This window comes from Antechinus flavipes, chromosome 4 (assembly GCF_016432865.1).
Source record: "Antechinus flavipes isolate AdamAnt ecotype Samford, QLD, Australia chromosome 4, AdamAnt_v2, whole genome shotgun sequence".
In the NCBI taxonomy this organism is placed as follows: domain Eukaryota; kingdom Metazoa; phylum Chordata; class Mammalia; order Dasyuromorphia; family Dasyuridae; genus Antechinus; species Antechinus flavipes.
The window spans coordinates 11,518,007-11,758,740 of record NC_067401.1 but is presented as its reverse complement, the minus strand read 5'-3'; the positions used below and the strand labels follow the sequence as shown (position 1 = coordinate 11,758,740).

Below are 240,734 nucleotides of genomic sequence, written 5' to 3'. Positions count from 1 at the left end.
CCCTCTCCCTCTCCATCTCACAGAACTCTGCCCTCTTCATTCATTCTCTCTGTAAGCCCTCCACCACCATTCCAAGGGAAAATTCACCTCGCCAGTTAGGGCCCAAAGCCTGGCAAGGCTTGAAATTGGCTTCCTCCCTTTCCTGATTACAGAGGGGGGGCTCACCCAGTCTGCTTTGATCCCCACAACAGCCTTGGATGAGTGGAAAACAGCAGGCTAGGACTAGAGAGAGGCTGTTTCCCTTTGAAACCATCCTAATAAGGCGTTCCCTGTTCCCTCAGGGATGCAGCAGCCCAGGCCGCCCGCTGCTGGGCCCAGGGCTCTGGGGGCCTGCCGTTTCTAGTCTGGAAGCGGGTCATGGGAAAGAGGGATCCTGCAGACGGCCTGCCCTTGTGGGTCAGGGCCGGAGCCTGGCGGCTGAGGGACTCTGTCCTGGTGGGGACCCAGCGCCTGCCCCCGGTTCTTACCAGCTGAGCAAACCTGGGCAAGTCACGGACCTCTCTGAGCCTCGGTTTGTCCCAGAGGGACCACAGGGCCAAAGCACCTACCTCACAGGATTGTTGTGAGGCTTAAGGGACATAGAAAAATAGCAGCTTTTCTGCAGATGTGAAAGGGCCCCATAAGGGCAGCCATTATTCCTCTGGACAGCTGAGGCTCCTCCTTTCCAGCCGGCCTGGGGGACTCTGGGACCGCTGGCCACACACCTGCCTCCCTCACAACTCTCTCTAGTCCCACCTGGGCTACTCTGGTCTCTGGGGTGACCCCCCCAACTCTGAGTAATCTCGGTAGAGGTGATGGCCCCACCCCCATCCCAGTAATGGGTGTGGGAATAGTGGGGGCTCCAGGCCCACGTCCGCCTAAGTGGGAAGACCCCCTCGGAGATCGGCTCCCTAGCTAGTGCCTCCTATCCAGGGCCCAAAGGCCACCTCTTCCCCACCGGGAGCCAGGCCTTCAGCTACCAAGGCGGACTCCCACTGGCTTAGAAGGGACACCCTTCCCTCCCCCCCACCACACACTCACCCACGAGGCCGGTTCTGGGGCACTTGCGGACTCGAGCTCAGTCCCCTCTCCTCCACTGGAGCATTTGAGACTCCCCCAGACCCTGCTTTTAAACACCTACTGCCAGAGAACCGCCACCTTTTTGACCACGTGGGCTGGTTTGGGTTTTTGTACTTTTTTTGGTCCCAATGGGAGCGCCCACAGTCTCATGCCGCCTCGGAGCCCAGTCTTTGCGGACCGAGGTTCCCTGAGCTTCCCTGATCCTTTTCCAGCCGCCAGGCGTCATTGGTCAGGGATCCATTTCTCTTTGTACAAAATCAGAGAACAAGCCTGGGATCCCGGCTGTCAGACCCAACTGGGCCCGACCACCCTAAATCTACTTTCTAAATAAGCACAATGACAGAGATCATCTCCCCGGCCCAAACACCGCGGTGAGACTTCCCCCCAGCCTCGCGGCCGTGGGCGAAAGGGGGCTCGGGTCCCAGAACGCCTCCGTGTGCATACGGTAGGGCCCAGCTCCAAGCCCTTTCTGCTCTCTGACCTCTGTATTCTTACCACTGTAGCGCGGATTTGTGTAGACCTATTATCGGCACTTTAGAAAACGTTTAGATTGTAGGACCCGACCACACTCCAGGACCTAGAACCCCCTGGGGAGACCGGAGAGCTCACGGGTGGGCGGCAGGATTTCTGTCCGGGGGGAGGCTGCGGCAGGAGGTTCCTGGGCTCCCGCAGAGACTTGTGGGCTTTCCCAGCGCTGGCTCGAAAGCCCGCGGATGCGAAGCGATACACGCGAGTTTTATCTTTTTACGTCATCTTAGCTTGTTTCTCAAGTTCGGCTTTTGTAAGAGAACCACCACGAGAAGCGCGTCACCGCGGCTTTCCCGTAATTACTTCTTGGAGTCAGCGAACACGTCACGATTCACCAAGAATCTGTGCCCAGCGCTGTGGGAGGCCGGGGACACAAACAGACGGAATGGTCTGGCCCTCAAGGAACTTACACCTGATGGGGAGGAGGGGAGGAGGAGCCAGCACGGCTGGAGAAATACAAAACAATTAAAGTAAATGCAAAGAAATTTCAGGGGGTGGGGAATGGGAAGAAGTGGGGGGAAGGCTGCTCCGGACATTGATTAAGCTCCTACTGTATGTAGAGCAGGCGCTGGGTATGTAAGAGGGAAGCATCAGCAGGCTGCTTTCAAGGGGAGGGCAATGGGCGGCACCCCGGGGACAGGACTGTGGTGCAAGAGGGAAGCGGAGTCGGGGGTTCCCAGGAACGGGGTGCCCGCCTCTTCCACTCCCCTAACCCCAAAGATCATTTTGGTTTAAAGAGGATGTTGAGATGGTTCTGGGAGGCCGAGAGCCACGTCCGAGACACTGCCATGGAACAGACCAACCGAACTCGAGGCCGGAGTCGGGTTTGGGGCCAAGAAGGCCTGGGCGATTTCTGCCCCGGGAAAGACTGGCTGGGGAAGTCACGGAGCTTCAGGAAACTAAGCGAGCGACTAGAAGAGGCACGAAGGGGTCCCTCGTTTGGGGGCTTCCCGGGCCCATGAAATTGAGGAAAAGAACAATGTCATGGAGAGATCCAAGCAAAGCACTTTGAGAAACTTGAGGGGGGAGTTTTTTATTGGGGAGGAGGGAGAGGGAGGCTTCCCAGAGGGGACAAGACGGAGCTGGACCTCGAGAGAAGAAGTGGGTGGGATGCGGGGGGCCAGGTCTTCAATAGAGACGGTGAAAAAACCTAAAACCTCCCCATTTCTTCATATGTACACATGTATTACTAATATGTGCACAGTTAGTACTTTTGTAGAACAATAAATAATAATAACGATGCTTTGAAACCACAGCTGGTATTTTTGTTGTTGAGATGAGTCTGCTAGAACCTAGAACCATTGGTTCAAGCTCGACAGAGACAGCCGGACCCCTCCCCCGCCCCAATGAGGCACAGGCGCTAAGGCGCCCTTTCGGTCCAGATAAATTTAGGGCCATTACCACCTCCTCTCCCTCCGCTCTTCACTTCTCAGGCTATTTGAAACATCAGAAACCTGGCATCTGACTGCTGCCAAAAAAAACCCCAAACAACTTTATGGTAATTAATTCTCCCTTAGTGTAGGAAGGATGGAACCAAATAATTTTAACAGTTGTCAAAATACCCAGGGTCTGTGCTACTAAGCAAGACAAAAAACCCAGCCTGGATGTGTTTCCAAATCCAATCATTTCTGAGTGAAATACAATTCCAGGCTAAGCGCCTCCCCACATGTTGCTCTCCCCTTCTCACCGGGCCCATCTCCTTCGATTCTTAAATGCTCCCTTTACTTCACATCAACAGGAGTCAGGAAAAGAAAGAACTTTTTCAACTAGTTAACAATGTCCTCAAAAAGGTGTGAACCAGCGAGGTGACAGAGACAGAGACACAGAGAAAGAGAGAGAGAGACAGAGAGAGAGAGAGACAAAGAGAGGGAGGGAGGGAGAGAGAGAGAAAGAGAGAGGGAGGGAGAGAGGGACAGCTCTGTTTTAGGTTCTACAAGATGGCTACACCCATTTTCTTCAAGGATTGGGGGGATGGGGTGGGATGGGGGGAGTGTTGGATAGAAAAGCCGAACAGTTTTTAAAAATTGTAGATAAGAAGCCCTTGGGTCTCCTCCTCCCATTACTTTATTGGAAGTATTATGAATTCCCAGATATTGAAATAACCCATGTGTGAAGAGCAATGCTGTTTTGTTTTGTTTTGTTTTTAGAATACTTATTATTTGGGGACTCATCCAAACCATTTCCCCCATTAGTTCAGATAAGCAAATGGGAGGGGCTAGAGAGGAGGTCTGGACTTCCTTCTTCCGTGGACCTGGGAGCCTGGAGCACTGCCTGCTCACCGTGGATGGGATGGGATGAAGGGCAGGGCAGCCAGGAGACCTAGTGTGACCCGGCTTCCTGATCCTCACTGTGTCTGTATCCACTTTTCTAGCTGTTTCTCTCCCTGTAATGGCCACTTCCTGTGGCCATTTCCTAACAGTCTGAGTCAGAAGCAGTGTTGATCGTCCACTTCTGCATTTTACTAAAATGATATTTGGTTTTCCTACACCAAGCTCAACTGTGTCTGTATTTTACTTTAGAAAAAAGTAATTGCCTTGTAAAAAAAAACCTTTTTTCCCCTTCTTTTTCTGAGGGGGGTGGGTAGTGTAGAAGACAAGGGCCACTGCTGTCTGTGTGTTTAAAGTCAAAGTCAAAGGATGGTAGGAATCCAGGATTTAGGGCTGGAAGGAACCTAGAGGTCATTTGGTACCACCCCTTCGCTTTACAGATGAGGAAACTGAGGCTCAGAGAAGCTCCCCTGCCTCCAAATTCAGCATTCTTCACCCTGTACCAGGAGACCACTTCTTACCTGTATGACGTCAGTCATCTCCTCTGTAGAATGAGGAGGTTGAGCTAGATGACCTTGAAATTTGAAGGCAGTCTTCAAAATGGAAAAAAGAGTGAAAGGTTTGGTCCCACAGGGCAGATTTCCTGCCGATGAGGGTTGAAAATTCAGGAAATGTAGACGGTTTAATCCAAAAGGGTCATTTAATTCCAAGGATATTCATTAGGCTCAATCTAAAATGTCGGCGGGATGCTCAAAGACAGCTTTGCACGGGGTTGATGGACCCCTTTGGTGGGGGGAGAGAAACTGTTTACAATCTAATCTCGAGCATTTATTAAGCGCCTATCATTTAGCAGGCACTGTGCTGGGGGATACAATGAGGAAAGGAAAAACATTTTAAATTTAAAGAATTTATAATTTACTCGGGAGAATCGACATAGAATCGGGTAAGTAGCCTAGGCTACCCCAGAGACTGGGTTGGACCCGAGCCTGATCTTCGGAGCCTGGTCCCATGCAGATCAGTTCCACTCTTTGGCTCGATGCCCCTTCGCTGGAGCGTCGCGCCCCAGGGAGAGATAGCAGAATCGAGCTTAGTTACAGCTTGGGTCTAGGTTTCCCCCAAACAGCAATAATAAGGGCCCCAACTTCATGCAAACATTCAATATATAATATGATTATTGGGAATGGGACAGGCTTTCTGTCATTGTCAAAGAAAATGCACACGAGGCAAAGGATTCTCAGGAGCCCATAAATGGAACATTCAAACGGCCCATTAGACCCCCGAGGGAAGGAAAGCGCACTTTGGAGGAAATTGAACAAACACTCCTCCTCACATGGTCCTAACTCGCTGATGGATTTCATTTTTCACCTGCCTGGAAATCCCTTATTAGCAATCCTTTCCTTCTTTCAGGAGCTCACAGTTAATAAAATTTTCCTTTGGGGGGTGGGAGACTGAACACTAGAGCCAGGATTGAATCGGGATGGATATTGCCTTTGGTTAATCCCTTGGTGGGGAGGGATCCCATGGGACCACATCAAAGTGGGCGCTGATCAGGACCTCTCCCTTCTCTAGCTGGATTCCCAGATTTTGCTGCTTGGGAGATGAAAAATCCCCTTTCTCTGTACAGGAAGAACAATGTCCTTCAACTCTCAGGTCACAGGCAAAATTGGGAATATCAATCCCACGTTGTTCTTCGTTTTTGAAGAGGACCTCGACATCAGGGAGGTGAGGCTATGACATGAGGGGAATAGAATTTGAGCGAGGAAGGGCCCTGCAAGGTCACCAGCCTCACTTTCTCCTCTGGAGCCATCTGGGACCAGTGACGAGATATTGATTAGGATGACTGGAGATGGCCCTGAATGCAGGGAATGACCTTGGTCTTTTTGGCCAAAGTCTTTTCTAGGTCTCAGTTTGACAGAAGCAACAGCTCATTCAGCGATCAAGGCTAGGTAAAAAAGAAATGAGGCAGAGAATGACCTTTTTTTTTTTTAACCTAGTCTAAAGTAAAAACAAAAAAGGAATTGAAGACCCAGCAACTGATCCATTTATCTTTCCTCCCTCCCTCCCTCTCTTCCTTCCCTCCCTCCCTCCCTCCCTTCCCTCTTTCCCTTCCTTCCTTCCCTTCCTCCCTTCCCTCCCTTCCCTCCCTCTCTTCCCTCCCTCCCTTCTCTCCCTCCCTTCCTCCCTTCCTTCTTTCCCTCTCTCCCTTCTTCCTTCCCTCTCTCCCTTCCCTCACTCCCTTCCCTCCCTCCCTTCCTCCCTCCCTTCCTCCCTCCCTTCCCTCCCTCCCTTCCCTCCCTTCCCTCCCTCTCTCCCTCCCTTCCTTCCTCTCTCCCTCCCTTCCTCCCTTCCTTCTTTCCCTCTCTCCCTCTCTCCCTTCCCTCACTCCCTTCCCTCCCTCCCTTCCCTCCCTCCCTTCCTCCCTCCCTTCCTCCCTCCCTTCCCTCCCTCCCTTCCCTCCCTTCCCTCCCTCTCTTCCCTACCTCCCTTCTCTCCCTCCCTTCCTCCCTTCCTTCTTTCCCTCTCTCCCTTTCTTCCTTCCCTCTCTCCCTTCCCTCACTCCCTTCCCTCCCTTCCTCCCTCCCTTCCCTCCCTCCTTCCCTTCACTCCCTTCCTCCCTCCCTTCCCTCCCTTCCTCCCTCCCTCCCTTCCTTCCCTCCCTCCCTTCTTTCCTTCCCTCCTTCCTTCCCTTCCTTCTTTCCTCCATCCCTCCTTCCTTCCTAGTTGTCCAGAGTGGAGCCTAGGAAGTCAGGGCTTCCAGCAGGCAGAGGTGAAGAGGGTGCACAATGTGAATGCAGAAGATAATTTCTCTAATTTCTTTCTGCTGTCTACTTCCAATGATTCAGTTGCTGGCAGTTTTCTCTCTTGCCTTTGATATTTGACGGTGAATATTTTCTGTCATTCTAGAGCAGAATTTCTTAAACTTTTCCCACTTATGATCCCTTTTCTCCCGAGAAATTTTCCATATTGCTCCAGCCATATCAAATGCGCAAATCAAGGATTTACTATAATAAAGAGTAATTTTGGGATCCACCTTTGGTTTGGAGACGCCCCACGTGGGATCCCGAACCACAGTTTAAGAAGCCCGGGTCTAGAAGGAGGCTCCTAGTGGATTTCCTCAGTGCCCTGCCCATGGCTCTGTTCCATTAAACGTTTTTTTATCAGTGGCTTGGACAGAAGCTTCCACGGCACGCTCAGCAGATCCCCAGATGGCGGAGGGAGAGGCGCGGAGAGGGATGCAGGAGAGCCCAGGCTCAGAAAAGCGCTTGGTGGGCCATAGGATGAGACCAGATCTATGAAGGGGACGTGGAGCCTCCCAGCTGAGCCGCTCAGTACCCCGGTGGTGACCAGGGAAGACCATCCCACGTCTTCCCTGGGAGAGCCACAGGGCTGGGGGGACCAGGACTAGTGCCGGGCCACGTTTCCTTTGGGAGAGCTCCCTATGCCCATGAAATTACCAGTCTGGTTAAGTAAACGAAAAGCCCAACGCGAGCTGAACCACCACCTGGGGCGCTCCAAGCCCTGGCATTTCCCCCGCCGCTCACTTGCAGCTTCTTTCTGTCCCCAGAACTGTCCCCATCCTGGTCACGCCTGCCAGCCTGGACTCCTGCTCCAGCTCTCTCCTCTGCTCTCATTCCCCACGTTACAGCAGCCGAGCCAGCCCTGCCGGTCTCTTTCTCATCCTCTGTCCTTCCCTTCCTTTATATCAAGTCAGACTAAATAAATAAAATAATAATAAAAAAAATAAAATCAGGTCGGCCTGTGCCTTCTGAGGAGCAGCAAAAGCTGCTCCCGCCTGCGTCTGCCCCTCCGCTGGGGCTCAGCTCTGCAGCAGCTCCTTCTCCCTTCCTGTGCGACTCCTAACTGGCCTTCCTGCCTCCAGGCTCCATTTTCCACACTGCTGCTTTGGTTAAATCCCTTCGGGTTTACTCCTGTCAGATTGATCCCCAGAACCTCTGGTGGCAACTCAGGGTAGTTGAACGAGACTCTGACACTCGAGGCTCTCAGCATCTACCTGGGTTCAGGTTTCACCTCTAAAACTCGCGACCTTTAATGATTCCGGGCGGTCAGCAGGCACTGGGGAATGGACTAGATGATTTCTGAGACAACTGGACAGCCTGAGTTCGAATCCTGCCTCAGACAGGTATCAGCTGTGTGAGCCTGGGCAAGTCACCTAACCTCTGCCTCAGTTTCCTTATCTGTAAAATGGAGATAATAATAGCACCAGTTATCTCCAAGGGGTATTGTGAGGGTCCAATGCGATGGCACATATCAAAAGCGCCCTGTGATTATTGTGATTATGATTCTAACGCCCCCCTCCTCCACCTCTTAGTCTGTGACCCAGCTTTCCAGTGCATCTCCTATTCCCTTTCCCACCCTGAACATTGCAGCCCCAGCCCCTCTTCCTATTTCTCCTGCCTAACGCCTGCTTTCTCTATATTTCTTTGCTTCTTATTTCCCTCGTCTAAGATCAGAAACTCCTCGAGGGCAGGGACTGTATTTTGCCTCTTTTTGGACCCCCAGCACTTAGCCCAGTTGCCTGGTAAACAGAAAGCAAAATAAATAAAATAAAATAAATTTATTTTAAAAATAAATGTTACTGAACTGAACTGGGTCACTGAGCCCTTCCTGATCCCCTGCCTTCCCTCCCCACAATCTCCAAGCCTGGAATCGATTTTCCTCAACTCCCCTGACTCCACTCTTTGAAGCCACTTCTTGCTTTGAACCCAACTCCAGTCTGGCCTCTTCCCAGAAGCCCTCCCTGCTTTCTCTCCAAAGCTGAAGGTGGTTCTTCAGATTTCTCCTAGCATGTTTCCTGATAGCTTCTCCATGACATTATTTTTAAAATTTTTATTATTATGTTCATTATTATAGCTTTTTATCGACAGAACATCTGCATGGGTGATTTTTCAGCATTGACCCTTGCAAAACCTTCTGTTCCAATTTTCCCCTCCTTCCTCCCCTCCCCCATGCCAGGCAGTCTCATACATGTGAAATATGTTAGAGTATATGTTAAATACAACATATGTACACATATTTATAGAGTTATCTTGCTGCACAAGAAAGATCGGATCTAGAAAGAAAAATACCTGGGAAGGATAACAAAAATGCAAACGACAGAGGGAGAATGCTGTGTTGTGGTCCCCGCTCGGTTCCCATAGTCCTCTCTGGGTGTAGCTGGCTCATTACTGAACCGTTGGAGCTGAATCATCTCACTGTGGAAGAGCCGGGACCCTCCGAACTGATCATCGCACAGTCTTGCTGTTGCCGTGCACTATGACCTCCTGGTTCTGCTCACTTCCCTCAGCCTCAGGTCCTGTCGGTCTCTCCGGGTCTCCCCGAAACCGTCCCTGGTATCATTTCCGCACTTCTCTGGCTGGGCAGAATCTGAGACCTCCCGGGCCCTCTAGCTCAGGAAGGAGCCCCCAGGACGCTGTCCCTGGCGGGAGTTGTTGCCCCTTTCTCCTCTCTGTGACCGGGAAGGTTTTCCTACTTTCCCGCCCCAGCGGTCCCTGCGCTCCCTTGCCCACGGCCTTTCTGCCATCGAGGAGCGGAAGCATTTTGAGCGGGAGGTCGGTCTGGCCGTGGTTCCCTCTCTGCCTGGGGTTTCAGATGGGCCCCACTTCTCCCTTTCCCTCAAAGGCTCTATTAAGGAGACAGCCACCCCGCAAATCTGGGAGGACAAGTGGTCTCTGTGTCTCCAGGGCCTTTCTGACAACGGACAATGGGGCGCTTAGCGGGCGGAACCTGTTGGATAAATGAAATCTGTTGGAGAAAACAAGAGCTCTTTGGTGGGGACTCGGAAGCTTCCGAGCTGAGCGCGAACACAGACACAAAATTCTGCAGTCTCTGGAAATGAACCCCACGCTATGGGAGGCCTGAACTTCCTGAAAGGACAGGACCCGAGTGCTCGAGGGCACCCGCCCCAATCAGGTGGGCTCCGGGCAGCCACCCCAGGGCAGCTGGAGAACCGGCCCGATGGGCTGAGCGACTGCCATTGACAACGCAGCAAAACCCCAAAACTCAGATAGAAACCCCGAAAGCCCAGCCTTGGGGCAATCTAACAGGAGGGAAATAGTCCCTGATTGTCCCAGAGGGCACTGTCACATGACAACACGACGTTGGTGATTGATGTTTACAACAAAGACCCTTAGTCCTCAAGAAGACACAAAATCACATCCTTTAAGAAAGCCAAAAAGTAGGAAGGTGGCCACTAAAATGGTTTCCTTTTTTTTCCAGAGGCAATTGGGGTTAAGTGACTTGCCTGGGGTCACAGAGCCAGGAAGTGTTAAGTGTCTGAGGTCAGATTTGAACTCGGGTCCTCCTGACTTTTGGGCTGGTGCTCTGTCCACTGCGCCCCCTGGCTGCCTCAATGGTTAATTTTTCTAAAGGCGATAAATTAGCTACTTAAAAATCCCAGTATCGGGCACGATTAAATGAATAAACCTGAGGACTACAGACACGGATCACAGAATTTGAGAGTCGGAGGGGACCTACACACGACACTGACAATGGCCGGCAGACCAATTTCTGCTCGAAGACCTCCAAGCAGGGCCAACCTTCCACCCGCTGACAGCTCCGCTCTGAGGCTGCTCTCACCGTCAGGAAATCTTTCTTTACATCAAACCCAAATTGGCTCCTTCACCATCAATTCTGTCAAAATACTTTGGAAGTAGCTCGTTTCTCAGCGCTAAAGCCCAGCAAGCAGACTGTGTCCTGAGCCAACGTCATAATCCTTTGGGCCCAGAATGACATCACCTTCTGGCAAAGGCTATTATTGCTTGGACCAGCACCAGGTGTTCATCGAAGGCTTTGGCTCCTCCCACGTCCCATGTTCATCATCCCTGTCCTCGAAGGCTTTGGCTCCTCCCACGTTCCATGTCACCATCCCTGTCATCGAAGGCTTTGGCTGCTCCCACGTCCCATGTTCACCATCCCTGGCCCTTGTACCACATTCCTGTTCTCATCACAGAACTCTGGCTCTGCGCCCCGCAGAGTAATCCTGCCCCTCAAGACTCGAGACAATGACTGTTCCCACAGGACCCTGTATTGTTCTAAGAAATGACAACCACTGGAACTGAACCAAGACCAGAGAGTGATTGTGCTGTGGGCCAATCCCTTCCATGTATATAAGCGATCCCAGCATCAGCAGCCTTAAACCCTCCTCCTTAAATGCGGGTGATCTGGGGGTGCCAATGTATCCCCAGCTTCCGCCTACACTTTCCTTACTCTGAAATGAACCTTCTATTTGTGTCCCGGCTCTCCTGGTCCCGGCCTGTTCTGGCTCTGGCCACTCACAGGTTAAAGGCCGGTTCCGGTCCGGTTGACAGTTCTGCCCTGTGAGGTCAGACAAAAGTAATCCCTCATCCACATGACTTCAGATCCTCAAAGACAGCTCTCACACCCCAGCTCCTCAACTCCCATCAGGCCCTTTTTTCCAGGCTACAACCCCTCCCTCCCAGCTCCTTCTAAGAAGCCTCATGTGACATGGACTCAAGCCCCCTTATGCTGGCTACCTTCCTCTGGACCCTCTCCCTGCTGTCACCATCTATGTGTTGCCCAGAACTGAACCCCAGGCTCCAGAGGAGGTCTCATGGGGCAGAGTCTATTGGGCCAACTACCTCTCTGTGGCCGGAAGCCCCTCTTAACGCAGCCCAAGGCTTTTTGGGAGGCATTGAGCTGGTGGTCCATTAAGCCTCTCAGATCTTTTTCAGAGATTATTTCCAGTTACGTCTTCTCCACTCTGTCCTTGTGGACTTCTTGTCCCCAGTTTAAGAACTGACTTTTATCCTTATTGTTTCCACCTTGTTAGATTCGGTTTTCTAGTGTGCAGATGAAAAAACCAAAAAAAGTCACAGCCCTCAAAGAGCTTCAGTTTAATGATAATGCATATACATATAAGCAAGTACGAGTCATACGCAAAATCAATGCAGGAGCGGAGCTCTGACAGAAAGAAAGGATCCTAGCAGTGATGAGACGCCAGGCAGTGGAGACATCCTGGGCAAAGGCGTGGAGGTCGGAGATGGACTATCCTGTGCATGCAACAGCAGGCAGGTCAGTTTGGGTCAAAGGGAATCAAGGTTGAAGAATCCTGGGAAGAGACTGGAGGCAAATGGAGAAGAGCTCGGAATGTTCAAAGAAAGAGTTTTATTTTTTCTGGGGCAGACTGGGCAAAAGCGAACTGTGGGCACGATTCATTTCTTCTCATGAAAAGATACTCTTTGAGGATCTTCTGGTGACCTTGACAGATGCACAAAGGACACATGGGAATTTTCTTTTTTTCTTCCTCTTTTTCTTTACTTCCTTCCTTCCCTTCTTTCTTCCTTCCTTTCTCCCTCTCATTCTTTCTTTTTTCACACGGGGCTGATGGGAATTGTTTTGTTTGGTTCAGTATTCATTCATTCAGCGATTTTGGGTTCTTCCGTGTATATATTTCCCGGGGACAAAATGCTGGCTCCTTGAGTTCCAAAGTCGCTTCATCTCAGCTGCATAAGGTCCACACTTGACAATAATTGGTTCTTGATTGATCTGACTCGCGCTGTTCGTCCATTTCCCGACCTCGTGCCACTATTTGGAATTCTTGGAACACGTTCACCCTGGATCCCGATGTATCATCTGCTGTGACTGTTCCCACTGCGGGTGATCTGGGGGCACCAATGTATCCCCAGATATCTCCCCAAATATCTCCCTGCTGCTTCCCAGCAAGCTCAAATCCCCTTGCATTTGCAAAAGGCAAACTCGTTTTATATTAACCAAAGTAACACATAATTAGGGTGTTAAGAAAGGAGGATAATGAAGCTGGGAAGGTAGGTGGTACCCGCTGCCAAACAGAGGAAGTTCTATTTGATTCCAGGGTCAACGGGGAACTTTCGTTTGCTGAGCAGAGGGCTGATGGGATCGGGTCCCCAACCCCTCTTCATCCCAGTGCTTCCCTGGGCTAATTATTGCCTGAGTTTGCTTCATCTATATGTGTTTGTCCTTTCCTTCCTCAGGCTGCAAGCTCCTCGACAACGGGCACTGTTTTATCCCCAGTGCTTTGCACAGTGCCCTGCATACAGTAGGTGCTTAATAAATGTTTACTGATTGATGATCAGAGACTCCAAGGGATATAACCTCGGCTTGGTGGAAAATGTCATAGCTCCTTCCCAGAGTGACTGGCATAGAATTAAGTGGGGTTTAATCTCTACAACCTAATTAAAATAATTACAAGCAACCTTTGCAAACCAGCCTTAGGACAGATGTTCTTAACCTGGGATGTTGAGACTTCAGCTAAGGCAGATTTCAGGGGTCCATGAACTTGGAAGCCGCAACATTTGGACCGCTGAACTTCAGTACCTGGGCTGCCTCCGGAGTCCGATGAGGTTCATGTCATAAATTCACCGGGATTAAGGTGAGGAGGGCCCTCAGGCTGCTGCCCCGAGAGCCCGGGACACCAGTGCATTTAAGAGCCTTTCTTACAGCTCTGCCCCGAGGCCCCGAGATGTTAGGGACCTGCCCAGGTCGGGCTGAGCAAAGTCCCCCGTTGGTGTTTGAAAAGGGATGTCGCGTTGCAGCGGACGGAGCCCCAGCCCCGACGTCAGGACCCGAGTCCAGATCCGGCCTCAGACACTTAACGCGTCCCGGCTGTGACCCCGGGCAAGTCACCGAACCCCAACTGCCTCAGAAAGGAAAGAAAACGGGCGTCTCACAAGTGAAACGTGTTCAGGATGAACGCGTGTGACCTACGTCTGGTTGCGTGTCCTCGGGGGGAGGGGCAGGCGAGGGAGACAGACTATCTTTACATGGATTAGAAAATAGATCGCCATTAAAGGGGGAGACAGTGGCCTCTTAGTCTGGTGGAGGATCCCTGCCCTTCACAGGACGTGCTCCCGAACGGAGCCGTGTTCTCCTCATTCCAATCCCTTGTACACACGGCGATCCCGCTTACACCGCGGAGGGAGCTCAGCGAGGCGGCTCCGGGCCATACGGGCGCATGATCCGAGAACCCGAGAGTGAGTTGGGGGGGAGGGGGGAAGCCAGCCAGGAACAACCGCCTGCGAGATCCCCAAGGCGGCCACTTCTGGACACGGGGATCCACGTGGGATGGAGGGGAAGCCCGCTTTTCCAGAAAGGCCCAGAAGCTTCCAGGAGCCTTCCACTTGGGCTCAGTTGCATGCTGGGCCTGAGGATTTCGCGGAACAATGGCTCTATGTCCCTGAGCCTGGGGGAGGGGAGAGTGGGATGGGGATGGGGAAGCACCTTTGTTCTCAAAGGGAGGTGGATCCCGGGCCTGGACGGACAGATGGCGGGGATGGCGATGCCTCCCGCCACTGGGTAATTCCCCCGCAATCCCATGAGGCCCCTGGCATAGGTTTTCCTGGGGGACATCCTGCTTCCACAGGGAGAGTCTAAGCAAACCCCACAAGGTTGGGGCACACACGGTTTGCCCTGAGAGTCAGCAGGAAGGAGGGACTGTCGGTCAGAGTTTTCAGGACCCGCCCTGCAGCTGGGACCTCCTGGCGGGGCTTTGGGCCGCCTCCTCCCGGAGGCTTTTGGTATCCCGGTGTTGTGCCCGCACCGGTGCCCCCTGTGCCCTGCCCAGCCCCGCCCCCCTCGGCCTCGGGCTCCACAAGGCGGTGGGCTGGGCTCGGGACGGCAGCGGGCGAATCGCCAGGACCTGCGCGGGGCAGAAATGGCCGGACCTGGAGAGCCACAGGTTAACCTTGACCAGGCCGTTTCGTATTCCATACAAGGAGCTTCCGATTGTATCGCCGCGCGGTTGGCGCGTGTCCGGCCCCTCCGGGGTCCTGGGCGGAGCCGTGGGTCAGCGTGGCAGCGAGGGGGCCGGCGCTCCGAGCCCCATGTGGGTGTGGGTGTGAGGGCTTAGCTCTGACCCGACAAGGAGCAAAATGCACGAATCGCCCGAACTCGTCCCTTCCTAACCAGAGTTCACTAGTCCTGGCGGTGAGGGCGGCTCCGTCCCAGTTCGGAGGGAAAAAAGTGGGGCCGGGGAGAAAGACGGGGCTTCCTGGGGGCAGACACCCTCCGAGGAGGAGGATCGGGCTGGGGGTGGGAAAGCAGCGTCCCGGGGGGGCTGGGCTGGGCGGAGGAAGAGAAAGGGGCCCCTCCTTGGAGAGCACTGAGGGAGTCCTCATCTGGGACAAGGTCACCCAGACTCCGCTGTAGTCCCCGGTGCCGCACTGTCTGATGGTCAGGGGGCGGGCGGGGGAGCACCGCTGGGGCCGACTTTCGTCCCTCCCTTCGCAGCGTTAGGGCTCCGGGGGATGGGGCCGCCTCCGCGAGAGGTTCCCTCCCAGACGCCCATCTTCTTATTGGCCACCGGCCCCCTCCTATGACCCGCCCTTTTTGGGGATCCCCGCCCTGCCCCCCCTGCGCCACACTTCTTCCCATCCTCTACACCGAACACAGGACTATATTCTCACCTCTGTCCCAGGCGGGGGTGGGGGTGGGGAAGGGGCTACAATTAAAGGGAGAAGCTGGAGGCCCGGGGGCTCCCTGCCAGGCCCTAGGTCTCGTTGCAAGCTGGGGACCGCACGGGACCAGCCCCCTATCCCGCACTCTCCACTGGCCCCGGCCATGACCGGCTTACTCGGTGCTGCGGGGTCCGGGGATTGACAAGGGAGCCCCTGGGGGAGGCCCGCCACCCATGGGAGGGCAGGTGCCCCTCTCCCCCCCACCCCCTCCCGTCTGCCTGGCGGGGATCGGCGAGGGTTTCTCCTGCCCGAAGCGCTGAGTCCAGTCCCCCGCACACACGCACGCCGGGGCTGCCCGAGGGCAAGGACGTTTATTGGGCCGGGGCGGGGCCGTTGGAGGCCTCTGACCCTGGCAGGCTGGCCAGCTGCCCCCTCCGCACTGCCCTTTGCCCGGGAGATGGGCTGCTTGCTTCTCGCGGGGCAGTCCCTCCGGCGGGGGCCGCGATGCTCCGCCTTGGCCTGGGAGCAGGAAAGCACCGGGGCCTCCATGAAGAGGAGAAGGAGCTGAGGAGCCGGGCTCCTTGTGCGCATCCGGGGGGAGACGCAGGGGGGGGAGGGACCCTGTGGGGCGGGAGGAGGGAGGCGGCCCGAGGGCCTCGGGGTGTCCGGTGCCGCCAGAACCAGTGCCCTCAGTCCTCGCTCAGGGGGGGAGGGCTCAGGTGCAGCTGGAAGTTCTCGTTCTGGAAGATGCTGTTGAGGGCGGGGCTGCTCTTGGAGCCCCCCAGCAGCCGGCGACTCTCCCCGCTCTGGTTCTGGGACAGCTCGGTTAGGAGCGCCAGCTGGAAGACACAAAGGGGCGCATCAGAGGGGCACCCTCGAGGAGAGATTGGGGGCTGCCCGTCAGCCTCCCACAGGGTCACCGGGCCCCAAAACGGGGCCCTTAGCCCAGGGAACCCAACGTGGCTGAGCCCCCTCCCCATGTTGCTCTGCTTCACATGCAGGAGCAAACACAAAGTACCCAGGAGGTAACGGGGCAGGGGAGAAGGCGCTGGTGGTGGGGGGCACTAGGAGCAGGGGAGGCGGGAGATGAGGCCCCACTTAGGAGGATGGAGGAAGGCCAGTGGGGCCGGAGCTCAGAGTGGAGAACGGCCTATGATAAGCCCCCCAAAGCAGGCTCAGAGGGCTCCCCTCCCATTCAAGAGCCCCTTCTGAGGGGAGGAGCCCGGGGGAGACCTAGTGCCAGGTCTGGAACCTGACCTCAGCTCACTAGCTCTGTCACCCTGGGCACAACGCTCCAATCTCTGCCAAGAAAACCCCAAATGGGTCGTGAAGGGTCAGATGTGACTGAGGGGTGAGTAATTCCTCGTCTCATTGGCTGTGGGCTCCCTCCGCTGACCCCACCTCGGGCAGCCCCCGGCTCCCTCTGCTGCCGCTGGACATCGGTCACTTGGACCCTCTGAGCCTCAGGACTCCAAAGCTCCAGCAATCCCCAGGCAGGCTCCTCGATTCAAATTTTGTCCCTGCTGCTGGTCACCAGCTGCCCCGGCTGCTCGGGCCTGGCTCCCCGGCTGCTCGGGCCTGGCTCCCCGGCTGGCCCTTTAAGGGCCTCCCAGTTTCTGACACTTGCAAACAGACGGGTACTGGGGGGGCCCCTCATGGGGTAAGTGGCCAAAGGCTGCTGCCATCCTCTCATCGTCCTCTGGACTTCTCTGCTGGAACCAACGTCCTCCCCCCCTCCTCCCGAGTGCTCCTGCCCCTGAGCCTGGCCCCTGGGGGGCATCTCCAGCCCTGGGCTGAGCCTGCTGGACCAGCCTGCTCTTCATGTCACCATGGCCATGGGGGCAAATGCCCAGGATGGGGGCAGGGGGTGCAGCTGCTGGGGGCTGGCCTCTGGGAATGAGGTCACCAGCCTCGACTTCCTCCAGGATCAGCGGCTCTCAGACATTTCAAAGGGCAGAAAGGGCCCTCTGCGGGCACCCAGGCCCTCCAGTCCTCATGCTGCCCCCCGCAGGGACAGCTAAATCGGGGCCCTGGTGAGCCCTGCCGTTCTCGAGGAGCCTAGGGAGCCCCCTCCCACTTCCACCAATCAGAGAACTGGGAGGGACATTCTGCAAATGGGAGACCGAGCCCCAGAAGAAGCAGGCGACTTGTCTGAGGTCACACAGTAGTGAGTGGCAGGGGCAGAATTTGGGCCTAGGTCTGCTGATCCCGCCAGGAAAGCCTCTTGCCACCCCCTCAGACCAGGGCACCGAGGCCCGTGGAGAAGGGGTTTTCTTCGGGGCAGCGGAGCTGGATCAGAAGCCAGGGGCCATTTGTGGGCCTTCTCTAAGCTGGGGAGGAGGCCAGGGATGGAACGGAAGCTTCCCAAACAATAAATCAGGAGCCTGGAGATCAAAGATAAGCAGGAGAGCCGTGGGTACTTTACCCTGGAGGTTCCCCGGTAAAGGCGGCAGAGCTGGTCGAAAGCCTGGATCTGCTGGGGGTCCAGCCCCAGTTCTGACGGGGCCTGAGAAAGCAAAAGGACAGAGCGTTACTATCTGCCCCCCCTGAACCCCACCCCACGAGGGCTCCCTCCCTCCTAAGGGCTGGGCGAGGGTCTGAGCACAGGATGGCATGGGCCTGGGCATGGGCTGGCATGGGGCTGCTGTGGGCCCTGGGGGAGGCACAGGCCACACCCAGTGCGGCCGGGTCCCAGCCCTCTAAGCCCCCGTCTGCACACACACACACAGCTCAGAGACAAGCCTGGGCACCTGGAGGAACAAAGGCCTCTCACAATTGGGGAGCCCCACTGAGCAGAGCCACCGTCTGCCCCCCCAAACCCTCAAGCTTTCCTTTAGTGCCCCGGGGAGAGCCAGCGCTGGCTCCGCAGGGGGCCCTGCCCTCAGAGGGTTTATGTTCTGGGCCTGTCCCGGAGGCTGCTCCACACACAGGGCGGGGGGCGGGGGGGCCCAGAAGCCGCACCCCGGGCTGCCGTAGCCTGGTTAGAGGGTGGTCCGCACAAACAGAGCAGAAGCCATGGCAGCCACCACTCCCGAGCATTTGGGGGCTCCTGGGACATGACCCAGGGCCCATTTTACAGATGCAGAAGCTATGATTTCACCAGGGTCAGGTCAGCACCTTAAGGGCTGGGACTCAGGGACAAAAGCAACTGTCCCTGACCCGAGGGAACTTAACAGTCTACTCAGCCGAGTAAGTACATAAAGGGGTTCGTCCCCAGATTGCTCCTGGCCCCAAAGGAGAGGAGACCCTGAGGAGCTGACGCACCCGAGAACTCTTAACCACTGGACAGGGGGACAGCGTGAGGGGGGCCTACGATGGAGTTACCTTGCAACCCCCTCAGTCAGACCCGGGCCCTCCTTCCCAAGGCCCCAAACTTGATGGCTTCTGTCCTGTCTGGGGTCTCACTCCCCCCGGAACCACCAAGCTCCTCTGATGCAGCTCCTTCCCCTTGTAAGGGGGCTTCGGCTGGTGGGCTTAGGGAAGGGGCCTTTGGATACAGACATCCATCTGTGTCAGGATATTGCCGCCAGGGGCCGATACCGGGGGGATGGCCCTGGCGGCTTCCCAGACGAGGCCGGCGGCTGCCAGGGATGGATCCGGGGTGCGGGGGGAGGGGTGGGCCCTCCTGCAAGTCACTGGTGCACCCTACCCACATCTCCGGCTAGCCTCATTCAAGAGCAGCATGGGAAATGGGAGGTGGGAGAGGGGGGGCTTCAGATCTAGGTGACAGCAGGAGCAGCGGAGCCTAGAACACCTCAGGAGCAGCTGGTATTCAAAGTGACTGTGAACACTGAAGTCTGAATAGCAGCTGAGGAGAAGAAGGCCAGGAGCCCCCAGAAGACCCAAGTCAGCTTGGGGGGAGGGGAGGAAGCAGAAGGAGTGTGTTGAGAAGAGTCCCACTTATCCCAATTAAGCTACTGAAAAGTTACTTAGCTGGGAGCTTTTCGAGTTCCTAAAAACAAAGCAACATAATGGAGAGGGGTGAGCGTACGGAGCAACAGTCGCCTTTTCTATTGTTAGAAAGACACCCCCCAACAGACCGCCAGTGTGGACACCGAGGAGGCTGGCCAGGGGGAGGACAGGCCTTGGATCACTTCACCCCGCAGCTCCTCCTCAACAACTTGGTTCTTTCTATAAGAGATCCTGGCCCCCACATGGGGGACAATCGGCCTGAGTCAGTATCGGTGTGAATGAGCCATCTGGATTTTCTTTCCAGTGCCACGTCCATCCCGGTCCCCGTAGCAGGAGTAATAATCACCACCACCACAGCAATAGCAGGTAGGACATTAAAATTAAATAACAAACAAAAGAAACAAGTTCTCATCAGGCCAGAAACAGTTAACAAGTCATAGAATATGAACATAATGGGATTTTACGGTAAATACACTGAGACTTGCACGAGCTGATGCAGAATAAAATGCGTAAGAATCAGGAGGAGGACAACAGTAATGATGATGGAAGAGGAAACCACTCGGAAAGACCCCCGAGCTTCGGCCACGGCCTCGCCCAGCGCCCCGTTGGCAGGCCGATGATGAAACAAAGCCTCGAGGGTGACACGGAACGAGACACGGTTCTTGGCTGTGGCTGAAGGATGCCCGCTCTGCTATAATTGCTACAAGAGAGGGCCAGACTGGGGTGAGTTAGTAGGTAGTGACAGGTATGAAAAAAGGGACATGAATGAGACTGTTTTCCAAAAATGAACAAGAAAAAGGCACAGGAGTGATGTCATGTCAATGTGAAATTGTAGAAAATTCACTCTCTCTTCTCACACAATCTTCTTCCCTGTTCTTTGTATCCTAGAATGGATGTGGATGTGGGTTTCAATAATAACGATAATGACGAAGAAGCAGAAGATGGCCAAAGATCTAAAACTCTGGTCTAGAGTTTTTCCTGCTGGCCGGCCCTAGGCAATTCTGAGCTGCTCACTTAATTTTAGTGGTTCGGTTTTCCCATTTTTAGTACAGGAACACTACAGATCTCATCTTATTTTCAAGGATGCTGGAAGGAAAATGGATCTTGGAAATTAAAATTCTGATAAGGTATCACCGTAATTAAAAGTTAATCATGGATTACATTGCAGAATCAGGAGCAAATGAGGGCAATATCCTTGCACCCCGGCCACGGTGACTCAAGGGGACGTAGAGAGGGAAATCGGAGATTCCGTCCACGAATGCTGCCCGGAATAATTGATTTGCCAAATAAGAATCACGCACAGAAGGAAGCAGCATGATTTAAGCTAAATCTCCATTTGGCAAATCGATACATAGGAGATGTCTCTCCCGGTACTTTGAGATTATCCCAAACCCCAAGCCCGGGGTCGGATTAGAGGCAATTTCTCAACTGGAAGGGAAGGAAAAGACACCGGGTGAGCACTATCTGCTTCAGCAAATCTCTCTTCCTTTCTTCCCGTGTAATTAAGGCCGGTGATAGGAGTTTAAAATTAAACTGAAGCCGAGCATCCCAGGCAGAAGCGGTGACAGCCGGCCAATGACCTTGCCACACATGCATTAGAGCAAATCCGGTGGAAAATGAGGTCTTGATGATCTCCAAGGGCCGCAGGGAGAGGGGCTAAGAGCACATTTCAAAGCTCAGTGACTCCCGGATGTCGGGGAAGCGCAAGCTCTAATGACATCAGCCAGAAGAAAAAGAAAACAGGTTTTGTCCCGGATCTTGGGGCCCTTTTGGGCGGCACATTCAGCCCCAGAGCTGGCGGAAGGCAAGACGATCCTGGATGTGGATCTGGGGCCTTTTGTGCTGTCTAAGCAGGGGACAAAAGGCTGAGCTCTAATGGCCTATTTCCCTTTTGTGCATTCACTCACTAAGAGTGGCTCAAACCGGGGCAGGACACAGGGTTCAATGTCTTGAGCGAACAAGGAACCACAGGATACACCATCGGGCCGTCAGGGTGAGAATCGCCTCCTGTGGCCTTCAAGGTGCTGTCTCTTGTTAACCTGGACTGTCCCCTGCCTTCTAAGAAGATGAGCAGGTTTCACAGTGGCCTGACGGGGGCTCTGGGTTCCTAGGCTTCCTAGGAAGCCAGGGGGTCTTAGAGAGCCCCAACAACCAGCTCCTCACTGCAGACCAGGAAAGGAGGGGTTGGCCCATTTTTCAGCCCACAGGAAAGGGGCTCTTAATACTCCTGCTGGCTGACTCAACCCCATAAGCCAATTGCCCAAGGTTTCAAGGGGAAGAATAGTAAAGAGTGGGGATTTTAACTCCAGTCTTGATTCTCAGCCCTGGTTCCTTCCAGGGCACTCTGGGGCTCCGGGGGAGAGTCCTCGGGCCTTGGCCTGGTAGTTGCCCCAGGACCGGCCTGGCTAAGTCGGGGGACGAGGCCTCCGGCCACAGGATCGCTCAAAAACTGCACTAAGTTGTAGACTGAACCTCAGTGTAGGGAGCACGCACTCAGCTGAACGAAGCCTGGGTCTGTCCTGGACAAATATGCAAAAGGTCATTTGAAATGGGAGCAGAGCTAGCCTGTGGATTATGAGAAAACATCAGGCAGAAGTACCCAAGAGCTTTGGGCTCCTCCCTGGCCCTTGCAATAGGAGGGCCTAGTCTGGCAACAAAGCCTCGTATGCTGTGGGGAGGAAGGGAGGCTGGGAGTCAACTGGCTGTCCAGCCATGGTCTGAGGTCTCCCGGACCAAGAGAGCCCTGAAGGCTGTGCATATTCAAGGTCTGACCGAGGAAGAGCCATTCCACCCCAAGGCAGGGCCTCCTACTGATGCTCTCAGTTTGGTTCCTGACTCTGGCCTCTGGACCAAGTATGGCTTTACCAATTTTTTTTTTTTTTTAATGAATGGACTCGTATTAAAGATGCTTGACATAAAAAATGAGCCGAGATTGTGATGAGATGAGAATCAGGGTGGGGACGCAAGCCAGAAGGGACAGTGCTGTCGTGCTGACAAGTCTTTGAGACCGAATCTGATCGATCCATTCACAGTTAACCTATGAGACGATGTACTACGATAACCCTACGATTAGAAGTAAATCTCCAGGGGGCTTTTAGGGATCTCAGTGCGACAAAGAACTGGTGGGGGTGAAAAGGGCCCGGGTTCCCATCAGGACTCAACACCACGCAGGGAACCCTTCCTGTAGCAAATCTGGCAATGCAGTCGGTGGAATCCGGGGAGCCGGTAATCATTTATTAAGCTCCCACTATATACCAGGCACTGTGGTCACGGGAATATGAGATCCGACGTCACCAAGTCCCCGGCTGCAAGGACCTTACGGTAGGTCAGGGAAAGCCACGAGCAGAGGTCTGTGAACACCAAACACTTTCAAAGACGGTCCAGCGGAATCGTGGAAAGGGGGCTGCCTTCTCCCTCTCCCCCGTTCTCTTTTCCCTGCTCCCCGCACACTCGCATTATCTTTAGCTCTCACACGCCTGAGCTTCAGGGTCGGAAGCATCCAGCAGAGGAGGGCAGCGCAGAGTTATAACAATAATAAAAACTGGCATCTCCGGGGAACTTTAAGTTGGAGAAGCATTTTCCAGATGGCCTGCGACTTGACCATGACATTGAAGGGGAGGCTGGTGTTTCACCGACTCAGCGTTTCATGTGCTAGTTGCAAATAAAACCCTGCCTCCGAGATGCATTAAAATGGTCCCAGCAGCACCTCGGCTTAGCGGCCGAAGGCCCGAGTCAAGGACTGGGTCCCCGGACCAGGGGACGGGCGTTTTGGCTCAGACAACTTGCCGAGTCCGGCATACGAAAAGCTGATTTTTGTTGTGGTTAAAGATGGTTTTTTTAACTGAATAAGCAATTGCTGGATGCAGCCACATTTCAGATGGGGGCTGCTCGATGGCCAGACTCATTATGTCTTGTTCCCGAAGCCATCAGATTTGTAGCCTCTCGGCGCAGTCTGCCTCGTGGGCAGAGAAGCCTCCATTTCACAAACAGACAAGAAATAACTGGCGGCCGCGGCCTCCCTGCCCCCACCCCGAGCTGAAGGCATTCTGGTTAGTCAGCATCAGTTGGTGATACTGGGAACAGTACAGGAAATCATTAACAATAACAATAAAGGTTATTGCATCAGGCGGCCAGATGGAAACCAATCGGCCTGCCACCCCCACGTCCTCCCGGCACCTTCACGGACAACCCGAGTCCGACTCCGAAGGACGGTGAAGGGGCATGGGGGAGCGGGAAGGGATCAGGAGCTGCCAGGTGCAAGGCGCGCTCCTGACACCTCCCAGCCCTGGCAGAGCCCCAGGAGATGCTCTCGGATGAGCAGCTAGGGATGAGGTGCCCATCTGCATTACAGGAAGGAGGCGTTTCTGAGCCAGGAGTCCCGCAGGCAGAGACATCCCGGGTCTGTCCAAGAAGCCCCGAGCAGACGGGGAGGGGTGGGGAGGGAGATTTCACGGAGGCCGAGCCCCAGCAACAGAGGCCGTGGGGTCTCTGTCTTGTTGCTCGCTAAGTGTTCGCCTCAGTGAGACAAATGCAAAGCTGGAAAGCATCCACTTGGTAGGTGTGATTACAGCTCGCCACTCTCTGATTATCCAACTGTTGTCTACTTAGGAAGAAAATGTCAAACAATTATTCTGATGGATGCGGCTTCCACGGAGCAATTATGACAAAAAGCCCTGCAGAGGTTCTGGGTCCGTAATGGCTTTTCTGTCAGAGGCGCAGTCGGCGAGATGCACCTGATAATGGCAGGGGCCCAGGAGGAATGGCCCAGTGGGCTGCAAGTCCTGGTGCCCCGAGCCACGGGAAACTGGCCCCCACCCGCTCAGTCAGAAAGGAGCCCTACGTGCAAAGCCTTTTGAGCTTCAATTTTCCAGAGAGGATGAGGGAGGAGCGCTGTGACATCCTGCAAACTGAGGGAGCCGAGACGCTCACCTGGATTACTGCACATTATAACAGCCAAGCCCAGCTGGCCGTCTGGTGTGCTCCGGGAGGAACGGCCCAGTCACTCGGAGGACTTTGCTAGAGATCTGTGCTCTTCTCTTCATCCAAGCACCTAACAAGAATCAGATCCGGGGGGACCACGGCAGTCAGCTGGGCAGTTCTGGTGAGGGGCATCCCACTGGAGACAGGCCCTTCCCTCTGGTGCCTTTCCTGTCTTTGTTTACATTTGGCTAACATCCCCTCATCGCTGTTGCTTCTACCTTTGGGCCTTTGGGCCAGACAGGACTGGGAGTTTTGGGAGGACTGGAGAGCTCTTCAGCCTGCTGCTGCTGAGTCTTCTCTAGGCCAAAATAGTTCCTTGGGGATCAACGATGCAGGCTCCAACCTGCCCCTGATGGCTGCAAATGATTGTGCTCTGAGGGCAGATGCTCCTCCCTCCTGGGCCTCAGTTTACTCATCTGTAAAATGAGGGGGTTGGACTCCATGACCTCTGAAGTCCCTTCTAGCTCTTGATCTGAATTTGGAATAGTTCTAGTCACTGGTTGGGGAAACAGAAGTATGGAGGTACCCAGGAGGAGCTTGATAATTGCTTGCTGAATGAGCAAGCAGAAGAAGCCGCTTTGTTTGGCTTCCCTAGGGGCAGGTGAGAAACCAGGCATTCTGAATGACAGGTCAGCATCTTCTCCGGCCGCTCTGAAGGACCAGCGAGCCCGGCTGATGCTGGAGTCCCCCTCTGGCACGTGCTGTGCTTTCAGGAATAAATATCGAGGCTCAGCAATTTGAGACATGATCGGGCCTGAAGGAAGTCGTGACAGAAAAGCCTCAATATTGGGATCTGGAAGAAGGGATCGGAGAAGACCACTATACAGGCGGCCTCCTGGGCTCCTGCAAGGCTCACCTGGCCCTATCCATGTGAGCAGCTAGGATAGCCCTTGGGCGGATATGGTGGCCCCGGGCAGATAATTCAGCCTCTGGAGAGCTGGGATGGGCCCTGGGCAGGTAAAAAGGCCTCTAGGCAGATTTGACGGCCTCTGGGTAGCCGGGATGGTCCCTGGGCAGATATCACAGTCTCTGGGCAACCAGGACAGCCCCTGGGTAGCTGAAATGGCCCCTAAGCACTTCTGAAGTCCATGTTCAGACAGCCCAATGCAGGGAGGAGGGGATACTGAGTGCCTTACTGCAGGATAATGGGCTGTTGGCGGCTCTCTCCATCCCCACTCTGTCTGCCGGCTAAGAGCTCCATCAGCAAGAGCCCTGCTGGGAGGAGGGGGGGGGAGCCCCAATGTAACCTGATCACAGAGGTTGGTATGGTTTGTTCCAGAGCAGAGCACATGACTGCATTTGGAGGTTTTCTCCCCAAGGTCAGACGGTGACAGTGATGCATGAGGAGGGTCTCAGGGTGGTCCGAAGGCTTCTGGGAGAATAGATCTGCACCCAAACAAAAGCCCGGGAGAAAATAAATACATGTGACCTCACTCTTCTGTGAAAGTCACAATTCCAATCAATCTAGTCTGAGCAGGCTTTTCTCTAAGTGGGAGAAAATAGCCCCTTTCCACCCTCCACCTCCGCTAGTCTCTTCAACTCCCAACAGTAAAATTTGCCGGGTACCTTTTCAGCATCAAATACATCAAGCCAAGAGAAAAGAATACAATTACAGATGAAAAGAACTGTTATCACCATTAAGGAAAAAGACGAGACTCCTCACAGTTGACCTTTTCCCATTTGCTCTTGCAATTCAGAGAATCACCTCCCACCAGGGGCCCGGCTAAGCAAGTTTCTGATGAGTCCAGCGCCCATCGTGGAAGGTTCATCACGTGCCGAGGGTGGAGATGACCAGGCTGACAGCGCCATCTTGAATTCGGGATGGATCGCAACCTCAAGCCACAGCCAATGCGCCCAGCCAATAAAGCAGCCACTGGTTATGCTCCTCCCCAACAGCCTTTGTGTTCCCAAATTTTTCTCCCTCTCTCCTTTACTTCCCCCCCCTCCCCAAGACACCAAGTAATCTGATATAAGTTAAATGCATACAATTCTTTTAAACAAAACAAACAAAAAAATGAAAGTACTCTGCTTTGAACTATATTCAATCTCCATAATCTCTCTCTGGATGTGGATGGCACTTTTCAGCCACAAATCTATTGGAATTGCTTTGAATCACCTCATTGTTGAAAAGAGCCAAGTCCACCATGGTTGACCATCACATAATCTTGCTGTTATTGTGTACAATGTTCTCCTGGTTCTGTTCACTTCACTCAAGATCATATAGGTTTCCAGGCTTTTCTGAAATCAGCCTGCTCATTATTTCTTGAATCTTTAATATTTGTTTGGTTGTTTTTTGCTGAGGCAATTGGGGTTAAATGACTTGCCCAGGGTCACACAGTTAGGAAATGTTAAGTGTCTAAGGCCAGATTTGAACTCAGGTCCTCCTGACTTCAGGGTTGGTGCTCTATCCATTGTACCATTTAGCTGCCCCTGCATGCTACATTCTCAAAAAATAATGCCCAATTCTGTCCTTCACAGCCGGGAAATGAAACCTGCTCACATCCCTTCCATTCCTCTTTTTGAGGCTGTTGCTCCAACAGGAGCAGTAGCAACCACACCTGGGCCTGACCTGCTGAGAGCTAGATCAATCATGCCTGTGACGAAGTAGGATTCACAGCAGGCCTTCTATTCTTATCTACTCTTTGGTCCTTGGGAGACATCTGAATAGTCTTTGGACAGAACATCCTAAGAAAGAGAGAAAAGTCCTAGAACAGACATTGTATCACCCATATAGAATGGCTCTTTTCTTTTTTGGGTAAGGGGGGGGGAGAAAAAGGGGGCCTCAAGGATAATCTCTGATGTTTGCCATTAGAATTTGCTTCTGTGCAATCTTAAAGCAGGAGGAGGCCTCCCCGTTGCCCCAAGCGGCTGTGGGTGGAAGAGAAATCTGGCACCGAGCCACTGCTTGCAACCCCAATACAGGAAAGCCCTCAGACCAGGAAGGGAAAAGGCCTAGTCCAAAGCACCCTGGCCTTTTTGTCTCCCTTGACTTTTGTCCAACCGGGGAGTGGCTACTCTCGGGTCTGGTTAGCTGACATCGCCAGCACTTCTTACTGTTGTTATGGAAACATAAGTGCTGCAAGGCCTTTTCCTTTCTTTTAAAACCCCCAACAAAAACAGCACCAGCGCCCACCCGTGATAGAACCGAAGCCCGCTAGAGTGTCCCTCACACTGGTCAAGCCCTCTCCCATCTCCGTGCCTTTGTCCTGGCATGCTGTGAATACACTCCTTCCTCACCTAAGAACTTTTCTCTTCCTTTAGAAGGCAATTAAATAAAGCTTTCCCCATATTCCCCAGTTCCTTCCTAAACCTTTCACTTTAATTCCTTGGATTTACTCTGTACAAACATGTTTAGAGAAACCTTTAGAGAAAGTAAGTTCCTTGAGAGCTGGAATATTCTCTCTCTCTCTCTCTCTCTCTCTCTCTCTCTCTCTCTCTCTCTCTCTCTCACCTAGAACAGGCACAGTAGATGGCACACAGTAGTGTTTAATAAATGCTTATTGACTGTCAGTTGTCTAAATTCTGATGTTGCTGCCGCAATCTCATCTCTACTCAGAACAATGAAATCAACTTTTCAAGTTCAAGACCCACTGGAGTAATTAAATAATATTTGAGAGATGAGGCAATGACAGCTACCGGGTTCAACTCCATCATTTAGAAAGGATTTCCCTTCTTAAAACAAGCAAAGTTCCTGTTGCCAGAGCTTACATCCCTTCCTGGAAGTAGGGCCAATCCTTTGGGAGAACACCCTCTCAGGCAGTAACCAGTGACTGCCGGCTTCTGTGCCAGCTCTAGGATAAAGAAGTGTCGGGGTAAGTTTGGCCATGCTAATGAAAAGGTGGAGTTCCCACTGGGCCCCTACCCTGAGTGTTCACATCTCTCTAAGCACCTAAGTCCCAGGGAATGATCTAAGAAGGATCTGAGAGAACCTCTTGTCTGCAGTAGTTCCTTAAGAAAGTGCTGAAGTCTGATTGGTTTATTGGAAGACTGAGGAAAAATCTCTTGACTGGAATCCATCTCTCTTGGGTTAATTGTCAAATGTCACCTCCTATCAATAGCAAACTTGTCTGGCAATGAGTAGGGAAGTGGGAATTGGATATTGTTTAGTCCCACTGATGGATTTTCAAAGAATAAGGATAATGGTGAACGTTCTGTGGAATGAAATCCTTTGCCACTTCTGAGGACAATTCAAGGACACGCTTGCAGACCTCTGAGATTAAGGGGGCAAGCCACACCGAGGAATAATCACCAGAGCAGCATCCCCAGAAAGTGGTCTTGCGTCTTCACCTGGGGTCCTCCTGACTCCAGGGCTCCATCCACCGCACTATCTAGCTGTCCTTAGAGACTCTGCCTTGGGATCCCTGGGATGACAAAGGCTGGCTTGGATTTTGATTGTGAATATAAAAATCACGAGTATGATGCTGCCTTTAAAGCCGAAGGACTTGTGTGTGAATCTTGCTTCTGTCACTTAGAATCTGTGGGAATGTTCAAGTCCATTTTCCTGTTTGGACCTCAGTTTCTTTATGTGGTTGGGTCTGGTTTTAAAGGGATGATTCTTAGTAGTGGGAAGAGAAGGGGTAGGTAATGAAGATTAAAATATAGGGGATCCTCTTGTGTTCTGTCAGCTTACACTAGCAGGGTCCACCAGGCTGGAAAAGCTCTGATGCCATCCCTGAATCCTCCCATGTGTGCTTTCCAAGGACCAGCCCCACTAAGTGCAGAGGCACTGCACTGGTACGATGGCCATTTGCGGAGGAATTCTTTGGCCACCCATGTAGCAAAGATTGATACAAGATAGTGCTATTCCACTACCAATACCATTGCTGTCATCATCTTATTATTATCTTCCTCCTCTTCCTCTTCTTTTTCTTTCTTTTCCTCCTCCTCCTCCTTTTAAAACTTCAATCTAAGTTTACTTAAGATTCCATGGATTTGACACAAGAAAATTTGATACAAATCAGTAAATAGAAATAGCCACAATAAACTGTTAGAAATATACATGTGACAGAAAAATAATTAAAAAAGATAACTTGCTGAGTGGACCAAAGGGGGGAAGTGAATACTCAGAATGATGGGCCTTTTTGATCATCTAGAAACATTAACTTAGCTGTTGGAACTCTCTATAGGAGATCCTTGTCCAATGACCAGGGAGGAAATGTTCCGTAGGAGGAGTGAGTCATCTTGATTGGGATGTTTCTGTTATATTAAACCCGAAAGCCAAAGGAAATTGCAGCTAAGTGGAAAGACGGCTCAGAGCGGACACCCCGAGAGGCAAACGGAGGATTGACGGAATTAGTTTTTAACCACGTATCCAAAGGCAACAAGAGGCATCATTTCCTGGAACTTGCTCATCTCCTTACTATTCTAGCATTTATGACAAATACTTTCAAAAAGCCCACCACGCAAATAACAGCCGCTTAGGCCCCAACATCCGCTGCAGTGGATGAAGAGGTAAATTCTATAAAGAAGCTGCTAAGAGCTTGCGGATTTAATTGAAAACATCACACTTGGTTAGTCGGTGACTTTAAGGCAAAAGGTAGAAAGAGGCAAAGTCAGGGGGGAAATGCTGGAAAATCTGATTGACAAGTAATTAATGAAAGAGGCCAAAGACAGCTGGCAGGGGGAAGGCTCCCTCCCATCTACACATCAAATAGTTTCTCCTACAGAAGAAAAAGAAAATGCTAGACATGGCGAGTGCCAGAAAAATCATAAAAAACTGACTTATTTAAACAGAAAGGAAAGGCCGGGCCTTTTCCATCTCTTCAGGTGGGTCTTTATCCATATTGTGCCCAGTCACTAGGAGGGTCTCCTAAGGCTCATTCCTGTGCCCTCTTCTCTTCCTCTGTATAACACACACACACACACACACACATACTTCTATACACAAATGTATATTCCCATATAAACATACACACATATATGGGGTGTAATATATGTTATATATTACACTATATTTCAGCATATTATGTTAGCATTACTGTTATTATCTATTACTCTCTCTATACCCCAGCCTCTTTCCAGTCTCACTTCCCCTTATATGATTGATTGCCAAGTCTTGCCATTTCTCCCTTCACAGCATTTCTTGGAGAGATCCCCTTATCTCCACTCATACAAGCACCACCTTAGCGTGAGCCCCGCTCGTGTCATGCGGTGACGCTGGCCTTCCGGATGTCACTTACTGCGGTGACAGCCCATCTCTTGGGTTGGCTTCCCTGGCTTCCTTTAAGCTGAAGATAAACCCCCCTCTTTCCTGGCAAAAGGAGGCCTTTCCAAGTCCCAGAGGTTTAGATACAAATGTGTGAAAACACACAGAGAAATAGGGAATTCTACGAGCAGGGGAGGGAACAGCCGCTTGGCGAGAGATAGAGGAGAGCAAAGCCGTCCGTTCTGAAGGCATTTAAGGATGACCCTGGAAGATGGACGACAAGCACGGGAAAGCTACACAAGTTCAGCTCTTCCCATAACCAAGGACTAACAACAAAATCCCAGCTGCAGTTCTGGAGAACGTGGGAGAAGCACTGAAGAAAACAAAGGTGGGAAAAGGAACTGAGCCAGTCATGTCTATGCTGAGTGACATGATTTTAAGGACAGAGGGATCAGTTCTTCAGGCCTGGGAAGAGCTTTGCTCATTATTTACAACCACGAAAGGGAGGACATTAACCACCACCAGTACATATGCTGTCTACTTTCCCATCCCCAGGATGTTCTTATGAGACTAATCTAAAAACCCTACTACGGCAGCTTCATCGAGGGAAGGAGAAGGGGGCAGAGAGGCTTATGAGAGGCTGCTCCCCATCCATCCTATCTGATTATTACGAAACTGAATGAATACATTAGGATGATGCTTTCACTACAAATGCACCCTGAAATCCTCCTCCAATTAGGGGTCTCCATCCAGAAACAAAACTACAAACAGTTTGTATAAGACACTGCTGAAGGCCCCAGCTCTGGAGCACTTTAGAGTCATTTTTGTGAGACCCCCAGTCACTCCAATGATTGGACTAGCCATACAAAAGGAGAAATAAAGTTCTACAGAAAGCATTCGCCACCCAAGACCCTCCCCTAAGGTATAGGCCCAATGTGGTAGTGAATGTGTTCTAAGACTGGGCCAAGTTAGCACAAGCTCTGCTGGGTCCTCTGAAGGGGGGAAGGCTTTGAGGAGAGATTGCGTGTCTGCTGACTAGGGACTCGACTAAAGGCTCAAGCTGGCTCCAGAGCCACGGAACCGGGGCCACGGGAAGGTCTAACGAACAGCTAAGAAGCCGTAGATGGACTGTGATCCGGATCCTTGCAGGGAGCATCCAAATGACCAAACCACAGATCCTTGAAATATCAAGAGAGAAAGCAAGTTGTCCAGAAGGAGGGAGGGATGCATCGAGGGGGTCAACAGGACCCAGGTGCTTGAGGTGCTTAATGAACTAAGAAGACCAGGCGGTGGGGAAGATCCCCGTGTGAAGATGGAGGGCTGGAGGAGCAGGGAACAGGCAGCTCGACGGTACTGGGCAAGCCAGGACCCACACGGACCCACACAGCTGCCATGGCTGCACGCGAGATCCGACACAGGTGAGGACAGAGGCTATCTCAGAACAGCTATGTGCACACACACACGTGGGAAGGAGCTGACGCCGCTTCCCACGGAGCAAAGCTGGCGCCCTGACTCGGGCGGTCAGTGCAACCCAAGGAAGGGCGAGGGAGCCCAGGAGTCCGAGAGGCGGCCATCCTTTGGCCTTGCCCTGGTGACTCCTTCCTCCCTCCTCTGCAGCCGGAGAGCCTGCCCTTGTGCCGGGAAGGCGAAGCTCTTAATGTCCTCCGGGCGGGAGGAAAGCGTGACTTCTTAGCTCGGCTCGGTCCCTCTGGCTGCACGGCCGGGACGTGGGCACAGAACCTCGGCCTTCACCTGGGTTCCAATCCCGCTTCTGACGGTGAGCGGCCGTGCGACCCCTGCAAGTTCCCGAGAGCCCTCTGAGCTTCCTCACTGTCAGGTGGGGCTGTGGATGACGGCTCTGTCACGGAGGGTTGTGGAGAAAAGCACTCTGGCCGCCTGGAAGCCGCGGCCATTACTATTAGTGATACGTTACTGTTATAATGACACCCTTCGCGCTTACATCAGTGCAGGAACAGTGAGGCTGAGAACTCCCATCTCCCCCCAGATCCTCCCTAGGAGTTATTTCTTTTAATTGGCACCCACTTGATTCCTCGGCTCCCACAGAAAGTGCTGTGAGGGTCTAATGGCCCTTGTCTCGTGTCCTTGGGCCCCCGGGTAACGTCCAGTCTCTGGGTCAAAGAGCAGCAATACGCTCGTCCTCTGATTGGTTGATGGTCAGCTCGGGAGACGGCAATGGGTCCGGGCTGACCCTTTCTGCGTGTACGCCGGCCGTTAGACAGGGCTGCCCGGCGTGGGAGGGCAGGGCTGTGTGGGGCAATGGTGATTTACCGGAAGCAACAATCGACCCAAAGCTGTCTCCGCCTCAGAACGTCCTTGTGATCTCCACGGAGCCAATATCAGTTTGAACACAGGCTGCTTCTCTCTGTCAACATGATTTAGTTTTGTTCTTTTATTTTTTCCTTTTGGAAAAATCTCAGTGGAGACAGTATCCAAGGCTGAGAAAAGGGACCACGTTTTTGGCACGGAGCCTTTGAAGGAGAAACCTGCTGCTAGCCAACAGAACGAGCACGTTGTTATTCCTGTTCTACAATTCTCTGTTAAACACGGATACGGGGTGAGATTGTAAAGGGGCCGAGGAGGGGCACCTGCAGTCCCCAAACACTCCAATTATCGGAGAAAGAACAAGGGAGAAAATGCACCGGGAGCCGCGGGTCCGTTTGCCAGCTGTTCGGCCGTGTCCTCGTGGGTGTGGAGAGACATACAATGTCAGATACGACACAGAATTTCAGATTTTGTAAATGGGCCTGCAGTGACACCACCTTAACCTGTACCACTGAGGCTGGTGGCACCCTTGAGTGTCTGCATGACCACCGAGCACAGCTGGAGATGAGATTTCCTGAGCACCTACTATATGCCCAGCATTGTTCTAGCCCTGGGGAGGAGAGGGAAGGAGAGGAGCACAGAGATATCTGAGGGGCACCCGAGCATCCGGCCAGCCTGAAAGAGGGGAGACGTGTGCCAGTGCGGCGGGCACAGGAGCAAAGCCGGGGAGTCAGGGGATGGAGGGACGGGTCCGCTTTGGCAGAACTTTGACTCTGGAGGCGGTGCTAGGTTAGGAGGTAAGTGTTCCCAGGCTGATCTGAAAGCACCACTAATCCCCTCCCCACAGGGGGCTGCCTCCGCTCTCCAACTGCATCCTCTCTTTTCTGAAACCTGCACCCCAAACTCCCAGGCCAGGAGCTGTTGTTCCTCGTTGCTGACGTTTATAAGGGGCACAAAATGTTTTCTCTACCCATCTCAGCTGGTTCTCAGCCTGGCGAGGTAGGAGCTATTTTTATGCCCAGTTTATAGATGAAGAAACTGAGTTGAGGGAGCTGTCACCTAGGGAGCAGGAACATGAAGTGGGCTTGCCCGGCGGGCATGGGAGGCTGTCCTCCAGCTCTGGGTTGGGTCCACCCGATGGGGTGAGTGGGCCTGGATGCTGTGCTGGAAGAGGAGACTGTAATTAGGCAGAAGGAGCAGACGAGCTGACGCGGGGAGCTCCAACACCGGGGGGGCGGCTGCCATGGTACCCCTGAACTCTCCTTCCTCTTAGCTCCATGGCTGGAAGAAGCCCTAGGACCACTCTTGTCACAGCCTTTCCATCAGCCAATTAATGAACATGAAGTGCCCGGGAGACGCCGGGCCCTGGGCTAAGTGCCGGGGTACAAACAAGAACAAGAGACAACCCCTGACCTCCAGTCACCAAAGGCAGGGCCTGGCCCAGGGGCGGGACGTACCAGCTGCCTACACCGAGCCGGGAGGCCCTGGGGGATCTCATGGCTCTGCCCGCCAGCCCCTGCTCAGAAGAGGGCACGAGGGGCAAGATGCCCGTCCCGGCTTTCTGCCAGCCTGCTCTCCCAATAATTCTTCCTAAACACGTTTATGTTTGGGGGTTTATCAAATGCTGGGTCACTGAGACCAGTGATTTCTCATTTTTCTTTGTCTGGTCTGTGCTACCGGTCGGCTTCTGTGTTTCCGAATCAGTGATTTTAACGACTGCTGATTTACAACGTGCTTTCTTTCCTACACCTTTCCCCCATTATTTCCCTCAGTCTTCTAGACCTTTTGTTCCTCTACATCTTCTAGCTAGGAGCTCATGTTCTCATGGGAAATGCCCTGCAATAAATGGGGATTGCCCCTGTCCCTGCCTCTGCCCCTGCCCCTGGCCCTTTCCCTGCTCCTGTACCTTGCTGGAGGAAGTCATACCACCCGGAGTCCCTACCAATGTCTGGTACCAGATTGTGAACGGGCCTCAGCCTCGTCAACTCTTTTGTCCTCCCCCGGGTACCTCTCTCAGACCTTTCTGCACCATCACTCCGAAGCTCTCCTCAGGCCTCCTACCCATGGGGAGAAAGCAGGCCGCCGGCCACGAGCTCCCTCTTCTCCCTCGTCCCCATCCTTTCCACCTCCACTTCATCTCTGAGAAGGGGCCCCGGGGGCTTCCGAGCTTTTGTCCTCCAAGAGAGCCGCTCACTCACCCCTTTCCTCCTCTCTCCTCAGCCTCTCCTTACTCATGGACTCTCCTTGCGGTCTCAGAAACACTGCCCAGCTCCCTCTGCCTGGGAAACACTCCCCCTCCACTGCCCTTGGTCCTGCTTTCCCTCGAGGCGCCGCTGCCGGAGCTTTCTTTTCTCACAGGTTTTCAAACTCAAAAGCGCTGAAATTCACTTCCTAATCCCCCCTTTATCCCCTCTTCAACATCCCAGTCATGGAATCCTTACTGACCTTCCCCTCATTCATTCTCTCTCTGCCTCTCCCTCTTTTTCTTATTCTCTTTCCTCCTCCCTCCCTCCTTCCCTCCCTCCCTGTCCTTCCCCCCCCTTCCCTCTCTCTCTCTCCTTCTCTTTCCTCCCCCCTTCATATCCCATCAGTTGCCGGATCTCACGGATCCTGCCTCTGCCCCCCATCTCACACCCACCCTTTCCTTCTGCTCCCAGGCCCCCTAGGCTAAGGCCGACCGGAATCACATCTCATCGGAGTGACTGCAAGGGCTTCCTAAGGCTCTGCTACCTTCTCCTTCCCTTCCCCGGCCATTCTGATTTCCCTTCTTCCCCCTTTCCAGTGCACATGGCCGGCCACTTGTGCCTGTCCCCGACCTCCCTTGGCCATAGTCACCCCGATCTCTCCCAGCTCCCCTGGGAGCCTGACCCGGTCGCTCCCAATGAGGAACTTTTCCTTAGGAACTGCTCTGATTCTACTTTTCTGCGCACATACTGTACCTCCCCCCTCCCCCCCCGCCCCCCGGGAATGTAAGCTCCCCGAGGACAGGCCCCAGACCCGGGCACGGCGCCTCCCAGGCAAACCAGCAGCAGGCATCTGTCATGGGGAAGCATGAAACTGGGGAGGAAATAGCACGGAAACCCAGAGGGCAGGTGGGAGCGGGTGGGAGAGGCCGGCCCTCTGGCAGCCCGGACCCAGCGTCCCGAAGCTGGCGGTCCCACAGGAAGCCCTAACACGGACACCAGGCCGGGGACAGAGGCAGCCCAGCCCAGAGGGTGAGGGGCAGCGACATGAGGTGCGGTCTGGGGGCCCCGTGGCACAGGGGAACCCCTGCAGACGTCTAGGCTGGGGAGGCAAGACCCACTCCGGGCCGTTTCTGTAAACGCTGCCACAGGGGCCTGGCAGGACACCCGGAGGAGGCCGTCGCCCCAACCACGCTCGGCCCTGGCTTCCGATGAGGGCAAAGGCGCCCGGGGAGCCTCGGCCTGCCGAGGGCTCGGGCGCTCGCCTGACACAAGATTTCCCGGGGAGCCGAGCCTGGGACCGGGGAGGATGCGGAGGGAGCCTACCTTCTTCGCAGCAGCGTCTCCTCGGGGCGACGGGCAGGAAGGAGACACTTTCACCTGTGAAAACCAAGGACATTTTCAGTTTGCTTCAGCTTTCTATGACTAAAACCCCAGGAATTTGGGGAGAACAGGAGTGACTGAGAGGGGACGGGCCTTCCCGGATCCTCCATGTGTTTTGGGGGGGCCTGCGGAGCTGGAGAGCCCAGAGACACCAGGGAAGGAGCGAACCCGGGAGCGTCGGACTCCAAAGGGTTTCAGGGGAGGAGCCGGGGGCTGAGCGGGCCTGGCCCACGAGGAAGACGTAATCTCCACGTGTGGGGGCTGCTTTTCCGATCAGCCCCTTTCCAGACAGACCCACTTTCCCAAGGCGAGGAGGGGGCTTCTCTCATAACTGAGACACAGAGTTCAGCATCCTCAGGGAGCAGGTCTGACAGGGCCCTGATGCCCGGGGCCCGTGGCTCCTGCCCCGTCCAGAGCGGGGGAGGCCCTTTCTTCACCTCTTCTCCCGGATCCTTCGCATAATCTGATCACAGACGGCCAGAGGGGCCCGGAAGGTGCTCACCAAGGTTTCAGAGAACATTGCACTAAAGGGAAAGTCCCGTCACAGAGGGAAAAACTGAGTTCTGCTGCTGCTCTCCTTCCATAGTATCTTCCTCAATCACCTCCTGATCAGCCTCTCTGATCTGCTTCCCCAGCTGTTGAATGGGTATTTCTACAAGAGATTCCCCTCCTTCTCCAAGCCCATACTCTACGATCTTCCATGACTCCCCATTGTCCAGTGGGGAGAGTGCTGCACAGGGTTTAAGTCCTGCTTCCGGTTCTTACTAGGTTTTTCAACCTTAGCTCCCTCATCTGTAAAATGGGCATAAGAGCTGTGTGAGGACCAAGGAAGGGACTCTATGAGTAGCTCTCAGTAAATCAAAGCTCTGTGCAACTGTCAGCTCTTGTGATCAACTCCAATAAACCCGAGCCTACTGGGTGCCAGTGGCCACATTTAGCCCTTCCTAAAAGTCCCTTTCAGACCCATTTCCCGACTCTCGGTTCCAGCACACGCTGCCCCCTGACACCTGGCCCAGCTCCTCCTGTCGCAGGCTCTGGTCAAGCTCTGCTTCCTGCAGGGCTGCTCTGGCCCCCTGGCTCTCAGACTACGGCCTAGATCTGCTTGCCTCTTTACAGCCTGCACCCTGCAGGACAATGGAAGCTCCTGGTCACGGAGACAGACTTAGTTCTCTCTTTGCGGCTCCAGGACCTGGGGAGGGGCAGGAGCCCAACAAATGTTTGCTGAAATCAGGATTAAAAATGACCCTGTCAGGATAGAGTGCTGGGCCCAGAGAAAAAACCAGAAATTTCACAGGGATAAATATAAACATCTGGCATTTAAATTAAAAAGATAAATCTCACAAATCCAGGATGGGAGAAGGGAAGGGAAAGGGTCTGGCAACAGTTGCAGTGACCAAGGTCTTTGTTTGCAGGAGGCCATTCTCTTCAGCTGCAGGCACAGCCAGGCCGGGCTCAGGCCCCAGGGGATCCAAGCTTGGGCCCGCTACCTCCCCTGCGGCTCTCCACGCTCCGAGGAGGATTAACCCCGGAGAATCCTGCTCTCCGACAGGAGACGGCCTGTCGCCCCCCACCCCGCCTCCCTGGGAGGGCGGCTGGGAGGGAGTTGGGACCTTGGCTGGCACGGAGGGCGCGCTTCCTGAGCCTGTGTCTCTCCCGTCCCCCTCTGGAAGCAGGAAGGCTACGTCATGTGGCCACGAAGCATTACCGGGAGAAGGCTGGTGTTTCAGGAAGGGTAAGGAAGGGCGGGCAGGGGGGTCCCTCTGCCATCCCCCAAAGGCGTCTGTTCTGTCTTATTCTGCCCAGGGGGGTGGGAGCCAGGGGGGCAGGGCTGGGGGCCCTTACATCGTGCTTCTTCATGTGTTTGGTGCAGACTCTTCCTGGGCCCAGTCCTTCCGTCAGATGCGCTTCTCGCAGGAAGCCCTCTCCCCCCGGACCTCCTTCCGGGACTCTTGACCACGCAGTGTCGGCCCCAGCTGAGGGGCTCATAGTAAATAAAACAGTTCTCTGCGTAACCGCGTCACCCAGGAACTCGCTTATGACTTATGACCTCAATAGTCATTCAAACCAATCCATTTCTACAAATGCTTAGTAAATGGGTACGACGCACCGGGCACCGGGGAGGGACGGGAAGACGAGGGGAGCGGCCGTGGACATAGAGGTCAAGGTGGGGCCTGTGAGCCGTCCACAGAAACGATGGGAGAGGGGGCTGGCGGGCGGGAGATTGGAAAGTCTCCCTTGCACCCAGGTCTTGTGTGGGGCCGGGTGGGGGCCACCCTGGGGGTGTTTAGGCTCCAGTGGGGTCTGCTGGGAAGGCAGGGCGTGGTTTTGTCTGGAAATGCTGAGTTTGCACAGAGAGGCAGATGGGAGCACTCCCTCACTCATCTCCAGGTCTTAAGGAAATGAGGCCCAAAGTTCCGCAGGCAGTCGGGCTGGGAATCCGGCAGTGACGCCAGCCCCCGGCCCCTGCCCTCGATCGTCCTCTGATAGGCTCTGCTTGGAAAGCTGCTCATTATTCACATCCAGCACATTTGGACTATTGAATTCTGGGGAATTTTAAGAATAAGGGTCATTATTTAGTTTTTAGAACGCCACCCAGGACCCACACCTCAAACTCCCACCTGCCCAGACTGTCCCTGAGGGCCAAGGGTCTCCAGGTGGCAGAGGGAGCTCCGTGTCTCTTGGCAGGTGCCCCCAAACTGACAGTCTCAAGATGGATGCGCGGCTGGACGACGGAGGTCCCAGGGAACCGTCCCAAGAGGCTGCGCCGGAGACTCGAGCAGGCCGGGGCCTCGGGCCTCCCCACAAGAACCCGATTTGCACTTGCTGGGATTCCGCCAGGAAACACCTCCAGATAATCACGGCGGCGAGAGCCGAGTGGGCAAATGTGCCAGGGACCGAGCTTTGCAAATCATCCCAATCCATCCTCACTAATGACCGTCCATCATTTCCGCTTTATCTTGCATAGAACTTGCTGCATATATTTGGCGCCTTGAGGGAGGGGGGCTTTTAGCGCACAGTGGGGCTTCCCACGGCCGGGGCCGCCTCCTCCTCTCGCCCCAGGTCCCTGAGCCGGGCCCTCTCTGCCGCAGCCTCCGCGGGTCTTGTGCCTGTGTCACGGCACGGGCTGCTTACTATGCCGGCCACGTGCCTCCCACAGCCCTTCGGCTGATATTCCACCGGAGTTCCTCAGAGACCAAGAGATTCTGTGACTCTTTGCCACACGAAAACCATCAAAAGAGCAGCGGAGTTAAGAAGAGGGGCCTTTGTTGCAGGAAGAAGCTTGGGGTCACTGAGACAAATTCTATCCACTGAGATCCATTTTCTTTCCCTCTTCCCTACTCAGCAAGGACTTAGAGGGACAAACTGCTCTGGGCGTGGCCACAGCCGGAAATCCTGTGTCCTTCTGGCCGGAGTCCATCCTTCTCTGGGCAGGAACTGGGGCTGAGGGTCATTCAAAGAGTCTCCGGCTGGAAGGGGCTTCCCGTCCCACCCCTGCCTTTTACAGCCAGAGAAAAGGAGGAGGCCCATGCAAGGCAGTGAGTGCCAGCAGGGGGATCCAAATCCAGAACCCTGCCAGGCCGCCGGCCTCATTCCCGCTCTGCCTTCCAGGTCTGGGCCCAGCTTGCCGTCCCCGCGCGGTCTGAGCCGAGAGGCCAGGAAGGGCTCCTGGAGCGCCGGGGGGAGGGCAGCGCCCGGCTCCACTCGGACTTCAAGGCGAGGCCGGCCCAGTTCCCGGCCATCTCACTGGGTCAAAGGCAAGTCTTTGTAAGGGAGCCTCGAGCCCGGAACTCACTAAAGAATGGCCCAAAGAAGCACCAGGCGCTTCCTGCGTACTCAGGCTGAAATGGATGGATGTCTCAGCCCCATTTCTGGGAGCGCAGGGCGCCGGGTGGGTTCTGTGGCTTCCTCTCCCAGGAGGACCAGAACCTGGGCTCAGCGGGGTGCGCTGCCTGGGCCTCCTCTCCATCCATCGCTACCAGGCGCCTCCAGGCAGGACAGAGGGCCCGAAAAGGCCCTTTCCCTTCTGCAGACAGAGCCGAGGGAAGGTGCTCTGTATTTCTGAAAATGAAATTTTACTAGTTCCAGCACCGAGATCTCGCTTCTCCCCATTTACTGTCCCGGCTGATGTATTTATAATGGGGAGTATCTATTATTAAAGCAGAAAGATCCCCCCAAACAGGCACCGCACCAGCCTCCCTACTTGGCTACATAAACAGAAGATAAAACCATAAATTAGCCAGAACAGGAAATAAAAAAAACAAACAAACGAGCGATGTACCACGGCTCGCTAACAGAAAATGATGACTGCTGAATATAAATAAAATATCACCTACTGAATAAATAATTACTTTGAGGAGCTAAATCGTTCCTAATGAATAAAATTTTCAAAATATATCCATGAAGAAAAATGGGGATTTTTTTCCAATGGAAAATCTTGGGTACAAATGGGAAAATCAAACCGGCCTTTGCTGTTGGGGGGGGGGGGATCCCTTCCCTTAGTTCTTCTCTTACACGCTCTCTCCCGGCGCCTCTGGGGGAGGGGGCTGCAGACTACGCTCTCGGGACTGATCGGAGCGGATCTGCCGGATGCTGAGAAGACGCGGTTGCTTAATGCCTGCACTTAACGCCAGCAGGGGCGTCCCGGGTCAGGTGGGCAGCCACCTCCTCAGCAAAGTCCAATGGTTTTGACCGAGATACTCGGCTCTCTCACTTTGCCAAATGCAGAGATGGGGGGGGGGGGCAATCAGTTTGCTTTATTCTCATGCAGAGAATGGATTTCTCCTTAAAGGGAGAGCCAACAAGGCCACGATTTGCTGCTGTTAGTAAGGGGAGGAAACTTGGCTGGGGGAGCAGGAGGATCACAGGAAACCCTGCATGTGACGGCTGCATAAAACGCCCTCCCAGCGTCCGTCCTCGCTATGACGATGAATTCGACGCACGTGACAAAGGCGGAATGCCCGCTTGGCGCTGGGCGCCAGTATCCTGGGTTCCGGTCCCAGCCCTGTCACTGCCAGCAGCGTGACCCCCCTCCTGGTCCCCAGCCCCGGGCAGTGGGAGGACCATCGATGGCCTGTGACCGGAAGACCGTTTGGCCGGGTCTGGGAGGAGCGCTGTGAGCACCAGCTGGTAAATGGAGCGGAAGGCCGCAGTGAGGGAGCCGGTGTGGCTGAGCGGGGCTGGGCCTGGGCCCCATCCCCGGGGGCAACCACCCTGCTCCTGCCGAGAGCAGTAGATGAAAGCAGAGGTGGGGGCCGAGGGAGGGGGCAGAGGGAAGGGCCCCACAGGCCTCAGGAGAAGGCAAGCTCCTGGCAGCTTCTGTCCCCTGGCTTCAGGCCTAGAGTTCGGGGTCCACAGGCCGCAGTGCTGCTGCAGGGGTCGGCCAGAGAAGCCCGTGGCCCAGGGCCTCAGGGGAAGCTGGGTGACCAGGCCAGGGTCAGTAGGAGGGAGGGCAAGGGAAAGAAGAAAGAGCAGGAGCTCAGGTCCAGGCCAGGGAGGACTTGTGTGTGCAAAGGCGGTGACCCCGGCCGTGATGACTGACCAGGGCGTGTCCTCCTGGGGGGTCGGCCACATCTGGCAGCTGAGGGTCCCCACGAGTCTTTGGGCCTCGGGTCCCATCCCCGGCCCAGGAAGCAGGTGGCCTCTGGCCTCTACGGCCCCCTCACGGTCCCCCATGGTGGGGGCTCTTACCTGGGCCTGGGCGAGCTGCCCCTTCTTCACTTCGGATGCCTTTTCGCTGAGCTTCCCTGCCTTGTTGCTTGAATTGCATCTGTAGCACGTCCAGCGGGCCTGGCTCCCCGTGCCCACGGCACACTCTTTGTTCAGCAGGCACAAGGAGTGGTAGAGGTGGCCGCAGCTGCAGGACGGAGGCACCGGTCGGCCACTTTGGACCCCGCCCCACAAAGCCCCCGACCTGACGTCCCCCCGCATCCCTCAGGGCCGGAGGCCGAGACAACGGGCCCTGAGCCGGGTCGAGGCAAACGCGGTCTCGGGGCAGGCCCTCGGCTCGGCCTCCCGGGGTCCAGGCCCGTTGGGGGGCCCGCGTGCCCCTGGGGGTGGGGTCTGCGGCCCACCAGCCCGGGGCGTACCTGAAGACGACGATGTCGTCGGCCACCTCCTGGCGCCGCCGGTACTGCTGCAGGCAGATGCAGCAGTAATCCTGCTTCGGGTTCAGCCCCCTGGTGACCGAGGCCCGCAGGTTACAGAGGGACCAGTGCAGGTCGTGGTTGAGGAGGCTGGTGGTGGTCTCCAGGAGAGTCTGGGAAGGACGAGAAAGAACGGCTCACCCAAGGGAGCAGACGAGGGGCCGGCCCCTTCCTCCCCACAAGCTGGGAAGAGGGCGAGTGCTGGGCCGGCGAGGGCCGGGCCCCAGGGGACGAGGAAGGAGACAGCGGGCATAACGACGACCACGGTCCGGAAGGCGGCCCGGCTCCGTCACTGTCCTAAGGGACTTTCAGAAGAAGGTGCCGTCGAGCACATCCCCTTCCTTGTTCTCAGGGGCCGACTGAGCCAGCCTCACCTGCCTCACCTGGACCTGGGCCAGGAAACACCTCACCTCACCCCCACAGGTACCCCTAGTGTCCCCATGGGTTCTTCATGTAGCTGCCTCTGCCCCCCCGCTTGTGTATCCTTTATACTAGTGGGTTAAGGACTGATGTTCCCCATAATGACCTGAGCCTTCCGTGGGGACATCATCGACAGGAAGATGAACCCCAGATGTGCTTTCTCCCTGTCAGTCTTGAGTCACCCACTGCCCGCAGGCCATAACAAGTCCTCAATATCACACATGAGAACATCATCTTTCCCCCAAACTGATTCCACTCCCAAACTCTCCCTTTTTGTTAGGGGTCCCCCATTCATCAGCACCCCAGCATGATCCTGGACCCCTCGCCCTCCTGCCTCTCGTATGGTGACCTGGACAAGTCACTCAAAGCTGTCTGCCTCAGTTTCCTCATTTGTAAAATGAGCTGAAGAAAGAAATGGTCAATACCACTCTAGCATCTTTGCCAAGAGAGCCACAAATGGGGTCCCAAGGAATCGGACCCACCTGAAATGACTGAACAAGAAATGGGGGAACTGAGGGACTAATTTTTTTGGGTGAAGGAGATACCACCTGGGGATTTCATGGTTCTGAGTTACTCACTCCACCAAGGTCTATTTGGCAGCTTGGGGCCTTAGAGAGCAGCCTCTGGGAAGCCTGGGGGCCTTGTCCTTTTTTAGGTCTTAGGTAAATGGGATATCTGAAGTGCCTGGGGCACTGCCACCATTGCCCACTAACATGTCCAGGGCACTGCCACCCTTGCCCACTAAAATGGCCAGGACACTGCCATCATCACTTACCAAAGTGCTTATGGCATCGCTACTGCCCACTAAAGTGCCCAAAGCACTGCCACCATTACCCACCAATATGTCCAGGGCATTGTCACCATTGCCCACTAACGTGCCCAGGACAGCATCACCTTTGCTCAGTAAAGTACCCAGGACACTGCCACTATTGCTCATTAAAATGGTCAAAGCACTGTCACTATTGCCTACTAAAGTGCCCAACTAAATGTTGGCCAAGAAAACTCCCTAAAGTACTGCCTCCGTTGCCTATTAACTTGTCCAGGACACTGCCACCATACCAACAAAAATGCCCAGGGCATTGCTACCATTGCCCACTAAATGCCCAGGGCAGCATCACTTCTGCTTACTAAAGGGCCCGGGGCACCGCCACCATTGCCCAGCAAACTCCCTAAGGCACTGGCTCTCATTGCCAGAGGGCATCAGCAAAGTCTCGGATCCAGTCACTAGAAACGGTTCTTTACTTCAGAGCAGACAGAGCTGCCCAGTCTGGGGCTTCCTGAGAAGCTGACCTAAGACCCGAGTGACCTTCCGGACAAAGCTTCCAGAGCGCCAGCTCGGTTTGTCTTTAATTTCTGAGGAGACATAATTCTGACTTCTTAAATGGAGAACATCTCTCTGTCGCTTTCACTAGAGATCTGAAACCACGGCTCAGCCGCCCATCCAGTCTGTCTGCCGTGCCGGGCACCGGGCTCACCACATAGGCTGGGAAGGGAGCACCACCCGGGCTGGGAAGGGAGCACCACCCGGGCTGGGAAGGGAGCACCACCCGGGCTGGGAAGGGAGCACCACAAGGGCTGGGAAGGGAGCACCAAATGGGCTGGGAAGGGAGCACCACAAGGGCTGGGAAGGGAGCACCACCCGGGCTGGGAAGGGAGCACCACCGGGCTGGGAAGGAGCACAACTTAGCAAGCTTTGCTTTTACTTTGGGGTCACTGGGCTAACCACTTAATACATGTAAACAATGTGAAAAAGCAGACCCCGGCAGATTAACGAGAATGACCTCCTCCCCCCCCCCCCTCCTTTTCATCCTACATGACAACCCCCCAGGGGCAGCTCTCCTTAAAACACCCAGGCAGCTGAGGTTGTTTCTAGCATGGGAGGGGCGCGGAAACTCAGAAATAGGGAACGTTACTTGTTCGTAGTTAAAGGTGTCCAGCATTCCCAGGATCAGTCCTTGGATCTCGCCAAGTTTTCCTCTTCCATAAACTGGATCCTGCAGAAAAAGTATCCAAAGAGGGAAGCAAAGTGAGTTTGCATATTCTCAAAAACTTTATGAAAAAGGCTCGTTTTGGGGACGTGGGAGGCCCAGCGGATACTGTCCTGAGTTCAAAGCCTCACAACTTGCTACCTGCTACCGTGTGACCCTGGCCAAGTCACTTAACACTGAATTCCTTGCAGAACAAACAAAAACCAAACCCAAAACATGTTACTTGGTAAGAAAGAAAGAACAAGATTCTGGGAATTCTTCTCTTGTCGGTCCATCCCTCCTCTCACCTTCTGCAGGTCACATGAGATTTTCCCCCTAGGGACAACCTTTCCAGTTGAAGCTATCTCGAGAGTTCCCGCTGCCTCCCCGCAGCCCAATGGGAGGCCTCCCTTGTAACAAACAGAACCAGTCAAATGGGCCGATCCTGTCTGAATACAAGCCTCCGCCTCTTCCTGGGGTCTCCGGCTCCTCGCCGAGGTGGGCGGCTTTCTCAAACTTCACTCACAGAGAAGGGCCAATAAAGACCCCCTTTCCTGGGGTGGGGGGGGCCCCTTGGGTGCAGGACCCTGCCTGGGACGCTCAGTTTTTTTGTTTTTAAGATGCTGGGTACTTTTGCTGAACTGTTTTTTCCTCCAACTTTTTGTTCATGGTTATAAGGGACGGTTCTCTGGGAAGGAGAGGGGGAGGAGACTGGGAAATGTGGGGACAGAAAAACAAAAGTTATCAGTGACTATTTATGGTTACTGCCCCCATCCTGCCGGGGGGACCTGCCATAGCCGGGAGGTGACCCAGTGCCGGGGGAGGGGAAGATCTGGGGCCTGTCCTGGCCAGCTGGTGCAGAAGGGAGAGCTGGGAAGCTCGCCCAAAAGAGAACGTGGCTGGGGGGGGAGAGGTCCCCCAGCTTCTCCAGGTCAAGTCTCGGTCCCTGCTCTGGAGAAGCCCCCTCCTTGGGGCCCGTGTGCCCCCTTAAGGCCTGTACAAAGAACTCTGGCCTTCTGGCAACGCCTCGGCCACAGGCCGGAATCTGGGAAACCCGGAGTCCTTGAGGCAGCGCGCACTTGGGGCCTGCAGAAAAGAGTGTCTCCAAGGCTAACTCTGGGACTCTGGGAGGTCGCTCTCTCTGTCAGGACTTTCCACTCCCGCATCCATAATTCAAAGGCAACATCAGGAAAAGCGCCTCCTGCTGGGACAGCGGATCAATTATGGATGGCTTCCAGTGCAGTGGACACCGAGTCTTGCCCTAAGACGGCCGAGGATCCCGAGGGTCCCCGGCGCACCAAAGGCCTGTGGAGAGGAGCTTGCCAAAGCCGGGCGGCGAGTCCGAAAACCTGAATTCAAATCCAGCCTCAGGCATGTTGTAGCTGGGTGACCCTGAGCAGGTCTCTACCAAGAGAGGCCCGCCCGGGTGACAGAGAGCCGGACGTGGCCATGAAGGACTGAAACCCACTTTTTCCATTCGATGATTCTACTTTTCAAGGTGCTGATTTCTTGGGTGGATTTTTTTTTCCCTTTGGCCAATTGTCTTTCTGGGGGATGGTTTTCTTCCTTCCTGTCCTTCCCTTTCCAAGCTGGGGCCTCCCTTTTGCATTTCTCTGGTTTCTTTCCCTTGGTTGCCCTTTAAGTCCTTCGTGAGTGCTCCTGAGGAGCCTCTTTGGGCTGGAGGCCCATTCATGCCCCCTGAGGTTTCCTGTGGCCGTTCTGTCCGTCCGCGTTGGCGTCTTGTCTCCCTGTCACCGTGTCAGTTTCTGATAGTTGAGGCTCTATTCTGATTCTTGCTCCTCTTCTTTCTTTCTTCTCCCCCTTCCCCCCATTTTGTGACTTTTAAGGTCTGGCTCTGTCCCTGGGGCACAGGGGGCTCTGTCCAAGCTTCTGGTGTTGGTGTCTGGCTCGCAGCGGGAGAGGGGAGCTCTCCCTGCTCTCTCCAAGCTGCTGAGCCAGGGCTGAGGGTCTCCCAGAACCAGGGCCGAGGGTCTCCCCTGGGCCGGGGCCGAGGGTCTCAGGGCTGAACTGCTGGTGAAGACCAGAACCAGGACAGTGACCTCCTGTGGCATCAGGACCCGCTGTCCCTCTGACGTCCTGCTGAGCCAGGCCCTCAGCCTGCCCCCATCTACCGTTGGGCACCACAGAACCCCAGGGAACATGCCGGTCTTTGTCCCGCTCTGGTCCCCTCGGAGGGTGGCTGGGCATCGCCTGGGGCCATCCTAAGTACCTCCCCCTGTCCCCCTCCCCAGCCTCTGCCTCCCTTCTCACCTCCAGGAGCCCCAGCCCGGCCTCTCCCTGACCCCGGAGGAAAGGTGCCTTCCCAAGTGCAGCCTCCTTCCCATCACATCTGCCTCCTAACGGCACAGATCTGCCAACGTGGGGACCCCCATGACTCTCTCACCCAACCCCCCCAACGTCAGGTCCCTGGACCCCCTGGGCGTGCATGTGGGCGTGGCCCTCCCGTGACCCTAACTCCTCCTTTCTGGGGTCCTTCTCGGGGGGCTTCTGGCCGGCCAGACTCTTCTTGTTTTCCCACTTTGCTGCTTCCTCCCAAGCAGAATCATCAGCTATTAGCGTGGTTTTGTGCTTATTTGTTTTAACAGATTTTTTTTAAGTGAAAGAGCGAGACCCTGCCCCTTAGTTAAGTCGTGCACAGTGGGATCAGGCCCAAGGCCGGAGGAAGGCCTTCACCCAGCCTGACGAGGACTGGGGGAGGACGCAAACCTCCGGTACTGGGGACCACGTCTGACCTGCCGGCCTGGGGATTCTGGGGGGCTTCCCCGGCGCTCACCTGCAGGATTCGCTGCAAGATGGACGGCAGAGCGATGAAGGCCGCCATGCTGTTCAGCACCTGCATGGTCAGAGACTTCAAGGCTGCAAGGAACAGAGAAGGGCCATCAGCATGGGGACCTGGCGGCTTCCCCACTAGCCGGACGCCGAGAGAGCGGCTCCTCTCTGGGGCCGGACACGGATGTAGCTCAGGGAGACACGACGCTGCCCAGCCGGGGGCACACGGGAGCAGACAACGGGACAATGGGGGAGTTGGGCCCAAACCACGGCGGGGGTCCCCACGCTTACGTTCTGCCAGGCGAGGGGGAGCGCAGGAGCTGGACAGCTTCTGAGGGGCCATCATCGCCTCCAAGAGGGGAAACCAGAGAGCCTGCAGGAGAACCCAAGCAGGGCAGTGAAGCCCCGTGCTGCTCAGCAGGAGGATCACGATCACCCCCAAAACCCCGAAGAGACATCCCAGGGTCACAGGGTCGTTTTCCTAACAAACCCAGCTAGCAACGCTCGGCCGTGTCATGGTTTATGTTATGTTATATATTATGTTATATTATATTATATTTTGTTTTGTATTATATCATATAGCATATAGATTCTAGATTGTTAAACGAGACATTAGAAAGCCACCATCTGATTGCTTCCCCTTTTGGGGTAAAATAACCTGAAAGCTGGCGGGATGAAACCCGAGGGACGTTTCTAAGGGTGAGAGTTCTTGCTTTCACACTCAGACCCCCACCCCCAGCCCCAGATGTGGTGGAACAAGGAGCCACAGACACCTCCTGGTGGGCTCTAGCGAGGCTGAAGCGGAAGCACCGAGGAGGGGATGCTCAGGGCAGGGCCGGCCAGCACAGAGGTGCTCTTGCTGACGACCTGGAATCCAGGGCAACCTCCCCTATTGTAGAAGGAGTCAGTGCCTCCAGCTTTGGGGGGCCTGGGCCAAGGCACGAGCTTTCAGTTCCTTTTTGATGGGGGTGGGGCCAGGCTCGGCCCCCGGGCTAGTCGGCAGCCAGAGTGGTTGGCAGGGGCCGGGAGTGGGGGGCCCCGCACCTAAGCCCCTGGCAGGGCTGCACCAAGCCCCAAGCACGCGGCCGCATGGGAAAGTGCCTCCTCGTCCCTGGGCAAGCTGCACTTCTGCCATGCCCACACAGGAGGCGCTTCTTTACCCCATTTCCTTCTGGGAAGCCCCGCCTGAGCCAAGGCTCCCACAAACCCTCGGGATGGCCTCACTGCCACCCCGGGCACCGATATCTCCAAGCCCTCCCTGGATGGGAAACCCAAACAGGCGGTCCAGGGCGAGGGGGTCTGCTTCCCTCGTCAGCAGGGAGGACAGCACGGGGCCGCGAAGGCTTCTGCGAGAACAAGGAGGCCGAGCACTCTGGGTAATAATGTCAGGCCTCCCTTCCTCCCGGGAGCACTCAACAGTGATTAAAATCCAATTTAATTAGACTCAGGTGGCCAGGAGGGCAATGGAAAAAGAATTAATTCCCCTTCCCAAACCTGGAAAGCCCGCGGCAGCGCTGGAGACGCGAGGCCTCCGCTCACCTCTCGCTGGGGCTGGTTCAGGCTCTGGGAATTCCTCTGGCAGAGGGCGATGGTCTCCACCAAGATCTCCTCCACGGCCTTAAGGGAGGGGCTCTCTCTCGAGTCTGGATTGGACAGAAAAGACGGGCATCTTACGGCAAGGTCGCCCTCCTGCCTCCCCCCACCGGAGGAAATGACACTGATGTCTATGAACTGGGACCCTCGGGCACAAGGTGGGTAAATGACGGGAAGGTCAGGGAATAATGAGAGAACAGAACCGACTTAACGACATTCCATGCAAAGGCTGCCCGCCATTTCGGAAGACTGCAGCTGGAGCCCGGGTTCTGGCTCAGAGGGAGCAGACCCTCATCTATCTGGGGACGGAGGTGGGGGGCGATCCACTGGGCAGAGGAACTCTCCCCTTGCTTCTGGACAAGCTTCTGGGGACCTTCTCTACCAGCAGGAGATACAGCTTCAAGGAACACAAGGAAAGGCGAATCTGCTGCTGGAGCCACCTGACGCCCGGTCCCAGAGGAGTCAACTGCACCTCCTGCCACAAACTCCCTGTGGGTCCTTGAGGAGGGGGCACTAGCTCCAGGCCCTGATCTAGCTAACAGAGCAGTCGCCTTGCACCATGGATACCCCTTAGAGATGCCTGTTCACACTCCACCGTGATAAACACAGGAACATGATAGTTATGGGGTAACTGCTCATCATGAACTTCTCAAACTACGTGGCTGGCGTCTCTCTCCAAACTGTCGGGGGGCGTCTGCGGAAAACGGCTCGTACACCGTTTTCTACCAATCGACCACGTCTGATTTTTTGTGGAGCTCGCGTTTAAACCCTGATTACTCTGAAAGCGATGCTCATAAATGCAACAGATGTGATCTCGTGGGTCAACCGGGGATACGGCCTGTTCCACAAGTATTTCCTGTGCTCCAGGAAACAAAATGGTTCCTGTCTTCAAGAAACTTATTATCTGCTATGTCAAAGATCAGAGAGGGATGAAAGGGTAATCAAGAAGGTATCCTGGGAGGAAATGGAAAGATGGACGGGTTAATGGGCTGAGGTAATCTAAGACCGAGGTGGCAATTATCGCATCAAAAATCACTGATCAAAAACTTACTTTCACTTTCCTTTGTAAACTGCTGGAGCTTGCTTTGTAGTCTCTAGGGGATAAAGAAAATAAGTCATACTTCTCGTCTCCCAAACGCTTTATTCCTTTTTTTAAAAAATTAAAAAAAAAATTAGTTTGACTTCAAAATTCTCCCTTCCCCATCCCCACCCCCACCCACGGAGAAGGCGAGCAATGTGAAACCCATTATGCATAGAAAGTCCTGAAAACCATTTCCACATTAGCCACGTTAGCAAAAAAAAAAAAGCAAGAAAAAGAAAGTTTGAAAAATGCTTTGATCTGCACTCGAGGCTCATCAGTTCTTTCTCTGGAAGTGAAGAGCATTTTTCATCATGAGTCCTTTAGAACTGTCTGGGATCTTTGTCTTGATCAGAGTAGCTAAGTCTTGCCCGCTTATTATTACAATATTGTGGTCACTGTACAAGATGCTCCTGGTTTTGCTCATTTGACTTTGCTTCAGATTATATAGGTCTTCCCATCATCCTCCTTGCAGAAAAGAAGGAGAGAATTTGGAACTCAAAGTTTAAAAAAAAATAATTAAAACAAAAGAAATAGTAACTTAACAAAATAAGGGGTTTAGAAGGCCCACTTAGTGAAAAAGGCCAGAGGAAGAGGCGGGAAGCAGAAGCGGGCGCTAAGAAGTTCCCGATAATAAGGGACGGTCGCCGCCCTTCCAGGGCGTAGCGCCAGGCTGGGGCAGAGCCCCTTCCAAGACCTGTCATGTCGGATGGCTGCTAATTCACATCAGCACAGAAAACACTGCCCAAAGGGGTCTAGAAAGCACGGCCACAGACCATACCAGGGACTTCGGGGGCCCAGAGACCTTTTATCATTGCTGACAAGAGAAGGCGAGGGCTTTGGGGAAGGGAAGAAGATGGGGTCCGAGGAAGAGGGGCTTCTGATAGAGCTGGGGTCCACAAGAAACAGCGAGTACCTCTGTGCTAGCAATCTGCCAATCTACAGTGAGGTATCCTAGACCTGAAGGGATGGTGCCCGTGACGGGCACGTGGCTCTGGAAGGGCATCTCTTCTCCAAAAGGAAGAGGCTGGGGGGGCACTGTGCCCCCTGGAGGGTGCTGGAGAAGCACAGGGGGGAGCGGTCACTGTACTGCGTGGCCTGGCCCAGACGGCCTGGCTAGAACAAAGAAGAGGCTGGGTTTGGGAAGCGGATCAGAAGCCTGGCACGGGTACGTGGCAGAGCGGTGATGAAGGAGACTCATTAGCCAGACATCTGCTGGAATTCTCTTTCAGCCAAAAGCGGATCAGCTCGCCTACTTCTGACTTGCCTTAATGATCTTTTCATCCTTCAAAACAGGGAAGCAGCAGAGAGGGGGATTTCCTCTTCTGGATCTGAATTTCCCGAGCGTCCCAGAGCTGGCTGCTAGGGCAGAAAGGATGGGGTGACCGTTCCGTCACGGCACTGATGGCAGAGAGCAAAGTATCCAGGACTTATCAGTGGGAGAGCGCTCTATGCGCAGGACACAGCCTGAATGTGGCTTACAAGATAAATGAGCTGTACTAAGGCTTGCCTGGAGCTCAGAATGCTAACTGATTGCCAAGGTCAATCAGTCAGAGGCAGGATTTGCACCCAGAACCTTCTGACTGCAGGCCCCCGTTATCCAACACTGCCTCTCTTTGTCCAGGAGGCACTTGGATTATGGGAGAGCAGATCTCAAAAGGTTCAAGGACATTTTAAACTAAAATTTTATGGGGTGAAGCAAGCCATGGAGAGAGGCAAATTCCTCAAGAACAGAATTCTGAAGGTACAAAGGGAAACCACCTGTGAGGAGCAGGAGGAGGAAAAGGACGTGTCCCAAGAGACTTAAGAAAAGGAAAAGCGTCAGCAAAATCTAGGCTGTGTCCTCAGCTGGCTGCCTCTGCTCCCCTCTTCTGTAGCTCTCGATAAGACCAGCGTGAGGTATGGCCCTTTAAAAAGGGCTAACGAGTTGTGGTACACGACTGCGATCTAACATTATCGTGCTATAAGAAATGAGGAACGGATACTTTCAAAAAAATCAGAAAAGACACGAAGTGATGCAAAGTGAAGTGAGCGGAACCAGGAGAACATCGTACACAGTACGATCCTGCAGGATGATCAGCTGTGAACGACTTAGTGATACAACGATCCAAGACAATCCCAAAAGATTTGCGGTGGAAAATGCCATCTACTCTGGAGACATCTCATGAACACCGGACAAGGCAATCCTATTTGCTGGTAGTTTGCAAACACACTCAGGGGTATCCTGGACTTGGTGCCTACGACTGACACACGGGGCTGGTTTTTTAACCTTTTTAAAAAGCAAACAAAAAGCGCATTTCACTGGGAGAAAAAAAAGGTTCCAGAAAGGAGAAGATGGCAGGACAGGGAGGAGGGAAAGTAGCAGATGATGAAGAGACGGCCAAACCGCTCAACTCTGAAGAATAACCTCTGCTCTGTGAAGGATACGGCAAACATGGCGGCCGGGTGTGACTCCTAGTCTAGGGAAGGGGACGACAGGGACATAAACTGCCCTGGAGGACACAGATGAGGCGGTCTGAACTACATTTCTTGTCCCGATATGGCCGGCTGGTGTCTGGGCTGGGCCCGTTGGTGACCTCTGAACCACCATGGAGAACTGGAGGTTTTACACCTCCCAGAGAATGTGGGCCATGAGCGCGTCGGCCCGGTCCTGGGCGAGCCCCTGGGGCATCTGTTAAGGGGATGGCCGGCGGACGTTTTGAAAAGGAAGCAGATTTCACAAAGCGCCAGCATGGCTGCTGGAAGACAGGTCGTGTCGGGTAAAGGAGGCTGCCGTTTTTGAAGATCATTTGCTTTTCCAACATGAGATGGGATTCTGAGCCCGGTAAACCAGAGGGAGGCTGTAGATAAGAGCTGACCTAAACTGCAGTTTGCAGAGTCTCTCACGCTGTTCTTGTGGAAAAGACGGGCAGATGTTGGCTTCCTGACGGTGCTGTGAAGTGAGTGCAGAGCTGGCAGACTGGCTGCACCCCAAGAGCAGCCATCAGTGGAAGAAGGTCCCCGCGGAGAACGCCAGGAGCCGAGCCTGTCTTTGCTTGTGACTTAGAGAAAGTCACGGAAGGCGTGCTAACCAAGTTTTCAGCACCGCAGCGGGGAGGGAGAGCTGCCGTGCTGGGGGACAAGGTCAGGATGCCAGAGGATCTTGATGGGCAAGACCTGGGGGAAATCTGATAATGGAATACTCCACAAAGCACTCCACTTGGGTTCAAAAATACACTGTAAGGAGCTCTAGAGGGCCTGGCTAGAGAGAAGTGCCCCCACCCCCAAATCTGGGGGCTTAGAGGAACAACAGGCACAAGATGTGGCTGATAAAAGTCAGAAAGATCGATGTGACCAAGACTTCTGGCTCGCAGGATCCACAAGGTGAAGGACAAGACATTTTCTTTGACCCCCGTGACCTTCCAAACCCCGGACACAGCTGAATCTGCTTTATTGCTCCTTCAGAATCCCTATTTTGGAGGGGCCACTCAGAGATTTTTCTGAATGTACATGAAGAGACAAGGGGGAAAGCCTAAGTCAAGTACAAGTGATGATGAAAAAACAGGCCTGAAACATCGGGAATGAAATCTCCCGACACGCTAAGCACAGGTGAATCATGGGTTTGTTTCTTTGGGAATACATCACAAAATGGGAGGGAACATCAGAGGGGAAGAGAACACAGGAGGGATCCTGATCATATTGGAGGCTCACAAGGAAAGGAAAACAACCCCTTTGGCTGCTCAGGAAGAAGAGAATCTCTGGGAGAATGAGAGCAAAGACAAAGGGAGAGAAGGAAGGTGGGAGCTCGTTTTCTTGGCTGGCACAAGGCAGGCAGCTGGCGAAGCTTGTGGATCGGTGGCTGTGACGAAGGCCTCCATCTCTGCATCCCCATCAGCCCTGGCGTTACATTCATGCTGCTCACTTAACGGTAAATTCCTTACATTTCCTTTTAATGTCCCAAGTGATCTGGCTCAGTACAGTTCTGAGGTTAAGGCACCTCCCCAATGACACGGAAGCAATTTTTCTTTGTCTCTCTCTGTCTCTGTGTCTCTCTCTGTCTCTGTTTCTCTCTCTGTGTGTGTTATTCTTGAGAAATAAAAGCGAGCCGTTTGGCTTCCTCAGGTGGACCTGCTGACTGCCCATTTATTCTCACGTATGGAGCCTCCAGCCATCATTGTGACCTTGGGCAAGTGCACGTGGCAGAAGAGTACGGACCTCCTGGATGTGCATCTGAATTGACGCCTTTGGGTCGCACTGTGAGCCATTTTGGCACCTGAGGTACGGCACGAAACAGTCTACAGGAAGATCCGGGGCACAGGATTCTTACTGTCGGCCTCCTCCTTGCCCAAGGACCAGCCTGGCAGCCACGGGGAGACGGGGTCACCGTCAGAACGGCCACTGGGTGACGCCGGTTTCAGGCGCGACCCCTACGAGGGACTGGAGGACGGCCAATCCCTGCTGCTGGAGGGGGGAGCCAAGCTGACGAGACCCCGGACCCCTGAAATCTCAGAAGTAAGGCTCTCTGCTTAGCCTGACAATGCCACGGCCGGAGGGGATCTTGGGATCCACCTCCTTCCAAATCCAAGCGGCCGCACCTTATCCCTGCTGAGATGACAGCCGATGCCAGCGGAAGACTGCCGGAGGCAGAGACTCTTTCACTCAGCTTGAGAAACTCATTTTAAAATATAATACGCTGCACTCTCTCTGGATGTCAGCTTACCTCAAGCATTATTAAGAAAGCACCATGAATGTCTCCTTTCTTCTCTAAGAGGTAGGCACATACTTCAAGAAGCTGGTACTTCTGGGTAATCTAAAAAGGGAAGATTCAAACTTCCTTAGTTTTGTTTTTAAGTCGAGGATGTCTTCTTAACACCAAAGGAAATGAAAGTTATTAGGCTGGAAAACGAGAGCTCGGCTCCGCCGGCAGCCCATTCCTACAGTCGGGGAATCTTTTTCTTGCCCTTGACTTAAAAGACCTACAGTGAGAAGTCTTCCCGGGCACCTCCCCGCGACCCCAGGAGAGGTTCCGGCTCTAGCTCAGGGACGAGGCCCCGCGTCCTGCTTTCGGCTCCGGACCAGGCCAGGTCTTAGCTCGCGGCCCATCGACCGTGCTGGCGCCTTACCTGGATGGTCTCTTCCAGCCGGTAGGACTCAAGGACTTGCAGAGTGTCAATCACTTGGTGAGGGTTATACTGACACAGCAGCTCGATGAACTGCTCCGTGATGCAAGGGGCTGCGTGCAGAGACTCTTGGTTCACAGAAACCCCTTCCCTGGAAAGAGAAGAGCCACAGGACCATTGCAGCGGGACGGCACGGACTGCGACGGGGGGATGGGCAAGAGCTGAAGGAACAACCCGAAGCCCAGCGCTCAGTGGGAAGGGGGACCCTGGATCGTGGAGAGCGGCCCAACGCCCTTCCCCGACTGCCCAAACCACGGCTGCCTCGGTTTGACCAGAGAGCAAGGTCATGTCTTTTAAACAGCACACTTTACCCTTTTCAAAGTGGTTTCTGCCCAACTATCCCAGAAGACAGATTTTTTAAAGTTCGAGGCCTGTGATTTAGGAGGGCAGGAGGACAGAGTCACAAAGACTCGAGTTCAAATTCATCCACAAACGCCTGCAAGCTGTGTGATCTTGAGCAAATCACTTGACCTTTGTCTCCCTCAGTTCCCTCATTTGTAAAAGTTGTACTAGTTGCCCCATCCCTCCCACAGGATGAGAGGATCAAAAGGGGTAAAAGTCCAAGTTCTATGTGAACTATGATTGCCATCAATAATGCGAATCAGGACAAGAAACACCTGATGTGAAGTGGAGGACTGGCACTCGCACACCCTGAGGAGGTGCCGGGGGGTGGGGTGGGGGGGCTGTGTGTGTGTGAGAGAGGATGTGTACAAGAATGTGAGTGTGTATCTGTGGGTGAGTGTGTCTATGAGCGTGCTGTCTGTGTTGGGAGTAAGTGTGTATGTGACTGATTATGAGTGTGGATATGTGTGCAAATGTGTGTGTGTGTGTGTGTGATCTGCCCCTCCTGTGCTCTGTGCCCCCCGACCCTGCCCTGGGCCCAGCAGAGGAAGGCCGCGGGGAACGGCCTGCGAGGGGGGACACACAGGGCCAGCGTGGAGGGGAGAGGAGGGCTCCCCTCGAGCACGGGGCCATAGAGCCCAGCTTTCTCTGCCTGAGGGTGAGCCGAGGAGAGGGGCCCTGGCCTGGTGCCGGTCCTGCCGTCCCCGGGGCCCCCGTCGATACCAAAGCAGTCCTGGAACATCTGACACGCAGGACGGTGCGGACACTGACGGACCTGGCTCTTGATCCCTTTCCAAATATTACTGACAAAGTAATAGGAGAACCGGAACGTGAAGACGCCTCCTCTGAGCCCTCGGATGGATTTCAATGCCTTCGCTCGTGGGGAGTCCGTCGGCCGACAACCTGAGACAAGCTCGTCCCAAGTATTTCAGCAAGTGAGCTGTGTCGTTGCTGGATGTCCACCTGGCCGCCCTCCCCGGTCGTGGGCACCAGCACACTAAGCCATGCTGGCTCCCCATCCCTATCACCCCGCCCCCGGTGGGCCATTTGTCCATTATTTTGTGGCCCCTAGTTCCGCTGGAGCGCAAAAACTGCCCCGTGCCTTCTTCCCTTCCAGTCTCAGCCAGCTCTGGGGTCCTGAGACAGCCACAGGCGAGAGAGACAAGCCCTGGGCCCGGTCAGCTTCCCTCCGGCCAACTGCCTCTGCTTCTGCCCCGTGCGCACAGTAGGGCCCTTCACAGCCGTGTCATCCGTCCCTCAGGGAATCTCCATGTGAATAAAGACCTCACTACACAGAGGAGGGGCTTCCTCCGCCATAACTCCGAGAATCATGGGCGAAGGTCCCGACGGCCAGAGCCGCTCTGAGACAACGGCGCCTGCCTGGGGTTTCCCTGAAAAAGGAGGCAGCTCTGGGCCGGTTCTGAAGGAAAGCGGCACAAGATCTCAGACCCCCACCTCGATCTGGGAGCATTTGCAGGATGAACAGTTGGTGTTGGACGAGAGGACTGAAACAAAACTGCTCATAGTCTGCTCCTCGCGGTTCTCAACGAGCCCGATCCATCCACTTCCCAGGTCACAGCTGTAGGGAGACAGGCCCAGAAAGGCCCAGTGTCCTGACGGGCGCAGCCAGGCTCCACCACTCAACCAACACTTGTCGCTTTTCCCACAGCCCCTCGCTCATGGGTCAAGTGTCTGAGGAGAGGCTCCCAGCTACTGGAACCTGGTTTCTGTGACTGGGCCCTTCTTGGCCGCCCTCCTTCCCTCTGCTGCCAGTCTCGGCTCAGGCCCCGAGATTCTGCCCTTGGGGCATCAGGGACGCCCCGACCCTTCTTTATGCTCGCCATTCAGAGCAAGAGCTCAGACACACGCTCCTGGCACAGAGGAAAAAACCAAACTGCCGCAGGCTCCACTAAGTCAGCGTTTCATGAAAACCATAAGCTGCTTTTCTAGTTTTTTACTTAAAATCATGTTAATGTTACCACAAGGCTTGTAATCTTGTTCTAATTAATAAAAAACAAAACCCAAGCTGGTCCTGGGTCCAATCCCTTAAAAATGGCCTGAAAAGATACTCCTCTTGCGAGTGGCAGAGAAGGGCCGACAAAAGCTGTATTAGATTGGATGACGGGTGACCGGGATCCCGGTCTCAGCCAAACTCCTTGTGAAGCCGTCTACACCAACTTTGCACCGGCTGGCTTCAGCCTCGGTGTTCCCTGACACTCCCTCTGTGTGACTCCCAAAGGGAGGCGCTGTCCTCGGACCCCGCACTGACCCCGTGCTCTCCCTGGGCATCAGGCTGCCCCCAGTCCCTCCGTCTCGCTTGCCGCTCCTGGGCTGCCCCCTGACTGCAGAGGGTCCTTGAGATTGTGTCCCAGGCCGCCTTCTCTTCTCCCTCTCTGGTTAGTGTCACCCTGACCTCACCCGGTCTCTGCTGACCAGCACCCCACATGCCCATAAAGAACCCCCCCCTTCCCCATTCTAATCTTCACTGGGTGGCCTGTGCCCCAGGGTGAGCTGCGTGGGGGCCAGCTGTGGCCCTCGCTGGGACCCTCCTCCTGTCTCTCCCAGGTCAGCACATGGGTGTTGTGGGATGTCTCCGACACGTCGCTGGCAAAGCCATTTTCCCATATGACCTGAGCTGACCCTCTCCTCCCTCGCCCCGTCCATCTACCCAACTTTTCTCATTACCAAGTCAGGTCAGTCGTGGCCAGCTCTGTGACCCTCTTTGGGGTCTTCTTGGCAAGGATATGGAGGGATTGGCCATTGCCTTCTGCAGCTTATTTACGGATGACTCACCCTGGATCATACAGCTTGCAAACAGGGTCCAAGGGCAAAGGGTCCTCTTGCTTCCGGGCCCGGTGCCCCAGGCACTGACACCGCCAGATGCCCATCAGCTCTGGGAGCGCCTTCTTGTCCTGAGGATGGTTCAGTCCATCACAAGCTTGCTCCAATTTGGCTTTTCAGCCCTAGCCCCCTGAGGTCCAGCCCGGTCCAGTCCAGCTCTTCGGTTCGTCCCGTACAACACGGTCTCTGTCAGGACGCTGGTCCAGCCATGTCAGACACCGGAGCCCGACTCCACATTCTCAGGATGCTCAGACCTCTCTCTGCCCGAGCTCCCCCAGATTTAGCTGCTCCTCGTTTGTTCTCAGTCCTCCTCAGCACACTTCCGTCCTCCTGGTCTGAACGCCGGCTCCGGGGCAGAGGGGCTCGGGCCCACGCTGGCTATTTATGGGCTGTGCTCTCCCAGGGGCTCCCTGCGGGCAGGGCCTCTTTCGTTTTCCCTGGTGTCTCCTGGGCCCGGGACACATGTGCCAAGTGCAGAATAATGACCCGTAGCGAGGAGCTGCCCTCTCTCAGCTCAGGCTGCAGCCCCTCCCCACATCACCAATGCATGTGTTTTACATTTCTCTCTCAATGTGTTCTATTTTTTCCAGCAGAATATTCCTTGTCCCTGAGGACATTTTTTGTTTTTGTCCGTTTTGTCTTTGCTCAAGGGCCTGGTACACAACAGGTGCCTAATAAATGCTCCTAGAACTGTGCTACTTTTGGATGTAGGCTGGTGCTGGAACAAAAAGCCAGAGCGGATGCTTCTGGACCCCTCCTCACTTTGCCGTGTGGCTATCGACCAGGATTTCTTTCTGTGGCCACAATCATCCTTTCCAAACTCCCACAAGGCACAGGGGCCCGAACACGCTCACTAACCTTCACCTGACTGTCAGGCTCCCACTGGGAAATCGGGAGCTAACAGGAGGCCTGCTCCCCGCCCCGTCTGCTCCAGGAGCCCGGGGAGCCTTTGCTTCTCTTGACTTAGTATAATTGACCACCTCAGCAAAGTGATTTATCCCCTGGTGCTCATGAAAAAGAAATTATCCGGCTCCAATTACTCCCACAGCAGAGGTGTGGACGGACTTCATAAGCGAAGAGCAACAAGAGCTAATGACATTAAGAATGGAAAGAACCATTTGTCTTTGTGACTGAGCTCAATCACCGCCCTCCAACCAGGGAATAAGGAAAACGCTGGGCAGGTCTCCAGGTGAGCTTCCGCCATGGATGCCCCGCTAGCGGAGGGCGGCGTTCCGCTGGGGAAGCTTGTCCCCGTGCGCACGCAGGCCTCCTGGAGCCCACCGGCGCAGCCATACGGGGAAGGACAAGCTCCCACTGTGCCCCCGGAGACCTCCTCTGCCAGTCCTGTCTGCTCAGCTTGAGAGGGACCATCACTGGACAACGAGATGGGCCCAGGACTGATGGGAGGACGAGACCGGCCAAGCCGGGCTCACCTTTGGAACAGCGATAACGTCCCAGGGACATCTGTGGCCCCAGATCACAGAACAGCAGGACTCGTGACGTACGGCTGCTGGGGACATGAAACGCGCAGAGAAGGTGCATTATATGGCCAACTAGTGACGGCTCCTCATCCTGTAATTCCCCCATTTTACAAATGAGGAAACTGAGGTCCAGAGTGGGGAAACAGCCCAGGTTTTAAGCAGCCAAGTCAGGATTTGGGCCCAGGTTCTAGAGCTAGCATACTTTCCCCTGTATCGGACAAGGCCGGAGAAAGGGGCAAACCAGCCACATGTCGGGAATGAGAGATAATGGACAGCTGGAGGGTTAGCTCAGAATGCAAAAATGAGCCCAAGAACGGGAAGGCCCCCAGCCCTTTGGGCAGCCCCTCCATGAAGAGTCGAAGGAAAACCGTACAGTCAGAGGAAGTAGTTGGATCTCCCCACGCCAATGAGACCCGGCTTCATTCATTCAACACTTTATACTGTAAGGCTGTACAAAATACCCATAATGCACCAGGCTAGTTTCAGGGATGGACAGATACTAACCACTGGGGCATGCTGCGGGAGGAGGGAGGGAGGGTTAGAGCAAAAGACCGGCCTGGAAGAAAGGCAGAGGTAGAGCCTTCAGGAAGGCCTGAAGGACGTAGGCAAAGGCATGAGGGTGGGACACAATGTCCTAGATGGGGAGTGCAGGGAGCAAGCTGGGACTTCCCAGATGCAGAAGGAGATGATGAATTTGTTAAACAGTATTTTAAAAATTATCATTCGGTGGGGGAGGAAAATCAGGGCACACGTAGTGAAGAAACTGAATTTTAAAAAGGTAACTCCAAAAGGTGTTTAACAGACTGTCTTTGTGACTTTCCGGGTATTGGGAAAAAAAACCACTGAAACTCACCAAACTACCCATTTTTTTGGGAAGACCTAAAATGATGTAAAAAAACATTAGAAAACCATTCATCAAAAGCCATCTGGGGCCCAAGTGTTATTCAGATAACCATCACTGGGCAGATTTAAATCCAGTGCCATGCAAGATGATACAGGATTGAAATCAAGCTTATCAAGGCCTGGTATGGCGGGGAACAAAAAAGAATACATGTAAGTAAAGGGTAAACAAATAAGAAAAAACTGGTTTCCTTGAAAGGATTGTGCTTCCATCTGGGGCTTCAACGTACACATTGTTAGACTGAACAAATGCAAATTTAGCTTCTAACCAGGAGATGCTTGTCTAAGACGCTGAAACAAACCTGGGGGGAAATGAAACCTGCCATCCTGACATTCAGAGGAAATGGGACAAGAGAGACCCGATTAATGGAAGAAGATCGTCTTTGGAGAAGCACTTTGGGAAGCTGGTGGAGGCGAACCAAAAGTGTTGCATCGTGGGATCTCGGGCTGTCTTTTGGGGCTCACGTAGGGACAGGCGAGGCTATCACAAAGGAGAGGGCTGAACTTAAGGCCTCTTGGAGAGGGCCGAGCACGGAAATCTGGCCAAGACCCTGACAAGGTTCTACAAAACCAAGTAATAATGACCTTTATGTTTAGCGAATTCAATGAAAAAGTGGCCACATGGGATGACGGAGAGGGGAGGAAAGTGCTGGGCACGGCAAACAGTAGGTGGTGGGAAAGGGTGGAATGAGTTTCAAGGTCACTCCAAAGAGGGAAGATGTTGAAAGAAAGGAAAGGATGAGGGCCCTGTTAATAATGACGATAGCTCTGCTTTCACGTGGCAAAGCCCTTTCTGTAGGCCGTGTGAGTGTGTAGGAGACCACGAGCCCCTCTGACCAGGCCTGTGGTAACGTGTGAAGCGCTGCAGAAGCCCTCAGGCCCTCCAGAGGCTGGTCACGAGCAAGAGAAGGGGGCGACGTTCCCGGGTTATTTCTACCTTCTGAATCCAATTCTCCCTATGCAACAAGAGAACTGTTCGGTTCTGCAAACATATATTGTATCTAGGATATACTGCAACATATCTAACATATAAAGGACTGCTTGCCATCTAGGGGAGGGGGTGGAGGGAGGGAGGGGGAAAAAATCGGAACAGAAATGAGTGCAAGGGATAATGTTGTAAAAAAAAAATTACCCTGGCATGGATTCTGTCAATATAAAGTAATTATTAAATAAAAATTAAAAAAAAAAAAAAAGAGAAGGGGGCGACGGATGGTGGAGCCCCGCCAGGAGCCGAAAGACCTTGAGGAAACCCTGAAGCCCCAAGGGAGAGGCTGTGTGGAAGAACTGGCAGAGAAGCCCTAGAAGGAGAAGGCCCAGAGGGGATGAGACCTGCAGAGAAAGGAATAGGGCACCTTGACGAGACGATGAGAAGAGTGGGTTTTGGGAGGTAGCTGATGTAAGGTTGAAAAGACAAGGGGGGAGGGCAGAGTCGGGCAGAGGAGCTGAGGGCCCGAGGCCATTTCAAGGAGGGAGCAGCTCCACAAAATGGGGTCTGATCAGTCAATGACCAAGAAGGCGACAGGCTGGTGTGAGGAGGACCTTACTTGTGGGCAGCACTTTCCCCCCAGCACTCTGGGAGCCGGGATCCCAGAAGGCAGAGCCAGAAGGAGCCTTGGGAAGCACCTGGTCCCCAGCATCTCACGGTTCCGTAGGCCCTCCCGTGTCCTTCACGGTGGCGATCCCCCTTGCCAACCCATTCCCACCAGCCACCAGAGCGATTTCCTTGGAGTAGGTCTGACTGTGCACTTGCAGCCTCCTGACCCCCACGACCCTCCTACTCCAAGGGGTCCCTCCTGACTCTCATCATCTCAAACTCTTCATTTCTATTCTTTGCAAAAAGTCTGTAACATATGTGATTTAGAGCACAGTACACAAAGGGAGCATACACGGGTTGGGGGCACACACTCAGAAATGTAGATGCCGTCCCCCAAAAAGGTCTGGCGGGGCCTGCCTCAGACTCCATTCCCACGGGAAGGCCTGAGAGGCAATCGGGGCAGACCGAGGGGCGGAGGCTGCTTTGATTCCTCCCCATCATCACAGTCCCAGGCCCCAGACAGCAAACACAAAAGTGAAGGACTCAGCCTTATCTACCCCCTCTCCTCCCCAGGCCCAGAGCTCTGGAATTAGCCATTGGCCCCGCGATTCCACAAGGCACAAAAGAGAATAAGCGTCCCAAGCGTCCCCAGCGTCCTGAGCTCCCCAGCTGGAAGAGAAGCCGGCTCAGTCGCAGATGGAGAGCAGGCTGTTTCCCAAACCGAGGCGGCCCATCTTGTAGTGCGCCTTCCCAATAAACCCTGGGAGCCCAAATGCGGACTCTGCAGGAGGCCAGCGTAGAATCAACCTCTGGAAACTCTATTTGCCTCCATCAAATCCCTCGTTCCTGACACCTCCCCGTTGTTCATCTGAACATAATGAAAAGGGCTTGGAAATGCAGCCCCCTCCCATCACCCCAAAGGCTAGAGCTCCAGTGGTGGTGGTGGGAGGAGACTGTGGCCGTCGGCCCTTCACTGGCCCAGCCCCCTGTCCCCGTCCTTCTGTACCCCAGAGCCACACAAAGGGAGCCGAGCAGGCCTCGGGGGCTGCTTCGGGGAGGAGCCATCCCAAGCCACAGAAGGCCGAGGATGCAAATCCTTTAGAATCTCTAATCAGGCAAGAAAGGTGCTCGGGAAGCTTCAGCCTCCCAGTCCTTCTGTGTGCATTTGTCCCCCTAGTCTCTGTAGGTCGATTAATTCTCCGGCTCAATTCTTTGCATTAAGCAGGATAATTGGGGTAACTTGGCTGTGGCCCCCAAGAGACCAGCGGGAGAATTCAATCAGAGCCTCAGAGTTGCTTCCTGATGTTCCTTAAGGAAACACTGAGAAAACAAAGCCGAAAGCCTGGCCCCCCAAAGTGGGTGGTGGCCACTGGGGCAAACCAGGAAAGCGCAAGGATTCTGCCACCCTGGATCTGCCCCCCCCCGGTACCCCCAGGCCGGCCCCAAGCCCAGAAAAGTTCTCAGCGGGTCTGTGGGCAGAAGGGGGTGAGAGGGGGAGCATCCTCAGTGGAAGGGCTGAGGAATGATCTGGATGGAGGTGAAGGGAAGTCTGGGGGCAGCTGGGCTCCTCCAGGCACAATTATCTGGGGACACAATCCGGAGGAGATCCATGAGGAAGGGGTCAAAAGGAGGCACGGGAGCCTGCCCACAAGTGCTGGCTACGCCAAGGCCCCCTGCCCAAGAGGAGGTGCAGGGGGTCCTCAGGAGGTGGGTTTCAGGGGAGCAGGGACCTGGCCAGGCCTAGGACCCAAGAACAAAGCCTGTCTTGCCTAAGTCACAGTTTAAATGGAAGTAACAGCAAAGCAAGGGCATCTCCGGAAGCTCCCATCTGATCCCTGCCTGCCTGTGACCTGATGGGAGATGGCTGGGAGGCGCTGATGGCCCCCTCCCCACAAAGGTCCCTGGGGACCTTCCCACTGGAAAGGTCACTTTCCAATTCAGGCGACTCCGCGCCAACTCTCAGATGGCCCCGAGGAGGGAGCTGGCGCTGCCCGGGAAGGATTCCATCCCTGCTCCTCTCTCCAGGACATTTACAAATGGGCTGGAGCAGGCGGTCAGAACCGGCTCTCAGAAACGCAGCCATTTGTGGGGGATCGAGATGAGCGAGCTCAGAGGGCCCAGGGGAGGCTGGGGACGCTTCAGACAGTGCTGGCCAGGACCCAACTGGACTTGAACCCTGCCTCCTACCAGTCCCCCCCGCCCCACAGTGCCCGGCCAGGGGCAGGGCCCCTCTCTGAGGTGAGGGCACTCTATGGCAGGCGGCCACCCTGCTGAATCAGGCCTTTGCAGGACACGGCTGCCAGGCTCCCCAGGGCAAAACGTGCCCAAAGGCCGAGATGGGGGAGATGGTCTGGCCCAGTCTGAGGGAACCCCCCCACTCACCTTGGGTCAAGGAGGCTCCTCAGAAACTGGAAGAGCAGAAACGGGTTCTGAGGGGGAAACAAACAAGGAGCATTAAAACCCAGTTAGCGGCCAGCGAAAGCTCCTAGAGGGCGCGCCCCGAGGCCGGCGCCCAGGCAGGCTTGTGAGGGTCCCCTGGGGCTCCGGCCAGCTCCTGGGCCCTGGCTCCCGAGCCCTCTGAGCAAGGTTGGAGAGAAGGTAGAAGGGGCCTCCCTGCCCTCCCTCCCCCAGGAGAATCTGGTGAAATCTTTTTACCCGCCAGGAGCATCCCCCCCTCTCTTCGGGCTGAGAGGCCCACGACTACCTCAAGGAGAGCTGTAGTCATTGGCCCTGAAAGCCGTACCAACGGCCCTGCCCACGGGACCAAAGCCCTGCCCACGGGGATCAAGCCCGCCAGTGGAGACCGATGGGTCGGATGGCCCTGCCCGCGGGGACCAACAAGACCTGCCCGTGGGGCCCAAGGCCCTGCCTGCGGGGACCAACAGCCCAGACAAGATGGCAACGCTCAGACTGACCGGAGCCCCCGCCCCCCACTCGCTCCTAGCGAGGCGCCTTTGTCCTCACCTGGAGTTTCTGGATGACCGCCTCAACCTGCCCAGAGAAATGGGTGGCCACCAGCTCGGCTGCTTTGCAGGGGTTCAGAGCCACGAGCTCCTGGACAGAGAGAAAATGCTCAATGTAATGTTTACATTTCCCGGCTGAAAACAATCTGTCACAATCTGTGATCTGACCGTTCTGTGAGCTGACGTCAGGGGACGGTCAGAGACCCCTCGGGCCAGAAATGGGCTCGGCCGGAGACATGGAAGAAAGCGGAGGTGCCGGGGTCTGGGGAGGGGCTCAAGCTTTGGCTCTGCTGAGAATACTCGGCCCCCGAGCAGAAATCCGGCCCAGCGTTGGGACATGGGAGCCTGAATGAGGGGGCCCAAGTCCTTCCCCTCTCTAGGGGGAGCCGCACAAAGCCCTGACTTGATCATCCGCGCGGCATCAAATGACATTAAGAAACTCCAAGGTGAAAAAAAGTGCAGATGGAGGAGAAAACAAAAGAGCCGGGGAGCAGAAATAAGCAGCCGCCCAAGAACAATTCCTGCTTCTCCAGCACCGGCTTTTTGCTGAGGAATCCGTTTTCTTGGTGATTAATTCATTTCGAGTCATTTTAGGCATAAAACAGAGGCCCCTCCTTCCCTCCAGGCTGCAGCCCCCTCCCGGCGGCCCGTGGGGCAGAGCGGGGCCTGCGGCTCACAGAGGGTGCCCCGGGAGACAGAGGGCGGGGGGGGGCACTCAAGGGGAAAAAGGGCACCGCTTTCCGGCCGCTGCACACAGCCTTTCTTGGGGGAGCAGCCCGGCCCGAGGCTGGGGGGGCTGATATCCGGAGTCTCTGTGCCCAGGCAGGCCCCTCTCTCGCCATCCCTGCCTGACCCCGAGCGGGGGACGCTGAGGAGCCTCTGGAAACGGCCTCGGGCGGCACGTGTCGAGCAGGGGCCAGAGCGGGCACCAACAGACCCCCCGCTGCTCCCCCTACAAACTGCCAGCGGCCATGTTCCGGGAACTTCTGGCTTCTCTGAGGGAGCTCATGGACCCAGCTCTCCCCCTCCCCCGGGGGCCCAGGCCGGGGCAGGGAATGCTGGGAAAGCCCGCCTTGGTGACTCCTCAGTAAGGTCAGAAAAACGGCCCAAAAACAAGGGCCACGGGGAGGAAGTGATTCGGCCCTTTGGGTGGGGGCAGGTGGGGGCGACTCCACCTCCATCAGAGGTGGTCCAGAGGCCCAAAGGGGGCTGGGAAAGAAGCCTGCGGGTGTCGGGGCAGCCCAGAGGGAGGCACAAACGAGAGCAACAACAAACGGACCGGTCGGGGGCCTTACCTCGATGTGCTGCATGGCCTTCTGCCACACGGCCTGCTTCTCCTCGGGGCTGTGCCCGGGAATGGACAGGATGTTGTGGACGTAGTTGAACACCTCTTCCTGAAAGGCAGGAGGGGCCGGGCTGAGGCTCTCAGCTCCCCAGGCCCAAAGGGGTTTCTGGAAGGGCAGCCCTGACCGCGACGTCCCCCACTGCTGGGCGCCCCCACTCCCCTTCTTTTCTGGATTATCTGGGTCCTGCTCCAGCCTCCTTCCTCATCCTTGCCCTCCCTCCAGGCCGCCCCCCCTGCTCTCCATATCAGGAACAGCCCCCTTGGTCAGGGCAGTCTCAGGCCCGGGGCCGGCCAGAGAGGCTTTCAGTACAAACAGGTAGGGGACCCTGGCCCAAAGCAGGGCGGGAGAGGTGGGACATGGGAAACATGTTTTGGGAGCAGTTCAAGGCCTCTGGGGGTCCTGCCTGAGGGAGAGGGTCCTGCTCTCCCGGGAGGAGAAAGCTCACCTCTCTCAGGGGGTCCCGGAGGTAGCAGTCAATGATCTTGTCGTACTGGTGCTCTCGTTCATACATAAACTCACAAATTTGGTAGCTGAGGACAAGAAAACAAGCACTTGGCTCGAGCCCCCTTGAGGGAGGCCCGGGGTGGGGGGAGCAGCCGGGCAGGGCTCATGACAAGCTCGGCTAAGGCATCCGGGTCCCTCAGGGATCCTGTTTTGGGAGGCAGGGGCGCCAGACAGAAATGGAGGCCGACGGCCTGCCCCTTGCTCTGCTTTGTTAGCAGCACGGTCCTGTGCGTGCAGGGCCAGCCTCGGAGACCCGGGGTGCTGACAAAATGGCCAACAGTGAGTTGAAGGGAGAAGGAGATGGAAGCCTGGGCAGAGCTCAAGTGGGTCCCCAAGATCACAAGTTATGGATGAGTTGCTCAGTTATTTCAGCAAAGGGAGTCTCCATACTGGGAGCTCCCAGGGTCGCTCCTGAGAGGGACCATGGAATTCATGGCAAAGGCCAAGAAAGGGCGGGGCGTCCTGCGAGCTGGAGGCTGAGTCCTGGGCTTGTGCAGAGGCGCCCGGGCCCTCGGCCCTCTGGCTATGGGGGAGGCCGGCAGCTTCCAGCTGCTCGGGCGTTCCTGCGCAAGGGCCTCCAGGCCCACGGGCGTTCTTTGGGCTGTCCTGCTCTTTAACCAGCACCTCTTCCAAGAATACAAGAGGATGCCTTCAGGCCAGGGAATGGGAGCCTAAGGCTGCCAGGGAAGGGGGTCTGTGGGGGCTAAGGCCACGGGGGCGTGACTCACAACTCGGCTCTCTCGGCCATCCGGATGAGCCGGCTCTCCTCAAACTGCACGATCCCTCCGGCCTGGAGCAACTCGAGGAGGACCTGGAGACATTGCAGAGGACAGTGAGCCGGCTGTCTTGCCTACCTGGGGGGGTGACCCCCAGAGCTGTCCAAGATTCTGGGCACCAGTTCCGGCCTCTGCCCCCTGAGACTCCTCTAGGTGCCGGGGCTCCCCCTCCTCCAGGCTCATGTCTCCACCCAGGGCTGCAGAGAGCTTGGCCCGGAGGCCCCCGCGTCCCCCAGCCTGTTAGCTGGCCCAGCGGGCCACACATCTCCAGCTATTCTGTTCACTTCCCCTGAATGAGACAAGCTGTACTGATGGTGCTCATGGGAGGAGCTCCCCACAGGCAACCACAGATCTGACCAGAAAGGCAAAGGAGGGAGCACGAGGGGAGGACGGGTCTGCCGGTCCAGAGGGGGGGAGGGGGAAGGGCTGGGAGCATCGGCCCACAGCCCGGGGAGGCAGACACGGAGCGAGGCTCTCACCTCTCACTGCTGGACTTCAGCTGGCTGGGCAGGTGCCGCAGCCGCCCCCTCCCCCATTTCCAAAAGGCCAGAGAGCGACCCCAGTCTCTTAAATTCCGGGCTGACCTGGGGTCCCACTGTGAGCCCCCGGGGCCCACCCCCCCTCTGAGCGCCCCCGCAAGGGTCAGGCTGTCTCGGTAACGCCACCTTCCCCCGACATCCGGGGGGGGAGGGGGGAGAAAGGTGGGGGGGGGGCCGGGCCTACCTGCTGCCTCTCCGAGTGTCGGGAGTCATCGTCGGGGCTGCAGAGGAACTCGAGCACCTGCCCAAAGGAGAGACCTTGGCTGCAGCGGCCGCGGCCCCTCCCCCTCCCGGGCTCCCAGACTCTCTCTAAATCCCGAGAGGGGCCGTCAGGCCGGAGCAGGCCGGATTTGTGCTGACAGCTTAATTTGTACCTGAGCCGTGTTTGGCCTGCAGTTTGGCAACATGCCGAGCGAGAGCTTTCTGCCTCGTCTGAACTAAAAGGAGCGAGGGCTTCGAGAGTGGAACTGGCAGGTGCCATGATTCCTTCCCCGCTGAGCCGCTGAGAAGCGTGCAAAGCGCCGGATCACGGCTTCCCCGGCCTGCTCGGGGCCCCCAGGACGCTGCCCAACTGCTCTCCTCTTCCCCCCTTTCTCCCCGAGGGAGACTGTGCTTACTGGGCCTTTTGGGGCTCCTGAGAAGCTCGGGCCGACACCACTGCATCATGGGACGGCAGCCGGGCAGAAAGGCTCCCGTTCCCAGAAGCCCCGTTTCCAATTCTGGGCCTGATCGATGGGGCCCAGGCTTGTTTGTCCCGCCCCACGGAGCAGTCCTGAAGGCCAAGGGCGGGGGGCGTGCCAGGGCCGGCCGCTCTCGCGGCAGACTCACGCACCTGGTCAAAAAGCGTCCTGTTCACGAAGAGCGTGTTGTCGGGCTTGGCGAGCTGTCGGGCGAGGAAGGTGAAGAGGCAGCCGACTTGGGAAGGAGTAAAATCGGAATTTTCCACCATGACCTGGGGAGGGAAAGGACCCCGGTGTGGCCGGCCCGACACAGTCCCCATCGCGGAGGGTCCGCGGCTGACCACGAGGAGCGGCCCGGGGGGCAGGGCTGCACCCGCCAAGTGCTTCAGTCCAGGATCCCGGGACCTGGAGAAGCCAGCCCGAGCAAGCGTGCGACAGGACAAGGACCCCAGGACGAGCAGCCCTGGCCCCCTGCTGTGTGCACTAACTGGCTGAGGCCCACACCGTGCTCTGCCTTTGCCACCTTCCCAGGCCGACTCCCCCACGGGTGGCAGCTACAATTGTCATGTGGGCGGGCCGCCATGTCTCATCCACTCAAAGCCCCCCCCTTTCCCACCGGTATCCTTGTCTCTCAGCAAGGGGCATCGAGGGGAGAGCCCCAACTTCGTCCCAACTCGGCTCCTGGCTGGGGTGTCTGATGGCTTCTTCCCTTATTAAGTGGCTGGTGACTCCCCGACGGAAGCTTGACACTGCTGGGCGTGGGGGAGAAGCCCTTGAGCATCTCTCCTGCCTTTCTAGCCCATTAAGGCAACTTAATGAAAAGCTCCCAGGATGCTTTGGTGCTGGGCCTGACCACGAACTAGCTACGTCCCTTTTGGCCCTCAGCCTCCAAACCTTGGCTTTCTCACCACGAGGTGCGGTCCCTGCCAGCCAGAGGGCCTGGGATCGCTGGGAAGGTTAATACTTTGGCTCCTGGGGTCCAAATGATGAGGGACAAGACTTGGGAGTCAGTCTGACTCTGCTGTTCCCTCCCCAGGTAACTGGGCCAGTCCCCGGACCTCTCTGGCACACAAAGGCCTCTGAGCTCCCTCCCAGCTCTATCCCAGGGACCCTAGGTTCCAGGCTCAGTTCTAGGCCTCTGGCCGAGTTCCAGAGTCTTCCTGGCATTTTCATCTGAACTCAAGGATCTTCCAGACACAGGAAAACTATTAACAACCGACATCTTGAAGAGACTCGAAGGTTCTCCCCTTTTTACTAAATTCCTTATTTTAAAAAGGTCCCTTTTCTTGAAGAAAATCACAACAATGAAATTTTATTGATTCTCATCTTGGTCATCTAAGGCAATAGGGGTTAAGTAGCTTGCTCAGGGTCATACAGACAGTAAGTGCCAAGTGCCTGAGGCTGGATTTGAACTCGGGTCCTCCTGACTCCAGAGCCGGTGCTCTAGCCACTGCGTCAGCTGACTGCCCCCGGTGCTCGTGGCCAAGGTTTATCCTGACCTCTCTGTTGTGCTCAGAGAAGATGATTCAGCCCCTTTTGGGACATCTAACCCAGAGCTGGGCTCAGCTCTTCCTAGAGTTTCTTGGTCTTACACGAAGCCCCGAGTCTGTGCAGCCGGGCCCTTCCCCGGGCCCTTTTCCTTATCGGTTCTGGGCAGATCGGGTGACATTTGTGGCCTTGGGCTCTGGACGCATTACAATCATCAGAAAACCGAGGACTGAGATGGAAAATGATGGCAATTATACAGCTAAGCCCGAGTCAGAGATACTCAGCTCACAGATCTGAGACAGCTGGAGTTTGAAACACCGTGATTAGCTGGAAAAAAGGTCAGCGTGAACGGCCAATCAGGGCGAACTCCTCGCCATGCTGGGAAGCCAGAGCCCCCGCTCAGTGGCGCTCCCATGATGGCGTGCCCCGGGGAGAACTACCGGCGGCGAGCCGGCCTGGGAGATGCTGCCGCTTTACTCCGGCGAGGAGCCCGGGACGGCGTCCCCAGATGGCCCTGACTGAGCCCCAGGCACCGGGGAGAGCTCAGAGGTCACTCCGGGCAGCAGAGCTCCCGGGCTACATTCAAAAACCAACAACCACCTTGCCCCTGAAGGTAAACTAAAAAAAAGAAAGAAGCAGCCCTCAACACCCCCAGAGCAGAGGCTTGCCAGGAGGCCCACCATGTACCATCTCATATACTCCACACAAGAGATTTCTGCCCAAAACAAGGGGCGAAGCTCTGACGCTCAAGTGCAAATCCACCGGCCACGTCTCTCTCGGGCCTTTCTCAGGCCGGCGTCTTCCAGGCCACCCCAACCTGTGCTCCCTCCGGCCGAGTTCTTCCTGCCTCCCAATGACCTTGTAGTTATTTCCGCATCCGTTCTTATGTATAAATGAATGGGAGGCAACCCTTTTCTGCACTGCCGGGGCCCAGCATAGGCCACACCACAGGAGCTTAATGATGCTTGTGGACCGACGACGTGGCTTTGGGAAATAGCACCAGGGTCACAGGGCCTGGATTCTAATCCGGCGCTGCCATTTCCTAGTATACGAATCTGGGTCTATTCTTTAATTCAAGACTGTTTTCTTCTCTGAAGAATGGGCGGATGATTCCTGGCTCAGCTACTCAATAACAGCTAACAACTAGAACAAAATGTTCTACCGATACGATCTCTTTTGATCTTCACAGCAACTTTGCGAAGTGAGTGCTGTTATAGTCCTCCTTTACAGAGGAGAAAACTGAGGCGGACAGAAATGAAGTAACCTGTCCAGGTCCCCTAGCTAGTGTGGCCAGATCTGAATCCCCGTGTACAAAACCACCTCCGGCTCTTCTGGATATGGAGGGAAGTTCACTCTAGCCAAGGGCTGCCGGCTCCTAGGGATTAACAAAGGCCTGGCCGGGACCCGGCAGATAAAGAAAGGAAATTGTCTGTGTGGTGACTAGAACAACAGCTCGGGTCTCAAAATAGCTTTTCCCCAAATCCAGCCAGATTTAGACGGAGATGATCAACTCCTTTCCTTCCTAATCAACTGTCACACGTCATCGCAGCCTTGGTTAACGGGAGGATGGTGTCACCCTTGACAACCACAAAGCGCCTGGATCGTCAGGGATAACGGAAGCGCCTCGTCGGCTTCCTCCGGAGCAAACCCGAGTGAGGGGACGACCGCCAGCTCCGACTTCCGACCCTCGCCCCGAGCATCGTCCGAAACACCCCAACCCTACTTGCCTTCAGCAAGATGTCCACGATCCGCTGCTGGTATTCCAGGGCCTGCTTGTCATTTTTAAAATCTTCAAAAGTCTACAAAGGAGAAAGAACGCTCTCCGTTACAAATCACTAATTACACATTTCCGAGGCAGTCCCACGTTATTCCCCGGAATAACTATAAATAAATGGCAAATAAGTTCACAGACAAGATAATTATCCCTATATGAGGCTTCTCTTTGTAAACAGGCTTAATGAGCATCCACTGATATGGTGGGGGGAAGTCTGGAGCATGTAATTTTGCATGAAATTCTGGGACTTTTCCTAGTAAATAAAGCTATAAAAAGAGAGTGGAGAAAAGTGTTAAACAGAAGGAAGCAGGAGTAAGAAAATGGTCCTCACAGGGATGGGAAAGCTGTGTCGACGGCGGTATCGCCATCCCCTCCCTCTTGAACTTTCAGTGTCCGCAGCCCTCTTTCAACATCGCTTCCGTCTATTCTGTGGGAGACACAGCGGAGAAAGCCCCGGACTTGGGAGGACCGGCCTCAGACGCTTCCAGGGCAAATCCACTTGTCTGCCTCAGTTTCCTCATCCGTCAAATGAGCCGGAGAAGGAAATGGCGAAGCGTTCCTGTGCCTCTGCCAAGAAAGCTCCAAATGGGGAATCGGAAAGTGGAACGTGACGGAGCAACAACATTCTCCCCATTATCTTGGATGGCCAATTCTTTGCATACCGTCTTCCCAATTAGAACGGGAACCCTTTGAGGGCAGAATCTGGCTTTTGTCTTTTTCTGGATCTTTAGATTTTAGCTCAGTGCCTGATATATAGCAAGCACTTAATGTTTAATAAATACACATGGTTTTTTCTTTTCTTTTCTTTTAAAGAACACGGCTAATGCAGAAATCTGTTTTGCATGATTTCATATATCTAATATATATGACATGAAATATCATGTACCGATGTGAAATCATATATTAAATAGATAGATTTTTCAATGAGAATTCAATTAAAAACACATCCCGGACCACCTTCCTCTCCCGCACCCCTCGGCCCACCTCAGAACGTCAGCGCCCTGAAGTGGGGACCTCTTTATCCTCAGAGTATTTCACAAAGTAGGGGATTGATAAAAGTTTGTGAAAATGAGCTGAATTAGAGGAGTACAATTTGGAAGGAAGGATCTGGGGAGGGAAGGGAGGGCCACACGCGCAGCCGGCATCCAGGAGCCCAAGCTAAGGATGATGACGGCCATTAAATATAGCACATTAATTGTCAGGGAGAATGCCTTCTGTGATTTCCATGACAACCAAGAAAAGGTGACATTGGAGATGTTCCCCAAAGTTGCCATGGTGAAACTGTCCAAGTTTTTAAAATCTTCTCTCTGTCGAGAACATGACTCCCTTCTCAACCCCTGCCAAATCCTTTATTCTTGTACAAGCCCCTCAAGAAGATTCCATGAGTGTTTAGACATCACCTGCACCTGGCTTGCAGTACTGATGGATGAGGAGGCAGGGGAGGGTCATCCAGGTGGGTGGGTGAAGAGGTGAGCCAGGTAGGTAGGTGTGGTGAAGAGGTGAGCCAGACAGGTGGGCGGGGTGAGGAGGTGAGCCAGGCAGATAATTGATGAGGAGGCGGGGTCATGCAGGTGGGCGGAGTGAGGAGGTGGACCATGCCAGGGGAGTTCTAGCAAGGCCCAGTCTACTTGGTCCAGGTCTCCCAAGCAGCAGTGGGGCTGTATCCACTGCCCAAGGGTCTCCCCAGTTAAACTCCTTGGTGGGAGTGAACGTAATCACCTGAGAAGGCAGACATGGCGCCTGAAGATGGCTAAGCTTTAGCTCTGAGATAAAGGACCTGTGCAGGTAAAAAGGCGGCTGAAGGCCTCGCTCTTGGCGAGAAATGGAATTACTCCAAAAGGCAGAAGGAGGACTGATGGAGGAAGCGGCCATCTAAGAGTGTTACCAAGGAGGATTTCCTGATTTATCAGGTCTCCAGAGGAGGAGAGAGTTGTTCCAGAAGCTGTCCCGCTTGGGAGCAGGGGGATGGACTGGATGGTGCTGCCATTCTTGCCCCTCCACAGGTGCAAACAGGCAGAGCCCTCCTAGCTGCCCATCTCCCTCCCCAAGGACAAGCCCCCCCAAGTCCTAACGGGATCCGTGGAGGAACGGGCTGCCCAGCACACGAAGGTGGCTTCCTCTGCCCATCCTTCCCATTGGCAGCGGGCATTCATGGCTTTGAAACGGCTCCTGAAAGCTGATTTCTATAAACATCATTAAGTGGTAATGTCTCACAGTGGGAATATTGTGGTACAAATAATGACATATTTTGGTGCTGGTGAACAACTGTCACCAAAATGACGGAGCATCATGAGAACATAATCTGCCGGCAACGTTTCCTCTAATTATAAAATGGTTTTCGCCAGAGGGAGGAACAGCTTGCGCTGGCGGCGAAGGCGTGAGCACGAGGGCAGGGCTCGGCCTGCGGGGGGTGCCCAGGTGGGCCGGGGCGCGCGGCCGTTCCCGAAGCTGCGAGAGGCTCCACAGGAGAGGGACGCCTCGAGTACAGTTCGCAGTGTGCTCTGTCTGCCCTTCGTTATTATAATAATTATCATTATTAATGATGGTGAGAAAATAATAACTGGCCTTGATATATGTTTAAAGTTTGCAAAGCGTCAGACCCATGTTACGTCATTTTATTCTCAGGATCATTCTGGGAGGGAGAGGATATGATTATTCCCATTTTACAGCTGAGGAAACTGAGGCTGACAGACATGAAGTGATTGAAGGGCTCAGGGTCACCAACTAGGAAGGGCGGGAGGCTGGAACTCGGGCCTTTGTGACTCTAGGCCTGATGGTCTCCCCTGAGGCCGCTGGCAGCCTCGGAACAAGCTCAGCTCCTTCTAGAGGCGCGCTCCCAGGCCTGAGTGCCCGTGATAGAGAGGGGCCAGGAAGAGGCTCCCAGAACCCCAGGATTCTCTCCTCTCCAGCAGAACTATGTGCTCCCAAAGAGGGATCCCCTCCATCAGCGAGACTGGGCCCCTGCACCCCTTGGGCACCTTTGTGGAGGGGCCTGCAGTGCACCTTCCTCCCCCGTCCTCAGGCTGCCCCCCAGGCTCTCTGTGCCTTCTCTGGGGAGAGTGCTATGGGCGGTGCAGACTGAGAGGGGGGTGCGGATGGGCAGGGGTGTGTCTCCCCTGCCCCTGGCACAGCTGGCTCAGCCTCTCTCCTCATGAAGCCCACGGCCTGGCTTCCGGCATCCTCCCCCTGGCAGCGCTGGGCCCAGCGGGGGCCGTGGCCTGGGCAGTCCCGGGCCGGCGGCTGTGGAGGCTGACCCGGCTGCGCTCCTGCCCGTAGGGGGCTCACGGCCCAGAGGGCGCCAGACACCCAATAGTAGCGAACGCCGACGCGGAGACTTGAGACAGGCAGAGGGTTTGCTTATAAGGCCTCGAGTTCAGATCCAGCCCCAGGCACTGGCCCCTCGTCTGCCTCAGTTCCCCAACCACAGCAGTCCCAGGGCCACTCACCAGGGCCAGGACGTTCAGGAACTCCCTGGTATCGAAGTGAAGCAGCGTGCAGATATAGGGGTAGATCTCCTCCTCCGACGAGGCCTCCGCAGAGTGCAGGCGGATCAGAAACTCAAAGACCTGCGGGCGGAGAGGGGGTGCCCATGACGTCCGGCAGCAGCCCCCCGGGCCCCATGACGGGCGCTGGCCACGGCCCCGAGGCTCCCGGATCTCCAGCCATCGCGGGGGGAGTGGCACCTACCTGGTTTTTAACCAAGGGCACCAGGTCTTCAGGGATGTCCCCCAGGGGATAAGCCCGGCCCGCCAAGCAGCAGCTGCAGAGGAAGACAAAGTCTGGGGGACCCCGCAGAGCCGCTGCCCCAGCCCAACCCTGGAGGCCGCTTCGGGCCTGGCCCGGGTCTGGCCTTCACTGCCACAGACCTCGGTCACCTCCAGGGCCTCTTTGGGCCGTTCTTGGACTGGGCCCCTTATCTCTTTCTGCTTTGGGAGGGGAAGAGAAGGGGGCTTGCCCTGAAATCTCATGGACACCAGGTGGCTCCTGGACCCAACAGGGCTGGTTCTGAGCTTGCCTGGGTGAGTCCGGCTCTGGGAGGGCTGGTCTTGCCAGGAAGGCAGGACCGTGACGTGGGTCCCGGCTTGCCGGGCGATGGGAGGCTCTCGGTGGCCCTGGCTGGGGAGCAAGCCCTTGGAAGGGCCGGCCACCAATCTTGCCCTACAAGGAGGGTGCTGGGGCTGGATGGCGGCTGGGGGGAGGGAGGGCAGCCGGGCTGGCTGAGAGCGCCTCTGGGGCGACCCCCGGCCTCCCTCGGAGATCCCCCATAAATCACATCCTAGAGATGCGTTCTGGCAGCGTCCTCCCCTTCTGGGAAGTCAGGGACCCCCTCCCTCACCTGATGTACACGAGAAGCTTGTTGCCCATGATGACCTGCTCATCTGCAACAGAAAGAAAACCCTGGGAGTGGCCGCCCCTCTGCCCAGCGGGCAGCCAGCCTGGGGCAGGGGAAGGGCCGGGCAGGGTGTCTGAGCCCCGGCTTACTGCTTGGCACTTCCTGGGCTGTCGGCCCCGATGGGGGCATCGAGGCCTTGGAGTGATGGTTTCTGGGAAAAGGACCCCTCCCCGGGTCTCTGCGTGTCAGTGGGGGGCCGGGTGACCACATGGGCCGTGGGGTGAATGGAGGCTCTTGGTGGGGACCGGCTGGGGACCGAGAGGGGCGAGTGGCCCTGACCCCTGATTTCCCCGCTCACGAGCTGGGGCAGTGGTAGCATTTCTGACTCAGCCTTCTTATGGGTGCCCCCCTAGCCCTCTATCTCCCAGGACATCCTGGTCCTTGGGGAGCCCCCGTTCCTATGGGTGCTGCCTATGGGCCAAAGGCACGTCCTCAAAAGCCGCCGCTGCTGCACCCCAGGCCCTCAGTAGGGCGCCCCCCAGGTCCCCTCCTCCTCCTCCTCCTTTTGGGGTTCTGGGAACCTCAGGGGGGTCAGCCTTCGGCCTCCCCGCGGGCTGCCCTTCTGCTCCAGGCGCAGGTAAGGAGGTTGCCCCCCAAGCCCGCACTGCTCGCTGCTCACCTGTCAGAGACTTCCCTGCGCTCAGAGGAGGAGCAATGACCTTGAAAAGCTTCTGCATTTAAAAGGAAGAGAAGAAGGGCCTCAGAAAGTGAGGGCAGACCCCGTCCCAGCAGCCAGGGCGACAGCCGGGCCTGCCCCGTGCCCCAGACCTGGCCCCCAGAGCCCTTCGGGGGCCTGACAAGGAAAGGCTAAGGGTGGGTTCCACCTCCCGTGAGAGGTAGGCCCGGGGCCGGGACATCAGGGTCAAGCCCAGGCTGCAGTGAGCCTCCGTGCGCCGTCCAGCAGGCGCCCATCGCCCTTCTACACCATGGAGAACACGCATGCGGGGTCACATGTGGGGTCATGTATGGAGTCAGGTATGTGGGGTCACGTATGTGGGGTCACATGTGGGGGTCACGTATGGGGGTCAGGTATGTGGGGTCACGTATGTGGGGGTCACACATGTGGGGACGACAGGAAAGGCCCTCTCCTCTGCAGCCGGGAGCGCCCCCACTCACCTCCATGGGGCTGATGAACTCGTTCATGCCGCTGTTGTAGACGTAGATCATGGCGTCGTAGAGACGATTCTCCCAGCACATGAGGACCACCTGGAGGAGGGGGAGGGGCTCTGAGAGGGCGCTGAAGGTGGCGCCGTCCCACAGGGGGCGCTCTGGAGGGGCAGCCCACGCCATTGGGGCACCCGCGCCAAGCGCAGGCGAGACAAGAAGGCAGGAAGGGCCCCCCCCCCAAGAGAGCCGCGCTGCACTGAGGGGGGGATGGAGGCCCGGGTGAAGGGGCTGGACGTCTGGCCCCCGCAGAGGGGCAGCCCCTGGAGCAGGCTGCGGCGCAGCAGGAAGATGGGGGGCTGAGGCTAGAGGAGGGGCTGGAGCCCAGACACAGCAGGGGCCGGGGTCTGGCCTAACACAGAGCTTTAAGGAGCTTGCCTCCTCATCTGCGTAGCTAGAGGCCACTGGGAGGCGCCACGGGGCACAAAGCTCGGCCTGGAGTCACAGAGACCCGAGTTCAACTCCAGTTCAGACCCTCTGTTTCCCCCTTCATAAAATGGGGATCATAACAGCAGCTCCCTCCCAGGAGGGCAGGCTGGCACGTCTCGCTCCCCAAATGTCCGCTACCATCAGCAGGTGACCATACGTGACAATGCTGGGAGGCCCGGGCCGGACCCTCAGACCCCGGGCCCCACAGCCCACTCCCTAACCAACCACATGTAGGGGCCTGTCACACAGTAGGGGTCTATCACCCAGTAGGGGCCTGTCACCCAGTAGGGGCCTGTCACACAATAGGGATTGTCACACAGTAGGGATTGTCACACAGTAGGGATTGTCACACAGCAGGGGCCTGTCACCCAGTAGGGGTCTATCACCCAGTAGGGGCCTGTCACCCAGTAGGGGCCTGTCACACAATAGGGATTGTCACACAGTAAGGATTGTCACCCAGTAGGAGCCTGTCACACAGTAGGGGCCTCTCACACATAGGGGCCTCTCACACATAGGGGCCTGTCACACAATAGGGAGCTGTCACCCAGTAGGGAGCTGTCACCCAGTAGGGGCCTGTCACCCAGTAGGGGTCTGTCACACAGTAGGGGCCTCTCACACATAGGGGCCTGTCACATAATAGGGAGCTGTCACCCAGTAGGGGCCTGTCACACAGTAGGGGTCTGTCACACAGTGGGGGCCTGTCACACAGTAGGGAGCTGTCACACAGTGGGGGCCTGTCACACAGTAGGGAGCCTCCCTTCCAGATAGCTGGACCGTGTCGATCGTCCCTCACCTGCTGGATGTCCAGGCTGGTGATGTCCATGTGCACGATCAGCGCCTCCACGTTCTCCATCAGCTTTTTATCTTGGAAGTGAATGAGCAGATCCTTCATCACCTGGGCGGTGATCCCCACCAGCTGGTCACTCAGAATGTACGGCTCCAGGCACTCCAGGAAGACACCTTTGGCCACCGAATTCTCACTGAACTTGTCGTACATTTGGCTAAACAGGAGATCCCTACAACGAAAGGGGAAACCCACCTGTGCTCAGCAGGGGTCACCGACAGTGGCTCCAGGTGTGTGATAAGCCCCGTACTCTCCGGGCCCGGCACCATCCTCGTCCCTCCCTCCAACGCCCTCCCTCCCCACACTGGCCCGGGGGAACCCTGAGCTTGCCCCTCTGTGCCCCAGCGGAGGGAGCCTGTGATTTCTGGGGGAGGGGCTTCTGGGTGATCACAGACCCTCTCTCTGCCAGGGTAGGCTGGGATCGGCTCATCAGGAGAACACCTGGGGAGCGGCAGGGGTCCCCCAGTCACAAAGGGTCTGCGACAGGCCTTGAGCCCAGTTTTCCTGACTCCAAGGCTGGCGCCCCTTCACCATCCAATGCTGTTCCTCTGAATATTCTGGATAACGACAAGGCCGCCGTCCCCAGGAGAAGAATCCACGCGCTCTTCCTAAGGTGCCCTGAGAGAACTTGGGAATCCCCTTCTCCTTCACTTCCCGCCAGCGGCGAGCTCTCCCGGCCGTTTAGTTTTAATCACAAGGTTCTCGGCCCATCGGCGGCGCTCGAGGGGGATGAGGGAAGGGGGTTCTGGGCTGCTTTGCTCTGGGGCTGGGAAGCCTGTGGTGACAACAATGAGCCGCGAAAGCTCATGATGCCCTTCGGCAGCGCACAAAGCCCCGCGGAGGGGGGAGAAGGGAGGCGAGAGAGACGGAAAACGGGCCGCGGGGCGGCCCAGAAAGCGAAACAAAGGCCCACGGTGGTGGGAAGAGAAAGAGAGTCCTGAAAGGACAAAGGGAAAAGGAGTCCAAGTCATTCCGAGGCCCCTTTTCCCATCATTCCGAGTGTGTTGGAAAACAGCAACAATTTAATGCTCGGGGGCTAACCCTTCCCCCTCCTCAGACCCTAATCTCCAAGCCTGGGCCACGGCCACTGGCCGAGAGGACTCTAGGGCAGCAGCAGACCCTCCTGCCCCCCGATGGGCGCCCCCACCAGCAGACCCCGGCCCAGTGGAGTGGCAGGGATTGCCTTCCAGGGGACCCTGCCCCCTCCTCCTCCTTAATCTCTGCTGGAGACACAAGCTCACACAAGCAGGGACTGAGAGGGAAATGGCCAAGTGGAGGCGACTTCCACACAAAGCCAGCTGGTCATTGTCCTGTCGGGGACTGAGCCTGGAGAAGCCGCCAAGGTCGGACAGGACACAGGGTCTCGGGGTCTGCACTCCGGAAAGGGGCTAAGGTACGAGGGGAGGGAACCGCCAGAGGCTAGAAGTGGGTCACGGAGGCAGCCCCGCGCCATGGCAGGCCCAGGAAGAGCCAGCACTTGAAGCCGACTTCAGAGAACGAGGAGGAAAAATCAAATCCACCCAGAGGGGCCGCCTCCAACCCAACGAACCGGCAAAGGTGGCAAAAGACAGAAGGGTCAGTGCCGAGAGATGGCCAGGGATGGGGCAGGGGGGTCCCTGGAGCTGCGAATCAGGAAGAAAAAGGTGGAATTACACAGATCAGGTCAATAAAGGGTCTAGAACCTCTGGCTCAGAGTCCATTTAGGGGCCGATGCCCCAAGGGACAAAATGGAGCAGCTTTGGGGGATGACAAAGGGTTAGAAACAGAGCAGGTGCCCAGTGATGGGAGAATGAGGCAACGATGGCAGCCACTGAGCCAGTAATCCATACGCCGAGAAGCCTGGAAAGATCTGAGTGGTCTGATGCGGAACGGAGCAAAGGAAAGAGAGTACACAGTGACCCCAACAACCTAAATCATTTAGAACGAGCCAGACCCCCAGAGCTGCTGAGAAGCCCCCTTCCCCCACTGCTGTACCCCGAGAGCTGCTGAGAAACTGTACCCCTAAAACTGCTGAAAAATGGGCCTCCTCTGTCACCCTCCTCCCCATCATCCTTGCCAGGAGCAGGCAGTGAACAAGAGCAGCACATTGTACACTGTTTCTTGTTTCAGAATATTGCTTGCTTCTTTTTTCACCTTTTCTTATTAAAAATATTCTTTGTTCTATCCCATAGAACCTATAGGATTATTTTATGGGAACGGGTGGAGGAGGGAGACGTAGGAGATATAAGTGACGTTAGACAAAAGATCCACGTAAAATTTCTTTTTAAAACAAGGGAGGATTCACTAGGCCCCGAAGGGCAGGGAGGGTGTTCCAGGCACCAGGAGCAGGGTGAGCAAAGGGGTTCAGAAGACAGGGCTGGGGGCCCCCACCACCACCAGGGGAGCTTGACCACGCTTCGAAGCCCAGGAGTGTGACCAGCCAGGGACGCCCGAGTGTCTGGGGATGGGTGTGACCCCTTTATCCCGAGAAGCCCTTCCGCTGCTCTCATCCTCTGGGGTTCTTGGCAAAGGTTCTGCAGCGGCGGGCCATTCCCTTCTCCAGCTCATTTGACAGGGGAGGAAACTGAGGCCATCAGTGCATGTGACTGGGCCAGGGTCACCCGCTAGGAAGCCCCTGAGGCCGGATTCCGGGCCTGGCGCTTCGTGGCTCCCCCGGCGCACTCTCAGGCCCCAGCAAACCCCTCGCCCTCCCATTCCTCACATCAGCTTCCACATCCAAGCGGATTTCACACAAGCCCTGATGACCGGAGAGCTCAGCCGAGGATGCAAAGGTAAATAATGGGGAAAAGGAAGCGATCATCAGCCTGGAGAATGAGGGCGACAGAGCCATCTCCCCTTCATTAAGAGGCCGACTCGGAGCCCCGCGCCCCCACCTCAGGGAGCAGGGAGGCCCCACGATGAGCCAAGAAGAGCAGCCCTGGGTGGGGGCCATGGTGGGGCCTGAGTCCGGATGCCTCTGGGCCAGACTCACAAATGTGAGGGGCCTCGGCAATGCTTCCCCCGGCTTGTAGCCTCCTGGGGGGCAGGGGCTGCTCTGACCAGCGCCGAGCTTCGGAAAACCCTGCAGAATGTGACGCTGGCTCAGGTGAGCGCCGGGGATGATCTTAGTGTAATTCTGTGGCCCTGAGCCCGGGCTCCTTATTTTAAAAAGGTAAATCATTAAAATCTCTGCAGAAAACCCCGAGGCATTTCCAGCTAACAACGTTCAGCCCCCAAGGCTCCTTAACAGAGAGATCTCTGCACTGTCTTAAAAAAGGAAGAAAAGACAGAGAAGGAAGGGAAGGAGGGAGGGAGGGAGAGGGAAGGAGAAAGCGAGGGAGGAAGGAGGAACGGAGAGGGAGAAGGAAGGAAGAGGGAGGTAGGAAATACACAAAGACAGAGAGAGATACAGACAGACACAGAGACAGAGAGAGAGACAATGAGAGACACAGACAGAGGCGAAAAGAGAACCAGACCGAACGGAATATTTGGGCCTGGGCCAAATCATGAAAATAAAGGCCACGTCTTTAAAACAAAATGTCTCATTACCCTGTCCCGGGGCTGGTTCAGGTAAAGAATTTAATTCAAAAGTTTCAACAGACGGGCATCTGGAAAGACTTGCTTTTTGTGTCCCCATGAAGACAAAGGCTTTCCTTGCCCACCAGGGGCTCCTGAGCGAAAGGCAGAGCAGGTATGTGCGCACACACACACACACTCTCACACACACGCACACACACACACACACACTCACACACACACACTCTCACACACACTCACACTCATGAGCCGCGGCTCCGACTCACCTGCGCTGCAGCCGAAGGCAGTAATCGACGACCACGGGCACCGTGTCCTGCGGAGGGACCAGAGAGAGCGCATTAGACGGCCCGGAGCTGCCAGACCGGGGAGTCCCAGGGAGCTGCCCCCAGCCCCAGGCCTCCAGCTGGTGGGTCTCCCCTTGCCAACGCCGCCCGAATGGGGGTGCCCTGCTGTGGATGCATTGTTGGGCACCCTGTGAGGAGGCCCCCACCCTCTGTTATGTTACAAAGGGATGCAGAAGGAGAGGGGTCATTCTGGGAATGCCGGGGAACCATCCAGCCCCACCTGGAGGCGCTGGAAGGCAGCCGGGCATGGGACCCTGGCCTGAGACTCAGTAAGGGCCCACACAGGCAAGCCAATTCCCTTTTCTGGAACTCAGTTTCCCCAACTGTCAAGTGAGGTGGCAGGATTCCCCGCCCACCAAGGGCCCTCCCAATGCCATGTCTAGGATTCCGTCCTGATGGCCACCGAGGGGGAGGAGAGAACCCGGGGAACGTCCTTTCACCGGGAGGTCAGAACAGAGGCCTCCGTGGTTACAGGGGCCAGGTAGGGCCTGCTGCGCCAAGTACAAGGAATGCCAGAAAAGGGGTGTGCAAGTGTGTACACCAGCATGTGTGTGTGTATGTGCCAGCGTGTGCATGCACATGTAGGGATAGTGCACACACACACAAAGCACCGCTGTGCATGTGTGTACAAGTGTATGCATATAGGGATGTTGTACACACACAGACTGCTGAGCTCCCCTGGCCGGGGGTCACTATGGCCGGCTCTTCTCAGGGTGAGGAGGGAATGCCTTGATTCTCTCTATGTGCTGGCAACGCTCCCAGGATCTTGAGGCTGATCTGCCCCGATCCCTGGCTCTTGATCTGCCCCGATCCCTGGCTCTTGATCTGCCCCAATCCCTTGTTCCAGATCTGCCCCGATCCCCTCTGTGGGTCACTTAGGAGGAGGGTGAATTAGCTGAGTCGGGGAGGCCCGGGACCATTCCAAGGCGCAGAGTTCTGGGGACTCGACCCCCAAGAGCAGCTCGACACAGGTGGGAGGTGACTGGGGCAAAGTGAGTGGCGGCTGCCTCTGAGAGAAGGGGAAGGATGCAGGAGATGCCCCGGAGGTACCGGCCACAGAGCCTGGTAGCAGATGGGGAGGGGCGAGGTGCCCAGGATGAGGAAGGCTCTGCATCCAAGGGCCGGACATGTGGCAGAGAGACTTCTACTGTGGAGGGAACCGAGGCACGAAGCTGTTCCGAGCGGGCAAGAGGCAGCCGTGGATGCTCCCTCCTAGAGATGGGGACGGGATCCAGGGGGAGGGCACAGGGAGAGCGGCTGGGGCCGGCGCTCCATCTGCACACGGACAGGGACGAGTCGGCCGGGCCCACGCTGACCTCAGGCCGCTGTCTCTCAACCACCGGCACACACTGCGACATTCGGAGCAACGCGCCGGGAGGGCAAAGAACTGGAAACGAATGGACGTCTGTCAACAGGGGGACAAACTGTGGCCCGTGAACACGATGGACCATTGGGCTGTAAGCGAGGCAGCAGGCGCTGGATGGGGCAGGGAAGATGGGCACCTGCGGTGCAGTGAAGTCCGCAGCCCCACAGGAAGGCCGGCCGCATGAGACGTCAAACCCCCCATCACAAAGACCCAAGGGATGGCTCGGAGGAGATGGGGGGACGCCCCCTCCCTGTACAGGGGAAGGGGCCACCGCTCTTAAGACACACTCCCATTGGAAACCTTTTCACTGGATCAATCACTTGTGCAAAAATCTGGGCTTTTTTTGTGTGTGTCTTTTAAAAAATACTATTTGTTCTATGGGACAGCTCGCTGAGGAGGAAGGAAAGATGGAAAGGCGATGAAGTCAGGACAGAAGACATCGTAAAAACTCTGAAAAGGCCTGGCGCGCCCCCTGTTGCTCCAAAGCTCTCACTTTCTCCCGAGATGCCGCGTCCCTCTGGGTCTGACTTGGCTCTGCCGGGGCTTCGGCCTCAGCTCCCCCGTCCGGCCCTAACCAGGACCCCCCGGGATCCCCATTCCTCACCCCAGCCCCTGCATCCTCATCCCTGCGGAGCTCTTGGGTCCCCCCAACAAAATCACCAAGTGTTCGAATAAAGGGAAGCCCAAGTGAGCTCCTGGGCCGGGGGCTGCGACTTCCTGTCTCTGCAGCCTCGGCACCGAAACACGCCTGGGTCAATAATGCTCGGCGAGTCTCCTCACGTGCTTCAAAAGCAAACTTCACATAATTAGAAACACGCTAAGCACCCGGGTGTAACTATGGAGACTTTGCTCGGTTACCTAGGGCTTGGAGGAAGAGAAACGGCTCCGAGAGAATCCGGGCTGTCCCGAGGCTTACACAGAAGGGAAGCTGGTCTCTGCTATCTGAGGGGAGCAGAAAGGCGAGCAGAGGGTGGGGGTCTCAGAGCCCAGAGCCCCCGGGCCGAGCCAGCGGGGCCGCCGAAGGGAGAAGCCGGGGTGGCAGGTCCGGCAGGAGGCGCTGGGCAGATGTAGGGACGGCCCAGGTTTCTGGAGGAGAGCCAGCATTATTCCTTTCACATTTATCCAGGGTGGACAAGGTGGGTGGAAGCTGCGGGTCAAACCTGCCTTCTGCCATTCCTCAGTCAGTGCCGGCACCTTCTGGAAAGCTTCGGGGGCCCAGAAACCACCTTTACCACATCCCAGGGAGAGCCCAGGAGAGTGGGAGGGAGGCAGGCCCCGCCCTCCTTCGGCACCCGCTGGCTCTCTGGATGGCACTCCGGACCCTCGTCCCTTTCTGGCGCCCGCCTGCCCAGCACACATGCCCTGCCGCCGGCACGGAGCCTTCGAAGAACATTTCTCCCAGGAAGGTGTTAAGTGGGAAGTAATTGTAAAGCGGCCCCCAGAGACCCCAGTATATTTTATATCCTTAATTTGTGACTGTTTCACCCACTGGCGCTGACAGGCTCTGGTTTCAGCAGCATTCTCAGCAGCTTGCCCGGTTTGCCCCCATGTGCCATCCTCTCCCCTTCCGCCTTGGGCCCCTCCGTGCTGCCCAAACACACGCCCACGTCTCCTTGGTGCTGCCCTCACTCCAGAGAACGACCAGCTTCTCTCCTCCCTTGGATTTCTTCACTGAGCCCCCAGAAAGGGGCACCTGCCCCCACGGCCTTCACTTCTGGACGCGGCGCTCGCCTCTCTGGGGCTCCCAACAACTGGCTAAACACCAGGCCCCAGAGCCTTCCCATGACCTGAGTGACCCGTTGAGTCTTTCTCATTTCCTCCTTTTTTCTTCCTCTTCCTCCTCCTCTTCTTCCTCCTCTCCTGCTCCTCCTCCTCCGTCTAGTCCCTAACCCTGCCCTGTGGCTTTGTCTCAGCCCTCTCTTCTCTGTATCTGGCGTCTGTTCCCTCCTCTCTGTCTTTGGGGATCCTTCTCTTCCTTCAAGCTCAGCGCCACCTTCTCCAGGAAGCCCACCCCCACCCCCTCAGCCTGGAGGCCGCAGCCTGAACCTGCCTTTGCTCTCTCACACCCTAGCCTGTTCCTCACAGAGCCCCCCATCCCCAAAGAACACGAGCTCCCCGGCAGCAGGGGCTGCCCCCCAGCAGGCAGGCCGCCCGCAGACCCCAGGAGCCTGGCACCCACTGTACATGTTTTTACAAAGTCTCTTCCTCCTACCATCTGCAAACACCCGACAATGCAGGAGAACGGTTCTAGAACAGAGCGAGCCGGGCTTAAAAGGAGAACACGGAGGGACCGGAAATCAAGGGGTTTCAGAAGGGAGCGGAAGCGCCCCGGGCCCTGAGAAGGAGCAAGGCTGCAGCCGGAGCAGCGGGAGCCCCCCGCCCCCCAGCTTCTTTTCTCCAGGTTTGAGGCTCAGCATCGTTTGTGACTGTGGCCCTGCCGAGAGCAGCCCCCACGACCCAGAGGAAGAAAAGGGTCATCATCCCAACAAGGGCCGACGCCGGGGCTGGTTAGAGATGGGGGGCTCAGTTCAGTCTCGGCGGGCTCCGACGCTTCCTGCCTCTCCCTCCATTCCCCAAGAACAGCCCCTGCCTCCCCCCTCCCTCGCCAGGGCTCCTAGAATGTCACCACCATCTCCGCCTCCCTTGAGATTCCGAGGGCCAGACGGGAGCTGGATGCGGCCGGCCGGGGCAGCTGGGGCCGGTGGTGAGCTTCCCGGCTCCCAGAGGGCCCTGCCCAGCTCCCAAGCTCTTTTAGGGCTCTCTGAGCAGCGACGGTCTCAGGCCGGACAAGGCCCCTGCGCCCCAGCAAAGGGCTTCTCAGTCTCTGCGTTCTGGGAAGGATTAGGAGAAGCCCCTCCCCCACCCCAGGCCTGCCATGCCAAGGCAGGGCCAGCGCAAGGCGAGGAGCGCCACCTGCAGGGCCAGCGTGGGAGAGCACACGGAGGAAGCCCCGAATCTGAGCCGCAAGCAGGGCCCCTCCTCGGCATCTCAGGCCCCGAGGCTCGCAGGGCTTCCCTCCCAGAAACACCCTGGCCACGTCCCAGCCACGTACAGGAAGGAAACAAGCATTTACTCAGCATCTATGGCAGGCTATTGCCTCGTTTTTGACAATGAGAGATGGGTGCTGTGATCATCCCCACTTTACAGATGAGGAAACTGAGGCACATGGAGAAGGAGGGGCGTGCCCAGGGTCTCCCAGCTGGGAAGTGTCTGAGGCAGGATCTGAATTCAGGGTGAGGAGGAGAGGAGCTCATAGGATTCCCCGAGGACCCCCAGGAGGAGGTAACCGACTTCTAGCAGACTCACGGCTGTTCTGTGGGAGCTTTTCCAGGGGAAAGCTGGGCCCTGGGTGTCCATTTGTGTGATTCCTCCCGACCCGTTTTCTGTGGTTTTCCCTGCCTGCCTTCACTCCTGGATTTTCTATCTGGTCCTAAGATTGGGGTCTCAAGGGAAACGCCCGCTGGAAGGGTCGCCCACAGTGGCAGCAGCCAGACATGACTGGCCCCGACAGGAGAGCCAGCAGCCTGGCGTCCCCTCCAGCCGGCCTGTACCTAACGGGGGCCACCAGGCCTCGGATGCTGGCCCCATTCCCTTCCTCCCCCAGACTGACGAGGGCTCACACAGCTGCAGGGAAGCGCAGCCTGGGATCCCGCTGCCCCCACCCTCCTCTCCTTGGGGAAACTGTCCGCGACTCGGGGTGAGGACCCGAGCCACGCGAGGTGCCCGGGGTCGGCAGCAACGGTGGCACGTGCCAGCTTCCGGGGGGTTAAGATCCTCCTGCCTCTAAACTGGGTTTTCCCCCACAAGTTCTTTATGAGCTCTCTAGAACATCAAGTACAATTCCCAGCATAGCTCTGCCTCCAGAGCCCACAGTGCTCCAGCCTCCTGGAAACCCCCGTTCTCTGCTCTTAGCAAAAAGGGAATCTTGGGAACTCGCTGCCCCCAGCGGCTGAACCGTGAGGCCCCGAGCTTCCCAGCCTGCCCCTCCCTGGCCGGACCTCCTGCCCCTCCTGCCTACAAAGCTTCCGAGGCCTCACCAACTCCTCCCTAAGCCAGCGTCAACAGCCCGGGATATTCTGCTAATATTTCAAAACAGGAGAATTTATATTTAAAAAAGATTTTGGAAGGTGAAAGAGCTGCCACCCAAATCATTCGTACTGAAAACCCGCTCCCCCCGTCCCTGGGCAGAGGCCCGACGGCAGGGAAAGCCGCTCCCGCCTACCTGAAAATGCTGCTCCATCACCTGGATCTTGCCCTGGTCCGGGCATTTTTTCAAAGCTCGGTCCGCACAGTGGAAGAGGATTTCAACCATCTGGAAGGAAACGCGAGTCACGTCAGACAGCCGGGAGGAGAATGAAACAGCCCCGACGGCCGGATCCTCTCCGTCATGTCATGTTATTATCTAACCCGTCATCGTGACCATCGGGGCCATCGGCTTTGGTCCCGTTCTCACCGTGGGCATCGTCGTCATTATTGTCGTTGTCGCTGACCTTTATCACCCCATCATCACCATTCTCACCATCGTCACCGTCACTGTTATGACCTTTATCGTCATTTTCACCCCCATCATCGTCACTGTCACTATTACTGTTATCACCTCATCCCCATCCTCACCATCACTGTCACTGTTATCGCCTTCATCACCCATCATCCTCATCCTCTCCACCATCAGGACCACAATCACTAGGAACATCACTGACAGAATTATTAGTAATCAGTGACTTGGGGAGCGTCAGCGTTCCCCTCTTCCATGATCCTCGGTTCCAGACCTGGGTCTCAGAGGCCGGGCTAGCCTCCCCTCCCCGCCCCCACCCAACTTTATGTGGAATCCTGCTCCAAGGAATCCCACTCCCCCAGCTTGGGCCCTGAATGCCCACCGCTGAGGGCGCCCTGGTTACGGGGATGTCTCTGCCCCTCTTTGGAGCAAGATGACTTCTCGTGGCCAAGTCCCCCTGCTGACCAGAACACTCCTCTTCCCCCTCGGCCCTGAGCTGCCGCCATGGTTGCCTCTGGCCTAAGAGTCAGGGCCCTGCATCTGAGGGCATCCGCTGGAGTGCCCAGCGCAGGAGGGTTTGGGTGCGGGGCTCCCCACCTTGTCCCGCTGGCACTGTGCCAGAGCACACGGCCCTGGCCCAAACCCTGTGGCAGATGCCTCCTATCTGTGTGACCCTGGGTATTGCATCCGATACTTACTGTCCCACCCCCATCTGTCTGAGGTCCCTCATGTTCTGAACCTAGCATCCTGGACTCCCCGCAAAACTATCCGCTCCAGACCAAGGGACAATTCTCTCTCTCTCTTTTTTTTTTTTCCTGAGGCAATTGGGGCTAAGGGACTTGTCCAGGGCTACACAGCCAGGAAGTGTTGAGTGTCTGAGGCCAGATTTGAACTCAGGTCCTCCTGATTCCAGGGCTGGTGCTCTGATCACTGCACCACCCAGCTGCCCCTTAATATCTCTCTATATTTTGACTCTTCTCTGTGACCTGGGCCCCTTCTCTGCCCTGTCTGCTAGGAGCCGTCTGCCCTCGCACCTTCACCACAGAGAGGGTGGGGGCGGAGGGGAGGGGTCTGTGGGGCCTTTGGCACTCGTTGGGGCTGGATTCATTGTTTCCTGCGTGACAGCAGCGTTCCTTGGGAGACCTCCTAGCTCTCCTTCGGGTCGGGGCCCTTCCACAACTCAAGGCTAGAGAGCGGCAGAGTAAGGGGAGAGCTTCTGGAAGACCCAGGGTTCCAGAGGCAGGGCTCCCCCCTGTCAGCCCCACAAAAGCCCCAATTTCCTGGGAGGAGGAGAAGCTTCCACCCACTCAAAGGCAGCTGCTGGTGGAAGAACATAGGAACTGGACCGTGAGGAGGATGAGGGGACTCAGCCGAAGCCCACCCTTCCCACCTCTAGTACCCCTGGGCACGGCCCCGAGAACTCACCCGGTCGGCAACGACGGCCTTCCGCTTGCTGGCGTCCCCGGACAAGCCTGTGGAGAAACAGAGCCCGGGTGGGTGTCGGGGGGCCGCGGCTCGGCGGGACAACCCAGCAGGGGCCTGCCGTACCCTTCCCTCTTGCTCATTAGATACAGGGCCCCCTCCCCGCACTTCCACCCGTGGTTCAGGGGCCTCCGAGCCGGCAGAGGGAGCACTCACCGACTACAGCCTTGGCCTTCCCTTCGTGGAAGGACCACGCGAGAGCCAGGGCCTCCGGCAGACACTCTTGTTTCAGGAGATGGTCCACTCTCTGCAACGGAAGAAGAGAAGCCGAGCTGGGCGCTGGGCCACGTGGGGTTTCCATGGCTTTGCCCCGCGTGGCCGTGGGCTGGTGCCGTGGGCACGGAGAGCTGCCTGCGCCCCTGGCCCGGGCCTCCCTCGGCCTCCATCCACCGGCCGGGCTCCGGCTCGCATTTCCGCACTCCTTTGGCCCGGTCTCTCTCAGAAAGCGCGGCTTCTTGTTATCCCAGGTGATTCCAATCACGGGTATTTTCTATTCTTAAGTAAATATTGTTTTAAAGAGCTCGCTCGCACAATGGCCACATAAACTTGGCCTGGACATGAAAAGAGAGAAAATTGGGACTCTCAGCAGCCGCCAACTAAGTTCTCTCTGGCCCGATGGTTTGACCCTAAGATTTCTAAGAGAGAGGATGATGTCACTCCTACTCTGAGTCTTCATCCCGCGTAACTCGAACTCACCTCTCTCCAGCTCCTCAATGTCATCACGTAAACAGACTGAAAACAAGAGAAAACCGGGACCGGGGTCAGGCTCCAGGAGGGAACTCCCCGAGGGCATGGTGGGCACCCACCCGCGGCCTTGGGGAGTCTTGCCGGCAGGCTCATCCCAGATTAAACCCGGCCAGGACGATGGCGGAAGTCCCACTGGTCAAGGGGCTCCAGACCACCCTGCAACACCGGGGGAGAATCCCACTGATATGGACGATCCCCCCAGGGATCCAGGAGAACACTGCAGGGGCCAGAGGGGTGGCCTGGAAGGTGACTGGGCTTGGGTCAGACCCCTCGGCCAAAAGATTCCCCACCATCTGTCCCCCACGATCCTCTCTGCAATCTCCTGGCCATCACCGCCCTTCCCCCAACCCCACCTCTCACACACACACTGACAGGGCTTACTTTTGTCCCCAAATAAAAGATCTGGCCGCCATAGCTGCTGATGGACTGGTAACAGGCTTTCTCTCCAACCAGAGCCTGGGAACAGAGACCAGAAGCGTTAGGAGACGCTGCCGTCCTGTTGCAAAGGACGCTGGGCACACAGATGTCTCACGGAGCCGCTCTGCTAGAAGGCCCAGACGCCTGTCAGGAGTGACCTCTCCGCCCCCGGTTCGTGTGCAGGGATCTTTTGGGTTATGGGGGGGCAGTTAATGCGGGAGAATCCTCCCACCTCAGAGAGGGGGAGACCCTAGCAAACATTCTGTCACCAAACTGGGAGCTTTTGCCTTAAAAACCACACAGACACAAAGCTTGTTGCTTACAGAAGCCACGAATAACTTCCACCCCCCCCCCCATCTGCCACACAGGAAGGAGCAGACAACGACCGGATCCCCAGAATCACCTGCCGGGGTGAGGGACCGCTCAGGCAGGGGAGAGCGCTCTCTAGGACCGGGCCGGGCTCTCCCTGCAGGCCCAGGGCCCTTCACATGCTCTTTTAGGAGGTTATGGGATGTGACCATGTTTTAAAAATGTTCCCGAATTTGGGGGCAGGGCCTAAAGGTCACAGAGCAGATGCCAATCAATATGCTGGTCACTATTAGCTTCCCAAACCAATTTGACAAAGCTTATTATGAGAAGCTGCCCCTGGCCCTGCCAGGCCCTAGGGGAAGCTCAGGAAATCCTGGAATCCCAGGCTGACTACACCGTGCCAGGAGGCCCCCCGGCAGGGCGTCCACGCCAAGTTTTCGGCCGCCCTTGGTGGGCCGGGCTGGCAGAAGTGCGGCCACAATGAGGGCACCGGGCCAGGGCCCCCCCGCTCCCCAGAAGGGAATCCATACCAGGGCCTGGCTGACGTTGCCGCCCGTGGCCAGGGACTTGAAGTGGCTGCTGTTGTAGACCAGCTGCACCTCGGAGATTTCCACCGTCTCCAGCTCCTCCTGCGTCAGCCGGTCAATCACATGCAGCTTCTCCACGCTGTCCAGGAGCACGATCGTCCGGGAATTGATCCACTGCAACCCAAGCACAGGCCCGAGAGGCCGTCAGCAGGGCGGCCCCTGCCACAAGGACCGCTCCCGGTCCGAGGCTTTTCCCTTGCGTTTGTGGAGGAGGGGAGAGAGCGGGGGCGAGGATGGGGCACAAGTCTGAGGCACCACGGGCAGCGGGGGAATAACGATGACCATTCGTGGTCCGGTCACTTCAGTTTGGGTCTGACGCTTCCTTGGGGTTTCTTGGCAGAGACATTTCTGAGCTTTTGCTCAGAACACGTATCTCTACCTGCCTCCGGGCAGGCCTGAGCTCCAGATCTCCATTAAGGAGAACGCCCGGTTCACACATCTCCTTTCTCCTGTGGCCGCCCCGTCTTGGGTGGACACCCCTTCTTGGAGCCTCGTCTCCCTCCCCCTCTGTCAGCTGGCTTTCCCCATTAGGCTACAAGCTCTCGGAAGGCAGGGACCATCCTCCTCTTTTCCTTTTTGTCTGTGCAGAGCCTGGCACACAGTGAGCACTTAATGCACAGCCCGGCTTGCCAGGGACACGGGAGGTTGGGGCTGACCCGGCATCCCTGGGCAAAGGCTCATGCAGCAGACTAGGCCCGTCCTTCCTTCTCCGTGCCCAGTACGTGGTCTGGCTGCCATGGCAGCCCTCAGGTCAAGCTCAGGAAAAGCCTGAGCAGGGGGAGAGGAAGGACCAGGACGGCCTCGCTGGGTTCTTCTTGCCTCCCATCTGCCTTTGCTCTCAGGACACAAAACTTAGTGGATCGGCCGGTAGCGGCTATGACCCTTGAGGAGAAGGCACCTCTGGGGACCCCAGGCCCGCTCTCATTGCTGCCTGTGACCTCGTCCCCGAATGCCCCCCGACCCCCTGCTCACGAGGACTCACGGTGAAGTTGATGAGGTCATAGTAGAGGTGCAGGTGCTTTTGCTTGGTGACGTGTATGGCGCCCGACTCATCCCGCTTCACCTGGGGGCAAAGAGAGCACAGACTCAGGGCAGGCCCGTTAACAGCCATAGTTACAGCTGGAACAAGGAGGTTACGGGAGGTCAGGTCCCCAAGCACCCCCAGGGCAGGGCGCTTCCCAGCCTGCCCCGAGGCTCCCCTGCTCTCTGCTAAGGAGGATGCTGCCGGGGGTCAGGACGGTGTGGGGGGTCGGGACGCTGCCGGGGCAGAAGCACCAGGAGCAGCCCAGTGGGATGAGGGAGACGGGGAGCACGGACACCAGCACAAAAAGGGGAATGAGTGCGAGAGTCCCGCAGTGCAGGAGGAGGGACCAGGAGGCCGCAGGCCGGGCTTTGTTTCCTGAAGAGGATGGTCCTCGGCTACAAGTTCAATGAAGAGAGCACAGACGAGGAGCGAGGGCCTTCTAGGCCCGGGAACAGAGAGGGCGTGCCCATCGTGGCAGAAACCGAGAAGGGACTGACCGAATAAAAACGAATCATCCCAGGCTCCGAGTCCAGATGGGAGGGACCTCGGAGCCTGTCTAACTGAGAGTTGAGGCCGTCAGGGCCTCCTTTGGGAACCCAGGTCCTCTCCCACTCAGGCTGGTCCTCTTCCCACCGGACCTACCACAGAGCCTTCTTCAAAACAGTAATAACCAAATAACCAAAAAGCTTCTCATGATCCTCACACTAGATTTATCTTGGGAATACAAGGCTGATCTAGCCTTAGAAAACCATGAATCTGATCGATCAGATTAAAAACAGCTAAAACGCTTTCAGAGGAATCTTCAGAAAAACCCTTTAAAACAAAATCCAGCGCTTGGTAGAAAATGCCCCCTCGAAAGCACAGAAATAAAAGGGCTCTTCCTTATTCTGATGAAACACCCAAGAGCCAGTGTTACTGATAACGGAAGAACACTGGAAGCTTCCCCAGGAACGACAGTAAGGGGAACGCGAGGAGCCACTATCCCCATTGGAGCTTGAAAAGCTCGAGAGATGTGAAGTCCGGGTTAGCACCTGGATGCCTTAGAATCAGCCAGTGTCAGGGTAAGCAAAAGTCCTGGGTCTTTAGGGGGGGAAGTGAAGGGAATGGACACAAGCTCTCCACGACCTCCCTTCTCCTCGTCTACCTCCAAAGTGACTCTGGCTTGTCTTCCTCCACCCCCTAGTCCCTCCCACAATTCTCTGTCTACACCAATTATTGAGCTTGCACAGAATGCTGATAGAGTTTTGTCCAATTAGTAGTTAGCCTTAAGTGCTCGCTTGTCTCCCTCAGAGTTTTCAGCCCTTTACAGAGAGAGAGGGAAAGATGGTGCATTAATTGATTCCGAGCTAACAGAACCGGGAATTGATTGAGTCATTCTGGACAACAATATGGCGTCCTGCAAGAAAAGTGAGTAAGTTGTTGGCATTCACAAATTAACGAGCGATTTTTAATAGAAATCATCCCGTGGCAGGTTCTCTCCAAGAGCCACAGATACAGAGACAAAACTAAGACAGCTCCTGTCCTCAGGGAGCTTTCATTCTAACGGGAGACAGTATGAACAAACATGCACATATATGTATGTGTGTGTGTGTCTGTATAAATATATGCACACATACATATGTATATACATACCTATACACATATGTACATACAATAACAACAACAAATACATAAAGTGAACAAACACAAGGTGTTTTTTGGGGAGTGAGAGGGCGGGGTCAGATGGGGGGAGGTGGAAGAATCAGAAAAGGAGTCACGCAGAAGGTGTTGCCGGGACAGTCTTGAAGGAAGCCAGGGACTCCCAAAGAAGGAGATGAGGAGTGAGTGAATTCCAGGCAGGGAGGACAGTCCCGGCAAAGACACAGGGACTGGACGTGTCTGCACTCGCCGACCCCAAAGCTGCCCCTGACACTGAGGCTATACCCGAAGGGATCAGCCAGAGAAGAGAGCGAAAAGGCCCAAAGCAGCATTATTTCTCCCAATGCACAGGGTCAAAGACAACCATGTGCCTGGTGAATAAGAACTGGCCGGATAAGTCATAGCATATGAGTCTGATGGGGTGTTATTGTGTCACAAGAAAAAAGAAGAAGAATTAAAGGAAACATGGGAAGATTCCTCTAAAGAGATACACGGTGAAGAAGACAATGGCAAAAGAACAGTACATACAACAAACAATGGTTAAGCAATTAAGCCCCGAGAAACAATAAAAGTCCGGTCAAGTCCCAGAGTCCCCCGGTCCTGTTAGCAAATGACAAAAGCTGGATTTCCCAAAGGTCTGTGCTTTCTGGGGGTGGGGTGGGAGGTGGGGGGAGAGGTGTCTGCTTGATTAAAATAAAACCTATCAATAGTGAACTTTAAAAAACCCAACCCGGCACTTTTTGCAACTGAGAGTGTCTTGGAGAGTGCGCCAGAATCGGCCTCCCCAGAGCCAAAGAGGAATCCTGCTTTGACTCAAAGTTACAAAATGGATGAAAGTTCTTCCCATTCCAATTTTCGCAGAAACGCTCGGCACCTGGGTCAGCCAAGCAGATGCTGCGGCCGGCCGGAGCCGTGGCTAAATCCCTCCTCACTCACCCACGGTCCAGATGAACTCAGTTTCACACCAGTTTTGTGCTAGGGCAACCTTCACTCCCCCTCACCCGCTCCCAGTGATCTCCCCTTGTGCTGCCCCCCCCCAATCCCCCCAACACTGGATCCACGGCCACTGGAGGGCAAGCTTGTTCCTTAAGCCCCACTTGCAAAGAGAAGGGTTTTTGGGCTCAAGGCCCCTAGAACAGGCAGCAGGGGCAGGCTGCCCTGGGTGCGCTGTCCGGCCTTGGCAGAGAGGGCGGACTGTCTCCCCCTGGGCCGGCCGCTCCGGCTCCCTGCCCGCTCCTCCTCCGTCTGGGAGGACATGTGGGTGCCACATGTGCACACACATGCACGGAGCAGAAATGTGCTTATATAAACACCTATGCATGCATATGTATACAAAGACATCTGTTCTTCACTAGACAAAGGGACAAAGGGCTGAGGAGACGCCATCTCACTCGTTGGCCGGGAGATGAAAGCGAGCTCGCCTCCCCCGCCACTCCAAGCTGCCAAGGCTCAGCTGCTGCGATGTCCGGCTGATCTCCGCCACGGGAAGGCCCCAGATGTGCCAGGCTCAGTGCTGGGCACCGGGACCCCAAAGCACTCGCCATGGTGGGCACTGCCTGACACCCGTGGGATAGGAAGTGAGCCATTAGGGACATGGTGGTTACTGCATTTGCATCTGTGTGCCCTGCGATCCCTGACTTCCTAAATGGAGAGGAGGGTCAGGGAGACCCCGGACTTCGTCGGCAGGGAGAACTGGGCGCGGAGGCTCCCTCTGCCTGCAGACACCTGCTCCGTCTAGGCGCTGAGGGGCCGAGCTCACACAGCCCAAGAGTGTCTGGGAGGGGCTTCAGGCTGGCTCCCTACCCACTGAGCCACCCTCTCCCTCTCCTCTATTAGAGCAAAGAGAGAAATTCATTCAAAGAACAAGAGAAAGCGGCACGGCTGGGACTACAACAATCCCAACCCGGTCCATGAAAACAAGCCCGAGAAGGCTCATGGGAGCTGGAAAGCAAGGAAGGACCCTAACTTGGGCGACTCCACACAGAGTTTAATGGCTGAAATGGCCACGATGCACACAGACGGCCAGCGCCCGACGGCATCCCACGCAGAGCTCCGGGAAAGCTGACAGCAACTCTGTCGGGTCTTCCAGAGAAGGAAGGGGGTGCTGCGAGCAGCCCTGCCCCTCCAAGTAGCAAGAGGCAGAAGGAAGGACAAAGTGAAAGCAAGTCTGGAGAGGCCCAACTGAGCCAAGCCCACCACGGGGGCGAGAATGAGAAGGACGCGGGCGAGAGGTGTGGAAGGGGGCACGGGTTCGCAAAGCGAGGCTACCTGGGGGCCATCTGGGCCCATCCCCCCATTTCCCCAAAAACAGGCACAACAGGGGAATGGCGAACGCCAGGGCAGCCGCACTATTTGGGCCGCCCCACGCCCCACGCAATGAGAAGCTACAGGAGCAGCTTGTTTGTGGATTCACAGCTGAAAAGCAGGCGAGCTGGAGGTAGACGTGGCAGTGACGGCCTCGCCAGGACCGCGGGCCCTCTCCCCGATCAGCTTACCAACAGGAAGTGAACGACGTCCCCTCGGCAAAAGGCCAGCGTGGGGTTCACATAGTTATTGGCAGCCACGAAGTGCCAGGCCAGCAGCGGGACGCTGGAAGGATCCATCTAAGTCAAAAGGAAACAAAAATGAGTCCTGTGGACAGAGAGAGGAGCCCAAGGCAGGGGTTGGCAGTGAGATCACCAGCAGCAGAAGGGAATGAACTGGGAAAGGGACCCTCTGAGTGAGGGCTGGAAGGGGCCCTCATGGGACAGGCTTCGAGAGGGGCAGGGCTCCCTGGGATCACAGGGCGGCCACATTGCTTGGGCCTAGTGAGGGCTACAGCTACCAAAGCCAAGCTAGGTGTTCGTCATGGCAGAGCCCGAGACGCAGGCACAGGAAAGGCTCCCTCCGTCACGTGCCAGAGCATCCCGGGGCTCGGGGGTCCGGGCTCTGGCCATGCTCGGGCCGGCCTTCAGAGGCCCCTGTGCTCATGGTCCGCAGCCTTCCAGCAGCCTCTGTATTCCCTCGCCCTCCCACCAGGAACAGGGTGCACTTACTCACCCGTCCATAAGGAAACGTCATCCACACTTTCAGAGATGGCTTCAGTCCAATGACCAATATCTTTGACAGAAAAGAAATAAAAGAAACCCATGATTTTTCCTGAGTTAAACTAATTATCTTCATTTCTAGCTCTGACTGCGCTTCCTCGTGTTCCTGAGACCTACTTTGGTTAGGGAGGCCATGGCCAGTAAGGAGAACTGGGTTATGGGGTGATCCTTCAGCTCGGCCTTGGAGTGCAGAGGCTCGATGCAGCAAACTTCCCCCTTGGACCCGCTGAACAGACACCGGGATTCACACGTCCTCACTCCCATCACTCGCCTGGAGAGCACGAAGGAAGAAGGAAGGAGGAGAACTTTAAAATGGACTGGGGTGCGCCTAGCTCTTTGAAATCACCTATTCCCCGCCTAGCACTGGGCCAGCTGCAACACACGATGCAAGACACAAGACACGGAAAGGCTGTGCTTGGCCCCAGGAGGCTGAGAGGCAGCCTGGGGGAACAGGCCCCAGACCAGCTAAGAACACCCGAGGGATGCCCGAGAAGTCTGTAGGAAGCGCCCACCCTGTTTCAAGCAAAGACAAAAAGGAGTTGTCCCCAACCCTGTCTGGAGGCGGAGCCTGAGTACGGGCTCCTGCCTGAGTGGGATCTCACTGGGCTCCTGCTGGGTTCCTGCCTGGGCAGGACCTCACGGGGCTCCCATCGCTGCCAGACTCTGCTCAGATTTGCGGCTGTTCCCCCGGGCAGACCAAAGCGAGCAGAATTTGTAGCCCTTGAAACGCTCGGGCTGTCAGGAGCGGCCCCCCGCCCTGCTGCCAGCCCAGCCCCTGCTCTCTCTGTAGATCCTTAACAGCCCCACCGAGGTGGGCAAGGGGCAAGAACAATGAGAAGGAGCAAGTGGAGCCTGCCTCAGGCTGAGCCTCCTCAAGCGAACACTGCCCATGGTCACCCCCAGGAACGAGAACACCTTGGGGAGCGCCTGTGCTCGTGTGGTCATGAGCTGGACACCCGTGTCCAGAGCCTGCCGCTCACGCCACCTGCCCTCCCTGAGGCTGTTTCCTTCTCTGTAAAATGGGACGTCAGCAGACTTGGGCCCAAACCAAGAGCTCTGAAAGCCCGAGCAACGGACAAGAAGCTCTCCTCGGGGGCTGCATCCGAGCCCCCCCTTCTCCGTGCCCGCTCACGGCGGAGTGCCGTGGCTCTCTCAGTGGCCCAGGGCACTGTGAGGAGCCTGTGAAACAGCTGAACTTTATCTTCCCCAAGTAAAGTCAGTCTTTGCAATTCAGACTCAGTGACAGAGAAGGATAAACTAAGTTGTTGCCGCTGTGGCGCCAGTGGGACCTGTGACAAGGCCGGAAGCACTGCCGCGCACCTCTGAGCTCCTCTGCCATTCTGGTAACGGGGCTAGGGGCAATCTGGAGTCTGGGCCCGGGTTTGAATCCCCCCATGGGCCGAGCACCTCTGCAGAGTCAGGCCCTGCCCTGTGCAACGGGGGCTGGACGGATGACCCTAACCACAATGACCAGAGCTCTGGGAAAGCTGGGCTGTGGGTGCAAGAACCAGCTTCCTTCCCCAGGGGGAAGGGGCGGGCTGGGAATCGCCCCGTCCTGGCTTTCTCACGTCTGGGTCTCACGCTGCCCTAGTCAGAGGGCCCAGGTCTGCACGTCCACACCGGCCGTGAAGGCCAGAATCGGCTGGGGGGGAGGCACTTCTCGCACCGAGAGGCCCCTGGCCTCCTTCCAGCCCGCGCCTTATCTCAGTTTCCTACAACGCGAAACCGCGGTTAATCCCCCTTTGTCTCGTCACGCAGTCTCGCTCTTACTTAAACGTCAGCTCAAACACAGAACCGCCGCTGTCATTGCAAATGGCCAGAGTTGGGTCATCTGTGAACTGAACAGAGAGGAGCGTTACTTCTCAATGGCATCATTCAGGGGGAGGAGGAGCCAGGAACCTCCCACTAAAGCACAGTATCAATCTGCGCTTTCCCCACGGCTCTCGGCCCGTCCCCGGCTCGGAAAGCTCCCCCACGGGCTGGAGAAGGGCCTGAGTCCTCTGGAGAATCTCATGCTGGAGAAAACCGTAAGCCTGACGCCTCCCAGAGTGTCTGGCAGGACCGGCTGGGGCAGGGAGCAAAGCACCAACCCGCCTCCATTTTATTTTGGAAAGCGTCCAGCTTCTCCTAAACATTATTCCTGAAATCTCATGGTGTCGAGCATGTGGGGATATCTACGGTTTGGTGAACCTTTCATCCAGAGTGAGACCACCTGAACAGGAATTCCCAGGATCCCCCAGGGTCACCTTGTCTACACGGGGCCTCTTACGTAAATGCTGCGGGGCTCTTGTGGAGCTCTTTCTAAAACACGCTTTACTTCCCAACCGTCCCTGCTCGGGGACCTTTCTACCTCCTCAGGCCACTGCCCAGATGGGCTTGGGGCCTTCTGCCCAACAGGGTCACGGGGTCACCAAAGTTCATGTCCTCACTTTCTCTTTTCGTCCTCAACCCCAGTGGAGAGACCTTGAGGGTCTTCCAACCCACCACATGGGGATCACCCTCCCCCACAAGGCCTTTCAGCCCTGCTTCAGACACACACAGGGAAAGGGCTCCCACCAGCACCTCCCGAGACTTCTGAAGGAGGGGCAGAGGGCCAGCCGTTTCCCTCAGCAGGTGTCAGGCCTCCCCCACTCTTCAGGGCTCTGTATGTGGCCTCTTCCTGCCCGTCCTGTCTCCTCTCATCTCCCCCAAGCTCTGGGCTTCCAGCCACGGTCAGCTGGCTTTTTGGGGAGCAGGGCTAACGGAGCGGGCCTCCTGGCCAGTCGTGACCCCGCAGACAGCCTCCGCTGAGGTCTTTGGGGAGGGGGATATGTGGCTGTTCACCGTCCCCATTCAAACTGCTGCCCCTGGACAGAGCACTCTAGCTCCTGCAAGGTTCCCACGGCTCCTCTTGGGCTTCCCTGCTGAGGCTGCCCCAGGAAGCCTGGCGGTGAGGGGTCCAGGACACAGAGAGCCGCCCTCTGAACTCCTGGTCGGCCGGGTCGGGGAGGGAGGGAGGGGGGCAGTGGCTCCCGAGGCAGCAACGCGAGACGTGAGGGTGACGTGAAAGGGGCGAGCGCGGCCCCGTTACCTTAATGTGCAGAATCGCTGTTCCTGGGGGGTGAGCATCTGTTATTGATCTCAAGAGCTTCCCGCTGGCCAAGTCCCACATGGTCATCTGTAAGGCAATTAACTGCTTTCAAAAACAAAGCTGCTTTTCATTTGGGTCTTGAATTACAGAGTGTTCTCTATAAATGAAACCATTTTTATTCTTGCATATTTCTATTTTTTCAATAAATCTTAGAATAAGAAAACAAATTATGATGTATTCCATATGGTTCCACAAAACAGGACACTTAGTGTCTCATCATGGAAAGATCCCGCAATTCGAGGCGAGGAAGATCTGGGTCCAAATCCTGGCTCAGACACGAGTCGTGACCACATCGGCAGTCTGCCTCACGGCGCCTCAGTTTACTCGACTGCCAAAATGAAGTTAGCAGTGACCGGCTTTAAATCTCAGCCTCACCCGGGCTCGAGGAGCAAAGTGCTTTGTAAACCTCGGTTCTCCCCTTTTTTTGGGGGGGGAGGGGCTTCACAGACCTCGCTGGCAGCAGGCCGGTGAAGCGATGGATCCCCACCCCCAACCCCTACTCAGAATCGTGTTTTTAAATGCATAAAAGAAAATCTAAAGGATTACAAGGAAAGTCACTTAGGTGGAAATGGGGTTATTAAAATGTTAAAAAAGAAAGAAAACAAGCTCAAGGGCCCCAGGTTAAGAACCCCTGGTCTCTCAGAGGAATAGGAGACACAACTTTACTTAATAAATAGTTTGTCAGAATGAAAATACTCTGTAGAGGCGGCCGGTGGCGCGGTGAATGCTGAGCCTGGAGTCAGGAAGATCTGAATTCAAATCTAGCTTCAGGTCCCAGGGAAGTCACTAACCCAATGTCTGCCTTATCTCTCCAGCTCCCAGGGGCCTCGGGTCCACCTCAAGTCTAGCTCCTTTGTTGGGCCATGGTCTGGGCCCACCACCATTGGAACCCCGGTCCTCCCGAGCTGCAGCCCCTCTGGTTGGCTGTGGACGGGGCCTCTTGGGGGCTCTCGGGGACGCCGTCCCAGAACTGCCCACCCGGCCCCCACGTCCCCGGGGGCTGCCGTGTCTTACCTGGCCTTTGGCAAAGCCGCAGAGAAGTCTGGAGCAGTCGTGGTTGATGCTGAGGGCAGAGATGGCCCCATACTGTCCCCCGACGCTGGTGCTGCCCAAGCAGAGGCGCAGGGCTTGATTCTGATCTGGGGCCACAAGAGAAGAGCACACTCTGGGTCTCGGAGGCGCGGGCCAGGACCGGGGAGGGAGAGTTTGGGGGGCGCCGGCAGCACCCCTGCCAGCCCGTCCCCTCCCACCTCCACAGCGGCGACGGCTTCTTGGGCCGGAATGGAGACAGGGCAAGACAGGCGGAGAGACACAGGGACAAGGCCCCGAGATCAGGCCAGAGAAGGCCGTGCTCTTGTTTCTGAATGTGGGGAGCTCCCTTCAACCCCGAGCCAGGGAAGCTCTCCTCAACCAAGCCTGTGAACCCGGTGGCGGCCATTGCTGACCGCACGCAGGGAGGCAGGAGGACCTCCAATCCGGCCGAGGCCCGTCCCAGCCGGGCTCCCGGGGCCCTCGTCTCGATCCCCAATCAGTCCCGACTCATTCGATCAAAACACCATCTTCTGCCGGGCACTTCACACGCCTCCTAACTTGGACTCGGCTAAGCCAGGTCACTCTCTGGTCATAAATGAAACCGAAGTCTACCTTCTATGGGCATTAATAGAGCTTGTTAAGCAAAAGAAGGCTGGAGCTCCCGACACCAGAGCAGCCGTGAGAAGCGCCCTGGAAACGCCAATAATTGCATTTCCCATATGTTTCTCTTTTGTATTTCACAATAAATGGAAAAACTGAGGCCTAAAGAGGTGCAGCAATTTGCCCATGGAAACCCAATAAAGGTCAAAGGCAAGGCTCAAACCCAGCTCTTCCAGATTTCAGCCCCGTCTATTGTTGTTATTACCAATAACAGTAACTAGCATTAATGCGGTGCTTTAAGTTGGTGATTACAACATTCCCTGGGTTTTGTTCACAATCACCCTGGGAAACAGGCGTCGGCCTGCCCATTTTACAGATGAGGAGGAAACGAGGAGACAGAGGGAAGGGGCTGGCTCACAGTCCCACAGCCGGTAAGGGCCGCAGGCTGCATTTGAACTCGGGTCCTCCTGACCCAGGCCCACTGCGTACACTGAGGACCAGCCTGTTCAGGAGCGATCCCACTGAATCGCAGAGCCCTGCCCATGGCACAAACCCTTGGGGGGACCTGGCTCCTGCGCCCCAAAGGCCTGAACTGCCGGCCTGCAAGTGCAGAGAGCCCCATCCTCTGCTTCCCTGGGCCTAATCCCGATGACTGCGGCTTTGACAAAGCGACACTCCTTGACGAGAGGAAGCACAGTCCTGAGTAACCGGATCTCTGAAGGATCGCCAGGATCTCCACAGAAGCCAGCCTGCGCCCACTTCCTGGCCCAGAGAGCCAACGCTGGGCGTCTGCCCGGCAGCTCCGGCCCCTTCTGCGCCACCTCCTCCTGCGCCTGCCGCCATCCCAAAGATGTCAGATTCCTTCCTTCTGTCGGGGGTCATTCTCCCCGAGCTCCTCCCTCCTCCCTTCCCGAAAAGAGCACGACTGCCCTTTTAACAAATGCCCAAGGCCATGGTGCTGCATCGGGCATGTGCCCTTCAGAATCCTCACAGCAGAGAACGATGCGCTCTCCAAAGAGCCAGAAGCCGCCCAGAACAGGTCTGGATCGTGCTCCTCCCGGAAGCTCCAGCCCACCCGGGGAATCACTCAAGTTGGGGCAAGTCTCCTTCCTGAGGAGGGACCGAGCTTTATGAAACGTCCACAAGTTATCAGGAGCCAAACCCATGAGCAAGACTGGGGATCAGGTGGAGCACAAGCACCTTGCAGTAACACCCTCCCCACATCTCCCTTTGGGGATCCTGATAGAAGTTCTCCCCCATTTCTGCTTCTGCCCCCCATTTTTCCTAGTTTCCTCCTAGGGCCAAGCAGAACAAAGCTGATCCCATCTACCCCCTATAACCCTTCGCTATCACGCAAAACTCTTCTTCCTCATTCCGGCCAAGTCTCCCCAGATCCATCCAGTGACTCCACTGACTCCAGCTTATTCAGGCCTTTCCTAAAATGCGGTGCCAGCCCGATACCCCATGGGAGCCTAGAGCACCCCCCTTCTACGGTTCCTGGATCCTCCTTGTGACAGCCTGAGAGCTTCCCATCCTCTTCCCAGAACCCCGCTGAGACGGGGGCGAAGGGAAAGCCCCGCCGTCCCCGAGCACTTCCCCTTTTCTCTCGTCCTTCATCTCAGCTGCCCGATGTTCACAGGGCTTGGCCCTAAACAGTGCCGTTCCTTCTGAAGAGACGGAGGACCACAATGGGCAGCGAGGGGGCACCGCAGGTGGCAGAGCATGGGCCCGACGGCCAATCCAGCCTCAGACACCTGCCGGGTGAACCTGGGCACGCCGCTCAACCCGTCTGCCTCAGTTTCCTCATCTATCAAAGGATAAAATAATGGCACCTACTCCCTAGGGCTGTTGGGAGGCTCAAAGGAGAGAAGAGTTAAGGGCCATGGAAATGCCGGCTGGTATTGTTACTCTATCAAAATACCGCTCTGCCCCTGGACTCTCCAGCCCCCTTACACTCTCCCTTTATTGCCCGAGGGGCCTTGCCATGCACCCTGGGGCAGCGCCCTCATGGCCTCCAGACTTTGTCAGCTTGACCTTCTTCTACAGGCCAGAATGGCCCTCAACGAGAGAGCTGTGGTCCTTCTCCGGCCTCCTCTGCTTTAGTCGCCCTCCACGAGAGAACCACGGTCCTTCCCCAGCCTCCTTTGCTTTAGTCGCTCTCCACGAGAGCCACCGGGCTCTTCTCCGGCCTCTCCGATTTCTGTGACAGCGCCTGGCACGTGGTAAGAATTTAACGCTGCTTTTTGGTGCTGGTTTACAGATGAGTGCGCAGCCTTGCTCTGACGGGGCTGGGCTCACTTCTGACCTTCCATTATTCATCCCCCCCTCCTCAAGATCTGATTTGTGGCCCAGTTTTTCAGAGGTCCCTTAGTTTGAGACATCGGGCTACAGGCCGCCATGCTAGCTCTGCCCGGCAGCAGGGCACTCTTGTGTCCCTCTAGCTTGGGCCACAGGGAGAAGAGCGCCATGGAAGGCACCGGACCCCAACTAAGGCTGGAGCCTCCCCCCCAGTCCGAGGTGAGTGAACATGGAGGGGTCACCCAGTGTTTGGAGCTGCTCGGTGCCAGAAACCCTTCCTTCCTTCCCCCGCTTAAAGCGCCAACGAGGAACGTCAGATTCGATCCTTAACGATCCTCCCTGATGCCTCACAACCTGGCAGACTTAGGATGCGCTAAGTGAGCACTGACTTTCAAAAGCACAAGAACCGCGATGGCTACAGGAGCTTTCTGAAATAAATGGGGCCAAGAATGATTCTAAGGCCTGCGATGCTGCCAAGGAAACTACAAGTCTTCCCTCTTTGTTACTGAGCTGATTCAGCCAAGGTCCTCTCTCCACGACCCCAGCTGAGGTCCAAAGTGCTAGAGCGACCGGCCATTTCCTTTTCCAGCTCACTTTACAGATGAGGAAACGGAGGCAAACGAGGCTAAGTGCCCTGCCCAGGGTCACACGGCTGGTAAGTGCCCGAGGCTGGATTTGCACTCATGGAAACGAGACTCCCGGCCTCCAGCCCAGCACTCTGGCTCCCACTAGCCGCCCTCCTCCCTCTTTACCTCCTCTGCAAATCCCACTTGCAGCCTTTTCTGCAATTTTTAAGCAGAGGGAGGCTGCCCATCGTGTGGCTCCCAGACCCCCAGGGCAAACTCCGGCAGATTTCACTACGACTTATCAGTGTTCGGACAATTCCACAAAGTGACGCTCCATGAGGGGTGAGAGGCAGGATGGAAAGAGACAAAGGTGGAGGGGAAGAGTCTGATTCGAAGGGAGTCTAAGGAGGGAAGGGGAGGGAACATGCAAGGAGTCCCGGGGGGAAGGGCAAGGAGGGGCCACCCCCATGCTAAGCTGGAGAGTCGAGGCCCACGGGGCTTCCCCACCGCCTTCCCCAGGCCCTGCGGTCCCCAGGAGCAAAGCCCTGAAGCTGGGATCCACGACGGGCACGGCCCACGGGCATGACCTCGGTCTGGGACTCTGGGTCAGCACCTCTCCCTCTCTGGGCCTCCGCAGACTGAGGGCTGGCCTGGCTGGACTCTGAAGGCCTCTTCCTACTCCAGATCCAAGGGGCACCTGGGCTGCTGCTGCTGCTATCAGTAAGCCCTGAGGGCAAGTCGTGGGGAGGCTCCCACTGTGTCTGCCGGCTGTGTCCAGGACATCCCCAGGGCGTCCCCACTGGGGCAGCAGGTTAAGAAGGACCCCAGCAGGCATCAGGGGTCCCAGGATAAGAAACGTATGCAACAGAAGCTCCACTGATCCCTGACTGGGAATCCTAAGCCAGAGGGAGCACCCAGTGTGGTCCTCCACTGAGGAGGAGCTAACATCCAAACACTGCCCCTGCCCCTTAGGCCCCCCAAGGCGGGCAAGTTGCAAGCAGGGGCTCCCTCCCCCAGTCTAATCCTCCCCACTGCCAGGGATCCTTCTTTTCCACCTCAGCACCACAAGAGGGAGCCTTCTCCCCTCCTCTGACAGGGGCTGGCAGGGACAGGCCGGCAGAAAGACCACTGGCAGTAGGGGCTGTGGCCAGCTAGCCATGGCGACACAGGCAAGGGAACTCTTCTCTGGGTCGGGGGGGGGGCTTCCTGTGCCTTCCTCCCGGAGTGGTTAGAAGGTGCAAATCTGCGAAAACACTGAAGAAAAGGCGGCATGATGGGCAGGGTGACATCATAATGCCCACGAGAGGCCTGGTCTCGGAGAGAGGAAGGCCTAGGGCCGGCTGTGTGACCCCGGGAAGGTCCCTCCCCCTGAGTATTCTCAGTCAGTGACGGCCAAGTCAAGCAGGCCCCTGTGAGCCTCTCCCAATGACCTTGTGCTTGGTGATTCACCTGGGGCCTTGGTCACTAAATCTCAGGCTGAGAGAACGGCAGCTGCGCTGCTCGAGGGCCTTCTCCCCCAGCAGGGACTCGGTCCCAGCGAAGTCACGCGCCTCGCCCCTGTCACCGAGACGCCAACAAGGATCAGCGAGAGGCTCAGTCCCAGGAGTAACTCAGATCCATCGCAACGAAATTCTAGGAAATCTCTCCCTACGGACGGACGGGTGTCCGTCTTTCTAGAGAGCTCCATGTACAGACGCACACACACGTGTATATATACTCTGACATCTTCCTTACGCGAACATTGCTCTTTTGCAATCCTGAGCATGCCCAGTTGGAAGCCAAGGGAGCCCCCCAGTAGTTTCCGGTAGGCCCGGAGAGCCAAAGGTCAATGTCAGGGGAGAAAATGCCCTTAGACAAGCTCAGGGGGACGGACGTGAGTCTCCTTGCTCCTGAGCCTTTTCTTTCCACCACTCCACATTCCCCGCATATGGAAGTTTCCAAAAACTTTCAAAGTCAGACACACCCCAGGACACAGGAACTGCCCATTTCTCAGACCGCTGGCGCCCACCTCTCCCTAGCTCACAAGCCAAGCACCCACATCCTTGCCTTGGCGCCCCTCTGAGGTGAGCCTCCCTCTGAAGCATGGGGGGAAGAGGAAGAGAGGCAGAAGTGGAAAGTGCCCGTGCCCCATTTCTCTGGCCAGGACAGCGCAAGCAGTCCGGGAGAGCCCAGGCTGACCGGAGGAGGAGGGCCCGGGAGCTTGAGAAACCACGCGCGACTTGACACCCAAGCAGACTGGCCCGCTCGCCGACGGCGCCCTTCGGGGGCCCCGCCATCGCCATCTGCCCTTCGCCAGCCCCGCCAACCCAGCAGCCTCGGCTCCGCCGCCAGGCCCCGTGCTGTGGGCCTCGGCTCCCTCGGAGCCCTCGGGCAGGCCAGAGAGAGAAAGCCATGCAGGCCACATGCACCACGCCCACTCACTGTACCTTTTCCTTTTTCGGTCCATGGGGAAAAGATGGAGAAAGAGAGAAAAGAAGAAGTCAATTTCAAAACCCATCACGCGGCTCGGTCTGCTTAACTAGGGGCCCACACCCAGGCCCCGGAGAGCTCCCGGCCGGGGAGGAAGGAGGGGGGCTGGCGGCCCCCCGCAGGTTCTGAGGCGTTTGCTTTAAGAAGTGCACTCCTGCTGGCATGGGAAGGGGCAGCATGTTCAGATGAGAAACACAGCAATGAATTATAAGCAAAGCTCAGGTGCCCAGGACACCGCCGGGAGGCCGGTGCTCACGGAAACCCCGGACGGGCCACACGGGCTGTCCACCCCGGCGTTCCAGAAAAGAAGCCGGTCTCTCCTCGTTCCGGCTGGCTGCTTCTCTGCTGTGCTCTTAGCGACAGAAAGTGCATCTTCTCTCGTTAAAATGATTACTGCGAAAGAAGTCGTCTGTATTTCGAAGAGAAGCTACATGACGCTCACCCAATTACAATTCAGCATTTGACGCTCCCTCCCATGACTATCCATGAGGAGGTTAAATGTAATCTCAGAAGAATTTCTTTGAGGGCCTTCAATTGGATTTTTAAATACATCTGACAAGAACTCGTTATCCTAACATTAGAATTTTACAGTAGTTGATGAGTTGGGTTTACTAAATTTCACTATTAAAAACTGTAGCCAGAATATATCAGCATGCTCTCCTAAAACATTCCAGCTGACACAGTCTGGAGGGCACAGAATGGAAGGAGAACGGCGTTAATACCATCCTCCTCTGGACTAGGGCATGCCGTGGGAAACCTTCCTGGCCCGAAAAGGAATCCAGCCGTGGGCCCAAGAACCTGAGGACGAACAGACAGACGGAGCGGGCTTGACTTCCTTCCCATCAAGCAAGAGATGTCACAAGAATAACATGTGGCTATGATGGGCCTGTGTCCGCTGCCACATGACCAAAGGCGGCAAAAAGAGCACAAAGCGGGCTACGGGGAATGGAGAACAGCCAAGATGGACAAAGATAAACTGCGTGTTAAGTGCGGTTTTCTGACAGATGGAAATGTAGCAAGATGGCGTGCAGCACAGTGGAAGGAGGGAAGTGCTGGGTTTGATTCATGGCTTCCTCGTGAGGTTGTGGGGGGGTGGGGCTCTCCTTCTGAGCCTCAGTTTCCTCCTCTGTAATACAGGGGCGATGATGCTGACGCTGCCCACTGGTGGCCTGGGTAAAAGCCCTCTGTCGGCAGGGACACCGTGCAGGAAGTGCCTCAGCATGCTTTAATTGTGTAAGACAGCTTTAACAAACCCTAGCTAACCTCCATTGGGAAGTCATGGACTCCCAGTGTAATGACTGACTGACTGACTGGTTATTTATTGAGAGTATTCCTGCATTACCTACAGGCCCTCTCGATGTTTCTGCTGCTAATCTCAGATCAGAACCAATTAATGACATCAGGAGGAGGGATGCTAGTAAATGGGAGCTAATAGAGTTATTCCCATTTTTTCTCCGTTCCTTCCCTTCGGGGCTTGTGTCGCTGCCTCTCGGAATTCTTTCCAGGCCTTTCTGCTTTCCACCCGCCATGCCTTCATTACAAAAAGAGCAAAGGCTGACATTCTACTTTATTAATGCAGACTCCCATGTCTTCTGTCTAAGAGGAGACTTCAAATCGCTTTTATGGGAGCATTTCTCGCAAAAGCAACGTGAAGGAGGGTCAGCTGGACACAGGCGGCCCCGAATTCTTAGGACAAAAAGGGGAAGGAGCAGCCTTCAAGGTTCTGGCGGAGGCTGACTCCGGAGGGTGGAGGGTCAGCAGAGCGGGGCTACAGTGACGTTTCACCATCCCCCTTAACTCTCGTCGGGCCCAGTGGGACGGTCCATTTCAGAGGGACTGGGTGAGGCTTAGAGAGCCCTGAGGAAGCACGACCTGCTGGTAGTGAGCCAATGCCCGCGACAGAACTGAAGGCCTTAAAGAGGAGGCCGGCAGGCAGCCCTCAGCCCTAAGAAGAATACAACGTTCTCCAGGGAGGGGCCATCACAAAAGACACAAAGAAAAAGCAGGAAGGGAGGGAGGGAGTCAGGGAGAAAGGTTTGGTAATAAGGCTGCTCGTGATCTAAGATGAGGTGGAGGAAAGGGGACCAACGGGGCGATCCTTGTCCACATTGTTCAAGGCAGCTCACACTGTCACAGTGGGGAGTTTGAGGAGGACTTTACATCCGTGACTTCAGTTTTTCCCATTTTAAAGATAAGGAAAACGAGGCTCTGAGAAGTTACGGGCCCGGCCCAGGTCACCAAGCTACCTGAATATTAGAGGCAGGATTTAAACTACCTCTCCCTCTGTGTACCGGGTCACCCCACTTCTAAGCTCTAAGCTTCCTTTCCACTTAATACTGTAGATAAGAGGATCTTTCAGTCCAGGCCCCTTATTTTCCATTCAGGGAAACTGAGGCCCAGAAAGATTAAATTGCTGCCCCCCATCACAGGCCCAAAGAGCAGAGTCAGGATCCACCCCCAAGTCCTCTGGCCCACACTGAAGAGAACCAGCGATTGAGAGCTGAGGAGACGGTGGGCAGTGGACATGAGGCTGGGTTGGTTTCGGCTCCACAAGGGGGACGCTCCTTGACCGGATTTCTAACTGCACTCCAGGACATCCCCCTCCCAGGTAGATGTCCCCTCCCCATTTCAAGGAAGCCCAAGGGTTAATGAGCTTACCGAAGATTAAGGCCAATCCATGAGAAGTCCCCACTGCGATCAGACTGGACACAGCCTGGGAACAAAAGGAAAGGGGAAATGGTCAGAGAGAAGGACCGCATTCTCCTGTCCATCTAAACCCTACCCCCACTGCTGATCACCCAGCCTAGTGAGGCACCAGAGAAGGCGAGCTGCCCCTCTCTGCCCAGCCACGCATGGCCCTGACTGGAGGGAGGTAATATAATGTTCGGGGAATTTTGCTGCCCAGTGGCTACCAAAACCACACACCGGGAGTCACGCCCAGGGCACGTGATTTTCCCGGAGGCGCCCCGACAGAGTCCCGGGTCAGGATCGGGCATCCTGTGGCCCCGTGAGAGCCAAGTAAACCCTCATCCAAGCAGAGAGAAGGAAACGTGACAAGCATCTCCCAGGACATTACTGGAGCCGCGGGATGCCAGGATCTCTCTCTGCCCAAGTGACTGACCGATAAATAAGTCACCCGGGCAAAGGGAAAGAGAGATGAAGCTGGAGACAAGGGCACACTCCCCCCAAACCTCCTGCTCCCTATCTAATAAGACCCTTCATTAATCTGGTGTGACCGAGGGACACCAGACACTCAACCCTCAGCTTTCCTTCTAGAGAAGGGCAGGAGAGTGGGACCAAGTCAGCAAATCATTAATCCCTCTTTCAAATAAAAACTGAGCTGTGACAAGTGATAAACCTACTGTGGAAAGCAGCCGGGGACACCTGTCTCGGAAATGCAGCCATCACAACCATTAACAATTAGAAAAACAAAGAACGATGATTAACTGGCTCTGATTAAGACAGAAGAAAGCATACACTTACTATTGCAGTAGGCAAGCCGGCATCAACTTTGTCCTAAATGGGGGTGAAAAAGACAGAAAACGTTACAGCTGTGCATCACCATATCCACCTAGAACAATATACTTAGTCATAGGATTCCCACGGAAACCAATCTCACTGAAATACAGTTATTAGGATTTTTTTTTAAATAAATGTTTTAAAGAGAAGATCTGATTCAGTTCTAATTGATCAAAGATGGACAGAAGCAGCTACACCCAGAGAAGGAACACTGGGAAATGAATGTGGACTACTTGCATTTTGTTTTTCTTCCCGGGTTATTTTTATCTTCTGAATCCAATTCTTTCTGTGCAACAAGAGAACTGTTTGATTCTGCACACATATGTTGTATCTAGGATATACTGTGACATATTTAACATGTATAAGACTGCCTGCCATCTAGGAGAGGAGGTGGAAGGAGGGAAGGGAAAAGTTGGAACAAAAGTGAGTGCAAGGGACAATGTTGTAAAAAAATTACCCAGGCATGGGTTCTGTCAATAAAAAGCTATAATTAAAAAAAAATAAAAAAAAATAAAATAAAATGTTTTTAAATAAAAAATAAAAAAAATTAAAAAGAAATTTTAAAAATGTTTTTTAAAAAGTTAAAAAAAATTTTTGATGGGGCAGCACCAGAAGGGTAGAAGATAGGCAGCAAAGAAGTTGTACTCTTCCAGTGTTCTTCCAAAGAACTTTAAGATAACTCTTTGAAAGGATTCCTGGAACAGAAGAGCCAATGAAAGGTCAGGGTCAGAGCTTTCCCCAAGATGACGTGGGAGCCCGGGGTCAGGGCTGGCCCAGAGCACAGCACACACAGGTACAGCACCAGTACCAGGCCTTGGGGGTGGCTGTGATGGCACAAGCATCTCCAGGAACTCTCAGCTCACAGATGGCAAGAGGGACAGACAAGTGGTCAGACAAGAGTCTAAAGGGGACCTTCTGCCGGCACTAGATTCGAGACCCTGCTGTACAGCCTATACCTAGTTGCAGGTCACAATTCCAAAAAGCACTAGCACTTGTGACCACAAAGGAGCAGGGACCTTGGTCTCATCTTCAAGGCAGAGAGGAGCACTACTGCTGAGGCTGTGGATGAGCAGAAGATCCAGACATAATTCCAGGCCCCAACTACTAGAATTTGCAAAGGAACAGGGGCCCTATCTGAGTAAAGATCAGAAAAGCAGTGACCACACCTTTCCCTGATTCATAATACTTTGAAAGCCCTTAAAACTCAGAGATCCCAGGCGTAGCTCTGAAAACAGCAGAATGAAAAATACTCATCCCACAATATCCAACAGCAGGTAAACAGGTACCAACTTTACAATAAAGTTAAAAATCAAGAAGCTGAAAAAAATGAATGAACAACAAGAAAAAGAAGAACCTGACCAGAAAAAGCTATTATAGTGACAGGGAAGATCTGGACAAATTAAGAAGTAAATATCAATGTCAAAATCTCCATAAACAAAACCTCGAAGAAAACTGAATTGGACACTAGCCCAACAAGAATTCCTAGAAGAGTTCAAAAACAATTTTAAAAATCAAAGAAATAGAATAAAAATTGGGGAAAGAAATGAGAGTGATGCAAGAAACTATGAAAACTCAACAAATTGGTTAAAAAAAACTGAAGAAAATAACACTTTAAAAAACCCAAATGGTTAAAGAGGTACAAAATTCACTGAAGAAAAGAACTCCTTAAAGAACAAAACTGATCAAATGGAAAGTTACAAAAGATCACTAAAGAAAATAATTCCTTATGGACAAACGGAAGCTAATAACTCCATCAGACATCAAGAAAAAACAAAATAACGACAAAAGAATTAAACAATAGGAGAAAACATGAATTATCTCATCAGAAAAACAATTTGGAAACAGAACCAGGAACACTGATACATGTTAATGGAGTTGTGAACTGATCCAACCATTCTGGAAAGCAAGATGGAAAAGGGCTATCAAACTGTGCAAACCCTTTGATCCAGCAATATTTGTCTCTAGTGGGCCTATATCCCAAAGAGATCACAAAAAAGGGGAAAGGGTCCACATGTGTAAAAATGTTTGTGGCAGGTCTCTTTGTAGTGGCAAAGAACTGGAAACTAAGTGGATGCCCATCAACTGGAGAATGGTTGAATAAGTGATAGTACATGAATGTTATGGGATATTATTCTTCTATAAGAAAAGATCAGCAAAATGATTTCAGAGAGGCCTGGAGAGACCTACATGAACTAATGCTAAGTGAAGTGAGTAGAACCAGGAGATCATTGTACAAGGCAACAACAAGATTTTGTGATCAGCTCTGATGGAGGTGGCTGATTTCAGCAATGAGGTGATTTAGGACAATTCCAAAAGACTTGGATGGAGAGAGCCATTTGCATTCAGTGAGAGGACTATGGGAATTGAATGTGGAGCACAACATAATATTTTCACCTTTTTTTTTTTTTTTAAATTGTTGTTTGCTTTTTTTCTTTCTCATTTTTTTCCCTTTTGACCTGATTTTTCTTGTGCAGCATGATAATTGTGGAAATATGTTTAGAAGAATTGCACATGTTTTAACATATATTGAATTACTTGCTATCTAGGGGAGGAGATTGAGAGAAAAAAAATTTTGGAACACAGGGTTTTGCAAGGGTGAATACTGACAACTATCTATGCATATATTATGAAAATAAAAAGCTAAAAGAAAACAGACCCAGGAGAGATAATTTAATAATTGCTAGACTACTTGAAAACCATGATAAAAAAAAGAAAAAAAGGTCTAGACATTATCTTTCAAGGCATTATCAAGGAAAACTACCCTAATATCCCAGAATTGGAAGAATCTACTGATTCCCTCCTAAAAAAAGATTCCAAAATGAAAACTTCCAAGAATATTATACCTAAATTCTAAAGATCCCGGGTCAAAGAGAAAATGTTGCAAGCAGGCAGAAAGAAGCAATTCAAAAATCATGGAGCCTAGTCAGGATCACATAAAATTTAACAGCTTCCACATCAAAGGAGAAGAAAATATGATATTCCAGAAGGCAAAGGAGCTAGCACTATAACCAAAAATAACTTACCCAGCAAAACTGAGTCTAATCCTTCATGGGGGGAGAAAAAGGATATTTAATGAAATAGAGATCTTTCAAGCATTCCTAACGAAAAGATGGGAGCTGAATAGAAAATCTGACATTCAAATATAAGACTCAAGAGAAACAGAAGACTCAAAAGATAAGCATGAAAGAGAAATCTTAAGGAACTTAATATGATCAAACATGATTATGATTTCTATTCTAATATGGGAAGATGATACCTATAACTCCTAAGAATCAGGAGATAGAGGGCACAGGTGTAAGTTGAGTGTGATAAGATGTTTTCAAAGAAAAAATTAAGGAGTAAGAAAGAGGGAAGCACTGGGAGAAGAGAGAGGAACAATAGCAAAAATTATTTCACATAAAACAGGTGCATAAGGAAGAAGGAAAAAATAGAAAGGGGTATGACAGGCAATGTTTGAACCTCACTCTCCTTGGAATTAGTTCAAAGAGGGAATAGCATATACATACTCAGTTGGGTATAGAAATCTATCTTATCCAATAAAGAAGTAACAGGGGATGGGGAAAAAGGAGGGGGAGAGGACTGGGCTGATAAAACAGGTAGATTAAGGGACGTAGTGGTCTGAAGCAAAACAGACTTCTGAGAAGGGACAGAAGAAAGAGGGGGATAAAAAGGAGAAAATAGTATGAAGGGAAAGAGTTATTTATCATAATTGTAATGCAAAAGGAATGAATTCACCCATAAAATGAAAGGAGATAGCAGAATGGATTAAAAACCAGAATCTAGCAATATGTTATTTATAAGAAACATACTTGAAACAGACAGACACACAGAGTCAACATAAGAGGCTGAAGCAGAATACATTTATGCATTAGTAGCAATAATGAGCTCAACAAAATAGAAGCAAAAACTGACTTCTTTAAAAGGTATAAATGCATGGAAACTACATTTCGCTAAAAGATACTGCAAACAGTGAAGTAATAGCTATGCTGATCATATATGCACCACATAGTATAGCATCTAGGTTCTTAAAGGAAAAGGTAAATGAATTACAAAATGAAATAAATAGTAAAACTTTATTAGTGGGAGAACTCAAATTTGCCCTTTCAGAACTAGATAAATCTAACTATAAAATAAACAAGAAAGAAGTGATTGAGATTAATAGACATTTAGAAAAGTTAAATATGATAGATGTCTAGAGAAAATTAAGTATGAATAGAAAGGAGTATACTTTTTTTTTCAACTGCACATGGCACCTTCACAAAAACCGAACATGTATTAGGACTTTAAAAACCTCACAATCAAATGCAGAAAAGCAGAAACATTAAATACGTCCTTTCTAGACCATAATGCAACAAAAATTATATTTAATAAAAGGCAGTGGAAGATTAAAAATCAATTGGAAACTAGATAATTTAATATATTTAATTTATTTTATATTTAATCCTTAAAATTAGTGGATTAGTGAATCAAAGAATCAATCATGAGAACAATACTTTCATTAAAGAGAATGACAACATACCAAAATTTATGAAATGCAAAACAAGCAATACTTAGGGTAAATTTGTATCCTTAAATGTTTATATCAATAAAAGAGAGAAAGAGATCAATGAATTGGGCATGCAACTCAAAAACAAAACAAAACAAAAAACCAGAACAATAAACTAAAAATCCCCAATCCAATCCAAATTGGAAATCTTAAAAAATCAAAGGAGAGAGTAATAAAATTCAAAATAAGAAAACCATTGAACTAATAGGAGCTAGTTTTATGAGAAAAAAAGCAGCAAAAGAGATTAAACCACTATAATATAAAAAAAGAAAGAAGAGAACCAAATCACCACTATCAAAAATGAAAAGAAAGAATTTATCATGAATGGAGATGAAATTAAAGCAATTATTACGAGCTATTTTGTCCAATTATAGGTCAACAAATCTGACGATCTAATGGAAATGGATGAATTATTGCAAAAATATAAATTACCCAGATTAAACAGAAGAGGAATCCAATACCTAAATAAATACTCTGTTTTAGAAAAAGAAACCAAACAAGTCTTCAATGAGCTCCCCAAGGAAAAATCCCCAGGGCCTGATGAATTCCCAAGTGAATTTTACCAAACATTTAAAGAATAATTAATCTCAATACTGTATAAACTATTTGAGAAAATAGGGGAAGAAGGAATCCTACCAAATTCTTCTCACAACATAGATATGGTACTAATATCTATGGCAGGAAGAGAAAAACAGAGAAAGAAAATTATAGACCAATTTCTCTAATGAACATAGAAATATATTCATTTTAGAATATATAGAAAATATAGATCAATTTCCCTAACAAATGTTGATATAAAAAATTTTAAATAAAATACAAGCAAGGAGATTATAGCAATACATCACAAAGATAATACACTATCCCTACCATTACAGGTGGGATTCATGACAGGAATGTAAGGCTAGGCTAATATTAGGAAAACTATAATTGACCATTTCAGTAACAAAAAAAAAAAAAAAAATTATATGATTGTATAAACAGATGCAGGAAAAAATCTTTGGACAAAATATAACACTCATTCCTATTAAAGACCTTAGAAAGTATTGGAATATTAAATGAAGCTTTCCTTAAAATAAGTACTATCTATCCAAAACCATCAACAAGCATTATCTTCCCAATAAGATCTGGAGCGAAGCAAGGATACCCACTATCAACACTATTATTCAATATTGCACTAGAAATGCATGCTGTATAAATAAGAGAGGAAAAGAAAAAAAGAAATCAAAGGAATTAGAATGTGCAACGAGGAACTAAAACTATCACTCTTTGTTGATGGTATTAGGGAATCCTACAGAATCAACACAAATACCAATTGAAATGCTTACGAAGTTCAGCAAAGTTGAAGAATATAAAACAATCCCACATAAATCAGCATTTCTACAGGAAAAGACAGGAAGTGAAATTTCATTTAAAATGATCGCAAAACAATATAAAATACATGGGAGTCTACCTGCCAAGAAAAACCCGAGGAACTATATGAACACAATTACAAGATACTTTTCACACAAATAAAATCAGATCTAAACAATTGTAAATATTCATTGCCTCTGGGTAAGCCAAGTCAATATAATAAAAATGACAATTCTACCTAAATTAATCTATTTATTAAGTGTTATAACAATCAGATTACTTTAAAAAAAATTTTGTTAGAGCTAGAAAAAAATACTCAACAGGGCAACTAGGTGGTGCCACCACACCAGCCCTGAAATCAAGAGGACCCGAGTTCAAATCCGACCTCAGACATTTTAACACTTTCTGGCTGTGTGATCCTGGGCAAGTCACTTAACCCCAATTGCCTCAGGGGAAAAACCCCAACAAAACAAAAAACCTGTGTTCTAAAAATAGTAACAAGATTCATCTGGAAGAATGTTAAGAATATCAAGGGAATCGATTTTTTAAAATGTGCTGGAAGATGGCTTAGCAGTAGCAGATCTCAAACTGCATTACAAAGCAGTACTCATCATAAAATTGATACTGGCCAAGAACTAGAGAAGTGGATCAGTGGAATAGATTAGCCACACATTACAATGTAATGGAACATAGCAATCTATGTTTGACAAACCCAAAGATTCAAGAATCGGGGATAAAAAATTACTATTTTACAAAAATTATTGGGAAAAATGGAAAACTGTTTAGTAGAAACTAGTTATAGACCAGTTATCTCTTACTTATACCAAGAAAATCGATACATAATTTAGACATGAAGATGCAATATAAGCAGGGGAGCACAGTATATTTTACCTGTCAGATTTATGGATAAGAGAATAATTTGTGACCAAACAAGATATAGAGAATATTACAGGATGGAAAATAAAATAAATTTGACTACAATAAATGAAGTTCTCGCACAAACAAAACCACTGCAGCTCAAATTAGGAGAAAAGCAGAAACCTGGGAAACATTTTACTTTGAATTTCTCTGATATAGGCCTCGTTTCTCAAATATATAGAAAAAGGAGTCAAATTTATAAAAATATGGATTACTCCCCAGTAGATAAATGGTGAAAACATATGAACAATTTTTAAAAGAAGAAATCAAAGCCATCTACAATCATATGAAAAAATACTCTAAATCACTACTGATTAGAGAAATGCAAAAAAGAACTTAGAGGTACCTTCACACACCTATCAGATTGGTCATTATGACAGAAAAGGAAAATGACAAATGTTGGAGGAGATGTGGAAAAATTAGGACACTAATGTACCACCAGTGGAATTGTAAACTGATCTAATCAATCTAAAAAGCAATTTGAAATCATGCCCAAAGGGCTATAAAACTGTGCATATCTTTTGATCCAGCAATAGCATTATTAGGTCTATATTCCAAAGAGATCAAAGAAAGAAGAAAAGGATTTATCTGTACAAAAACATCTGCAGCAGCTCTTTTAGTGGTGGCAAAGAATTGGAAATTGAGGGGATGCCCATCAATTGAGGCTGGACAAATTGTGATATATGATTGTGATGAAATAGTATTGTGCTGTAAGAAATAATGTGGGTGATGCTTTCAGAAAAATCTGGAAAGACTCATATGAACTGAAGCAAAATAAAGCGGACTGGAGCTAGGAGAACATTGTATACAGTAACAGGAATACTATATGATGATCAACTGTGAATGACTTAACTATTTCGATCAATACAAAAATCCAAGACAATGCAAAAGGACTTACGATGAAAAATGCCGTCTACTTCCAGAGAAAGAACGAATGGAGTCTGAGTATAGCTTGAAGTATAATTTTCTATTCTCTTTATTTTTCCTATTTTGGGGAAGAGGGGGCAACATGACTAATGCAGAAATAGGTTTTGCTTGGGAAAATGATATCACATTTCTTTCTTTTCTTGCCTTTTCAATGGGTGAGAGAAGGACAGGAAGAAGAGAGAACATTCAGAACTCAAAATAATTTTTAAGATGAAAGCTAAAAACAAATAAATAATATTTTTTAAAAAGACAGATAATCAGGCTTACAAACAGAGAGGAGACTCCAAGTAGCAAAATCTTCGTGAGGGTATTTATTTATTATCAAAGGACATGGACAGGAGTCACATGGGATTAGAAAGGTAGATGGGTGGTAAATGGCACATGAAAGAGATCACAGATTTTGCAATTGGTAAGTGAGCTCAAAGGCCACCTATTCCTACCCACACCTGAAAAAGAATCCTCCCTAAAACCTACTCAACAAGTTGTTATCCAGCTTTGGCTTGAAGATCTCCAAAGTGGAAATCCCTCCCCTTTTGAAGCTGAATGCTTAGCAAGTCTTTAAGTGATGTTGAAAACATCCTCTGCAGCTTCTGCCCAGTGGACCGGGTTCTGCTCTCTGAGGCCCAGTGGAACAAAGTGAATTAAAGGACCACTTCGGGCATGATGGTAGCAGGCATTTCTGTCAGTGCTCAGTGTCCACAAAGCACCTGCATCCACTCCCTCGTTTGCCTTCCAGAACCCCTGGGGAGGAGAGAGCTGTGGATATTGCCATCTCCGTTTTTCGGATGAGAAACTCAAGACTGGAAAAGTGAGTGATTCTCAGGTTCACAAAGCTGCTGTGGACAAGGAAGGCTCTGAATCGGAGCCTTCGACTCCCAGCCTCTCTTCATGAGCTGTGTCTGGCACTGAACCCGGGGCAGAGGCACCTAGTCCACTTGGCCAAGTCTAGTCCCTTTTTCAGGCCAATAAACACCTCAGGCTGACCTGGGAAGTGAAGAGTCAGAAACTCAGAAGGCTGCTGGGCTCGGGAGTTACGGGAGCCCAGAGAGGGAGGCTCTCCAACAACTACCGCTCTCGCTTTTGGATACCCTACTGAGTCTTTTAGGATCTCAGAAGACCATGTAAAACAAAAGGGTTTTCTAAACAAACATAATAAGAATTCACTTAAATCTACCCACCGAGTGCTGGATCAAACAAAAGCCACATTCCCCAGAAGAGCGAGGCTCTCTAGAACAAGGTGAGGTGCCAGCCAGGCCCATGTGGCCATGGCTGCCCTTCCAGGCTGGGTGCCTCGGGAAGCCCTGAGGACTGCGGAGTGCATGGACCCACACCAGGGTCCACCAAAGGAAAGGAAGACAGCATCCTGTGCATGGGCCGTGGCTCCTGGGGAAGGGATCGGACGAGGCCCAGGACTGCTTCTCCATCTGGATGAGAGGCCTGAGCTGCTCAAGCCTGGGCTAGAGGAGAAGGCACAAAAAGAGCAGAGAGCCGAGGCCTGGGGCCTGGCAGAGGAGCGTGCGTCCAACCCCCTCGAGAAACTTAAGGCCCTGACCCGGCTGCATTGCCTCTTCCGGGGATCCTGGCCAGACAGTTGCCCCCTCTGACAAGGCCCTCCAAGTGGCAGCCACTCAGCAGGGCTGCAGAAGGGCAAAGGGGCTGCTGACGTTCCTTTTTATTACAGGATTCTCCTTTACGTGTATCTTAGAAGATCCCGTCATTTCTGAATGTATCCCTTCTCTCTTCCCCCATCCAGGGAGTTGTTCTTTGAAAGAAGGGAAACCAAGCAGCCCACCCTACTAGGCTGCCATGACGGGCGCTGCTCCTGCAGCTCCAATTGTCAAAAATGGAAAGAAAAGAGTCCACAGACAACAGGCCCATGAGCTTGCGTCCAACACATCTTGGCAAAAGTCTAGAATGCGTGAGAAGGTATTTTTAGAATGTCTTACTGAGGATGGGTAAGGAAGATTTAGGGAGGGGGTGGGGAGCGATAGTCAGGCCACGTCAGATGGACCTCATGAACTTTCGTGGCAGGGCTACGACCTGTCAGGTCAGGAGCATCAGGCAGACTTTGCCTAGATTGTGGCAATGTACTGGGCAAAGCCCTTCGAGTTCTTCTCACAGGAAAGATGCAGAGGGGTGGAAGAGCAGGGATGCAGACTTGGGGGAGTGGTTGGATTCCAAGAGTTATGGCATCTTGGGTCTCCAGGGAAGGGCCTCAGGGATCCGTGCTTAGCCAAATGCTAGTAAGCAAATTCATGGATAAATGCATGGAGGGTACCCTCATCCAATACAGAAGACACAAAATGGGAGGGATGACTGATGCCCTGGATAAGAGTGTCAGGATCCAAGACAGATTCTGACGAGCTCGAACACTGGGCCAAAAAGATAAAACTAGAGATCAATGTAAGTCTTACACTTGGGTTCAAAAAATCAACTTCAGAAATACTAGATAGGAGAGGGATGGTCAAACAACTGCTTCCCTGATGTTCATGATCCCAAGCTTAATATAATTGCAGCCTAAAAAGCGGGCATAACCTTAGTTTCAATTGATAAATGACGGACAGAAGCAGCTACACCCAAAGAAAGAACACTGGGAAACGAATGTGAACTATCTGCATTTTTGTTTTTCTTCCCGGGTTATTTCTACCTTCTGAATCCAATTCTCCCTGTGTAACAAGAGAACTGTTCGGTTCTGCAAACATATATTGTATCTAGGATATGCTGCAACATATCTAACATATATAAAACTGCTTGCCATCTAGGGGAGAGGGTGGAGGGAGGGAGGGGAAAAATCGGAACAGAAACGAGTGCAAGGGATAATGTTGTAAAAAAATTACCCTGGCATGGATTCTGTCAATATAAAGTAATTATTAAATAAAATTTAAAAAAAAAAAAAAAAGCTGGCATAACCTTGGTCTGAAAAAGGTCTCATTTCCTTAAATAAGGTGACAGTTCTCCTGTATTCAATCTAGTCATACCACACCTGAAGTTCTGGGTTCAGTTTGGAGCACTATTAACTATTAAATTATGATTTAACTCAGAGTTTCTTAAACATTTTCCACTCGTGACCCCATTTACTCAAGAAATTTTTACAGATATGCAAATCAAACATTTACTGCTAAGTTATAATTTCACGAGCCCCACATTTAGTTACGAGATCCTATATGGGGCTGCAAACCACAGGTTAAGAAGCTGGGGTTTAGAAAACCCAATGATAAACCAGAGCGAGTCCGGAAGGTGGCAACCAGGAAGGTGAAGGACCTTCAGGTCATGACATAAGAGCACAAGCAGAAGAAAAAGCTCAAGGAAACTGAACAGGTGTGTGTAGGTGAAGAACTAACATTTGGAAGAATGGTTGAGTGCTTTTTGTTTAGCCCCAAAATGCAGATATAGGAGCAGTGGATGGAAGATTCAAAGACTGAGGGAAAATGAGTAACAATCAGAGCAATTAAAAGGGAAGTGGGTCATGGGGGAAGCAGGGAGGGCTGTTCCCCTTGGGAGAGGGGGTTTTCCATCAAAGAATGGCTGGCCACTTGTAAGAATTGCTTCGTGAGTGTGGATAAAAATAAATGTCCGGCCCACCTCCGAAATTCAGCAAATGGGTGCTAATGTCAGCAAATCAATCATTACAGAGGTTAAGAGACCAGAGATCCTGCTGGTAATTGAAGATTAAGAGGGCACAGGATCCCACCCCTGACCCACGGGAAGCAATTTCCATGTGAGCGGACCAGAGAAACTCTCCCATCGTCCTGGAAGAGCAAGAGGAGCAAACCTGCTGGAAGTGATTAGGACTTCACCCCTTCTGCCTGAGAAAAAAAGAAGCTTCATTAAAGCCACAGATTTATCTCATCATTATTCAAGGCCTGGATTTTCAGCCCATCTCAATTATTCAAAATATTTTTAAACTGAACAGGTGGGTCAAATGATTGCTCTGGTTTGTCTTAATTTAGGGAAGAATGGGTTTCATCACCTACATGAGGATTAGATTCAGAAAGCATCATGGAAACGTAATCCCCCAACAGGTGGTTCCCATTCTAGCAAAGCGGAATAAGTCGCTATCTGGAGGCAGAGAGTGGCAACTTCCCAAGTTCCCTCCAACATTTGTCCACCTCTCTCTAAACTGGCTCCATTTGTCCACAAAATGGCTCAGCAGCGGCCCAGAGCATGCCAAGTGTCCAGGATGAGGGACAGTCCAGGTGTCACAGGTCATCGGGTACAAGGTGCTTCTCTGGTGCTTTTAGGCTCTCCTAATATCATTCCAGTTCTGTATCAATCTTGCATCATCTCCAAAAAGCAAAGCCCAGAAACAAAGTGCACAACAGCCACTAGACTGAAAAAAGGGCTCAAAATTCTGACTTAGCATCTCAAAAGTCTGCTGTGATTTAAAAAAAAAAGGAGAGAGAGAATGACTAGAAAGTTGGGAAACCTGGGAAAATCAAGGTAGATGGACCACAGCCCCCAAAGAACCTCAGAGGACAGACACTCCAATGTCTGCACTTTTCCAGATAAGAAAACTGAGTCTAAGTGCCTAGCTTGGGCTCTGAAAGAGGCTAAGACGCAAGGCTAAACTGGAACTCTGATCCTGCGGCCCCCGCTATCTCTACTGCGCCACGGTGCCAGGTCCCAGGCTTGGTAGTGTAAATGGCAACCAGAGCTTTAGGTCAAAGACTGATTCCAGTCATTTCAGCTGGGGCCCCATTCAGTCGGAAGATACTGGCCTGGGTGGCCATTTCCTTCTCCAGCTCAGTTTACAGATGAGGAAACGGAGGCAAAGTAAAGTGACTTGCCCAGGGGCACACAGCTAATACGTGTCTGAGGCTGGATTTGAACTCGGTTCCTCCTGACTCCAGGCCCGGTGAGTGCCCTGCTCCATGTAGCTACCCTAGGATAGAACATACTGAGCCTCTACTTTTCTGTCAGACCTTGACCTTCCAGATGGACACTTACGCGCCATTCAAGTTCTCTCCAGTCCACAAAGCTGAACTAACTTTCCCATGCCTACAGACCAAGCAAATGCCCGTCTCTTGGTAAGAAATGGCTTCCCTCACACGGACCCTCCTGGAGGAGCTGAACCAAGACATGAGGAAGGAGGTAGGAGCAGAGCGGGGTTCTCCGCCCTCACCGAGGCAAATTGAGAACCTAGGGAAGTGAGCGGGAGCCGGCTGGCGGCACAGGCACTATCCAAACTGAGAACTTCCTGGCTCGGAGGCCGGTTTTCTACCCGCCCCCCACCCCACTGGCAGCCGCTCTTACAGGAGGCGCACACAGAGGGCACTGGTTTAGCTCTGCCCACTTTCCCTTCAGGGCACTGGGTAGATGCTTTCCCCCCCATGACCACACAAAGTCACTCGAGGCTTTCCCCATGGGCCTGTGGCCAAAGACGGCTTTGGACCCTGGGCTGTGCCCCTTCTCGTGTTCCTGGGCAGCCTCTGCCCCAGCGCCAGGGGAGGGAGAACCCGCACTCACAGCTGCCGAGACGATCTGGGCAGAGATCCCCTTCAGAAGCGAATGCCGCATGACTGAGCCATGGAGAGAAAAAGAGTCAAGAAGCTTCTTCTTCCTAAAAAGAACAAAAAAAAGGAGACTAAAATCTGAAAGACTAGGCTTGGGGACTTTGTAATGAGCAAATGAAGACAATGAAACCAAAATAAAGCGGGAAATATGTTGCTTGCTCGTTCAATCCCAGAATCCTTAGGCCCATTAAGATGCTTGCCAGCCCACTTGTGCCCAGGGGAGAACAGGCAGCTCGATAAGGGGCTGGCATTCCTTGCTGGTGCCAGACAAGAGAAGGGCCTTGTCACCTCCTGGGATACCATTGCCGCTGGAATGCCAGCCCAGAAGTCTCCCTCTTCTTTTGAGCCCCCTGCTGCCCCACCCACTCCCAACATAACTGCTGGCTGCCCTCATCCTTCAGGTCGGCCAGGGGGCTGCCAGTGGTCAGCTTCTGGAAGGAGGGGGGGGGCGGGTTTCACCAAGCATGTGTCGGAGAATTATCTTCCCAGACTCGCTTTCCTAGCTGCCCCCTCCTTGCCTCTCTCCTCAGCCCTGAGAAAGGGCTGATGAAGCGAGGGGCATGTAGGGTATGGAGGCCCGGGCCCTGCCCCTCAGCAGCGCCACCTAAGAGCTGCAGAACTGTCATGGCCAAGACATTTAAAAAGTTACAGACGTACAGACATCTGCACCAACCTGGAGAATGCAGATGAATTCAATAAATTATGTGCATCAGGCTTTCTCCACTTCCCTATTCTTTTCATGTTCTTCCCAGGAATTTTGGAAGAAAAAAAACAGTCAAAATGAAGTTATTTAGGGTCAAAGGTCTTCTTTCCATCCCTTTAATCATCTTCGAGCTTCTCCTCTGAACCCTCTCTGAGGGAATACAGGAATGCTGGGGCTGGGGCTGGCTTTACGGCAGGAAGGAGGGAGTGGGGCAAACAAGGTCCAACTCCTCTTTCCTCTAACGGGGGTTGGGCTGGTCTCTCCTGAGAGGCCACCGATTCGGGCTTTCCCCGGGCTGCCTGAGGGGCTTCCTGCTGGGGGAAGGAGGGGACTCCATGGTAACTGCACTCACCCTGTGCCTCGTTCCTCAACCATCTCTAAGAGCTTTAAAGCCCAATTGGTCTATTACCTCCCATCGGGGCTGCCTTCGCTTCCGACGCGGAAACTAAGCCTGCAACTTGTCAGTGATACCGTATATAATTCTAAAATAAGCACATATTCCCAATCTGCCGGACGGCCGAGAGGCCTCCTCACCTCTTCAGATTGGTTCGATCACCGCTGTCGGAGCTCGCCACTGACGACGTGTCGTAGGAGTGCGTGTCAAAGGTGTCGATATTTAACAGCGTCGGATCCTCAAGAACGAAGGATTCGTCTTCATCATCGGTCTAAAAAGACAGGAAAGAACAGAGAGCCCCTCGGTCAGCGCTTGTGCCAATGATAAGAAAGGTCTTAATGAATGGGCAGAAACGCAGTCCCAGGAACATCCCAAAGAAAGTCCAGACTGCCATGGCAGGAGAGGTGCAGCATGGGATGGTGAATAATGGGCTACCCTGGGCCTGCACCGTGCCTCGGCAGTCCGGGACAATCCCCTTCCCCTTTCCGGTGCGTCAGGCGACTCTCCGAGGCTCTTACAGAGAAGCAGGCGATCTACACTGGCCAGAGAGGCTCTACACCGAGAGGTCCCTAGAGCACGTCTGGACCACAAAGTGTTTCCTTCAACCAGAAGCCTAGACTGACGCTGTCTGCCCTTTGGACTGAGCTCCTTCTGAGCAGAGCCTGACTGCTGCCTCTTTGTATCCTAAGCACTAGGCACAGGGGCTGGCACACAATAGGAGCTTAATAACTGCTCCTTGGCTAGCTGACTGCTTTCCTCTACATAGGATGGAAAATCAGTTGAGCAAGCAGAGCTATTTGGTATTTTATAATCAGCTTTGATTTCAAAACAAAGCTAAACAAAACAAAGATTCTCCATTAGTTCCTGACAGAGTTAACACCTGAAGGACCCGCACCAAGGTATCCTTCATTCTTGTCTCCTATCAGAGTGGGTGGCACATAGTAGGTGCCTTAAAAATGCTTGCTGACAAGACATATATAAGATAGGGTCAAGATGAATACATGATTTAAAGATACAGGATGACATCATAAGCAAGTAGATGTAAGAAAGTACCTGTTAGATTCACGGATAAGGAAAGAATTTACGGTCAAATATCAGATAGAGAGGATCACAGGAAGTAAAATGGACAGTTCTGGTTACATTAAATCAAAAAGGTTTTACACAAACAAAACCAAATCAGCCAAAATTAGAAGGAAAGAAACTCGGGGAAATGGATGCATGTGTGTTTTACTAAAAATAAAGGTGTTATTTCTAAAATATTTAGGAAACTGAGTCAAGTTTACAAAAAATATGATCCATTCCCCAGTAGATAAATGGTGAAAGGAAATGAAGAAGCAAGTTAGCAGCAGTAGAAGTCAAAACTATATACAATCATATGAAAATAAGCCATTATTGATTAGAAAAATGCAAATTAAAACACCAAGGTACTACTGCGTATCAAAAGTCTGTATGCCAAAGAGATCAAAGAAACGGGAAAAGGATCTATTTGTACCAAAAACATTTATAGCGGCTCTTTTTGTGATGGCCAAGAAGGGGAAAGCAAAGGGATGCCCATCAATTGGGGAATGGTTAAACAAGCCGCTTAATGGAATATTACTGTGCTGTAAGAAAGGACAAGCAGGATGATTTAGAAAAAACCTGGGAAAACTTACACGGATTCATACATAGTGAAGTGAACAGAACCAGGAGAATGTTGTCCACGGTATTCAGTGAAGAACTGGGAATGACTTGGCAATATAACGATCCAAGACACTGCCAAAAGATTCATGAAGTATATAGTGTTCAACTCCAGAGAAAGAGCTGATGTTGATTAAATGTGGATTGAAGCATACTATTTTTCACTTTCTTTTTGTCTTTTTTTTCTTTTATTTGAAGAGCGGGATATTTCGGGATCAGAGGAAGTGGGTCCAAATCCAGCTTTCGCCATTCCCCCGCTGGGCTGCAGCTATCACGCCCTGCCTATCTCCCTCTTCCTTTCCCCTCTTCTCCAGGCTCGGCATCCTCAGTTCCTTTCCCTTCTCCTTCGATGGCGATCTCCGGGTCCCTCGCCATGCCTGTGGCTCTCCTCTGAGCACTCTTTAATAGGTGGATATCTCTCTCAGAAAGTAGGACCCAAAGCTAATACTGACCAGGGTAGAATAAAAAGACTATGCCAGATCTCCTTGCTCTTACTGAGCAATCAGCTGGAATCTCCCCATCTTTTCCACTTTGCTGCTGGGTAGCCCATTTTTAGCCATCACAAAAAGAGCTATTTTTGGTACAAATAGGTCCTTTTCCCATTTCTTTGATCTCTTTGGCATACAGATTTATGATATTCCACCTGGAAATAGAGGCCTTTATGCTGATCCCCATTAACTTCTTTGTTTTGGCCCATCCATCCTTCCAGCCCGTTGTGACCTCTTCTGAATCCCATCATCCTGGTAAGTATTAGGATCCCTCCCGCCAGCTCGGGGATTTCAGATCCACAAATCCAAAAGCAAAACAACTCAGGCTTTATCAGAATCATTCATCGGAAACTCTGAAAAAGACAGGATGAGCCCCAGCCTTCAGCCCTTGATTAGAGAATCCCAGTCCTCCAGAGGGCACCGAGACCTCCCTGAAGCGCAGAGCTCTTAACACGCTCGATGTCACGGAGCCCCGGCAGTGGCATGAAGCCTCAGAAGCACGATGTCAATGCATAAAGCCAATTACAAAGGAAGTCAATGATCCTGAAATGCGATTGTCAAAGTAGTTTCAAAACTGAGTTCATGGACCACAAGTTTCTAGACACTCCAGTCCGTGCTCTCTGGATGCCCCTGTACTCAGGGAATAAATGGACCTCTTCTACCCCGGAGCCTGTACACTCACTGATCTGGACAGGGAAAGAGACGCAATCCCCGCAGCTTTCTGGGAGTGGTCGTAATAAGACAAATCATGGGATTTCTGTTATCGTTTTCTTTGGAAGGCTGTGAAAGCACTCGGGGGATCAAAGCATGAAACATCCCAGTGAAGTCATGGTAAAGCCCTGACCAAACCCCCCCCCCCCCATTCTAGGTTGAATGGCAGGAAGAAGGAAGCTTCATTACTCAGTGTCAGTGACAAGCACCCACCTCATTGAGAATGCTTTCGAGGGTGGGCGGGGTGTCCACCTGAGGAATATCAAACTCCTTGTCATCGATCTAGAAAACAAAAACAAGGGCTTGGTAACCACACGGTTCTTGGTGCCCACCAAGATCGTCATTAGGTGCTGGAACTAGCTGGGTGGGGCTGCCCTGATTAATTCCAGATAGAGCCTGAGCTGCCTCACGGCCCTTCTCTGGGCTAACCCGGGCACCGGCTCCAGGGCACGGCCGACGGCCTCCTCTGCCCTTCTGATCCCCGACTCTCAAGTTCTTCACCCTCCTTCCCACCTCCCCATGTCCCACAAAGGGAAATCTGGGCTCACAGTAATTACCACAATCCCAGAAGAGTCTGTCTGAGTCCTGGAAGGCCCAGGGAGCTCATCAGTAGAGGTCAGTCCCAGAATGGGAACACCTTCTCCACTTACAGACGGCAACTCAGTCTCAGAGAGCTTCCTGGGTCACTGAGGGGCAGGGACCTAGCCCAGTGTGCCACAGCCAGAATGGGTCTGAGGCAGGACTTGAACCCAGGTCTCTTTGGTTCTGAGAAGGGCCCCCCAATCACTACACTATGCTGCTTTTCCCATAAGGTGGGAGAGTGCCCCCTGCGGCTCTTCCCGGCTCTCTGGCTCACCAAAGCACTGGGATCACATTTTGCCGGAAAAGTCAGAGTCCAGTCATAGAAAAGTAACCGCTCGCTATCACAGGGAGCGCCAGGAGCGAGGTGTCCTGCACAGGGCCTCTTCCACTGCTCCCCAACGGCCCCAGCTCTTACCAGCTCATTTCTGAACTCCAGGTCCTTGTCCAGGTCTATGCAGGTGAGCCTGGGCAGGGAAGCCTCCAAGGCCTGGGCCAGGCCTTCCCCGAGGCCTCCGCGGGGCGAGGGGGCCGCCTCCTCACTCTCGGGATCGACTTCACTCGCCATCGTGGCTCCCACTCAGGGCATTCAGGCAGGGCCAGACGGGGCGGCTTTCTCTCTTCGGATCTTTTTACAGAGAAAGAAAAAAAGCCACATGAATTATATTCACGCAGCTTCTAGATGAACCCATTAGAACCACGTGGAGTCAGGGAGGCTCGGGTCCAAATCCCATCTCAGACCGATTCCCTGGGAAACCGCAGACAGATCGCTCACCCCCCCCCCCAGTCTGTTAATAGGAGAGCTTGCGAAGGGCCGAACCGGTCGCCCCCCAGGGGTCTTCAAGCTGTAATCCAGGGTTCGGGGACTTCAGTTACAAGCCCAAGTCAGACTGGGCGGCCTCAGAGGTCCCTGCCAGATCTAAAACTGGGATCCTGGGATCCTACTGATTCTCTATTGCTGGAACCTTCCCCAGTCACAGGTGAGAGACCTCCCAGACACCTCGACACCTTGTTCCTCTGGGTCGCACCCTCGGGGGCTGGGGTAGTCACTAACGACCCTCCAAGTTGGCACAGCCTCGCAAATGCCCCGCCCAGGCGCCAGCACTCCCCATCCCCTTGCCTCGCAACCACTCTCATGCTCGAGATCACAGAGGGGAAGGAAGGAGGGGTCAGGCCAGAAGCCCCCAGCAATGGCCCGACGGCCACCCCCCAGCTGCCAGATTCCCTTCTCCCCCTCGAAGGTCTCCAGACAGAGCTTTACTTAAATTACCGGAGGGAGAGGGTGCGGAAGCTAAGTTTCCAGAATACAAAGGTTTCTAGCCTGATCCTAAGATGGTGGTGACTGGGGTCGCGGGATCAGAGATTTAGAGGTGAGGACGTGAGGGGGAGCGCCATAGTCCGAATGTCCTCCCCCACAGATGAGGAGATTAAATCAGGAAGATGGGACCCGCCGACTGAAGACATTGGGGGGACCGGGGCTGTAGCTGTAAGGAGCCATTTGGGGCCTGGGGGACCTTGCACAGGAACCAGCCCACCCCCTCTGAGCATCTTTGCAAGGGGAGGCTGGCCCAGGTGGTTTTTAAAGCCCCTTCTGGTTCTATCTCTGTGACCTTCTGTCTGTAAATATTAGGGCGGGTTCAGAGATAATGTGTACAGACAGACAGACCCCCAGTCAGATTTATAGATGGCCTAGATTTGGAAGCCCCTCTGCCAGCATTCTGCCCCCAAGAACGCAGAAGCAGCGGAACCCCACAGGGCCAAGGGTGCCGTCTTCTTTGTTCCATGGGCCGCCGTGGCCTCGGCATTCATCCCCAGGGGCCGGGCTGCCGGCAATGAGCCTCTGGGTGCCCGACAGCCCGACAGCCGCTCCAACTGCTCCCAGAGCCTTTCCGACATGGAGAAACCTGCTCTACCTTATCTATCTGTATACAGAAAATAAAAACAAAAGACAAGCGGAAGAGAAAGAGAGAAAGAGGGGAAAAGACACTCAGAGCGAGAACTGGGCCTGCAGAGATGAGTCGCCTTGCTTAAGGCATCCTTCGGTGGGCTAAGGGCACAGCTAATTATAAATGATGTATCGTTCCAAATACTCTACATTATCGCTCACGCGGATACAACGCACGTATTTGTGCCCCCCACCCATCCACCCCTCCCCGTCTGGGTGGGGAGGGGAGGGTTCTATGGCTTTCTACCCCACAAGTTCTCCCACGGGGGACAGGGTTCTAGGACGGCCCCAACCACAGCCCAGGCTCGCGCTCCCAGGACCAGCCAGGCCGGCCACGTGGGGAGGAATTCTGCGGCCACGGCGGGTCCATGGAACACCGAAAACCACAAAGGGGGGGCCTTGGTCCTTTGTGGCCCCTGCTGCTTCTGCACCGTCGGAGGCAGGCAGCGGACACAGGGGCGCGAAGAACCCCCGGAGCTTCCAGGGCGCCTTAAATGTGGCCGTCGATACTGCACTCAAAGTGTCCCAAAAGTCTTGGTGCAGCTTTAAGCTCTGACCTCAGGAAACCTGCATATAAAACCTAGAGAACGTTCTAGTCACCAGAGGCTGGACGGGGTGGGGAACAGGGTGTGAGGGGGGGGGGTGAGTTTGGGGAGGGAGCGGGAGGTGCTTAGACAGCCTGGTCCATCCCATCAGCGGCCCTGGGCAAGGTCACAGGCTGGGACAAACAATCCCAGAGGCTGCCTCAGTCCCCTCCCAGTTCTCACATGTGACCAGAGGTTTCCCTGGGGGCAGCTGAGAGATTCCTCCCTCCCAAACCCGTCCCCAGAGGCGAGCCCACTCCCGCCAGGGAGCTTCTCCTCATACATTTTTAGACAGCTGAGTGGCCAACCTGCCCCAGGCGCAGCCACTTAAGGTCCCACCGCCCCCCAGGCTCTCAGGACCAGCCTCTGACAGAGCCCCCGGGCCGGCCTCCTCCCTCCTCTGGAGGCTCCCGAACCAGCCGCACTGTGACTTTTCACTGGGCCCTGCCACCAGCCTCACCTCCACCTCCCGAGGAGCCGCCGCACAGGAGAGAACTAAGATGGCGCCAAAGATGGGCCCCCCCTCGTCCTGGGCACAGACCCTCCGAACGGACTGTTGGCTCAGAGCCCCGTCAGACCTGACACTCCCGGAGGCCAGGGACTCTGTGGCCTCAGCGCTCCGCCCGGGGCCAGGCCCGCCCCCGGGAGTCCCCGGCCTGGCTGGGCTCTCCCAAGCACCAGCTTCCCGAGGCCGGAGCAGAGGCGAAGCCGGCCGGGCGCCCCGAGCTTTTTCAATCCACAAACGAGCAAGCACGAAGTGCCAATGGCCGGAGGCTTTGTGCCAGGCTGAGAGCTGGTGCGGGCACCGAGAACCTCGAGGCCAAGGGATTCCAGGGCCCGCGCGGAGGAGCTCTGCCTCTGGTCTCTGCTTCAGAGGCTCCGGACAGCGGCCCCTCCAGCCCAGGGCGTCCCAACGGCAGCTGGGGGGTGAGAGCAGAGGCCTCGGGAGCAGCACGAGGGCCGGGCCAGGCGCAAGGACCGGACCCTTCCGAGCGTCAGAAGGGATGAGACCCCCAGAAAACAGCACAGAGAGAGCGCAGGGTCGTGTCCGGGGAACAGGGTGGGCCGGGGGGAGGAGGAGCAGGCACGGAAACCCAGGCGAGGCAAAGAGGGAAAAGGGGGGACCGACAGCTCCAGTGGCCAGACGGAGACCAGGAGGCCCGCAGGAGGCCCTGGGAAGCCGAGGCCTTTCTGAGCTCTTAGCAGGCTTTAGCTTTGGGACGGGGCTAGGAAAGAAGTGGGGCAGAGAATGGCCGCGCCCCCAAACGCTCCACCGGGGGCCCCACTGTGAGCCAGTCAGGGCCCAGCCGACGACCAGCGGGCCACGCAGCCAGAGCCAGAGGGATGAGGTGACGACCGTCCTTAAGGAAGACTGTGATCCCCAAGGTGTCTGGGGGTGGCTTTGGGCAGGGGGTCTGCAGCCAGAAGCCCCGGGACGAAGGCTAAGAAGGAAACCAGAAGAGGGGGCTCTGCTCAGGGGAGGGGAGCCGGCAACCGCCAGGGCACAGGTCAGATCCGGGCTTTCTGTGTACGAGGCCAGAGCAAAGGTTGGTCAGATGGAAAGGGGGCAAACGGGGGGGAGAAAGGGGGAGGGGGAGGAAAGGCGGTATCTCTGGGGCACGGGGAGGGGCTGTGTATGAGACAGGAGCTCCAGGGACCAAGAAGCAGGGAAGGAAGGAGATCTGGGGCCTAGGGGACAACCAAGGTGGGGGAGCCACTGTGGGCAGTGGGGGAGGGAGGCCCCTACAGAGGACCCTGGCAGCTCCTCTCACTGCGGGGCCTGGCAGGGCAAGAAACTGGAGAGGCCAGTGTAGACATGCCCTGGGGACAAGAGGCCAGTGTAGACATGCCCTGGGGACAAGAGGCCAGTGTAGACAAGGACTGGTTCACTCCCGAAGGGAATGTAGCAGGTGCAGGGGAATGGCCTAAGAAAGGCCTAGGGGCCTGGTGCTCAGTGAGGACCCAGAACGGGAGGGGGGCGGTCAGCCCACCCCGCTGCAGACTTCAGGATCGCCGACACCCCCCATGGAGGCCCAGCCTCCCCCCATGGCTGGTGGGGATCCAGCAGAAGAGGGATGAGGCGTCTACACGAGGTCCAGCAGAAACTGTAGCCATGAGAAAGTGACTCAGCCCCTGGGAGAGGGGACGTGGGGGACCAGGAGGTGGGAGGAGGCAGGAAAGGGGGGGAGGCAGCGAGCAGGAGGAGCCCAGTCAGACTAGGAGGAGGCCAGAGGATTCTCAGGCCTTGAATGGGGGTAACGAGGCTTTATATTCAGCAGGTGCAGGGAAGGCCAAGGGAGCACTGCAGCAGAGGCCTGAAGGAAGGCACCCAGAGGCAAGCAGAGCTGGCCAAAGCCTCCTCCCAGCATCCCCTGGGGGTCAGGGGAAGCCCCTCTCCTCTTACCCCCCCCCCGGGTCTCCTCTGCTGGCGGAGCTCACATAGGAAGGGGCCCAGTCAAAGGCTTGGGAAGAAGGGCCCGGACCGAGAAGCACCTGCCGGGGGACAATGGGGCCGAGCCAAGGCTGGGGCGGGCGCTGCGGGGCTGGCACCGGGCCCCAGGCAGGCCAAGGGAACGGCCCGGCACAAGCAAGCGACACCGTCCCCGGCTCTGCTGCCTCGGCCGGGCCGGCCCCTGGGGCGCGGGTCCGTTCACTCCCACCGCTTTCCCCGCCGTCCCCGGGGCCCACCCAGGCCTCTCAGGGGCCGGCTCCACCCCGCGCCACCGCCCTGGCACCAGACTTAGCGCCGACACTGGAGGAGCTCGAGAGGCAGCGCCCCGGCCTCCCCGACGGCGGGCACAGGCTGGCCCTGCCATCCCCGGGCAAACAGCCGGGGACACACGATGCCCAACGCGCCCAGTCCCGGGTCCTGCCGGAGACACGTGGATGTCGGCCAAAGCCCCGCTGGCCTCCCCAGGCCTGTTTCTCCCTCAGTGCCGGCCCTCGCCTTTGCCCCCAGTGCCCCTCTTTCTGCCCTGAGAGCTCACCCTGGCACCCGACTCAGCAGCCTCAAATGGCGTAAAAAACTGCCGACACACTTACCCACACAGGGAGGCTCACTACCTGTCATCCTTTGCCTGTACAGGAGGCTCACTCCCTGTCATCCTTTGCCTGTACAGGAGGCTCACTACCTGTCATCCTTTGCCTGTACAGGAGGCTCACTACCTGTCATCCTTTACCTGTACAGGAGGCTCACTACCTGTCATCCTTTACCTGTACAGGAGGCTCACTACCTGTCATCCTTTGCCTGTACGGAGGCTCACTACCTGTCATCCTTTACCTGTACGGAGGCTCACTACCTGTCATCCTTTACCTGTACAGGAGGCTCACTACCTGTCATCCTTTGCCTGTACAGGAGGCTCACTACCTGTCATCCTTTACCTGTACAGGAGGCTCACTACCTGTCATCCTTTGCCTGTACAGGAGGCTCACTACCTGTCATCCTTTACCTGTACAGGAGGCTCACTACCTGTCATCCTTTGCCTGTACGGAGGCTCACTACCTGTCATCCTTTACCTGTACAGGAGGCTCACTATCTGTCATCCTTTACCTGTACAGGAGGCTCACTACCTGTCATCCTTTACCTGTACGGAGGCTCACTACCTGTCATCCTTTGCCTGTACGGAGGCTCACTACCTGTCATCCTTTACCTGTACGGAGGCTCACTACCTGTCATCCTTTACCTGTACAGGAGGCTCACTACCTGTCATCCTTTGCCTGTACAGGAGGCTCACTACCTGTCATCCTTTGCCTGTACAGGAGGCTCACTACCTGTCATCCTTTACCTGTACAGGAGGCTCACTCCCTGTCATCCTTTGCCTGTACGGAGGCTCACTACCTGTCATCCTTTACCTGTACGGAGGCTCACTACCTGTCATCCTTTACCTGTACAGGAGGCTCACTACCTGTCATCCTTTACCTGTACAGGAGGCTCACTACCTGTCATCCTTTGCCTGTACGGAGGCTCACTACCTGTCATCCTTTGCCTGTACGGAGGCTCACTACCTGTCATCCTTTACCTGTACGGAGGCTCACTCCCTGTCATCCTTTGCCTGTACAGGAGGCTCACTCCCTGTCATCCTTTACCTGTACAGGAGGCTCACTACCTGTCATCCTTTGCCTGTACGGAGGCTCACTACCTGTCATCCTTTGCCTGTACGGAGGCTCACTACCTGTCATCCTTTACCTGTACGGAGGCTCACTCCCTGTCATCCTTTGCCTGTACAGGAGGCTCACTACCTGTCATCCTTTACCTGTACGGAGGCTCACTACCTGTCATCCTTTGCCTGTACAGGAGGCTCACTACATCCTTTACCTGTACAGGAGGCTCACTACCTGTCATCCTTTGCCTGTACAGGAGGCTCACTACCTGTCATCCTTTGCCTGTACAGGAGGCTCACTACCTGTCATCCTTTGCCTGTACAGGAGGCTCACTCCCTGTCATCCTTTGCCTGTACAGGAGGCTCACTACCTACCTGTCAGCCCCACTGCTCCCCAGGAGGCTCACTCCCCCGGGCCGCCAGAATCTTCTCTAAGCCGCCCCCCCACTCTTCTCCCTGCTTGAGGGCGGCTCCCTCAGGCCCGCGGAGGGCCCGGCGCCCCTCTCTCCGCCCCCACAGCTCCCCACCCCCGAGGCCGGCCCTCAGACCTGTAGCCTCCGGGAGCTCCGCCCGGGGCCTTGTACGGAAGCCGGGAAGCTCCCGGCCGGCGGGGCCCCCTCCTCGCTCCCGACTCCGCCCGCCCCCCCGCCTCCACCGCGCTCCCCAAGTCCCCTGCACGCTCCCCCCCCCCTTTCTGGTCTCCCTCAGGACGCGTTACCTGAGCCCTCACCGGTCACCGGGCCAAGGAACCCCGCCCCCTCCGGAGCACGCATGCGCAGTGGCCGCCGAGAGGCTTCCGCTTTCTCTTCCGCCTCTTCTCCCGGCTCCTCCCCCAGCGAGTCCAACCACGCCCCCATTTAAAGGGACAGGCACCTTATTCCTTTTCATTAAGATCCCAGACGGTTTCCCAGAAGTCTTTCAGAGAGGGAAACAGTCTCAGGGAGCTGAGGTGACTTTAAACACAGTGGGAAATAAGAACTTAGGTGTACGCACTGACATGTTTATGCGCCTGTTATAAAACAAACAGCCGCTTACACACGTGGGCGAGCGGGTGCCTCGGTGTGGGCGCTGCGCGCGCACGAGCCCGTGGGAATCTGCGGACTTGCACCGTTTGCATTTTGAGGGGCTCGCGGCGTCCTCGGGGTCCGGAAGGGCCGGGCACGGCTCCCGCTGCGGACACGCGCCGCCCCCAGGTCCCCGCCCCGGCGCCCCCGGCCCTTTCAGCTCCTGCCAAGGCTGCGCATGGGACCTGACCCGATCTCACCGGCCCGAGGAGGAGGGGAGGGGTGAGACCCGGCCCCGGGACCCAGAATCCACCCTGTCCGCGAGGCAGACACTTTGCACAGCACTGACAAGGCACCCGCACCTCCTGAGTTCGGGCTGAGTCCCTGCTCGATCGCAGACTCCCCCGTCCCTGGAAGTGTCCGCGAGAGGCCGCAGCCTTTTCCTGAGGGGAACGGGAGCTGCCCCGGCCCTCACCTCCTCCAGCTGCCCCGGGCCCTCCCCTCCTCCTGCTGCCCTGGGCTCTCACATCTCTGGCTGCCCGGGGCCCTCACTCCTCCTGCTGCCCGGGGCCCTCACTCCTCCGGCTGCCCCGGCCCTCACATCTCTGGCTGACCCCGGCCCTCACCTCCTCCAGCTGCCCCGGCCCTCACCTCCTCCTGCTGCCCGGGGCCCTCACCTCCTCCTGCTGCCCGGGGCCCTCACCTCCTCCTGCTGCCCGGGGCCCTCACCTCCTCCTGCTGCCCGGGGCCCTCACCTCCTCCAGCTGCCCCGGCCCTCACCTCCTCCTGCTGCCCCGGCCCTCACCTCCTCCTGCTGCCCTGGGCTCTCACATCTCTGGCTGCCGGGGCCCTCACCTCCTCCGGCTGCCCTGGCCCTCACTCCTCCGGCTGCCCCGGCCCTCACCTCCTCCTGCTGCCCGGGGCCCTCACTCCTCCGGCTGCCCGGGGCCCTCACTCCTCCAGCTGCCCCGGGACTTCACCTCCTCCTGCTGCCCCGGCCCTCACCTCCTCCTGCTGCCCTGGGCTCTCACATCTCTGGCTGCCCGGGGCCCTCACTCCTCCGGCTCTGTGGGACGCCCCGGGGCCCCGTCCCAGCCAGCGCTGGCACAAACCAGCTTGTAGCTATTGCCTCACGAACTAACCTGGCGCCCCTTAAGAGTGTCCGATGGGCAAGGGGAGCGATGGCCTTTTCTTTTGCTTTTGCTGAGACGATGGGGTTTAAGTGACTTGCCCAGAGTCTCACAGCCAGTAAGTGTCTGAGGGTAGATTTGAACTCGGGGCCTCCTGACTCCGGGGCGGGCTCCATTTACTGCATCACGGAGCTGCCTCATGTAGAGAAACTACTAGAGAAACAGCTCTACGCCAGAGAAATGGCCCTCGGACCGGTCAGGGTGCCTTCCAGACCATCCCACATGGACCCTGCGCCCACAGAGGAAAGGCTCCGCAGCTGCGGGACTGGGCAGGCCAGCTGGGACCCCAGGATCCAAAGGCAAAGCTTTCCTTTTCTCCAGCCCCTGCCTGTCATAGATCCTCTACAGAACAGACTCAAACCCTAGATCCAGGGCCAGAAAGGGCCAGAAAGTCAGCCAGGCGGCCCACTCTGCAGAGAACGGCCACCGGCCAGGAGCGGGGAGCAGGGTCACAGAGCTCGCAAGCGGCCCAGCTGGGTTCTGTCTGGTGTCCCGCAGGCGACAACAGCTCCAGCCCTCCCTCCAGCACCACAGCGCCTCCCTGAGGGGACTTAAAGGGGAATGTCATTGTCCTGTTGAGTCTTGAAAAAGGCCGGTGGCAGACACTTCCCGGCTGTGTGACTCTGGGCAAGTCACTTACCCCCAATCACCTCAGCAAAAAAAAAAAAAAAAGATAGGCTGGTCAGCTTGACAGAACAGTCCATTGTTGGGACGCATTTGCACCGAGGCAGGCACAGGGGGGTATAAAGGTAATGCTGAAGCCGTCCTTGTCTTCAGGAGGAGACATATAAGTAGATCTAAAAATAACACCAACATCAATATAAGGAAGGGCAGAGTCTAGCTGGGGGAGCGGAGGCAGGGGCCTGGCGAACTCTCCCAACATCCCCTCCGAACCATTATAAATAAGGCCTCAAATTCTAGACCAGCAGAGCCAAGCAAAGGCCAGGAAGGACATTTTCTCGGCCTAACACAACTTGGGAGCCTGGAGGGAAGTTTGTGACGTCAGGGTGGTGCTGGTCCAAGGTGAGGCAGCAGGGGGGGGAGGAAGGGAGGGAGGAGGGCGGAGCACAGAAGCGACCCCTCCCAGTAACAGCAGCAGCTTTGACAGCTCCAAGCCCAGAGCCCTGTTTTCTATTTTTAAAAAAATGACGAGTTTTCTGAAAAAGGCTAGCGGGACCTATCTGAACTGGTCGGTACAATAAGGGTGGAGAGGTAAGGATGGCAGGAAGACTTAGTGAACTAATGTAAGTGCAGTGAGCAGAGCCGGGGAGACTTTGTAGCCAATAACAGCAGCATTGTAACAATGATCAGCTACGAAAGAGCTAGCGCTTCTGGGCAGCCGGGCGGTGCAGTGGATAGAGCAGCAGCCCTGAAGTCAGGAGGATCTGAGTTCAAATCTGGCACTTAACACTTCCTGGCTGTGTGACGCTGGGCAAGTCACTTAACCCCAATTTCCTCGGGGGGAACAAAAAAGATTTAGCTGCTCTGATCAAGACAATTTCCAAGGACTCACCATGAAAGATGCTGTCCACCTCCAGAGAGGATGGATCAAGTCTGAGAAACATACTTTTTAAACTTTATTTTTCTTGGTGTTTCTCGAGCGGATTTTCGTTAACAACATGACTAATTTGGGAATACGTTTTGCACGATTTCACACGGATGCTTGTCTTTCATCCTGGGACAGGACGGAGGGAGATTATTTGAAACTCAAAAATTTTTAAATAAATGTTTTAAAAATTATATATATTGGCGAATATTTAACAGAGTAAACAAGAAGTTTTTGAGCGGATCCGAGCATGATTGGGAAGGGAGAGTTGTTTGTATTTGGTCCTGGGATAATGGAACGGAGGGAGAGCTGTAGGCAACAGCGTGAGGGGCCCAGATCACCTGGAGGGAAATGATGCCGTGCATGACAGGGACTTCCTGTCCCTCTCTCAGGGGTCTGCTGGACCCGGACAGGAAACGAGAGAGAGGCCGGAGAGAGTCCCAGAGGAGCAAGGATCCCTGGAATAAATCTTAGAGGCCTCCTGACCCTGAGCCCAGTGGCTTCCCAGCCAGAGCCGAGGTGAAACCGGATATTTCCACCTCTCGAGGATGATGAACTGGGGAAGGGGGAGACGGTGACATGATGGAGGGAGGGGATGCTGGCAAAGAACAGCTCTCCTCTGGCGGCCGTCCCTTCGGCTAACACTCAGGAAACGTTCCTCTGGGAAGAGTAAATACCGTCGGCAGCCCGGCCGACAAAAGAAAACACGCTTAGAATGTCTTTACTGCATGAAATCGACAGGTCGTTAAAGCCAGGAGCGGGACTCCCCGAGGACCCCGTGCCCCCAGATAAAGGGGTCGGGGACGGCTGCCCTTCCCACCGCCTGCTGCCCAGCTGCCTGGGGAGCCTCGCTCCTGGCTTTTATGATCTGCCCATTTCGTGCAGTAAAGAAATACTCAATTAGAAAGCGAGCGTGTTTCCTTTCTGCTCTAACAGAAGGGGGCAGGAGACAAGAATCTTAATGGGGAATGTGTGAGAGGTCAGCACGGACCGAAGGTATCCATCCGGGGCTTTTCCTGGGGGAAATTCCAGGTGGGGGCAAAAGGAAGAACCCAAGAGGCGCCGACTTGACGACATGTAAGCAGTGCATCGTCCTTGGATATTTAAAAACCCCAGGCTGAGTCCCGGGAACCGGAGTTAAGGGGAAGGGGGAAAGTCTTTTCATTTATCAGGGTCATTAAGCATACACTGTGATTTCTATGAGCCAGTGGGGAAAAAAAATCAATGAAGGGCCTGGGGAAGAGATAATAAAAAAGATGCTTTTCTCCTCTCCACAGAAAGGTGGGAGACTACTGGGCAGAATGTTGTCTGCATTTCTAAATTCACTGTATTGGATATTTTCATTTACTTGTCACAGCTAGAGTTGATTAGGGAGAAGGGAGGAGCGTTGTATCATGCTCCCTCTCTCCACCCACCCCACCCCGCTCCCAGAAATGACTGTGAAATAGAGGCCAAAGACGGCTGTGTGGTCAAGGGCTGGAGCACGGGGCCTGGAGGCAGGAAGGCTCATCTCCAGCCTCAGACACTTCGTGCTGGGTGACCCTGGATATAACTCTGCTTGCCTATAAAATGAGCTGGAGAAGAAAATGGCAAACCCATCCCAGTGTCTTTGCCCCCAAATGGGGTCAGGAAGAGTTGAAATGACTAAATGACAAAACAATCATAAAAGCCAAAGGCATTTCATTAAATTAAAAATTAAATATTAAAAAAATAAATGGATTCTCTTGGTGGCTTCAAAATTTAATTCTTGTGAACTCCTCCTTCTGGGGGCTGATTTTTCTTTTATAATGTTAGGCCACAGGACGCTTCTCGCTCCTCCTAAGAATTTTCCCCAAATCTCGAGGCTAGTTCAACATGTGCCTCTATTCTCTCCTTTTTCCTCAAAGTAGCCACTTTTCTACTTCTGGGAAGAAGTGATGTGTAAATAACAAGCATTTAATTTTTGCTTATTGCATCGAATAGATTTTTTAAAATAAGTTTTTAAATTTTTTGTTTTTAAATCATAATCATTCTAGGAAATCCCTCCTCCTCCCACTGAGCCTTTCTCAAATTCATCCATTAAGAAAAAAAACCCTCTGTATTGGGATGAAAAATAAGCCAAAACACTTGATTCCGTGAATCTGATGGTATATACGACATTCTGCTCTAGTAGGTCCCCGCTTCTCTGTTAGAAGAGACCTTAGAGATCATCTACCTCAACTCCCTCTTATTACAAAGGAGGAAACTGAGGTCTAGAGAAGGGAAGTGACTTGGCCAAAATGATATCGATAATAAGTAGCAGGTCCCCTAACTTCAAAGTCGACGTTCTTTCCAATATTCTGTATCTTCTTTTTAAGACTTTCTAGTAACTTTTGTTTTTATGTCATTTTGTTGCCCAGTTTAGCGGGTTATAGTAAGGGGAGTCCCTCTCCTGCCGATATTCACCTAGATGTAAGCTGGAGAATAGAAGAAAGGATTCCTACATAAACACGAATTAAGATTCTGAAACAGGAAGAAGATTGGAGCATTGTGGTCCTTCCCCTTCTCTTCCCATAAAAAAGAGGGAGAAAATAGTTCAGCAAAACTAGCCAGTGTCTTATCTGAATCCATGAGAAGGAAGAGACACTCCACATCTGCTTAATGGACAATGTTACCCTACTCGCTTCCCTTTTAATCTATCCTCTTCTTAGCAGGAACTAGATAATGAAGTAGACAGAGCTCTCCCAAGTCCAAATCCCACCTCAGGTACTTAGCAGCTGGGTCACTCTGGGCAAATCATTTTACCTCTATTTACCCCAATTTCCTCATCTGTAAATGGGTACATTAGTAGCCCCTGACTCCCAGGGACGTCATGGAATATAATGAGAGAACATTTATAAAGCACTTTGCTAACACTATGGAGCTATGTAAATAGTAGCTATTGTTATCATTTTTTGTTATTGTTATTATTTTGAATATTGTAGACCCTTTTAGAATCAGTTGCTATGGAGTCAAGTTTCATTACTTGCTCCTTTCATAGAATTTGTCTCCTCCGTATTCCCGGCTTCCCTGCGTTTCATCCACTGCAGTTTTCATTCTCCATCTCTCCTCCCTTTCCTAGTCAAAATTCTAGAAAAAGTCCTCTCCCCGGGTGCCTCCACTTTCTAAGCCGTTAACTTGAAATCCTTTCAAACCTGGCTGCCGTCTCGACCATTTCTGAAGGTCTCCCGGGCCACCGAGCGTCTCTCTCCAAGATCCCCTGGGATCTCTTTCGGATTATTTATGATCTTTTCTTAGTCCCTATCCATCCTGACTTCCTGCAGCATCTGACATGGCTGCCCTACTGCTTTCCCCTCCCAGATTCTTTTCTCCTCATTTGTTGTTGTGCTGGAAGGAGCTCCTCCATCTACCTGCCTGGCGGCCACTTCTCAGTCTCCTTTACAAAATGATCATGGCTTTTCTGGCCCTGCGTGGGAGGCTATCCCAGGACTCTGGACTGATCCCTCTTCTCTTCTCTCTCCCGTGATCTCATCATCTCCATGGGCCCAAAGATCTCCTCACAGATGAATCCCAGATGTCCGTATCTAGCTCGTCTCCATCCAGAACTCCGGCGCTCGTCACCGATTGTTTAGTATATAGTTCTAACTGAACGTCCCATAGGCATCTCAAACTCATTATGCACAAAACAGATCTCGGTATGTTTCCCCATAATCTGTTCCCTCGAACAAGCTTCCTTATTTCTGTTAAGAAAAAAGTCGTCATCCTTGATTCTTCAAATGCAATTAGTTACCAAGTCCTGGGGAGTCTACCCCCATCATATCTGGGGCAATAATCTGAGCACTGGGACCGGAATCAGGAAAGTCTGAGTTCAAATCACTTATTATCTGTGGGACCCTGGGTAAGACATTTAACCTCTGTCTGTCTCAGCTTCCTCGTCTATAAAATAGAGGTAATAATAACACTTCCTAGGATTATCATGAGATCAAACAAGATGCTCAGCACAGTGCCTGGCACACAGTAGGAGCCATATAAGTGCTTAGTCCCTTCCTGGAATAGATCAGTATTTCCCAAGTTTGCATGTTCACCGGCTCCCCTTTATGCCAGGAATAGAATATCACACTCTCCTCCTTATCTACACCTCTTAGCTTCCTTCTAGGACCAGATAAAATCCCATCTTCTACAAGACTTTCCCAGAAAATTCATTGCCACGCCTTCCCTCCCATAGTTTACTATGTATAGAGTGATCTGTTTTTAATTATTTTTATTCATTTCAATAAACATTTCCCAATAATAATCATTTAAGCAATTGTTGAGCTTTCAATTCTTTCCCTCCTTCTGTCCCTTAACCCTTCCCTGTTAAGTAAGCTCTTTGATTTCCATTATAGGTTATAGCAAACGTATTTCCATATTGGCCGTGTTGCAAACAAAACAGAACGAAAACGAAAACGAAAACGAGAACGAAAACGAAAACGAAAACAAAAACGAAAACACACAAAAAATTAAAGAAGATAAAAAAACCCTGCATTAATCTTCACTAAGAGATTATCTGTTCTCTCTCTCTGGAGGGAGATGGCATTTTTCCTCATGAGTTCTGTGCAACTGTCTTGGATCATGGTCTCTTGCAGAGTAGCTAAAGCTACTTCCGCAGTTTCACTCTTTCCCAGTCGATGGATATACAATGTTGCTGTTACCGCAGGCACCGTCGTCTCCTGGTTCTGCTCACGTCACTTTGTATCTGTTCATATACGTCTTCCCAGATTTTTCTAAAAATCAAATTGCTCATTTCCTATAGCACAATAGTCCTCGTCGCAGCATATCCCACAGTGCCCCAGGGAATGCACAGGACTCCAGTTTCCAGTCTTCGCCACCGCCCAAAGAGCTGCTATAAGTGTCTTTGCACCCAGGGGTTCTTCTCTTGGAGCTCTTTGGGATGTTGTTGTCGCTCAGTTGTGTCGGTCATGCCCCCATTTAGGGTTTTCTCGGCAGAGAAACAGATTTCTTTTTCCGGCTCATTTTACAAACTGAGGCAGACAGAGCAAAGTGACTTGCCCAGGGTCACACAGCCAGTAAGCGGCTGAGACTGGATTTGAACTCAGGTCTCTGACTCCTCTGTGCCAATCTAGCGGCTCCTCAGCAGTGCGTTCATGTCCCAATTTTCCCACATCCCAGCCAGTTTTTTTCATAGAAAGGTTTGCGTATTGTCTTCCCCGTGAGGCTGCAAGATCCTTGAGGGAAATAGCTGTGCTTTGCCTCTCTTTGGGCAGTTTCTGCCTCATATTCACGCTTAATAAGGGATTGTTGGTTTAGTTTTGCAGCTTCAAATGGTAACAGAAAACAAATGTAAACTAGTTTATGAGTGGCCACTAGGTGGCGACAGAGAGACTGAGAATTACAGCTTACGTCCACCAGATGGCGCCGAAACCCAGTGGATAAAGCAGCCTTGGTCTTTGGATGGCTGGGCGGGTGGCGTCTTAAAGCCGGAGGGCTTCCCAGGCTAAGCCATGGAGGGTGAGCGGGATTTGGGAAGGCAGAGAACATTTTGTGCCCCCTCCTCAGAGATACTAAGGCAAACTAGCTTTTGCTAGATCAAATAATGACCCTGTGTTCAAACCCTACCTCAGACGTTAAATATTAGCGGTCCTCATTTTACTTCTTTAAACCTTGGTTTTCTTCTCTGTAAAATGGGCATAATAATATCCATAGTCCCTGACTCACAAGTGATATGTTTTCTCCTCTGTAAAATGGGCATAATAATACTAATAATCCCTGAGTCACAAGTCCTAGGTTTTCTCCTCTGTAAAATGGGCATAATAATACTCATAATCCCTGACTCACAAGTGATATGTTTTCTCCTCTGTAAAATGGGCATAATAATACTCATAGTCCCTGACTCACAAGTCCTAGGTTTTCTCCCCTGTAAAATGGGTATAATAATACTCATAATCCCTGAGTCACAAGTGCTAGGTTTTCTCCTCTGTAAAATAGGCAAAATACCTAGAGTCCCTGAGTCACAAGTGATATGTTTTCTCCTCTGTAAAATGGGCATAATAATACTCATAGTCCCTGAGTCACAAGTGATATGTTTTCTCCTCTGTAAAATAGGCAAAATACCTAGAGTCCCTGAGTTACAAGTGCTAGGTTTTCTCCTCTGTAAAATGGGCATAATAATACTCACAGTCCCTGAGTCACAAGTGATATGTTTTCTCCTCTGTAAAATGGGCATAATAATACTCATAGTCCCTGAGTCACAAGTGCTAGGTTTTCTCCTCTGTAAAATGGGCATAATAATACTCACAGTCCCTGAGTCACAAGTGCTAGGTTTTCTCCTCTGTAAAATGGGCATAATAATACTCACAGTCCCTGAGTCACAAGTGCTAGGTTTTCTCCTCTGTAAAATGGGCATAATAATACTCATAGTCCCTGAGTCACAAGTGCTAGGTTTTCTCCTCTGTAAAATGGGCATAATAATACTCATAGTCCCTGAGTCACAAGTGCTAGGTTTTCTCCTCTGTAAAATGGGCATAATAATACCCAGAGTCCCTGAGTCACAAGTGCTAGGTTTTCTCCTCTGTAAAATGGGCATAATAATACCCAGAGTCCCTGCCTCACAAGTAACACTCAAGCGAGATCATGCTTTTAATCATGCACACCTTGATGTCACGTCTTATTATTCTCTAAAACCAACACAAACAAACAGAACTCTATAGATTTTTAGAGCTGCTAAGGGCTCAGACGACAGTTCTTTTATTTATTAAAGCTTTTTATTTTCAAAACAGATGCACAAATAATTTTCCAACATGGACCCTTGCAAAACCTCCTGTTCCAACTTTTCCCCTCCTTCCCCCCCTCTTCCCCCCCCCCCCCCCCGATGGCAGGCAGTCCCATCCATGTTAAACATGCTCAAATATATGTACAACCGGCTCCAATGATAAAGAAGGAGACTGAATTACAGAGAAGAGAGAGGCCTGGATCAGAGCAGTAGTTTTTTTATACTATTCCTGTCTCATCTGCAAGTTCAGAGATTTTGATCTTCTTTCAAAGAGGAATCGAGGTCCAATGGACAGAGAGCTGTCCCGAAAGCCAGGAAACTGACTCGTAGTCGGCCCCGTCCTGACCACGTGACGATTCACCTCTCTGTTTCAGCCACCTGAGGTTGTAGGTTTCAGAGAAGGGGCTGACCTGTCTGAGTGGATGGCGTTTCCTCCTCTGGGAGTTCCCCATCTCCCAGCTCGGTCCAGGCCCCGTCCCCTTCCCTCCCCCCTTTCCGATGGACCGTCCCGTCTCCCTGGCCTAGGTGGAAAGCTGAGAGTTGGCGAAATATGACAGGCGAAGCCAAGGCCTCCACCCCCACGGCCAGAGAACGACTGAAGCTCCCGATCGGCTGAATGGAAAGTTACTAACACATACTGGCGTTCATTCATTCATTCAAAAACATTTACAGAAGAAGGCATTGTGCTCGGCAAGGCCGCCGGGGAGGGGCTCAGGGAGGAAACCCAGACAATAAGGCTCAGTCCCTTAAAAGGAGCACTGTCCAAGGCGGGAGAGAAGACACCGGCTTGGGATTCTTTGCACACAGGGAAGCAAGAGAGTATGGGAAAGGGCTGGGAGGAAGGAGCTCAGTTCTACACAGTCCAAGGGAGGGGACGGTCACTTCTCGCCGAGAAGGATCTGGTGGCCAGAGTGTGGACCCTCGAGTCAACAAGAGCTGGGTTCAAATGCCGCCTCAGACGTTGACTAGGATCTGGAAGGCGCCATTGAGGCAGAGTTTGGGTATCTGCCGGAGACCCATCTCTCCTGTCTGAAGATCACTCTCCGGTTTTCCTCCTCCCAGCAGTCTTTTCTTTCTGTAGGGGCAAGGGGAAGATCGAGGAAGATGTCCGTGGGGATGATGGGAGCGATGGTAACAGACAAGGGATTGATGGAACTCTCGCTCAGCTCTCATTTTTTTTCCGCTTTCTCTCCCACGGAGAATGAATGATCCTCAGCGGGTGGGTGTCAGAAGTGTAGACACTAAATCGGGGAGGACATGGCCATGAACTACCTCCCATTCTTGCAGCTGTAATCGCTCAACCATCATCCAGGAACTTTGAGAAATCATGGAGAATGGGAGAAGTTTCTCCAGACTGGAGATGGGGAAATGTGGTCCTGGGGTGCAAAAAGTAGGAGAGGATCAATCGACAAACTCTAGGCTACAAATTTAGATTTCTGGCTGAATTTTAAAACACTCATAAAATTGAAAGCGGGGGGGACTCAGAGATGGTTTATTTGAACCCCTTTGTTTCATTAAAATTTTTTTTTAAATTATAGTTTTTTATTTACAAGATATATGCAGGGCAATTTTTCAGCATTGACAATTGCAAAACCTTTTGTTCCAATTTTTCCCCTCGTTCTCTCCACCCCTTCCTCCAGATGGCCCATAGATCCTTTGTTTCATTGATAAGGAAACTGAGGCACAGAAAAGGGCTCCAAAACTATCCCGTTTCAGATCGGGAGATGAAAATAGGTCCTCTTGCTGTGATACATTATTAAAAGGCTGCTTTCCGAGGCCCTGGAAAGGGAAACGACCATCAGATCCTAGATTTCAAATTGAAAGGGACTTAAAAGATCCCATAGTAAAGCCTCATTTTGTAGACAAAGAAATTGGGTCCCAAAGATTTGAAATGACATGCCCAGGACCACGCAGCTATTAAGTATCTAAATGCAGAATTTGAACTCTGGACTTCCTGACTCTTAAGTGTAATGTACTTCCCTGTCACTATCAATCACTGTCCTAAGAGCCTACATGGCTTCAACAAGAATAGTTTGCCCAAGAAATTGGAAACTGAGTGGATGCTCATCAGTTGGAAAATGGCTGAATACATTACGGTACGTAAATATTATGGAATATTATTGTTCTGTAAGAAATAACCAGCGGGAGGATTTCAGAGAGGCCTGGGGAGACTGACAGGAACTGATGCTGAGGGAAGTGAGCGGAACCAAGAGAACATTGTACACGGCAACAACAAGATTATATAATGATCAATTCTGATGGACGTGGCTCTTTTCAACAGTGAGAGGATTCAGGCCAGTTCCAATGATCTTGTAAGGAGAGAGCCATTTGCACCCAGAGAGAGCATTGTGGGAACTGAGTGTGGATCACAATAGAGCATTTTCACTCTGTAGTTTGTTTTTCTCATTTTTTCCTTTTTGATCTGCTTTTTCTTGTGCACCATGATAATTGTGGAAATATATATAGAAGAAATGCACGTGTTTAACATATATTGGATTACTTGTCGTCTCGGGAAGGGGATGGAGAAAAAGAGAGGGAAAAAAATTTGGAGCACAAAGTTTTGCAAGGTGATTGTTGAAAATTAGCTATGCGTATGCTTTGAAAATAAACAGCTTTAATAATAATTAAAAAAAAGAATAGTTTGCTCTGGGCTGACCTCATTTATTTCTTTGATGGTTATTAGACCAGTGGGTCCGAGCAAGGCCACCCGCATAGTCTCCTGGATTTATCCAGGTCATGTGATCTTTGTGGACCAATTGGAGAACCACGGATGGATAACGGGAGAGTTGGGTGCAGTTGGAATTGCTTGAGTGGTTAGAATCAAAGATGAATCATTTCATGGACCTCTGTCTTTAGGGGATCTGTACTGACCCTATACTGACCCTATTCTGTTCAACGGTTTCATCAATGACTTGGAGGAAGACATCAATGGTTTGTCTGTCAAAGCTGAGAGGATCCAAAACGGGAAGGCGGGGCTACCCTATTGGGAGGCAGAACTGGAATCCCAAACTGTCTCCCCAGGCCAAAGTAATGGGCTTAGCTTCAATCAAATAAGCGGATCCTTTATAGGCTTACGTGTGACACGCTACACTCAGACTCCCCTAAATAACAATAAAAATATAGATGCAAACTCAGGAAAATTTGTCCCTTTTGAATTTCCCTGAGCCCGGGACTATCAAGTGAAGGATGAGGAAGAGAGAGATTGCTAAATAATTGTTCATGGATAGGAGAAGAAGAAAGAGAAGGAGAAGGAGAAGGAGGGAGAGGAAGAGAAGGAGAAAGAGGAGGAGGAGGAGGAGGAGGAGGAGGAGGAGAAAATCTTGTATCCCAATGAAAAAAAGCTATTATGAACAAGATAATAATAATAGTAACTGACATTTCTATAGCATGTTAAATTTTGTAATTTATTTTCCTTTTGTCCTTGTATCCCTAATACCTATGAACAGTGCTGAGCACATAATAGGTCTTGAATAAATATTGATTGATTAATTAATTTGCAAAGGGCTTAACATACATTTGTGCCATTTGATCCTCAAAAAGCCCTGTGAGATAAATACTATTTTCTTCATTATACAAATGAAGAAACTGAGGCTTTTACCAGGAAAGTGACCTGCTCAGGGTCAATAGACATATTTCTTGTGATTAATCAGCCTTTAAACTTAAATAAACATCTCTATTCATGGCAGCTCACTGATGCAGAGCCCACAGAAGCTTCGAACCCAATCTCCTTTATAAGCAGTAGCCAGTCTCTGGAGGGAAGAGAGCTACTAGAATCACCCTTCAAAGAGAGATGGAATTACCTCGAGGTCAATAGAGGTAAATATATCCCAAGGGCAAAGGATCCTCCTGGGACTTTGTCCCTTAAAGCCTAGAAGGGCAACTTTAGGAAAAAAGGATTGGGATTCCAACAACCTCTGCCTAGGCCGGGGCTCCTTTGTGACATGTTAGGGGGTCCTGGGATTCTAAAGCTGGACTTGGAAGGAATCTCCAAGGTCATCTTGTCCTTCTTTTTACAGGAGAGGAAACTGAGGCATAGAAAAGTTAAACTTGCCAAGGTGACATCACAACTACCTACTATGTGTCTGCTATGCTAAGAACGGGAGCTGAGAAGAAAGTGAAAGAACAGCCCTGTACTCAAAGAGCTCCCGGTCTCATGAGGGAGGTGACATGCAAACAACTGTACGAACCAGATATGGGAGAAGATAACTAGGAAGGGATCTTCCAGAGAAAGAGCTGAGATTAAGGACTGAGGAAAGCTTCTTGTGGAAGCTGCAACTAGAAGGAAGCCAGAGGCAGGAATGAGGTGGTGACAGAGGCTACTTTCGTGAATCTAGATCCTCTGACTCCCAAGCCAGTCCTTTGGCCACTATAATCATGTCGCTTATCCATCCATCCATCCATCCACCCATCTGTCCATCCGTCCATCCATCCATCTAACCATCCATCTATCTGTCTCTTTATATCTACCCATCATCTATCTACCTATCCATCTATACATCATCCATCCATCTATGTGTCTATCTAGCTATCTAGCTACCCATCTAGCCATCCATTCACTTACTTATCCATCTGTCCATCTTATTTCTCTATCCATCTAGCCATCTTCTTCTCTGTTTATCTTCTTATCTGTATCCATCTACTTATTTCTCCATCTTTTCATATATCCATCTACTTTTCCTTTTACTTACCCATCTGTCATCTATCTACCTACTTATCCATCCATCTCTCTATTTGTTTATCTATATCCATTTGTTTGCTAAAACAAGTCATATTGTTGTCTTTTGCTCTTATATTCCAATTATATCTGGAAGTGTGTCCCCCCCTTCCTCCTAATTGAGCTCTCCCTTATAACAGAGGAAAAGAGCTGAACAATAACTCCCGGGATAGTGGCCAATGCCCGGCACCACGTGTGACATTCTGCCCCAGGAGGGATGGATGTTTCCTTCTCTTGAACCATTCTTCGCTTTTTAATGACTTGGAGTTCAGCTGTTAGGGATCTATTCATTTACATTTCATAACATGTTTATCTTAATGTGAGACTTAAATGTCAGGATCCCATGAAATGAATGCATGATCTAATTTAGTTTAGGGCCTGGGGGAGGGGGGCGGAGAAGGAGGCACTTATTTAAGTCAGGTGTTCTCAAGATGATTAACTAAAAGGAGGGGCCTAGGTATAAACTACAGCTCAAGAGTCCTCTTGCCTGCTTATTAGGCTGGAAGATGTGAATAATTTATCACATTTTAAGCTGCATTAAGTACTGTTGAGGATTAATCTTCATTTAGTTGTAGACCAGATTAACTCCTACCTGTCTAGAAGCCACCATTTTCTGGGGAGAGCTTTAGAGAAAACTTTGTGTGGCCTCCACCCTCCACCCAACAGTCCCAGAAGCCCCCTTAGAAGGATGAATGGGTGCCAATGTTTCTTTTGTCCCTAGGCCCCCTTCCCCAGCTCTTGGGGATTCAAAGATGGGATTCATCTCACTGAGTAGGCCATCCATCCTAGTGTTGGTTCTCTAAGTCGAACCCAGGAAGCCGGCCAGTTAAGAAATCCTTCCCTCCTATCTACTAACCTAGGCACCTATTCTTACAGAAATGCAATGAGGAAGGAAGGAAGGAAGGAAGGAAGGAAGGAAGGAAGGAAGGAAGGAAGGAAGGAAGGAAGGAAGGAAGGAAGGAAGGAAGGAAGGAAGGAAGGAAGGAGGGAGGGAGGGAGGGAGGGAGGGAGGAAGGAAGGAGGGAGGGAGGGAGGGAGGGAGGGAGGGAGGGAAGGAAGGAGGGAGGGAGGAGGGAAAGAGAGAGAGAGAGAGAGAGAGAGAGAAAAGGAAAAAAAGAAAGAAGGAAGGAAGGAAGGAGGGAAGGAAGGAGGGAGGGAGGGAGGGAAGGAAGGAGGGAGAGAGAGAGAGAGAGAGAGAGAGAGAGAGAGAGAGAGAGAGAGAGAAAAGGAAAAAAAGAAAGAAGGAAGGAAGGAAGGAAGGCATGAAGGAAGGAAAGAAAGAAGGAAAAAAAGAAGGAAAGAAAGAAAGATTCTTCCTTTACCTTGGCCAGACCTGTTCAGTGGGGAAGGAAATCTTCCTTGGGAGGGAAGGATTGTTCTTCCTGGGGGGCTCACCATGACACTGCTGGTTGCGCTCCAGATTTCACTTTTGTGTGCCAGTGTTGCCAATGTTTATGTGCTCAGGTGAGGATTCCCAAGGGAAGGATCGCTTCAGTTCAACTGAAAATCCTCAACTCAATGGTGTCATAGTAAAGTGTGCTGGATGTGAAGCCAGAGGCCCGCTTCTGTCAATCTCTCTGGGCCTCAGTTTCCCCACCTGTAAAATGAGGGGATTGGATTAACTGGACTTTGATTCTATCCACTCTCTGGGCACTAACTTCCTCATTATAAGAGGAGAAGGCCCCTCGGACCTAGGGCCGATGCAGCCCAGTGCATCGGGCCCCCACTTGTGGCCTCTTAGGAACCTGGTTATTTGCTGTTGGGCTCCCACATTTATTATAGACAGACTTTTCTTCATCTTCACTTTCTTCCTCATCTCCTTCTTACCCTGACTTTGAGTCCTCCCCCATTGCCTTCTCCCAAAGGGGTCTCCTCTTGCCTCGAACTCCCAAGCAATGGAAGAAGAAGAGGGACCCTTGACTCTCCTCCTGTCTCTCCTTCCTGGGCCACCATCTTTCCACTTCTCTTCATGCAAAGACCGTCTGGACCTTTCCAGGTCTCTGCCATTTTCATCTTCCAGCCTGAGACCTGCCTCGGACTTCCAGGATGACATCAGCATCCGCTCACCTCTCCTCCCCACCCTGGTCCCCTGCCAATGTTCTCCAGGATTGATTCCAACAGCCAGAAAGGCTGGTGATTCATAGGACTCCTGACCCCGAAGTCCCCCTTGATCCTGGTCTTGTTAACGCCCTTTTCTTCATCACTGACTAACTAACTTCCTGGAAGGAGGGGGGATATGCTCCCTCACCTCCTCCCCCTCCTCAGCCGGTGTCACCTCAGAATGGAGTCCCAGAGGGGCTGTCCTGTGGCCCCTTGTGGGGGCGGACCGCTGGGTCGAGAAGAAACGGCTTCACTGGCTGAGCGTGAGTGGGCCCTTCCTCAGAGGGCTACCGGAACCTGGCCGTGGAGAAGGCGGGGGGTCAGGGGGCATCTCGCCTCAAGGCCCCTCTTGGCTAAGTGACTCTGAGCAGGCCATCCACCTCTCTCTGCCTCATCTGCAAAGCCAGGGCTCGGATTCAGGGACCCCTTCGGCCGCTCCCGCTCTAACTCTCCGACCTTCTGTCCTTGGAGGACCACCAGAGTGCGGCCGTCTGTCCGGCTCGCTGGCTATCTGTACTCATCAGTTTGTTTTCCTAGAGCCAAGACCGGGCTCTGGGGGCTGACACACACGTGCCCCCAGGTGTCTAGACCAGCGGACCCTGCTAGCCCCCACAGGCCCAATCCGGGGCCTTCCCTGCCAGCTTCCCTGAGCCTGGGTCTGACTCCTGGCCTTTCCTTTTCATGAGATAATGAGAGAGTCTAAGCTGGCAGGAACGTCAGAAGTCACCAAGGAGGCGTCCATTTTTCCTGAACGTTGAGGAAACTGAGGTCCAGGGTATCATGGGATGACGGATTGAGTGTTGGAAGTGACCACAGAGGAGGTCCGGGCCAAAGGCCTTGTTATATAGACGAGGAAACCAGAAGCCCAGCTCGGATTCCAGCTAACAGCACACTCCTAGGCGAGCCACTTCCCTCAGTTTCCCCACCTGTAGATAAGCTGCCAGCACTGCGTAAAAGTCTGAAAAGTCTGAACTGCCACAGTGGCCGCAGAGATCCCTACCCCTGCTCTCATCGCCTGCTGTTATCTTTAAGCATAAAACCGGCTGACGGAGTTTTGTGCTCCAGTGGCCAGAGAGCCGAGCAGAGGCCAGACCTGCCCCCAGCCCACTTGGGACCCCACTCAAAGGCTCTGGGCCGGCCCGCACCTCCCAGACCTTCAGACAGACTGGGAATGCAGGTGAGCAATGGTCTGAGCCCTCCCCAGGGGCATGAAATCCCAGCCTCTGCCCCCCTTCTCCCAGCTCCCCCAAGGCAGCTCAGGGTCTGGCTCACAGGAGAGGAAGGAACGGCCCACGGGGCCAATGATTGACCGGGCTCGGGGCATTCTCGGCAGCAACCAGCGGAGCTTGTAGTCGCTTCCTCAGGCGTGAAGGTGACCTGGCTCCCAAACCAAGCCGGCCAACACTTGCGCTCCCTGGGTCTCTTACCTGGCAGTCATTTCCTCGGGTCAGATGAGTTACTGACAGAAAATGCTCCGCAAACCATAAAGCCCCCCGTGGTTCCTGCATCATTGCCCGTTACTCCCCCCTTCTCCCCCTCCCACATTAGTGAGTCTTCCCTCATAACCAGGAGAACCAATATGGCGGCAGCTCAAGCCGCCTCCTCTTCTAGCTCACATGGGACAGGTTGTCTCCGCCATCTCCTACTTCTCCACCCAAAGTAGCGGCGGCTCCTGGGCTCCGGACAGGGGATCTCGCCTCACGCGTTACAGGATGCCCTGTCAATGTACGGCGACAGTGATCGTGGGTGAACTGCAGCTTCATTGTGGCCTTTAACTGACACTCATGTGGAACCTATAGAAGCATATTTGTGTGTGTGTGTGTATAGTACACACACACACACACACACACACACACACACACACCCTTGCTGGTTCTGCTTGTTTCTGCTTTGTTTGATACAGATCTTCCCATGGTTTTCTGAATTGCTCCCTTTTATGGCACAATTAATATCCCATGGCTTTCATTTATCCAAGTTTGCTCTTTTCAGTCACTCACTAATCAATGGGCACCCACTTTGTTTCTTTCTTTTCCCTCCCCTTCCTTTCCCTTCTTATCTCGTCACTTCCCTCCCCTTCCTTCCTCCCTCCCCTTCCTTCCTTCCTTCCTCCCTCCCCTTCCTTCCTTCCTCCCTTCTTTTCTCCCTCTCTCCTTTCTTCTCTCCTCTCTCCCTCTCTCCCTTCCTCTCTCCCTCTCTCCCTTCCTCTCTCCCTCCCTCCCCTTCCTTCCTTCTTTCCTTCCTTCCTCCCTCCCTTCTTCTCTCCCTCTCTCCTTTTCTCTCTCCCTCTCTCCTTTCTTCTCTCCCTCTCTCTTTTCCTTTCCTCCTTCCGTCTTTTTTTTGGGGGGGAAACCATAAGGAATATTAGAACGAGTATCTGGCTACAGAGAGGACCTTTGCTTCTGCCCCTGACCTCCTTGGGGCCTCTCTAGCCTGGGAAGTGATAAGCTAAGTCAGTGGAATACAAGATCCTCCAGCCTTCACCAAGCCGGAGAGGTTTTGAATGTGGTCCAAGCGCCATGTTTCTGTGTATCTGCCAGTCGAGGACCAGTCTTGTTAAATTCCAAGAGCTCACCAGATTGGGTGCAGCTGATGAGTTTTTTAATCACAACAACTCTTGCAGATTAACTACAACATTGTCTGGGGCAGGGAAGGGAACATTTTTTCTGCCAAGGGCCATTTGGATATTTATAACATCTTTCACATGGGGCATCCAGAATCACCAACGGAAAGAACTCGGGCGGCCGGAGGTTGTTGTCACCTGCAGCGGCCTCGGCGGGGCCGGGCCAAGTGGTTTTGTAGACCTTATACGGTCCTCGGGCTGGACGTCGCCACCCTGGTATGGGGCTGGCACCCGGGCTGGTGAAGGATTTACCCAGACTAAAATAATGATGAGGATGAGAAATCCTGGACCTACTGAATTGTATATGTCTTGTTGTTTAATACATAGATAGTTTCCACTGAGAATGTGTGTATTTGTGAGAAAGTGAGCTTAAAATGTGAGAGGGGACGTGCTCTTTGGTTACTTTTAGATCGAGGGTTTTTTATTAAATGTCTTTGCTTTGAAGGAAGTGTGTCTTTTGTGTGACTCGTAAAAAATAAAAACACTGGCGGGGGCTCCCAAGCTATGGCTTGGGGAGGATTCTGACTCCTACAGTGCTTTGGGGTAGCTAGCTAGGGGACCCAGAGAGAGAGCACTGCTGACTTGCTACCTCCCTGGAAGAGTCTTGCCTCTGAAAGGGAAATTACAGGATGTAAGCCATCATTTAGTCTTGAGAGTTGCTGTGAATGACTTCCCCCTGCTTCTGGCCGTGGCTGCCCTGTGAACTCTGTCCTCCCTGTTCTGTTTACTCGCCAGGGTCCTGCCTGGACCACACCCTGTGCCCCCCAGGACCCAGGGCTCTATTCCTCGGATTGCCCTTAATCGTTGGCACTGGCAGGTCCCCCGGCCCCATAATCCCCTGGAACAAAGCACAACTATACTTCCTCCTCGGCTTGTGGCTCAGAAAATGGCTAAGCCATCCGATGACCTAGGAGATAATTAAGCTGAATCCAGCGCCGGTTATGGGTTATGTGACCCCTGCTGCACAATGGAAATATCACTCGGGTCTGCCCAGCGTGGCCGTGCTCCAAGGAGACTCAGCGGAAGTGAATAAGGGTCTGCGGAAGGGAGGGGGCAGCTGGGAGGATCCCGAATCTAAAGTTGGAGGGGGCCCAACTGCTTCATTTTACAAATTAGGAAACTGAGGCTCAAGGTCCATTTACTTGGCTAGTGGCAAAAGGGAAATTCAGAGTCACGTCCTTTCACCATCTCTGAGACGTCGTTCAGGGCGATCAAGGGCAGCATCGTGGGTGACGCCTCTCTCCCATCCATGCGCCCAGGCCGGCCAGACCCACAACCCGCCATCCCGAGGAGGGCCAAGAGTCCACGGCCCAGGGGGTCTGACTGAAGGGGAAGGGGAGACGCGAGTGTGTGGCCCCAGAGGGGATAACTGGAAATAAGGGATGGGAGGAGCGCAGGGCCGCTTAGGTCTGCTGCTGGGAGCTTCCTGAACGGAACGGCCGCCTCCGGGGGCACGGGAGAAGGACAGTCCTCATGGATTTTGGATTTCAGCTCTCAGCCAGCCCAGCGGCTCTCAGCCTGTTTGTGGGTCCCGGACCTCGGGGAGAGCCGTGGACCACGTTTTTAAGAGCATAAAGTACACCGGTACAAAGGGAACTGGTTCTAGTGGAACAAAATCTTTCTGAATGACAAATTTCTGCATCTTAAGTTACGTAAGACACCTGAGAGAGCCAGACCTAACCTCTCACCTTCCACAGGAGGAAACTGAGGAAATTCAGGGGAGCTGATCCAGTAGCAGCAGTTCTAAGTGTTAGAGGCGAGATTTGCACTCACAGCTTCTGACTCCAGGGCTAAAACTTTCCCCTGGGCCTCCTTCTTTGAGCACTAGCAGGATGGCCACTGGTTGAGCAGGTGGTTGTTTGGGACTTTTTAAGGGGGAAGGGGAGGATTCTTGTTTTGTTGTTAAGCTTTGATGGGATGGCCCCGGGTCCCTCCTCCTCGGGGTTTGTGTGAACCCACAAACCACTGGGGGCCAGGGCTTCCACCCACCCAGAGGCTTCTGCCTTCAATAGCCTCAGTTCCTAGTAAGCAGCAGCCCCTGCAAACCCCATGACTTCCCCGTGGCTGTGGGAACAATCGGCGGGCACCCTTTGGTGGGGGCCCGGGGGCCTGTGTGGGAGGCATGGGAAGCGCTGAATGCCCGGTGGGGAGAAGCCCTCATTGGCCAGTTGGGTATAATCCCACCTATTGTGCAGGATTTGGGAAAAGTCCCCATGTCCTCCCAGCCCGGTGGGAATCAATGCCCGCGACTGACAGGGGCGCTTCCTCCCTTCCCCCTTCCCGGGCTTCCCTGCCAGGCCCAGAGCCAAAGTAGCTCTCCAGTGCCAAGAGCTGGGGGAGCTTGGGAGCAGAAGCTCCCAAGATTTAGAGCTGGAAGAGGCCTTAATGCACAAAGAGGCCTCATTGTCCACAGACCCGAGGCCTGAGACTTTTCCAGTCACACAGAGGCAGGACTGGAATCCAGCTCCCAAATCCAGCGCTGCTCTATCCCTGGGAGCTTCCTTCTTCTTGGGGGGAGGGGGAGTAAAGCCTAGGCCCCCTTCTCAAAATGATGTTTTTAAATGCAAAAAATAAGACATAGTATAGAAAAATGCACATGGCTAACCTATACGGGATTACGAGGGGAGGAGGGTGAGGGGAAGGGAGGGAGAAAGATCTGGAACAGGAGATTTTGCAAGGGTGGGTGCTGAAACCTATCTTTGCACGTATTTGGACAATAAAAAGCTAAAATTAATGGGGAAAAGAGAAAGAAATAGGACCCATTGGGAACCTCACCCCAAATAAATTCCTTTCCTTGGGTTAAAAAAAAAGAGGATTATAAAGAAAATGAATTACATCGAAATGCTCCCGTTAAAATAGATTTTTAAAATAAAATTCTAAAAAATAAAATTTTAAATAAATATATTTTTTTAATTTAAATTTAAATTAAAAATTTAAATATATTTTAAAATAAATATACCCTTGGAAACTGAGTTTCCTGCTTGGAATACCTTCTTCATAAGCTATTGGGAGACCGAAATAAGATCACGAAAGCGAGATGCTTGGCGATGTCCAAGTTCAACTTAAAGGTTAGTCATTATTATTGTTGTTGTTGTCTGTGTTTAGGCCAGAAGCTCTGGCTCTAACTTTTTTGTATTGTTTTTAACCTTGACTTTATTTTACTTGGAAAATTTTATTGAGGAATTAAGGTTTGTGGCTTGTTTGTTTGTTTGTATTTGGTACCTTTTGTTTTTATATAATCCTGACAGATTTATCTGCAGATCCCACCCCCCTCCTGACCTTCCCATTCTCTCCCTGCATGCCCCCTCCCCATATTCCCCAACCAGAAGTCCAGGACTCTTGGTCACAGAGAAGGCTGTTAGAATTAATTCTGCCGTGACTAGAGAGCCTTGAATGCCGGGCCCTTCCCACTGATGCACCGGTGGCTGGAGCCACAGACAGTCTTAAAGAGATCCGGGAGAAACGCACAGGGACTCCCCTCTGACCCACCATGAAGGCACCTGATTCGTGCCCCAGCCCAAGGTTTGTGAGCAGTGGGACCGCCCGCTGCGGCCCGGTCTCGGTGACGGCGTCCCTCCCCCTGACCCTTTCTGGCACTTGGATCAATCTGGGCCACCCTCGATGTGCCCTTTGCCTTCTTTGGGCCAGCATGCTGAGGCTCATGGGCCCCTTCTCAGAAGCGAGCTCTTAAATTCAGAAAATAAGATTATAAAGGACACCGATTATATTGAAATAGTGACAAAATGTAAAAAAATAAGTAAAAGTGATGAATCCCAGCTTAGTGTAGGTATGGGGACCAATAGGGAAAAAGAAGTGTATTTGTAGTGAGAGATTCTGGGTTCTAAAGTCAGTTCTGTTACTTATGACACAGACCAGGCAAACCCCCTCACCTCTGTGGGTCTCAGTTTCCTCATCTGTACAATGAGAGACGGGGGGGGGGGTCCCTCTAGCTGGACCACCCACTGGGCTAACAGAAGTGTGCAGAGATCCAAGAGGAATAAACCCTATGCCTGGAACTGGCATCAGGGGCTTCAGAAGGGGAGCGTGCGGCTTTCCCCTCCCTGGTCCTCAGCCCGGTAGAATTCCTCACTAGCCTGTGGCAAATTCTGAGACTTTCCAGTGGGTGCCAGAGGCAGACGGCTCATCAGATAACCTGGAAAACCCATTTACCTCATCTTAACGTCCTCAGAACCCCAGACCTGATTCATCATTCAGTTGTGTCTGTATGGTCTAACAGGGCTCTAGGGTCCCCCCCAGAGGGTAAGATAAGCAATTAACTCAATGCTTGGTATCTAGTAGGTGCTTAATAAATGCTTGTTAATTGGTTGACGGACATTGCTGAATCCAGTATTGCTGTAGGGGCTGCCTCTCATGGGTAGTATCTTCTTCCCATTATTCTCCTTTGAGGAGCCTGAATGCCCTCCCCCCAAAAAAAGATAATCTGAGAGAAAGAGCTACTTAGAAATAAAGTCACATTTCAAGTGGGAAAAGGAAGCAGTTTCAGTGCTTGAACCTGATTTTTTAAAAAGCTTTTTTATTTTCAAGACATATACAAGGATAATTTGACAACATTGCCCCTTGCCTAGCCTTGTGTTCCAAATTTCCCCTCCTTCCCCCCTACCCCCTCCCCTAGATGGCAAGCAATCCAATATATGTTAAATGTGTTAAAATATATGTTAAATACAATATTGTGAACATATTTATACAGTTCTCTTGCTGCACAATAAAAATCAGATCAAAAGGAAAGAAAATGAGAAAGAAAACAAATTGCAAATGAATAACAAAAAGAGTGAGAATGTTATGTTGTGATCCACACTCAGTTCCCACAATCCTCACTCTATCACAAGACCCATTGAAACCGGCCTGAATTGTTGAAGAGAACCATCTCTGTCAGAACTGGTCATCATATAATCTTGTTACTGTTTACAATGTTCTCTGGTCCTGCTCACTTCCCTCAGCATCGGTTCCTGTAAGTCTCTCCAGGCCTTTGTGAAATCATCCTGCTGGTCGTTTCTTACAGAACAATAATATTCCATTACATTCATAGACCAGAACTTGTTCAGCCGTTCCCCAGCTGACGGGCACCCCCTCAGTTTCCAGTTTCTTGTCCCTACAAAAAGCGCTGCCACAAACATTTTTGCACATGGGGTCCTTTCCTTCCTTTAAGATCCCTTTGGGATCTAGAACCTATGATTTTTCAAAGGCTCAGTTAAGGGCAGGTCACCTTGGAGTACTTACCTATTATTTTTATCCTAACTCACAGACTCATTCAGTCAACAAATATGTATTAAGTCCTTATTATGAGCCAGCCACTGTTCTAGGCCCTGGAGGGGGGGAAAACCCAAAATGAAATCATTCCTTCCCTCAGGAAACATTATTCTATTAAGCAGAAACATCTACACAGAGAAGTTAATCTGGAAAAAGATACCATGTAGATACAAAGTGATTTCTGGAGCCTGAAAAGATTTACATGAACTGATGCTGAGGGAAGCGAGCAGAACCAGGGAAACACTACACAGCAACAACAAGACTGTGTGTTGTTCGGCGGGGATGGACTTGGCTCTTCTCGCAATTTGGCGATCCAAGGCAATTCCAATAAACTGTGCATGGAAAACGCCATCCCCTCCAGGGAGAGAACCATGGGGACTGAATGCGGATCGTAGCAGAGTATTTTCACCTTTTTTCTTCTGTTTTTTTTTTTTTTTATGGTTTTTCCCTTTTGTTTTGATTTTTCTCTCCCAACATGAATCATATGGAAATATGGGAAAATGAATGTATATGTATAACCTAAAAAAATTGTGTGTGTGTGTGTGTGCGTGTGTGTGTGTGCGTGTGTGTGTGATAATTTTGAATAACAGGGCCCTGGGGACCAGGGAGACGATGCCACGGCTTGGTCAGAACCCTGGACAGATGTCCCAATAGGAAACCTGGGGTGTTCTGTCCCACTGTGCATTCAAGCCCAGTCATTGGCCCTCACACAAGTACCAAGTCAGCGCCTGAGAGAGGAAGGATAAAGGGTCCGTCTCACGTGGAGCCCTGTCACCCTGCTCACTCCTGGACATCCCCCGGGCTCCACTTCTGCCCCGGTGGCCTGGCTCATTCACATGATCCCTGAGACGTTAGCAAGCCCATGACCAGGACAGAAAGTCCTCACTTGTGGCCAGTCATGTACCGTGTGTGTGTGTGTGTGTGTGTGTCTGGGACAAGATTTGGAGGCGGGGAACCTTGGCTCAAAGCTGAGCCCCACCCTGCCTAGAAAGCTCGGGGGTGGGGGCGGAGAAGGCTGGTCTTGGAGAAAAGGAGGAACATGGCCCCAGGTGCTTCTCATGTGTCTGATTGGGGGCTCAGCCACTTAACCTCCATTTCCTCATCTGAAAAAGGGGATCATGATGGAACCCGTCACACAGTCGGGGGGAGCAAAACAAAACTGCTTTGACAACCCTGGAGAGCAACAATATAAATGCTAGCGGCCATTAGTAGTAATATTAGCTCTACCCATTGGGCTTCTACTCTCAACAACAACTCACATCTATATAGTCCTTTTCAGCTGGCCAAGCATTTACAAATATGACCTCATTTTATCCTCGCTACAAAATGGGAGGGAGGATCAAATTTGGCCCTGGCGGCCTTCCAGCTCAAGAACCACGACTCCCAGGCTGACCGGCCCCATACATAGGGTGTGGCCGGCAGGCCACTGGGGGCTTTCCTGGCTCCTTCCTGAAGGAGGAAGCTTTCCCTGACCCCTCTCGTTGCTAGGGCCCCTCCTCCGCTGGATCTTTTTACTTCTCTTGTATATAGCTTTTTTGTACACAATTGTTTATATGTTTTCCCTTTCAATTGGGAATTCTTTGACAGTAAGGTCTCTCTCTCTCTCTCTCTCTCTCTCTCTCTCTCTTCAATGCTTACTATAGTGCCTGGCACACAGTAGGTGCTTAATAAATGCTTATTGACTGACTGGCTCTTAGTTGGAGGTGACATCGGATATCATTCCATCCCAGAGACATGGACCCATTTCCCTGGGGTGACGGGAAGCACCTGATCAAGATGGCTGTCCCGGGCTCCTCCTCCGCCACGGCTGAGGCCGCAGAGAGGGATTTTCCACTTCCACCGTCTCCGGCGATCCCGGTTCATCCGACATGGGAGCCCCATTCCCCGCCCGCCAGGTGATGATTCACCTTTCCCTGGTGGATCACCCTGAGGATGTGGGACAGACTCAGCGTAGAACCTGAGCCGTGGAACAGCGTCTCTGGGCACTTCCCAACCTCCCCTCAAGGGGAATGACTGCTGGATGCTGCTGTCACCATCCCTGAGTCCATGCATCCGGCCGTTCCAGAGCAGACCCTTGGATGCTCTGGGTGGGGTCACGAGCTCCGGGGCAGACCCTTTTTCTGAAGACTGCCGTTAAATGCACAAAGTAACATAAAAGGGATGCCAAGGGAGCCAAAGTGTTGCACACGACATATTTTTGTGGTGGTTCAGTCGTTTAATTCACATCCAACTCCTGGTCATCCCATTTGGGGGTTTCTTGGCAAAGATGTTAGAGGGGTTCGCCGTCGCCTTCCCAGCTCACTTTACAGATGAGGAAACTGAGGCAAACATGGGTAAGTGGCCTGCGCAGGATCACACAGCCAGTAAGGGTCTGAGGCCGGATTTGAACTCAGACCCAGCACTCTATGCTCATTCTTACATACACAATGATCAAAATATTTCAAATCCCCGTTTGCCGGCCCCCAGGTAGGAAGGTTACCCCTGCCCAAACCTGCTTCCACAGGGAAGAAATAAGGTCGTTCGCACTGGCCAGTCCCCGTCCCGGGTCACTCTCCCGCCGGGAGCGTTCGGGGTGCAGGGGAGGCACCCCAGGGCTTTTGGAGGGACGGGTCAGGGCTCCCTCTGGCACGTTGGATTTTACAGGAAGGCGGATGCCGGGGAGTCCCTCCCCCCACCGCCTGCCAGTGGGAGCATGGAAGTTTCCAGCCTGGAATATTCCACATCTAGAGGATTCCAGAGCAGGGGTGTGTGGGGAGAGACCAGAATGGGGGTGTGTCTCTAGCTCCTGCTGAGGCTGCCCCGCCCCCACTGATTGCACATGAGAAACATCGAAATGAAATTTCTGTGGTATTTCAAAGTTTGTAAAATGGGGGCAAACAGGGGAGCCCCACTCACCCCCACCCGTCGAGCCCCACTCACCCCCACCCGTCGAACCCGCTCACTTCCAGAGCGCTGAAAAGCTTGGGACCCCGGGACAGCAAAGCCCGGAAGGTTGACGCCGTAATTCCGCCCTCTCCCTGAGGTGGCCCAGGGTCCGAGGGCTCCCGTGGGGCTCGTCCGCTTGTCCCAGTCCCCCATGGCTAGTCACGCCCAGAGCCAGACCTGCCACCCACGGCCTTGCGGGAACGTCCGGCCCCGGACCTTAGTTTCCCTCGTGGTATTATGGGTAAAGACTTGACTTTCCGCAGCCAATCAGTGGCCATGCAAGGGCCGGAGCAGACGGGCCAGACCCCTGAACGGTATCTCAGCTCCTGCCTAATTCGGCTACAATAATTAACAAGCATTGTTTAAGCACCGACTCCATATCAGTGTCACGTCCTAGTGAGTCAGTGCAGAAACATAGCCCAGAAAAGTCACTGCTGGTCAATCCGTAAGCATTGATTAAGCAACTACTACATGTTAGACACTGTCTAGAAAATGGAGATACGTAGATCAATAGCAACTAATAAACCAACCCATGTGCAAGCGTTTCTCCTAAGCTCTGCTATGGGCCAGGCACTGGGGAGCGAGGGACACACTGATAAACCCCTGCCCTCGGGTAACTGACATTCTATCCGGGGGCACCTCGTGTATACAGTAGGTGTCAAACTTGCTGGCCGTGGCCACGCCCCCGCACAAATCGAGAACTCCAGAACCAGATGGAGGCGTCACTGGGAAATAAACAATATAAAAACCCAAAGCAATCTAGGCAGCTGCTAAGATGGGCGGCGAGGTAGCTCAGTGAAGAGAGTCCCAAGTTCAAATCTGGCCTCAGGTTCTTGCTAGTTGTGTGATCCGGGAGCCATTTCCCTGCCATCTGCCTCAGTTTCCTTATCTGCAAAACGAGGTGGCCGAACCAGTCAGGTTTGTGACCCTTGCCCTCCATCATAAACTCTCAATAGATAAAAGGAAATGTTAGTCCTTTCTGCCCCAGGGGCGATCGGGCCGCTGCCCAGGGAGGCCCGTGGGAGACCCCCGGGCTGGAGAGCGGCTTTTCAACAGCCTTTTCCTACAAGTCGCAGAATCAAGCTCCGGGGTGGTCGGCGAGGCCGGCTGGGCAGGGAGTGAGCCTTAGACTGACCGTCTGGGCCTCCTCCAGTGATAAGGGGCCGCCAGCAGTGCTCTGATAAGGCCCCGTGAGGGAATACGACCCGCAGGTCCCAGAAGCTGCTCTCCACCCAGAGCCTGGAAAGAAAGCCCCACTCGGTGGGGAGGGAAGCTCGCTGGCCTCCTAATGGACCACTCCCCCGCCCCCTGCCTCGATTACTGCTAGTAAAAGTGCATGTGTGTGCAGGTGTGTATGTGTGTGTGCAGGTGTGTGCGTACATGTGTGTGCAGGTGTGTGGGCATGTGTGTGCAGGTGTGTGTGTGTATGCGTGCAGGTGTGTGTGTGTGTGCGTGTGCCCTGATGCTCCGATGGATGGGCCTGGACTGCCCAGTCACTTTGTCCATTAGGATTCTTTCCCTTGATCCCTCCCCGTCGTTCTCAGTCGCCCACGTGCAGCTGCCCCATCACCCTGGAGGACAAGTGGCTCCCAGTGGGAAGCAGACCTGCAGAAAGCTAAGAGCAGGAAGGAGATAACGGACTGTGGGCGGTGAGGAGGAGAAGGGCAAGAGGGGCTCTAGATGCTGGACAAATATGGTCTCTGCAAAATCCAAAAACGGGCGGGGGGTGGGATAAATCCAACCAGAACGGGGCTGAGACAACGGGGAGGAAATCATGGTGGCAAAGGCCATCTTAGCAGAAACGAGTTAATGGGGAATACAAAATGGTGGTGAGAAGTGCGCATTTCCAAGTTCAAGGCCTTGATGCTTAGAAATCCCCAAAGGGATGAAATCCAAAGTCTGACTGTGCTTCGGCAGGTAGGGAAGGAACTGGAGATGCTGATGATATCTGGCTTTTACATACGCTCTAGGATATCATCTCCTTTGCTCTTCACAAACACCCTTTGAGGTAAGTGCTCTTACAAACCCCATTTTATAGATAAGGAAACTGAGGCTGAGAGAGGCTAATGACTTGCCCAGAGTCACATGGCTTGTGGTGAATGATTCCAGATTTGAATGATTTCGTCCCGACTTCAGACCCAGGATTCTCGTCACATGGAGGCCAGAAGGAGCGATATAAGGGCTCTCAAGGTCTCTCTGAAGAGCTTTGCGATCGATTGAGTGCCCCGGAGACACGCTGCTCTATGAGCAAAGTAGAGTGGAAGAAGCTCAAAAGAAACGAGAGATTTGCACGTTTAGATGCACCCGCACTCCCCACGTTCTCACTATCCGGGCCTGAGCTCCCTGAGCTCTGATCGTAGCCGGGCCCCTCATGCTTTGGCTCTGACAGTGATGCCATTTTGGTCCCCTTCAAGAAAGACGGACAACAATTGATTACCCAAATCAGGACTTTTTATTATCGGGATATCGTCTGCGTCCCTTTCTTGGTCAGACTTGTGATGAGATCCAAAAGCTGTCGACAATCAGTGGCCGTAGGACCCTGACATCCCCCGGTTCTCGCCCCCGATTTCTTTTCCTGGGCTCTTTTAAGAGCTGCTTTTCCTGTCCCCCAAGTACGGGTGTTCCCCAAAGCTCAGTTCTCAACACTTGATATTCTCTCCCTTAGAGAGCCGATTCCCTCCCACGGTTTCTCATCCCCATGCAGAGACTCCCAGATCTCTATCTCAGTCCCAGCCACCCACGGCAGCAGTAGTCCCGAGTCTTCCAATGCTTCCTGGGGTTTAGACGTTCTGCCGTCGTTTCCACGTGTGCGAGGCCCGAGTCATCTTCTCTCACCGGCCCAGATGGTTTGGTTCAGGCCAGAGAGACCTTGGTTGAGGGGGCTCATGGCGGGGATTGTCAGTAACCCCCCCTCCAGACAACCTTCAATCTACTCTTTATTTTGGATGCCATTTTTGGAGTCACATCCAACTCCTTGTGGCCCCATTTGGGGTTTTCTTGGCAAAGACTCTGCAGCGATTTGCCTTTTCCTTCCCCAACACATCTGACAGATGAGGAAACTGAGGCAAACGGGGCAAAGTGATTTGTCCAGAGCCTCACAACTAGGAAGTATCCGAGGACGGATTTATTATTTTTTAAATAACTTTTTATTGACAGAGCCCATGCCAGGGTAATTTTTTACAGCATTATCCCTTGCATTCACTTCTGTTCCGATTTTTCCCCTCCCTCCCTCCACCCCCTCCCCCAGATGGCAAGCAGTCCTTTACATGTTGAATAGGTAACAGTATATCCTGGATACAATATATGTGTGCAGAACCAAACGATTTTCTTGTTGCACTGGGAGAATTGGATTCAGAAGGTAGAAATAATCTGGGAAGAAAAACAAAAATGCAAGCAGTTTATATTCATTTCCCAGTGTCTGAGGACGGATTTAAACCCAAGAAGAGAGTCTTCCTGACTCTGGGCTCAGCACTCTCTCCACTGAGCCACCCTTATCTTGGACATTCTAGTTTTATTTACATGTTGTTTCTCTCATTCGAATATAAGGGCAGGGACCCTTTTACCTGTTTCTAAGCCCCCCACAAAAGAGGGGCTTAATAAATGCTTGTTGGACCGGATAAGGGGGAGACTGGTCCAAGACGGGGACCACATTGGTCGTGAGCCAGGGTAGCATGGGAGCCCTTCACTGGACAGACCTACTTTTCCAAATCTCTGTATCTCATCAGCTTCCGGGAACTTCTTGGCCAGTCGGATCATCTCTCTCAGCCGCAGCCGGGCGTAACTAGCACGGGGCCGTCAGAGCTTTGCACCAGGCATCGGTCTCTAGGAGATGGGGATTCTTCTTTGGGACTCAGTTTCCTTATCTGTAAAAAGAAGTCTTTGAACTCCAGGCCTCTGAGGTCCCTCATGGCTCTAAATGGACAGTTGCCTTTGAACATTTTGGCTTCCCGGGTCCTCGTTCTCCTCGACTCTGATCTCTTTTGCCGTCCGGTCTCAAGCATTGGAGTAAAAGGCAGAACTTTGGGGCGTCTAAAGGGAATGAGACACTGAGGTTCTACGCAACCTGAATTCGCTTTTCTGGACAAACTGGGGTCCCCCAAACCCTCCTCCTGGCGCTCTGGGGCTGCTGTGTCATTAAACAGTCAAGCTCGGGCTCGGCCGTGAGCAGCTGCTGGTCCCAGAGGGGCCTCATAACCGCTTGTTGATTGCTTACGGGCCGTGTTAACTGATGGGGAAGAAACCATCAGCTGGATGTGAGTGTGTGTAGATGCATTATATATATATTTAACATAGACATACATAATGCAGGACACATAAATATACATGTCAAAGGACAGCGGTCTATTTTATATTTTCTCCTGTAGTTCCCAGAGCTTCGGGACCCTTCCCTTCCCCTCCCGCTCTCAGCGGAATCTGTCGGGGGTGGGGGGGGAAGTGGGGGTTGGATTTCCTAGTTAGGGCTCTGCTCAACTGGACCCCCCCAATCCTCCCCTTCCCCCTCCCCCCCCCCCCCCCCCCGCCGCTGGTCTGGCTTCATTAACCCTCTGAGAATTTCCAGGGCAGCAGACAGCCTCCCCCCCCCCTTCCTGACGTCCTCATTTCTGTCCATGATGGCCGCCCCCCCATCACCCAAGCTCAGAACATCAGGAGCATCTCTGTCTCCTCCCTCTCCCCTCCCCCACATCCAATTCTAGCTCATCAGTCACCAAGTCCTGCCAATTCTTTCAGACATCTCTCAAATTTCAACATCCCCTTGTACACCCCCCCCCGCCCCCAACACTTCACGCCTGGCTTATCGCGATCCCTCCCAGCATCTTCCCCATCTAATTAATCCTGCCTGATTAGTCTTCTGAAGGCAGAGCAGCAGCATCCCTTTGTACCCTCTCCCTCTGCTCCGCCAAGGGGGGAGAGGGGGAGGGAGCAGGGGAAAGAGTGAGGGGAGGGAGGAAGAGAGGGGGAGGGGGAAGAGAGAGAGAGAGACTGGCAGAGAGAGGAGAGAGGGAGGAGACAGAGAGAGAGAAAGAGAGACAGAGAAAGAGACAGAGAGAGAAAGAGAGACAGAGAGACAGACAGAGACAGAGAGAGACAGAGACAGAGAGAGAGACAGAGAGAGAGAGGGAGGGAGAGGGAGGAGGGGAGAGAAGGAAAGTACTGGAGTCAGGACTTGGGTTTCACTCCATTTTACAGATGAGGAAATTGAGGTCCCAGAAGAGAGGCAGCTTCCCTGAGACCATGCCCCAGCTAAGTTTTGCCCTCAGACTCTGCCCCGCGGCTCCTGGCATCTCCCTGCGCACTCTGAGCCAGAATCTGCCGGTGGAGGAAGTTGCCCACAGCAGCAGTTCGTGGCTCGCTTACATGTGAATCCACACACACGTATTACACGTATGTTCACACACATGTGCATTGCTCTCACACCACACTGGTGCCTGTTTACATGCATATAACCTGAGTCTCACGGCATCTCTGCACAAACTTTGGAGAAGCAGCCGGGACCATTGAGGGACAGACGGCTTGGATTCATTCAGGGAGACTCTGGGTCCTCTCAAAGACCTGAAACTGGCCAGCAGGGACAGCTGGTTTTGTGAGAGGGAGCTTCCACACCGGGAGGGCAGAACAACACTCAGCCGTCCCCTGTAATCGGGGCGGCCGGGCTCCTGCTGACGCCCGTCCCTCTTTCCAGGCCCCGACCCCTTTCATCCCCTCTCCCTCTTCACTTCACACTGCCCACTGACATTCCCCGGGCCTCAGCCACACTGGGGAGCTGTCATGTTCAAGCCATCTGCCCTCCATATTTGGCAGGCGGCTCTGGCAGGAATAGCTCGGAGTTCCTCCCGACAGCCTCTTCCCTCTCTTGCTTCTCCTGCCTCTGTGAGTCATCCTTCAGCACCTCGTCCCAGCCACCTCCTCTTTCTCCATCCCTCCTCCTTTCTTCCATTTTTCCCCTTCCTCTATCCTCCTTCTTCATTCCTCTAGCCAGCCTCCATCCTTCTCCTCCATCCACCTGTCCGTCCATCCATCCTCCTTAGCCTCCATCCCTCATCCTTCTCTATCTCCTCCATCCCTCCATTCATCTTCCATCCATTCATATATCCATTTATCATTCCTCCTCCTCCATCTCCTCCATCCCTGCATCTATCTCCTCCATCCCTCCTCCTTCATCCCTTCATCCTTTCTTTATCCTCCATCCCTCCTCCTTCATCCCTTCATCCTTTCTCTTTATCCTCATCCCTCCTCCATCCCTTCATCCTTTCTTTATCCTCCATCCCTCCTCCTTCCTTCTTTCCCTTTCTTCTCCCGCATGGCTTCATCCTCCACTCTTTGTACTTCTCCATTTTCTCTCTTCTGAAGAAACTACTTTTTTTCAGAGTCAGATGACCCCAAATGAGGAAAATCCCACAGCGCCTCAGTGCCTTGGTGCCCACACATTGGTCCCTGCCAAGGCAATGGACTCAGGGATGATCCTGGAGAAGAAGTTGGTACCCTGGGGTCCCAGCACGTCCACTGAGATGATTATGGGCCAGACATGGGGGGGGGGGTGGATCAAAGACAAACAGGAGCCTCCCTGCCCTCGGAGCCCGACCTTCAACCTTCCTCATCAGCAAAACTGGCTCCTGGACAAGGAGCTGGCCCCGTGGGGCAGGGACCGGAGGGACCGGAGAGGGCCGGGGGCAGCTCCCGGCTCCAGCTCCCGGTTCCAGCTCCAGACTGGGATATTCTGGCCATGCTAAGAACACTCTGGAGCAGGGGTCCTCAAACTTTTTAAATAGGGGCCAGTTCACTGTCCTTCAGATTGTTGGAGGCTGGACTATAGTAAAAACAAAAACTTTGTTCTGTGGGCCTTTAAATAAAGAAACTTGACAGCCCTGGGGGAGGGGGATAAACGTCCTCAGCTGCCGCATCTGGCCCGCGGGCCATAGTTTGAGGATCCCTGCTCTGGAGTCTAGTTCTGCTTATTACAAACCCACGGAATCATGGAATGAAGGTTGAAAAGAACATTGGAGACCTTGAAGTTTGACCCCCTCATCCTACAGGGTCAGGGAATCCGCAAGGGTCAGCAGCAGACTTTAAATCTAGGTCTTCCCAAGGCTAAGGCTTTTGTCCATCACACCGTGATGCTCCAAGGTCAATCGGGTTGTAAGGAGAAGAAGCAGAATTTGAACCCAGGCCCTCTGGTTCCCACCCTTGCTCTCTTAAGTCATTTAGGGGAATCCCAACTGACCCTTCTCTGGGCTCTCTTATCCTGATCTGCACCACGGGCATGAATGGATGCCCTTCCTGCAACCGGCTGCTCTCTCTGCCTGAGGCTCGAGTGCCAACATGAAGGCTGCCAGAGGCTTCCTTCCCCCGGCGACTGGCCGAGCCGGGATGTGTCCCCGGCCTTCTCCCTGGTCCTGCCAGAGCACGGAAGGGTCTCCGCTTCCTCGCTGCCTCCCCCTGCCCTCTGCCCCTAGCCTCCGGCAGGTGCTGCCGCTGCGGGTCCCACTGGCCCGGGCCCTCCGAGCGCCCCTCAGTGCCAGAGGCTGCAGGCCACAGGGCCGGGCCCATGCAGGGCGCAGTCACACCCACCCTCTGGGCACCGGCACCAGGGCCTGCCCGCTCTGCAGAGGACACTGCGCTCAGTCTCCAGGGCCCGGCCAGCCTCCCCAGCGCTTGGATGCAGCCCAGGCAGTGCCCACGTCAGCAGCTCCCCAGGATTATTAAACTTCAAGGAAGCAAATGTGAAGGCGGCTGGAAATCTTAATGAATCTCCCGCTCTGAAGGGAAGGATTAAAATCGAAGAGGCAAAAGGTGGAGGGCAGGGGAGGCAGGAAGGAGAAGGGGGGCGGGAATGAAAGTGGCCAAGTGTAATTCCAGATTGATTAGGGGGGAGGAAGAGGAGAGGAGAGAGAGGGAGAGAGAGAGAGAGAGAGAGAGAGAGAGAGAGAGAGAGAGAGAGAGAGAGAGAGAGAGAGACAGACAAAGGCAGTGAGGAGAGACAGTGAGGAGAGACAGAGAGAGAGAGACAGAGACAGTGAGGAGAGACAGAGAGACAGAGAGAGAGAGAGACAGTGAGGAGAGACAGAGAGAGAGAGAGACAGACAGTGAGAGACAGACAGTGAGGAGAGAGAGAGACAGAGAGAGAGAGAAGAGAAAGAGACAGAAAGGCAGATAGACACAGAGAGACACACACAGAGACAGAGATTGAAGAGAGACACAGACAGACATAGAGAGACACCCTGAGAGACAGAGGCAAAGAGACACAGACAGAGAATGAAGAGAGACACACAGAAAGACAGATACACACAGAGACAGAGAAACAGGGAGACAGTGAAGAGAGACAGAGACAAAGACAGACACAGAGAGACATACAGAGACAGAAACAGACAAAACACAGGGAGAAACAGACAGTCTTTTAGCAGAGAGGGAGGGAGAGAGAGATAGAAGGGAGGAAGAGGGAGAGGGGGAGAGAAGAAAAGAGGAGACCAGACTGGGGGAGAGTAAGGGTGAGGGAGCCAGAGGGGGCAGGGAGGGAGAGATGAGCATGAATACACAAGGGGGCAAAGAGAAAGAACTAGCTAATGAGGCATTGGACAGATTTAAATCCCGGGGAGGTTCTGGGCAGAGACGGACCCATCTGGAAACAGAGAAAAGGAAATGAGAGCGGACTCTGCCTCCTTGAAAGCTTCCCAGGGAACGGCTGCGGGCAGGGAGGGGAGAATGGACTCAGTCTTCCGAGGGGGATTAAAGGAATCCTGAGGGCTTTCTCGGGCGGCCTCAGCAAAGAAGGGAACTGGCGGCTGGGAGCGGAGCGGCCGCTTCGGAACTCGTTTCTTAAATCTACTTAAGGAGAAAATGCTGAGGTGGGGCGGGGGGGTGGCCATTGGTATGCTCCGGGTGTCCCAGAGTCCTTGAGAGCAGCTTCCACAGCGGCACAAACCGGGGCCGGGAGGGGCCGGGAAACGGGGAGGCAGAAGGGGCTGGGGGCTCATGAAGCCTCCCTGAAGCCGCCAGGCACCTGCCTAGGGCCGGCACCGGGCCCAGCTGGGCTGCATTTTCTCCTCGGGGAATGGGGACCCCCTTCTCAGAGAGACCCTCGGTCCCTCCAAATGGGCAGAGGCAAAAGCTGGGGAGGGAGCGCTGGCCAGGGCCTTAGTACCCCTCCCCCCCCTCCAGCCTCCCCCACGCCCTCCCCGTCCCTGTGGCCCCTCAGCTCCCCTCTGCCCTCGGAGATCCCGGCGCCCATTGTCACCTGGGAGGGAAACGACAAGCAGGGCGGGCCTCGGAGTCTGGCCCTCCTGGGCCCAAACAAGGTCAGAGAAGGGGGTACCTGGAGGAACACAGCCCCCCTCCCCCCACTTTATAGGGCCCCAGAGCCCCCAGGATGGGCTAAGATGCAGAGCCAGCCCTCTTCCTTCCAGACCTGGGGCTCAGGGCCCTGCAGGACCCTGGGGGGGTGGGAATCGGGCACTGGGGGAGACCCCAGGTCTGGGAGCCTCCCGCCCCGTGGGCTTCTCTGCCCGGGCAGCAGCTCCCGAACTGCACCTTGAGAAAACTTTGCTTCTCCCCAGAGACAGACACCCCCCCTCCCATCCCCCTCCCTCACCGCCCTCCTGCTGAAACTCAGGCTTGTGAGGACCCGAGGAGAAAACTGGCCCCCCAGAGGGCACAGCCCCTGGGGGAGGAGGAGACTGAAGCAGGAGATGCAGGAGGGACTGAAATGGGGAGAGGGTGGGGAGGGGAGGGAGAAAAGAGGAGAGGGGGAAGGACAGAGAGGTGGGGGCAGGGAGGGGAGACAGAGATGAGGGTATGGAGGGAGGACAGAGGTGGGGGCAAGGAACTGGTCCGGGGTGCTGGAGGCCGCACTGGGGGGCAGGAGCTGGGGGTTTCTGTGGCTATTTTGGATGAGTGTACCCCATTATTCTGTGAAGCCTTAACTGCTTCCCTCTGTCCACATGTGGCCTCCTGGAGGACAGGAACCATCTTGTGTCTCTCTTTGGGCCCCAGCACTTCCCAGTTTAATGTTTATGGGGGACACAAAGACCAGCCCCCGCCCCAAGGAGCTCCCGCACTATGGGAAGGAAATGGGCCGGGCCCGGGGCTTCCCTCACTCTAAATCCACTCCCCGCTCCTTCCATGACATTAAGTAACAATGATATTCAGGGGCGACTTTCAGAAGTCAGCTCCGCGAGGCTGGGGCTTGTGCTCAGCCAATGGTTGTTGAGCCAAATCCAGCCGAATCGTCCATGTTACCCCCTTCAGCCCTGTAAGGTGCTGTTATTCAGGTGCTCTTATTCCCATTTCACAGATGAGGAAGCAGAAGTAAAGGCCCTCAGCCGAGTTCCCACAGCCAGTAAGTGGCGGAGCCGGGATTCAGGCTCCTCACTGTTCTTCCTACAGTTCCTCACTGCTTGGGAATAAAAGGGCCGGAGGGATCCGTGACTGAGGGGGCCGGAGGGGAGCGGATGAGAGCATCGGGTCCCTGTGTCTCCAGACCTGCCCTCTCACCTCTTCTTGTTTCCGAGGGTCACTGTGACCAGAGACTCCTCACCGAGTGAGCGGGAGGGGCCTCCGGAGAGCGCCCAAGTCCAGGCCAGAGGCCTCATTGCCCTCATGGAACCTCCAGAGCCCAGACACATTCTCAGCCCATAATAAGGCCCTGGAGCAAGACTTGGGGGGCTCCCCCTGAGGGGCTGGTTCCCTCATGGGTGACTTTTGGGGGGCTTTCTGCGGGTCACTCGGCCCGACCCCGGCGGGAGCCCCCCATACTACGAGATGAACTCCTATTGGGGTCCCCGCGACTCCCCGGACTTTGGGGGGCCAGGGACCCCCCGGAACAGGCAGCGCCGCCCGCGGAGCCGGCCCCCCCCCGACAAGCAGCGTCCCCGGAGCGGTTCCAGCCGAATTGCAGCTTCCTCTTCCAACTTCCCAAGGTTCTTTGAAATTCCTCCCCTGTTCTCTCGGGCACCGGCGGCCTCCCGTCTGCCCCGGAGATTGACAGGCCGCTTAATGAGCATCCTCTCCCATCCTTCCCCGCCCCCACCCCATCATTCATGCGCTTAATGAAAATGCTAACCAGAGCCCTTTCCTGTGGAGCCGCCCCGGCCCAACGGGATCTTTACGACAGGCCTTGGGGGAGGGGCCTGCCCCGTCCCCCTTCGTCCCCCTCCCCCCCAGAAAGGCAGCCCCCTAACTAGAACCATGACTAGCGATCTGGCCCGGAGAAAGAACAGCCCTTCACGGACCCTCCGTGGCCTCGGGAGTGGGGGCTGCGTCCCGACTTCCCCTATAACTCACGCTGGCTAACTAGGTGCTAAGCTCCGAGTGCAGATCAAAGCAGGCCAGGTCCACTCGGGTTGTCGGTCTTTGTTTTTTATTTCCGAGTGTTTCTAGGTGATGAACACTAAATTCTGGCCTCCAGGCACAAAGCCCCGCCGCCTCTTCCTAGTTCCAGCTCCGCGCGAAGACTAGACCTGTCCCTGGGACTGGCCACAGAGCGGGAGACGCCGGAACTACAAGAACCCTTGTAAAAATGAGGAAACTGAGGCTGGGGGCTCGGAAGGGACGATCAGACCCCAGGGAGAATTCGGGGCCGTTCTAGTATCATTTTGTAGATGGGGTCACGGGGCTACTCCGAGGCGGAATTGGAAGCCCCTCCCTGCTGGGTCCAGACCCAGGACCGCACGGGACCCGCTGCCCGGCCCAGCTTTTGGCTAAAGGTCCAGGTGTAGCCACCAGGGGGCATTCGAGGCCTTTCCGGGCCGGGCTCGAGGCCGGAGTCATTGCCAAAGAGCGCTCCCTGGGCAGGATGGGGGTGGTAGCGGGGGCCTGGGAGACTGACAGCCCCTTTGGGATGAGGCCCAGGCCCAGCCTTGGATGGATCTTCCCTCTGCTTCCGGCCCGGGCTCGGCAAAGGCCAGACCCCTCCCCTCCCTCCCCTCCCCCCTTCCCAACCAGAGTCCTGGGATCCGACCGCCCCGTGGATGCTGGAGCTGTGGAACAAACTCCACCAGCGGGGGGTGGGGGGCTTATCCCGTCCAAGAGAGAGGCTGCAAGGGTGGGGGTCCAGACCCCCCCTTCTAAATCGCCTGTGGGGGTGGGAAGCGCAGCCTCAGTTTCCCCATGTGTGAAATGATGGCTCCAAGCGATGGCATTTGGGCCAGTTGCTGAGCTGTAGTATGCCTCAGTTTCCTCAACTGTCAACCAAAATCCTCGCCTCCTAAGGACCCTCGGAACTGGGATCGAGGACCAGAATAGCGGCCCCTCCCAGCCCTAACAGTCTCTGAATGGGCCCAGAGCAAGGGCTCTCCCAGCCTTTCCTGCCCCTGCTGGGACCAATCTCAGCCAGTCCCTCTCCCCGTCCTCTTCCGGACTCCAGCCCAGTGGTTCGGAACCTGCCACAGCAGTCCCGGCTGAGGAAGGAACTGTTAGCTGCCCCCATCCCCGACTCCGAGGCAAAATCCCGCAACCACTTTCTCACTTCCCAGCCCCTCGGTCTCCTCTCCCTCCCGGACCCCTGCCTGTTCTTCCAGGGAGGGAAGCCCAGACTCCTCCCCTGGAGCCTCCCCTTCGCTCCCCCCCCCACTTCCTCTCCCAACAGGTGCTCCCCATCCCAGCTCCTCTTTCATTCACCTTCCCATTAATTAGAATAGAAGCTCCTCGAGGGCAGGACAATCCTAGAGCTGAGCAGGAGACAGCCAACATCCCAGCATGCAGCGGGTCTTAGGGAGGGAAATGCCCTGTGCCCTTGAGCGTAATACACATGTATGCCATGTCCAGGAGTGATGGCCAATGATATTAAATAGAAATTGGACATATGATTTTACATTATTATTGTAAGTAATTTTACATAGACTCTGTAACACCCAGAAAATGTCCCACCGGCGCCTCAAACCCACCAGCTCCCACTGAAGCCGTGGATCCGCCTGGCTCCCTGCGGACTTCATCAATTTCCATCAACAGCGCCGTCCCAAAGTCTTCCCAGTCAGCCCCGCTGGAGTCCTCCCCGCCTCCTCCTCCTTAATTCGGCGGCTGCCGGCTCCCCGAGCCTCCTCCTCCCAGCGTAAGCCCCCTTTCCTTCCCCCCGCGCCCCCGATCACTTTCCCCCTTCGCAGAGTCCTCCCAAATGGCCTCCCCGCCTCCCTTCTGTGTCCCTTTCAGAGCCGGCCGCTGTCCGGCGGCCAAAGTCACCTCGCTGGTTCCCAGTCCCGCTTCCCACCGCCCAGGACCATTCAGCGGCTCCTCAGCGGTTCCTTCGGGCCCAGAGGCCCAGACGCACAGTCCCGGGCCTGGTGGTTCAGAACCTTCAGAGCCCGAGCCCTGCCCTCCTCTCCCGGCCTCCATCGCGCTCCGGGGAGCCCCAGGTTCTGTGGAGCAGAGATGGTTTTTACTGTATCTCGGCTGACGGAGAGACTGGAGCTCGGAAAGCTCAGCTGGACGTCCCAAGCCCCTGGCTTAGCCTTTGCTTCCTTAAATTGTCAAATAAGCATGATAACAGCCTCTGTCCCTCAGGCTCAAGGAGCTCTGGATTTTATAAAGACCGGGATTGGGAGGGGACCCCTGGGCAGATCAGAGAAGCTGGCAAATCTGGGAATTTAATCCTGCCTGGGTCCTGCCACTTCCTCCGAGCAGCCTCCCTAGATTGCTTCCCTCTCTTCCTCCCCTCCCCCTCCATAGGGTGCCTTACTGCACTGGGTAAAATGAGAGTTAATTTCACTCAAGGTTTTGTCAATGAAGCACTTTGCATAAAGGAAATGGGACGTTATTCTCATGATGTTTTGTGTAACGAGCATTATGGAGTTTGTGGACACCAGACTTTCTTTGGGGGCCACTGGGGAGAGACCGCTGTGGGGCTTAGTCTGGAAAGTTTGGTTGGAGGGAGGAGCGGATCCAAGAGCCCCGAAGGTCCCATGAGTCTCAGTGGGTTGGGGGATGAGCCCAAGGTCACGAGTCTAATAAGTGTCCCTTGTAGGATTTGAATCCAAGTCTTCATGACGATTTACCAAAAAAAAAAAAAAATTTATTAAGCACCTACTGTGTGCTAGACTGGCACTCTTTTCCAGGCTGTCTCATCTGCTGCAGTCCTACTAGGAGACTGTAAACTCCCGGAGGGCAGGGGTTTTTTTTTCTTTAGTTCAGTGCTTTGCACATTTAATATCAGGCTCTTAATCAGCAGCAGGAGCAGCAGAGTAGAGAAGAGATCACTGGATGGAGGCGGAAGGATCTGAGTTTTAATTCTGCCTCGGATGAGTCCTTTCTGTGTGATTCTAGGCAAAGCGCAGCACCTCTTTGGTGCTTTCCAGGGCCATGAGTCCCAGGGGCGTTTGGGGAGAGCGCCAAGCCTGGAGACAAGAAAAGCTGAGTTCCCATAGTCCCGTTCCCCAGCTGTGACTCTAGGCGAGTCACCTCACCCTGCTTGCCTCAGTTTCCCCATCTGTAAACAGACCGGAGAAGGCGATGGCCAGCCCGGCCAGCATCCTTGCTGAGGAGAGTCAGACCCGCTGAATGACAAGCCTTCTCTCTGAGCCAGTTTCTCCTCGGTACAGTGAGGGTGCCAGGCTTGATCTCTGTGGCTCCTTCCGGCTCCAGCCATAATCCTCTGACTCATATCTGAAAATCCCCGGGTGTCTAGAGGCCATTTTCTCCTTCCCTTCTCCCTGGGGCAGACAGCAAGCAGGGAGAGAATCCCTCTGGCTCCCAGGCCCGGCCGACGCTGAAATGGCAGCGAGAGCTGTTTCTTTAGAATCCACCCCCTTGAAATAAACCCAGACTCAAACACAACAGGAACACACAAATGTGTTATTAGTGGAACCCAGATGGAAGGCGGGAGGCCCGGCAGGTGGTCCCCACAGAGGGCCCTTGTCTCGGCGACTGCGTCCCTCAGCTCGAGCCTACCGCCCCCGGGCCATTGGGACCCCGCTGCTCCCCCCCCCCGCCGGCCACCTTCAGGGGCACCATACGCACCCCCTCTGATCCCCCCGGCTGGGGGACACCGTAGGGACCCTTCCCTGGGTGCACAGGCCCCCTCCCCGCCATCTGCAACAGGCGGTGGGGCTTCTACTGGCATGGAGAGGAAGAGAACTGAGCCCCTGGGCCTGTGCCCCCCAGCCCAGCCCACTCGCCAGTACAACTGAGTGACCCAAATCCTCCCGGGAATTCCTGCTGCCTACTGCTTCTCATTAAAGACCTTTACCTCCTTCTCTATTAACAGATGCAAATCCGGGGCCTACGTGGGCCACAGGGACAAATGCTCATTCTTGGGAGGCCGCTCCGGTCCCCGCACATCTGGAGCGACCGCGGGGGGCTCTGGGAGCCATCGGCCACCTGGGGAGGGGCCGGAGACCGGCTGCCGAAGGAGACCGGCAAGGACCCTCCGAAGGACCTGGGGGGTTGAGCCAGGCCAGAGAAGCGGGCTGGGGAGGGCTGCATTAGCTGTCTGCCCTATCTGAAGGGCACAGAAAAGAGGGATTAGACTGATTCTTCATGGTCTGGGAAGGCAGGCCCGGGAGAAGTGGTTGGAAAGTACAAAGAAGCCAGTTTAGGCTTGAGGATAGCTTTGGAGTTAAAGCGGTGCTGAGAGGCTATTATTTCTTCATTTTACAGAGGAGGAAACTGAGGCCCTGAAAGATCCCCTCCCTTGAGCAGCAACAGAAGCAGGCTTTGAACTCATAGCCTTTGACCTCCAGCAAAAACTTCTTTTCACATTTCTTTACCCTGGGAGCAAAGGAGCACGAGCAGCCTTGGAAAGTCAGGAGTGAGTCTTCACAAGACCTTCCAGGACTCAGTGTGGTAAAGAGGGTTCCCGTTTGGGAAACATAGGACCAAATGGCCCCCGAGACTGTTCCTTCTGAGATTCTGGATGACTGAGACTTCACATCCTTAACATGTGGCTAAAGTATCTCTGTAAATGGCAAAAGCAGGATCTGCCAAGGAAACCCCCCACGGACTCCCGGAGAGGCAGACGGGACCACACGCTCAACAGCAACAAAGCAGCTCTAGCGTGGGATGGAGAAAACCCAACATTTCCCCGATGAGCTCAAGAAGACAAAGGTCACGAATATTGGGGCTTCTGGGAGCTGGTCTAAGGTCGGAAAAGCAGCTAGATGGCACGGCGGGCAGGAAGACCTGAGTGCAAATCCTGCCCTAGGTACCTATATGACCTTGGGCAGCTAGGGAATGCCATAGCGCACAGAATCCTGGGCTTGGAGTCATTAAGATTCACCTCCCTGAGTTCAAATCCAGCCTTAGACACTTCCTAGCTGTGTGATGCTATTTGCCTCAGTTTCCTCATCTGTAAAATGAGCTGGAGAAGAAAATGGTGAACCACTCCAGGGGCTTCTCTCTGCCAACCTAAATAGGGTCATTGGACGGAACTTTGGGCAAGTCACTTAATCCTGTTTCCTCAACTGTAAAATATAACAACCGAGACTCAAATGAGATATTTATAAAGTGCTTAGCACAGAGCCCGACACACAGTAGGGACTTTATAAATATTTATTCTCTTCTCTGGCCAGTATCGAATTCAATCGAGACTCACCATGTGTGAACCACCATGAGAAGGAATGAGAAGATGAAATAGTCCCCGAGGTCAGTCAGAACCTCTTTTACCATGGATGGAGGCTCACACGCATACAAATGAATATTGGGGATCTCCAGAGGAAGCTCAGAACAGTGACAGCAAAGCTGTAGGGCCTCCATGTGAAGAAGAAACAGCACCAGAAGCCAGAAAGGAGCAGTCCCGATCCCAATGCCGAGCCGAGTCAGCATCATGCAAGACCTGACAACGTCCAATGGAAATGACAAGAGATCTTGTGATCCGATATTCCAAAAGACAAAAGGGACAAGTTTAGAAGCAAAAATAACTTCCCTCGGAAAGCTGATTACAGTCCTGGGGAGAAGGGGGGGGAGTGTCTTTCATGGAATAAAGGCCTTTCAAGCCTGAAAAGATCAAAGCTGATTAGAAATTATGAAATAGAAACACGTGTCAAGATCAACCTACAAAGGTAAATTTATTTGAGTAACTGTAAATAGGTTTATGATGATATCGTGTTAATATTCTAACGAGAGAGGAGAGACAAATAACTTTTTAGAACCGTAGTAATGCCTTTCAAGGATGTTGAGGGAATAAATAAGAAAAATAGAGCTGGGGGAGATTCTGAGGGGTTTAAGAGGGGGAAGAGAAGAGAGGGGAAAAGGAATACATCCGTAGAGCAAGGAAGAAAAAGGGGGTAGAACTTGCTTTTTCTCCTGATTGGAGCATGTGAGAAAAAATTATGAAAATTTGGAGGAAAAAGCAGGGGAGGAATAGACATCAGAGGAACCTCTTTTATCTGAGAGGAACAAAAAGAAGATTGAACACATGCAGTCACCATGTGCCCCCATACAGAGTTTTATGTAGAAATCTATTTAAAAAACAAACAAGGAAAGAAACAGGGATTGAAAGGGAGGGGCTCAGAGGGAGGATAATATCAGGTCACAAGCAAAACAAACTTCTGATCCCCAAAAGAAGATTAAAAAGAGGGGAAAAAAAGCTGAATTTAAAGGGCAAGGAGGTGTTTTGGATCGCCTTTTAGACGGCTGGGGAATGGCTGAACAAATGGTGGTCTATTAGTATTCTGTAAGAAATGATGATGAAAGAGATGGTTCCACAGAACTCTGGGTAATAGGAACAAACACAACAGTTCATACCAGGTCAATGTCATCGTCCAGACAAACGACTCCAGTAGAACCAAGAACTCTGATTCCATGACCAGTCGTGTTTCCAGAGGAGTTGGGTCGGGGCGAGTTACCTGCCTCCTGACAGATCGAATGAACACGAGGGGTGGAGACCCCTTTTGGGGCGTGGCCACAAAGAGGTTTCCTTTTGCTGAATTAATTAATGCTTATTTCTTAAGAGGATCCCCTCCCCATCCATCTTTGGACTTTTAGTTTGGGAGCTTGACGCAAGAAGTGGGATTAGTAACAATGATGACAGAAAAATAAGAGGGGCATCAAAACATGTCTGAAAGGTGCAGAAAAGAACAATAAGATGTTCAAAAGGAAGCAGAGGCGATAGGATAGTTCCAAAAGTAAATGTCGACTGTATTGTGTGCTTTTTTGTTAATTTTTTGTTATTTTATTTTTTAAAAACAGTTTTTAACGTTTATTTTTACAAGATTTTTATTTCCATTTTTTCTCTCCCTCCCTCTCTCCCCACCTTCCTCCCCAAGATGACCAACAATTTGATATGACTTCTAAGTGTACAATCATATCAACCTAAGTTGTGAAATCAGAATCAGGACAACAGGGAAAGAGAGAGAAGTGCAGAGCGTCTGCTTCAATCTGCATTAGGCTCTGTGGTGCTTTCTCTGGATGTGGACGGCATTTTCTAACGTGAGCCTTTTGGAATTGTCTCGGATCATTTCATTACCGAGAAAAGCAAAGTCTATCAAAATTGATCATCGCGCCACGTTTCTGTTATTGTGTGCAATGTTCTGCTTCTGCACTGTGGTCTTCTTTTTAAAAGTGGTATGAAATGGAGATTCACGGCTCAATAGAAAATCCTACTTTTGTGTTCTGTGATGTCAACAGCGAAGAAGCACTTATTAAGCGCCTACTGTGTGCCAGGCACTGGGGTTACAAAAATGGCACAAGTAGTCTCTGCCCTCAAAGAGTTTCCAGTCTAATTAGGGGAGAAAAGGTGCAAACATTTTAAAACATTAATAGGGTAAATGGGAGGTGAGCTTAGAGGGAAGATATCAGCAGTGGGGGAGGCTGGGAAGGCGCCCTTACCTTAAATTTCCATCTTGAAGGAAGACAAATAAGTGAGGAGGAAGAGCATTTTGGGCAAAGGCTATGGACAGGCTGTGCAAAGGGGAAGGGAGGGTTGTGTGTGAGATAATAGCAAGAGGGCATCGAGGAAGAGGAGGAAGAGGAAGAAGAGGAGGAGGAGGAAGAGAAGGAAGAAGAAGAGGAGGAAGAGGAGGGGGGAAGAAGAATAGAAGGAGGAGGTGGGGGAAGAAGAAAAGGAGGAGGAGGGGAGGAAAGAAAAGGAGGAGGAGGAGGAAGAGGAATAAGAAGAGGAGGAGGAGGAAGAGAAACCACTTCTTGAGCCCCTCTTTCATCCCACCTTGAGCTTTGTCCCTCCACGGGGGAGATGCAGGATGGAGACCCTGAAGAGAGGGGTCCCTTCCTGAGTCCAGGGGGCATCTTGGCTGACAGCCAGTGAAGACAAACAGGCATTCTTTTCCGGCTTTAGCCAGTGATCAACAGAGGGGGTAGCGGGGTCTCCTCAGGGACCCTGGAACATGAGACTCACTTCATCTGTACTGTCAAGCAGAGCAAAAGCCTCCAGGAATCTCCCAGCAGGAGGAAGGTGGAGGGAGCTCTGGGGACGATGAAAAGGCCTCCCCCCCATTTCTATTTCCAGTTGGCTGTGCTTAAGCCTTCCCTTTTGACAGGTCTCAGAATCCATCAGGTCTGGGGGTCCCTGAGCAGTTGCCACATCCCAGTTCTACTTCCCCAGACGTCAGGGTCCAGTGGTTAGCGCCGGGTGACAGGGTGTCAGCTGCCGCGGACAGGAGAGGGGAAGGGAGCTTGTGGGCAGGGTCCCCGGGCGAGGGCCAGCTGTAAGGGCCCTCATCCCGCCTACTCCACAAGAGGAGAACTGGGCCTTTGTGAGCTCTCCTCCGGCTGACACAAAGGGGGCCTGTCTGGAGAGCTGTCTCGTTGCAGGATACGGAGGGGAGGGGGGAAGGATGCACACTGGGATTCTCTCTCACCATTTGTGGGCTCTCGGCCCTCGGGGGGACAGAGAGTCTTAGGATCCCGAGGGACCTTCGTGGCCACCGAATTCAACCAAAGCACAAAAGGGATCCCCAGAAGGGGGCCCCCAGAAAGGGAAACCCCCAACCGAGGACTCGGCACCCTGACCGCTCTGCCGAGTGATGTGGAGGAAGGCACGCCCTCTCTGAGCCTGAGATCTAGAGGTCTGGGAGGGACCTCGGAGCTCACGTCGCCCCAGCCCCTGACTGTGGCTGAGGAAGCCCCTACTCCCGCCCTCACTCACAGTCTGATTGCTTCAGAGGCCACTCTGAGCCCTGCTGTTCTCGGGCCTGAGCTTGGCCGGCCATCCGTATCCCATGCTAGCAGCTGGCCCTGAACCGGGCTGAAAAAGCAGATCTTGCCCCTGTCCCGGGTGTGCCCTGGGACCCGTAGGTGCGTCCGGCGCAGCCTGAGGGCCCCTTCTCAGAGCTTTGGTTATAAATGCAGGCAAAGAAGTGCATCGTGGGAAAGGGACCAATTCTGGTACAACAGCTATAAATGTCATGTTTTTAAAAAGCTGTCAAGTTCACGGTCCCCAAAGTCTGCTCCTGAGCCCGTCCAACAATCCCATGAGGTAGATGTCGCAGGAGGAGAGAGGGGACACGCGGGATGAGTGGTTTCCCAACACTGAGGGACACGGGGGCAGGCGGGGGGCACAGGGACATTGGGAGCCACCCGCCAAGGCCCCAAGAAAGTCACTTGAACGGAGGGAGGGTCCCTAATATTGTCAATAACCTCAGGCCTCCGGATCAAGTGACCTCTCAGCATTCTCATAAACTAAGGGCCCGGCCTCTTCCCCAGGTGTCCCCTTGGACTCAAGGGCCCAGAGCTGCCCTCCCTGAGTCACTGACTCCTAGGCTTAGAACTAGGGACATCATTGACTCCAACCCCCTCTTTTTTACAGGGAAGGAAACTGAGGCTACCAGAATCTGTGACCCGATCAGACTGCTCTGGGGCTGCCGTCCCCTACGGGATTCAGATAAGTCTGTTTCCCTCCTGGAACTCTGACCCCTCACCCATCTCCTTTGCCCTTTGGGGCATATAAAGCACAGAACCGTCTCTCTTGGCCCATCAGCCTGACACGCTCTTCCAGGAGAAGAAATGGGCTCCCGCTGAAGGATGAGCAGAATCCAGACCTGGAGGCCAGAAGAGCAGGGTTGTCCAGAATGGGCAGAAGCATGGAAAGCACCGTCCTGGGGCCGTCAGTTCCCAGGAGCAAGGCAGGATGGGGGTGGCGGGGAGCAGATAGTGGCAGGGGGGAAGTCACCCGCTTCAGAGCTTTATCCGGGACCACTGGACGTTGCCTTCGCCATTTCCTGAGAGACGTCGTGTTCGGCAGAAAGGTGGGCTCCCTCTGGCCACGTGCAAGCCTCCTTTATCCTTCCTGCGTCCAGACCATTTCTACCGGGGAGTTCCCATTGGTCGTTCGTGGCTCCAGCTGAGCCGACGTGGATCCTGGCGCTTCTGAGCCCCCGAGCTCCTCTGCTGCCCCGCTGGCTGAACCTCAGCCCACTGAGAGGTTCTAAAAGGATCCCCAGACAAGAGCCCTCGGCCCCGCTCTGAAGACCAGACTGGACGTGTCGTCCCTTGGGGAAAGAACGACTGCATTCGTCCCTAACTGCCCCCTGGATCATTTCTGAACATTTCCTGCGTTCAGCCCAGTAGCTACATTAGAAGCATAAGCAGAAGTCTGGCCGGCAAATGTTTAACCACCAGATCTGTGGAAGGGAGAAAGGTAGACACGCAAAGTTTGAAAGTTTAATCTGCGCTATTAACATCTTCTCAACATTTTCTTAAGTTCAGACAATCAACTAAACAAGAGATTAAGTCAGTTTGTAGTCTCTGCTGATTTCTGAACCGTCATACCCTGAAAATTTAACAAGTGGCTCTGGGCAGTCAATAAGGCCCAAGCCACGGGCTCTGTCCTTAAGAAATCTGCAAGCCCGTTGGGAAATGCGCAGCAGGAGGGACCGTGTCCCCCGGGAGTCAGGAAGACCTCAGCACGGTCTTGCCTAAGCTCCTTCCTCCCCGGCTATTTAATCGATTGGTCACTTGTGGCGGCCACACTCTGCAGGCCAGGCCGTTAGCACTCAGAGGTCTTGTGGGTGAGCTGGGGGTGGGGACACGCCTCGGGTCACTGACGTGCTAAGACCCCAGGACTTCCTGTGACTTCCATTCTACCGAGAAACACGCTGCCGCCCGGGAGAGGCAGAACGGCCAACGGAAACCGCGTCAGACTGGGGTCAGACAAATCTGGGCCTGGCACTTACCAGCTTTGGGCAAGGCCCTAGAAGTCCGGCCCCCTTATTTTAAAGGGGAACCGAGGTCCAGAAAGGTTGGCTAACCTGCCCACAGGTAGTAAAAGATAGAAGCAAGACTCACACTGAGACTCCCTGTCCCTTGCTCCATGCTGCAGGCCTCGGTTTCCCCTTTTGTAAAAGGAGGGTGAGTGCCTGTGAGCCGGGCAGGGGTGAAAGGGATTAAGTTAAACCAGGACAGGAGTCGGGCCCCTGTGATGGGGCTGAGGCGAGAGCGCACCCGGGTACGGGCCACGCCTCAGAGGGGCCGAGATCGCCCCTGGAGCCACGGGTGACTTAGTGCAAACAGCGGAGGGGAGACGTGACTCGTTCTTTGCTTGCCGCTTCCCGGGCCGCTCCATCACCAGGGTGACCGCAGGCACTTTTGTGTATTTTCCCCTCTCAGTCCGCGATATCAGCTCCACGTTGGCAAGCGGCTTCCTCTTGGGCGGGAGGTGATCGGTGAAGGGGATGTTGACATTGAATAGAAATCCCATCTGTAACCTGGCTCAGGTGGGGAGTGGGGAGGTCATGTGCTGGGGTGTGGCCACGGACATTATGGAGCTCCGGGCTCGGGATGTTGGGGGGGAGGGGAGCCCCCCAAAGAAGGGCGGGTATAGGAAGAACTGGTAGGATCGGGGAATCCCCGACTCTGCTACCTGGAAGGAACCTCAAAGGCTTCCTAGCCCAGGCCAGCCCAGGGCCGGAATCCCTTCTCTGTGACCTTTCTCAGGAACCAAATGGTCTCAAAGATCAGTTTCAGCTTTAAACGGAGGTTCCTCTCTCAGCCTCGGTTTCCTTATTTGTAAAACAGGGATGGAGGGGGAGTGCTCAATGCCTTCCAGGTCTACACTAGTGTTTTATGATGTCTTCTCCGACACCCCCCTAACAGGAACCCCATTTGCCACCCACCTGACAAGGAAGCGTCCCCCTCCTTCGTGAAGACCTTCGGTGTGAGGGAGCCCGCCATCTTCTGAGGTGGCCCATTGCATTGTGGGAAAATTCTGATTTCAAACCGAGGTACCCTTTCTATGACTTCCGCCCATCCTTTTCTATTACTTTTGTCCTCTGGGGGCCGGGCAGAACAACTCCATTCCATGCTCCACGGGGAGCCCCTTCAGATTCTCACAGCTGCCCTGAATGTTCTCTCCTCAGAGCCCAGCATCCCCACTGCCTTTGACTGATGCTCAGGGGTCACAGGACATCAATCATAATCCTCGTTTCTATAACACATCAGGTACTTTCTGCCCAGGAACCCTTTGAGATAGGTTTGGATGAAAAAGAGCTGGGGGTTTTAGTGGACCGTAAACTAAAGAGGAGCCAGCTGACCAAATGCCAATCCTCAAAGCTAAGGAGACCTCAGCCACTTCAGGCCACATCAGAGATCGTGCAGCGTACCGTGGCCCCCCATCCTCTGCCCTGGCCGGGCAACATCGGAAGAGCTGGGCAGCTGATTTGATTTTATTTATTCAGGGCAGCCAATTTTAGAAGGACATGGATAACCAGGAAAGTCCAGAGGAGCATGACAAGGATGTCGAGAGAACCGGAGACCAGGCAACCTTAGGAGTGTCTGAAAGAACTGAAAGAAAGGAAGGAAGGAAGGGAAGAAGGAAGGAAGCAGCCTTATGTGGACTTTTCAGCAGAAGAGAAAGCACGGGAGAGACTTCATGGTTCAGTGAAATTCCCGACGCTCTGGATTTGAATCTGGGCCCTGCCACTTACTAGTTAGGTGACCTTGGGTCTGAGTCTCTGCTTCCTTACTTATAAAATATAGAGTTTTGAAAATTCTCCCATCTCTAGATCTATAACACAAGTCCTCTTGGGCCTCAGTTTCCCTCTCTGTAAAATACGAAGATGGAACTCGAACTTTAAAGCCTCTTCTGGCTCAGAGTCTATAATCCCAATCACTTCTCCCTTCTGGATCCCAGTTTCCCCCACTATAAAATGAGGGGATTGAAAGCAGGTGACTTCTCAGGATTTTTCCAGTTCTGATTCAATAAGAATCTTCTTACATCCCCATCTTTTCAAAATCACACTGGAGAAAACCAGAGGTTTATGGCAGCTGTCTGCACCACCTGGAGCCCCGAGCTAGCTCTCATCCTGGCCCATTCTGGAGGAGGAAGCACTGGACAGCTGCTGGAGAGTCTCAGCCTCACGCCACTCCCCCCAGTCCCCCAAGCCCCAGGCTTCCAGGACAAACAAGCCTGCTGTCAGCTTGCCTTCTCACAGCTGGAAGGGTCAGATCATCAACCCGGCATCAAGCAAAGTAAACAGACCTTGTCCTGCCCAGGGCCCAGATACCCTTTGGGGGAGGGAAGGGCTCTGGAAGTGTCTTAAGATTTTCCAGTTGTTTATTTTTCGAGGTTTTATGATATTGTCCATGCAGGCAGCAGAATCCTTACTCCTGTTAGCAATTAAAGAGGTTTTCTAATTTAGGAGAGAATGTGACTTTAAAAAAAAAAACCCAACCTAGAAATAGAATAAAAAAAAAAAAACAGGAAAAAAAGTACATATAGAGAACCTAAACTCTGGGTCCCTGAGTTGAAAATCAATCAAGCAAGCATTTTAAATTATCCACTCTGTCCCCAGTGATGTGCTGTGTGCTGGAATAAGTATCCCTCTCCCCAAGGGGCCTACAAATCTAACAGCTAGAGAGGGAACTAGATTAGGTATTGGATACACGATCAATAATAATAACAAACATTTATTAGGCGCCTTCTGTGGGCCAGGTATCGGGCTAGATTGTGGGAACAGAAAGTCGAAAGCAAAACCTATTCCTGCCTTCTCGGAAGGTTTTACAGTGTAGCCAGAGAAGACAAAGAAAGAAAGAAATCAGATATTAAGGGACCAGTGCACTCACGCACCAGTGCATAGTAAGTGCTATTATTGAATAATAGTAATTATTTAGAAATCAAAGCGAAGGTGTTTACTATGTGTCCGTCTCTGGGAATACAAAGAAACAAATACAAAGGGAAAGTTAGTCCCTGTACTCGGAGCGCAGCTCCCATTCTAGCATCCGAAACAATACCGGTACTTAGGAGTAGATACAATATAGAGACAAAATAACGTCCCGATTGTCAGGCTGGACCTCCACTAGAATGTGAGAGTTGAGACACAAAAGCATTTTGGATTGAGTTCAGCTGTGGCCAATTCCAGAGATCATAGAATAAACCCCCGAGTCCCCTCATAACTTCTTGGATTTGTAATAATCCTCTCCCTCCAGCCTCCAAGTCATTCTCTCCCCCATCTTAAATACCCTTGAAAGCAGAAGTTCTTAAGCTTTTCATGTTAGAGACCCTCTGGGCGGTCTGGGGAAGCTGCTGAGCCCCTTCTTAGGGTAAGGTTTGTAAATGAACGAGGGAACATGCCTAGGGTTACAAAAGGAACCGGTTATGTTGGAATAGAGCTATCAAAATATATTTAAAAATAACTAAGTTCCTGGACCCCAGCTTAAGAGCCCCTGCCTTAAAGGTTCAGGAGGCAGCTGGGGGGGCTGATCTCTCAGCTGGAGGAAGGCTGGCGTGAGCAGAGAAGCACTTTCGGAAGGTGAGTGTGGCAAGGGCGTGGAGCCCAAATCACAAAAAGAATTTGACACACTAGATCCAGAGACCTATGACTAACTTTCTGTGTTTTGGGCTTCTCGACACCAAAACAAGGAAGTGAAAGATCTATTTTTTTTTTTAAATCTATGGAAATGCTAAGGAGTTACAGACTCACAGGATCCCAGAAAAGGAAGGGTTCTTCAGGATAATCTAGCCAAACCCTTCCTGAATGAGATTCCCCTCGTACCCTAGCAGGTGTCATCCATTTCCTATTTCAAAGACCTACAGTAAGGGAGACTCCATGACCTCCCAGGACATCCCATTCCCTAATCGACAGCTCTAATATTTGGGAAGTGTTTCCTGATGCCCAATCTGAATGGCTCTGGTATAACTTCTTTCCATTGCTTCTGAACACTCCACTCAGCCCAAGTTGATCGGTTGGTTGGTTTTTGGCCACTGGGTCACGTACTACATGGCATATTACCTTCAGCTTTCGTCTCCTTTATTAGGAATTCTAAGTCTAAATCACTTTTCTGGACCTTAGTTTTCTCTCCAGTCAAATGAAGACTAGACTGGATGATTTCTAGACCTGTGGGGAAAGCCTCACCTTCACTCCAAACTCAGTGGAATCACTGAGCTTTACAAAAGCGACTTCCCACGGAAGTTCCCATCATTCTCACTCCAACAACCCAATTTTTCCTTGTTGGCAAAGAACGAGCTCCAAAATAGAACCTCCCCTCATTGGTTCTTCCACCTTTTGAAGGGTGAAATTGATATAAAAATAGCAAAAGAATCCTTAACTGCCTCACTTTGGATTAAGAGAAAGCACCAAGAAATATTTGAATAATAATTGTACCATAATTGGAGGCCCCCATCACTCCTGTGAGCTAAATGTGTTCATCAATTTCCCAAGCTCCTCATCTATTCACTCCTTTGCCCAGGGGTGTCTCATAGTGCACTCTGATGATAACATTGCTTCTGTTTTGACCTCCATTAATTTTTACCCAACTATCCTCTATCAGACCTTCCTCCTCTGGCTCATTTTGATGGGATTTTAACTAAATGGGTGGTTGGATGTTATGAAGACACAAAGACATTTTTACAAATACGGGATGGAAATGAATTAAAACGATAATCTCAGTAAAGAAAATAATCCCTGAGATGAATCTCTGTTTCTGATTTTAGAAAGAAATATATTGGTAGGACAGGAGGGATTCTATTGCTTATTACCTTATATGATGTCTGACGAGTCACATCCACTCTTTGGGCTCCAGACTCCTCGTCTATAAAAGGAGGGGCTTTACTTATCTATTCATTTTAACTATAACAATTGATAGCAATGAATAGGAAAAGGAAAGGTCCTCTAGATCAGAAGGATATTTGAAGGACTGTGAACAAAGAGATCTTACACAAATGATGGCCATAAGGAATTCTAAGTCTAAATCACTTTTCTGGACCTTAGTTTTCTCTCCAGGCAAATGAAGACTAGACTGGATGATTTCTAGACCTGTGGGGAAAACCTCACCTTCACTCCAAACTCAGTGGAATCACCGATCTTTACAAAAGCGACTTCCCACCGAAGTTCCCATCATTCTCACTCCAACAACCCAATTTTCAGCCCATTTCTCAAATACCATTTCATCTTGAAGCCAAGAATTCTACACTATTTTAGCCAAAAATGGCTACTGCTTTCTCTCTCCTGAAAGCTTATAGACACTTGGCAATCCTAAGCTCAGTTTCCTCCTTTGTAAAAAGAGGAGGTTGGAGTAAATGATTTCTAAAATCTCTTTCAACTCCTACAATTTATGCGTCTATAAACAAACTATACATACCATATGTTTCAGCCAAGTTTTGGTCTCAAAATTATTTATCGCTACAAACCGTTGCCAAAAAGCCTGAAAATTTATGAAGAATTCGGAGAAAAAATTCACAAAGTCTTTGTCATATATTATCACCTGGCTGCTTCTCATCTTCCCGGGAGGAGGAATTAGGAGTCGATACTTCTTCCAGAGGAGTGATGCAAGAGGGGAGTGGCCACCGGAGAAGTTATGAAGCAAGTCAGTCCAATGACTCGGAGGTGACTTGGGCTGAAGTTGTCAGTATCTCTCCAAAGTGAGTCAGTGGGTTTGCATGTTACAGAGAGATCCAAAAGGGAAAGTGAGAGATGGCAAGCTCAGGAGGGCTTCTTACTAATAATGTGGGTCCCAATAAGGGTGGAGAGAGGTAAATAGTGGCGGCTTATGAATAAGCAAAAACACACGGCCGAGAGTCTGAAATCGCTTTTAATAGAACTGATTCATCCCAGTCCACCCCAGCGCAATGCCACCTGATTCAACTGATTTAGTAAACACCTATGTATCAACATTGATCGAGGTATTAGGAAAATAAAAATAAAACGAAAAATGATCCCATTCCTCAAGAAGCTCACGTTCTATTGGATTCTCAAGAGAGTCTTGGGAATCCTGAGTTTTTCTGGAACAGATAGAATTTTATCTGGGGCTTGGAGGAAGCCAGGAACACCTGAAGGTACAGATTAAAAAGGAAGGGATCCAGCCAGGGGGCAAATGCAGAGCCATGAGGCCATGGATCTTGTTCAGGGACCAGCAAGTAGGCCATTGTCACTGCGTTGGTGAGGAGTAAGGTCAAAGAAGACTGGAAAAGGGATGGGAGAAGGTGGTTGTGGAGGACTTTGAATGTCAAATAGGATGGTATATTTGTTCCTGGAGGTGAGAGGGAGTCACTGGAGTGTCAGATGTTCAAGAACTGCTGTGAATCAGCCACACAGATAGAATTCATTTATTCATTCAATAAACATTTTCTATGGTCTAGCACTGAGCTGTGTTGTGAAAGCTAGGAGACAAAGACTACATCTATCCATCTGGCGATCATGATGAGTGTGCAAAATGCCTACTATGTGCTAGACGATTGTACTAGGCAGAGGGGATAAACATACTAACGTAAAACCATCCCTGCCTCCTTTCAGTCTACTGGGAATAGACAATATGGTCTTTTTGGTTTTTAACATTTCTTGTTCTTTTTCCCCCCCAGTCGCACGTAAACAAGTTGGGTTTTGTTGGTCACGTATGACTCTTTGTGACCCAATTTGGAGTCAAGATTTGTACAAAATAAATACAAAATTGTCTTGGGCAAATGGACTCAGTTTCCTTATTCTTAAAATAAGGAGATTGGACCCTATGGTCTCTGATATCTCTTCCAGTTCCAAAGCTAGGCTCCCATGGTCTGGATTTAGTCACAGTGGAATAGAAATAAATTAATTCCTTCAGTCATCATTTATTGGACACCAAGTGCATGAAAGAGTTGTGTTATACACTACAGATAGGATAAAAATGAATTAAATACGGATCCTGGCGTTCAGAGTCTATCAGGAGAAGTAAGAAAGGCAGCGATTGATCCCGTAGACCCACCGAGGACAATAGGCGCACGTAATTAATGTTCATTCATCTGAAAAACACTTAATAAGCCCCTACTGAATGAAATGAGCTGGGGCTACCAAAAGCCAGAAGAAACTAATCCATGCCTTCATGGAATTATCTTTCTGTGGGGAGATACAGCATGGAAATAAAGAGAGACCTCATTTTGAAGGGACGCCACACAGATAAGGGAGGGAGAATTAGACAACAGAAAGAACCCTGGCTTCGGAATCAGAGGAGGTGGTTCAAATCCTGACGTTCCCTGTGTGCCGGTGAGGAAGTCGCCTAACTTACCTGAACCTCAGTTTCCTCATCTGTAAGGTGAAAGTGGACATGGATTCAAATTCTACCTCTGATATTTGTTACCTGTATGATCTTGAGCAGATCACATAAACTCCGTGGGCCTCAGGTGCCCTATCTGTAAAATAATCAAGTGGGGGAGAGTGAGTAGCTAGTCTCTGAGGTCCTTTTAGCGCTATGATTCCAAGTTCATGGTGAGTGATTGGAAGAAGGAAGGACCACCAACAGCTGAAAGGATCAAGAGAGGCTTCTCCAGGGAGGTGATATCTGAACTCAGTGTCGAAGGACCTCTGGGAGTTACAGGTGAGGAGAGAGCGTGCTTCAGGTGTGTGGTATAGCCTGTTCAAATGCCCAGAGGTGGGAGATGGAGTGTCAAAATTGAGAATTATATCATCCCCCAGTTTGGCAGGGTCACTGTGTGTGAAGGAGAGTAAAATAAAATCAGTTTAGAAAGGTAGACTGAGGAAAGCTGAAGAATGGACTTTTTGTTCTGTACATAATAGGGAGCTACAAAAGACTTTGGACCAGAGGAGTGACCGTCAAGATTATTTTGGCAACCATATAGAGCTTGGATGGGGGAGAAAGAAGACTGCCTTAGGTGATGGACTAGGAAGCTGTGGAAGAGGGGAGCCCTTCGGGACTCCCAGAATCCCAGAATGTCAGCGTGGGCTGTTAGTGGCCATCTTGTCGATACTGAAAAGAAGGGAAATGACCCCAGGTGGAGAATGTGGGGGAGGGTCGGGGGTGGGCAGCTGAGTTGAGACCTGCAGAAATGGCTGGATTTCCCCTTCCTGACTTTAAATCTGGGGTCCCGTCCACCCCTTCACACCCCAAGGAGTTCTGGGGAACGAAAGAGGAAACGTATTCTACGAAAATCCGCCTGACTCATTGCCTGGGAGCTTTTGTAGGGAAACTCTCCAAGTCTCTGTTTCTCTGTCAGCAAACTGGGAGAAACACAGGGCTCCCCACCTTCCCTCCGAGGCCTCTGGTCACCATGAATAAAGCACTGTAAGCAAAATGGGACGGCAGCAGAAAGGAGGTGGAGGCGAGAGTCTGGGTTAACCGGTGACTGGCTATGAGATCTTAGCCAAGTCACTGACCCTCCTAGGAGAGAAACCTTTCTCTCCTCCCCTGAGGAGCTGTCCCATTGAGAAGCTCTTTGATTCAGAAGGTGCCCTGAGCCTTTTGGGAGAGGGCAGCCTTGTCAGGATGATAAATCGTTATTTCCTCATTGTCGTGAGAAGCAAGGGGGCCCTAATGGACCGAGCGCTGGGCTAGGAGTCCAAAAGACCTGAATTCGAATTCAGCCTCTCGCACTTCTTAGCTGTGTGCTATGAGGAAAACGGCTTAATTTCTCTGAGGAGCAAACAGCTCCAAAGGACCTCCCTAGCCAGAAGCATCGAAGACGGAGAGAGGGGCCGAGTCCCCAAACTGGAGTAAAGCCGATGGAAAGGGACCCCTTGCTCTCTCCTTTTCGAGTTTCTGGAGCTCACCGGCCCCTGCTAAGCTATCCACGGTTCTGGCTGGAGTAGAGGCCTGGAGTCAGGAAGCCCCAAAGTTCAAATGTGGGTTCAGACACTTACTAGCTGTGTGACCTGGAACACGTTTCTTAACCTTGTTTGCCTCAGTTTCCTCATCTGAAAAATGGAGATAATAATAGGCTCCAGGGTCGTTGTGAGGATCAAATGACATCATAATTGTAAGGAGTTTAGCACAGTACCATGTATATACCCAACAGTACAATATTAGGGGGGATATAAATGTTATCTGTTATTATCACCCAGCAAGCCTTTCTACCTGGTGCCAGGCTCTGGGCTAAGCACTAGGAGACAGAGAAAAAGCAAAAGTTCTCAAGGAATCTCTGCTCTCTAACAACGCACTCTGATCAATGGCTGTGCTTGGTTGTCACCCCAGCCCCAGATCTCAGTTTCCTTTTCCGTCTCACCCAGAGGATGCTCTAAGGGCCCTGGTTGCCATCCCGGACTGGGAGGATTTCCCCGTGCTGAAAACTGTCCGAGCTCCTTCTTGTCTCCTCACTGCTAGGTAGGCCCTAAGATACGATGGATCCTGGATTTAGTCTTCCGGGACGTTGGAGGCCAGAGTCCAGCCCTCTCGTTTTATAGATGGGGAAACCGAGGATCAGATGGGTTAGTGACTTGCCTAGGGACCCACAGTAAATGTCAGAGGCAGCGTTGACCTGTCTTTCTCTAATACTGCTCTTTCTCCTGGTAATGCTTTTCTTTCAAGGGGCTCAAATCCTGCCTTTTGGCCTAGTTTTTCATGTTTTAGGCACGAGAGTTACCCCCAAAGTTTAAAGATTCCAAGCTGAAACAGCCTAACAGCCGAGTTGGGGACTGAAAATTAAGTCTACTGGCCAATTCAATTTGAGATGCATTTATTAGATTCCTACTGTATACTAGGCACTGAGAACACAAGGAAAATAATAACAGTGGCTGGCCTCTAGGAGTGAACGTTATTTGGGGTGGTGAGATATGTGTGGATAAACAAGAAATAGCTAGATAAACTCGTCCTGGTCCATACCTGGCTGCTGGCTGGACCAGGATGGCTCTGGAGGGGAAAGTGAGGCAGGTGAGCTTGCCCGGCCCTCCCTCCAATTCGATTCCCTTGTTTGTTGTGGTATCATCTCCCTGATCTCATGTCTCTTCAAGGAGGAAGGACAGACAACAGATAAATTAACATAAGGGGATTTGGGGTGAGGGGGACATGACAGCCCAACATCAGTTAACCGGTGGTCGGGGCGCTAAGAGCTGGGGCCGGAAGAGAGAAGTGAAAGAGTCGTGGAGGAGCTGGCATTCGCCCGGGGGAGGCAACAAGGGGTCCAAGGTCATACAGAACATAGACACAGGGTGATCTTGGCAGAGAAGTCACTGGCAACTGAGCGAACAGGAAAATTCTCCCATAGAAGGAAGCCAGGATGCCCAAGACAAGGAGGGTTCCAGGCCTATGGGAATGCCTGGACAAAGGCCCGGAGGTGAGAGGTGCAGGGGTGTGTGTGAGTGTGTGTGTATGTGTGTGTGTGTGTGTGGGTGGGTGTGTGGGTGTGGGTATGACAGTGTGTGTGTAAGTGAGTTTGTGTGAGTGTGTGTGTGTGTGTGTGTTTATGTGTGTGCTGGTGTGAGAGTGTGTGTGTGTGAGTGTGTGAAAATGTATGTATGTGTGTGTAAGAGTGTGTGAGTTTGTGTGAGTGTGTGTGTGTGTTTATGTGTGTGCTGGTGTGAGAGTGTGTGTGTGAGTGTGTGAAAATGTATGTATGTGTGTGTAAGAGTGTGTGTGAGTTTGTGAGAGTGTGTGTGTGTTTGTGTGTGTGCAGATTGAGAGAGTGTGTGTGTGAGTGTGTGAAAGTGTGTGTGAGTGTGAGAGAGAGAGTGTGTGTGTGTGTGTGTGTGTGTGTGTGTGTGTGTGTGTAACATGACTGCTCAGTGTTTGGAGAGGAAGAACGAAGGAGACTGGAGAGGAAGGCAGGGGCAGGTTTGCTCTGAGGGAGTAATAGGAAACCACGGAGTTTATTGAGTTAAGGGAGCGACATGTTAGCGCTGCACTTTGGGAAAATGAGTTTGTCAGAATAAATGCAAAGTGAATGCAAAGTTTGGGGAGGGGGCGACTCTGGGAGCTGGAAGGATGCTGGGAAATCAGGTCACTGGGGGTTCAGCTCCTCAGCAGAGCCAGATAATCAGCAGCTCGGCTAAGGTATCCAACAAACGGTAACCTGAACCTCCGGGAGAGACCGTCCGACTAACTCAGTTTCCCCTCTGGGTTCTTGGAGGTAATCTAGCACCAGCGCCAACTCTCAGGGGTCACTGCCAGCAAATGTCACCTTCTGTCTCCCCTTCCTGCTCTGTTTCCCTCCCTCCCTTCCTTCTTCCTTCTCCTCCCTCTTCCCTCCCAAGGAATGGGTGGGTCCTGGGCCACCTGCCAAGGGTTGGACTTCAGTGGGTGTGGCCACGGGAAAAAAAAAAAAAACGTTGAAGGACCTTTCCCCCTTGGCTCCAAGTCAATTAGTCAATCAACGAGCATTTATTGAGCATCCACTAGCCCCCTACTGGCTGCTGGGATACGAGGCAAACACAGCCCCTGCCTCATTGAGCTGGTGGTCTTGTGGAGGACTGGACAGCCACTTCCCCAGTATCATCTCATTTTATCCTCAAAACAACCTTGGGAGGGAGATGCTCTCGTCGTCCCCTCGTAAAGATGAACTAGAGAGAGGTGAAGGGGCTTGGCCAGGGTCACACGCCGAGCTGAGTGTCTGGGTCAGCCCAGTTTCCCCTGAGCTCTAACCACTGGGCTACCGAGCTGCCCCCAGTCCCTATCTCCACTGATAGAACGTGAGCTCTGAGAGGGCAGAGAACTCACTCTTTGCGTCCCCAGTTCTTGACATGAGCTTAACGAGAGCGTTGATTGGCTGAGCTCCCCAGTGGGGCCAGCCTCTGGTGGTCCAGACAGTGGCCAGAGGGGAGGACATGACCTTGCTTTCTGTCACTTCCCTACAATGAACTGCTTGGAGGCCTGAGTCTAAGTGATGTCGCTCAGTCAGGACACAGCAGTAGCCCCCCTCCCCCCATCACTCCTGGCCGGGAGCAGGGGCTCAGAGGAAATCTACCCGTCCAGTTACCTCTTCCCTTCAGAGGAGACAAAAGCAGGAGGGACCGAAGGGGGCTCACACAGTCCCTACCCCTTCGACTGCCTTACAATCAGAGGAGGGCTGCCGTTAGGGCTGGGCCACCGGGGCTCCGCCTCGGGATGCTGAAATGTAGAGGGTGCCAACAGCCTTCCTCCCAAACCTCCGGGGAGCTCTCTTCATCCAGTCGTGCTCAGGGGAGGACGGTCTCTTTCTTTCACCTTCCTCCACCCCTGCACCCCAGCCTTAGGTGCCCTGGCCCCCTTCACCCACCCCTTGGCACTGCCTTGCCTTGCGGTAGCAGGCAGACCTCACAGTATTCCAGGGCTTGGTTCCCTTGGAAGAAAACGGAGCCGGCCTCCCCTCTGCCCCTGCCCAGAAAGTGCCAGGGAAGGGCTCTGGAGACTCCCAGCTATTGACTCCATCTCCAAGTGCTCCCCCATTCCCAGCCCTCCTCCTCGTCTCAGCAGTCTCCATTTCCACCTAAGCCCTTGTCTGGCCTTCCGGGCCCTCCCAGTTAGTGCCCTGACCACCTCAACTCTTCTGCCTCCACTCTTCCCCTCTGTACATGCTGGCGTCCCCGGCCTCCAAGGCCTCCTCTCTGCCAAACTGTGCCCCTCCCTCCCACCAACATGGATTTAAAGCCAGGCCCCTCTGTGAAGCTTCCCCCCCTCAGCCACAAGGAGGGAGAACTGGGAAGGACTTCCACTTTTTTTTTTTTTTTACAGAGAAGGAAACTGAGACCCGAGCCACAATAGCAGGATTTGAATACAGACCCTCAGACCCCCAACCTCTGCTTTTCCTGCTTGGTCTCAGAGGCCAGAAACAGGGACAGTGGATAGAAGCTGCCGTATCGGCCGGATGTCAGGAAAACCCTCCCAGCATTGAGAGTTATGCTGCCCCAGTAGGTAGCGAGTCTCCCCTCACCCAGCAGTCTCCAAGTAAAGGCTGGATTTCCTCTGGGACCTCCACTTGTCATGTTTGTTCCTAGGATATGAAAAAAGTCCTCGTTTCGGTTGGAGGTGTCCTGGGACCCCCTAAGGCCACAGAGGAATAGGGAGTGTAGGGAATGTTTTACAATCAAGCACTAGGGTTCCCAATTTATTTCAGATATTTCTTGTGTGACTTTGAGCAAGTCACTGAACTGCCTCGTTGACTCACCTGTAAAATGGACTTGAAGACCTCAGAGATCTCTTTCAGTGTTGCATTTCTGATGCTCTGAGTCTAAGTCATCTCATTTCCCCAGACCTCAGTTTCCTCATCTGTAAAAAATGAGGAAGTGGGACTTGGTGGCCACGAAGGCCCCTTCCAGTTCTAAATCTATGACCTGGTAGCTTCCTCTTTTACCAAATTATTCTTGCGAAATAGGCGCTTATCTCCATAGCTTTTGAGCGGCAAAAAGCCTCCAAATGCTGTTAGTACCCTTTAAACTTTGGCGCCCAGGGCAAAGTCCAGGCTGGCCTATCCTAGTTACAGCCTCAACTAGAGGGGCCTCTTGTTCAGGAGGCGGCTGAATCAGTGGCCTCTGTCCTGATTGTGAGATTCTGGGAAGTGATGATTCAATGAGATTCCGTCAAGGATCTGGCTGAGATCTGGATGGCTTCATGAAAGAGCTCCTTCCCGCCTCAGAGCTTTCTTTCCCCCTGCCACGCCCCTCACCTCCCGTTTAATAAGACTCTTCCCCCCCACCCCCCAAGCCTTCCCTAGCTGTACTGAGAGCAGCATTCGAATGACTCCTCCCCCTCCTCCACCTTAGACAAAATTCTCCATGTCTGTAATTAGGTCACGCTCGAATTATGTTTCTCTGGTGTCTTCTTCATCTATATCTTTTGTCTTTCCTGTTAGATTGTAACTAGAACTGAAGGGGATTTCAGAGGCCGCAGAGACCAGTTCTTTCACGTTACAGAGGAGGAAACTGAGGCACTGAAAGATCTGCCCCGAGGTCGCACATAGAATAAGTGACAGGGCCAGCCACAAACTCCAGTTCAGCACTTTTTCTGTCCCCTGCAGACTTTCCTGCCCTCTTCATCCACCTCTCATCCCAATTAAATTCTCAACAATCAGCAACTGGCTCAACCTCACATGGCACCTCTTTCAGGAAGCCTTCCTGGATTTCAGCCAGTGGGAAGACTGTCCCTCATTCAGCAATTTTTGTACCTCTCGAGGGCCTTATCGTGGTCCATTTTGTCCTGTAATTATTTGTCCTCTTTCCCAGACCGGGAGTCTCACGAGGGCAGGTGCAGTGTTTCGGCCAGCCCCGAGCAAACTTGGGAAAGGGAAGTTAGTGATGGCGACTTTGCCCAGTCCAGGCAGCTTCGAACTGGGTTCTGTTATCCATGGTGGCGCCATAGGCCTCCAGGAGGGTTAAGGCCGAGCGACTTCGTTGCATTTGCTTCTTAATCGACAAAGTTCATTTTTCCCCCCTTTTACAAACATAAATTCTTGGTCAGAAACAAAAAGAGGGACTCAGAGGGAGAGAGACAGAGACAGAGACAGAAAGAGGAAGAGAGATATGAGGGAAGCAAAGACAGTGAGAGAGATACAAAGACAGAGATCTGGAAAGAGAGAGAGACAGAGAGAGAAAGAGAGAGACAGAGAGAGAGAGAGAGAGAGAGAGAGAGAGAGAGAGAGAGAGAGAGAGATGCAAGAAGCAAAGACAATGAGAGAGATACAAAGACAGAGAATTGGAAAGAGAGGGAGTTGGATTCTGAGGAAGCCTCGCTCAACTGCTCCTGAACTGCTCCAGAGCGTGGAAGAGAAGGGGCCAAAGAACATTTGCTTAATATCAACAATGACCATCCATCCCTCCTCTGGCCTTTGATGATGGGTTAGAGAGTTTTCCAATCTTGACCAATATGGAGAAATGGCAGCTACTTTACATGAAAGGCTGTTGGGAAGAAATTTCAAAATTTCTTTGAAGAAATAAAAAGTTAAAGTAGAAATTTTCTTTGAACTCTAAAGAGAGAGAGAGACAGACAGACAGACACAGACACAGACACAGACACAGACACAGACACAGACACAGACACAGAGTCAGTCAGAGACAAAGAAAGCCAGAGGAAAAAATCTGTTGTCAAAATTCAAGGAACACAAACTCACAATCAGTCCTATTTTTTCTAAAAAAATTTTTAAAAGAAATATTAAATCCAAATTCAAAAAAACAAGTGAGAGAAGCTAGAGACAGAGAGAGGGAGAGAAAGAGATAGAGAGAAAGAGAGAAACATAGTGACAAAAAAAGAGACAGAGAGATAAAGAGAGACAGACAGAGACCGAAACAGAGGGACATGGAAAAAGACAGTGGGAAAAAGACAGACAAAGATGGGGGAAGAGAGAGACAGAGAGACAAAAACAGAGAGAGAGAGACACACACACACACAAAGAGAAATAGGAGACAGAGAGAGAGAGAAAAAGAGAGCCAAAGAGAGACAGAGAGACAGAGATAGAGACAGAGACAGACAGTCAAGAGACAGAGATAGAGACAGAGAAAGAGATAGAGATAGAGACACACAGAGAGAGACAGAGACAAAGGCAGAGAGACAGACAGATGGAGACAGACAGAAAATGAAGGAGGCAGAGAGAGGGCCGGGGAGGGGGGAAGGGGGAAAGTCTTAACTCAACATTACTCAGATCTCTGCTCCTTCCTCTTTTTTCAAAGGCGGCCCCCTGAGAATTCAGCGCAATGAGAGAAACCCGGCCCGGATGGAATGTTTGTGTTAATGGAAGCCTGCAAGTTATTTAAATGTATGTTTAAATGTGTGTGTGCGCGTATGAGTGAGCGGCCCGAGATAACGCGGCCTTCAGGAAAGCCGTGGGGAATGGCCGGGAATCGGAGCCCTCTGTCCTCCCGTGGGCTCCGGCCCAGCATCCCTTCCCCACAACAAAGCGGGTTCTCGGGGCCTGTTGTCCATCTTCCGCTAGTCAGAGCTGGCGGTGGGCGGGGGGCGGGGGGAGCCCCTGCTCGCTGGCTAACGTGGCTTCCCAGGCGTGTGAAGGGGCGAGCCGCCAACCAAACGTTTTGTCGGGGGCACAGTGGCCCATCCGGTCACCTCCCACCTCCCTCACTGACCCACGACCCTAGTTACCCTGGTCTTCAGCCATGGGGGGCTGGGCTGCTCGATCCTAGAGGAGCGGAGCATCCCAGGGAGTCATTGTCACAGACCCTTGGGAGATTTCGACTCAAAGAGCTCCCCGTACTTTCCCTCCTCAGGATCCTCTAGGCTCGACTCTTAAATCATGAAACTTAAAAATTAAAAAAAAATATGTATTTTCCGCACTGATAGATAATCTTTCGTTTCCATATTACTGACATTTTCAAGGGTCGGCTTTGACATCCGGTCCTCCCTCACCTCTCCCTCAGAACAGCTTTCCTTCCTCTTCTTTTTCTTTCAGAAGGAAGGAATCAGCGTGAAGTGATTTGGTCTAAAGCTGGATTTGAACTCAAGTCCTTTATCTAGAGCATTGTCCCTTAGCCCCTGAAGTTCCCTTTCCAAAGATTTCCAATGTCTCCCTTATACTTTTCCCTTTTCCTCTTCTTCTGTCATTCTCCCTTCCCTTCCTCTTTAGACTCCATACTTGAACCCATCCCTCTCTGGGTCTTCAATGACCTTTGGGGATAATGTGTGAGTGTGTGTGTCTGAGTGTGTCAGTGTGAGTGTGTGTGTGAGTGTGTGTATGTGTGTAAATGTGAGTGTGTGTGTGCATGTGTGTGTGTGTGAGTGTATGTGTGTGTGCGTGTGCGTGTGTGTGTGTGTGTGTGTGTGTGTGTGTGTGTGTGCCCGCGTATATGTTGGCCCAAATTATTGCAATTTGTTCGAGGCAGAGGAAAACCTGATTCCTCCTGCTTGGTTCTGGCTTTTGTTTCCTTTACTGAGGAAGAAAGGATGTTTACCATTATTACCTCCTCCTCCGGGGCGAGGAAAGGGGGGACAAAGTGAGCTTGGGAAGTTTCCCGACTGACTGAGGGTACATATGGAATGATTCTCGGCCTTCCCCTCCTTCATCTGTTAAATGGGGTTCTTAGGTCCCTTCCAGCTCTGGGTCCGTGCTCAGATGACTTTATCATCGGAGAATGGAATAGAGAGCTCCAGCCAAGGATCCCAAACTGTCCGGGTTCTTCTGATCATGTCCCTCCGGGAAAGGGGTCCCGAGGACGGAGATGGGTTCAAGTCTAGCTTCAGACGTTCACCAGCTGCGTGAACCCGAGCAAGTCGTGTCATCCGGTTTCCGTTCATTTCCTCACGCGTCAAATAAAGTGGAGAAGGAAATGGCCGACCCCGCTAGCGTTTCTGCCAAGAAAATCCCCCACGGGGTCACGGAGAGTTGGACATGACTGAAAACGAGGGGAGTGGACGGGACGGTGGGGTTGGGACCAGTCAGAAATCAATCAGTCAATCAATAATCACCTACTAAGCGCATACTCTGTGCCAGGCACGGAGCCAGAAGGAGGGGGGACAGGAAGATGGAAATGAAAACTATCAGAGAAAATGATATGTGTACGTACGGCGAGTTCTGGCACGAAACCAGTACTTCGGAAAGGCAGATCTACTCATTTACCGATATCAAGAAACAAAGAAATAAAGTCAATCCGAAGGAACGGACTCCGAGGGATCTCGGGAGGGTCGGCGGGAAAACCCGGGGCTCGGCTCCTGCTCCCGGCTCCTTCCTGGGTCACTGGGAATCTGTCTCACCGTCACGTAACTTTCCAAAGCAAATCTGCTATTAGTGGTGACCTACGGGCTGCCCGGGTGAAGGGGATTCCTTTTTAAAAAACATTTATTTTATTAAAAAAAAAAAAAAACAGAATAATGGGGCAGCTAGATGGCACAGTGGCTAGAGCACCAGCCCTGAAGTCAGGAGGACTTGAGTTCTAATCTGACCCCAGACACTTACACGTCCTAACTGTGTGACCCTGGGCGGGTCACTTAACCCCAACTGCCTCAGCAAAACAAAAAACAAACAAAAAACACAGAATAAGAAAATAAAAGTAGAAAAGGAATACAAAGTAAAGCAACATGAAATCAAAGAGAACGTTGGTGTGGGCCTTAGAACATCAGGGAGGAGTCCAAATTTACAACAACAAATAGCAGTTCAAGAAAGCGTGTCTAGAGAGAGGAAATTATATTCACGAGTAGCCATCTTTTCTTACTTCCTTCTAAATGGTTCTTTTGTTGGCTGCTTGAAGGGAATTTTCACCCATAAAGTCCCAGATCTTTGATAAATTGGCATCGACACCCACACATATATGTGCACACACTGACACTGATATGTGTCATGAATAATACACGTGTGTACCGCACAGTACATATGTATATGCCTTGTGTGCCCTATATTGTATGTACTGTCTATGAACACACGCGTGTATGAATAATACACACATGTACCACACAGCACACATGCATACACCTTGTGTGCCCTATATGTACTGTCCATGTATACACATGTGCATGAATAATACACACATGTGCTCTGTATTGTATGTACTGTCCATGTACACACACGTGTATGAATAATACACACATGTACCACACAGTACACATGCATACACCTTGTGTGCCCTATATGTACTGTCCATGTATACACATGTGCATGAATAATACACACATGTACAGCATAGTACATATGTATGCACCTTGTGTGCTCTGTACTGTATGTACTGTCCATGTACACACACGTGCATGATTACACACGTGTACCACACAGTACATACGTATACACCTTGTGTTGCCCTATATTATATAGTGTATGTGTGCCCACACATATGTGCATGTATCTGTGTGCACGTGTGTGTCTTTGCACTGGCTTTGTCTGTCCTCCAGGACCCACTTCCGTGACGCAGAGGTACAAAATCTGGCCAAGAAGCGCAGAGGAAAGGCGTCGCCATATTGTACACGGAGGCACGCTAGCCATCGCAGAGGCAGAACTGGAGTTAAAGCAAGCCGAGATGCTGCCGCGGGCCCATTCGCGTATACCCCGTTCAGCCCCCGTAGTCGCCCACCTCTGTGAAGAGAAACGGGGGCAGGCCCCACGGCCGGTCCCCCGGGACGAGCCAGTGCCCGAGTCTCCGCCCCCTCGTGGGTCTGCTGGGGACAATCGCTCCCGCAGCGCCGACCTCGGAGGCTCCAATGAGATAATGTCTCTGAGGCGCTCTTTCAACGCCGCTGCTCTGATTGTTATTAGTAGCAGCTCCCCTGGTCTGCATCTCTAGCCAGGAATTCACAGCTTGGAGGATTTGCAGACACATCCCCCCCCTCCCCACCCCCCCACCCCCGTTCCCCAGATCCCGGCCTCCTCCTTCGGCTCTCCATCCTGAGCCAACTTTGATGCTTTTCATCAGCCATGGGGCTGTGAGGAGGGGATGGGGCACCCAGCTTCCTGACGGGCCCGGAAGATGGGTGCTCCCCTCCCCTCTATCCCCCCCAACTCCTTAGGAGTCAGAGGGAGAGGTCTCCCCCTGAGCCCAGCCTTTAATGCTTCCCCTGCTTTTGTCAATTCCTTCTCCCAGGGGCCCCTGCGGTGCGTCTGCCTTCTGCTCTGGAAGCGAGGCTCCCCAATGCTTGGCCAGTTTCACCTTTTCAGCATCTCCCACATCGTCCTTTTGCGTCCAATCAAGTTACTGTCCCCACTGGTTCACACCCCCCCCCAATCACCTGGACTCCCTTCCTTCAGCCTTTCCCTCTCCAGTCCATGCTCCAAAGCAATCTGACCAGGTCCCCTCCCCTCTCAAGAAACTGCAGTGGCTCCCCACGCCTTCGGGACCAAAGGCCAATTTCTTGGAGCGTGTCATTGGCCACAGGCGACTTTCCGGGCTTGTTATGAACACTTTCCTTCAGAATCCGGCCAAACTAAGGCTATTCCTTGTAGAGGACATTCGTCCCCCATCCCCACGCCTTTGCGCAGTCCCGGCTGCCCCCTCCCCCTGCTTCCTTCCCCCCCATTCCCGGATGCTCTCACCTTCATGTCTCCCTCAGAGATTTCCAGCGTCCTTTAAGCTCAGCTCCCACGGGCCTGTCTGGGTGTTCTGACCCTCAGAGCATCCTGCCCTCCTTCCCTCGCCTAAATGCTTTAGATTTATCACATGACCTGCTACTTTCCCTGAGAGGATGTAAGGGCAGGCACTGTTCAAGCCAGGGGCTCGCCTTGGGGAGAAATCCTAACTGCACCCTCCCATCCCCCCCAGTCCACTCCTATTCCCCCCCACACTCCTGACTCTCCTCTTTTTAGCCAGGAGGAATCACAGAATGAGCAGCAAAGTAGACCAGGAAGTCAGAGGAATACAGGGCTTTACTCATGGGGCACAACTGGGATATCACTGGTTTATGGGACTCCAAGTGAGGAGAATCCGTCCCCTGCTGCATCCTGTACCAGGCCTAGGGCTGGGAGAAAGCTCAGAGATCATCCAGCCCCACCTCTCTCTCTCTCTCTCTCTCTCTCTCTCTTCTCTCTCTCTCTCCTCTCTTTCTCTCTCTCCTCTCCTCTCCTCTCTCTCCTCTCCTCTCCTCTCCTCTCCTCTCCTCTCCTCTCCTCTCCTCTCCTCTCCTCTCCTCTCCTCTCCTCTCTCCTCTCCTCTCCTCTCCTCTCTCTCTCCTCTCCTCTCCTCTCCTCTCCTCTCTCCTCTCCTCTCCTCTCCTCTCCTCTCTCCTCTCCTCTCCTCTCCTTTCCTCTCCTCTCCTTTCCTTTCCTCTCCTCCCTCTCCCAGGGCTCTTCCTTTTCCTTTTAGACAATTGTCCAGAGCCCAGAGATTCAATGAATAAAGTTGAGGGGGGGGACTTAGACTCAGGTCTCAATGATTCAGAGCCTTTGGGTTCTCCCCTAGATTGTGCCGCCTCTCTGATCCTCCCTGGGAAGCCTCTGGGAAAAGAGTGGTCAGAACTCTGCCTTTGACTTGAACCCCCACTTCTGATACTCCTTCTGTGACCTTTTGGCGAAGCCCTTCCCTTCTTTATGCCTCAGTTTCCTCATTTGTACAAATGTGAGGGCTCGGATTTTTGAATGAGCTTTCAGGTCCCTTCCAGCTCTGATATTAGGAAGGTCCCCGGGGTCCCTGGATCGCCCCCTTGGATAACCACCCCCCCCCCCCCCCCCCCCCCACAGCTCTCTCACCAGCAGAAGCTCCCTCAGCTTCTCCCCCAAGCCTTCCCACGTGACAGCAGAGGAGCAGCGGCTCCGCCCCTTTGCCTCCATGCTTGACTTGAACGAGTCACACGGAGGCTGGAGGCGCCGGTCCTGTTTCTGCCAGACAAGAGGAGGCGAGTTCCAGGACGGATTCTCTGATATTGCTCTGGAAATTGATTACAGGGGGAGGGGTCCGACTGGCTTTGGTGGCAGAGGGGGGCACGTCTTCAGCCTTGGGGCTGGTGCTAGGGCAGAGGCCCAGCTGATAACAGGCAGAGGTCCTGATTCGTTGGTTCATTCATTCATTCATTCATTCATTCACAGTCATTTATTAACCACCTACTATTTATACACTCGGGGTCCCTTGGAAGCAGATTCTCCCTCTCAGCCAACTTTTAAAGGGAAAAAATAGCTCGTGGATTTGGGGAGTGGGAGGAGTGCTGGAGATGTGCTAAGTGCTTGGCTTGGGGTGGGGGGGAAGGAAGGGAACCAAGCTGTTCGTGCTGCTGCAGAAAGGGAAGACATCTCGGCTTCCCCCACAACCCCCCCCCTCCCGTCCTCTGATGGCTGGTGATCCCCCCCCAAACTGTCATCATTTCCAGCTCCTCTGTCAGTTTTCCCTCCTGATCCCCCCCCCCCCCAAGCCCTAGGCAGGCTGTTGTTAAATCTTCTCACTTCTTCCCCCATAGTCACTTGGAAACCTGCTCTTTTCTGGGCCTCCGCCCCTAGCGCCAGTACCTCCGTCCCCTCCCCTTGTTCCGGCCTAGCTTGGTGGGGGAGGCCCACAGAGACCCCCCTTCCAGAGGCTGGGGGAACTCCGGGCTCCCTCGTAGCCCCATGGGAAGGTGGGATTTATCAGAGTGCACATGGCGACCCCTCCACACCTCCTCACCCCGTGACAGGCTCCCACGCCTTTCCCCATAAATCCTCCAGAAGGGATCCCTCTCCACGTGCTGGAGGCCCCTCCGGGACCAGCCTCCCCGCTTCCATCTGGCCCGGATCCTTGGCCCTGCAGATAACAGAGGGGAATGGGAGGGGAGGGAGAGCGCCCCCACCTCCCCACCCCGCCCCCCCCAGATTCCAGCAGGGCAGAGGCACGGCTGGCTCTGGGCTTTCTCAACTCCCGGGCCGGCGGCTGGAGGCCAGAGCGAGACGAGCTGGGGCTGCTCCTTGAGAGGGGGCCGGGGCTCCTCGCTGATTTCCACGGGCCCGGCCATGTGCCAGCTCTCCCCGTACCTCAGCTCAGAGGGACGGAAACGCATCCCCTCTCGTGGCAGGGGGGGCCACGCTGCAGCGGGACCCCAACCCGGGTCACCTCCCCGGGGAGCCCAGCGGCCCCGCTCTGCAAACACAATGGTGACAACCAGGAGGATGGAGGTGACAATTACGGAGGAGGAGGAAGATGGTGATGATGAGGATGATGATGATGGCTGGCATTTATCTGGGCCAGCCCCGAGGAGAGAGCACTGAGTCTGGAGCCACAAGGACTCAGATTTGCAGGTTCAAATCTGGCCTCCAACACTTAGGGCCTTATTGGCCCATGGAGTCACAGCAGCCTATTGGCCTCAGTTTCCTCATCTGTAAAATGAGTTGGAGAAGGAAATGGCGAATCGCTCCAGTTTCTCTACCAAGAAAACCCCAAATGGGATCAGCAAGAGGCGGCTTGCCTTTAGCAGACATTTTAAATTACCGAGGGCTTTGCTCCTGTTATCTCACATAATCCGCACGTTATCCCCCAGTGATAAATGAGGAGACCACCGCTGAGAAGTGAAATGACTTACCTAAAGTCACATAGCTGGGCAACACCTGAGGTGCCATTCGAACTCAGGTCTTTGTCTCGAGTCCAGAGCTGCAGAATCAGAGGTGGCTGCTCCAAGGATAGCTTCATATCTCTACAATTCTTTTTCTGGCGGGGGCACTTGGGGTTAAGTGACTTGCCCAGGGTCACACAGCCAGTGTCTGAGGTGAGATTTGAACTCAGGTCCTCCCGATTTCAGGGCTGGTGCTCTATCTACTGCACCACCTAGCTGCCCATTCCCTACAAGTCTATAAGAAACATGGCCAATGGAAACGAGTAGGAGGCTTGTAAGAGACAAGGGCTCAGCCTCCTGGAAGCTGATCTCCTTCTGACTTTCGGCCTCTACTCTTGCTGCCCTCCCCCCCCCCAAAAAAAAAGCCCTGCCCTAAACTATTTTACAAGTCAGCCAGAGTGATTTGGTCCAGTGATGCTCATCCATTTATTCAATAAGCACTTATTAAGCACTTGGTGTATGCTAGGCCCTCATGAGCAGCACAGGTTACAGAGATAGATTTTCCAGGTGAAAAAGCTGAGTCCCAGAGACCCTGGTGATTGTTCCCAATAGATAGAGCCAGGGTTCGCCCCAAGGCCTGGGGGGGCCCTCCTCCAATTCTCCACTGCTCCGGACATTAAGGAACACGGTACCCCTTGTCTGCCTGTTAACAGGTGAGGCTTGCTGCCTTCGAGGCCCTGGGGATTCTGGGAGAGCATTGAGGAGGCCATGGCACAGGCCTCTGGGGGGGCAGCCTGCATCAAGGCACCAGAGCTAGGGAGCTTCATGCTAGGAGGGCCCTACCCATCCCGGCTGGAAGGCCCTGCCCATCAGCAGGAATTATGGGAAATCAGTCTGGAGAGATAGGAGGGGGCCAAATGGTACCAAGCTTCAAATGTCAAGCAGGTGAATTTGTTTGTGGTCCTCCGGGCGTTTGAGGCCTTTGAAGTGCCTGCAGCCGGGGACTGACACGGTCAGAGGGGGCCTCTGAAAGATTATTTTGACAGCTGTGAAGAGGGAGAGTGGAAAGGGGAGAGACCCGAGGCAGGCAGACCCATCACAAGGCTGGCGAGGTAGCCAGGTGGGAGGCAGGACCGTGGCAGCTCAGCCTGACCTTGACCTCCACGAGGTTACAAAGCCCCAAGGGGAACTGGATCCATGCATTCTGGCCTCTCTGTTGCTCTTCCTTCACAACATGCCATTTCCCATCTCCCAGTTTTTGCCCGGAATGTGTCCTCTGCCTGAAATGCTCTCGCTCCTCACCTGTACCTTATAGCCCCTAGGTTCCATGAAGCCTTTCCCAATCCCTTAGAGGTTGGCATCTTCTCTTCCCAACTCCCCTGTCTTTTTATCCATACTTAGAATCCATCTACTCAATCAAATGTATTTTTCTTTTCTGCTGAGGCAATTGGGGTTAAGTGACTTGCCCAAGGTCACACAGCCAAGAAGTATTAAATGTCTAAGCCACATTTGAACTCAGGTCCTCCTGACTTCAGGGCTGCCCCAAATGTATCTTCTTTGTAAAGGGATTGTTTCAGTGTTGGTCCCTGTATCTCCGGTGCATGTGCTTAGCCAGTGTTTATAGATTAACGAATGGGTTAATTTCCAAACATCTGGAATATAGATGGTCCGGTAGATAAAATTCTAGACCTAGCCTAAGGACGTGGGCTCAGATAATTTTCTAACCCTTGTGACTCTGGACACTTAGCATCCCTAGATTTTTTAACTAAGTCATCCCAAGGCGGCTTCCGATCCCCTCTCTTCTAGCTGTGTGGTCTCCGACAAGCCGCTTAATCTGAGCCTCAGTTTCCCCATCTGGAAAATGGGAACAACAAAGGGAGTACCGAGTAATACCCTATTTGGAGTCAAAGAAGTTGGGCTTGAATGTTGGCCGTGCTGTTGCTACCGCCTCCCCTCCGGCTTATTTTTCAGTTCTGTAAACTGAGAAGACTGAATCTTGAGTTCTCTTCCAGACCTGGAGACCTGAAGTCCCTCTTTCTTAGGCTTGTCATAGGGTGTCACGTGAGAAAATAGAAGGAAAAAGCTTTCCAACCTTATACGAATTCTGTTGTTATCCATCTCCCTTCCAGTGGGGGGAGGGCAGTTGTCGGTCCTGCTCACTAGTGCCTCCCCTCCCCCACGCCAATGTTACAGAGTATCAGTAAATATCCGCGTCAGTTACAGTGTAAGCTCCCTGATGTTACATAGTATCTAAATATCCACGTCGGTTACATTGTAAGCTCCGTAACATTACGTAGTATCTAAATATCCACCTCAGTTACAGTGTAAGCTCCCTGACGTTACATAGTATCGAAATATCCCGTCGGTTACAATGTAAGCGCCCTGAGGGCAGGCACCGGATGTCCCGACATCCTCCAGCCCTGGAAGAGGGTCTGGAATAATAGACTCCCGAGAAAGGTTGATGGATTGAATTTTTGTTACTCCTGCTTTCAGCCGCCAGTTAGTTCTTTGAGTTCTTCCCCCCGCCCCCCACCCCCGGTGCTCAGAGAACGCTCCGCAAAACACTGACCAGCCCAGCCCAACATCAAGGCGAGAACAAGCCCCGACTGGAAAGCGCCCGAGTGGATTTGCTTTGTTTGAAAATCCTACCCTTCAAGTTCAGCCTGGTGGTGTTTGCGCGTTACCGGGACCGAGCTGAACCTGCCACGGCAGATAAACGCTATTTGACGTTTGTTTGTTCTCGACCCCTCGCCAAAACCCTCAGACACAACACGGGGTTTTATTTTGAAAAGGGGACCCATAGCAAATCGCGTTCCTGCCAAACACGATTGTCTGAATCCTCCTTTGTTGGGAGAAATCCGTCCAGTTGGGCTCCTCTCTGCTGCCTTTCCCAGGGACTACGTCAGCAGAGGGGGAGCCGGCTGTGATGGGCACTGAGCTCCGTGGTTATCCGGGGGCCAAACCGGGGGCCAGTGGGGGGGGGGCAGCTGTCTCCCCTTGCTGCCTCTCACTTTGAAGTTTCTGGGTGAGATGAAAAGCCTGAGGGGAACTCGCTGGTCTTCCTCATTATCAGCACCGAATTGCTGCGCCGGGAGACTAAATAAGGGGTCATTGGAGTCATTCCCCTGCCTCTGGGCAGAACTAAATCGGGATTAGGACCGCAAATTAAAGACAGTCTAATTTTTAACACCCCCCCCAACATCTTCAAACAAAAGGACTTTTAGGCTCCCCCAGAGCCTGAAGTCCAGTCTTACAGAGGTGGGAGGAGCCCCCGCCAAGCTGGTGAACAAAGGCTGGACCCGAGATCTGGTGGCGGGAGAGCAAAGTGATTTTGGAGGGTGGGATGAGATGGCCAGAGGAATCGTGGGGAAACAAAGGTGCCTGAGCTTTGGTGCTTGGGAGAAAGAAGAAAAGGGAAAGGACCCGGTAGCCATCCAGTGCAATCCTCTCAGTTTCCAGATGGGGAAACTGAGGCAGAAGGAAGTTAAGTAATTTGACTCTAGTCACATAGGTTAGAAGCATCAAAAGGACTATTTGAACCGTGATCCCAGGCCTATTTCTACTGTACCCATAGGGGGATGGAAGTGACTTTGGGGAGGGGGGATTCCAAATGGAGATTTGGGAGCATCCGTGACTCTCCCACTTAGTGAGCAAGCCAAGGGAAATGCAGAGGGATTGGAGGTCATATTTTCTTTTAATAACAATGGCTTTTTCTTTTTTTAATATATGCAAAGATAGTTTTCAACGCCCTTGCGAAACCTTGCGTTCCAAACTCTCCTCCCTCCTTCGCTACCTCTCCCCTCCTCTTAGACAGCAAGTGATCCAGTATACGGTAAACATGTGCAATTCTTCTAAGCCTAGTTCCACATTTATCATGCTCGCAGAAGAAAAATCAGATCAAAAAGGGGGAAAATGAGAAAAACGAACAGCAAAAAAGGTGAAAATACTCTGTTGTGAGCCACATTCAGGCTCCGTAGTCCTCTCTCTGGATATGGAGAGCTCTCTCCATCACAAATCTATTGGAATTGCAAGGTCATATTTTAAAATATTTTTATTTTATTAACGACTTCCCAATTTAAAACTTTTGGATTCCAACTTATCTCCCTCCGAAAGGGACCCACGTCTGCAAGAATGTTTATGGCCCTTTTTGGAGTGGCGAGGACCTGGAAACTGAGCGGCCCACCGTCAGCTGAGTAAGTTGTGGGATATGAATATTATGGGATGTCATTGTTCTGCAAGAAACAATCAGCAGGGGGATTTCAGAGGGGCCTGGAGAGACTGACAGGAACCGATGCTGAGGGAAGTGAGCAGGACCAGCAGATCGTTGTACCCGGCAACAGCAAGATTATACAATGATCAATTCTGATGGACGTGGCTCTTCCACAATGAGATGAGTCAAACCAGTTCCAATTGTTCAATAAGGAAGAGGGCCATCCGCAGCCGGAGAGAGGACTATGGGAAACGAGTGTGGAACACAACACAGCATCCACTCTTTCTGTTGTTGTTTGCTTGCATTTTGTTCTTTCCCGGTTTTTTTTCCCTTCTTTATTTGATTTTTCTTGTGCAGCAAGATAACTGTATACAGATTTTGGATTTAACATGTATTTTAACATATTTAACATGTATGGGACTGCCTGCCATCTAGGGGAGGGGGTGGAAGAAGGAGAGGAAAAGTTGGAACAGAAAGTTTTGCAAGGATCAGTGTTGAAAAATTACCATGCAGATGTTTTGTAAATAAAAAGCTTTAATTAAAAAAAAAAATTATCTCCCTCCCTCCTGCCCTTCCCCCATCCATTGAAAAAGTATCAAGACCATATTTAAAAGAATTTTGTTAACATTATTTCCGTTTTTATGTTCCTCTCCATTTGCCCAGACTTTTGCTGGCTCCCTGGCCCGGAATACAACCCTCTATTTTAATAGATCTGCACTCAAGCGAGACATAGCAACACAATGGCTGCGTCAGGAAATGTCTGGCTCATTCTGCATCCGTGGTCCCCCACTCTCTTTCAGGAACCCGGACACATGTTTGACAGTCAGACCCCAACAAAGCCTGACATGGAAATGAGGCCTCCGGCTGGAAACAATCTGCCGAGGACCGAAGGAAGCGGATCCAGTGGGAAGTCAGAGAAGGGCAGCTCTCCACCCTCTCGGGCAGCTGGGCCCTGACAAGCTAAGGAAGGAAGGAAGGAAGGCTGCCCAAGAGAACAGGTGGAGATGGAACAAGAGAGAAGCAGAGCAGAGATCTAGGGGCTAGTGCCTACACACTCCAGTAGCACACACCCCAAAACACCTTCCCTCAGCTGGCATTGCTATAGAAAACCCCCAAAGGAAAGTCCTAGGCTATTATTATTATTATTATTCCCATTTCACAGATACATAATTGAAGGCTGCTAGAGGTTAAATAATTTATGCTGGGTCTCACAGTATCTGAATTCCGGGCTTAGCAGATTTCAATTTTTTTTTATTTTTTATTTCTTTTTTTTTTTTTTTAATTATAGCCTTTTATTTACAAGTTATATGCATGGGTGATTTTTCAGCATTGACAGTTGCCAAACCTTTTGTTCCAACTTTTCCCTTCCTTCCCCCCACCCCTTCCCCCTGATGGCAGGTCGACCAATACATGTTAAATATATTAAAGTATAAGTTAAATACAATATAAGTATACATGTCCATACAGTTATTTTGCTGCACAAAAAGAATCAGACTTTGAAATAGTGTACCATTAGCCTGTGAAGGAAATCTAAAATGCAGGCGGACAAAAATAGAGAGATTGGGAATTCTCTGTCGTGGTTCCTAGTCATCTCCCAGAGTTCTTTCCTTGGGTGTAGCTGGTTCAGTTCATTCCTGCTCTATTAGAGCTGATTTGGTTCATTTCATTGCTGAAGAGGGCCACGTCCATCAGAATTAATCTTCATATAGTATTGTTGTTGACGTATAGAAGGATCTCCTTGACCCTCTCACTTCCCTCAGCATCAGTTCATGTCGGTCTCTCCAGGCCTCTCTGAAATCCCCCTGCTGGTCATTTCTTATAGAATAATAATATTCCATAATATTGATAGACCACCATTTATTCAGCCATTCTCCAACAGACTCCAATATTTTGAATGGGATCACAGGTTTGGAGCTGAAGGGAACTCATTATATTACAAAGAAGAAATCGCGGTTCCACTGAACCACACTGCCTCTCCCCTCCTATGGCCATTTTGTGTCCCAAGTCTGGCTCTTGATTTTTTATGTACGTAAAAATGAGGGTGGAGGAGGGCAGCGGGGAGAGACCAGCCCATGTACCAACAGGTGCAGGCCCTGGTTACATAAACTAACCTCCCTGAACCACTGGCTGATAAGCCCCGGTGCCGCCCATAAGGCGGCACCTTCAGAAGTATTTAGAACAGAAAATTGGAACCCCAGGGCAGCAAGATGGCGGAAGGGACCTAACCAGGCCGCCCGTATCCTCCGTTGAAATCCTGCCTGTGATACTTGATAGCTGCCTGACCTTTCTTAAGCCTCAGGCTTCCCTCCTATAAAATGGGAACAATAATAGCACCTCCTCCACAGGTTTGTCATGAAGATGAAAAGACAAGATGCTTGTAAAGGGCTTTATGAACCTTGAAATGTCATACAGCTGTCAATCAGGGCCGGCCCCCTCAACTCTAGAGGAGAATATTGAGGGAACGGGATTTGCTCATACAGTTAACTAGCCCTTTTAGGGAGCTGAGTCCCTTTCAGGGCCCTGCCCCAACCTCATGGGAAGCTCCCTCTCTACTGGTAATGGGAAGTCCCACTGAGGAACTTGTCTTCCGTGTGCTCCCCCTCTGTATTTCAGATTTCCTGGTGTGTCCTGTAGCCCTTCATTTTGTCTGTAACCTATTCCCTTAAAGAAATCTACCTCTTGCAGAAAACAATAATAGTAATAATAATCAAACCATACAGAGGGCGCACTAGTCCTGAAGTCTGGAGAACCCGAGTTCAAATCTGACCTCAGACACTTAACATTTCCTGGCTGTGTGACCCTGGGCAAGTCACTTAACTCCAGTTGCCTCAGTGCAAATAAAATAAAAGCCCTACAGCTAGCTAGAGGACTCCCAGGCTAGGACTCTGTGAGTGAGCGACTCTCTGTGTGTCTCTGTTTCTCTCTGTGTGTCTCCTCTGTCTTTCTGTCTGTCTCTCTTCTTCCTCCTCCTCCTCCTCCTCTTCCTTCTTATTCTTTTTCCCTCTCTTAGTTATATCCTTATTATTCCTCCCCAGAGGCTGTTTAATCCAAATCTTTTTCTTAATCCAAAGGAATGACTATCTAATAAATGAGATCCCAGGCATTCAATCAGGCATGCATTTATTAAGTACCTACTGTGTGCTGTACTAGTCATTTGGGATTAAGGGGGATTCATGGTGAAGTGAAAAGAGCCCTGTTCCCAGAGTCAGAAAAGTCAATCTCCTCCCGGATGATTTATTGCCTTTGGGACCAATGACAAGTCAATTCATTCTCTGGGTCTCAGTTTCCTCGTCTGTAAAATGAGAGACGCTGGACTTGATGGATTCTGAAACACTTTCCGGCTCGGGAGCAGTCCCGGGAGCAGTCCTCCTACGTGCTTGAAACGGGAAAGTCGCAGCTCCCGCAGATCTGCCTGTCACTGAGTAGGAAGGGCAGCTTGGCGGGAGAAACTCCTTGCTTCTCCCCAGTGCCCTTCGAACTTCTGCCCTTATGAACAGCAGCTCCTGTCCTGACTCTAGATGCCGAGGGCCTTTGTCTTTCAGGTGAGCAAAGCCAACTGGGGATGGGCAGGATTAGGGGGTGGAGAGGGAGGAGTGGTGGGGAGATAAGCAACGGGAAGAGGGAAAGAACTGCTCATTCAAAGGAGGGTCTGGGGAATGGGCACATCCCAGAATGATGGAAACAGCTTCAGGGATGGACCTGGAGCGGGCACTCATAGCATCCCCGACTCAGAGCCCCATTGGACCTTAGTGTCCATTTTATTAATTTTTTTTAATAGAAAAAGGCTTTATTTTGCCCTACAGAAAATTGAGTCACAAAGAACCAACCCATGAACAGACATATAGAGTCCATTTTAGAGAGAAAGAAGTTGAGGTTGAAAAGGGCACCAAGCGGTGGGCAGGGCTTCCTGATTCCAAGGGCACCTGGGTTTCTGCTTCCCCATCCTCACCCATCTGGTGCTCCCACTGAGGAACAAGGGCCCAGGGGTTCCAGTTTCTCCTGCCCTCTTCCCATCCTGACATTTGGTGCGTCGTGATCTGACAAGCGCAGCCCCGGTTCGGAAGCGTGCTCCCGGTGCCCCGAGTTTCTTGAGCTCCCCGGGTGGAGCCAGGGAGCACCCGCACCCCGAGCGGGCGGATTCCGGCCCCTTCCCGAGTGCCTGGCAGGTGACCTCTCGGGCCAGCTCAGAATATTGTGAATAGCTCGCAAGTCCACACAGATACTCTCGTTTATCAGCAGGGAGGGGAGAGAGCATCCGAGATGGGGAGAGAGCATCCGAGATGGGAAAATGGATTCTCTTTGTTGCCGACTCCCAGCATCTTGGGCTGCCTTCGAATTAACGCCTTTCCTCCCAGATGGCGGCTGAGCCTCCGCCGAGTCCCTCTGCCCAGATCCTGAACGGGGCTGAAAAGGTTGGGGAAATCTCCCTTCTCCTTTAATTAAATGAGAGGCTGCGATATCTGTTTCAGCCTTTGAAAAGTGATATCCAGGGAAGGCCCCGGTCCCCGGGCAGAGAGGAGGGCCGGACAGAATCCATATTTTGGCTCGGTTTTCGTCCCCTGTGTAATTCAGTAAGGTGACTGGAGCTGATTGGAGAGGAATGGGCTGCACGGACGCCCTGGCAGCCTCGACCTGTGGCCCAGGGCTGCCGGGGTGAAGGGGAGAGGGCAGGAGATCTCAGATCTGCAGAGAAAGGGGGAGGTGGACTCCACAGGGCGGCTGGTCTGTCTGTGGCGGGATTATGAATGTGGGACTTCATGACCCCAAATTGAGCACTCTATTCTCTCTGCCACTCAAAGACCCGAATGGGGAAACTGAGGTGCAGGGAGACTAGCCCTGGTGCACCTGGGTCTCAGGCTCCAAATTCTGGAACCCTTTTATTTGACTGATGAGGACATTCTGGCCCAGGGGAGTTATATCACTTGCCCAAGGTTACACAGGTACTGAGCAGGATGGAGCTTTCTCAGTCTCTGAAAGAGACTTTATTAAGAAGGAACTCAAGGGCAGCTAGGTAGCAGAGTGGATAGAGCAGCAGCCCTGAAGTCAGAGGATCAAATCTGGCCTCAGACACTAAACACTTCCTGGCTGTGTGACCCTGGGCAAGTCACTTAACCCCAATTGCCTCAGCAAAAAAAAAAAAAAAAAAAAAAGACACTCTCCCATATTTAAAGTCCCCCAAGCAGACACCCTTCAGCAAATCTCAGGTGTATAAATCTGCCTGTCTCTGCTGCCCTCCACCCCCCACCCCCAGTTCTGGATGTCAGCCACTGACCCCCGCTCCAAGTCTGGCTGAGTATAGGAATTCTGGAAAGGCTCCCCAAAGCTCAGGGCTCCTGGAGCTCCTTCTGCCGCCATGCTCCCCAACACGTCCAAGCATCTCCCTCAGGGTATCTGGCTGGCTGCCTCCCTCTTTGCTGTATTTGGGGCTGAAGTTCGGATTCTGTTTTGATCGTGACCTTGCCTAGGTGACTTTGAACAAGTCATATGTCCGGAGTTCTCCAAGTCACCATCTCCAGAAGGACAAGGTCATATCGAATGTCCTCTGAGACTTCTGTCAGCCCCGTATTGTCATCGATAAAAGGAGGCAGTTTTTCAACACTGACCCTTGCAAACTTTGTGTTCCAACTTTTCCCCTCCTTCCCCCCACCCCTCCCCCAGATGGCAGGTGGTCCAATGTATGTTAAATATGTTAAATCCAATATAGGCACACATATTTATACAATTCTCTTGCTGCACAAGAAAAATCGGATCTAGAAGGAAAAAAAAACTGGGAAAGAAAACAAAGTGCAAGCGAACAACAACAAAGAGTGACAAAGCTATGTTGTGATCCCCACTCAGTTCCCACAGTCCTCTCTCTGGGGGCAGAAGACTCTCTTCAACACAAGACAATTGGAACTGGCCCGAATCATCTCATTGTTGAAGAGAAACGTCCATCAGAGTTGATCATTGTATAATCTTGTTGCCGTGTACAAGGATGTCCTGGTTCTGCTCCTTTCCCTCAGCACCGGTTCCTGTCAGTCTCTCCAGGCCTCTCTGAAATCCTCCTGCTGGTCGTTTCTTACAGAACAGTCATATTCCATAACATTCATGTACCACAATTTATTCAGCCATTCTCCAACTGATGGGCGTTCACTCAGTTTCCAGTTTCTGGCCACTACACAAAGGGCTGCCACAAAGATTCTTGCCCATGTGGGTCCCTTTCCCTGCTTTAAGCTCTCTTTGGGATCCAGGCCCAGTAGAGACACCGCTGGATGGAAGAGTACGCGCTGCTTGATAATTTTTTGAGCACATGAGCCTGAAAATATGAATGGATTGGAAATGATCCAGAGTGACCCGGAGGGAAGTGGGCTGGCTCTGAGGACGTAGCCCCCAGGTGACCTTGGGCAAATAAATCAGCCTCCCTGCCTCCTAGTTCATCAGGCTTGGCTAGATGTCCTCTGAGGTCACTTCCAGGTCGAGAGTCATGATCCTAGAGCTTCCCCCCATTTACATTTTCAGTTCAATTGAATTCAACAAACATTTATTAAATGCTTACTGCATGTCAGGCACTGTGCTAAGCCTTGAAGGTACAGTCATAGCTCTGGGTGTATCTTTTTAGACACTCCCTGTATACTTCTCCATTCACCTGTAGGGGGAGAGGTAAGACCAGCTGGCTGCAGTATCCACAGCTGACATAGTGAAAAAGAAAAAAAAAAAAAAAAAGGAAAGAAAGAAAAAAGAAAAAAAAAAAGGACTATTTCCAAATGGTATTCCTCCCCCCCCCCTTTTTTTTTCCATTTTCAAAACCCTGGCTATTTCCCTCTCAACCCCTTTGTGCTGCCTAGTAATTCAAGAGTGGTTAAACACACACACACACACACACACACACACACACACACATCTTGTCTCTTCTTGGAAAGATTGTCTACTGTCTACTTATTTTATTTTTCCAATTCAAAAAATGACTGATGCGTTTTCCTTCAGATCCAGCAAATAGAAGGGAGGGGAAGCCGAGCCAGAGGGAAAGGCCAGTGGTCATCTATCTCCTGAAGATTTATGGCCCTCCAAGCTGAGTCTGGAAAGCTGGACTGCTCTTTTCTAGCAAAGGTTTAGGTTTAGTTTCAGGGAAACATAGAGAGTCAGAGACACTGCCTTTAATTTGAGTCATTTGGGTGGGGCTGTTGTTTCTCTCTCTCTCTCTCTCTCTCTCTCTCTCTCTCTCTCTCTCTCTCTCTCTTAGAGTTATCTGCTCATTTCCTTCTCTTCAGCTCAACTGGATAATCAATGAGCAGGGAAAACAAGGCAGATGACAGGAGTGACAGCACCTTCGGGCACCCAGTGGACAAGAAAAAGCAAACCGGTCACTGTCTCCCAGGGCTTACCGAATCTCAGCCTTTGCCCTTCCTCCTCCTCTCGTTGGCTTTGGGGCTTTAATTTAGCATCCACTGATCACTAAGCCCACCAAGGAGAGGGTATCCACCACAGGAACCCCTAGAAGGCACTCCAACAACAATAAACCAGCCTTGCAAATTAGCACAGGCCCACAGGCCCTGTCCTAAATTCTCCGGGCAAGTGAGAAATTGATCAAGAATGGAAAACAAGTCCTTGTTCTATCATCTCCCATGCAAGGGCTTCTCCCCTTTTGCACCCTCCCTGCTCCCCAAAATGTCTAAGTGGTGGGTGTACTTGTGGATTTTGTACCGACTTGCCAATCTACCTTGTTTCCTCCCAGTAGATTGGAAACCCCTCCAAAAGACAGGCTGCCGGGCTGTTGTTTCCTGTCTCAGTGTTTGGCGAAGTCTCTGGGTACTTAAATGCTTTTCAATTGAGACTAGGTTTTCTCGAAGCTAACACAGAATATAAACAATGAAAATGCAGCCAGGCAACTGTTGAGACTTCCCTCAGCCATCTCCTCAGTTTATGTGATATAAAACACCATGTGTGACCTTAAGTAAAACAACAAACAAACCCAGCTGATTTAACTGGTTGTTTGATTGACAAGACCAAATGAACCGTCTGTTTTACCTTTTGGAGACGGCCTTTCCTCTCCAACCAACCTTTTGGGCGTTGTCCAATCCCATGATTTTATTCCAAAAGAGGTGGTGGGATATGCTGGGTTTGCAGATAGAAAGGGTTTGAATTCTACTTCTTAGGTTCACTAACTGGGACTATGAGCAAGTGACTGAAGTTCTCTGGGCCAGTGTCTTTTTCTGGAAAATGGGAAGAAGAGACTAGATGGTTTCCAAGACCTTTTCCAGTCCTACTCTAGGATCCATCCCTTCCCTGTTCCCATCTACTTCCCCCTCACCGCCAAAGGTCCTCCCTATCAGAACTTTAAAAATCAAAGTGAATTTCAACTCCCTTTGATTTCGCTTCCTTCATAGTAGCTCTCAAGCTTCTGGGAGACATCCTAGGATGTTGCAAAATAGGTGTGGGCCTCCGGCAGAGCCACAATCTCATTCTCATGGCCATCAGCCGTGGCCTCCCAGTGACCCAGGTAACTGTGGGAAGAGCGGGTGAACAGCCTGTGCTCCTGCTGGGTTTGCACAGGAGTATGCATCAGACCCCGGTGGGAGCCCCTGAAGACCTTGTCGGATGCCTTGAGGAAGCACAGGAGTAACACGGTCCTCGAAGTTCCCCTGCCCTGGAAGTGCACAAGCCCTGGCCAAGTCAGAAAGAATTAATAAAAAGTAAACTAGGGATGAACAAGTCCTCAGTCAATTTGAAAGGGGCCTAGGGGTATTGGGTGAGTTGATGAAAACAGATGAAAAAGGAAGTAACTTGTGATTGGCTGGAAAAATCAGATACACCTCTCTAGGACTCCATGTAACCCAGCAAACCAGTTTGGATTTGTTCATTCCAAAAATAAAGCAGGCCAGTGGTGGTTGAATGGAATAGTGCAGGGCTTCTGAGAAGGAATTGCCCTACGGGGACGAGAGAGAGAGAGAGAGAGAGAGAGAGAGAGAGAGAGAGAGAGAAAGAGAATAAGAGGCACAGAGACAGACAAAGAGCGACAGAGAGACAGAGAGAGACAGATACAGAGAGACAGACAGAGACAGAGACAGAAACAGAGAGAGAGACAGAGAGACAGAGACAGACAGAGAGAGAGACAGAGAGACAGAGACGGATAGAGAGAGAGACAGAAAGACACACAGAGAGACAGACACAGAGACAGAGACAGAGAGAGAGAGACAGACACAGAGAGAGAAAGAGAGAGAGACAGAGAAACAGAGAGACAGAGACAGAGAGAGAGAAAAAGGAGAGTATTTTTTTCTCTTTTTCTGTCTTTGTCTCTGTATGTATCTTTGTTTTATCTCTGTCTGTCTCCATCTCCATCTCTGTCTCTCCTCCCTCTCCCAAATGACAAAGGTTGGGAGTTCCTATCAGTGCCATCATTAGTAGAGTCTGTCAGAGGAGGTAGTTGTGACCTCTGAGCATCAGCGATTGACAACAATATCTGCATAAATAATATAGCCAATGGAGAAGGGGAAGCTAGCTAGTGGATAGAGCATCAGCCCTGAAGTCAGGAGGACCTGAATTCAAATCTGGCCTCAGACATTTAACATTTCCTAGCTGTGTGATGCTGGGCAAGTCACTTAACCCCAATTGCCTCAGCAAAAAAAAAAAAAAAAAATAGACAATGGAGGAAAAGCAACTTCAGAACTGTATAAGGGCACTGACCCTCAGAGCGCAGCAGGAAGCTATATTTCATGAGGACTCCACAAAGGGAGCACGATCTGTAAGGTAACCCTCTGGCCACAATGGCCAGTGAGTTTGAGCCCACTCAACCTTAGGAGAGTGTTGAGGGAGAGTGGTAAGAGCTTTTCCAGAGTTTCAGCCCTTTACAGGAGAGCGCATCCTTAAGTTAGGGCTTAGGAGATGTTTCTTTATTAACTGTTCTTGCTCTACCTGCTTAGTAAATACTCCTTTTAAAAGCTGATCAGGTCTGGCTGATAACCATTGGGGAATACACTGGTAGGGGCTCACAAGTGACCGTATTAGAAACTCCAGTGACCGTGAGGGCCATCCTTCTGACCTCGAGGGGATAATCGTTCACCACCTTCTGGGGACCTGGGGGAGTCTGGGAAATGGCCTAGAAAGGCTTCTCCACAGAAGGCATTGAATGGAATTGGACCAAGGCTGGAAGTCTCTTTCCGCTCTGGCATTCTGTGCTCTTGTTATGGCCGGGCACCTCGATGGAGAGCGTGTCTTCCATGACAGATCCACAAGTGCTCCGAGGAGAGAAGCCTCAGTGCATGATGGATAAAGCCCAGGCCAGGCTCAGGAAGACTTGGAGTTCAAATCTAGCCTCGGATACCGATTAGCTGTGGGATCCTGGGCATGTCACTTAAGCTCAGTGTGAGGGATAACAAAGGCCCCTACCTCCCTGTTGTGAGGATCAAATGGAATGATATTGTAAAGTAGCTAACACAGAGCTGGCGCATAGTAAGTGCTATATAAATGTGAGTCATTTTTAAACTCTTTTAAACTTAAAAAGAAGTTCTGTTTAGTAACTGTGACCACCAGGATGCTCTGCTTTGCTTTTCCTTTTTCTCACTCTGTCTCCCCCTTTTTTTTATCCAGGATCTCTTATTTCCAAAGATTCCCTGGGCTGTTTCTGTGGGGCCACTTATCTGTGCACCCCCTCTGTATCCCCAGTAGAAAGTAAGCCCCTTGAGGGTAGGAACTGTTTCTCTCTTGTTTTTGTATCCCTAATGTCTAGCACAGCGCCTAATACACCATAGGCGCTTAATAATGTCTGGCAAACAATCATGTATTGAGTGCTTACTATGTGCCTGGCTAAGTGTGAGGATGCAGAGGAAGCAGAAACAGTGTCCCTGCCCTCCGGAAGCTTCCATTCTGACTGTGGAGACAACATATAAAGCACCTTCTTCAGCAGAGCTCATGGGCCTCAGGTCAGAGCCTCGAGTTCAAAATCCACCCCAACGTTTGTTCCTGTGCGACTTTGAGCGAGTCTTAGAATTTTCCACAGTTGTCTGGTTCGTCTCCAAAATGAGGGGATTGCATTGGATGGCCTCTTGGATGACTTCCAGTGAAAAATCAAGCCTCCCGCTCCACCCTCGTTTTCCTCTTCTGTCCGAAGGGGAGTTTGGGCTAAATGGCTTCTGAGGTCCCTCCCGGCTCTCATCTCTAATCCCACGATCCCAGGACGATAAAAGGCTGCTTCGAGTTCGGCGCCATGTTCCTCCCCATCCCGCGGGCCCCGCTTCCATTTTTCTGTGCCCCCCTTTCTCCCTTTTAGTGCTTCTCACTACCGGTGCCCAGGGCACATTGGAAAGAGACAGGCCTCTAAATTAAGTGCTATCGAGATCGGCCTTCCTGAGCGGTCACAGGCCATCTCTTCTGACCCCTGGTCTTGGCAGGAACCCGCGCAAAAGCTTTCGCCCCGCTATCCAATTACTCTCCACTCCCGGAAGGAGAGGATGGGCTGGTCACACTGAAGAATCCAAGTGGGAAAAGTCATCTTGGAACAGCCCCTAACTCTTTCCAGCCTCCCTCATCAAAGCCAACGTTTCTTTGACCAGAGAGGCTCTCGGCTGGGTCCGGACCAGAGAAAATATTATTGTTATTATTTATCATCATCCGACCTACATGATTGTACTCAGGCCTTTCTCCGGGAAGCCGTCGGGCTTCTCTCTCCTGGAAATGAGTCCCAGCTCCTTTTTTTTAGGCTGACACTTGTTTAAAATGTCAGATTTCTCATTTCCTTTGTACTCGACTCTCTAAATGTTAGTTATTGTTATTCTGAATTGTTGTTATCGATGCTTTGCTTTTGCAAAGCTGGCCTCAGACTTAGCAGGAGGTTAAAGGATGACTTCCTGCCTAACGATGTCCTCCAGGGCAGCCTTCTTTCTAGACAGAGCTCCTGAAGGAAAGCAGACCAGAGGAGGAATCTTCCAAAAGCCAGAGAAAAAGAACGTTCCGCTTCCCTTGACTGTACCTGGATAGGTCTGTCCAATGAGGCAGCTCCTCACCGTCCCTGCCATCCTCAGAGAGTGAGGGAGCTCCTTAAAGGCAGGGACTTGAGTCCCCAGAACTTAGCATGGAATCTGAGGCTGAGTCGGTGCTTGTCAATTGATTCTGAATCGACACCTTTTTCATGGTTGGAGAGATCAGAAACTCATGACTTAAAACCGGAAGGGATCTCAGAGGCCGTTGATTCTGTAGTCTACACGAATCCATCATGCTACAGATGAAGAAACTGAGGCACATGGAGAGGAAGTGATTTGCCCCAGCTCCCTCAGTAAGAGACGGAGGTGGTATTTGAATCATAGATTGAAAGCTGTAAAGATCTCCCCCCAACGTCACCTAGTCCCACTCCCTTCGTTTTATAGAGGAGGAAACTCAGGCCCAATGAGAGACGGCAATGATCTGTTGTAGACCACACTGTAGAGACACATTTGAACCTGGGTACCACCTCTGAATACAGTGTCCATTCTATGGTACCAAGTTGTTGTTTGTTGTTGTTCAGTCACGGATGACTGTGACTTATTTGGAGTCTTCTTGGCCAGGTTCCTGGAGTGGTTGGCCATTTCCTTCTTCAGCTCACTTTACAGATGAGGAAACTGAGGCAGACCAGGGTTAAGTGACTTGCCCAGGGTCGCAGAGCTAGTAAGTGTCTGAGGTTAGATTTGAACTCAAGAAGATGACTCCATGCCTCGGTGTACGCATTATGGCACTGTCTGGTGGTGCATGATACACTGGTACATATAATAAACATAATGAGATAAATATGTTGCTGTTAGTTTTCAGCTCCTCTGACTCTCCACGACCCCATTTGGGATTTTCTTGGCAAAGGTACTGGACTGGCTTGCCGTTTCATACCGCAGCTCATTTTACAGATGGGGAAACTGAGGCAAACAGGATTAAACCAGACTCACCGCAGCTACAATCCATGTCCCCAGGGAGCTTCCTGCTCAATAGCTCTTATCAATGATCCTAAAATGACCTCCCGGGTTGGCTTTTCAACCAATGCTGTCTTTCTATTATGATCCGGCTAATAAAAGCAACAGTAAACATGTTTATGAAGTCAGAAGCAGCTCGGCGATGGGCCGCAGCAGGCCCAGGAGCAGTGGGAGAGGCTGACGTGAGGAGGTCGAGCCATGGATTGGAGCCCCTGGCTGTTAGGGCCTCATCTATCTACCTCCTGGCTTCCCCCCACCCCCGGCCAGCCCCAGAACCCAGACCCCACTGCTCCATTTGGTGCCTGCTGGGCCAAACAGAGGAAGGATGGGCCCAAGACTCAGAAGTAGCCAGAGGGTGGGGCCATCCCATAAATCTGCCAGTAAGTTCCTAATTGTTCAGTTTTAAAATTTAATTGTAAATACGAGGGCTCAATTTAAAATAAAATAATGACGCCTTTCCCTTTCTCTGTCTTCCTTCCAAAAATGTTATTACTTTGCAGAATCTCTGAGGGCAGAAAAATGCCCATTTTCCAGCTAGACAAGCCATCAGCGTGACTTTCAAGGTTGCACGGTCGGTCCCTGGGAGCGTCGGGGCTGAAACCCCAGATCTGCTGAGCTTCCCTCAGCGCCAACGTCTCTGTTTCTTCAAAGGGCAGGGCTTGCGCCTCTCACTCTGGCCAGGCCCCCGGTAAGGGCTCGGGGAGCCCTCTGATGACTGTTGTCATTTCTCTAAATTATTATTGTGCTTATTATAATAACTAGTGGGCAAAGTCTTGTGGGTGTCGGAGAGCAGATAATTACCAGGACCCCCAAATTAAAGCAGCTCTTTGGGGACCCCGCCCCTCCCACTCAAGGAGCCATTGCCTCGAGGGTGTCAGGAGACAAGAAAAGCCCAGTTAGAGGAGACAAGGGAGGAGAGGATGGCCAACGCAGGCGGAGGAGGGAGACAAACCGGTTTCGCCAGGGGCCGAAGGAGCCGGACCTGGGAAATTCTGGGATGGGGCCTGGGAATTATGAGAACCCGGACGTAGTGTGGGTTTGCAGCCGCTGGCGTGTATAAGCCAGGCAGGACTCTGGGCCTGAGCCCCGTCCGCCCTCAGCCAGTGAGTCTGTGGGGTGGGGGCTGGCCCTGGCTCCAGAATGCTAGAGCCGGGGTCCCTGCTTCTCCGGCATCCTTGGAAAGGGACTTCCCTCTCTGGGGGAGGGGGGCAGGCAGCCCCGAACATCCCTCCCTTCTCTAGCTCTGTGAACTGATGCTCTCCCAGCAACATGGGACAACCCGGCCCACTGACCCCTCCAGGAGATCGGGGATAAAATGGCTCTCTTCTTGAGCTTCAGTTCCCCGCTCTCCCCCCTCCAAAAAAAGGAGCGTATCTTGCTCTTTGCACCACTCCCTGCCTTCTGGGGCAGCAGAAGATAGCTAGAATGGGGCAGCTTCAGAGGCTGAGGAAAGATAATAATAGCAGGCTGGTTTATTATTATTATTATTGTTATTATTGTCATCAGCATCATTTTGTCCTGTAAGCAACGGGCCTGGTGACTCATTGTCTGCAGCCCTCAGCCCGGCTCGCTGCCTCCCGGCTTGTCCCTGCCTGCCTGCCTGCCTGCCGGGAGATTCCTCAGCAGGAAGGAGCCAACACCCCCTCTCTCCCAGCCTCTTCGGGCAGTCCGGGCCCGGACACCGGGTCTACGGGAGGCGGCACTTGTACTCCCACCTGTCCCGGGCAGGACGGGTCTGCCCCAGGCCGGGGCCAATGAGGGAGCCAGTGAGCAGCCAAAGGGACGCCCCGCTAGCTCGTCTAAGCCACTTTTTAGCTTGTTCTATTTCTTTTCTAAAATGGGACTCTTTGAATAATTGATTCACTTCTGGTAACCTGGGAAATCTATACTTTTGGAGATATTCCTCCATTTCACTTCGATTATCAAATTGACGGACATATAGCTGGAACCCACTCATTTTACAGCCCAGAGAGCGCGAGGGACTTAGGGTTGTGCCGGAAGGGATGTCAGCGGCCCCTCCAGCCAAACCCCTCAGTTTACAGAGAAGGAGACCGGGACCTGGCATGGGTTAAATCATTTGCCCAAGGTCACCCAGCTGGAAAATAGAGTATTTAAAGGTGACAGATCATGGGATACAGAGTTGGAAGGGACCCTGAGGCCATCTTGGTCCACCCTCCCATTTGGGCAGGAGGAGAGCATGGATAGAAAGTTTTCCTAGCAAGGAGGGCCACCCCAAAGAAGAAGGGGCTCCCTCCTGCTCCAGGCCTTCAGTCACAGGCTCCTCACACTGCCCAGGGCACGTGTGGTTAAGTAGAGGCTGGAGAGACTGCCCTGTATAAGGTGCAGTATCATGAAATCAAGGGTTCAAATCTCACCTTCGATGTTTCCAGACGGGGAGACTAAGGCAGTCACTAAATCTCTCTGGGCTTCATTTCCTAACTGTGAAAGGCACTTTGCAAATAATCCGAGCTCACATTTCAATTCTTTGTCAGAGGGCCGGTTCTCTTCGAGGGGCAGGGGAGACATTTAAGCCACATAAACCCCCCAAATAGCAATAAAGCTTGTGTTGGAAAGAGGAGCTCCATTTGTAGCTGTTTTCTATGTTATTCCATTTGATCTCAATGATGACCCATGCATAAGTGTTTTCATTGTCCCCATTTTTCAGATAAGGGAAGTGAGGCAAAGTGATGCCCTCGGGATCACATAGCGAGGCAGTGTCCGCGGGGAGACATCAGGCACGCAAACGCTGACCTCCTGGAAAACTCCCAACATGCTCTTAAGATGCTGAGGACAACAAAAGGTTTTGCAAGGGTCGATGCTGAAAAATTACCCGTGCATATATCTTGTAAATAAAAAGCTATAAATAATAATAATAATAATAATAATAATAAACTCAGGAAAAAAAAAAGATGCTGAGGACCTTCCAGCCTGTGAATCTGGAGCAGGCCCTGGGAGGGGGCGAGGTGGGGGCAGGGCCCACCACCATCTGACCTTCACTGCTGAGAGCATCCCTAGTGACCACTTTCCCACACCCATATCTGAGGGGTCTGAGCCCACGCCAGAGGGATGGTGGCTTCTGGAGGCCCGGACAATGGGGTAGCAGTAGGATGGTGAGAGAAGGGGTTCCCATAAGAGAGCCTTCAGGCCAGACCTAAATGCTTGGGAGCTACAGGTCTGCCAACTCCCAACCCCCACTGAAGGCTGGCGCTGGCCATGGAGTCCTTCTGCCAGGCAGCGCACACATACACACACACACAGCCTGGAATTACGTGTGCACAGCTGCCCCACGTCCCATACCCAGAGGCCCTGCGGGCACTCTTCTATAAATATGAACCAAACAGGAATGACTCACACTCACACACATACACACACACACACACGCACACACACACACACACGCACGCACACACACACTCGCCCCTCCCCTGTGCTTTCCCTGCCAGGACATAGCTAATCATGCCTGAAGTTTGGGCAGGGACATGGGGAAAAATACAGATTCAGCCAGCAGCCCATGATAGTCGGTCTTCAGGACTGCAAAGTGGGTACAGTTTACTTTGTGGGGGTCCCTCGGCCAGCAAGACATCACCCTCGCCAGGCGGGCAGGCCCCGGGTTTGGCTTTCCTTTTTCTGGTTGAGAGAGCTGCTTGGAAGGTGACCAGAACTTGATTCCCACTCTCCAGGACTGACTCACCAGCTAAGGAATTATTTAAGGGCCTCAATTTTCCGTAAACCTCTGGGCCGGTGCCTCGGAGATGAGGGGCAGGGGGAGGGAACCGAGACGATAGGAAGGCCCGAAGTCTGGCTTCTCCAAAGCCTTTGCTAGGAATCCCAGTCTTGAGGACGCTCGATTCAGCGGACGTGGGCTGAGCCCCTAGAATGTGCCAGGTGCTGTGGTGGGTGCCAGAAGTACAGAGGGAAAGATTAAAATGTCTCTCCCCTCAGAGGGCTACGTGGACATGGTACGTATCCAAATACACAGAGACAGAGACTTTTTAAAAGGCAGCAGTCCTAGCCCTCAAGAAAAGTCTCCTTGCAATAGCAATTTGGAGCTCTGCCCAAAGGGCTATCAAACTGTGCACCCCCCCAGATTCAGCAGTGTCCCTGTGGGCCGTACCCCGAAGAGATCTGAAAGGAGGAAAGGGACCCACGTGTGCAAAAATGTTTGTGGCAGCTCTTTGAGGTGGCGAGAAACTGGAAACTGAGGGGATGCCTGTCAGTGGGGGGATAGCTGAACGAATTATGGTAGAGTTAGGGAATATTATTGTTCTATAAGAAACAAGCAGCAGGATCATTTCAGAAAAGCCTGGAAAAACTTACGTGAACTGATGCTGAATGAAATGAACAGACAGGGAGAACCTTGTACACAACAACAGCAAGATTATACAGTCATCCGGGATAATTGTCCACTATTTCAGAGTCCGATTCTTTTTGTGCAGCAAAATAACTGTTAGGACACGTATACTTATTTTGCATTTAATTGATACTTTAACATATTTAACATGTATTGGTCAACCTGCCGTCTGGGGGAGGGGGTGGAGGGAAGAAGGGGAAAAATTGGAACAAAAGGTTTGACAATTGTCAGTGCTGTAAAATTACCCGTGCATATAACTTGTAAATAAAAAGCTATAATAAAAAAGAAAAGAAAAGAAAAGAGATAAACTTAAAAAAAAAGATTATACAGTGATCAGCTGTGATGGACTGGGCTCTTGTCAGCAATGTGGAGAATCAAGATAATCCCAATAGACTTGGGACGTAGGGAGCCGTCAGCATCCAGAGAAAGAGCTGGGGAGACTGAATGGGGATGGAAGCATAGTATTTTCACCTTTGTTTTTGTTTGTTTGTTTTTTAATTTCTCATGTTATTTTCCCCATTTGATCCGATTTTTCTTGCACAGCCTGACAACTATGGAAATGTGTTTGTACATGTTTAATCTACATCAAGTTACTGTCTTGGAGAGGGCAGAGATGACAGGGAGAGGGAGAAAAATTGGGAACACAAAGTCTTGCAAAAATGAATGTTGAAAATTCTCTTTCTGTGTCCTTGGAAAAATAAAATACTGTTAAGAAAAAGAGAAGAAAAAAAGGCCTCATGGGGGAGGTGGCCCTTGAGCTTACCTCAGAGGAAGCCAGATTTTGCGAGGCATATTTCCTTTGTCTGTGCTCTCCTTGGTCTCTTTGCTTTTCCTCTAATCCTCTACTGCGAATGAGGTTATAATAGTGGTTGTTTACACAATGCTCCCAGCTGGCCCAAGGACCATCCACACATTATCCTCATTTAAGTATGACAGGTATTATTATCCCCATTTTCAAACAGGGAAGCCAAAAGCAAATGGGATGTGGTGCAAAGAGAGCTGGTCTTGGAGCCCAGCAGAGAATGGGATTCAAATTTTGCTGTGAGACTACTGGTAAGGTGCCTGGATCTGTTTACTCATCTGAAAAATGGGTAGAGTAAGCTCTCTCGCCTGACTGAAGTGTGGGGCCGAAGGAAGATAATGAACTAATGAATGAAGATAAAGTACTTTGCAGATTTTGGTTATTTTTAGTCTACTGGTCCATGGCTCAGACCTGGGAGCCTTCTGATGCACCGGCCCTGACCATGTTTCCTGGGTTCTGGGCCGTGTGCCCACTTCAGCTTTTCTCATCCTGCAGATCTGTGGCTAGGTCGAGGAGTGCTCCGTTTTGGTCCAGAAAGGGCCAGAGCCCAAGATTCCAGGGCGGTCCTCCCTGGAGCCACCGGCTCCTGCTCCCAGCCTGTTCCCTGCTGCCTCCCAGCCCCCAGCTGCTTTTCCGGAGAAGGCCCGATTCCTTGGGAGGCCAGGCTGGCATCCACAGATCTCCAGCTTGCAATTTATTTTGCATAAAATAAACTGAGCGAGCAGAGAACACAGAGCGGGAATATATTTGGCTTTGAAACGTCAGGACACTGACAGGCATTTCCTATTAGCTCTCGGAGCGCAGCCGCTCAGCTCGGCTGCGTTTTGCTTAAGAGGCACAATTCCCTGCAGCAGAGACAGCTCATTCATTAGTTATTCCCAAAGTCAAGGGGAGGAGGCCCCCGAAGCCGGCCCCATAGACCAGCTCCCCGGCTAGGCCAAGGGGGGACAGCAACGGGCCTGGCTGAGGAGACCATAGCCGGAGACGGCCGCCACCACCCGTCTGTCTGTCAGGGCCTTGGGGTCGCTTTGGAGAGGAAGCAACGGCCCCCTGCCATGTGCACGAGGAGGCAGGAGGCAGAGGCTCCCCTCCGGGGGCTTCCCCCTGCACAAACCCCCCAGAATATGAGGCGGCTCCATCGTTTGGACTGGGGCCGGAGCGCCAGGAGGACTAGAAGCTGACGACTGGTTTCCCAGGAACCAAACCTTCTCCTCCCACTTCCCAGAGTCAAAGATTTAAATGGAGGAGTCTGTGTTTGAGGGCTTCTTAAAAACCTTCAGGATCAAACTCCTCAATTTGCAGAGAAGGAGATTGAGGTCACTCCGCCCTCCCCCCGGCCTGCTCAAGGTCACATAGGTGGGGTTTGAACCCTGGGCCTCAGATTGTAAACATGGCCTTGGAGGCCCGTTGCAACTTCAGATTTAGAACTGATGTAAGAAAAATCTTCTAACCATCCTAGTGGGGAGATATGTGAATCTGAGGAGGGTCCCAAGGAAAGGATGTGGGGAGTGGGAGCTCCATTGAAGGGAGACAACTCTCTAGAAAGCTTGGGCGTGGGCGTAGAGGATAGAACAAGGGTCTGGGGTCAGGAAAACCTTAGATACTTGCTAACTGTGTGAGCTTAGGCAAGTCACTTAACCACGTTTTGCCTCAGTTTCCTTATCTGTCAAATGAGCTGGAAAGGGAAATGGCAAACTAATCCAGCTTCTTTGCCAAGAAAACTTCAAATGGGGTCACCAAAAGTCGGCCATGGCTGAAATGACTGAACAATAACTGGAAACCTAAAGTGCATTTCCTTTTGGTGGTACAGGGACTCTAGTGTTAAGGTGGGGGGAGAAGGTGGACCCCCCCAAACGAAGAGAGAGTTTGTATTTTTTAAGCTCTCCTAGGAAGCCTTTGTGCTTTGTATCCCAAAATAAGGGCTGACCTGCCCTCCATATATGTCTGTTAGCTTCCGTGCTTGCATGGGAACCGAGGGCCATTTTTCTCCCATCCGCAATGCCCTAGACATGAACTTCATTCTGAGATTCCCAGGGAAATTCCAGGTGAGACCGAAATAGTTCAAAGAAACCAAACTTTTTGAAGGCCCGAGATTAAATCTGGTTCACGTAATCACACAGCTCGGGGTTCTGAATTGCAGGGAGATAAATGTGGGTTGACGTGAGGGCCCCTCCACAAAGAGTTGTCCAAAAGGAGGAGATGCTGTGAGAGATAATGGGCTTCCCCTGCCCGTCGTCAGCCAGGCCAGTCATGCTCTGTGTGACGGAGGACAGTCCTATGGATCCATTTGAAAATCTCAATCCGGGGCCCTTCAAGCCCCAGAAAGGGCTTTCCAGAAGGACCTGGCGGGGTCACTTGGAGGGGATGGAGGGGAGAAGGAAGCAGCCTCTGGCTTCTGGTGTTTCTTTCTACAAAGGCAGCCAGGCCGGGCAGACGGATGGACAGGTCGGAAGTGGATTTGGGGACCGGGACCGGGAACGGGGTCGGTACCGATGGGCCGTCAAGCGGCTCCGGATCCGGGCCCAAAGCGCCGAGGTCTGGGATTTCGTTCTGTCTCCTTCTGCTCTTCTCTGCCTGAGCCCAGAATTCCATCCTCGCTCACTTGAATGGAATGTAAGACGGACTGGCCAAGCAGAACTCCACAAATCCGCCGCCGCGGCAGAGCTCCCCTAATCCCCAGCCAGGGAGAAGGGAGCCCGGCGCCCATTTGGAAACTCCCAGGCGGAGACGAGGACCCGGGGGTCGGAGAGCTCCAGGAACCGCAAGCAGCGGGGCGCGGGGCCGGGCTCGGGAGGAGCACGCTCCGTTCCCATGTGCCTGGACCACAGGCCCGGAGGGAGGCAGGCCAAGTCAGCACAAATAGAAACCAAGACAGAGGCGGGTGTGGGATGCAGCAGCCGAAGGACCACGTGGGAATCCCAGCCGGTGGATGTGTTCCCGAAGGAAGAGCGGGGAGGGGGTGGGGAGAAGGAGCCCACATTGTCACTCACGAAAGAGCGGCTGCTGCAGGCTCTGCAGCTGGGACTCAGTTTCCCCATCTGCGAGCAATCTCCAAAGTCCACCCCAGCTACCAAATGCTCTTGTTCTAAGGCGTGATGGAATGAGGGCCAGAAAGCATTAGGGGGCTCAGGGAAAGAGTCAAGTCAACTTTTCTGTTTCTTGATCATTTTTCACCTAGAGTCATGAAGGGCATGTTATATGGGGACAAATTCTGGCCCCAAAGTGCTCAAGTGCTTGGTAGGGTGTGAGCTTTCAAGCTCTCTGCCTCAGTTTCCTCCCTTGTAAAGTCAAGGGGTTTGTTTATCCCATCCCAGAACCAGAATCCACATGGCGGGTCAGTCCTTTACCCAAGAGCTCAGTGCCTCCAGAAGTGGATGGTTTGATTTTTGCATAGACCTAGTTTAGGAAGTTTTTGCCCCCCTCAAGCTTAAATCCTCCCCTTCGCAAATTCCCCTCGATCTTTGATTGCTCTTAGTTCTGCCCTTCAGGGCCAAGAAAATCAACTCTAGTTCCCTTTTCTTATGATGGCCCTTCTATGTCCCCTTGAATCTTCCCTTCTCCGGTCTACATCCCATTTCCTTCCATCAATTCTCATCACCTCGGACCATCCTTCCCCACTGGCTTTTCTCCATCTAACACGTGGCCCCCAGAGGGGAGCACAGTAATCCAGAATGGCCCAAATCATGGCCCTAAAGTCCTCCCCAATCCCAGGTGAGATTCATCCCAAGGCAGCCCTGAATGGCCTCAGCTCTTGCGGCTGCCATGTCGTACACTGACTGTTTCCGTGACCGTTCCCGGGACCTTGTATTTCTGCTGCTGAGGGGCTAAGCTGTGGGTGAATCCCTAGGTAAGGATTGAGAGGCCCCAGCAGTGGAGACCAGGAGATCTGGGGACCTAGAGCTGGGTCACTCTGGGCAATGGGGACTGAGGAGGCAGACCAGCAAGGAGCCTGGGAACCCGGCCCAGAACATGGGAGATAAGGGTGACCTTGTTCCTGAACTGCTGAAGGTCATCTGAGTCAAGAACTCCTGAAATACTTCCCATCAAGGTCAAGGACTGCTTCCTGGCCATGAGGAGCCTACGGCCATAAGCAGGGAATTGGTGACAACTGACCAGGAAAGGGGGAGGATAGCTACCCACTAATCCTGGCCTTCGAGAGCATGACACTAGGGAACCAATATAGATTCTTGAGTAGAGGAGTGACAGGATTCAATTCAATCCAACATTTTTCACAAATAAAGTCCATAGTGAGTGAAACAGAGTCTCAAACTGGCCACTTGCCCCGTTGACCTTGGCTTTGTCACCTGTCGTACTTTGGAGTTAACTCTTCTACATCTGCCTTTGCTCCTCTGTGGAATGAGGAGGCTGAGCTTGAGGACCTCTCAGATCTTTTTATTTTCTAAATCTATCATGATAGTCACTCACTTCCCTTCTCTTGGACTCAGTTTCCCCACCTGTAAAATGAGAAGGTTGGGCTAAGGACTCTCTGAAGACCCTTGGCTCTTCTCCACAGTGAGACAATTCAGGCCAGTCCCGATGGTCTTATGATGGAGGGAGCCATCTGCACCCAGAGAGGACTGTGGGAGCTGAGGGTGGATCAGAACACAGCATTTTGTTTTCTTTCTCATTTTTTCTTTTCGATCTGATTTTTCTCGTGCAAGAAGATAACTGTATAAATACATATTCTTATATTGGATTTAATATATTTTTAAACATTTTTAACATATATTGGATTACTTGCCATCTGGGGGGCTGGGGAGAAAGGGGGAAATTTGGAACACAAGATTCTGCAAGGGTCAATGTGGAAATTTATCCTTGTGTATGTCTGGAAAATTAAAAACTTCAATAAAAAATTTAGAATAAGTCTCCTGCAGCTGGAGAGGGGGTCCCTGCACACGTGGGGGTGTCTGGAGACCAATGGAGCCAACGCACCCTTCCGTACTGACTAGATGCCTTTCCCTATGGAGATGGGAGGGGGGCCTCACATCCTTACTGTGGCAGAGCCAAGCAAACCTCCTTTTGTCAACTCTCAACTGTTGTGAATGCCCATAGGTCCATCCCTAATAATCAAACACTCCCCATTCAATTTATCAATATGATGACCTTAAGTGGGGCAACTAGGGAGCACCATCGTGCCCCGAGCATTGGGCTTGGAATCAAGAAGATTCATCTTCACAAGTTCAAATCCATCCTCGGACACTTATTAGGCCGAACCCGGGCAAGTCACTTAGCCCAAATGGGGTCACAAAGAGTTGGCCACGATTGAACAACGACAAACTCTTTGGGACTCAGTTTCCTCATCTGTAAAAGGAGGGAGGTTCAATTCAACCATTGCTAAAGTCCTTCCTAGGAAAAGGGGACCTAAAGGTTTGTGACTAGTAAGTTATCCATCATCCCCCATCCTCCAGCTGCCAGAAAGGGAAACGTAACTTCCAAAGGAGTCTCATATCCTTTAATTATTTTATTTCTACACAGATATATTTCTTTTTTTTCCCCCAGAACAATACTGCAGGCTTTAAAATGGTGAGAATCAGAATACAAAGTAACAGGCAGACTCCTGTAACAGTAGAGTGCACAGACTCTGCATTGGAATCTTCCTTTCTTGTGAAACTCATTTTTTAAAATGCAGGAATAATGAACATCATGTCAGTGAACTGAAGCACGTCTCCTACTCAGTGTGCACCCACTCGGTAAAACAGAGTGAACATTATTCCTAATTCTCTCATCATGTGGCAATGCTATCATTGGAGACCAGGTATATTACAAGCCATGACAGTCACCATGTATGAAAGGTACAGTTTGGAGTCCCTCGTATTCTCTCTTTTTTTTTTTTTTACTTTTTTAATTTTTATTATAGCCTTTTATTGACACAACATATGCATGGGTAGTTTTTCAACATTGACCCCTGCAAAAACTTCTCTTCCCCCTTTCCCCTCCTTCCCCCCACCCCCTCCCCTAGATGGCAAGTAGTCCCATACATGTTAAATATGTTAAAGTATATGTTAAATCCAATATAGTGTACATATTTATACAGCACAGGTATGTTTCTAACTTTTAATTTTCTGCTACTAAATGAAACAGCCTTATCCATCTAATCTATAGGCAATCTAGATGTAAATGAATATCTATGTTAGTGTATACATATATTGGATTTAACTTATACTTTAACATATTTAACGTGTATGGGACTACCTGCCATCTAGGGGAGGGGTTGGGGGGAGCAGGGGAAAAGTTGGAACGGAAAGTTTTGCAATTGTCAGTGCTGAAAAATTACCCGTGCATATATCTTGTAAATAAAAAGCTATTAAAAAAAAAAGAAGAAGAATATCTATGTTAGTTGGCTTAATTCAGGGCTAGCTTTTCCTAAAGAGGGGAGCTTAATTCTGCAATCAAACTAAAAAGAAATTGAAATAATCAATACAATGTGATGTAAAGGTTATTCCTTTTCAGCAAGGAGCATGAAAGGTCCTCAAATGAACTTGAAGATGAATTTAGTGAAGGGCGGGAAGAGAGTGTGGAACTTGGGATGCAAAACTTGGGATGTTAAGGAAGACACAGAAAATCCAGAAAACTGGTTAGTAGAAAGGAGGAGATATAGTATGGCCACTCAGGGAGATGCTGCAGCAGGCTGGTCCTGGGTCAGGGAGGAGATCATCTGGGTGTTAAGCTCAGTTGTTTCTACCTGCAGAAAAATGCAAGTGTTTTCAGCACCCATTAAATTTTAGTGTCCTGGGACAAATCTACATTTGTCTCAGCCTAGTTACAACTCACTTTCTGGATTAGAGAGAACCCTGTTTGGAAAGTTATGGCAGTATTTGGCTAAAATGAGAGCTTACTCCAAGGCCCAATATGAGAGCCAAAATTAAATATACCTGTATCATAAAAATAGCCAAAATTAGGTGGTTCAATAGAAAGAGGACTGGATCTGGAGTCAGGGAACCTGGGTTCAAATGTTACCTTTTCTGCTTCCTCATTGCTTGATCCTGGTAAAATTACTTAGTTTCGCTGGGTCCTCAATAAAAAGAAAGCCCCTAAGGTCTCTTTTACCTGAGATTCCTTGAGCGTTAGATCCTCGTAATGACCCTTAATGTATAACAGATTTAAAGCAGTCCTCCCAGAAAACTGAGGCCTAAGGAAGTTTTAAAAATGGCAGAATTGGGATTTGAATCACCTCCTTTAACTCAAAGCCCAACTAGTTTTTCCACTGAATTACTTCCCCCATCCTACTGACAGAAAAACTGAGTCTCAGAGATGCAGAGTGCTGGCTGAGAGCTAGAGCAGGGAGCGGTGTTAAATATTACATCCCAGTGTCCTGAGTTCCAATTGGCCCTCCCTCTGTCCGTTCCCCAGGTCTGCTGGGTCCTCCCTCCCAAGAAGGAAGAGTGCCATGGGAGAGACCAGGGGTTTGACCGCAGCCCTGACTCCTCCTGAATCCATGAACTTGAGCATCCTACCTTGTTTTCCAAGACCATCCCTATTCCTCACGTGTATAAACATATAAACACACACACACACACACACACACACACACACACACACACATACACACACATTATTGCTGCCAGAGTGACCTCTGAATTCTGCTGTATCTCCATCTCCTCTGGACCAAATGAATGGGAATCAGCCCCAACTACTGGCTATTGCATTTGAGCAAATCCTTCCTCTGGCTCTGGGACTCAATTGCCTTTTGTGGAAAAAAAATGAGTGGATTGGATGAGGTGACCTCAGAGTTCCCTTCCAGCTAGATCCCAGATCTAGGAATCTTTTGTCCTGTCACTGTGAGTCTCATTTTCCTCCTTCGTAAAAAAAATCGAGGTACGAAAACTAAACAGCTTCCGAGGTCCTTTCTAGTGCTATATATTTAATATTGGATTATATATTGGATTACTTGCCATCTAGGATTGGGGAGTGAGGGGAAAGAGGGGAAAATTTGGAACACAAGGCTATGCAAGGATCAATGTTGAAAAATTATCCATGCATATGTTTTTTTTTTTTTAAATTTTTTATTTAATAATTACATTATATTGACACTCATTTCTGTTCCGATTTTTTTCCCCTCCCTCCCTCCACCCCCTCCCCTAGATGGCAAGCAGTCCTTTATATGTTGGATATGTCATGCATATGTTTTGAAGATAAAAAGTTTTCATAAAAATTAATTTTATTTTATTTTTTAATTACAGACTTCTTTTTGAATCACGTTGGGAGAGAGAAATCAGAACAAGAGAGAAAAACCACTGGAAAGAAAAAAAACAGAAAAAAGAAGTGAACCTAGCATGTGTTGATTTACATTCAATCTCCATAGTTCTTTTTCTGGATGCAAATGATATTTTCTAGCCAAAGTTTATTGGGATTGTCTTGGAGTAAAAATTGTTTTCAACAAAATCTTGTTTTCCAAAGTTTTTCTCCCTCCCTTACCCCTACTCCCTCCCCTAGACAGTAAGCAATCCAGTATAGGTTAAACATGTGCAATTCTTCTACACATATTTGAAAGATCAAGTCAAAAGAAAGAAAAAAAAATAACATGAGAAAAAAGCAAACAAACAAATAAACAACAATAACAGAGTGAAAATGCTATGCTTTGATCCACATTCAGTGTCCTTCATGCTCTCTCTGGATGCAGATGGCTCTCTATCACAGATCTATTGGAATTGGATAGAATCCATTATTGAAAAGAGCCAAGTCATGGGAGTTGATCATCACATAATCTTATGACTGTATACAGTGTTCTCTTGAGTCTACTCTCTTCACTCAGCATCGGTTCCTATAAATCGTTCCCAGATTTTCCGGAAATCAGCCTGCTGATCGTTTCTTATAGAACAATAATATGCCCTTACATCCATATACCACAACTTTTTCAGCCATTTTTCAACGGATGGGCATCCACTCAGGTTCCAGCTCCTTGCCACTACACCCAAAGCTCAAGAATCAGTCTTGAGATGGACTTGAATAGGGCTGGTCGTAACCTTAAATAACCTGACCGGTGGCAAGAGGAGTTTCTTCATCAGAGAAGATGACCTTTGGCCAGGAGGGTTACCAAAGTTTGTTTGGACAGTTCAGAGACAAGGTGAAATGTGGTCATGCTTATTCGGTGCAGCCCACAAATTATCTTCTGATGAAGATAAATTATCAGCCTCGAGGGAGGAAATGCAACAGTAATTATAAAGTT

At 52.5% G+C, this 240,734-nt stretch overlaps 1 protein-coding gene across 2 annotated transcripts; it reads right to left on the bottom strand.

The window, feature by feature from the left end:
* Window positions 1-15,858: 15,858 nt before the first annotated feature.
* Window positions 15,859-137,142, bottom strand: VPS8 (VPS8 subunit of CORVET complex). 2 transcript variants are annotated; one of them, XM_052000041.1, is made up of 47 exons: window positions 137,078-137,142; window positions 130,149-130,358; window positions 129,365-129,433; window positions 126,416-126,546; window positions 125,132-125,225; window positions 111,889-111,921; window positions 111,064-111,118; window positions 102,455-102,579; window positions 101,381-101,467; window positions 100,081-100,148; window positions 98,428-98,581; window positions 98,264-98,323; window positions 97,720-97,827; window positions 93,545-93,625; window positions 92,506-92,676; window positions 91,631-91,705; window positions 91,199-91,234; window positions 90,659-90,749; window positions 90,446-90,492; window positions 88,748-88,837; window positions 83,082-83,128; window positions 79,249-79,471; window positions 77,979-78,068; window positions 77,482-77,533; window positions 76,806-76,848; window positions 76,157-76,229; window positions 75,916-76,035; window positions 72,423-72,494; window positions 69,360-69,479; window positions 68,712-68,768; window positions 67,941-68,023; window positions 67,154-67,238; window positions 66,658-66,756; window positions 65,364-65,453; window positions 64,782-64,828; window positions 55,245-55,392; window positions 54,842-54,931; window positions 50,116-50,158; window positions 49,011-49,114; window positions 47,763-47,844; window positions 47,476-47,558; window positions 44,628-44,708; window positions 42,238-42,407; window positions 41,840-42,005; window positions 36,095-36,148; window positions 17,691-17,771; window positions 15,859-16,104 (listed from the first exon to the last, which is right to left on the bottom strand). In XM_052000041.1, exons 2-47 carry the CDS (start codon window positions 130,296-130,298, stop codon window positions 15,955-15,957), a joined length of 4,278 nt encoding a protein of 1,425 aa, XP_051856001.1. In that variant the 5' UTR covers window positions 130,299-130,358; window positions 137,078-137,142; the 3' UTR covers window positions 15,859-15,954. The 2 variants fall into 2 exon arrangements, with proteins under 2 accessions (XP_051856001.1, XP_051856002.1); XM_052000042.1 differs by lacking the exon at window positions 137,078-137,142 and adding an exon at window positions 136,735-136,849.
* Window positions 137,143-240,734: the final 103,592 nt, after the last annotated feature.

Coding starts and splice junctions, on each gene's coding strand:
- VPS8 (XM_052000041.1), bottom strand. CDS start 130,298: ATGGCGAGTGAAGTCGATCCCGAGAGTGAGGAGGCGGCCCCCTCGCCC. Junction 91,235..91,630: donor TCTTTTATTTGGGGACAAAA/GTAAGCCCTGTC, acceptor TCTTGTTTTCAG/TCTGTTTACGTGATGACATT. Junction 36,149..41,839: donor GGCAGCTCGCCCAGGCCCAG/GTAAGAGCCCCC, acceptor TGGTTTTCACAG/GTGAAAGTGTCTCCTTCCTG.